The sequence below is a fragment of the Zootoca vivipara genome, chromosome 16, assembly GCF_965207765.1.
Source record: "Zootoca vivipara chromosome 16, rZooViv2.hap1.1, whole genome shotgun sequence".
Classification (NCBI taxonomy): Eukaryota; Metazoa; Chordata; class Lepidosauria; order Squamata; family Lacertidae; genus Zootoca; species Zootoca vivipara.
The window spans coordinates 34,347,403-34,615,590 of NC_142599.1; the positions used below are offsets into that span (position 1 = coordinate 34,347,403).

The 268,188-nt window shown below is 48.5% G+C and overlaps 12 protein-coding genes and 3 long non-coding RNA genes across 47 annotated transcripts; 6 read left to right on the plus strand and 9 right to left on the minus strand.

The window, feature by feature from the left end:
* Positions 1–2,614: 2,614 nt before the first annotated feature.
* Positions 2,615–7,194, minus strand: LOC148683159 (uncharacterized). Its single transcript, XR_015947492.1, has 2 exons — positions 7,078–7,194; positions 2,615–2,803 (listed from the first exon to the last, which is right to left on the minus strand). It is a non-coding gene; the product is annotated as an uncharacterized LOC148683159 (long non-coding RNA).
* TPM3 (tropomyosin 3) lies at positions 5,145–70,410 on the plus strand. Of its 23 annotated transcripts, none has more exons than XM_088659705.1 (10): positions 5,145–5,550; positions 12,946–13,071; positions 43,980–44,113; positions 44,424–44,541; positions 45,993–46,063; positions 51,517–51,592; positions 53,780–53,842; positions 54,211–54,280; positions 59,779–59,857; positions 61,926–62,466. In XM_088659705.1, the coding sequence occupies exons 1-10, from the start codon at positions 5,437–5,439 to the stop codon at positions 61,927–61,929; spliced, it is 855 nt and encodes a 284-aa protein (XP_088515831.1). In that variant the 5' UTR covers positions 5,145–5,436; the 3' UTR covers positions 61,930–62,466. The 23 variants fall into 23 exon arrangements, 21 of the variants coding, with proteins under 21 accessions (XP_088515831.1, XP_088515832.1, XP_034953624.1 ...); XR_015947490.1 differs by lacking the exons at positions 59,779–59,857; positions 61,926–62,466 and adding exons at positions 65,967–67,214; positions 68,857–70,410 and having other exon boundaries at positions 5,285–5,550; XM_088659706.1 differs by lacking the exon at positions 61,926–62,466 and adding an exon at positions 68,857–70,410 and having other exon boundaries at positions 5,285–5,550.
* A 4,567-nt stretch (positions 70,411–74,977) lies between these two features.
* On the plus strand, positions 74,978–114,637 carry NUP210L (nucleoporin 210 like). 2 transcript variants are annotated; one of them, XM_088659851.1, is made up of 40 exons: positions 74,978–75,302; positions 76,201–76,337; positions 76,619–76,750; positions 77,639–77,732; positions 78,179–78,329; positions 78,972–79,104; positions 80,538–80,693; positions 81,167–81,235; positions 82,017–82,123; positions 83,009–83,149; positions 83,802–83,978; positions 85,351–85,506; positions 85,653–85,851; positions 86,371–86,516; positions 86,979–87,200; positions 87,549–87,722; positions 88,646–88,838; positions 90,834–90,922; positions 92,820–92,924; positions 93,161–93,262; positions 93,980–94,108; positions 94,868–94,995; positions 96,328–96,460; positions 97,256–97,318; positions 98,732–98,911; positions 100,713–100,793; positions 101,707–101,838; positions 102,186–102,344; positions 102,490–102,581; positions 103,305–103,479; positions 104,321–104,496; positions 106,124–106,344; positions 109,371–109,507; positions 109,830–109,956; positions 110,779–110,928; positions 111,641–111,891; positions 113,066–113,270; positions 113,385–113,489; positions 114,003–114,077; positions 114,440–114,637. In XM_088659851.1, the coding sequence occupies exons 1-40, from the start codon at positions 74,980–74,982 to the stop codon at positions 114,526–114,528; spliced, it is 5,814 nt and encodes a 1,937-aa protein (XP_088515977.1). In that variant the 5' UTR covers positions 74,978–74,979; the 3' UTR covers positions 114,529–114,637. The 2 variants fall into 2 exon arrangements, with proteins under 2 accessions (XP_088515977.1, XP_060125978.2); XM_060269995.2 differs by having other exon boundaries at positions 83,841–83,978.
* A 41-nt stretch (positions 114,638–114,678) lies between these two features.
* On the minus strand, positions 114,679–118,471 carry RPS27 (ribosomal protein S27). Its single transcript, XM_035098263.3, has 4 exons — positions 118,436–118,471; positions 116,797–116,905; positions 115,526–115,636; positions 114,679–114,953 (listed from the first exon to the last, which is right to left on the minus strand). The coding sequence occupies exons 1-4, from the start codon at positions 118,439–118,441 to the stop codon at positions 114,925–114,927; spliced, it is 255 nt and encodes an 84-aa protein (XP_034954154.1). The 5' UTR covers positions 118,442–118,471; the 3' UTR covers positions 114,679–114,924.
* Positions 118,472–118,663: 192 nt separating this feature from the next.
* RAB13 (RAB13, member RAS oncogene family) lies at positions 118,664–132,941 on the plus strand. The gene is made up of 10 exons (XM_035099068.3): positions 118,664–118,827; positions 120,962–121,163; positions 125,378–125,583; positions 127,761–127,821; positions 128,436–128,496; positions 128,853–128,930; positions 129,290–129,379; positions 130,449–130,514; positions 131,212–131,262; positions 131,841–132,941. The coding sequence occupies exons 2-10, from the start codon at positions 121,159–121,161 to the stop codon at positions 131,910–131,912; spliced, it is 690 nt and encodes a 229-aa protein (XP_034954959.2). The 5' UTR covers positions 118,664–118,827; positions 120,962–121,158; the 3' UTR covers positions 131,913–132,941.
* Positions 123,878–125,158, minus strand: LOC148683160 (uncharacterized). The gene is made up of 2 exons (XR_015947530.1): positions 124,944–125,158; positions 123,878–124,135 (listed from the first exon to the last, which is right to left on the minus strand). It is a non-coding gene; the product is annotated as an uncharacterized LOC148683160 (long non-coding RNA).
* A 420-nt stretch (positions 132,942–133,361) lies between the features above and the next one.
* On the minus strand, positions 133,362–141,041 carry LOC118076111 (uncharacterized). Of its 5 annotated transcripts, none has more exons than XM_088659847.1 (2): positions 140,958–141,041; positions 133,362–138,552 (listed from the first exon to the last, which is right to left on the minus strand). In XM_088659847.1, the coding sequence occupies exon 2, from the start codon at positions 138,427–138,429 to the stop codon at positions 136,459–136,461; it is 1,971 nt and encodes a 656-aa protein (XP_088515973.1). In that variant the 5' UTR covers positions 138,430–138,552; positions 140,958–141,041; the 3' UTR covers positions 133,362–136,458. The 5 variants fall into 5 exon arrangements, with proteins under 5 accessions (XP_088515973.1, XP_034954556.1, XP_034954554.1 ...); XM_035098665.3 differs by lacking the exon at positions 140,958–141,041 and adding an exon at positions 139,958–140,043; XM_035098663.3 differs by lacking the exon at positions 140,958–141,041 and adding an exon at positions 139,916–140,042.
* A 21-nt stretch (positions 141,042–141,062) lies between these two features.
* On the plus strand, positions 141,063–147,084 carry JTB (jumping translocation breakpoint). Its single transcript, XM_035098668.3, has 5 exons — positions 141,063–141,220; positions 143,209–143,249; positions 144,086–144,171; positions 145,162–145,241; positions 146,240–147,084. Exons 1-5 carry the CDS (start codon positions 141,093–141,095, stop codon positions 146,394–146,396), a joined length of 492 nt encoding a protein of 163 aa, XP_034954559.1. The 5' UTR covers positions 141,063–141,092; the 3' UTR covers positions 146,397–147,084.
* Positions 147,085–148,480: 1,396 nt separating this feature from the next.
* On the minus strand, positions 148,481–155,731 carry LOC118076113 (cocaine- and amphetamine-regulated transcript protein). The gene is made up of 3 exons (XM_035098669.3): positions 154,978–155,731; positions 149,769–149,852; positions 148,481–148,770 (listed from the first exon to the last, which is right to left on the minus strand). The coding sequence occupies exons 1-3, from the start codon at positions 155,113–155,115 to the stop codon at positions 148,663–148,665; spliced, it is 330 nt and encodes a 109-aa protein (XP_034954560.1). The 5' UTR covers positions 155,116–155,731; the 3' UTR covers positions 148,481–148,662.
* A 7,813-nt stretch (positions 155,732–163,544) lies between these two features.
* On the minus strand, positions 163,545–178,580 carry CREB3L4 (cAMP responsive element binding protein 3 like 4). Its single transcript, XM_035099385.3, has 10 exons — positions 178,443–178,580; positions 176,948–177,127; positions 174,892–175,147; positions 173,252–173,364; positions 171,357–171,464; positions 169,696–169,802; positions 167,739–167,807; positions 167,126–167,210; positions 165,592–165,688; positions 163,545–164,809 (listed from the first exon to the last, which is right to left on the minus strand). The coding sequence occupies exons 1-10, from the start codon at positions 178,575–178,577 to the stop codon at positions 164,535–164,537; spliced, it is 1,425 nt and encodes a 474-aa protein (XP_034955276.2). The 5' UTR covers positions 178,578–178,580; the 3' UTR covers positions 163,545–164,534.
* A 2,162-nt stretch (positions 178,581–180,742) lies between these two features.
* SLC39A1 (solute carrier family 39 member 1) lies at positions 180,743–194,354 on the plus strand. Of its 2 annotated transcripts, none has more exons than XM_035099050.3 (4): positions 180,743–180,974; positions 188,895–189,259; positions 191,335–191,465; positions 192,152–194,354. In XM_035099050.3, the coding sequence occupies exons 2-4, from the start codon at positions 189,061–189,063 to the stop codon at positions 192,839–192,841; spliced, it is 1,020 nt and encodes a 339-aa protein (XP_034954941.1). In that variant the 5' UTR covers positions 180,743–180,974; positions 188,895–189,060; the 3' UTR covers positions 192,842–194,354. The 2 variants fall into 2 exon arrangements, with proteins under 2 accessions (XP_034954941.1, XP_034954942.1); XM_035099051.2 differs by having other exon boundaries at positions 180,942–181,085.
* Positions 183,674–200,017, minus strand: LOC148683161 (uncharacterized). The gene is made up of 3 exons (XR_015947531.1): positions 199,961–200,017; positions 184,128–184,190; positions 183,674–183,810 (listed from the first exon to the last, which is right to left on the minus strand). It is a non-coding gene; the product is annotated as an uncharacterized LOC148683161 (long non-coding RNA).
* A 321-nt stretch (positions 200,018–200,338) lies between these two features.
* CRTC2 (CREB regulated transcription coactivator 2) lies at positions 200,339–234,729 on the plus strand. 2 transcript variants are annotated; one of them, XM_035098512.3, is made up of 14 exons: positions 200,339–200,667; positions 212,789–212,890; positions 215,469–215,585; positions 215,810–215,871; positions 218,274–218,342; positions 221,783–221,889; positions 222,233–222,262; positions 223,361–223,443; positions 223,896–223,945; positions 224,649–224,893; positions 227,268–227,731; positions 230,960–231,253; positions 232,236–232,482; positions 233,542–234,729. In XM_035098512.3, the coding sequence occupies exons 1-14, from the start codon at positions 200,425–200,427 to the stop codon at positions 233,748–233,750; spliced, it is 2,322 nt and encodes a 773-aa protein (XP_034954403.3). In that variant the 5' UTR covers positions 200,339–200,424; the 3' UTR covers positions 233,751–234,729. The 2 variants fall into 2 exon arrangements, with proteins under 2 accessions (XP_034954403.3, XP_034954405.3); XM_035098514.3 differs by having other exon boundaries at positions 200,340–200,667; positions 221,786–221,889.
* Positions 234,730–238,604: 3,875 nt separating this feature from the next.
* Positions 238,605–244,184, minus strand: LOC118076446 (protein S100-A6). Its single transcript, XM_035099206.3, has 3 exons — positions 244,148–244,184; positions 239,915–240,062; positions 238,605–238,828 (listed from the first exon to the last, which is right to left on the minus strand). Exons 2-3 carry the CDS (start codon positions 240,050–240,052, stop codon positions 238,694–238,696), a joined length of 273 nt encoding a protein of 90 aa, XP_034955097.1. The 5' UTR covers positions 240,053–240,062; positions 244,148–244,184; the 3' UTR covers positions 238,605–238,693.
* Positions 244,185–250,840: 6,656 nt separating this feature from the next.
* Positions 250,841–264,159, minus strand: LOC118076050 (protein S100-A5). 4 transcript variants are annotated; one of them, XM_035098559.3, is made up of 3 exons: positions 263,579–264,159; positions 252,301–252,451; positions 250,841–251,076 (listed from the first exon to the last, which is right to left on the minus strand). In XM_035098559.3, exons 2-3 carry the CDS (start codon positions 252,442–252,444, stop codon positions 250,933–250,935), a joined length of 288 nt encoding a protein of 95 aa, XP_034954450.1. In that variant the 5' UTR covers positions 252,445–252,451; positions 263,579–264,159; the 3' UTR covers positions 250,841–250,932. The 4 variants fall into 4 exon arrangements, with proteins under 4 accessions (XP_034954450.1, XP_088515981.1, XP_034954449.1 ...); XM_088659855.1 differs by lacking the exon at positions 263,579–264,159 and adding an exon at positions 253,215–253,490; XM_035098558.3 differs by lacking the exon at positions 263,579–264,159 and adding an exon at positions 253,003–253,175.
* Between the last annotated feature and the right edge of the window lie 4,029 nt (positions 264,160–268,188).

The following is a 268,188-nucleotide window of genomic DNA, read 5'->3' on the forward strand; positions in this document are numbered from 1 at the left end:
TATGGGAGCTGGAGTGCAAGGGCGTCTCTTGACGTACATAAATTTCTTTGTCTTGTAGAGCTGGAAAGGGACCACCAGGGTCATCTAGTCCAACCCCCTGCAACTCGAACCCATGATCCTGAGGGAAATTACCACACAGTGTAACTCTGATGCATGTTTTCTTTTCTGTCTCCTTCCGCAGACTCCTCCGCACCCCTGTGACGTCGTTCAGGGGCCCATCGTCTCAGCCGGGGACCCACCCGCCTCCCCTGCTTCTGTCTGATATGTTTGATATTAGGTTGTTCTACTGGGAAACCAACTAAATATCAAACATATTCTTACAGCGCCAGGGTTGTTTCGACACCCACCGGGGCCGCAGTTTGGACCGACACACGGGCGATCCTGATGTCTTCCCCTTCGGCTTCTAGGTTGCTTTCCCTTTCCTTGGGCTTAACTGATTATCCCCGATTAACCGACTGGCGGTGGCTGGTATCCATTGGGTTGGATAGGACAGAAGTCAGGGAGCTCAACAGCAGGTGGCGCCAGAGCCAATAGCAGGCTGAGCCCAGTAATTGAAGTTTTGCTTCCATCCTCTTCTGGGGGTCAATTGAGGGAAAATATATATACAGTGGTGCCTCGCTAGACGGATTTAATTCGTTCCACGGGTCTTTTATTATAACGAAAAATTCGTCTAGTGAATCCCATAGGAATGCATTGAATTTTTTTGATATTTTTTTTCCCCATAGGAACGCATTAATTTAATTTCAATGCATTCCTATGGGAAACCGCGATTCGCTAGACGAATTTTTCATAAAACGAATTCGTCTAGACTCGAGAGGCAACCTCCACTCGAAAAATCCTTTCGTTAAGCGGAAATTTCATTAAGCAGGGCATTCGTTAAGCGAGGCACCACTGTATTTGAAAAAATGAAGTACACGTAATGGAGTCAGCCAGAGGAGGGCATGGCCGGCAGATTGGAACTCTGAATAGATGTACTCTGCACAGCAATGTTTGATTGCAAGTTCTACTGTGGAAAATGGGGTAGGGAAGGAATAGAGTAGCCTGCAGGTGGGCAGGGCTGCCGGGCTGGCACCCTGAACATGAGCACTCCACTCGGCAGTATTTGATTGTAAGTTCCTCTTACAAGGGGTGTCGGAGGACAGCTCTGTTCAAAGGGCTGCTCATCCAAATGTGGTTTAAAAAGACAGCGCCGTATGAAAGAGGAGCAGGAGAGAGCCTTGAAGTTGCCTTGAGGTCACCTGCTCATCATCTTCCCACTAGGGCGAGGTTGATTGTATTCCTATTGAAATGATTGCAATTCTTTCCAAAAGTTGCACCTATCAGATATATATCAGCATATGTGAACTTTGCGAAAATCTCTTTTTTCTGTTTGTTTTGATGGTGTCTAAGAGGGTATCAGAAAACAGATATTGTCCCTGCTTTAATAAATTGATTGCCTACACTGCAAGGAGGGAGGGACTGGGAGGAACGAGGCTTCTCAAAGGGAGCAATGGGTAGAGTACAGTACTTCCTAGGAGTTCGGGTGGCCAGAGCCCACAGGAGGAGTGGAACAGGAAGAAGAAATGAATTCGGAGACACTGAGGACTAGCAACTTAAATATGATTTGGCCCTGGTGAATAGCAGCACGTTTGGCCATCCTAATGATGCCTGCCCCCCGCTCTCTGAGGTTTAGGTTGAAGGCTGAAGAGGGCATCCATTACCCGTGGCAGCCGGGGCATTGTCTAAGCAAGCGGGGACATTTTGGGGACACAAGAAACGCTGGCATCTCACCACCTGTTGGTGCCGAGATTGAATAACGGAATGCGAGCGGCAGCCTTGAATAAAAAGTGACAGAGCCACTCGGCTCACCCCCACCCCCCACCCCCCGCCAACGCCCCCAGCCTCGCTTGCTGGGCACAGAGGGCGGTGAACGGTGAGGAATTGTTCTGGGGCTATTTAAAGAAATAGGATAGCATATCAGCAGGACAAAAGACCGGGAACAAGATCTGGTGGGTGGCGGCTTGGGCACTGGGGACATGGCGGCTGACCTTACCAGCCCGGGCCTGCAGCCTCAGGGTGAGGGGACAGAGGCAGCAGAACGGGGCTTGAGAGAAGGGGGAATGGTCCTGAGCTGGGTAGGGTGGACTGTACGGGTGCAGGAATTGGGGCCCCTCCAGAAGATGTCATTATTATGGAGCATTTGTTTTGATTTGCTCACACCATGCTTACACAGAGGTTACATCAGAACACGAGAAGAGCCTGGCTGGATCAGAGCAGTGGCTCATCTCCTTCAGCATCCTGGTCTCAGATGGAAAACCTGCAAGCAGGATCCAACCCCCTCCTGTGGCTTCAGAAGCATCGCTAGTAGCCATCGCTAGTAGCCTTTTCTTCCATGAATCTGTCCAGTCCTCTTTTTATAGCCTCCCAAGTTGGTGGCCATCTCTTCCTCCAGTGGGTGTGAGTTCCACAGTTTAACAAAGGAGGGCTTTCTTTTATCTGTCCTGAATCTTCCAGCATTCAGCTTCTTGAGTTCTAGCGTCGAGAGAGAGAGAGAGAGAGAGAGAGAGAGAGAGAGAGAGAGAGAGAGAGAGAAGTTCTTGCTATCCACTTTCTCTATACTCTAGGAGGAAAGGGAGTACAAAAATGTCTTTATTAGAATGAATTTGTACCGAATAATAATTGTTCTCAGTTTCTGCTTGCAAGCTTCCTGGGGACATCTGTGAGAACAGGATGCTGGACTAGATGGGCAAATTGCCTAATCCAGCAGGCTTTTACTATGTTCTTAATTCCAGATGTGTGCGAATATGGATGGTCTCCTCTCCCACTGTTGAAAAAAATGGACAGTACATCGACTTAGGATTCAAGCAGAGGGCTCTGGAAGGTGTGTGTGAGAGGGACCAGGCACATCAAATCCTGCATTTCTAGGGACTCAGAAACTGCCCCTGAGGTTTATGACATCCTAACTAGGCACCCCCAAATTCCAAAAAGTCAAGTTTCTGGTCCTCAGGATTTCCTGGCGTTGCTTTTTCAGGCACCTTTCCCAGGTGTGAGTCATTGATCCAGCTGCAGCGTTTGGGCTGTAGCCTATGAAGAATAAACTTAATGAACAGGACAAACATTGTTCTGTTATTTATTTGATTTCTTTATTGCATTCCTAGCCTGCCTTTTTCTCCAAGACGGCATACATGGTTCTTCCCTCCTCAGTTAATCCACGCAACAACCCTACAAGTAAGGTGATGTTGAGAGGCAGCGACTGGGGATAGCTCATATTTAAAAAAAAAACCCCGCTGTGAAAATGCTTTAAAAAAAGTTTAAAAATATATATGGAATTTGCCATTAGCTTACCAGCGCCATCTAGTGCCACATTTGTAAAATGCACTTATGCACTTAAAACGTTATATTTACAACAGTATAGCTGAGTCCCAATTCTCAGGGTCCTGAGTTCGAGCCCCACGTTGGCCAAAAGATTGGTTCGAGTAGATGACCCACGTGGACCCTTCCAACTCTATGATTCTGTGATTCTGTGGCTGGCTCAAGGTGACATCCAAAGACAGCTTCGTGGCCCCAATTCTGGGGGTGGAGGGATTTGAACCTTGCTCTCTCCCAGGCCCTAGTCCAACACTCTAACCGCTACACCACACCACACCCCCTTAGAACTGAGTTGGCGAAAACCCACCAACAGTATGCTCAGTGCTTCTTATTTTTCACCAGGGATGGGGACTGATCCTGGTAACTTAGAGATAGGTTTCTGAATACCAGTTGCTGGAAATCAAAGGGGGAAAGGGCGTTTGTCAGGGGTCAGCAAACATTTTCAGCAGGGGGCTGGTCCACTGTCCCTCAGACCTTGTGGGGGGCTGGATTATACAGTGGTACCTCGGGTTAAGAACTTAATTCGTTCCAGAGGTCCGCTCTTAACCTGAAACTGTTCTTAACCTGAGATACCACTTTAGCTAATAGGGCCTCCCGCTGCCGCTGCGCCGCTGCCACGCAATTTCTGATTTCATTCTGAAGCAAAGTTCTTAACCCGAGGTACTATTTCTGGGTTAGCAGAGTCTGTAACCTGAAGCGTCTGTAACCTGAAGCGTCTGTAACCCAAGGTACCACTGTATTTTGAAAAAAGAAAGAAAGAAGAACAAATTCCTTTGCCCCACAAATAACCCAGAGATGCATTTTAAATAAAAGCACACATTCTACCCATGTAAAAACACGCTGATTCCCGGACCGTCTGCAGGCTGGATTTAGAAGGTGACTGGGCTGGATCCAGCCCCCGGGGCCCTAGTTTGCATAACCCTGGCGTTTGTGCTCCACCCCCCATCGTTCTGCCCAGACACTGAGGTCCAGTACCGAGGGCCTTCTGGCGGTTCCCTCGTTGCGAGAAGCCAAGTTGCAGGGAACCAGGCAGAGGGCCTTCTCGGTGGTGGCACCCGCCCTGTGGAACGCCCTCCCACCAGATGTCAAAGAGAAAAACCGCTACCAGATTTTTAGAAGACATCTGAAGGCAGCCCTGTTTAGGGAGGCTTTTAATGGTTAATAGATTGTTATATTTTATTTTTCTGTTGGAAGCTGCCCAGAGTGGCTGGGGAAACCCAGCCAGTTGGGCGGGGTATAAATAAATAATAATAATAATTATTATTATTATTATGCTTGGGTCCTGCCTGCAGGTTTCCTGTTGGGCATCTGGTTGGCCACTTCGATAACAGGATACTGGACCAGGTGGGGCCATTGGCCTGATCCAGGAAAACTCTTCTGATGTTCCGATGCCTCCAGTACCTTGAGGTGGTCTCTTCCGGGGGGGTGGGGGGGTGGTCTCCCTTGCGCTTTAAACCTTCCACCCTTGTTTTCTGACCTCACTGCCTTGCTAGGGACAAGTGAAAGAGGACCCAGGCATCCTCTGTCCTTGTCTATTGCACTCACCCTGTGGGGCCGCCTTTGCTTGCTCCTGTGTGAAAAACTAAGGGAAGGGGGTGGGTGAGTGACCGGAGGGGTGGGTGTCCTCTTCGCTGGAACAAAGCAGCATTCAACCCCCTCCCCTCTTTTGCCACTTTTAGGGGTTTCTATTAGTGGTGCTCAGCTGTTCCCCTAGGGAGGCCAAATATGGCCACAGCTCATCACGAAGCAAAAAATAAAAAAGGATGCCTCTCCCAGGTCTTCTCCCCAGCACCACCACCGCAAGGCAATGCCAGGGCAATGGAGGGGTTATTTTGGACCAGGCCCTAGAAAGCCACAGGTCCCCCTGCCCCACCTCCCAGCCAGCTGGCAGGGAGGACAACTATAAAGGGCCGAGGGGCAGGGAGGAGAGGGAGCAGGCTCTCGAAGGCAGCGCCGAGGTCCGCTCAGGGTGCTCCCCGAGTCTGCTACGTGCCAGCCAGGTCCGCTCGGCGTGCTCCCCATTCCTACTCGCACGGGCAGCTCTTCCCTTCGGTTCGGCTTCTCCACCTCCCTCCACCGACTGCCGCCATGGAAGCCATCAAGAAGAAGATGCAGATGCTCAAGCTGGATAAGGAGAACGCCTTGGACCGGGCAGAGCAGGCTGAGGCGGAGCAGAAGCAGGCGGAAGAGAGGAGCAAGCAGGTGGGCAGCCACTGGGCTCGGCTTTGTGTGCTGGGTGGGGGGGAGCTGGTGAGAGGTTTGTGGTAGAGTCCTGGATTCGAATTCTGACTTAGCTCATCACGGATACCCTCGAGTCAAGCAATCTGGTTTCTGTTTCCCCCCAGTCACTCTAGAGCAGGCATGGCCAAACTCGGCCCTCCAGATGTTTTGGGACTACAATTCCCATCATCCCTGACCATCGGTCCTGTTAGCTAGGGATGATGGGAGTTGTAGTCCCAAAACATCTGGCGGGCCGAGTTTGCCTATGAGTGCTCTAGATGATCCTTGTGGCCCCTTCCAACGTCTATGATTCGATGGTGTCTGGCGCTGATGGGAACTGGAGTCCAGAAACATCTGGAGTGATACGGACTTCCCATCCCCGCTTTATATCTCTGTAGGTTCATTTCACATGTGGTCCTTGATTGCTTGGAACAGGGTTGGCCGGCAAGTAGGGGTCCTGTGGCCCTCCAGATGTTGCTGAACTACGAATCCCATCGTCCCTGACTGTTGGCCACCACAGCTGATAGAAGCTGGCATCCAACAACGCCAGTTTTTGCTTCAGTTTCAAAATTAATTAATAAACGAACAAACAAAAAATTAACAAAATAAACATTGGGCTGTTCGCTCTCTACCCTCAAAGCAGCAATTTCTTATTTGGTTTTCATAAATATTGGATCGATGGAATGTGGGACGTAAAAATTTGGGGTTTCTGCTGAAAAGACAACCCACACAGATAAATGAATGGTCTTAAGTGAGGTCGTGGCCATTTATATCAATGGGTCTACTCTGAGTACGGCTGTCATTGGCTACATACAGGCTACAGTTTCTGCCTGAGATTGGACCACAAGGTCCTACTGACAACTAAGCCTCCTTTTAAATTGCAGAGTTCCATCCTGGATCATGTGGACTAAGTGCTGCAGAGGAGCCCCTGAGCATGTGCAGAGTGCTTGTCCATCTAATGTTTGCCTGGGGTTCATCCTAATGTTTGCCTGAGGTCCCCTTCCCTTAATTCCAGGTTGGCTCTGATGGTGGTTACCCACCGGCAAGAGAAATGCACTCTGCATATGTTCAGAGGGCCTTTCCCCTTGAGTTAGCACAACTCAGAGCTCACCTCCCTGTGTGTGTCAGATGGATCAGCCACCGTGTGCCCCCGACTTGATCAGCAGCACTGGGAACTGCACTCTGCGTGCGCTCAGAGATCTGGCCGACCGTTCACTGAAAAGACCCCCAGAGCCAAATTCCTGAACTGAAAATAGTTGCAAGGAGTCCTCATCGCTCAGCAGTACGGAAAGAGGCCTCTGCGTATGCTCAGAGGGCCCTTTGACTAAGAGTCCGTATTATTTATTTCTTGCATTTATATCCCACCTGTTTCTCCAAGGAGCTCGAGGTGGTATACATGGTTCTTGCCTTGCACACTTAATCCCTACAACAACCCTGCGCGGTAGGCTAGGCTGAGAGGCAGTGAGTTGCAGTGGTTAACCCCAGCACGGACTAAACCTTCGCACTCACCTTTCCCCACCTGCGTTGGTGGGTTTTTGATGAGTGGAGAGGGATAGAGAAAGAAGGTGCGGATGATGGAGGGCAGAAAGAATCTCAGACCGGCTTGGCTCCTTTCTCCAGAGAGTTCCAGTTTCACATTCCTTACGGTTGACAAAGTCTTGGCAAACAAAGGAAGGAAGGGCTGGGCGGGTGCTGCTGCTGCCCCCGTGATCAGGATGGCTTCAGGGTGACCAAACAGCTGACAATAGGGGAGAGAAAGGGGGCATGTGAGGATGGGCATATTATATTCTGCGATTCCAGACGGGCATGAGATTACTCAGGGTGCCCCCATCTCACACACCAGGGAGCTTGGGCAGAACAGAAGAGCATCCTGGGGTGTGTGTGTGTCAAACCAAAGTATCCTGCACCCCCCAAACACATTGGCCAATCAGATGCCTCCAGGAAGCCCACAAGCGGGATATGAGGGCAACAGCCCCTCCAGGTGGCTTGCTCTCGGAATCTAGGAGGCACAGGTAGACTGCCACTGTAAGTGGAGGTTCTGGGTTGCATCCTAGACTTCTCCAGCTCAGAGTAGAACCGTTGAAGTTAATGGTTCTCTCCTCCCTCTCTGCAACTGCCCCCCCTCTCTCTCTGCGAAACCATCTCTCTCTCACAGTTGGGATAGCTCAGTCAGTAGAGCACGGGGCTATTGGCTTCGAGCTTTGTGGGTTCGAGCCCCGCATTGGGCAAAAGATTCCTGCATTGCAGGGGGGTTGGAATAGATGACCCTTGGGGCAGAGGCGTAGCAAGCCCAGGTGGTACCCGGTGCGAAAATTTTTTGTCAAACCCCCCCCCCACGCGGCTCTGGCTCTGGTGAAAAGTTAAAAACATGAATTGCAAAAAAAACTAGAGCTTACAGAACAAACCTGACTTCAGATATGAAATCAGCATTGAAAGAACATATAAGAACAGTTGAAAAATCTCATGCAACAGAAGAGAAAAAAGTTCCCCAATGGGGGGGGCACCGAGTGTCACCCCCCCTCCAGGGTGGCACTCGGGGCGACGCACCCCCATCGCCCCCCAGCGCTACGCCACTGCCTTGGGGTGCCTTTCAACTCTGCCATCCTATGATTCTTCTATGCTTTCTCGCTGTCCCACCCCTTTTCCTTCCATGTTTTCACCTCCTTGCCATCCGCTTGCAATAAGAACCCTGGTCGCCACATCCAGAGGGCCCAAAGCTTCCCCATCTCCAATTCTGGCATCACAAGATAGACTGCCTCTGGACATGGAGGTTCTCTCTTAGCCACACGGGTGAATCGCCACCAGTTACACATCCACAAATCTGCCTACTTTTAAAAAACCGGCCTGTAAATATTCAGGTCACGCACAAACCATACGTTTAAATGCATTCTTATAATACTTGGCCAGCTGCGGCTCCCCCCCCCCCAAAATAATAATCCTGGGAACTGTAGTTTGTTAAGGGAGCTGAGAGGGGTTAGGAGACCCTTAACAAACTACGGTTCCCAGGATTCTTTGGAGGAAGCCATTGACCTTTAAAGCAGAATAAGAGCTCTTTCAATGTGTGCTGCGTATACGACTAGGTTTTTCAAACCGGTTTGCAATGCAATCTGTTATCGGGCAGTCCCATCCGGAGCAAATGCCTGTTAAAATAAGGACTTGTGTTCCTACACGCCCAGGTTAGACTGAAGACAAAATGGGGGAAAGAAAAGGGTTTTGTCGGGGGGGGGGAGGAATGTCTAGGATATTGGAGATTGCGTGTTGTTTTGACCTTGCCTGGAGGCAGGGCAGAAGAGATCAAGTAATGTTTCATGTCTGTTCAGGCTGGGAGAGCAAAGGGAATTTAGAGATGGGGATATCTCTCTGTCTGTGCTTTGAGAAGCCTCTCATGGTTTCCTTGTAAGGCAATGAGGAACTATGGCGGGGAGGGGAGGGGGGTAGAGAGAGAGAGGAACACCCCAACCAGTCGCATAAACTGGAAATTATTCTATAAAATCCCTTCCACTCTGTTTGGCCGCAGAACCCTCTCAAAGGAACACAGCGCTGGACATTTAAAGAGACAGTGTGGTGTAGTGGTTAGAACAGGCACCCTTAAACTGCGGCCCTCCAGATGTTTTGGCCTACAAGTCCCATAGTAAAGGGGCCCCTGACCATCAGGTCCAGTCGTGTCCGACTCTGGGGTTGTGGCGCTCATCTCGCTCTATAGGCTGAGGGAGCCGGCGTTTGTCCGCAGACAGCTTCCGGGTCATGTGGCCAGCATGACAAAGCTGCTTCTGGCGAACCAGAGCAGCGCACGGAAACGCCGTTTACCTTCCCGCCGGAGTGGTACCTATTTATCTACTTGCACTTTGATGTGCTTTCGAACTGCTAGGTGGGCAGGAGCTGGGACCAAGCAACGGGAGCTCACCCCGATGCAGGGATTCGAACCGCCGACCTTCTGATCAGCAAGCCCTAGACTCTGTGGTTTATCCCACAGCGCCACCTGGGTCAACTCCCATGATCCCTAGCTAAGTGGACCAGTGGTCAGGGATGATGGGAATTGTAGTCCAAAACATCTGGAGGGCCGAAGTTTGGGGATGCCTGGGTTAGAGGGTCGGACTGGGACCTGGGAGAGACCAGGGTTCGAACACCCCGCTTGGCCATGGAGCACGCTGGGTGTGATCTCGGGCCTAGTCGCTCGCTTTCAGCCTGACCCACTTTGCAGGGTTGTCGTTGTGGTAGTTGGCTGAGAAGGAGGAGCGACAAGTGTGCCACCTCGAGCTCCTTGTAGGGAAAGGTGGGGTAGAAATGAGGTGAATCAACAGGTAAGTAAATAACTGGGAAGCAAAGCAGTACTGCACTACAGTAAGCACACAACAAACACACATTTAACTTGCACGCGTTCAGTTTTACGTGCTTGGAAAACAAACCGGTTTTTAATTTTGATTTTTAAAGGGGGTGGAAAGCGGGCAGGCCCCCCGGGGGGGGGGAAGACTTTGGCAATCTCACCCCCAATAAACTCAATTGGTTCTGACTATACACGATTTTGGCTTTAGGCACGATTCCCAGGACGTAACCCCCGTGTGAGTTGCAGGCTTGCTGTGCCTTAAACAGTCAAAGAACTGTAGTTAACAAAAGGGCGCTGAGAGTTGTTAGGGGATGCCCTATTCCCTTCCCAGATCTACAATTCCCAGAGTTCCTTGGGAAGAAGGCTTGGTTGTTAAATTACTCTGGGAATTGTAGCTCTGGGATGGGATGGGAATGAGTCTCCTAATAACACTCAGCGCCCTTAACAGACATGGCTCCCCCCCGCCGCAAAGGATCCTGGGAACTGTCATTGACAGAGGGAACTCTGGGAATTGTAGATCTGGGAAGGGAATAGGGCATCCCCTAACAACTCTCAGCGCCAGTTTCACATTCCTTACGGTTGACAAAGTCTTGGCAAACAAAGGAAGGAAGGGCTGGGCGGGTGCTGCTGCTGCCCCCGTGATCAGGATGGCTTCAGGGTGACCAAACAGCTGACAATAGGGGAGAGAAAGGGGGCATGTGAGGATGGGCATATTATATTCTGCGATTCCAGACGGGCATGAGATTACTCAGGGTGCCCCCATCTCACACACCAGGGAGCTTGGGCAGAACAGAAGAGCATCCTGGGGTGTGTGTGTGTCAAACCAAAGTATCCTGCACCCCCCAAACACATTGGCCAATCAGATGCCTCCAGGAAGCCCACAAGCGGGATATGAGGGCAACAGCCCCTCCAGGTGGCTTGCTCTCGGAATCTAGGAGGCACAGGTAGACTGCCACTGTAAGTGGAGGTTCTGGGTTGCATCCTAGACTTCTCCAGCTCAGAGTAGAACCGTTGAAGTTAATGGTTCTCTCCTCCCTCTCTGCAACTGCCCCCCCTCTCTCTCTGCGAAACCATCTCTCTCTCACAGTTGGGATAGCTCAGTCAGTAGAGCACGGGGCTATTGGCTTCGAGCTTTGTGGGTTCGAGCCCCGCATTGGGCAAAAGATTCCTGCATTGCAGGGGGGTTGGAATAGATGACCCTTGGGGCAGAGGCGTAGCAAGCCCAGGTGGTACCCGGTGCGAAAATTTTTTGTCAAACCCCCCCCCCCCACGCGGCTCTGGCTCTGGTGAAAAGTTAAAAACATGAATTGCAAAAAAAACTAGAGCTTACAGAACAAACCTGACTTCAGATATGAAGTCAGCATTGAAAGAACATATAAGAACAGTTGAAAAATCTCATGCAACAGAAGAGAAAAAAGTTCCCCAATGGGGGGGGCACCGAGTGTCACCCCCCCTCCAGGGTGGCACTCGGGGCGACGCACCCCCATCGCCCCCCAGCGCTACGCCACTGCCTTGGGGTGCCTTTCAACTCTGCCATCCTATGATTCTTCTATGCTTTCTCGCTGTCCCACCCCTTTTCCTTCCATGTTTTCACCTCCTTGCCATCCGCTTGCAATGAGAACCCTGGTCGCCACATCCAGAGGGCCCAAAGCTTCCCCATCTCCAATTCTGGCATCACAAGATAGACTGCCTCTGGACATGGAGGTTCTCTCTTAGCCACACGGGTGAATCGCCACCAGTTACACATCCACAAATCTGCCTACTTTTAAAAAACCGGCCTGTAAATATTCAGGTCACGCACAAACCATACGTTTAAATGCATTCTTATAATACTTGGCCAGCTGCGGCTCCCCCCCCCCAAAATAATAATCCTGGGAACTGTAGTTTGTTAAGGGAGCTGAGAGGGGTTAGGAGACCCTTAACAAACTACGGTTCCCAGGATTCTTTGGAGGAAGCCATTGACCTTTAAAGCAGAATAAGAGCTCTTTCAATGTGTGCTGCGTATACGACTAGGTTTTTCAAACCGGTTTGCAATGCAATCTGTTATCGGGCAGTCCCATCCGGAGCAAATGCCTGTTAAAATAAGGACTTGTGTTCCTACACGCCCAGGTTAGACTGAAGACAAAATGGGGGAAAGAAAAGGGTTTTGTCGGGGGGGGGGAATTGTAGCTCTCTGATGGGCCTTCTCCTATCAACTCTCAGTACCCTTCACAGGGCTCCCCAGGATGCTTTGGGGGGGAAGCCATGACACTGAGTCACTGACTGGTCTATCTAGCCCAGTACTGCATGCACTGACAGGCAGCCTCAAGGGCTTCAGGCAAGAAGCCTTCTCAATAAGTGTCTGGAGATGCCGATTGAACCCAGGACCCTCACATTGGGAATATGTACACATTGCCATTTTAAAACTCAGCTAGGTCATCCCTCACCCTCCCCGGCCAATTTGGATCGAAGCTGATTTGGCAGGGAAAGCATCCAAATACAGCTTTTTCTAGGAAACGGCAGGTGTGGGGTAGGTGTGGATTCTGTGGCTGCAAGAGTAAATGGGAGCAATCATCATCATCATCATCTATGTTGTGTATATTTATTATTTATATCCCGCCCCCATCTGGCTGGGTTTTCCCAGCCACTCTGGGCGGCTCCCAACAGAATATTAATAACACAATAAAACACATCCTACACCCACTTTCTCTGAATCTAGCTTAGATGTCTTCTTAAGGTTGCCAGCTGATCAGAAAAGAATTGGCCTGACCGGCTGCTGTGCCTCCAGAGGCGGCCTGATCTGCAGAAATCATAGAATCATAGAGCTCTAGGGCTGGAAGGGACCCCCAAAGGGACATCATGCCCAGCCCCTCGCAATGCCAGAATCACAGCTAAATCAGTTAGTGAAGCTTCTCCTGTTGTGGCCGACACAGAAATGTGGATAAACTTAATTCTGGGGAGAAACGAGAAACCAAACGGGGCAGGTTTGCCCTTCTTCCTCAGTGTTCAAGGTTCTAGGCCTCAAGGAGGACTGCGGACGCATGGTAAACACTACCTCCCCTTTCATTTTGCAGCTGGAGGATGAATTAGCCGCCATGCAGAAGAAGCTGAAGGGGACGGAGGACGAGCTGGACAAATATTCAGAGGCTCTCAAAGATGCGCAGGAGAAGCTGGAGTTGGCGGAGAAGAAGGCGGCTGACGTATGTATGGGTCTGGGGTAGAGGGACGCCCCTCTCTGAATTTGTTTTCCCTAAGCAGGACTGCATTTTCACCCAGCACTTTTGCGGGGCCAAACCACGTGGCTGGAATGGCTGTGGGTCCTGCTGTGCAAAGGGCAGTCCCCTGTTTCAACAGAACTGAGCCACTGGGGCGAATGGGGCACTGCCCTTGGCCTGCCCCTCTCCACCTGCCTGCCTTCTTACTTGCACGGGTGACAAGGAGGTGGTCCTGCCTGGCAGCTTCCTCCTCTTTCTTAGTCTCAGGATTGCTCCTTTCAGAGCTCCATCAGGAGGAGGAGGATGGGGACAAAGCTAGAATTACAGTAGTGGGCTCTGCCTGTCATTGGCTCTGGCGCCACCTACTGTCAGGTTCCCCGACTTCTACCCTACCAGCTCCAATGGGCACCAACTTTCCCTGCTCTCTTTGAAGGTTTTGAAGAGCTGCCTGGCCCCAAATTGGAATGAATGCTAAAGGACCTTAAGGAAGGAGGGCAGGGGAGACCCTTCTTGTGTCCATTATGTTAGGGGGGAATTGCTTTGTGAAAAATGTGTGCATTATAGGAAATTGCTCACAAAAATGTGAACGCTAAGAGAAATGCGCATTAAAATGCTGGTTTTTCTTTTTTTCAAAAATGGAAATGTGAAGAAACAAACGTAAGATATGCAAAATGAGAAATGGAGAGGAACCAAAATAGATAGGTTTGCCCATCTCCATCCTGGGGACAAATCGACCCAGAAGCCACACAGTGCCAGGGTACAAAATGAGCTGGCAAGGAGATTGACCCCCCCCCCCGGCCTCTTGACAGGAAAGGCATAAAGTGTGGGGAGCGGAGAGTGAGGAAAAAGGAAACACTCGGGTTCTGAAAATAACCTTATCTTTTACAGCAAACGTTGTGGTTAGGCTCACCAAACCGCTGCTGACTTTTGCACAACGCCAGGAGCTACCCGGAGAACCAACTGTCCCTGGCTGGGTCTTTCCCCAGCAATGTCTATGCTTAAAAACTCAAACACAGCTCCACAGTTGCCCACAGTGCTTAATTTACCCTCTAACACCGTGAATGCTATTAGTATCATCAACAGCTGCTCACCTGCGGCGACCAACGAGAGAATTCAGGTGAACAAGCAGGCAGGTGTTTGCCAACAGGAAGAGAGTCTCCTTCACTTTCTTTTAGAGCAGGGCGTGGGGAATCTCATCTGCGGCCCTTCAGGCTACTCCATCTGGCCCTTGGGAAACTCCCCAGGCCATAGCACCCTCACGAGTCCAGCTCTGCAGCCTCCGAGAGTGTTTTGCCCTGGGTGGAGTGTGTCCTTGAACTCTGCTAATGCTCCTGATTGCCTGGTTGGACAGAGGCATGCAGGTGTATAAGAACCTCTGAGTTTTGCATGGTTGAAACATATGGAGTCTGTTGTACAAAGTCATATCCATCGATCTTTGAGGAGTCCACCAACGTCTGGAGGGCACCAGGTTGGGGATACTGCTCTCCCATTTTCTCATCATCTCTGTCCTAAACTAACGGGAAGGGATGTAGCTCAGCAGTAGAGCATTTGCCTTGCATGCAAAAGGTCTCAGGATCAATCCATGTCATCTCCAGGGACTATTGATTTGAAGATTCTGACAGCAAGTGCCAGTTTGTAGACCAGGGGTGGGGAACCACAAGCCTGGGGGGGGGGGCAAATGCGGCCCTCCAGGCCTCTCTTTCTGGCTCTTCACTGTCCCTGTTTCACCCGCCTCCCCTGAGTGTTTTTGCCTGGCTGCGACATGTCCTTGAACTCTGATCCTGCTTTTCCACACAGAGGGCAGAGAGGGGTGTGTGAATATGTGTACAAACCAGCCTACTTTTGCCTATAGCCCCGCCCCCTGTCGGCATGTGGCCCTTGGAAAGTTCCCCATAAGGCCTTTGGGCCCTTGGGAACCAAGCATGCCTGCTGCTGACAATATTGAGCTAGATGAACTGATGGCCCAAGTTGGCATCAGGCAGTTCCTGCAAATGGGAAGATGAACAGAGAACGTTGCTTGCCGAGGTCATCGAGAAATTCTCCTTAAAAGTGGATTATCTCGTGCGCGGGTTGCAACTGGAAACTCTGAGTCACTTGTGCCTTAGGACAGATTTTTGCCTCAAATCTGCCCCAAGACTGACAGGCGGGAGTTTGGGATAAGTGGAAACCCAACTGGCACTCTCCCGCTAATGGCCGGGGAAGAGCTGGGAAAGTTATGCGGTTCCCCGCCACCCTGCCCCACACTCCCTATTCCTTGCATTGTTGGTGGCAGTTTCTAGGAAAACAATGGCGTTGAGTTTCTCCCTGAGCGAACGTTGGCCCCATCCGTCAAGCAGCTAAGGGCTGTCAGCGCCTAGAGCAGCTGCCACTTGGCATTCGGAGGGGATTATCTGTACAGATTTATCGCCTATGGGGGGGGGAATTGACAGACATTTGAGCTTTTGCCACCTCCTGCCACCTATCACTTCCTTTTCTGGATCCTGCTCGGTGGAACAGAGTAAGAACTGGGGCTTTTCCCCCCAGCTGGAGCTCAGGCCCAGTACCTCTCAGGTGGGTGCCATTGTCATTCTAAGAGAACAAGAGAGAAGTTCATGGTGAGCTCTGGCACCTCTTTTCCTAGAAAAATAGCACTGGGAAGAACTGGGAAGAAGAGGAGCCCTGCTAGAGCATGACACTGGTCAGCATCCTGTGGCCAGATTCCTTCAGGAAGCCCCCAGGACTACTAATATATGCTGCTCATCTGACTGGGTTTCCCCAGCCACTCTTGGCGGCTTCCAACAAAATATTAAAACACACAAAGAAATCTAACATTAAAAAAACATCCCTAAACAGGGCTGCCTTCAGATGACTTCCGAAAGTCAGATAGTTGTTTATTTCCTTGACATCTGATGGAAGGACATTCCACAGGGCAGGTGCCACTACCAAGAAGGCCCTCTGCCTGGTTCCCTGTAACTTGGCTTCTCGCAGGGAGGGAACCACCAGAAGGCCCTCGGAGCTGGACCTCAGTGTCTGGGCAGGACGATGGGGGTGGAGACGCTCCTTCAGGTATATTGGGCTAAGGCCATTCAGGGCTTTAAAGGTCAGCACCAACACCTTGAATCGGGCTCAGAAAGATACTGGGAGCCCATGTAGATCCTTTAGGATCGGCGTTATAAGGCCCCGGTGGCCGCTCCCAGTCACCAGTCTGACAGCCGCATTCTGGATTAGTTTTAGTTTCCGAGTCACCTTCAAAGGTATAAACATACAAAGTGAAGGATTGGACCCTGCCCTGACACCCCAGAAAGCCACCCCCAGTCAGTGGAGACAGTACTAAGCTAGATGAACCAGTGGTTTGACTAGGGTGACTTTTTGTTCTCTATCAGAAGTTAGGGAGTTAAAGAATGGAGGGATGGCCCTTTCTCCAAATTAAATTTGGACACATCTGAACATAAGAAGAGCTTGGCTGGCAAAACAGGCCAATGGCCCATCTAGTCTTGCATCCTGTTCTCACAGTGGCCAACCAGATGCCCCAATGAGAAGCTCACAAGCAGGATCTGAGCACAAGAGCAACTCCCCCTTCCCGGAGTTCCCCGCAACTGGTATTTTGCCTCTGACTTTGGAGGCAGAACATAACCATCTGGCTTTGTAGCCACTGATAGCCTCACTATTCTCCATGAATTTGTCTAATCCTCGTTGAAAGCCATACAAGTTGATGGCCGCCAGTGGATGGGGGCATGAGAAAGTGTATGCCACAGCACTGGGCAAATTTTAGGGGGCAAATTTTGTGCCTTGGGGCTGTGTCTCTTCATGGGTGACCTTCTATTGGCCCAAGGTCACCCAGAGAGTTTCATGACTGAGCAGGGATTTAAACCCTGGTCTCTCCCAGAGCCTAGTCCAACACAAACCGCTACTGCCCACTGGCTCATCACTGACGACACAACAGCAGTGCATCTGTAGTGGATTTATTCTGGATCACAGACCCTCCAAGTGGATGTATTATCCAGGAACAGTCCTGGGTTTACTGTCCCAGTTTTTTATTTGATCCCAGAATGTCCCGCCTTTCCTTAGGATGTCCCAATTTTCATTGGTGAAATGTTGGAGCGTATGGAGTTATGCAACCCCCGAGCCTTTAGAAAACATCTGAAGGCTGTATAGGGATTTTTTATGTTTAAAACATTTTTATATATGTTGGAAGCTGCCCAGAGTGGCTGGGGCAACCCAGTCGAATGGGCAGAGTATAAATAAAAAAAGTATTATCATTATCATTGTGGAATAAAGGACCCCTGACCATTAGGTCCAGTCGTGACCGACTCTGAGGTTGCGGCGCTCATCTCGCGTTATTGGCCGAGGGAGCCGGCATACAGATTCCGGGTCATGTGGCCAGCATGACTAAGCCGCTTCTGGCGAACCAGAGCAGCAAACGGAAATGCCCGTTGTATGTAGCGGTACCTATTTATCTACTTGCACTTTGACATGCTTTTGAACTGCTAGGTTGGCAGGAGCTGGGACCGAGCAACAGGAGCTCACCCTGTCACGGGGATTTGAACCGCCGACCTTCTGATCGGCAAGCCCTAGGCTCTGTGGTTTAACCCACAGCACCACCCGCGTCCCTAGCGCCACCTGTCCTATTGTGAAATAGGACGGCCCTATTTTCATTGGAGAAATGTTGGAGGGTATGGGATCATCTCCACATCGTTCTGCTTTATTAGTTGTTCTGAGATGCTTCCATGTTCTTTTGCTGTAGCCAGAATATTTGTGGTACAGTATAAAAATTTACAGGAGTTCAGCAGGATGCTATGGAACAAGCGCCCATTGGAAACAAAGCAGTGTGTCCGCACCAAAACTCTTGCAGGGGACAAATAGTTTTGACAGCGGGGTCACACATGACTGCTCTGATAGCATCATGAGCACAAATACTCATGAATGCACAATGAACAGGACATGGAGGGGTCTCAGATCATCGATTCCCCCCTCCGCCTTGATTCGGCTAGTTCCTGCCCACATCTGTCCAGCAGAGGGGGCTAGAGAACACATCCCTTTATCCACAGTTATTGAGGAAAAGTTCCTTCAATCCCATTAAGCAGTACAGGAATTTAAGTATGGAGTGCTTGGGATGGTGGGGTTTTGTTCTCTGAGATCTGCTGCGCAGTACTGGCTAGCTGTCAACACATGGGAGGAAGGCCCAAGAAGAAACATTAGCTGCGAGTTTCTTGAGCGGCCTAACCACTTAGACGCCCTGCAGGGGGGCTCCAGGAGGGTGAGAGTAACCTCAGAAGCCGGGCCTTGGTGCCAAGGAATGCTCAGCACTCCTTGGGTGCTAATTGCAAAGTCAGGATCGGTATGCTGACCCCACTGGAAGGAGGAAGGAGTGACGGGTGGCAAAAAGGCTTTGCGGGAGGGATTCAAGAGTCTTCCTCCAACCGACTCCAGATGGCTGCTCATCCCCCAGGCTGATTTACAGCTGAAGGGCTAAACTGAGACGCTGGTGGGGGGGAGAGACAGATACCTCAAGGAAGGAATGTTATGTGCCCTCCCTTAAACCCCTGAAGGCTTTGTTAGCTATGGGCCAACCTTTTTAGAGAATGAAATAAAATCAAAATTCTGCATCACTAATGCATGCTGAGCAACAATAGTTGAATTCTGCACCCTGGGTATGTTATGCAAATGTGATTTGCACAATTTAATCTATTTTGCATTACTTAATTCTGATTTTTTTTCAAAGCTACTATTGCATAATTACCTCCCTTTTTTCTGGTATAGTGGAGAAGTTGCAAGGAGCTATATGAAGCACTGCCCTCTGACATCTGGGAATCTTCAGGTTCAAACCCACCATTTTCCCAAGCAGATCTTCACAGAAAAATAAGGACTAGTAATTAAAAAAAAAAAGTTCCAAGGAAGGTGAATCTTGCCTCCTTCATTGTCAGAGGCAGTGTGCCTCTGGATACCAGGTGTGGGAACAGAAGGAGGGTATTATTTGTAGTTTCTGAGTCACCTTCAAAGGTAGCCCCATGTAGAGCACATTGCAGTAGTCCAAGCGGGACATAACCAGAGCATGTACCACTCTGGTGAGACAGTGCGCAGACAAGCAGGGTCTCAGCCGGTGTACCAGATGGAGAGGGTAGACAGCTGCCCTGGACTCAGAAATGACCTGTACCTCCAAAATTACTCCCAGGCTGCACATTTGGTCATTTAGGGGTAGTGTTAACCCATCCAGGACCAAGGAATCCCTCCCCCACTTGTCTCTCCCCTGTCCGCTAGAAACAGTGTTTCTGTCTTGTTGGGCTTCAACCTCAATCCGTTAGATGGTCCCAGTGACTAGACTGGTCCTGAATGGGGTGACCTTGTGTGCTCCTATTTAAATCAGCCTTTTTCTTGGAACTATAAGGACTAGAATCTTGCTTTATTTATGGAGGAAAAGACCATAGTTCGGTGCCATGTCGAAACCCCCAGGTTCAATCTCTAGCATCTCCAGGTATGCCTGGGGAAGACTCCTGTCTGAATCCCCAGAAAACTGCTGCCAGGCATTACAATGAGTGTAACATAGCTTCCTACGTTGCTTCAATGGCTGCTAGCTCTGATGACCATGTCCTTCCTCTGCACTCAGAGGCAGAAATGTTTCTGACTCTCAGTTGCTAGAAACCACAGGCGGGGACAGGGCTCCTGTGCTTGGGTCTTGCTTGAGGGTTACCCAGTTAGACTATCTGGATGGCCACTGTGAGAACTGGATGATGGACTACGTGGAACATTGGCGCAATCCAGTAGGTTCTTCTTATGGCTCCAAGGGTTCCAAGGTTCCAAGGGTGGAGGCCTAGACAGACGTTTGGTCTGATTCAATAGAACTTTGTACCTTATCAGGTTCTTATTCACAATTCCATTCCCATCCTCAAGACACTGAATCGGAATTTTGAAATGGGAGTGTCACCCAGCTGTTGTTTGCGCTATTTCATGTTTCTTTTCAGTCTTGTGCATGGAGACAGCAGTGGGATCAAGCCTGTGCTGTTCCTGTTTGCTGCAACAAAAACTCTCCTTATTAGTTCTCAGTCAGGAAAGGCCTGCAGAGTTTGATAAGGGCTCTTCTACACAACTATTTCTGACTAGCAGGCCAGACAGCATGCTCTAAAACCGGCTGCATCGCCTTGTTCCAAGAGAAACGACATACAAATTATAGCTGGATGTTCCCGCAGTGCCTTGACGCACCAGGCAAATGCCACTTGGTCAAATATGTGTAACCCACAGCCATAACTGGCAGCAAAGTCAGCTGGAAACTAGAGTCTCAGATCTTCCATTGATCAGGGAAAGGGGGAGCAGGCTTGTCAGAGGGCGATGTATGTGTGTGTATGCGTGCGTGAGTGAGTGAGAAGAAAGACCTCACTGGAATGGAATGTTTCCCAGCCTTGCTTCATCTCCCAGTAAAAAGCCCAGATGCTGTTTTGCAAAGGTTGAGTTTGGATCTCTCGTGCCCATATATGTACCTAGTTGTCCTTGCAGTCTTCAGGCCTAGGCTCCTAACTCCCCCACCCCACTCCCCCTTTATGGTATAGCAAATATGCCAACATGCAGGAGTGGATGGGAAAGGTCAAAGGAATTAGTAAGGCCAAAAGGCCTTTTTAAAAGACTATGTGTGTGATGGTTAGCACATCATGCTTTGGGAGAATGGTTGGGCTGAAGCCTGTTAGGGATGGGGAAGAAATTCAATTCAGTTCACGTTTAAACACTGTAACTCGTGGGTGTCCAACGAAGCTAAATGCTGGGAGATTTGGGACAGATAAAAGGAAGGGGCTTCTTCACACGGCACTGGGATTTCCTTTTGCACGAGGCAGTGATGGTCACCAACTTGGTTGGCTTTAAAAGAGGATTGGACAAATTGATGCAGGTGGCTACTAGCCACAATGGCTCTGCCCTGCCTCCATGGTCGCTGCAAACTGCTGCAGGGGAGAATGCTTTTGCGCTTGTGGGCTTCCCACACCAACTGTTCAGCCAATCTGAGAGCAAGATGCAGGACTCGATGAGCCCTTGGCTGGATCCAGCAGGCCCTTCTTATGTTATTAGGCTTTCCAGGCTGGTGCAGCTCGTGGATGTTAATCATAGGAATGCTTTGAGCTCTACGACACGGCTGGGGGATCCTGCAGGGCCGCTCAGGTGGGCTTCCAACTTGCTCCGGCCCCTATTTTCCTTGGAAGCAAAACCCCACAAATTTCAGCAGCGAGCCTCTCTAAGGGCAGCATCTGGGTTGGCCAGTGTGAGGACAGGATGGACCGCTGGCCTGATCCGTCAGCTAGACACTCGCTTCCCTGGCAGGCGAGCCTCATTGCTTTTCAACAGGCCTGCAAAGGGGGCTGGGAAGGTTCTCTTGCCTCTCATCCTCCCTTGCTTTCCCTTTGTGGTGGGGCTGGGGGTGGGTGCGGCGGAGCGAATGGAGAAGGATGCTGAGGTTTCTCTCTCTCTTTTTTTGCCGGCTCTGGCTTGGCGGCCTGCTCCCGTTGCCATGGCAACCCTGCAGCTGGAGCGAGAGCCGGGCAGGGAGAAGAAGGCGGCGGCGGGGGCCCCGCCTTCATCCGGGGCCCTCCGCGGCCGCGTGACGTCACCGAGAAGGCGGGGGGCACCGCCTCCCGGGTATTTCAGGGCGGGGCGCGGGGGCTGTCGGGAGCGGCGGCGCGGACGGAGTGGAGAGCAGGGGCGGGCCGGGGAAGGAGAAGCAGGCAGTCTGTGGCCATGGCCGGGGCGACCACCATCGAGGCGGTGAAGCGCAAGATCCAGGTGCTGCAGCAGCACGCCGACGAGGCCGACGAGCGAGCCGAGAGGCTGCAGAGGGAGGCGGAGGCCGAGCGCCGCGCCCGGGAGCAGGTAGGACGAGGGGGCGCTCCGTGGGGGCGGGCGGGCCGGTTGCAGGGAGGGCGAGCTCCCTCCGCCGCGGGGGCGCAGCAGCTGCTACCCAGAACCCTCTGCGCTTGGCCACTCTCCCAGAATCCTCTGCGCTTGGCCAAAGTGGCTCTAGTTCTGCTCAGAGAGGATCCTACTGAAATTTGACCAATGTCCTTCTCCATCAATGGTTCTGCTTCGAGTAAGGCATCGGGGATGGGCTCCAGGTTTCCCACGGTGGTGCCACTGGAGACCCTGTAAGGGTTGGGCTTGAGTACCAGTTGCCTGCCGGGCCTCGTCCTCTGGGGGTAGGCTGCTCCTACACATGGGTGCTCTGTTTGGGGAACATCGGAAGCTGCCTCCTACTGAGCCATTGGTCCATCTAGCTCAGTGTTGTCTACACTGAAGGGCGGCAGATTTCAGGCAGGGAGTCTTTCGCGACCTTACCTGGAGGTAGGTGCCTGTTGGGGATTGAACCTGGGACCTTCTGCACGCAAGGCGGATGCTCTGCCGCTGAGCCACGGCTCTGCTTGTAAGAAGATCTGTTCTGGATTGGGCCATTGGTCTATTTAACTCTGCATCCTTCCCGCCCACCCATCTTGCCTCTGCAGCTCCTCATCAGATGCTTTGCAGGAAGCTCCCAAGCCCTCTCCTACATGTGAACCCCAAAAAGCCTTATGAACAAGCCTACCACGTCTGATCCTGGAGCTGGCAAATAGTCCATATGGCTAGTGGCTATTGCTAGCCTTATTCTCCGTGCACTCATCTATTTTTGTTTTAAAGTTGGTGGCCGTCGCTGCATCTTGTGGCAGCAAATTTCCTACTGAGCGAAGGAACTCCTTCATTTGGCTGTCCTGAATCTCCAGCTTCATTGACTGATACTCCCTCCCCAGATTCTAGGATTAGTTTTCTTCCCTATCCATTTTCTCCACACCATGTATGTAATCTTATGCACCTCTGCCATGCACCCCCTCCTTACTTGCTCCTTACTTTAAAAGCCCCAGGTGTTTTAGTCTTTCCTCACATAGGGAAGTAGCTCAGTGGTCTTGCCAGGAAACTAAAATGGAGCCAACACACGTATGAAAGCCTGAGAAGAGCTTTTGTTGGGCCACTCCAGAGAGATCTCATAATCTAGCTGTGGCCCTTGCAGGATGCCCCTGGGGAGCCCTTAAGTGAGGGGTTGATGAAGGCAAGAGTTCCTTTCCTGTTTTTTTTTAATCCCCTAGCGACTGGTGTTTTTAAACATTTCTTGGTGGTATTCTGCCTTGAAACGTGGGAGGTTCCTATTTAACCATTGCGGCTGTGAGCTGTGCAGCATAAGAGTCCCACTGGATTGGGTAGAAAGTCTAGCATCCAAACAGTGGTAACAGTGGTCTGGTTCCCTGTCTTCTTCCCCCTGCTCTTCCCTCTTGGTCTCTAATTAGCTGCTTCTAGAAGCCCCTTGGGACCCAGGTGGCGCTGTGGGCTAAACCACTGAGCCTAGGGCTTGCTGATCAGATGGTCGGCGGTTCGAATCCCTGTGACGGGGTGAGCTCCCGTTGCTTGGTCCCAGCTCCTGCCAACCTAGCAGTTCGAAAGCACGTCAAAATGCAAGTAGATAAATAGGAACCGCTACAGCGGGAAGGTAAACGGTGTTTCCATGTGCTGCTCTGGTTTGACAGAAGCGGCTTTGTCATGCTGGCCACATGACCTGGAAGCTGTACGCCGGCTCCCTCGGCCAACAATGCGAGATGAGCGCGCAACCCGAGATTCGGTCGCGACTGGACCTAATGGTCAGGGGTCCCTTTACCTTTACCTAGAAGCCCCTTACCAAGGAGGAAGGTGATGCATGTTTACTGCTCCCTGAACACTAGGCAGCCTGTGACTATCAGAACATACAGCCTGCTGGGTCCGGCCAGGGGCCCATCTGCCCCAGTATCATGTCTTCTCAGTGGTCAACCATATGCCTGTGGGATGCCCGCAAACAGCCCCTGAGCACAAGAGCCACTCTCTCCTCCTGTGGTTTCCAGCAAGTTGTTTTCAGAACCATTATTGCCTTCCAAGTGTGCAGGCAGAGCCATAGCTGTTGCGTTTAGTAGCCATCAACAGCCCTGTCCTCCGCAAATGTGCCTAATCCTCTTTTAAAGCAGTCTAGGTTGGTGGCCATCACTGCCTCCTGTGGGTTCCATAGTTTTAACTATGCATTGCCCTGGTGGTTACATTCTTGGTCATCATGCTTCTCAAGAACATAAGGACTGTTCTGTCTGATCAGAGCACAGTCCAACTGGAAAGGTCACAAATGAATGGTGAAGGTGATGGCAACCGCCACCCCCCACATTGCTCATTTTCAGCCTTTTGGTGTTCGGAAATAAACTGCTTTTGAGCTTGCAGGTTCTGTATGGAGCTGTCCTGCCTCTTTCTTCCAGAAGAACCCTACTGGGTTAGGCCGAGGCTCCATCCTGCCCAGCATCTCGTTTCCTGCGATGGTCGCTGGATAGATCCCTCCAGGCAATCCAGAGAAGGCCACTGCCTTTTTGTTTTGTTCTGTTCCTGGTGCCTGATATTCAGGGGTAGACTGTCTCTGCACCTGGAGGTTCCGTTTTGCTGTAGGGCAACTCTTCCCTGTTTTCCTCCCTGTCTCTCTGATGTATACTGTGAAGGTATACTAGGAAGCCCCAAAGCAGGGCGTGGCAACAACAGCCCCATCTCATTCTCCCAAGCAGGGACGACAAGCACTCTTTCATTAAGGCGTATCCTCCACGAAGGTGGCTAATAATTCCCCCACCTTCTCCTTAAAAAGCTTGCGATATTACATCTTGTGAATCCCGTGCCTTTTAATTATATCGTGCGTGAAGATCAGAGGCTGCAAAATGCCTCGGTTTGCAGGGGAGGGGGTGGCTGCTCTTGGCCAGATGGACAAAGCAGCTCCAGGAGAGAATTGTGGGTGACTCAAGGCCAATGTTGCTGAGCGTAAGGGTGGGCCCACAACTTGGCAGCAGAGCTCCTGCTTTGCTCTTCCTCCATGGTACCTGAATGCCAGTTTCTGGAAGCATCTAGGTGGCCTCTGGGAGAACAGGATGCTGGACTAAATGGAGCTTTGGCCCTGATCCAGCAGGTGCACATGAGGTTGGAATCCTGGCATTTCCAGTTGAAAAGCACTAGGTAGCAGAGGCTGGGGAAGACTTTGAGTGCGGGGAACCCCAGAGTGCTGTTGCAAGGCACCCGGCTCTATATAAGGCAGAGACTTTGAAATGAGAGCATATAAAGTCACCCATCTTTTCTTATTCTGGGAGCCTTGAATAGGCAGCAGATTATGGATGAGGAACCTCTGGTTTCTCCTCCTGATGTTCCAGTGCCACGCCCCTGTCCATCCACTCTGATCTGTTGACCCTGGCTGCTTTGCCCTGCTGAAAATGTGTCCTTAAATGGTGATAGTTCTTATTGGCTTGGTTGGAGAGAGAGATATAGGTGTGTGTCTAGAAATCTCTGAATTTTCTGTGCAAAGCTACCCTTTTTGACCTGTTGCCCATGCCACTACTGGTGTGTGGTCCCTGGAAGATTGCCCATGTGGGAATGTGGCCCTAGGGCTCAGAAATGCACCCCCCCTCCGCAAATAGGAACCAGAAGAGACCGCAGGTCCCATCCTTAGAGGGGCATATGTTTGGTGGGGAATAGTGTGTGGTGCAAAGCAGTGAGGAATTCTGGATAGATGCTGGGGTGTGCCTATGTTTCTTCCATAGTGTGTGTTTGTGTGTGTGTGTGTGTGTGTGTGTGTGAGAGAGAGAGAGAGATCTTTCTCTTTGAGTGCCTAAATGCATTGCTCAAGGTAGCTATCAATAAGAAAGATCAATAATAGAATACAAGAAAGTACACCCCCCCCCCAAAAAAACCCAATTATAATCAGAGGGCTGTAGACCTATTGAAAAGAATGAGCTCCAGGTAGTCATGTTCATTCATATGAATGGGTCTACTCTGAGTAGGGTTGGCATGGATTATAATCCATGGACACATGGGGCAGATAAAAGGCCTCCCATCTTTTTCTTCTTCTTTAAACACCTCTTCCTGTTTATGCAGACATTTGATTTTAAGTCGGGGTTTTTTTTTATCAAGCAACCCACACTACCCATAAATGGATATGAAAATACAGAATGGAAAGAGACAAGCCGTTGCTTAGAGGCTTACACAGCAATGCCGAGCGATAGTCTTTGTTAAGTTCTGTATCAATATTTGCTTTCCTTCCCCATTCCTGAGTTTGCCTGCAGGGCAGAACATCAGTAGCCAGTTTGGGGGCGGGGAGGTGGGGCTGCAGGGGGAAATATTAGGGCTGGCCTAGGGCAGGGCTTCCTGATGGCATGATGTGGGAGGGTGGGCTGCAATCCTTCAGGGCTGCTCCCCTTTTGTGGTTCAGCTTTGTGAGTATTGGATGAAGGACCTCTGAGAGTTAGGCCAAGGGGTCTCTCCGCCATAGATCTCCTTTGAAAGGCGTTTTCCGGAAAGCCTCCTCCAAAAAGGGATCTTCTGGAAGCAGTGGGGTGACGCTTCTGCTTCCTGCTCAGGAAATGAGGCAGTTTAGGCTGGTGGGGGGAGAGGCAGGCTTCGCCCACGGTCCGCCCTGCTGGAGGGAATTGTGATCGCTGGTAAGAGCTGGGCAGTGCTCTGGATCTTGCAGAGATAGTTTATCCAGATCCCCCCCCCAATATATTGATCCAGTCACAGACCTCCCCCGTAGTTCAGCCCTTCACCCGGCCTGGCACCCCTCCAGACATTGTGGACTCCAACTCCCAGCACTCCCAGCAGCGGCCATTATGGGCAGTGATGGCCAGAGCCGTGGCTGATTCTTTTCTCCAGTTTGCTTGGATGCAAACCTTGCTAGGTTCAGTGGGTGAAGCCTGCTGCCCCTCTAGATGTTTTGGACTTTGCCCTGGCCAGCATGGCTGTCTTGGCTGGGGTTGATGGGACTTGTGGTCCAAAACATGTCATGGGGGCGTCAGGTTGGTGAAAGCTGCCATAATAGGTGGCTGAAGAGTCTGGTTGCTTTTCTGGAGTGGGGCACTTTTACAACACAATATCAAGGCTGACCAGCTTTGTGTCCCTTGAATACAAAGGCAAGGGGTCATCTTCCCCTGGCAATCTCTGCTTTGCTTTGATGATGAGTGGAGGCTGCAATGGACGAGTAATCTCTAGGGGGTCCCTTCACACTGCATTAGTGGTAGATTTACACCGAACCTCCCCAGACATCATTCTGCTGTATTGGTAGTCCTGCAATGTTTCCCCAATGTTGCTATGTTCTTGTCTTCTGGAGGGGTGCAAGAAAAGTGGGAATTCCCCCCCTCCCCCAAAAAGTAATGGAATTATAGAGTTGGAAGGGGTGTCTAGTCCACCACGCCACAATCCCTGGAGCAGTTAGAATTTACGATCATCCAATTCCCTGCAATGCAGGAATCTTTAGCCCAGGCTTCCTCAAACTCGGCCCTCCCGATGTTTTTGGCCTACAACTCCCATGATCCCTAGCTAGCAGGACCAGTGGTCAGGGATGATGGGAATTGTAGTCTCAAAACATCTGGAGGGCCGAGTTTGAGGAAGCCTGCTTTAGCCCAGTGTGGGGCTCAAACCCATGAGCTATATACCAACAGAGCTACCCCAGTCTCAGCTGTGGCATGAAAAGTTAAGGTTTCAGCAGGAAGCCATGGGACGTGTCCCGATCGGAAATGAAGCAGTGTGTCTGCCCCTCAATTTTTGCACATGCAAAACGGTACTGAAAGGCCCCAAGGTATTTCATTTGGCGCAGAGGGGTGCAAACCTGTCTCCAACCGTAACGTGACCTCTCGAGGAGTGAAAGAAGGCTCTGTGGGAGCTTCTGGTGAGCTTTCCTTCCCTCTCCCCCTTTTCCTTGAGAATGTAGACCACCCAAAGACGCAGATCTGGGTTGTCGGGCTGAGCCAGATATAAATCATTGGGTGATCTATGTAGTTTTGCACCACAGGCCTGGGAGCCTTGGTTTTGCTCTGGTCCACAGCTGGCTTCTTTTTTGGCTGATAGGGCTGCAAACGGCTGTGCTAGCTGGTACCAAGGCCTTGCCTTGTCTCTTTGTTAGGGCTGCTGTTCGGGAAACCAGATACTGCTCACAGCTGGTTTCTAACACCAGATTATCTTCAAGGGTGCTTAGGTATTGGATCTAAAGTGCATTTGTCTTGCAGCACAAGACTCTCCTTAATTGCCTGCCCATCCCCTTTATCACAGGCAATATTTTTTCTTCATGCTCGCCACTTCCCGTTGAATTTATGCATGCTTGCTGCTTGCTTGCATGCCCACTTCCCTTTTTTTTTATAAGCTCAGATAAGTGCAAATGTATTTTGCAGAACCCAGTTTCTGCCTGCCTGGGAGCAGTAAGGAAACAGACAGGGAACTGAATCTTTATCCCTCTACGGTACTGTAAAAATCGCCTTCTGAGGCATTGTTGGTCTGGCTTCAAAACACTGAGGGCAAGGAGCCTTGAGTTTAAAAAGTAGAAATCTTGGTAGCTGGGGAAGCGATGGAATTCAGTCAGTGTATGCTTAGTGTGAAGAAATCTCTCAAGCTGACACTTGTGACAAGAGGATGACCTCCGTTTTGAAAATGCCGAAAGTCTGGCAAGGTCGCACATTTGTTGGCATGGGAGATAAGGCGATCTGATAAGTGCTGCCATTGAAATGAATAGACCCAGGTTAGTCACGTCCATCAGTTTCAATGAATCTGCTTGGAGTGTAGTGCTGGATATGCAACCATGTTTATAATAAAATCAACTCTAGTAGCTGTAGCTACAGAAGGATATGCAGATGTTTATAAACAGCTGGAGCTTAGTAACTCAGGACACCAAGAGTTTAGGATCTCTGAAAGGAATTGACAGGAAGTGGCTCCTTTATAGCATGTTAGGGTTGTATCCCTAAATTGGGTGACACAAGTGCTTTTCAAATTAGAATTGATAAAATAATCAATTTCCGATTTGTAAATCTCCAGGTGATATTAGCATCTCAGCCCCTTTTCATAGATAACTGTGTAGTGTATATTGACGTGCAAATAAAAATCAGGTTGTGTTTTTTTTTAAAAGGCTATCAATAGCTACTAGTCACGATGAATGTTTGCTGCTTCCAGGATTAAAGGCAGCATGACTCCAAATACCAGTTGCTGGGAAACGAAGGCAGGAGGGGGGTTATTGCCTTTATATCCTGCTTTTTGGACTTCCTGAATAAATCAGGCTGCTCTGGGGGAGCCAGGATGCTGGACTAGATGGGCTTCCTGCCTCATTCCGAAGGGCCCCTTCCTATGTACTTCACATTCTTATGCCCCTTGGAACAGAAAGAAGGTAGCATAAGGTTCTCAGGCTTGGTCCATTTTTTTAGGTAATAGAATATGGTTCCACCGGCACCGTACATTTAATTTATTTTTTAAAATCTATATACCACTTGATTGTAAGAAAAACAAACCCTTAAAGCATTAACATTTAACGCAGGATGATACCACTTTGAGCAACCTTCCCCAAAGAATGCTGGGAGTTTTGTAATTTAAGGGTGCTGAGAGTTGCTAGGAAAGGTTCCTTATTCCCCTCCCAGAGCTGCAATTCCCAGAGTGGTTTAACTCCAAACCCTCTTCCCAGGGAACTATGGGAAACGTTAGTTTTGTGACATGAGCAGGGGGGATCCCTGCATACTTAAACTACGGTTCCCAGGATTTTTTGGGGGAAGCCACAGCCGTGTTAAAGCAGCATTGTGCCACTTTGACAGGGCAGATGGAGCCTATGTCAGCAAACTCAGTAAATATCTCAAGTCTTGCGTTGGCACCTTGGACAAAATCCTGGGAATTTGGACGAGTAGCCACTTTTGAAATAAAAACTGGGTTGTTAGCCGGAGACTCCCGTTGACTTTCAGAAGCCCTTCGCTTCTCCCGTCGGCTTTCTGAGCCTCGCGTGAAAACTCCAAGTGCCCATAGGGACTAGAAACCTTTAAAAAAGTTTAAATATAGGCTGAGCTCATTTGGCATATTCTGCCTCTCTGTATATTTTTAGTGTTTCTGGGTGTGGGCTAGGTGCCAGCTGGAAACCAAATACCTGGCAAATGGATGCTGGTGCTTGGCTTTTCATTTGGGGCTACCTTAAAAACTGCTATGGTAGGGTGGTTGTTGTTTTGGAATTGCAAGTCACCATTCCAGTTTGGAACAGGACTCTCAAGTTTCAAGCTCCTGCTTCAGTTGCTGTAACTGCAGCTTGTGTCGGCTGAGGCTTATAGGACTTGGAGTCCATAACATCTTAATTTTGGGGTGGGGGGTGGCACCTGGCTGGCCAAGGCTGAGCTTCAGCTCTAAAATCTCCATGTCACCACCTACTTGTGTCCATGCGATGCTTCGTTAATCGACTCTTGATCTTTGGCTTGCTGGCTAATTCATTGCAAGGATTGCTGAGCTAACTGGTCTGGATTAACATCCGAGGCTTTAATACCCTTAAGAAAAAATCCTCCCTATAAGTTTTTTTTTTACCTCCAAGTTCTTAACTCCCTGAAGCTGGCACAGAGACCTTTCTGTTCTCAAGTTGACTTCCCTCTTAGTGTGAAAATCCCCCCCCCCAAGGTAGCTTTTAAACCACTTTGCACCCTCCAAAAAAACAACTAGGTAGTAAATGCATATAATCCATCTCTTTTTCTCTTTCCCCCACCTCCCACTGGCTTGCTGGTCTGGGATGAGTCGCCTTGCTGGGAAAGTAACTTGTCAGCAGGTCTGTAGCCAAGAGTGAAGATTTATAGCATCTGAACAAGGGAGACAGCTAGTCTGGGGAAGCAGGCAACTATCTGGCCATTGGGACACCCCCCCCCCCCAGCCTTCCTTTCAAGCTCGCTGAGAGCAGCCCAGTTGCACAACAGCCTGGTCACTGGGAGATGCCTAACTTTGGCGAAACGGCCTCAGGGGAGAGCCAAGGTTTGGCAGAAGAGCACATAAATCTCCCGCAGGGTACTGATACGGCCTCGTTTATGAGTCTCTCCTTGTTTGTGGCTGCCAGTTCGGTTTGCAGGCCCAATTCAAGGTGCCCAGTGTTAGTGTTTGGGGCCCCCAATATCTGAAAGACTGCCTTTTTACCTACAGACCCTCCTGCATGTTAAGCTCTGCAACGGGAACCCTCTTGGTGTTTCCGTGAACCTCAGAAGTTTGGGGGTGGTGGTACAGTAGAGGGCCTTCTAAGTTGTGGAATTCCCTCTTCACCGTGGAACCAACTTTTGGCGAATGCTGAAGACGTACTTCTTTATCCTCATGTCTGAGATGTGTTTTCAGGGGCCTTCCTGTGACTGTACTATGCTTTTAGTTCAGTTTTTTAACTTTTAAAAAATGTGTTTTTTTTAAATTGTTGTAATATGCCCTGGGACACCCTGGTGAAGGGCAGGTAATAAATTTGATGATGATAGCACTCCAGAGCTGCAGAGTGAGTGGGGCTTCCCTGACAGAACATGGCAAGAACCCTGATGAATCAAAGCCACAGGTCCTTCTAGTCTCACATCCTCTGTTCCCAGGCCGTCAGTGTTCGAAATTAGTCAGGCGCATTTTGCAGTATTGGTAACTTGCGACCAAGTGAAGATTCCTGGGCACCAGGATGGCGCAGGACATCTCCCCCATCTGGAGGTGCATGCCTGGGGATCACTGGATCTTGACTGTTTTCACACACTAGCTGCACATCCTGCAGAATTCTATCAATTATATTTTATCTGCACAATCAGAATCAATTTCAGGAACCAAAATGCTTTTTTATGTGTAGCCTGAGCCTCAGCAGTAAACAACCTTATAGCTGATTGTTGCCGCTGGTCTTCACTTACCCCACCCCTCTGCCCTGCTCACGGTTGTGAAGAATATCCCTACGCCATGAACGGTCTGCATCACCATTAAGAAAAAGAGGTCAGAATAGGCCTATATATGTGGACTTTCCCTGGATCAAGGGGCTTTTCTTCTTCAAATTCTCTAAGCTCTTAACCTAGATTATGGTTGTCATCTGAACTAGCCAGATGTTTAACTGAGAATCATTCCCAGTCAGCCCATCATTTGAAAAACAAGACTTTAGAGCCGTCTTACCCCAAAAATGGCAACTACTAGACACTCCGTTTTGGCGACTCTAACCCTGGTTTAAGGAGCCATCCGGCACCTAGCTTTTATATCTGAGTTTCTAACATTGCAAGCCTTCCATTCATGCTTTTAGAAAGGCCACAAACAGACCCAGTAGCTTCCTAGCATTCAGTGGTACACTTCCTTCTTCTGTGGAGGTTTTGTTTTGCTGTTGTGGCAGGCAAGCTTTCAAGCATTCATGCACTGGCCTGATTCCCTCTTTGGAGAGGCAGCATGTCTCTCCATATCTTGCGACAGCAAACCAGTAACTTAGGTCTGCAAATGTGCTTATAGCCAGATGTATTTCCTTTGGATTTTTATGCTGAGCAGAAATCGCTTGGAAACAGAAACTCAGATATATAAGATAATCTCCAAATGGCATCTTAAACTTAGGTTACAGGCACCACAACGGAATGTCCAGGGACCATTTTATTTTTAAATGGAATTTAATATTATTTTTCATTTCTATACTGCTTTGTATTTTACTTCCCTGAGTGAGTAGTACGGGGTTCCCTAATCCTCCAGAGTGTCGATAAAGATCTCAAAGAAACGCTTGCCAAATAACGCTGTGCACACCCCTTTTAATTGATTGCCAACAAAGAGGAATCCTTTGAGATGGGCAAGTGAGCAGAGGGTAACCCGGCTTCGTGGTGGATCCCAGATGGAAGCTGCTGGATATTTTTTTTTGGGGGGGGGAACCGTGGAGTAGAGGGGGGCAGCATATCGATGTGGGTGGGAAACTCTCAAGAGTTTTCTTTGACCCACCCAGATCACCCACGTTGTCATTCCTCGGAGTTTCTGGCCTTCAGATGCAGCTGGGCGTGAGAGAAGCATCTGGTCTTGCGGCACTTGAAAGCTTTGCTGAATCTGATCACAGGCAATCCTCTTCTCAAGCAATCGGGTCCTGGGTTCTGCCTTCTGTGCTGAGGCTCGTGGGCATTCCACTGACCTGTGGCTGCATGCAGGCTTGTTGCGATAATAATCTGAAGAGCCCCAAGGCAGAATTGTCCTGTGTCTCCGTTCTGGCCGCTTGAAGCAAGTGCAGCGTGTTGCACAGATGTTGTGTGCCGGAAACTCAATAGCTGGGGCTGTGAGTGTTTGCCCAAATGCTGAACTTTTTTTTAAACAATCTAAATTCCATAACTTAGGCTGCATACAGTCCATACACTTGTCTTCTCCCATAGAATCCTGGGAACTGTAGTCCTTGGAGGATTCTGGGAATTGCAGCTCTGTGAGGAGTAAACTATACTTCCCAAGATTCTTCAGAGGCACCCCGTGCCCTAAACATTTGATGTGTATGCAGCCCTGATTAAATCTAAGCTGCCTTTCCTGAATGATCAAGTTTTTGCAAGGCCTCTCCCATAACCTGTTAGATGCTTTTATTCAACCTCCCGCCTGAATTGAGCACTTGCTACTTGAATATTTTCCCCGCAGAATATATCTGTGGTGCTGAGGGCTGGAAGCTCAATTACTGAAAACAGCCGCCGCCAACTTGAGTTCTAACACTGATGAAAAGGCAGCCGCATATGTCTAGGAGGGGATTGAGGAACCTCAACATTATGAGTTGAAGGTTCCCTCGGAGTGAGAAGCACGGGCTACCCTAATCCCCCAGAGTTGATGAAGATCTCAAAGAAACATTTCCCAAATAAAGTTGTGCACTGCGATCCTTGGTGACTGGAGGGCATGCCACTTTTAACTGACTGCCAACAAAGAGGCAATCAGCGAGTATTTCTTTGTACTTCGGGATCTTGTCCTGGTCGCTTGCCTTTTGGGGATGGGGATAGTGGGGAAGGGGAGTCTTTATCTTGGCTTGATAACCACACTGCTGTTCAGCATCCACAGGCAGGCCGAGTGCGCTTTCTGCCATGTGCGGTGAGCGAAACTGAGTGCAATGCAGAAATGTGGTGGAAGAGGCCTGAGCGGTGGAGGGTGAGAAAGTCAACGCAGATCCCAGGGAGGAGGGTGGCATCGAAAGAGAGCCCCCGAGTGACACAGCCCTGTCTCTGTGACTGGCACCCTGGTACAGAAGCGCTCGGGCAGACTGTGGGGCCCTGTTCCAACATCTGTGCGACTTTAAGTTCCTCCATGACCTCAGCTCAAAGCTATGTGCACCAAAATGGAGTCTCATCGTCTAGGATTGAGATGTGATTTGCATGCTCTCTCTCCGTCTCTCTGCTCTCCCCGCCCCCCTCTCTCTCTGGTCTGTGACGCTCATGGGTTTTGTGGACACAGCTCCGGCCATGTTAGTCTCCCAAAAACTCCTCCAGGCTACTCCATCTAAGGAAACTCTGAAGATGAAAACCTTTGGGTGAAGCCTGGGGAGAGGAGCAATCCTACTATACACAGATATGCCGAGTAAACATATAGCAAATTTTCTGTGTGGATTGTGGGGCAGAAATTTCTTTCATTGACTTTGCTGTTGGAGTTGCATTTTGGGGGGCAGGGCGGGGGAAGAGAAGTTTTAACTTTGGTACCAAGAGTCCAGGTGTGTATAAATAGAACGCCATCTGCCGTTCCAAAATAGGGAGTGATCTGATTGATGGCAAATTAACGCTCCGAAACAAAGCAGGCGTTCTAATCCAAGCTTGGCAAGAGCTGTTTGGATGGTCGCCTGTGGCGCTCCTGCAAAATCTCTAGGTGACTACCTAAGGGAGTCCCCCTCCAATCCCTGAAATTGGGGGCGCTTCTCTTTCAAGTCTGCAGATGCTTAGTACTTGTGTGTGTTTCTTCGCATTCATCCCCCAAACTATTAAGGAATGCAGGCAATGGGGAACCTCAGGCCTGGAGGCCAAATCTTCCCCTCCAGATTAGGGCTGGACAATCGTGGTACACTGATACATCCCGATGTCTGAAATAAGGATGGAGACATTGGTTGGCTTAACGTCGTCGTCCCCCCCCCGAGTTGTGATTCATGCATAGCTCACATCCTGATTGGCGCAGTGTTGCCAGGTCAAAACCTATGTGACCAATATCACGATATGGACTTCAAAGCAGTTTTGGACAGTATATTGATATATTGCCCAGCCCTACGCCAGATCTCTGGCCCGTGAGACTCCCCCTCAGGCCACACCCCTTGTCAGCTCTGCTCTGCATCATCCTTGAGTATTTCTACCTGCCTGGAATGTGTCCCTGAGTGCTGATAATGCCCCCTCCTTTCCTGGATGGAGAATGAGAAAGGGGTGTGCTTAGAAGCCAGCCAGCTGTAGAAAGCTAAAGCCTTGGTTCCACTGCCCACGTTTGCCTCTGGCCTGGTTCACATGGCCCCTGGAAGGTGGCCTAGGACAGAAGGTGGCCCTCGGGCTCAGAAGTGGTTCCCCACCCATCCTAACGCCTCCACTGACGCATGGCACATTACAGCTTAGCTGTATTTCTGGACATCGCCTCTCGCCCTCAGCCGGGTCTGATGGGCCTTTTCCAACATCACTTGGAGAGCACCAGATTGGGGGGAAGGCTGACCTGGAGCGACCCTCAAGCAGCGTTCAGAGAGCTGTCTCCCTCTCGCTGTATGTCTTGCAGTGATAACCCTACTTTTGTGAGTTGCTCGGGGCAGTGTACATGGTCTTCCCCTGCCATTTCATCTTCACAACAGCCCTGTGATGTAGGCCAGGCTCAGAGATCAGCTCCCCCAGTGGGAAGGTAAACGGTGTTTCCGTGCGCTGCTCTGGTTCTCCAGAAGCGGCTTAGTCATGCTGGCCACATGACCCGGAAGCTGTACGCCGGCTCCCTCGGCCAATAAAGCGAGATGAGCACCGCAACCCCAGAGTCGTCTGCGACTGGACCTAACAGTCAGGGGTCCCTTTACCCTTACCTCCCATCCTCAGGCACTGGACAAGACCACCTTGTCGGTTCAGAACCTGGGGGAATGAGGATTGCATGGCAATGCAGTGGGAGGGGTGGTGGAGAAGCGCAAGGCATTGAGTCAAGCATTCCCCTCCCTGGCTCAGCAAACAGAAGGCCACAGGGCATGAGCCTGCTTTCCTTTGTGCTGACAAGGGCTTGTTTGGCAGAAGGAGTTAGCTTTTCCTGATCTCTTGGCGCTGGGCCTCCTTGAGTGCCTTAAGCTCTCCTCCCCCTTTCTTCTTTGGCTCCAGGGCAGCCCTGGCCCTGTTCCCACGCCTGCCTGGCTGCCCAGGACACTTCTCTTCCCATCAGCTTCTTAATCTTTTGTCTGGCTCTTGTCCCCGGGATCGGGGGGGGGGCACTTGAAAAAGGGGGCCTGGCCCTGGCCGGGACTGGCTAGAACAGACGGGTCTGCAGGAAGTGACATTGGCAGTGGTGGAGCTCCGTGGAAAATTCCTAGGTTTCCCATCCAGCTCGCAAGGAGTGGTCCTAAAGGCTGCCAGTACAGCATTGATTGTGGCTGCCGATGCCTGCTGTATTGGGCTTGACGCCAGAGAGATGGTTGCAGGATTTGGGGCTCTTTAGTTTTGTGAAGAAGCGCTGGGAGAGCATGGTAGGGATATGCAAAAGAGAAGCTTTCCTCCCTCCGTCCCAATAAATTTAATAAATAATAATGCAGGCAACTCCCAATTTATATGGGGGTTATGTTCTGAGGCCTCGTGCATTTAGGTGAAATCGCGTATATTGCAAATACCCTCTTAAACCTCTGGAAACCCTTGAAAACCCCTATTAAGAATCCAGCAGCACTTATCAGACACCAAACTCCAGCAGTCTTCCCCTCTCAACCCCCTTCCTCAGACTCCAGCTTTCCACAGGCCTCAATGGTTGGCTCAAGGGCTTCTGGGGCTGCACTTGCAAAGGCTCACGGGATTGCCGGGCGCTGTTGTCGTGCCTTTTCGCCCTTCCTGGTCTCTTTTTGCTATTTTTTAATTTTGTTTCGACTACGTCAGACCAACACAGCTACCTACCTGCCATTTTTAAAGTCACTTAGGGTTTGGCGCTTGGTCGCATTCCAGTGGAACGTGTGTAAATTGGTCTTTGCCTGCTCTAGAACTCAAGGTTATTCAAAGAAGCCGAACGCTGGAAGATTTGGGGACAGACAAAAAGGAAGCATTTCTTTGCACGGCACGCAGTTAAGCTTATGGGATTCCCTCCCGCAAGAGGTAGCGACGGCTGCCAAGTTGGACGGCTTTCGAAAGAGGCTTAGACGAAATTCATGGCTGCTAGCCACGATGGCCGTGTTCTCCTTCCACTGTTGAAGGCAGTAAGCCTCTGAATACCAGTAGCTGGGAATCGCAAGCAGGGAAGTTGCTGCTGTGCTCAGGTCTAGTTTGGGGGAGGCTTCCTACAGACAGCTGGTTGGCCGTGGTGAGAACAGGATGCTGGTAAGGGGGTTGGGCTAGATGACCCTTGGGGACCCCTTCCAACTCTACAATTCTGTGATACTATGACTAGGTAGGACAATGGCCTGATCCAGCAGGGCTCCTCTTATGTTCTTATGGTAGCAGTAGAGGTTAAAGGTAAAGGACCCCTGGACGGTTAAGTCCAGTCAAAGGCGACCATGGGGTTGCGGCGCTCATCTTGCTTTCAGGCTGAGGGAGCTAGCGTTTGTTCACAGACAGCTTTCCGGGTCGTGTGGCCAGCAGCACTAAACTGCTTCTGGTGCAACAGAACACCGTGATAGAAACCAGAGCGCATGGAAATGTCACTTACCTTCCCGCCACAGCGGTACCTATTTATCTACTTGCACTGGCATGTTTTAGAATTGCTAGGTTGGCAGGAGCTGGGACAGAGCAACGGGACCTCACCCCGCCGTGGGGATTCGAACCACCGACATTCTGATTGGAAAGCCCAAGAGGCTCAGTGGTATAGACCACAGCGCCACCCACGTCCCACAGTAGCAGAACGGCACTTGTGACTTTGCGTATAGGCTCAGGTCCAGTGGGGAACCAGCAGTGGTGCAGGGGTTAGGAGCTGGGAGAGACCATGGTTCAAATCCCCGCCTGGCCATGAAACTTTCTGGGTGACCTTGGGCCAATCACTCACTTTCAGCCTGATCTACCTCAACAGGATTGTTACAAGGATAAAATGAGGAGGAATAAAACCACTTCATAGAATTGTAGGGCTGGAAGGGACCCTGTGGGCCGTCTGGTTCAAAAACACCTCCCCCCCCCCATATTCAGGAATCTCAACTATAAAGCATTCATGACATGGTCATCTAACCTTGAGCTTCTTGGAGAAAAGGCGGGATATAAATGTGATACTTGAATAAGTGGCAGCCTGTTTAGTTCTGAGGACCAGTATTTCAGAACGTACCTTGCTTGGCTTTGTGTCCCTATCCCAAATCCCAAAGAACCTGGCAAGTGAGAGAGAGCAAACAGTCTCTTTGTTTGTTTGTTTATGTATTTATTGCAAAGTCAGGCATGTGCGTTCTTGCTGCCAGATGCCTAGAATTCTTCTGTTCTGGAATAAGTTGTCAAAGATGCAAACTTTGATAATTTTGACTGAGATAACAAGAATGCCAGATACCTTTGCTTGCAGATATAGTCTTAATTCGCAGCACACAGCGATATCGCTGGATCTCCCTGGCCATCTTGCCTGTTCCGTCACCGCCCCTTGAATGAGATGTATAAGAACTTGGGAAGCTACCTTGTTTTGAGTCAGACTATTAGCTCAGCATTACTACACTCCAGGACATTCCCAGCCCTACCTCTCCTGGAGATGTCGGGGATCGAACCTGGGGCTTTCTGTGACCTTTCCCCAGAGTAGCCAGGAAAAGGCAGCAGCTGCCCAGATAAGCTCCTGCCATCTTGGTGGCCTTAACCTGGAGATTTCCAAACTTTTCATGTTGGTGACCCACTTTTTAGACATGCATGGTTTCGCGATAGTCATTCAGTTTTACTAGCAAACCGGAGGTTAAACTAGCCCCTTTCCAGCCCCGGGAGGAGTGTGGGGAGCGTTCCCATGACACACATACACACTGCTGCCGAAACACTAGCGTGTCGTGACACAGGGTTTGGAAAGCTCTGCTTTAACCTTTGCCACTGACACACACAAACACACAGAGACACTTACACCCCATTGGAAAGGTGATTCTAAGCCTTGCTTGGATTAATGTCACACCTGCGGCGACAGATTGTCATGTAAGCTGCGGCGGCAGGTTCTTTTTAAAGCTCCATATGGCACAGCCTGATGTGTCCTCCTGCAGCTTGAAAGACGGTAGACGGTTGATGCTTTCTGCTTTTCGCTGAGATAGAGCTGGGAGTAGGAGATAGAGCTGGGAGATAGGAGTAACGGGCAGGGTTCCCTTGGGTTCCCTTGCATTCGTGGAAGGGCTTTTTCTGTCCAGCGGCATCCCTTGAGGTCTTTGCTGGGTGCTTACAAAGCCCCAACACATTCACTACCCCCTTGGCCATGAAGGGGCGTGGACGGTTGCCTCTAAAAAGGACACAGAGCTGAAGCAGGAAGTTGGGAAGAGCGGCATAATTTCCCCACTTCCTATCTCAGGTCTGTGTCGTTTTTCGACTCGAGTTCCTTGAAAAAAGGAACCTTTGCCCAGATCCCTTGGATAAGTGATTGGGAGGGGGGCTTTCTTTCTGTCTCTTGGGGTGTGGGGCGCTGCTAATCCACGTAATGGGGAGGAAAGTGAGTGCTGGACGTCAGCGGCACTTGCACAAGCCTCCACCTATGGTCCTAAATTGGTTGGAGACCCCTATGCTAATGGACGAGGAGGGGGAGGCGGTGCAATCTTTTGCCATTTCCTCTCTGCTTCTCACCCCTGCACGACTCCTTGGGATCTATTCTGGGCAAGGCTCGGACAGAGCCAGCAGCGTGCGTTCCTCGGGGCAGCATTCCCTGTGGGCTCGCAGACGCAGTGGCGAGATGTTAATCTTGTCTTGTCGCAGACACCTCTAAAGAGGGATTAAGCCAGTTCATGACAGAGGCTGATTTGACCTCTCTCCTGAGACTTGAACCTCCATGTCCGGAAGCAGTCTACCCCAGAGTTCCAGGCTGCAGGAACAAATAGCAAAAGAAGGGGAGGAGGGAGATGGCTGATACAGAGCCCATCTAGCTCAGTGCCAGGGACAGCCAGCGCTGCGCTGCACCCGGCTGTTGGACTCCAATTCTGGTCAGCCTTAACAGATAGCCAGCGGTCAGGGATGCTTGGAGTCGTAGTCCACAGCCTTTGGAGGCACAGGCACACATACACACACATTCACACACATTCACACACACACACACACACACACACACACACACACACACACACACTGGCTCCCTCTGGTCTGTGCTGGCCAGCCCTAGCTCCTCCAGGCTTTTTGCCTCTCATTGCCCTTGCTGTGACACTCCCTCTGATGCAGCTGTGTCCAAGGCTCCCCCCACCACCACTCTGGAGGCTGACTTCTGACCAGGGTGGAGTGTTCTGCCTTCCCCTCCGGTCCTCTTAAACCCTGGCAAGCACCGTGCTTTCCAAGCTTTTCCTACCTTATAATTTTGGGTCCTGCTTCCTCCTTTCGTCCCACTGCTGCCGGCCCTGAGTTTTTTGCAGCGGCTGGTCGGGGAGCTGCCAGCCTGTTCTGGTGGGCTGTGGTGGGTGGGTCGCGGGGCAGGCTACACAAAGAAGGAGGGACTGCAACCACCGGGTGGGCAACAGGCTGAACCGGGACAGGAACGTAAGAGCTGATTGGTTCAGGCCAACGGTCCATCGAGTTCAGCATCCTGGACTAAACCTGGACACTCCTTGCTGAGGCAGGAATTGGATTCAAAATACGAAGGAGATCTGGGTGGTGGCTAAACCGTGTTTCCCAGTGTCTTGGGGGCATTCCAGTGTTTTGTGGTTGCTGCCTCTTTCATGGAGAAAGGCTGCGGCTTCATTCTGCTTGGCAGGCAGAAATGGACTCAGAGTTGCCTTGCCTCCCTGCTTGAAAATGACCCCTCAACAGAGATTCCCCCCCCTGTGGAAACCCTCTCTTGAAATGTCTCCAGACGCCCTAAATTGGGTTGACATCTGTGCATCACATTGACTTGGTTTTCCAGAAGCTAAAAACAATTTGATTGAAACATGGCGTTTGGGGGGAGAGGCGGGAACCTGAAGTGCCCTCAATGTGGTTTAAACATTGCATTCATTCAGAGGAAATGATGGGCTTAGGTTTGAAGTAGTACACCCATGTAAATTAACAAGACTTTTAGTTGGCTTCGTCCATTAAATTCAGTAGGTCTGCTCTTCGGTAATAAGGCATGGTAGCTCAATAGCAACTTAAATGTTTGTTTTAGGTTTTTTGTAAAGTGCTTAGCAGGGGTCAGCAAGCATTTTCCACAGGGGGCCAGTCCACTGTCCCTCAGACCTTGTGGGGGGCTGGACTATATATATTTTGGGGGGGGGAATGAACGAATTCCTATGCCCCACAAATAACCCAGAGACGCATTTTAAATAAAAGGACGCATTCTACTTATGTACTGTAAAAACATGCTGATTCCTGGACCGTTCGTGGGCCGGATTTAGAAGGCGATTGGGCTGGATCCGGCCCCTGGGCCTTAGTTTGCCTACCCATGGCTTAGCGCAGGCATAGGCAACCTTGGCTCTCCAGATGTTTTGGAACTACAACTCCCATGATCCCTCACCACTGGCCCTGTTAGCTAGGGATCATGGGAGCTGTAGTTCCAAAACATCTGGAGGGCCGCAGTTTGGGGATGCCTGTTTTGGAACTACAACTCCCATGATCCCTGACCACTGGCCCTGTTAGCTAGGGATCATGGGAGCTGTAGTTCCAAAACATCTGGAGAGCCAAGGTTGCCTATGCCTGGCTTAGAGGTTTGTTTCAAAACAAAATACAGATTTTGTTAAATAAAAACACCCTTCCGTACATGGCCTTTTTTTACAGGGCGCATGGAGAGGTAGAAGTAAACTTAACCAATCCGGGGATGTTCTGTCTATTTACTTATTGCAATTTTATCCCGCCGCCTTCTCTCCAAGGAAGCTCAAGGTAGCATGCACTGTTCTCCTCTCTCATGTAATCCCAGAACAACCCTGTGAGGTAGGTTAGGCTGCAGAGGCATTGACTGGCTTCCAAGTCCACACCCAGTGAGCTTTTGCTGCTGAACTGTGGTCTCCAGGTCGCAGCTTGATGAGTCATAGGTGGGGATATAGGCGTGAATACAAATACGCGCATTTGTATCCTTCCTTTTATTTGTTTTGGCTGAGTAGTACGTGATTGAATTTTGTGAGGTATTATACCAAGGCAGGAAATGTGGGCCATTTTATAACGCTTACTCAGAATTTCGCCGCTTGTGGAAGTCGGTTTTGTAATCCTTGAGGGAAATTATATCTGTGTATCTCTTGCATATTAATACTTCCTTGCGTCGGTCACTAAAGAAAGCTAACTGCAACTTGAAGGGTTAGGTGGTGAACCGAAGGATTAGATGAATTGAGAAAAATGAAATTTGGAACTAATTAACGGAGTCCTTTGTTTTGATTATAGGTTATAGAAAACAATGTACAGGACCCACTAACGTTAGATATTATAGTAGATCCAGTGTCTTGTTAAATAGGAGATTATTAATCCTACTTGTGGAATGTATTGTGTTTTAAAAGAAATGTAATCTGAATCCCGAAATACTATTTTTTGGGGGGGATGTATGTTTATGCTTAAATGTATACCCTAATCAATGTTATTTTTGTAATGCAGTTTGGTATGGAAGATAAAAACATCTTTTTAAAAAAAGTACAAGCAACAACTTAGTTGTTGGGCTGGCTTTGCTGTTCATTTAATAAAAATAGGTAACAATTATATCTTTGCTTTTTAAGGAGCAGCAGAAAATATCCTATTATGGAAAAGTTCTGTTGCAAGTCGCTTCCTGCTGGAAAGCTTGCCTGTCTTGGGATTGTCAGCGGCGCTGAGTCTTTCAGGCAGCAAGAGCAGTGATAAACCTTAAGCAATAGCAAGCTGTTTCCCAGCAAAAATAAGAGCCTCCTGGATTTTTGGGCAAGGATAGTGGGAGTCGTAGTCCAGCAGCATCTGGGTGGCCAGCAGTTCCCCACACCTGTCATTAAAAAAAAACAGTTTGCAAAATGACATATATTCTGGACACATCTTAAAAATCAGAACATTTTAGGAAGATGCAGCAACGGAAATTGCAGTAGTAACAGGCTATACTTTACCAACAGGTCCTCTTTATTTAACTTTCTGGATATGTTAAAGAAGCTATACTAACAGAGGACAGGGAATTAATAACACCACATCGCTTGACTTCTGCCATTATTATTATTGTCGAAATGTGTGTGGGGGGGTGGAGATTAAAACACTATGCATGAGGGAATGGGTAACTAAGACCTGGGTCATAAAATGCAAGTTTTAAGCTTGCACATATTTGGTTAGAACCGGAGAGGGTAGACAGCAAGAAAATGTATTCATGGAGAAATGGGAGTCTTTTTTTTTTATAATGTACCGTACTGGAGCAATACGGTACAGGAACATGTAAGCCCATTTGTGCTACTTGGAAGCGTGTAATAACAATCTGTTGTACTTGGTCTTGGTATGGAAATTTGTCCTGCTGTGTTCACTTCTATGTTCACTTCTGGAGATCCTTTTTTTTAAAAAAATAAAAAACTTATATATTTTTGGTGTGTGTTATTTTGTTAGGTTAAAAATTATATTTTTTTAAAAAAGATTGCAAGTGAAATGGAGGTGGGGAGTTGTTTCTCTGCCTGGAGAGATGCTGCTAGTTGGAAGTAGAGACAGTTCTGACTGTGACAGTGCGAAAAGTAGCTGCCTCCATCCCTACCGTGCCCACTTTTGCACATGGCCCTGCCCGCCACTATTGGAAGATTGCCTTTAAGGAAATACTAAGCCTCAGGCTGAAATTGCTTCTCCCAACCCTTGTCTTAAGCCCTATTGCTAAACACTGCATCTTAAGAAAGCCAGAGGTGGTTTGAATGAGATTCCAGCCGGCACAGCATTCTTAAGGGCTAGAAACTTGTGTTTTCTTAAATGGGGTGGGGAACAAACGAGTCCATTCCAATGTATTCCAATGCCCACATCTGTGTTTTCTCCCTTCCTCTCCAGGCTGAGGCAGAAGTAGCATCCTTGAACCGCCGCATTCAGCTCGTGGAGGAGGAGTTGGACCGGGCCCAGGAGCGCCTCGCGACAGCCTTGCAGAAGTTGGAGGAAGCCGAGAAAGCTGCAGATGAGAGTGAAAGGTAAGTGGGTGCGTTTGCAAGAGTAAGGGGCTCCTTAGAGCTTGTTTGCACTGTATAAACTGTGTGGGTGTTCAGGTGGGTGGGTGTCACAAAACTGAACCCCCACCCCTCAGTGTGTGTTTCCATACATGTAACCGGGGAGCAGGTTAGGCCTTTCTCTGGCATTGCTAGTCTTCTGTGTGCCGGAGGTGTTCTTGTTTTGGAGAGGCCTCAGCCACACGTGTCCTCAAGGCCTTTCTGTGGACTAGGAATGCGGATGAATGTCCCGTCTTGGATGCTGACGACCCCTTCTTCCCCCGTTCTCTCTCAGAGGCATGAAGGTAATTGAGAACAGAGCCCTGAAAGATGAAGAGAAGATGGAGCTGCAGGAGATCCAGCTGAAGGAGGCCAAGCACATCGCTGAGGAGGCCGACAGGAAGTACGAGGAGGTGAGAAGCCACAGCGGATGCGCCTCGACCAAGCAGGATTGAGCTCCTTCCTCATGACACACAGGGAGTTCAGTCCTGCTTTCTGTGGCTGCACCTCTCCCTGCCCCACATTTGATGCCATAGGCAGGCAGGGACCCCCCCCCCCCAATGTGTGCAGACTTTTTCAGAGGTGTTTTAAATATACAGTTCTACCTTGGTTTTCAAACAGCCTAGTTCTCGAACGTTTTGGCTCCCAAATGCCGGAAGTGAGTGTTCCGGTTTGCAAACAAATTTTGGAAGGCGAACGTCCTACGGGGCTTCCGATTGGCTACCGGAGCTTCCTGCAGCCAATCAGAAGCCGAACGTTTTGGAAGTCAAATGGTCTTCCGGAACGGATTCCATTCGACTTCCGAGGCACAACTATACACAGTTCTACTTAAACATGCGGTGCCTCGAAACATAATCCCCACCTAAATTGAGGTGAGGAGTTGCCTGTATGATGTCATGTGTGGGGCAGGAGGTTTTAGAAAAAAAACTGCTTTGTGGTCCAAATGTGGAAGCCTGGTGGCCTGACCAGGCTGGAGGGTTCCCCACCTTCTTTTTATTTATTTCAAATTACTACTATTATTTATTAATTATTGCTTGCTTTTTTAAAAAAGCAAGGTAACTCGAAGCAACTAACACTATATAAACAGACACATCCAGTAAAACCAGCATAAAAGAAAAATATATATATACAGTGGTACTTCTACTTACGAATTTAATGCGTTCCGAATGCACATTCGTAAGTAGAAAAAAATTGTAAGTCGAATCCCATAGGAATACATTGGGAGAAAAAATTCGTAATTCGAAGCAACCCTATCTAAAAATTCGTAAGTAGAAAAAACCCTATCTAAACCGCATCCAAGATGGCGGACGGAGCTCCATTCATAAGTAGAAATATTCGTAAGTAGAGTTATTCGTAAGTAGACGTACCACTGTATATAAGACAATCCTGCTTTTTAAAAGGCACGTTTAAAACATCTCACTCACTCAAGGAGGCCACCGATGATTCAGAACCAAAGGCCTGGCACAAATGAACAATCGCAGGGTGTGGGTCAGTTTATATGGGGAGAGGCGGCCGATGAGGTATTGGTGTCCTGAGACGTATAAATGATTTTAATCTTGTGTTCTTAAATGGTTGGAAACCTGCCCTGGGATTAATGCTATTAGGTTCATTAGCTGTCCTCCATCAGAAGGTCCCAGGGCAGGTTGCAGCAATATGAAATACAGCATTAAAAACAGTTTAAAACAGCTAGAGTGAGTCCACATAGGCCAAAGGCCAGTTTACAGAGGCATATGTTCAGTGTACGATGATAGCCGTGCAGTGAAGGTACCAGGCGCATCTCTTTCGGGAGAGGAAAGCCACAATTCATGGCGAAGGGCAAGGTAGCAAATCCAATTGACAATATATTATTTCCTCCTCCTCCCAGGTTGCCCGGAAGCTGGTCATCATCGAAGGTGATCTGGAGCGTACAGAGGAGAGAGCTGAGCTGGCAGAATCGTGAGTGTTTCTTCCTCCTCTCTCTTGCTCTCTCTCTTTTTCTCTCTTTGCATGAGGCACCCTGCTGCATGGAAGCTTTTAACACGAGCGAGCTCAGCTTAAAACTCCCTGTTAGACAAGGCCCAGAGTGTGGGGCGAAGGTTAGAGGCAGCCTCTGCTGGCTAGAAGGAATTTTGGCTCTCCACTTTTCCGTTCTCCCTCTCTTTTTAGTGGGAACTCTTATCTGGTTTTTTATGGCAGGGGGTATGGTGGCTTTAAAACACACACACACACACACCTTTAGATTCTTTCCTGTGTGTAGAGGTGAGCATCTGTTAGTCCCTCTGAAGGGTGGTATTTAGGTTGAGGGACTTAGACCTTCATTGTGGCCACATTCACACCATACATTGAATGCAGTCCCGTACCACTTTAAGCAGTCCTGGCTTCCCACAAAGAATTCCTGGAGCTGAGAGTTGTTAGGAGACCTCTGTATTCTTTGTGGAGAGCTACAATTCCCAGAGTTTCCTGAGCAGAGGGTTTGATTGTTAAACCACTCTGGAAATTGTAGCTCTGTGGGGGGAATGGGGAGGGGGGGGTTGTCTCCTAACAACTCCCAGCACCCTTAACAGTCATGGCTTTCTTCCGCAGAACCCTGGGAACTATCGTATGTTAAGTGTACCGAGGGTTGTTAGAAGAGTTCCCATCCCAGAGCTACAATTCCCAAAGCGGTTTAGCAGTCAATCCCTCTTCCCAGGGAACTCTGGGAAATAATAGCTCTGGGTGGGCCATGGGGATCTCCTAAGAATTCTCAGCACCCTTATTATTATAATAATAATTTATTATTTGTACCCCGTCCATCTGGCTGGGTTTCCCCAGCCACTCCGGGCGGCTTCCAACAGAGATTAAAAAAATACATTAAAACACCAGTCATTAAGAACTTCCCTAAACAGGGCTGCCTTCAGATGTCTTCTAAACATCAGGTAGTTGTTTATCTCTTTGACATCTGATAGGAGGGCATTCCACAGGGTGGGCACCACCAACGAGAAGGCCCTCTGCCTGGTTCCTCGCAGTAAGGGAACCACCAGAAGGCCCTCGGCACTGGATCTGAGTGTCCAGGTAGAATGATGAGGGTAGAGACGCTCCTTCAGGTATACCTTAGCAAATGACAGCTCCCAGAATCCTTTGGGAGAAGCCCTGAGTGTTCAAAGTGGTATCGTTGCACTTTCAGTGTGTAGCGCGATCATGGCCCGTGTTAGGAAAAAGTGGAACAGAGGTGATTTCATCATATTGGTGTGAGATACACACTGGCGCCCACAGTGAGATTTTAAAAAACAGACAATAATTTAAAAGCACCTTGGTGTCAGTCATGTCAGGCGCCATACCCAAGGTCAGCACAGAAGCACCAAAAATCCTCCTTTGCCCCAGCGGCAAATACAGAACGCCAGACAGATCTCCCGCAGCAGGACCTTCCAGTGTCGGGTCACAATAACGGGCCTTGTTCCTCCCAACCCCCACTGCACATATCTCAGAAACAGGCGAGACTTGTGGTGAGCCCACCCCCTGGTCCACTTGTTTAAGATCATTTGGGGTTTATTCATTGCATTTGAACACGGCTGGGCCACCCGGCTACAGTCTTTCAGATGCCTGTCTGGGGGCTCCTTCTCATCTGCTTCACATCTGGGGTGCTGATGTGATGGATGGGGGGGGGGCTAAGAGGAGGAAACGTGACAGTCTGCAAAGAATGTCAAGCATGCTTCTAGGTCCTGGCAAGGCCACATTTGGGGGGGGGGAACACACATTGTGATACTCACTGCCCCCAGCAAGAGTTTTGCCCCTTGCCAAAAAACGAGCGAATTATCCACAGCTGCCTGATAAGGACAGGCCTGCCGTTTTTGCAAGACGGCTGAAATATGTTCCCTGCAAGCGCTATTAATGCCATATGTTGTTTTCCTTTGTCCCACGTTCCCTTTAAAAATATTAATTTGGGAGTCTGAGATCCTACTTCACAAGTTAGCCTCGGAGAGAATGCTGTTAGGGTAACTGGAAACCATTTACTTCAGAATTTGAGCTCTGCCTGTCTGTGAGGTGAAGTTCCCACCACAGTAGTAGGTTTTACCCTCTAAAATATAATAAACACACTGGGGGCACATCTAATGCCGTAAGACGGTATCTGCGACTAGTTTCCCTTGTTTCTCCTCACGGAAAGCTGTGTGTTTCTGCGTCCCCATTTGCACCGCACATTTAAAGCTCTGTGATACCACTTGAAGCAGCCCTGACTTCCCTCAAAGAATTCTGGGAACTCTAGTTGGTTAAGGGTGCCGAGAGTCGTTGCCCCTCGCAATTCCCAGAATTCCCTGGGAAGAAGAGGGAGTGAATGCTAAACCTCTCTGGGAATTGTAGCTCTGTGAATTGGGGAATTGTGGAGGGGTGCCTCTTAACATCTCTCTGCACCCTTAACAAAACTACAGCTCCCAGAATCCTCTCCCCCAATTCCTGGCACCTTTTGCTGAACCAGAATTCCCAGCATCCTTTTATTGGGCTGAACTGTTACCAGTGGCATTGCTGTAAAAACTTGACGCTCGTTTGCCATATAGACGTGCACTCAGGGCTACACTCACTAAGTGTTGCACGCTTGTGCTTGTTGTGTGTAGATCTCTTGTACAGGGCCTAACTGCACACCAGCCCTCTCCTCCTTTTCCTCACCAGCCCCCCCCCAGCCACCCTCTCACTGTAGTGCTCACATCTTTGTTCCCCTGGGGCCGGCCGCTCTGCCTTTCTCTCCTTCACCGACTACAATTATGCAGAAGATCTTACAAAGCTTCCCCATGTGGTTCCTGGTAGCAGGGAAGGGAGGTTGTGTTCCGGGAGAGTGTCTCATCTTTATGGTTGAGCCCATCACCATCGCCCTTCTCCAGCTGCGGAGCATGAGAAGCAGATGGGCTGGAGACGCATGGCTCGGCAGCGTGCTCAGGGCATGGAAACAGCCTCCCCACGGAGCTAAAATGGGCTTCTGCATCAAGGTGGGGGGCCCTGTGGCCCAGATGTTGTCGGGCTCCTCTGCCTTCCATCATCCCAGGCCATTGGGCTAAGCTGGCTGGGTGCTGATGGGAGTTGTAGTCCAGCAACAACCGGAGGACCACAATTCTCTCCCCCCCCCACCCACAAAAAAACCCTGCTCTACATTGTGAGCTTTTCATTACCTCCTGTGTGGTTCCTGGCTGGAAATAATCCCCTCTCAGTTGGGACTGTATGACTGTATGTATCCCACCTTAAAAAAACCAACACCAACCACCTAAAACTGCAAAATGCAAAACTATCTGAATTTGAAACCACATGCAAACCTGCCCCCCAAACACACACACACACACACACACACACACACACACACACACAGGTAGTGTGTGTTTTTTTCTTGTGCAAAATGTCTGCATTTTGCCAGCTTTGCAGACCCATACAGCCTTGTCTAAAACACAAGGGGAATCTTATTTTAAACCCGCCTGCACTCTCGCAGACTCCCTTGGCTGACGCTCGGAGGGATGTCTGCGGAGGTGGCCAGGCTGCAGCTTTAGAAGCTCTCTTCACCGCCACACTTCTGGGCCTGGTGTACCAGGTCTACTCAGGAAACATTCCCTGCCTGGCATGAGGCTATAGAATTGTTCCATCTCTCCCCCCCCCCTTTGTAAAACCTCTTTCCTTACCCCGCCAAGCATGCATGTTGTGACAGACTTTTTTTTTTTCTCCCCCCACCCTTTTTATGGCTCTGCTTTGTGTATGTGTGTGTCTGTCCATTTCCGTTGCTGCTCCTTTTGCCCCCAACCCAACCCAACACCCCGTCCGAACTTGTGCCTGCCGACGCGGCCCTGCCTTTCTAAACAGCCGTTGCCGGGACCAGGATGAGCAGATCCGGTTGATGGACCAAAACTTGAAGTTCCTTGCTCAGGCTGAAGAAAAGGTACTAACCCGTCCTGCCCCCCCTCCCAGTCTCCGGCTCCATTGAATGCCCGTGCTGCTCCCCATTTCTTTCCCCCTAAACAGAAAAAAAACCAGAAGAAAGCTCCTTCAAGCGCATTTCTCCTCTCGCTACCTCAATACGCTTTGCTTGCTCTCTCTGTATTTTCTCTCTCTGTCTCCAACGAGCTTCATTTTACTTTTCCTGCCGAGCAGGTTGTGGCTGCTGGGGCCCTGCTCCGTGGCACAGCAGCTTCCTTCAGGATGACAGTGAGGCCTAATGGATTCCACGTCAAGGTTTCCACCCTGGACCCAGAGCCTACCAGGCAGCTTTTTGCTGCAGCTTGCGGGCTGTGTAGTCGTGCTTGTGTGTCTGTGCAAAAATCCCCGTTCCTGGTGTTTTATTTACTGAACTTAATAGTCAGTAATAATCTTTTACTGAACTTATTAGTTGCTTTAAAAATAAAAAGTAACTCAAAGTATCTGAGAATGAACACATACATGAAAACCAGCATAAAAAAAACTGTAGAAAAATTCCAAACATACTCATGATTTTTTTTTAAAGGAAGGATTTAAACACCCCACCCACTCAAGAAGGCCACGGATAGTAGAAGTCTTGGTAGAAAATAGGTACCCAAAGCTATTCAGTTGATGGCGCCAGTTGAGCCTCTCAGGGGAGAGCATTCCGCAAAGCAGGGAGCCACCACTGAAAAGTCCCTGATATCGTGTTGCCGCCCTCCGGACCTCCTGGCGGGGGCGAGCGTATGGAAAAGGGCCTCAGGTGGCCCCGGGGGTTGAGTGCCAATTCATTCCATTCAATAATTTGTTATGTTTCTATGCCGCTATTCTCTCACACGAGTCACAAAGCGGCTCACAAGCAATAAATAACAACAATAGAATGTCACAATTATAGAATAATTAACAAATTGTCAGTCAATGGCTTCTGGACACCATGGACGATGGGTGTTGTAGTCCCAATGACTGACCACTTTTTTTTTTAAAGGCTTTATTATAGGTCAGAGACAACACATTAAATTGTGCCCAAAAATGAACTGGAAACCGGCACAGATGTAGCAAACAAAACTCAGAGCAGTTCAGACGTCGCCAGACTTCAAGCCTATAATACAGGCTTCCTCAACCTCGGCCCTCCAGATGTTTTTGGCCTACAACTCCCATGATCCCTAGCTAGCAGGACCAGTGGTCAGGGATGATGGGAATTGTAGTCTCAAAACATCTGGAGGGCCTGCTATAATAAGTACACACACACAGAATTCCTACGTTACCCGATTTACAGAGCCTGCAAGGTGTTGTGTCTGACTGGTGCCTGGGTCCTGAAAACTTTTCGTCTCCCGTGGACGGGGAGCCATTGTTGGCCTTGTTAGGCCCCTCTCCTGAAGTCTCTTCGATTCATGGATTCACTCTTTTCTCTTTCTCTCCTGTCCTTCTTTCTCTCCCTTTCCCATCCATTATTTCTCTCTCTCTCTCCCTCTCTCCTTTTCCCGCCCTCCTCGGCAAACACACTGCAGCAAATGCTCGGAGCTGGAAGAGGAGCTGAAGAATGTCACCAACAATCTCAAGTCCCTTGAGGCTCAGGCTGAGAAGGTAGGGCTGGCTATTCTCCTCCCCACTGTAGCTGGAGGAATAGCCTTTGCCTCCCACCCCCGATAATGCTTCGGGGTTTACTCAGTTGAAACCTGAAAAGTATATAATGGAGACATCAAGAGGCCCTATATAGATTCATAGAACTGAAGGGGGACCCCAAGGGTCATCTCATCAAACCCCCTGCAATCGCAGCTGAAGCACCCATGACAGATGACCACCTGGGGTTGTACATGAGCCATTGGCCTGATCCAGCGGGGGCCCAATCTTGCATTCTTTCGTTAAGAACTAAAACGCTCACAAGCGGCGGCAGGGAGCCTAACCTGAATGAAGCCCTTGGCAATATTCCTGTTGCATGCTCGCTGCTGAAATGAATGGCAAGCGGGCACCCCATTAAAATGTCTCCGGAGGCTGTTCCACAGTCTGGCTCCTCCTCCTCTTCCTCCTGAGAAAGCCTTGCCCTCGTAAGCCATCTGCCTGAGCCCAGGGCAGGATGTGCAGAGCAGCTCCTTTGGGGCCCAGGAGGCAGAGAAGCGCCGGGAGCGGAAGAAGGGTCAGATCAGTGAAAAGTGTTGCTTGCAGAAGGGTCTTGGGTTCGATCCCCAGCTCCTCCAGTTAAAAAGGATCAGGTGACGGTGGTGCAGTGGTGACCCTAGGGAGCTGCTGCCAGTTGAGTAGAGATGATACTGGGTTGGTGGGGCAAGATTTCTGGTTATAAGGCAGCTCCCTGTGTTCTGGAATCGAGGCATGTGGCTCTTTTTTGGGGAGACGGTGTATTATTGAGATATTGCTTTTATTTTTATTTTATATACTGTGATCTTTTTATGTGAACTGTCCTGAGACCTCCAGGTATAGGGAGGGCGGTGTATATAAACTCAATCAATCAAATAAAATAAAAAGTGTTGGGAAGTGGGTGCTGCAAAGCCCCCTTGGATGTCTGCCACCCTTGGGCATTTAGCATATCGCATAGAATCTGATCGGCCCCACTCTGCAACACAAGACTTTCTTAGTTAAACTATGGAACTGTCTCCCACAGGAGGCGGTGATTACCACCCACCTAGACAGCTTTAAAAGAGAATTGGGAGCAAATCCATGGAGGAGAGGTTTATCGATGGCTACTTGACACGTGGCCGTGTTCTGGTCTCCACGGTCGGAGGAAGCAATGCTTCTGAATGCCAGTTGCTAGAAGCCAAGGGGGTGGCAGATAGCACTTTTGTGCTCGGATCCTGCTTGCCAGTTTTCTGCAGGGATCTGGTGTGCCCTTGTGAGAACGGGATGCTGGATTGGATGGGCCATTGACTTGGTTCAGCAGGCTCTTCTTACTTGGCAAGAGAGTGGTTGGGACCACAGCCACATTTCCCCCAGTAAGAGGCCGCAACGTTTGCAAAGAGTGGTTTCTGGGTGGAGCAGGGGAAGCTGTTCTGCGTACAGAGCTTTGCCATTGTAGTTGGAATATAACTCGGAGGCAGGCAGCCCCTAGTGGCCGAGGCTGATGGGAACTGTAGTGTACCAAAGTCCGGAGGGCGCACAGATTTTTCACTTAGCCCCTGGTACAACTTGCTTTTTCCAGCCTCACCTCTTACAAATGGAATGAACAAATCGCTTCCTGTAAAATATACTTGTTAATATTTAACGAAGCAGTTTCATGTGTAAAGACAAACAGGCTTGTTTAAAAAACCTCTGCTTTAAAGAACACAACCCTTTTGGCATTGGTATTATATCTAGGCATGTCTTTGCTAACGATAAATGCAAGATGTGGGTCCCTGGAGGCCCTTGGGAGTGCAAGTAGAATAAAAACCCTGTTTCAGGACTGTTCCCCCTACCCTCCCTCTAAAGAGCTGGAGGCATCTTCCTATCCTTACAACAACCTTGTGGGGTAGGGCAGGCTGAGAGCCAGCGGCAGACCCAAGCTCCCCCAGTAAGCTTAGTGGCCAAGCTGGGATTGAAGTCCTGGTTTCTCTCCCAGAATGAACGCAACACTCTTAACAACCGCACAACGTTGGCTGTCGTTTCCATTCTGCCTTCGCCCTCCCTATAGCAGAGGAAGGTCTGTTTCTTCAAGTTTTCCAGCAGGACTCGGAGTTGCTTGAGAAAGCTGTTGAGAGTTGGGATCCGGCCTTTACAGTGGGGTGCTGGTGGCGAGTAGCTCTGCTATGTCTGGACCCTGAGTTGTGTCTTCTCTCCCTCCAGTACTCTCAAAAAGAGGATAAATATGAAGAGGAGATCAAGATCTTGACCGACAAACTCAAGGAGGTGAGCTGCCAGCATGCCTTATGCGAAGGGTCAAGGTGGGTGGGTGTCATTTCTTAGGCCACTCCATGACAGCATGGGGCAAGATTTTGCTGAACTACAACTCCCAACATCCCTGGCCATTACCTTGCTGGCTGGGGCTGATGGGAACTGTACCCCCAACAACACAATGCTGGCTGCCCTTGTAATAGACTTGACTAGTATCCCCAGAGGAATGGCATATTGGGAAGAGTTCGGACATAATCAGTATGCAGTCCTGCTTGTAATGTAACCCCCCCCCCCCGCCCCGGGATGGACCGACGGAGGTGGGCAATCGAATAGATCAGACCTCCCCTTTCTTGACTGACCGCGACTCTCTCTCCCTTTCCCAGGCTGAGACCCGTGCCGAGTTTGCTGAGCGGTCAGTAGCCAAGCTGGAGAAGACCATTGATGACTTGGAAGGTAGGTGTGGACAGGAAGGTGGTGGAGTTGGATACCAGCTAAGCGGCTGGTAAAAACAGGAGCTGCTTCCTTGATACCGGCACATAGCATGCCGTGATTTTATTTCGCCACCCTGGTGTCTGGTTGTTGCAGATTCTTTACTCCCATCAGCCCCTGCTGGTGCTGGTCAAGGGGATGTTGGGAGTTGTAGGCCAGTGACGTCTTATCAGCAGCAGGGCTAGCAACCCTCTGCCTTTATTTTCCCCTCTTTTACCTTGAGGTCAGGTCTGGTGTTTTGTGCCTGTAGCCATTGTACGCGCAGCTCTCGATTATTCTGGTCCTGTGTCTAGGAGCCCTAGAAATAGAATACGTTTGTGTGTCTGTAAAGTACGTGGCCGGCCTGTCTGTCTGCAATGCAGTGTGGACTTTGAAAACTGCTTGGGGTGAGGCTAGGGGGAGTTGACCCCCTTCTACCTTGCTTTTTTGTTTTGTTTGCCCTCCAGTGGTCTCTGCTTCTTGAAGGCCGGAGGGAGCCTAAGCCCAGCATTCTCCAACCTTGAGTCTCCAATATGATGTCGGACTACAACTCCCATCAGCCCCAGCTGGCATTGTCCCAGTGGTCGGGCGATGGGAGATGTAGTCCAAGCAACCCAAGGCTGGGGGAACAGTGGCTTAAGCCACGATTCACCTGTCTGCTCTCTTTCCCCCTCTGCCCCCCCATTTGTCCATTCTGGCAACTTCATTGTTTTTAAAGCCTTGTTCCCCACCCCAAGGTGGATGCATGAAATTGACCTTAAGTGTCTCTTTCCTGGTGCATTTTGCACCAAACTTAGATTCGTTGACCCCCTTGGCGAGCTTCTAAAATTGCCATCGACTGTGGCTCCAAATCCTTAGGAATGTAAATGAAAGAAAGTCAAGGAACATCAATATATAATCATCGCTTATTCGTCATACATCGCCATTACTAGGAATCATAGAATGTAAAAACAGTAAGAATCTTACTCAATGCTGAGGTTCTTCATTGGCAAAGGGAGTTGCGCTGTGTACATGGCCCCAGGCCCTTTATTGCTGAGGCCCTTAGTCCCTAATTAACTTTTTTTTTTGCACTATACCTTGTAAATCTCTTTTCCACCTCGGCCCCCTTTTGGCCCCTAAGGGCTCTACTCGCCTCCTGCACAGTCCCATCAACCATTTACATGGGTCAATATCTTACCAGTTTGGGAAACCCTGCTCTAGAATGTGTTAAAGCCAGTTAGAAGTTGGGACTAGGGCATGGGAGACCCGGGTTCAGATTGCCACTCTGCAGCAAAGTTCCCTGCAGCGACCTTGGGCTAGCCGCTGCCTCTTTTGGCCCGACCTACCTTGCAGGGTTGTTGTGACGATAAAACGGAGCAGGAGGTGGAGAAGCTTGCTCATCACCTTGAGCTCCTTGGAGGAAAGGTGATATATAAATAGCATAGTGAATTTAAAAAAAAATCACGACTTCCTCCTGAGATTAACCTTGGGAATCCTAATCGCATTCCTGGCGCCCTTTCCTCTCTCCCACCTCTTCTGCCCTTGAGCTTGTTGCTCGGAAAGGGAATGACTGTTTAAAAATTGGTTTTTGTGTGTGAGAGTTGTGCTGATCACACCCTAGGTCCCTTCTCCTTGTTAGCGCCAAAGGCCCATATTTCAGCAAGCAAATACAAACCCTCATAATCATTTTCTGTGCAAGTCGTCCTAATTCTAGGCCGTAGGTCAGTGGTAGAGCATCTGCATTGCATGCAGAAGGTAGGGCTGGGAGAGACTCCTGTCTGAAATCCTGGAGAGCTGCTGCTGCCAGCCCGTGTAGACAGCTGTGAGCAAGATGGACCCAAGGGACTGACAACAGCGTAAGGCAGCGTCCTGCGTTTCTGTGCTCCAGTTCGTGCAAATGCCATAGGAAACCTCCTGATTTTAAAAAGAGGTGATGCTTTGTATTGACCACCACCTTTTTAAAAAATAAAATAAATACAGGGGTCATTTCACAAACCAGATGACCGAACCCTCTGTGCTGAAAGGGCCAAAGCCAGCTGAGATTTAAAGGTTTCCTCCGCAGCAGGTCTGTGTCTCCTTAGGCAAAGCTGCCAGGATGTCAAATAATTATGCATTGTTCACTTCCTATCTTGAAAAGCAGTCCTCACTGAATTGCCTTGATTTTACAATTTGAGGTATTGCGGCTGAGCTGCGGCCTCAGTGACACCTAGGCGGCCCTCCTTGCAGTAGAGCAGGCATAGGCAAACTCCGGCCCTCCAGATGTTTGCGACTACAATTCCCATCATCCCTGACCACTGGTCCTGTTAGCTAGGGATGATGGGAATTGTAGTCCCAAACATCTGGAGGGCCGGGGTTTGCCTTTGCCTGCAGTAGAGGTTAGCAGCTAAAAGCCCCTGAGGCCTTGTCTAGCCTTCCCCTCCCCAGTGGAGGATTTGTCGACTGCCGCCGACCCAGAAGCAATGCACTTTGGACAGCATTTATTGAGGGTGGGGTGAGGGTTGCCTGTCCCTGTCCCCATTCCACTCCTTGGAAGCCCTCACAGAAAACCAGCTGTGTCAGAAATGTCCCCCGGAATTACCTGTAGCTGAACCACATTTAAAAGATCAGGCGAAAGTTAACCCGGCTCTGTGCCGGCGGCTGCTGATAAGGGAAGTGGAAATATGTTTGTTCACCACAGGCCCAGCCCCATCTAAGAGTACCTTTGCAGCTCTGGAGAATCAGAGGGTGTTCACCTGCCCACACTCACTGTTTAATCTGCTAGGAGTGAACAGGTGTGGCCTTGTTTCCAAGAGCCGAAGGCGTTATCCTTTAGACCTTGGGGAGAAACAAAGAGGCCTTCTTTATTTCAATTAAACTCTCAAAAAAAACAACCCAGTGGGTGTTGGTCAGGGGAAAGCATGCAGGTGAAAAACCTCCATGGGTGAAATTTAACCTGCCGGGGGCCCTATTTTGACCTGTGAGGCCACCCCCCCCCCCGCAAGCCTGTCCCTGCCCTGCCCTGCACACCAGATGTCAAATGCATTTGCAGTTGTTCCTGTGGAAACAGGATCCGCCTTTCAAAAGCTGTGGCAAATGCGAGCTTTCCCCAGGTTGATTCTAATCTCTGCTGCAAGCCCCACTTTCGGCAGGGAAAGTGGTGCCAGATTCTTCCTTTGCAGCCCTTGGTTTGCTAGAAAGGAAGGGAGTTGGGGACATGCTTTAGTGCGCTCCCGATTCTAAGACATGACTGAAGGCGATTGGCCGGTTGGGTGACTCCACCTCCCTGCCAAACATGGCCCACAGAGAGAGTAGGCCAGTTCTGGATCTGGCTGGCAGAGGGTGGCTTAGGGTCCACTTTTCCCACCCTTTCTTAACATTTGAAAAATCTTTTAAAAGAAGAAGAAGAAAAGAATAGGTTTTTATGTGTTTTAAACTCCCAAATGTGGAATTTATGGTTCAGATGCAAATAAGTGTATTTACCGTAGTTTTTTTTATTTAACAATGATGTTTGGTGTGCTGTCCTGAAACAAGGTTTTCTGGGTAGCTTGTAAGTATATATAAACAACCCAAGCACAACTTAAAAACAAAATAAAAGATGAGGGTGTTCATTGGAAGGGAACTTAACTAGCCCCTGTCCCTTCTGCAGCCCTCTGTGACTTCCCCCAAGCCTCTATGGAAGATGTGAGGGGTCTCCTGGAGGGTCTCTCTCTCTGTGTGTGTGTGTCCCAGGGTGTTTGTATTCAAGGATGGAAAGTTTGTTTCCTGCTTGGCAGGGGGTTGGACTGGATGGCCCTCGTGGTCTCTTCCAACTCTATGATTCTATAAGTGTTCCTTCTATTAACCTGGGTTATTTAGCAAGCCAAACCTGTATCTCCAGTGGAATTCCAATAGTATCCATTTCTTCTCCCTTTCCATTCTGCAAAAAGTCACTCTTCTGCCCAGATTTGAAATCCGAATTGCAAGACGTGGCTCAGATATCTTGCTTTGCCTTGTCGTTCTTGTCTATCGTCAGGGGCGTATTTTGGTAATATGGTACCCCAAGTGAGGACAGAATTTGGCCCCATATATTATTTTCAAATTTTCCATTTTTTATATATTTTGCACCCTCTCAATTCAGCATCCTGTGCGGTGAAACAGCTCCACCCTAAATAATCCAGTACTGGTATCACAGAGTGTTTTTTCCTCTTACTGGGTTTTTTTTTTAAATGCTTTCACTTCTTTGTTCGTTGAGTTGTTTGTGAGCTCATGGCCCCAAAATAAAAAAACTGAATTGCAGCTGGCACTCTAAACCCAAGTCAAGACACAATTGCAGTAGTTTGTGGCGTGACCCATAGGTCATAAGAGTAAACATTCGGAAAAGGCCAAATAGTGACTCAGGAAACTCTAGCAGTTGACTGGATGTTTCAGTGTCGGTTCTGCCCGGACACTGAGGTCCAGCGCCGAGGGCCTTCTTCTGGCGGTTCCCTCGCTGCGAGAAGCCAAGTTACAGGGAACCAGGCAGAGGGCCTCCTCGGTAGTGGCACCCGCCCTGTGGAACGCCCTCCCACCAGATGTCAAAGAAAAAAACAACTACCAAAATGACAATTTCTTACAGATGCGAAACAGGTATTAGGTGGCACCTGTAACAGTGCTAATTCTGCAGATCAAAGTGGTCGAGTGGACATGCATTGGGGGGGGGGCCAAGGTGTTTTCACAGACCCCAAGCTGTTAAATAGTAACACCTTAAACTTAGCCCAGTAGCAAATTAGCACCCAGTGCGGATCTCTGAGCACAGAAGGTATTATAGGCTGGCAAGGCCTCCTATCAGCAGTCTTGCTGAAAGATTCTGCACTAACTGCAGCTTCTGTATAGTCGTACCTTGCATCTCAAAACACCTTGGCTCCCGAACAAATTGAAACCCGGAAGTGATTGTTCCGGTTTTTGAACGTTCTTTTGGAAGCTGAACGTCCGATGAGGCTTCCACGGCTTCCAATTGCCTGCAGGAGCTTTCCTGCAGCCAATCGAAAGCCGCGCTTTGGTTTCTGAACGTTTTGGAAGTCGAACGAACTTCCGGGACTGGTTTCGTTCGACTTCCAAGGTACGACTGTATAGCACAGGCATCCTCAGACTTTGGCCCTCCAGATGTTTTGGACTACAATTCCCATCTTCCCCCAACCACTGGTCCTGTTAGCTAGGGATCATAGGAGTTGTAGGCCAAAACATCTGGAGGGCCGCAGTTTGGGGATGCCTGGTATAGCACATTGCATCAATCTTGTCTTGTAATAACCAGTCCATGAGCTACTCTGGCTAGGTTTTCCTAGTGCAGGAACGGGTCCGTAGCTGTCAAAGGTTTCTCTGTGATTGGTTCTTCCGTTTGCCTTGGCCGCCATTGGGGATCCATTCTCTGCCATATGTGTATATCTGACCTCACTCTTCCCTCCTTCCCTCTCTAAATCCATCACCGGCTCCCCTTTCTCCTCCTCCTCCTGACGGCCTGGACGACCTGCCTTCCCTCACTTCTCCTCACCCCCCTTTTCTTTAAATAGACGAGCTGTATGCCCAGAAACTGAAGTACAAAGCCATTAGCGAGGAACTGGACCACGCCCTCAATGACATGACCTCCATGTAAATACCGGCGCTTGGGCCTGTTGGCTGCGCGGGGAGGGGGCTTGTGTGTTCGCCTCCGCTTCAGCGTGCCTTGTGTGCTGTGGCAAGCGCGGTACTAATACTGCTCCAGCGGTTGGGCTAGGCTGTTCAGGTGTCGCTGGACTCCCGACTCCCGCCGATGACGACCATTGTGCATGCTGGCTGGGTGTTGCGAGTCCAGCCAACCTTCTGATGTGGCCCTACAGCTTCCCCACTCCCCGCTCCACGCCTCTGTAACTGCATTTATTATTAGGTGGTCCCTGATTGGCTGGGACATGTGTGCAAGACAGGAGGCCAGGGACCTTGGCTCCCCAGGAGTTGCTGGATGACAGCTCCCATCATCCATCGCCAGTGACCATGCTTTCCGAGGCTGATGGGAGCTGGGAGACCAGCCTGCATCTGTAGGGCCACAAGCTCCCCTACGCCTGGCCCTAGAGTTGCATCAGGCGATGCCAAGCTAGACAGTCCAGGGGGCTGACTTTGTATAAGGTAGTGTGCGTGATTTGAAAATTTGGTTAGCTTGGTTAACTTGAGACTCCTTCGGGTAGTGATAAAGCAGGATATCAAATCCAAACTCAACTCCCCTCCCATGGTGAAAGCAATCCCTCCTGTGTGGTATCTGAAGAAGTGTGCATGCACACGAAAGCTCATACCAAAATATAAACTTAGTTGGTCTTTAAGGTGCTACTGAAGGAATTTTTTTATTTTGCTTCGACTCAGACCAACACGGCTACCTACCTGTAACCTCCTGTGTGTGTTTGGCACAGTGTGTCTAGCCAGCATGGCGACTCACAGATAATGTTGGACTCCAGCTCCCACCGTCAGGGTCAATGAGGAGTTAGGAATCCACCAAATCTGGAAGACCACAGGTTCCCCACCTGCTGCTGAGCAGCTCGTTCGAACCATCACTTTTATTTGCAGTTGACAGACCCTTTAAGCGATTAATAGCAATTTTATAACGATGGACAATAGCCTTTAAAAAAGCATGTTGATGTGACTGAAAAACACAGGTTTTAATGCTAGAGGTTTCCATCAATATAAATATATTGATTATAAGTGATCTGAAACAGATATCCATATTTACAAACTCCGCCACTTTCTCTGCAGCTAACATTGGAGCCCTGGAGCAAAGTGGAGCTCAGAAGAGTGGCTAGGGATATTTTAGGTCTTTCCAGCCCCTTGATAGAAACTACAGTGGAAAAGGGCATGTAGGACAGACTCCACAAAGGCAGCATCCCTTCTCATTGGGGTTTTGTTGTACCTGCCTTCCAATAAATTGGACTGGAGAACATTTAAGCCCTGCCAGAGTGAACCACTCGACCCCCTTCCCTCCCCCTTCCTGCCTTTTGGTTGAATCAGGGCGGACCCTGTTTCCTGCCTCCATGAAGGGCAAGGCCTTTCAATTCCTCTTTCCAGGTAACTACAGCAGGCCACTCCGGAAGAAGGGTTCCACACCCTCGTCCCCTTTGGGAGGAAAGGAGGGACAGAGCTTTCTTTAATAAATAAAAAATATTGAGACTTTGGTGAATGAATTAACACATCTCCCCCCAAAAAACCCCCCGCACTCCCCCCCCTTTTTGCATTGGGTTGGGGAGGCGTTGCAAGGAGCATTTGTGTGTGGCTACCTTGGTTCACTGACAGCATGAACCTTTGCCCTTCCCACTTCCATCTCCCTGATACCTCCTCGGGTGTGTGTGTGTGTGTGTTCAGGGGGGTTGTATCAGGTTAGAGGCGTGGCGCGTATTAACCAGAAGTTGCTTTGCAACGGCTGGGCATGTGTTTGCAGGGCGAACCGCTTGCATCTTACTTCCCTTTTTCAAAAAACAAAAGTTTGGTTTGATATAACCGGCTGCTTTTTTGGCCTCTTGTTTGTGCGTGGGCTCGGTTTGCGGATTTGACGGGAAACTCCCCTGTCCTTTCCTTTCCCCTAACCACGGAATGCGTTCCTCAAGTGTGCCGTGCCGAGATCCCTCTCCCTTATTCTCTTTCCATGCACCACGTTGCAACGGCCTTCTTTCCTTCCTTCCTATCTCTCTCTCACCTACAGATAAAATCTGTGATTCCAAAGCTCCACTTAGTGGCTTCTTCCCGCAGCTTCTTCACTTTTTTCCTTCCGGATTTCTTTTTGGTCTTGTTTTCTCTCCCTCCATTTGCTCCTGTCGGCTGATCTTTCCCCCCTGCAACGTCGCCTCATCCTACACTGGCGCTCGGGGGCATCCGTGGGAACAAGCCTCTTCCCTACGCTGGGATGTGCCTGACCTCGCGAGCTGTCGGACTGCTGCCTCTCCCCCTCCCCGACTGGGCCACTCCGCTGCACCCTTGGTCTGGAAAACAAAGCGGCCTTTGTGACGCCCGGACATGCCAGACTCTGCCCGGGCGTGGGGGAGCCAGGGGCGGGGTACGGGATTCTTGGCCACAGAGCTAATAGGAGCCTGGCTGGCTTGCAAGCGGGGTGACACTTCTGGCGTATGTGTGTGTTTGTGTGCTCCTGGAGACCGTGCTGCTGTAGCGACTGTCGCACTGTTGGCTTTTACGAAACAGATTTGTGTAACCGTCGGCGGAATGTAATATAGACATGATGCACTAGATGCTGGGCCGGGTCTGATTTTTCCACCACCTTTCCACACACACACACAAAAAGACTTGTGGCTGTTGCACTGTGAATAGTTACTCTGGGTTCGCTAAACACATTTTGCAAAGTGTGTGACACACACTCACACGAGAACCCCTGCATGAGGCATGGCGTTGTCCACACAGCGACACCCTCGACACCATTTTATATTTGGGGAGGGGGGAGGAAACGATCTTGGGCAGGGATGAAAGGATCGTAAAACTGCATAAGCCCTTTACTCTCTCCCCACTTCATAAGCTGAGCGGTCGGTGTGGGTCCCCGCAAAAGGAAACACTTCACACCGTGCATAACAAAACCGGTAATTCGCTGCTGCAAGAATGTGATGTCGGTGGCGTCTTACTACACGATTCACCTTTTCTTAAATGGACATTGGGGAAGCCTCTCTGGGTCAGTCCAAAGGCCCACATAGTCCAGGGTCCTGTTCTTGCAGTGGCCAGATACTTTTAAAACCATTTAAATAAAAAATCTTCCAGGCAATGCAACCAATATATTACACGTAAGTACAGCTCTGCTGGATCAGGCCAAGGGCCCATGTTGTCCAGCATCCTGTTCTCTCAGTGGCCAAATAGATTCCTCTGGGAAGCCAACAAGTAGCCTTATCCCCCACGAATTTGCCTAATCCCCTTTTAAAGGCATCTGAGATGCTGGTCATCACCCCTTCTTGTGGGAGCGAATTCCAGAATTTTAACTATTGTGCAGAGAAGTCCTTTCATTTTGTCTGTATTAGGTCTGCGTGTTCAGAGGCTGCATACCTCTGACTCCCAGTTGCCAGGGGACATCCAGTGGCCTGGCTTGCAGGCTTCCTGGAGACCCAGAGCAGACAAGCTGCTGTTTCTCTCCCCCCCCCCCATGGGGCTGCTATATAAGATGCCCCTCTGGTCCGATCCAACAAGGCGCAGCTATCTCTGAGTAATGTTGTCACGACATTCTCATCGGGACAGCAGCTGCTAAATGCTGAAACAAACCCATGTTTGTGCTGCAGAAGGTGTGCTTTTGGGGAAGGGATGCAGCTCAGTGCCAGAGCCCCATGCTTTGCATGCTGAAGGTCCCAGGTTCGATCCCCAGTGTCTCTGGAAAGGGCTGGCTGCTCGTCAGAAGCACACTGCTCTTCTGTCTGCACTCGCTCAGCCTCTTCCACAACCCCTGCCCATGTTAAGACATGCCCATGTTTTATTGGATGCCAGGATTGGACAACCGCCACCCTCTCCTTTCTGAACCCCTACCCCCCGCCTCACTGCATCTAGGAGCATCCGAGGGGTTGGGATTCTGGTGCATTTTGAACGAGGCGGGCAGCATCAAGGGATCTGGTCCAAGGGGAAGATGGGAACATCAGGCCTGTCACCCGCATGGGAACAGGAAGTGAGGGGGCTGCTTTGAAACACTCTCGCTCCGTGATTGGAACCAGCTCTACTTTTGCCAGAGCTTCCCAGGCGCCACTTCTCCCGCATAGGGGGATCTAGCCCTTCAATGCTGCTCTTTTTTCCTCCTTCCTCCTGTGAGCGCTTTTTTGGGGGGGGGGAGGTTTCATTTGCGTGGGGCTGTTTAGCATACCCAAAAGCTGCTTGGTCATGATGCCGCTCAGCTTGCCAGATCTCATCTTCAGACCAGCGTGTTATTTATCTCAGGCCGCCCAGCTGTTTCCCCCTCTTCCTGGCCACGGTGCTTGCATATGGAAAGGGAGTGGGCGGTTCCCCAAAGGGCTGGGGTTTCTTGCACAGAAAGCATTGCAGGTTTAATTCCCTGGCACGTCCTTGTTAACTGCCTGAGAACATGGGGGAGCTGCTGCCGGCCAGAGTTCTGGGCTAGATGGGCAGGTGGTGGACCCGCCCAGTGTGAGGCAGTCTCCAAGGAACATAAGATCCCCACTGGATCAGGCCCAGAGACTCATCCAGTCCAGCATCCTGTTCTGATAGGGGCCGACCACGTGCCTGCAAGCAAGATTCAAGCACAAGAACCCTCTTCCCAACCCGCTGTTTGCAGCAGCTGGAATCTAGAAGCATCACTGCCTACAAAAACTACCAGTGACTCTCTAGGGTAGGTGGTCCACGACCTTTTTGGACCAGAGGGCACATTTGGAAATGTAGGAACAACAAAACAACTCATTTCACAGAACGAAAAACTGGCAGTGCTCAGAATGCTGACCCCTCTGAGTAGGCAAAGCACTACACACCCAAAACAAAACTGGTAAACAAAGACCCCCCCATATATATATATTTTAAAAAATAAGTAGTGAGGGGCAGGGGGCCTTGCTGAGCACTAGGGGCGGGTACCATTGCGGGATCTCCAGCTTCTAGGGTTTCGGACAGGAGTCTCTCTGTGCTCTTGCTGCAGGTATTGTGGCTTCAACCCACACAAAAGCCCCTTTCCGTACAGAGCCGGGATCTATATAAGGTTGGAGCTGTGCTCAGCTGCTCTATTTACCTGTTTGGAGGGCATTTTGCCCGCTACGGGTAGAAAAAGCATCCTTCCATGTGGCTTCCCCCTGCTGCTGGCACAGGATAGGTTGCCATGTGCTACTCGTAAGGCAGTGCAAGGGAGGAGCTCGTGGCTGCAGCCGAGAGCCCCATTTTTGCATATCCTTGGGGAGGAGGGCCGTAGCTGAGTGACACAGCGTGCGTGCAGAAGGTCCCGGGTTCAATCCCAGGGTAACAGGGGCAGCGGAGCTGAGAGACGCCTTTGCTGGAGACTCTGGAGAGCTGCCGCCACTCCCTGTAGACAAGGATGTGTGTGCAGCCAGTGGCCGTCATCCCTGACCATTGTCCATGCTGGGAGAGGAAGAACACAGTTGAACTACAAATCCCATCATCCCTGACCATTGGCTATGCTGGCCTGGGGGCTGATGGGAGTCCAGCAACTTCTAGAAGGCCACCAATTCCTGCCTCCTTTCTGTGTACGCAATACTGAGCTAGGTGGAGTTCTGGTCCGGCTCTGAAAGGCAGCGCCGTATCTGCCATGCTGTGGTATGTCTTGCGCTCATTCCCCCCTGGCCTGTGAGTGCTTTGCCAGCAGTCTTCCTCTCTCACCGCCTTTCTGTTCAGCCCGATACCCCCCATTGCTCCGAGATGGGACAACGCTCCGTAGGCATCTCTCTTTAAAACAGAAGCAGAAAACTTGACTAAATTACGATCCCGGGAGCAGATCCCACTCTCATTTCTTAAGCTGTTCTAAAACATGAAGCCTCTTCTTTATTTATTTCTCTTATTCTCTCCCCCCACCCTCAGCCAGCGTTGTTCTGGCAAACCTCTCCCTGACCCCCTTTTTTTATTTTGCTTGAAACCAGCTGGGTTGGCATGGCATTAACTGAGGCGGGGGACGTGCCCCATCTTTTGGTACTCAACTAACCTTCCTTTTTCTTTTTTTTTTGTCCTCTCTCTTCTCTCTCTTTCCCTCTCTCATTTTGTTTTTCCTTCTCCTAATCTCCTCCTCTTCCTCCTCCTTCCTCTTGCCTCTGCACAGAGCGTCTGTACAGCCAGCTTGAGAAAAACCGGCTGCTGGCCAATGAGCTGAAGTTAACCCTGCATGATCTGTGTGACTGAGAAGGGGGTCTCTCCTCTGATCCTGTTTAAAGCCAGCTTTATTTGGCGAGGCGCTGGGGGGGGAGCCTGCCGGACGCAGACTTGAAACCGGAGCGCACACTCTTCCTCCCCCCCCCTTTTCTTTCTAAAGACTGGCTGACTTAGGACACTTATTGCAGTTTAATTGGAGCACTTGATGATGCTTAGCCTTCTTAATGTACTTATTTTTCTAAGCTTTTTGTTTTTCTACAAAAGCAGGGTATTACTCACCGCCTGCTTTCTTGGCGCAGTAGGTTGCTAGCACAGGCCTGGTAGAGTGTTCATCAGCCTCGGGAGTCCCCAAAGCTTGTTTTGGACTACAAAACCCATCATCTACAGCCAGCTTAGCCAACGGCGGAGGATGATGGGCCTTGTAGTCCAGCAACATGTGGGAACCCAAGGTTGACAGTAGTAGCTTCTTCTTGTAGATGCAGGCTGGGGAATCTGCAGCCCTCTTGGACTCCAAGCTTCTTGCTTCCAAGACACCCCAGATTGTTGATTGAAGCTGGTGTGAATTGGGGGTGCTTCACATCACCTGGAGGCCCGCAGGTTCCCCAGCCCTGCTGTAGAAGACTAGCATAGCAGTGGCTGCTTAACGTTCTTGGCGTGGGGCGGCTCTAGATTTCTCTCCCCACCAGGCAAAGCTCCTGTAGCTACTTCCGTTTACACCCCTTTCTATGACGCGGGTCTTCTGTAGCTGGACATTCTTTCTTTTTTCTCTCCCTGCTCCCTTTTAGACCCCTCTTGCATGGATTGGCTGACTTGGTTATTTCCAAAAAGTTATCCTTTTCTTGTACCAATAAAACCACTGGCCCACTTGGTTACGTGCCTGGCGTGTCCTTTCCCTGACTTTGCTGTTTCTTTTGTTGGATAAATGTTGCTGTCTCGCAGGTATTTTTTTTTAAAAAAAGGTGTGTGTGCGCACACACACTTTTCGTTCCACGGAGGAGATTGGGTAGGTATCAACCTCTGGAGCAACGCCTGGACAGAAGGGGGCACCCTGTCGCTATGGGAACAGTGACCAGAATGGCGTAACCACGCCGGAAGCAACTGGACGCTGGTCCACCGATCAGGGGAAACCCTTTGATGCTTGGTCAAATGGGACATCTGCGTCTGCCATCTTGGGGACTCAACCAGCTATCCTCAAAAGGCAATCGCCTACTTCATTTATTCTTTTGGCTCTTTCCAACCCACCATTCTGAAGCTTGGGAATGCATGGGAGCTGCCCACTCTCCTTCCAAAACTGCCAGAGGAGCAGAAGTCTGCCCGACTCATCTCAGAATCACACGCTTCCATGTACGGGTTGCACTGCGGCGATAGGTCTGCCTTCCGCCTGCCGTTCGGTTTTTTGAGATACCGCGCCCGCCATTGCTGCTCTGCTTGCCGGCGTCTCGATCCCACTGCCCCCCCCCAACCCAAAAGGGGCCGTGCCTTCTCTCCAGCCTGCTTTTAAATCCCCCAACCACACGTGGCTTCCTTGCAGACAGGGCGGGATCTAGGGAAGCGTTCACGTTCCTCCTTGAAGTGGGCGCGAGGGAGCTTTTAAAAAGGCACAAGGCTCCACGGTGTCGCCTCTGCATGTCGGCCATGGCTGTGTCTGGGGTTTGTCTGTTTTTCAAAAAGGTCTTTTTAGCTTTGCAGCCAAGGCATGACAAACGAGGCAATTGCTTGAGCTTGGTTGGAATTTTATATGTACGCCTCTCTGTGGGAGTGAATATGGCACGCAAGGCATTTCCCCCTCAGGTAAAAAAAAGCCCACATTGTGATCAGGATTCTAAAGTTGCACAGGTACAGAAAAAGCCACAGGGGGGAGCCCTGGGATCGCCATCCAATTTTGGGAGCATCTTAGCTTTAATAATAATATAAATAAATAAATAAATCCCCAAGCTGCATTTGAAAGTTTGCTGCTGTAAATCTCAGGAGCCGGAGAGAGGGGGCTGGCATGCAGGACGACCCCCTCTGCATGTTCATTTGGGAGATAGCCCCACCACGGTGCTTACACCCTGGGTGAGCGAGGTTCAGTTTACACCTCCAGGATGCCCCCGAATGCTGTTCACTTGGAACTGCGGGTGGTGGAAATGCTGTTGAACCTGGGTCCTGCTTGCGGTCTTCCCAGAAGATGCACCTGGTTGGGCACTGTGAGAAGAGGGTGCTGAGCTAGAAATGCCTTTGGCCTGATCCAGCAGAGCTGTTCTTACAAGTGGAAGTGAAGGGAAGCGGAGGGGGGGTCCTTGAGCCTTCATGCCCAGCCTCTGCGGGCTTCCTGGAAGAATCTGATCGGCTGCTGTGAGAACAAGACGTTGGACTCCTTGCGTTCCTAGCATTTAAGGAGCAAGGCTTCAGCATAGCCTGTTCTCCTTTCTTCTCTGCTGTTGGCTCAGTCCGGATCAAGGGGGGGGGGGTCACAAAGACGAGCAGCTGAGCCAAAGTTTGGGTGGGGTGTGTGTGTCAAACTGGCCACATTTCCCCCCGGCATGGGGCACGCAACAGCTCTGAAAAACCTGCAGGCCCGGCTGGGTGACAACCAAGCATCTCTGCATGTGGATGGCGAAAGCGTAAAATGGAAGCATGAGGGTGGATGGGGTGGGGGGGTGGGGAGAGACCTAGCGTTCCAGCTTGGTTCGGCGGGTGGGGGGGCAGGCAAACAGAATCAAAAGCTTTTGCGCGGCTGCGTTTGCTGTGAAGGGCACTGCGTTGCTGGGGGAGGGGCGCACCTTTCTGGGAGGGCGCGAGCCCGCTCTGGAAACTCCCGCTTGACCCGGCCGTTCATGGTCTCTGCTCTTCCTTTCCAGATAAACTGAAATGCACCAAAGAAGAGCACCTCTGCACGCAACGGATGTTGGACCAGACTCTGCTTGACCTGAACGACATGTAAAAGACCCCGCCCGCCCGCCCACCAGCCTCACCCTGGCTCCCCCACCCACCCCACTGCCTTTTTTTTAGCCAATCCAGCGGGCAGCTTCCTGCTGGGGCCGGCTCCGTCTTAAAAAGAAAGAAAAGTTGACCTGTAACCCTTGAAAGGGTCAAAGGTTAACCTTCCAGCTCTCGTTGCCAACTTAACCAAAAGCCTCTGCCAATCCACCTCCTCTCTTATCTTCTCTCCAGTCCCTCCACCCCACCCCACCCCAATGATTATGGGTCCATCAGACCGGGCAGTTGCCAGCAGCATCACGAAACGAAAACCCGGCATGCAACATGATATTCCCGGGGGGGGGGGGGGCTGTCTGATGTGTACATTCCTTTGCAATCGTGGGGGGAGAGGGTAATTCTTTTGCAGTGGGGAAGTAAAACACCCCTTGCGAGGAACATTGTGTGTAACACCTAGGGCTCACAAGCTTGTGGGTTTTTAGAGGTCTGCGGTTTCACCTCCTTGACCTGCCTTTTTTTTTTTTTTTTTTGCTTGCCAGGTTTTGGGGGGGCGGGGTTTGGTTGGAACGGGACAGCTCTGCAGCCTGTGGAAAGGTTGCAAATGTCCTGCCTGAGCCAGATGAATGAAAAAGCCTCATGGAATTTATTGAGGGGGACAGGAACGTGGCCTCTGTACAAAGAAATCCCTCTTAAATTTTTTTTCATGGGGGTGGGGAGTACCTAGAAATTCTTTGCTTCTGGCAGAGGTATGAGGTGTCCGTGTGTGTGTGTGTGTGTTGCCAAAATGGTGCAGTCTTAACACACTCTCTTGTGCTTTATAGCTATTTCTAGTTTGGGGAACACAACTATATCAAAATATATCACGTTTCATGATCCATTTTACTCTCTAAACACGCACCTAACTCTTTTCCTCGAGCACCTTGGCCTTCTTCCCTCCTTCAAGCTTCTTACACCTGGTTACTTAGAACAGGCTGCTCCCCAGTCTCCTGTCCCCGTCGTAACCAAGAAATCTCTCTTCCCCAGCTAGGCTTAGCTTGCTCTGTGCTTTTTTTGAGTAAAAGCTTTTGTAGCTTCTGTGTATGGTTGTGTGAGTGAGAGGAGAGGGGCTCTTTTTTATCCTAGTGCTCTTCCGGACGCAAGGGGTTGGTTCCCTCCCCTTCTTGACCTGCGGGATTTTACTGTACTGTCTTAAAACAAAACAAAAAACTGGATACCAGCCGCCACAAGGCCCTTTGCTGTTTGGAGACTTGATTTATCAAGGTGTGTGGGGTTTATTTTTGCCTTTGTGTAAAAAAAAAGGAGGGGGTCGCCTTTAAGGAGAGAGGAAAAAGTGTTCATGGTGTGGCGGTCTTTTTTTTTTTTTTTAAGCGGCCAGTGTGGAAAAAATGAGGAACCATATCAAGTATTTTGATACTAAAAAAACTTGTCTTTTATTGTCTGATTTTTTTGGGAAATAATAAACAGAAGCATTCCCTCCACTGTTGCAACTTTCTTCTTGTTTTCACAAGGGGCTTGTTAATTGTGGATAGTGATGTGAGGAGTAATTACCAGGAGGGGGAAGAGTTGGTTTATAGGTACAGTGGTACCCTGATTCTCAAACTTAATCCATTCCGGAAGTCCGTTCCAAAACCAAAGCGTTCCAAATCCACGGCACGCTTTCCCATAGAAAGTAATGCAAAATGAATTAATCCGTTCCAGACTTTTAAAAACAACCCCTAAAACAGAAATTTAACATGCATTTTACTACCTCTGCAGTTGTTAGGGGACGCGGGTGGCGCTGTGGGTTAAACCACAGAGCCTAGGTCTTGCCGATTAGAAGTTCAGCGGTTCAAATCCCCGCGACGGGGTGAGCTCCCGTTGCTCGGTCCCTGCTCCTGCCAACCTAGCAGTTCGAAAGCACATCAAAGTGCAGTACAGTGGTACCTCGATTTATGAACACAATTGGTTCCGGAAGTCTGTTCATAAACTGAAGCGAACTTTCCCATGGAAAGTAATGGAAAGTGGATTAATCTGTTCCAGACGGTCCGTGGAGTACTCAAACTGAAGCGTTCATAAACTGAAGCGAACTTTCCCATTGAAAGTAATGGAAAGTGGATTAATCCTTTCTAGACCGGTCCACGGAGTACTCAACCAGAAGCGTACTTAACCCGAAGTATGGGTGTAATTGGTTCCGGAAGTCTGTTCATAAACTGAAGCGTTCATAAACTGAAGCGAACTTTCCCATTGAAAGTAATGGAAAGTGAATTAATCCGTTCCAGATGGGTCTGTGGCGTTAGTAAACCGAAAATTCATAAACCGAGATGTTCATAAACCAAGGTTCCACTGTAGATAAATTGGTACCACTCCAGCAGGAAGGTAAACTGCATTTCCATGCGCTGCTCTGGTTTGCCAGAAGCGGTTTAGTCATGCTGGCCACATGACCCGGAAGCTGTATGCTGGCTCCATCGGCCAATGAAGGGAGATGAGTGCCGCAACCCCAGAATCGTCCGCGACTGGACCTAATGGTCAGGGGTCCCTTTACCTTACAGTTCTGTTAATGGTTCTCTTGCCTTTGCTGCTTTTATCCATTTCAGCAGTCACACAATCAATCAGTAGCTGAACTGGGTTCCACACAGCCACAAAACCAAGTCACAGTCACGAAAACGAAAAAGCCACAGAAGCACAAACTCGAAAAACAAAACAAAAGCACCAAATATAAGCTCCAAATATCACCTCCGTGTTGCGTGGGTGCTCGGGACTCAACAGGTGACAGAATAGAACCCTCAGAAAGGAAAAGGAAGTCTCCAGTTACAAACAGAACACATTTAGAAAGGAAGCGGAACAGTAGGGACTCAAAACGGAGCTTGTTTGGCTTCCCAAAAAAAGTTTGAAAACCAGAACACCTATATCCAGGTTTGCAGCATTCGGGTTCCAAGTACCGTAGTTCGAGAACTGAGGTACCACTATACTAACTTCCAGGTCCTATAGGCACGGGTGAGGGGAGCCTTCTGAAGACCACGTCCTATTGGTAGTATAAAGTGGGTGGATCAGCGGGTGCAACTCCTCAACACGAATGCGGGGAACCATTGGGGAACCAGATGTCAATGGTACCTCTACTTACTAATTTAATGCGTTCCGAACGCACATTCGTAAGTCGAAATAATTTGTAAGTCGAATCCCATAGGAATGCATTGGGAGAAAAAATTCGTAAGTCGAAGCAACCCTATCTAAAAATTCATAAGTAGAAGAAATCCTATCTAAACCGCATCCAAGATGGCGGACGGAGCTCCGTTCGTAAGTAGAAACATTCGTAGAGTTATTCATAAGTAGAGGTACCACTGTACAGCTCCCATCAGCCCCAGCAAGCATGGCCAGTGATTAGGGATTATGGGAGTTGTAATTCAGCAACATCTGGATGGCCAAAGGTTTCCTACACCTGTGTGTGCAATTTGGGGAGGGTGCTGTGACATAACACAAAACAACCGCCACGTGAGAGCAGAAAAAGATGGAATCATGAAATTAATAAGAGTGTTTTGTGTCCCACTGTTTAGCTAAAAAGGCTCCCTCCATTAAGAGAGACGGTCCCTGTCTGCAGGCTTACAATTAAAAAATAACAACCCGCACACACACACACAAAATGCAAGGGGACAGGGAAGGAAGAGAGGGGGAAATTATACTCTTGCACCAATTCTTAAACAATTTGTTCCTATAGTGGCCAGTTAACCCAGTTCAAGGATAGGAGGTGCCTGATGGAACTGGGCTTTCAATCTCTTGATGGTGTGGGCGAACTGTCCACCTCCAAATATCACCTGTCCTATCAATGGGGAACTTATATCAGGTACCACCACAGATGTTTCCAGGGAGATGCTCTTTGCTTGTTCTCCCCTGTTCAAAGGTGGGTGTCCGATCCTGGCACACGCTGAAATGCAGATATATTTAACATGTTGTGTTCAATGCAGGAGTGGAACAGAGTCAGTGTACATGGGGACTGAAAAGGAAGAGCAAACCTTTCCTTGTCCATTGTGGAATTTTGAGGGGATGTTCACTGAGACATTTTGTGGGTTGCATTGGCAATCCCTGCAGATAAAAATATGCCAGAGAAAAAGGGTATTGCGGTACTAAAGACCTCATGCAAGGGCATTCTTGCAGTGTACTGCTCCAGTCTTGACAGCACTTCTAAAGGGTGTAGTGCAAATACTGTGCCACCTCTTTGCCAAGACACTTAAGAGGGTACATTATTTTTATTTACAAAGTTCTCTCATGCCGCCTCCAAAGAATAGGACCGTATGTGGCATTCTTCTCATACCATACACGAGAGGTTTTCAACCTTCGGTCTATAGCTCCCTTGACCAACTACATTCTTTCTGCAGCACCCCAGTGGGGCTCAGGAGCCCAGTTATGCCTGCAGAGCTGGCAGCCTCCCGCCCTTTTTTGAACACCCTCCCTTGTGGAGTCTATCCCCAGCCTCCTATCCGCTCCCCTCTTCTCAGGAGTTCTCTGGACAGCCGCTGCCACCACCCCTGGTCTCTTAGCTGCCCCCCACAGCCCCAAAAGAGGTGCTTCCTCGCAGTGCCCCAGAGGGGCCTGGGAAGCACACACACACACACACACGGTCAGCCCCAGAGGCAACATTCGCTTGCGGAGCTTGTAGCCAGGGCTGCTGCAACAAACATGTCAAGCTTTTGGGAGGCAGGGACATGAGAGGGCATCAGAGGAGGAAGAGAAGGAAAGGGCCTGAGGCCAGTATTGCCCGCGGCACCCCTGACCATCATTCAAGGCACCCCAGGGTGCCATGGCACACTGGTTGATAATCACTCGCATATAATCCTTTAATCCTCACAGCCACCTTGTGGAGGTTAGGCTAAGGGAGAAAGTGACTGGCAGAAGTCTGCAACCGTCTTATCTCTCCAGTGACCATGTATGGTAAGTTAAGAACGGAGTGACAGTGACAGGCCTAAACCATAGTTGCCAAGTTATCCCTTTTTTTAAGGGAAATTCCATTATGCTGAATAGGCTTCCTCGCGAGAAAAGGGAAAACTTGGCAGCTATGGCCTAAACTCTATTCCACCCATTAATTTTTTTCCCCAGCAGCAGCCCTGTCCTGTGAAAAATAGGCCAGCTGGCCAGCTTCAAGGTCAGCCGTTAGTCCCCGTATGTTGTTGGACTACAGCTCCCATCATCCCTGAGCACTGGTCCTGCTAGCTAAGGATGATAGGAGGAGTTGCAGTCCAAAAACAGCTGGAGACCCAGGCTAGGTTAGTGCAAGCCCTCCTGCCCTCCTTCATCGATTAAACTTGACCATCCAGCTGTTTTGGGACTACAATTCCCATCATCCCTAGCTAGCAGGAACAGTGGTCCGGGATGATGGGAATTGTAGTCCCAAAAACACCTGGAGGGCCAAGTTTGGCCATGCCTGGATTAAGAGATGACGTCTCCGCACGCAATGCAGACCTCATGATGCCTTGCAGCTCTCAGAAACACGTAAATTAGGAACAATGCAAAAATCCTAGCACAGGCTTCGAGTCGAACCCGTAGACCCCTCCTGCCCTCCATCGATTAAACAGGCTTCATCGATTAAACTTGACCATCCAGCTGTTTTGGGACTACAACTCCCATCATCCCTACCTAACAGGAACAGTGGTCCAGGATGCATAGCTGCCAAGTTATCCCTTTTTTTAAGGGATTTTCCCTTATGCTGAATAGGCTTCCTCGCGAGAAAAGGGAAAACTTGGCAGCTATGTCAGGATGATGGGATGGCCAAGCCTGGATTAAGAGATGACGTCTCCGCACGCAATACAGACCTCATGATGCCTTGCCTTAATTAAGACTGCAGCTGTCAGAAACACCTAAATTAGGAATAATGCAAAAATCCTAGCACAGGCTTCGAGTCGAACCCGTAGACTTCCGACCCCGGGCTGCGCGTGCGCGCAGGAAAGCCCTTTCCCTAAACCGCAAAACGAGCCACGAGGTGAGATGGAGCATGCGCAGACCGAGCCCGGTGGAGAGGCGGGAAAGGGCAAAGAGACCAAGCGCGCGTACCCGATGGGGTGGGAAAGGTGAGAGCGCGCATGCGCAAGGACAGAACGTCCGACGTGCTAACAAGGTTCCTAAGCGCCGACGCATGCGCACAGCTAGGGCTCGTGCGAGACAGAAGGGAAACAAGCCCTAGATCCCGCCGCCATTTTGCGCCGCGGCGGCTTGGAGCTTTTCTTCCGACGATGGGGTTGGGCTGGGCCCCTCCAGCAAGGCCGGCCCTTTTCCTGTTTGGCTTGGCGCTTCTGGCGAGGCCGGCCGGCGCCTATAAGCTGAACACACCGAAGGTGCTGCTGCCCTTCAGCCGGGACAAGCGCATCCCCTTCGTGCTGGGCGCTGAGGGCGGTTGCTACTCCTGGTGAGGGGCGGGGCCTTTGCGAGAGGGGCGGGGCTTAGGCGGGAAAAACTAACGCAACAGTGACATCATGGTGGGCGTGGCCAAGGGTGGGAACATGTTCAACATTTTCATTCATGCCAGAAGCACTTGTTGGCTGTTTGCAGTCTAATAGCCTGACCTACTTCGCAGAGTTGTTTTGAAGGTAAAATGCTCCGTGTTTGGGTAGGCAGGGGAGAAGGGAAACCATGCTAAGCCACTTCAAGATTCAGAAAAGTAGGAATGTCCTTGCAGTGTTTTATTTATTTACATCTTCCCCTTTTCTCCACAAGGAGTTCAAGGAGGTTAATCTAAGCCTCGATTATTGATCATTGAAAACACTCCATTTTATCCTCCCAACAACCCTGCAAGGTAGGTTAGGCCGAAAGAGGTATTGACACCTAGTCATCTTCATGGCTGAATGGGGTGATTTGAACCCAGGTCTCTTAGCTCCTAGTCCAACACACTAACTACTGCACCACCAATTGCTCTCCTAAGCATGCACCTCATGCTGTAGAAGTGCCAGTGACATAAAAACATAGAACTGACAAGGAAATGATATAGTGAGACTGATAAATGTGCCTTCCCACAAAAGCACGCAAATCAATGTATCATTTTAAAAAAAATGCTTACAAAAGGCACCATACAAAAAATGAGAGGAGGGAGAGGGAGCTGAGTAAATTTGGGTACCAGTTCTTACATAACTGCTCAAAGGACTGGGTGGAATTGCTGATAATGAAAGGGAGGAGCCAAGTAGCAGGTGGTTCTTGCCACGAAGAACATGGAGGGTTCCTTGCTGCCTCAGTTCCACATTTGCATCTCTCTGCTCTTCCTTGAGAGAGGGGCACAGGAGTGTGCAAGCCTTGTCTCATCTGCTCTGCAGGTACTCCACACGCCATGACACAGTCACCATTGATCCAATGTACGAGAATGGGACGGCTTGCTCTCAGAAAGCTTTGCTGACCACCTGCTCTACACAGGCCACAAAGCTGGCCAGCGTTATTTTAGCAGAGGAGACAGGTAGGTGAGCTAAAGAAGGGGAATCTTGAAACAGATTTGTTTCTTTAAGGAAATGCGGTCTAGGGTGCCACGCAAACCTGGGGAATGAAGAACCCCAAACGCCGAGCATGTGCAGAGTGTGCCTTCCCTTTATCACTGAATGAGCAATTTGGGGGCTCAGAAAAGTTTCCCAGGCAAGCAGGGATTGTCCACATCCACCCTTATTCTTCCCCTGTTATGAAACACAGATACAGGATTACATGTGGTGGGTGGGAGACACCCACTTTTGTTCCTCCTCCCAGTGACAGGTCATCTGCTGCGTTGTGATGTCATTGTGGATCTGATAGACCATGTTGAGATCATCTCCCGAACTCGAGAGATCTATGTGGAAGACTCCCCACTCGAGCTGAGTGTGAGAGCTCTGGATGCTGAAGGTAATCTTACCGGGGGCAGCCTGTGACACTTGGAACACCTACTACGGTATATTTTTTGGAAAGATATCTATGCTCTGCATTTGGAGACCTCTTAAAACATTGTAACCAAATTTTGGACACCATTTCGAATCAAGACGGCAAATTGCACCTTTCAAAACTGCACCGATTTTTTGTTTTGTTTTTAAGAATTCACAAGCAGTGCTGGGTATGAGGCAGCCAGTCACTTATAAACCCAGTTCTGCATAGCACTCTGTCTACATGATTGTTATTAATAACAACAATAATAATTTATTATTTATACCCCACCAATCTGGCTGGGTTTCCCCAGCCACTCTGGGTGGCTTCCGACAAAATATTAAAGTACAATGGTCTGTTAAACATTAATTACTTTTCTCTCTGGGGTTGATACACCCTTTTGGCCTGCTAGCGGGACTCTTCTTTCACCCTTTTGACATGACAAGATAGGTCACAGTGCTCTGTTATTTTTATTTATGGTGTACGCCTAAAGTTATCAAGCAGGTGGCTTATTTTATCCACAACAACTTAATTTGCATTCTTTGTATTTCACCTGGTGCTTCTGTTCATCTTCACCCTCACATAGTTTTGGAACATGTCCCATTAGCATCTCTCTCTCTGTTGCCGGCAAGGATCTCAAGGTGAGATAGCTTTGGAGCAAAAGCCAGATCAGGACCATAGCATGGTCAGAGGGTTCAAGCCCTCACCCCTCATGCTATGGTCCTGATCCTCCCTCCCCACCCCATGTGACTTTAAAAAAACAACCACAACAAAGAAGCACCAGTCACACAAAGCTAAGCCACGTGACAGACATTATCGCATCGCATCTCCTTTGGCCCTGAGCCTGGGCTCATTTTTGGATCCTGCCTGCAGGGAACACATTCAGCAGCTTGGAGGGGTTGGAATTTGAGTGGAGCGTTGCCAAGGATGATGAGTTGGAAAACGTGGAGCTCTCGAGCAAAATTAGGTAAGATCGAACCCCAAATGGCCAAGTGTGGTTAATAAAATCCTAAACGACACAGGAGGCTGCGTGTGTGCTCCACTGGGTAGACTGCTGAAGTTGAGAGATTTCATTCCATTGCATCCTTGCTTTGAACTCATTACTTCCATCTAAGGAAAGTTGCTCACTGTTGTTAAGTCCTCAGATGCATAAATGTAAGCGAGAGTCCCATATAGCTCATGTCCCCTTCCCTATCTCCAGTAAGAGGGGCATCTAACCTGTTGCTAGATTCCAGTGGCCGCCCCCCCCCATCCACTGGCCATGCTGGCTGGGACTGATGGGCTTTGGGGGTCTTAACAGCGGCTGCAGGTTTTTCCACCCACCCCATAAATTTCACCTTGCTTTTTTTTTTTACTCTTAATGCAGTGACAGACCTTTGTTCTCCCAGTAAACGCCCAGTTTGGTTTCTTTAGGATTTTAAAATATTCTGAGGCAGAATATTCTCCGCCCAACTACGTAGTTGAGATGGAAAGAGAGGAGAAACAAGGAGATAGGATTCTGGTGTCAGGGATCAAAACAGGTGCAGCCGTCATAAAGGTCCGAATACAGGAGCCTGTCTACAAGGTGAGTACTCACTGTGCCCTCCCAGAGGGATCTCAGCAGTGCAAGGCAAGGTCAGGGCCTACCAGAGCTATAGAGGTAATATCCACACCATACATTCAGAGTGCTCTTTGCCACTTTAACAGTCACAGCTTCCCCCAAAGAATCTGGGAAACTGTAGTTTGTTAAATCGAGTTATTAGGAGATCATTCACTCAGCTACAGTTCCCAGAGTGGTTTAACCATCTGGGAACTTTGGAAATAGGAGCTCTGTGAGAGGAGCAGAGGTCCTGCTAACCACTGTCAGCATCCTTTGCAAACCAATTCCCAGGGGAATTGCTGGAGGTTGGACTAGATGACCCTTTGGGTCCTTTCCAACTTATTCTATGATTCTAAGAGTGCTTTAAATGTATGGAGTGGAGATGACAGGTGGAAGTTTTAAACAAGCAGAAAGTGGTCCGATGGAGCCATCGTTGCTCCTTCACCCTGTGGAGATTAAACCAAAGCAACTACCTTGAATGCCAACCATATATAATGCAATAGAATCACTCAGTCCTTTTTCAGTTTTGAAAGAGAAGAATCTTAAAGTGACTGCAAAGCATAATATATAATTCTTTATGTGTACATTTCTCTGCATGCCTCTGGTGGTGTTTTCTCAATCTTCCAGAAAGTTGCTGCTGCGCTGGTGCGCCTGCTGGTTTTGGAGAACATATTCTTAATCCCTTCCTATGATGTCTACCTGCTGGTCGGAGCCTACATTAAATACAAAGTTGGCAAAATAGTTCAGGGAAAGATCACAGGTACATTCCTAATCTTCTGGGTGACTCTATGCATAATTTAGTCTCCTGAAAAGGTAAACAACCGTGAAGTGCAAATATTTAAATGTATATGCACATTCTTATCTCTTCCGACGGGCAGCTAGCTTCTTCCCCGTTTCACAGGAATGGTTTCTTGAGGGGGCGGACTCTTTCTAAGGTTCATATGTAAAAGCTTAACAAGGCTACCGAAACTCACAATTCTCAAAGATTGATGAAATGCAACAGTTACTTACAAGAGATAAGAACGCTTGGGAAGAGATAAGAACGCATGATACATCGTAGCACTTTATTATCGGACTTGATTATTGCACTTTATACTGGACTTTTAAGACTTCGAGCATGAGATTTTGTACACATTTTTGAATCTCTTTGTATATGTGAAGGTTGTTGGTGCGTATACATTTAAATATTTGCACTTCACAGTTGTTTACCTTTTCATTGTTTTGCTAACATTACCGTGTTGTCTGTTTGTTGCTGCTAATTTAGTCTCCTGACTACGAAATCCTACACAGTGTTAGGAACTCCCACTGTTCTAGGCGCATTTTGCAACAGGGAATGTCATTAGCGCGAGCAGTTTCTGAGCTCTAAGTGCAGTACTGCGCCTAAGATTTCAGATTAAAACTGCAGAGGGGAAGGAAAGAAGGACCTTTTTCTGCCTCCCCACTTCCAGCTACTCTCTGAAGACTGGAGAAGAGACCCTCTTAATAATATTAGGGGGGTGGGCAGGGGAAGGACTAGACCATGTGAAAAATGAACATAATATTTTAGAAATTCCTTCCTTCCTTCTGAAGAAGTGTGCATGCACACGAAAGCTCATACCAATTGCAAACTTAGTTGGTCTGTAAGGTGCTACTGGAAGGATTTTTTTTAAAATTTTGTTTTGACTACGTCAGACCAACACGGCTACCTACCTGTAACTATAATATTTTAGCTGCAGTTCATTCATTTTCAGCTTTGCATTCTTGTTATAAAAATAGCACGCCTAGACATTCCGTTGTTGCGCCCATAGCCTCGATTTAAGGTGCCATTTAGCTCCTAGCTTTCACATCTCAGTTTCTAACACTGATGCTTACTCAGAAGGTGAGCCCCACAGTGTGCAGTGAAACTCATTCACTAGTAAGGGTGGGTTGGTTGAAGGGTATGTACGAGTGGTGGCAGATCTGCCATCCTGGACTACAGCTCCTATCTCTAACTAATCGTTTTGGCCTTATAATGCCTTGCCCAGCTTCAGTGCTTTTATTGAGTTGGAAAATTGAATCATATTTACTAGGAATAGCACTGAAGCCGAAGGCAATACTTGATCACTGCCCCGACATCCCTGCTGGGTTGGGGTGGGAGAGGGAGGCTGTGTAAAGAACGCAGCAGCTATGGCTGGGAATAACTGACTGAGCATTGCCAACCCTTTATCTCCACAGAGGTGCAATTGCCTCTTGAGCATTATGAGCTGGAGCTACAAGACGCTGTGAAGGCGCCTAACGCTTCTGGCCTCCCTGTGGCCAAACTGGATGCAAAGACAGCTACCATCACCGCCATTCAGCTGGGACAGGTTAACCTGGTCTTAGTCCACAAAAGTATCCTTAAAGAACTTAGACTGGGCTGCAACTAGCTGTTTCTTTTCTTTTAATTTATTTATCATTTTCCAATATTGCAACAATCAAATTATTTAACGAAACAAAAAAATGCACATCAAATTCACTTCCCCCCACCCCCATCTGTTGTTCATTTTATCTTTACTACTGCATATCTAAATTAATTCCTTATTTGTTTATTTCCTCTAAAAAAATCTTTTATTTGCCTTTACTGCTTGTTGTATATAAACCCCGCTAACGTTTTAAGTTGCTTACAATAATTTTTCAAATGTTCAACAAACTTCAGTAGCTTAGGGCCTCATCAAACCTAAATCCGGCTCTGTATATCGCTAAGTGGTTTCAGCGTAGCGCCATATCGGATCCGAACCCGTGTTTAATGTGGAGCGTCCTTTGCCCCTTTCATCCTTCTCCTCTCAATTTACGACAAGGCTGAATTCCTTATCAAAGAGATTAAGACATCCACATGCGAGCCTCCTCTGGACTTCCCAACTGCAGCATATATGTTGTGGAGCCTGGATATTTAGGTAAACGGTCCCTCCCGCATCTCCGTGTAGAGTTTTGACTATATGCACTTGGGCTTTTTCCACGAGGGTGATGTGGGTGACAGTGGCGATATGCATCTGGCCTCACCTCCAAAGCTGGAGATGCAAGAGGTGGGGCACACAGCTTGGGCTATGCATACACCGTTCCTTTAAAACACATGACTTCCCCCAGAGAATCCTGGGAGCTGTGGTTTAACCTTCAAAGAGCTACAATTCCCAGCACCCTGAACAAACCACAATTCCCAGGATGTGCTTTAAAGGTATAGTTGCTGTGCAGCCTGTAACTCCCTTTGCAGGGGAATTAATCTCCTGTACCTTTTCTGGTCAGCATGGAGCTGGATTCTATCACTCTGGGAGGGGAGGGAACTTAGAAGAGGTCCTACCTCAGTGGCGGTGAAGGCTGGTGCCCGCTGCCACTGGTAGGACTCGAGGCAGAGACCTATAATAGGGGGAGACATCATCCCCATCATCCTCTTCCCTGCTGAAAAGGGAAGGGCAAAGCTGAGGCTAAGGTGGAGGAGGAAGCCAACAACCCCTTGGGGCTAGTCGTAAGAAAGACGACTGAGTTGTCTAAGGTTGAGGTTCTCATGAAGAGAAGGCCAACAAGGGCCAACAAGGGGGCCTAGTATGGGCAACGTCCAGTGAACACGATGCCGGGTGCCCCAGCTGCTAAATGTGAAACTTGGCACCATGCAGTTTGTTTCCTTTGCCTCATCTTACAGAAATGCTTTTCGTTTGGCTTCCGTTGTGCAACTGATTGCAGGTTTCACTGTCCAGCCCGGCGACAGGTGGATCCTAGAAGTGAAGCGAGAGTATACCATCACAGTCGAAGTGTACGACAAATCGAGCACCAAGATCTACCCATCCGATGTGAGTAGGTGCCAGCTTGGGGAAGAAGCTCAAAGATCTCTCCCAAATGCCAGCATTAACTTGCAATGAGATCCTGTGCATGTTATGTCTGAAATCACACACACACACACCGAATTCCTTAGTAAATGTTCGTAGGATTGCAGCCTTAAAATGTCATCCAGTATAGACATATTTGGGGTAAGCCCCAGGAAATTCAGTGGGACTTAATTCTGAGGAACACGCATAGGATTGATCTGTCACAAAGAACGGAGGGGTTTTGTAGCACATAGTGAAACTATGGAACCCACTCCCACTGGAGGCAGTGATGTCCACCGAGCTAGATGACTTTAAAAGAGGATTAGAGAAATTCATGGGGGACAAGGCTATCAACTGGTGCTTGACATGATGGCTGTGCTGTGCCTCTGCAGTCAGGGGGATGAATGCTTCTGAATTGCAGTTGCTAGAAACTGCAAGAGGGGAGAGAATGCTTTTGTGGCCATTCCTGCTTGTGGAGTTGGAAGGGACCACGAAGATCATCTAGTCCAACCCCCTGCAAGGCAGGAATCTTTCTGCCCAGCGTGGGACTTGAACCCATGGCATTAAGAGTCTCATGCTCTACCTTTCAGGTTTCCCACTGGGCCACTGTGAGAACAGGATGTTGGATTAGTTGGGCCACTGGCCTGTCTCTGTTGGGTCTACAAAAAACAACAAGAGTCTTTAAAAATTGGATGTAGGCGCTGAAGAACTTGAAAACACCTTTCTAGCCTTGTAGGCTTCCTTGGAGTCAACTCCGAGGACACAATGTTTCTATCAATCTGTGACCTTTTCACTGTGCTTCTGATAAAGTGTTTGATGTCACACTGTCCCTTCTTCTGACAACATTTACCCCCACCCCTTGATTTCCAGAATCTTCGAATAACTCACCAGTTTCCCCAAGAATACTTTCAAGAGTTTATATCTTCAGTGAACGGCTCCTACCACGTAGTTCGGGTTTTGAAGGATGGCGTCACCGTCATTGAAGCTGCGCTGGTGTCTGTTCTCCTCCAGGTGAAAGAAAAGTTCATTCGTCGTAGTAGCATATGGATATTCTCTGGCCCGGATTTATGGGTTTGCAATAATATAATACCGTATATTCCGGCGTATAAGACAATTGGGCATATAAGACAACCCCCAACTTTTCCAGTTAAAATATAGAGTTTGGGATATACTCGCTGTATACCGGTAAGAAATACGACCCGGCATATAAGACGACCCCCGACTTTTGAGAATCATAGAGTTGGAAGAGACCACAAGGGCCATCCAGTCCAACCCCCTGCCAAGCAGGAAACACCATCAAAGCATTCTTGACATATGCCTGTCAAGCCTCTGCTTAAAGACCTCCAAAGAAGGAGACTCCACCACACTCCTTGGTAGCAAATTCCACTGCCGAACAGCTCTTACTGTCAGGAAGTTCTTCCTAATGTTTAGGTGGAATCTTCTTTCTTGAAGTTTGAATCCATTGCTCCGTGTCCGCTTCTCTGGAGCAGCAGAAAACAGAAGATTTTCCTGGGTTAAAAAGTAGTCTTATACACAGGAATATACAGTAATAGTAGGTCTTAACATTGGATGTGGGAGGCTAGGAATTTGAGATATTTTGCTAGCCCTGCAGGCTTCAATATTTATTCCTTGTTATGTATGTGTTTTGTGTTTTTCTTTTAAGACTGAAAATTCAGGTCAATCATTCCTCCCTTTCCTTCAGAGTGGTTCAGAAGATTTATTAAAGCCGCCCATCAGCCACAAGCAGGAAGTGAAGATTTACCTTCCCATTATGCTGACGCCCTCCTTCTTGGCATTCCCACACCACCCACTGGACGTCTTGTACCGGTACAAAGTTCAGGTGAAGTTTCGACCAAGACCTGGGGAGATAAATCCCCTAGAATGCCCTTTATTCATTTATCAGTGCGGTACAAATGTTTGCATCCATCTGCCATAGGAAAGATGGTACCCATTCCCTCCACCATTTTGACCTACTTTTGCCTTTGGAGCTTCCAGCGACAAAACCCTGAAGCAATGGGTTGTGTATGACAACAGAGCTTCCCTTCGCTCTCCTCCTGAGCATCTAACACAACACAGAAGGGTTGTTAAGAGCCAAATGAAACATGATCATTTTGACAACGTCTGGTTCCCTTATATCAGCTGCGTAAACAGAAGTGAAGTCACTGTCAGATTTCCAGCCACTCACGCTTACTTACGGAGAGGCTGTGTCATGGATAGTTTAAAGCCTTGTTGATGCACTTAATGATTTGGTTATCTGACAGTGTCGCTGCTCAGTTTTCCTTCTTATATGTGACTGAGTACACTACAGGATTTTTTAAAGAACATAAGGAGAGCTCTCTATCAAAATTATTTCTTAACCTTTATTTCGCACAAAGGAGAGTGAACATTCCCAGCTCACACCTGGGAGCTTCCCCATCTTCCCCCAGTTCCCCCCCCCCCCGGGAGATCCCACCCAGGGAGTTTTTCCTTTCAATTCTTTTCTTAATGATCCATAGCATGGAATTTGCCCGTTTCAAGGCAGCCGCACACAGGGTCGACTTCTTCATTGAGCTATCCGTTACAACCCCAAGCTCTTGTTCCTGGTCGCTCACTTCCAGTTCATACCCATGAGCGTATATGTGAAATTAACGTATTTTTGCCCCAACATGCATCACTTTACACTTGTTTACTTACACTGAATTGCATTTGCCACTTTACCACCCATTCGCTTAGTTTGGAGAGGTCCTTTTCATCAATGTCCTTTTATTATAAAATATTCTACCAAAATTTTAAAAATTAAACAGGACACATGGAAGGAACCAATGAGAATCTCTACTAATACCAAATGGAATAAAAGTGTTAGTCTCTCTGTCTACAAGAGGAGGCTGGTGAAAAAGACACCCTGACATCCTGCTGAGGAAGACCTACTGTAGAAAACATAGATGACCATCTGACCTCCCTAGCAGAAGGGACCTGAGGTTGGGCCTCCTCACTAGTTCAGGCCACTGCTACATTGAGTTTTCTATTCCTGCAGTCCCCTTCCATTGGCCACGTGCGTCCATGCTTGTATTTTCACCAACAGAGACCACTGTTTCTGATCGAGTGACATATGTTCTCTCCAACACCCAGGTGGATAACATCATCATCTTACTCTCTTCTGGGGGTGCAGGCTTAACTGTGCATTTTGTATTCCCCACCCCCACCCTTGCTTCTGCTCTCCAAACAATTCACAGGTGGAGGGAGGCAGTGGCAACTTCACATGGAACTCTTCCAATCAGACAGTGGCCACCGTCACAGTGAAAGGGGTGGTCACAGCAGGGCTGGTTGAGGGCCAAACCGCCGTGCAGGCCAGAGATGTGCAGAACCCTTTCCACTTTGGGGAAATACAGGCAAGTCTTTCTGCAGCATTGGCGCAAGTTGAATTGCTTGCTGGGTCAAAACCCCAGCCTACAGGCTTAAAACTCAGTCTGAAGAGAGGCCTTGGGGTGTTCTGAATCCCTAGAGAGCTGACTTTTTACCCCCTGCCCCCACTCAGGTGTATGTGCTAAAGCTCTCAAAGATGGAGATCTTGCCATTCCATGCAGACACTGAGATTGGACAGACCTTGGAAGTCCCACTCAGGATGTACCACATTGAGAAAGAGACGGGGGAGACCATTGCTTTCACGGACTGCTCACTCTTACCCCTGGATGTCGGCATGGATAAGCAAGGAGTGTTTTCCCTGGATGAAACGGGTAAGAGGGCAGTTCTCTTCACTTGCTCCCTAACATAAATGTCCTCTCCTGCCCTCCTGTTTTAGGCCTCATCTTCTCTAGGCATTTGAAGCAGTAGTGCACCGCTTTAGACAGCCATGGCTTCCCCCAAAGAATCCTGGGAGCCAGTGCCATCGTGTGGGTGGAGCCACAGGGGCAGTTGCCCTGGGCGCAAAATTCTTAAGGGCGCAAAATTTCAAAAGAAAAAGAAAGTAGTAATAATAAATGAAAAATAGCACACCCTCCCCCTCACACATAGCCCAGTGTTTTCTGTGGGTGGACTAAGGAGCAGATTCAGGGGACGGCTGTTTGCATGGGCTTTAGAAGGACACCCGCTCTCGACCAATGCCCCATTGTGCTCTCCACTGTACTCGACAATCACGGGGCGCTGTGACTGCCATCTGGGCGGGTTGCTGAGCTATTGCCCCTTCATTCCAAGTTCTGGAGATCAACCCCTCTTCCTGTGCTTGTAGAAAGAATAGTTGTGCTCCTGTTTGATAGGTAAGCAGAAAGCTGGCCCACAGTTCTGCTCCACCATCCATCTAGCAGCCAAGTCTCTCGGCCATACACTGGTGACAGCCAGTGCTACCATCTACGAGGAGTATTTTGACACGAGTGCCACCTTTGCTGCTTATGAACCGCTCACGGTGAGGAGGCGCCAACTCTATGGTAGTAGTGGGTGGAGGGTGGTGCTACAGTTTATTTCTGTTCTCTCTCTTTAATTCCTTTTGCACTGAGGGAAGGGCCACAGCTAAGGGGGTGAGCATTTGCTTTGCTTGCAGAGGGTCCTAGATTACGATCCCCAGCAGCAGCATCTCCAGGTCCCCCCTGCCTGACACCCCGCAGAGCCACTGCCAGCCAGTGTGTAGACAGTGCTGAGCTAAATGGTCTAGTTCAGTATAAAACAGAGTCCTTCGTTTTGATGTTCTTTGTCTGCAACGTGATCTCTCATCTTACTAGCTTCCCAGCAACTAGGGATGTGAATGGTGGTTAGAAAGCACAGGCCTCCCTATTGGAAGAACTACAGGTGGGGAACCGGGGTGGGTGGGTGTCCTTGGCTCAATTCTTTGCAGGCCAGGGGAGTGTTTACTCCTTTATATAATGACTAGGCTGTGAACCCTGTGGAGGTGGCTTTGGTGACCTGGCATTCCGTGAAGGAAATGGTGTTCGAGGGAGGGCCCAGCCCATGGGTGTTGGAGCCGTCCCGCTTCTTCTTGGAGCTGAAAGTGGAGCATAAGGACAAAGTCCACGTGAAGGAGGTTCGTTTGCCAGCCAAGAGGAAGCAAAACCAGTACATTTATCGGACCACATGCCTGGAGCTGGGGGAACAGGTAGGAGGAAGGTGTGTGCGTACTCTCCCCCCCCCCCGGCAAGACATTAACATGCCTAAGAAGCGTAGTGGCCGATAAGGAGAGGCACAGCCTCCATAGCGCATCTTACAGAAAACGGCGCTATGATAGCTGCAGCTGTGCTTGGCTTATCCTCCCTTCTAGCTGTATGCACCATCCACAGTGATGCCCCTGTTCCAGATTCAGTAGTTTGGAGATTTCAGCGTTTGGCTTTCTTAGTCTAACGCTTTAAACTGACCAAAGGCTCTGGTTACATCTAAACTTTATGCTTGGCTACATTTGCAAGGCCTGCTGGCTGACAACCACTCTTCCTTTGCTGCTTCCCCAAAGGTGTTTACGTTCCAGGTGGGCAATCATCCGGGCGTGCTAAACCCCAGTCCCGCTGTGGAGATGGTGCAGGTGAGGTTCATTTGTGCCCACCCTGCCAGCATGGCCGTGACACCTGTGTATAAGCTGGCAGCTGGCACTCCGCCTTGCCCTTTGCCTCAGCACCACAAGCAGCTGGTAAGTGTTCCGGGAAATGCTCGAAGCGCCACTGAAGCGCCTCAATGCGCTCTGTTTGTTTGGGAATCTTGGGAAGATGTTGGACTGTTTGTTTTTTAGCCAGAAATTGGGCTCAGAAAGTTTGTATAACTGCAAGGAAAGTCCTTGTAGGGAAAATAGATAGAGATAGATAGATAGGTAGAATTTAAACAGTGCTTTTTCTGGGAGTAGTCAAGGGTACGCAGTACCAGCACCACTTTTCCTAGAAGATAAGCACTGGATTTTAATATATATCTTTTAAATACAGTTGTACCTTGGATCTTGAACACCTTGCGACTCGAATGTTTTGGCTCCTGGATGCCACAAATCCAGAAGTGAGTGTTCCGGTTTGCAAATATTTTTTGGAAGCCGGACGGCTGACACGGCTTCCGCGGCTTCTGATTGAGTGCAGGAAGCTCCTGCAGCCAATTGGGAGCTGTGCCTTGGGTTTTGACTGTTTTCGGAAGTCAAATGGACTTCCGGAACGGTTTCTGTTTGAGAACCAAGGTACGACTGTATATTAATATTTTGTTGGGAGCCGCTCAGAGTGGCTGGGGCGACCCAGTCAGATGGGCGACATATTATTATTATTATTATTATTATTATTATTATTATTATTATTATTATATTTGCTGCCAGCCATTGTTATCAGGGTTTTATCTTTCTTTAGTAGACCAAATCTTTTAAATCAGAATCAGTCTAACTGATTGATTAGTTAAATATGGAAGATAGGTAAACTATCTTCCAAGGTGTCATCATAGTTACCTTTCGAGTTCTGCTGCCCTTGCTTTGCAGAGCTTCTGTGCTTTGGCTCCGTAGATCACAAAAGTGCGGTCCTTTCCCAGGTTCATCTCGCACGCTGTTAAATGCAGGCTGCCTCCGGTGTCTTTTGGGATGCCTTGCAGGTCCCCGTGTCCAGTTTGAGGAACACCGTTTTGGAGCTAGCTCTGTTCGACCAGCACCGGCGGAAGTTTGATAACTTCACCTCCCTAATCCTGGAATGGATATCGGCCAATCAAAGCCTTGCTTACTTCACTCTACCGAGGTCCATGCAGATGGTACCCAAGGACGATGGGACTGGACAGACCAGGCTCCATGGTACGACTCAGCGCTGCGCTTCAGCAGAGATACCAGCGGCTACTAATCAGGATGCCATCTTCTCCCTCCACTCCCAGAGGCAGTAATATGCCTCCGATATAATACCTGTTGCTGGGAATTGCATATGTGGAAGGTGGTGTTGTGCTCGAAGTCCTGCTTTCGGGTTTCTCATTGGGCATCTGGTTGGCCACTGTGAGAACAGGATGCTGGATTAGAGGGGCCATTGATTTGATCCAGCAGGCTCTTCTTATGTTCCCAGGCCCTTGAATGAAGAGACTCTCCAAGCCCCTGTAGCTAATAATAATAATAATAATAATGTATTATTTATACCCCACCCAACTGGCTGGGTTTCCCCAGCCACTCTGGGCGGCTTCCAACAGAAAAATAAAATTGTTGTTGTTTAGTCGTTTAGTCGTGTCCGACTCTTCGTGACCCCATGGACCATAGCACGCCAGGCACTCCTCTCTTGCACTGCCTCCCGCAGTTTGGTCAAACTCATGTTCGTAGCTTCGAGAACACTGTCCAACTGTCCAAAATAAAATACAATGATCTATTAAACATTAAAAGCCTCCCTAAACAGGGCTGCCTTCAGATGTCTTCTAAAAATCTGGTAGTAGTTTTTCTCTTTGACATCTGGTGGGAGGACATTCCACAGGGCGGGCGCCACTACCGAGAAGGCCCTCTACCTGGTTCCCTGTAACTTGGCTTCTCGCAACGAGGGAACCACCAGAAGGCCCTCGGAGCTGGACCTCAGTGTCCAGGCAGAACAATGGGCGCTCCTTCAGGTATACTGGACTGAGGCCATTTAGGGCTTTAAAGGTCAGCACCAACACTTTGAATTGTGCTCGGAAACATACTGGGAGCCAATGTAGGTCTTTCAAGACCGGTGTTATGCGGTCTCAGCGGCCGCTCCCAGTCACCAGTCTAGCTGCCGCAATCTGGATTAGTTGTAGTTTCCGGGTCACCTTCAAGGGTAGCCCCACGTAGAGTGCATTGCAGTAGTCCAAGCAGGAGATAACTAGAGCATGCACCACTCTGGCGAGACAGTCTGCAGGCAGGTAGGGTCTCAGCCTGCCTACTAGCTAGAACTGCCACCACCAGTGCTTTTTTATTCTCTCAGCCCTGCTTCTACTGCACAATTTGGAAACCATGGGAAAGGAGAGTTTCTGTTATTCTCACACCCTGCTTGCGGGTTTCCCACTGGGACATCTGGTTGGCTGCTGTGAGAACAGGATGCAATAGACTAGATGAGCCATTGGCCTGAGCCAGCAGGGCTTTCTTTACATCTTTAAATGGGTTATTAATTATTTTGTTTATTGCACTTACGTCCCACTTTTTTCTTCAAGGAGCTCAAGGTGGCTTTGCATGGTTCTCCCAAGTGCTTTTCTTATAGGAAAAAGGGTGCCGGTACCCAACATGAATTAGTAGTTACTCCCAAAAACAAACAACTCTGTGGGGTAGCTTTGGCTGAGGGGCAGTGTCTGGTCACCCAGTGAGCTTCATGGCCAAGTGGGGATTTGAACCCTGGACTTTCATGTCCTAATCCAGCACTCTAACCACTACAGTACACAGTAGCACTATCTCAGCTGCAGAAGCATCTATCCTGCTGCAGCTTACTGGGATGAAGTGGGGAAGTTGGCATGGTGCAAACACCTAGGCAGGTGTGCTGGATTGGCTCCATGGGTGTGTTTGCACCACGCTAGCCTCCCTGCCGCCTCGCTCCTCTTCCTCACAGTAAGCAACAGCGTCCCACCTGCCAGGATGTTAGTGTTGTGGCTCTGCCCCACCTGGCGAGTCCCCTTTTGCTCATCCCTCTAATTTTTTTTTTTTTTTGAAAAAAAACAACTTGCTGTATCTCACATGCAAGAATGCAGTCTCCCTCATACCTCCCTTCCTATGTAAGAATGGCAATTTTTAAAATACATTTGTTTCAATTTCTGCTTCCTTTTCTCTCCCTCCCTCCCAATGCTGTGTCTGCATCTGTTTTGGTCCCAGGACACCAGCTCCTTGAGGTGCGGCAGATCAAAGGGACGGTGTTGATCTCTGTCAACTTTGTGAAATATTCTGAGAGAGGGAGCCCAAGAGTGAGTAGAGGGGAAGATTGCTCCATGGAGAGGGTGTTGTTGCGCTGAGGTCCTTCCTTGGAGGCTTTTAAGCAGAGTTTGGGTGACCATCTGTCCTGGATGCTTTAGCAGAGATTCCTGCACTGTAGGGGGGTTGAACTAGGTAACCCTCAGGGTCCCTTCCAACTCTACAATTCTGTAAGCATGGTAGATGTATGTAAGAACTGCACTGGCTGCCTGTTTCCTACCAGGCCAAGTTCAGGGTGTTACTGTTACAGTGGAACCTTGGTTTTTTAATGTAATCTGTTCCAGAAGACCGTTTGACTTCCGAAACATTCGAAAACTGAAAGCGGAAGCCGCAATACAACTTCCGAAACATTCGAAAACTGAAAGCGGAAGCCGCAATACAACAGGGAAACTCAAAACGGAAGCTGCCTAGCACGTTCGGCTTCCGAAAATCTTTTGATTTTCAGCGTAATGGGTTTTCAGCGTAATACAATACAGTGGAGGTGTTTGACAACCGAGGCTCCACTGTAGTATACAAAGCCCTTAACAATTTACCTGTGGGTTCACCTTTCCCCATATATGCCCACTTAAAAAGGTAAAAGTAAAGGACTCCTGACAGTTAAGTCCAGTCGCAGACGACTCTGGGGTTGTGGCACTCATCTCGCTTTATTGGCCGAGGGAGCCAACATTTGTCCACAGACAGTTTTTTCAGGTCATGTGGCCAGCATGACTAAGCCGCTTCTGGCGAAACCAGAGCAGCGCACGGAAACTCCATTTACTTTCCCACCAGAGCGGTACCTGTTTATCTGCTTGCACTGGCATGCTTTCGAACTGCTAGGTTCGCACTTAACTGCTCTAATTTGCAAACAGGTGCCATGTATTATTGTTGTTGTTGTTGTTGTTGTTGTTGTTCCCTGCCGTTTTCCCTGATAGGAACTCAAGGCAGCTTATAGAAAAAAATTGCAGATGGCCTGGCCTGGTCTTGAAAACAGCAAAAACCATGGAAGTAGGGGATCAGGGCCCATATAGTGCCAACGCCCCAGTCAAGACCAGAGAAGAAACAATTGCCCTCTCCCACATCTCGCAATATGATTGTCTCATCAGAACCATCCTGCCCCCCCCAAAACCCCAGTTTCCCTGAGAAAGGAGAGAACACCTTACTGCCTAAGCTTCTCAAGTCATTTTGCAATGGAAAAGGGAGAAAACTAAAGATGCAGCTGGGCTCTCTATCATGTCAGCTTTGGTGCCATGAGAAGGGATACCTAACATACCAGATTAACTGCCCCATCTGAGTCCCCTTGGGCTGCAAGTATGTGTAGGGGAAGTAGGCACCAGAACTCATCCAGTATCACATGCAGTTAATTTCCTGCTGCTAGTTTTCATAAATACTTGTGATACCTGCCCCACATTTGTAAGAAATCGATCTTTTAGTGTATCAGCCCCCAAACTTTCGAACTCCCTGCCTCTTGACATCAAGCAGGCACCTTCACTGTGCTCTCTCCCAGTGGCTGCTCAAAACATATTTAGGAGAGACAAAAAGGGACACCGCGAGGCAGTCATCTTAAAGCGGCTTTAGAAGGGGCTTAGATCCACAGAGGATAAGACGTATCCATGGCTCCTAATCAGTATGGCTGTATTACCTCTAGTATCGGAGGCCTCTGAAGACCGGGGGCTACGTCTTGCTCATGGGCTTCCCACCCACATCTGGCTGGGCCATGGGGAGAGCAGCGTGCTTTACTCAACAGGCCCTTGGGTCTGGCCCAGCAGGGCTTTCCCTTGGTTCTTCTTGGGTGTGCACAGATCTGTTTCCTGCAGGAAAAGAAAAAAAGGGCCCAGGTTTCCTTGGCGTTGGCCTGCCTTCTGCGAAAACACCCTGAGGCAGCATTTCTTGTCCTTTACTTTCTGCACACAGGAGGTCTCTAACTCCCCTGCCTCTGCCACTGTGGAACTCATGCTGGTTGAGGACGTGACTGTGGTCCCGGATAACATCACCGTGTACAACCATCCCGACGTCAAGGTAGGGGCCAAGGAGCTAGGTGTGGGTCAGGTGGTGAGGAACCCTGCTCAGACCAGGGCTTCCTCCTGGAAAACTTTCCAGGGGTGGCAGAGGCAAAACAGGGCAACGGTGGCGACTCTGACCTTTGAGTAAAGCAGAGCAGCCCCAGGTAAGCCAGTGCTCTGCGTGGCAACATTGAAAGAGTGGTCTTGGGGTCCTGGTGTGGATATTCCCCCCCCCCTTCTGCTTTTGCCCAGGAAGTGTTTGCACTGGTGGAAGGGTCCGGTTACTTCCTTGTCAACAGCAGCGCACAGGAGATGGTGAACCTCACTTACCTGGAAACAGAGAGCGCCATTCAGGTGAGTGTCAGAGTGTGTTGCTCTGTGAGCCTTTATGAGGAGAGGAAGCTAGGGCTTCAGGATCTCCTCCCACCTATTCTTCCCCTTCTCTTAATTTGATAATACAGTATATAGGTTCATCTTCCATATTATTGCTATTGTTAATTATTTTTATTCTTACTACGTTGTGAACTGCCCTGACATCTATGGATGAAGGGTGGTATACAGATTTAATAAACCAAAAATTGTAAATATTATAAAGGAAAGCCTACCCAGGCATTTGCTTTCATTGTGTATACTTATATTTACATCTTACCCATTGTATCACTTGTTGCTTTTGAACAACAAATACTTTACACTGTTTTGTGTAATCCATTTAGACAGCTTGCTTTTCTTTTCTTTTCTTTTCGGTTTAAAGAGTCTATATGTTTTGTAAAACAAAGTATTAACCCTGCTCTCCAGCCGAAAAATAACTCTCAGGGGGACTTGCAAGCATCAGCGGTAAGATAGCCTCAGGCTTCTGATCTAAGAGACACGACACAAAAGGAAAAGGGACTCGGAAGGAGGAGGCAAAAAGAAAAAAAATCAAGCCCTGGCACAATTTCTTACTTACAGAGTTCCTGTAGTAACCAGATTTATTTCAAAAGCCAAAGGATCAGGGCCCTGCCATCTCATACAGCCTGATAAGTGATGTTGCCGTTACCCTGTGAGTGACTGCTCCTGTCACTTTCCTTGCAGGTGGTTCCTGTCCTTCCTGGCTCTTTGACCTTGGAGGTCTACGACCTGTGCCTGGCCTTCCTGGGACCTGCTACAGCCTACCTTCGCATCTCCAATATGTACGAGTTGGAAGTGGACCTTGTGGATAAGGTATGATGAGTATGCGTAAGCTGGCCGGAAGGGTGTCCGGGGCACGAGCAGCCGCTGGCTGTGTCGCCTAGATTTGCAGAGATTTGTGAGGGGGGGTTTCCCTTTGCACAGGGCCGCTACGAAAGGAACACATAACATCACCTGGCAGTGGGACGGGTAGAAACCTTGTAGTCTTGGGGAGCACGGTCCCTGTGCCACACGCACTGAATGTCACTTTGTCTGACTCCGCATCTTAGTCCTCTTGCTTTTCCGCTGGAGCCCCAACAAAATATGGAGGGGTACCGCGGTATGTGTGAGAAGAACCCTGACTCAGTGGTTGAGCATCGGCTTTGCACGCAGAAGGCCCCTGGTCCCATTCCCAGTGGCATCTCCAGGTAGGGCCAGGTGGCAGCTCTGCCTGAAGCCCCTAGAGAGCTACTGCCAGTCAGATGGACCAATGGTCTGACATGGACTAAGGCAGCTTCCAATGTGCCTGCTGCATGAAGAAGATAAGAAGGGCCCTGCTGGATCAGACCATCTCACAACAACCAACCAGATTCCTCTAGGAAGCCCCCAGGCAGAATCCAAGCGCGAGAGCCCTCCCCTCCGGTTTCTAGCAGCTGGTATTCAGAAGCATCCCTGCCTCCAACCATTGGAGGCAGAGCATCGCCATCATGGCTAGTAACCCTCGACAGCCTTCTCCTCCGTGAATTTATCTAATCCTCTCTTGAAGCCATCCCAAGTTGAGGACACCCTGGAACCCTCTGCCTTCTTCCCCAGATTGAGGTTGGGAAATCCGTGCTGGTCTCCGTGCGCGTCCTGGGACATCACCGGTACCCCTTCCGGAGTAAATACTTTGCCTACATGCGGCTCCAGCTGAAGGCAGCCTCCCCCATTGTCGCATTGACGTAAGTGCCCTGCGTCTCCTATGCTTTGACTTCTGCTTCTTAAGGGGTCATCTTTGGGATTGCAAGGCGTTCTCCTTCCCTGATCTCACACTCCACCCAAACAGTTGAAATCCACAAAACCGACCCATTGGCTTTGGGGAGTGTTTGAAAGTGCATAGTGGTCAAAACTGCAAGAGCTGTAGCTCAGTCTGCCTTTTTCTAAAGTTAAATCCCCAATGGCATCTCCTGGCAGGGCTGGGAACGTCTCCTGCCTGAAACCTTAGAGAGCCCCTGCAAGTCAGTGTAGGCAATAGTAAGTGAGACAAACTGGTTTCTTATGCGGCATATTCCAGTGTTCCTTTTTAATCCAGCTCTTTATTCACAACTGTGAGAAGTGGGATCTTACTTGATTTTTAGGAAGTCAGGCTAGGCATGTCTTCCATCCGAAACTCCTGAGAACTGCTGCTGGCCAGTGTAGAAAATACTGCACTAGATGGAACAGGGGTCTAAGATAGCATCTGTCACAGTGGCCTGGGTGGGCTACTTCAGAGTAACGACTCCACACAGCTCTGCATTTTATCCTTTTATTGGTGCTGTGTATTTACAGTGCTGAAAGCAGTGCTATTTACAGATAGTGGTACATGTTGTCAGTCTTCCACAGTACCTCCGAATGGCGATTCGCGCGTTTCCCCCCAGCAAAGTAATCTAGGCATGCTGAATCTCCGCCCCCTGCGCTTTTTACGCAATTCCGGAGTAGCTGGGATCGGCCTCCTTCCTACCGTCTCCCTGCTTCCCTGTTCCTTTCCCCGGCGGTGCCTGTGCTCCACTAAGGTACTCGAGCTCCTGTTTCCACTTCCTGAATCGCCACTCGAAGTCTCCCCCTCCCTACTGGGGGAGGAGCTTGTATTCAGTATGGGAGGGGGCTCCCGGTATCTCTTATCCCTCACAGCATCCAATGATCCTTTTAAAATCAGGTCGTTATTCAAAACCATGAGGTCTGGAATCTTGCTTTATTCTTTAAGAGAAGGAGCATAGATCAGATGCAGTGCAGAAGGGCTCAGGGTCTCTGGGATGGCTGTTGCACGTTTGACAGGCTCTTCCCATGGCAGCCATACTTCAAATGGCAGAGCTGATCCCAGGCAGGGAAACATTTGCCATCACTTGCACTTGCAGCTCATCTTTTTTCCTTTTTGTGAGCTCCGTCATTTGTCTAGCGTTATGCCCAGGACAGTAGCTGTTCAGCAATGTGAAGATGGGTGCAAGAGACCAGCCTGAAAATCTGCTTGGCCTTTCCTGGTGCGCTCCCTTGCCCAGGTTGGACAAAATGCAACCATACCAAACCTCTCCTTGCAGGCTAATGGAGGAAGTGGGTGACTATTCCGAAGTCTATGTCCTCCGAGCCATGGCTGTGGGGCAAACAAGTTTAGTAGCCATGGCCTGGGACAAAATGGGAATCAAATTCACCTCGGCGCCTCGGAAAGTGGAGGTAAGGAATTGCAGCCAATGGGCTGTCAAAAAACCTAGGCACACAGGAAAAACAGTTTGCAAAAAAATGTCTCCTGTGGTTTTAGAACCAGAGGTGTTAAGAACTTCATGTGCAAGTTCTGTGAAATGTTCCTTTGGCCCTGGCTGCAAATTTGAATGAAAATATAATGGACTCTATAGCACAACCTTCTCCCAGCCTGGTGTGTTATACTTGTTCTGGACTACAACTCCCGGTATCCCTGACCACTGGCTGTGCTGGCTAAGGCTGATGGCAATTAAAGTTCAGCAACGCCAGATTGGGGAAGTCTGATCCAGTGTGTGTGTGTGTGTGTATGTGTGCGCGCGCGTATGTTTCTATTTTTATTAATTTTCCAATTAAAACACGATTATATCACATTCATTATTTCGAATTATACAAATACATATCAATTAAACCGAATATTATGCCAAATCATATAATATTTTCTGGAGTTCCCATGCTTCAAAAATTTGGGGATTCCTCGCACCCGTCTACTGCCGTCTTTTTCTAAAGTCCAAATCTTCTCTCAAAATCCAAAATAATCCCGATCATTCCCCACCAGTCACTAAAATATTTTCTTCTTTCATCCGATTTTTTTCACAGCTGCTGAAATAAGTATCAAACGAGAGTTCACATATATTCTTTCTCCTGTGTGAGTTTTAATCGTCCTGCCCCCCCCCCCCATATATCTTCTGTCTGGAATGTCCTGCGCGCGTATGTTTCTAAATACAGCCTCAATTCCCACGTGGCCAAATTTGACTGCTGTTGTGTTGCCAGGTCTTCCCACCATTCAAGCTCATCCCAGAGAAAATAACCCTCATTCCACACAACATGATGCAGGTAAGTTCAGAGTATCAGTTGGGTGAAACCATCCTATTGGCTATGCCCATCTCCCACCCTTCCTTCCTTCTTTCCATGGCATAGGTTACCCTGAGATGAGTCACTGCGCCTACAGGACCATGTCAGTGAATGCAATCCATGTTTCCACTAGAGGAGAGCAGATCCAGGCCCCATCTGTCTTATACATTTAAAGAAGTATTATACTCCTTAAAACAGCTCCTCAAAGTATTTTGGATACTGTGCTTTGTTAAGAGTGCCGAGAGTTGTTAGGAGACCCCCTGTTCTCCCTCACAGAGCTGCAAACCCCAGAGTTCCCTGAGTAAAGGGATTATTTGGTAAGTCACTCTGGAAATTGTAGCTCTGGGAGGGACAACTTTCAGCACCCTTAACAAATGACAGTTCCCAGGATTTTTTTTTTGAGGAAGCCATGATTGTTTAAAGTACTATGGTACTACTATAAATGTATAGTGTAGAGTGGACTACATTTTCAGACCCGTCTTCTTCCCAGTACCAAAGGTTTTGCCTCTGGGAGCTATCCAAAGTCTTGGAGAGCCTTCTCCTTGCCCCTAATCCTTGCTACTGAGTAATGACCTTGATCCAGTACCACCTCCCTTCCTTGGGAGCTCTCCCAGGTCCTGAAATCTCTCCTATACAGCCCTGCTACCACGAACAGGGATGGGGAGAACAATGACCCTCCGGATGCTGTTGGACTCCAACTCCTAACAGCCCCAGCTATTGGGGGCTGGAGTCCAGCATCATTTATGGAGGGCCACATACTCCCTGTCCCTGCCTTACCTAGAACTTTCACTCCTTCTTTCTGCTTGTAAAGCAGAGTTTTTTTCTGCCCTTTCATCACCGGTTTAGATAACTACACAGGGAGGGCAGGCCTGCTTGTTCTCTCAGTTAATTCAGTTATAAATTCATTAGCAAACTGCCTAGAATTGATTTTGCAAGATTAATCAGTTTCTCTGATTAAAAATTGGCCACTTTTATCACCCCCCTCCTAGCCTCCTGTCATATCTGCAGCAAACAGTAGGGATTCTGGTACACGGCATACATTAAAAGCACATTACCTCCCACAAAGAAAGTTTGGGACAGTAGTTTGTTAAGGGTGCTGGAAATTGTATGACTAGGAGGGCTAAACTACCATTTCCAGGACACTTTGGGGGAAGCCATGTTTCTTAAACATATGGTGTGGGTGTGTGGTCTAATTGTCTTTTACGCCTGGCTTTGATTGGTAGGTTGTGGGATCCTAAGTAAAGTAGACCCCTCAATCTGAGGTTTCCCCACTCCTAATGTAGGCCAGGATCCTCTCTATGATAGACTGAGGGAGGGGGGGCGTTGTTCTCAGGTGGTGGCAGAGTGATGTCAAGATCCAGGATGTTTCTGCCTTGTTCTTGCTCTTTGCTGCAGGTGATGTCAGAGGGCGGCCCACAGCCTCAGTCCCTCATTCACTTCTCCATCAGCAACCAGTCTGTGGCCACAGTTAACGGAGTGGGGCAGGTCCTGGCCAAGGCTGTGGGCACAGCCACAATCCTTGGGACCATTCGGGCTGTCAACGAAGACACGGGAAAAGTCATTGTCTTTTCACAGGTACTTCCTCCTCCTTGTCGACCTCAAATGCTCACTTGCTGCTCTGTAATCTGAAACCTTCGACTGCTTTCACCATTTAAGTTGTTTCCCATCCCCTTGAAACCACGAGGCGCCTAGCACCTCCTCCAGTCTCTATAGGTCCCACCAGGGCCAGATTTAGGTTTGACGAGGCCCTAAGCTACTGAAGGTAATGGGGCCCTTTATATGTCCAGCTGTCCTTTGTCAACAACAAATTGTCACTGTTTTTTATGTTGAATATAGTGGGGCCCTAAGCTATAGCTTGCTTAGCTTATACATAAATCTGGCACTGGGTCCCACCCTGGGTCCTGTTCCTTGACCACACTAGAGCGTGATGCTGAGAATCGTGCTGGTTTGTGCTGGCCTGAATCTGGCTGCCTCGATTGTTGGGAATGAGCAGTCAGTGCCTTAAGGAATTGTGAACATTTCATGACTGTGGGTGGTCTCCTGAGCGAGCTGTTCATTTGCCGAACGGTGTAGGGTCTGAGGTTATTGCTGTGCTGAGGTGAGTGTGTGAGAAACAGCAGCTTGGAGCTTGAATTATTATTATTAGTATTTATTAAGTGTATTAGTTGCTTCGTTTGCCTTAGCAACTCAAGCGACTTACAGTATTTTAAGCAAAAAAACAAACGCATACATAAAATAAAACCAGCATTAAAAAATCCAAAAGGCACTTCTATTTTTTAACAAACTACTACATTAAAACACCCCACCCACACAAAAGGAAAGGGATGGGAAACCTTTTCCTTATTGGTAACCTCCTGGGGACTGTATTTCAGTAGGAGGTGGGGCCAGAAGCAAAAGCAGGCAGATCAACGAACGCAAATTGCATCTTTTTGTACAGAAGGCTAGTTTCTACACATACATACATCCCCTTCTGGCTCCGCCCACCACTGCCACAAGGTCCCCAGAAGGTTGCCAACAGGCTGAAGAAGCAATGCATCTGATTTGGTCAGATTCTCCATAGTGTTTTTTGTTTGTTGCTCCTGGAACTTCACAGATCCCAAGTGTGGGGCACTAGGGTGATGACTTTTTTACAACCTCATTTCCCTGTACTGTATCATAATCTGATGAGCTTTCACTAAAGATTAGATAAAATCTTACTTTCAAAGAGATTTGATAAAAAAAACCTCACGCACAAAACAAATATTTATCAGTTTTTTGACCATTTTTGAAGTCTCTGTAAGCAGATATAAAATTGAACCCAAACTTTAGAGTCGCACATATACAACATTATATAGGATCATCAAACACACAAGGAAGCTTTTTTTAGCTGCAGTAACAGTATAGACGCCGCTAGAGGACGATGTTTTGCTACCTCTCCTGTAGGTTCTTTTCCCAGCATGCCCGGCAGGGTCTGCTGGCTGAGTTTTGAGGTTCCAAAAAGGGGCTTTTACCTTGCACAGGTGTGACATTTGTATACCCTACGTTGCTAAGAACACTCCCCATTGTGGAATGTGGTGCTGTGTCCAAATTTGATACAAAATATATATAGAATTGTTAATACAATTTTATGAAATGGTAAAACAGCATACAAAAAAATTAAAAACAGTTTGTGTGTGACCTTTTTAAATATTTCAATGGAATATACCTCATTTTAGTCGTTAATAGGCAAAAGTTCATCCATTTGTGCTACAGGAAATAATTTTTGAGGGAAAAATGAAAAAGTCATCACCCTAGTGGGGTGCACATGGCTCCCCCAATGGCTGCCAGTCCACAGCTGGGTAATCTTGGGCAAACTGTGCCTTTTCTTCTGGTCTTTCTTCTGCCTCTCCCCAACCAGGACCAAGTAGACCTGGAAGTTGTTCAGCTGCGAGCGATAAGAATCCACGCTCCTGCCACCAGGCTCATTACGGGGACCAAGGTAGGTCTGCCCTATAATCACCAATGGACATCTTCTCTGTGAATATATAAGGTTGTAGCTAACAAAGTTCTACTCAGAGTCACGTTTCTTAATGTCAGTGGCCCTCCCTAGCGTAGGACTAGCATTGCATGCAACTGAGAGACAGGCAGGGCTGACTTCTCCCTCCTGAACTGAGCCCATGTTAAGGATCCCACCCCAATTTGTTTTATTTCACTTCAACAAATTGCATATTGAAAATTGCAGTTGTCTCTAAGCGGTGTACAGGGGACTCAACGCTGTACATTTTTTTTAAAAAAGAGTTTAAACTGTAAAATCAGAATTCAGTTAAAAAGCTTGCTGGAATTAAGTTAAACAAGGGGGAGCGGAAAAGCTGATCTCCTGGAACAAGAGCTCACCGCTTCCAGAGTCATCCTGTTCCACGTCATTCGTCCCTTGTGTGTTAGGACAGTCCTCCTAATGTTTATTTCATTTATTTCAACTATCAGCCACTTAATCGCAACCATCTTTAGCTGTCGTACAGGTAAAACAACAATACAATAACTTTTTTAAAAAAAGAAGTTTCATTAAAATGCCTGCTGGTTGTTAAAAAGAAAAAGATTTTGGTAGGTGCTGAAAGCTCAACAGAGGAGGAGGCCTCTCTGAGCTGCCTCTCAGCTGAGAGGGAATTCCAGAGAATCAGGTTCCACAATACTGTACTGGATGCAAGGCTGCTGGCAGATATGAGCTTGTGCATCTGACCCATGCAGGGACCATAGCAGGGACTCCGCCCAAAGAGCTCTGTGATTGGTCAGGGATATAAGGGACCAGGCATCCCTCAAGGCAGCATACATGTGTTGGTCTCCGTGTTAGAACATGTCTCTTGCCCTGAGAGGACCAAAAGCTGGGAAGTAACGAGGGACGCTTTCCTTTGTAGATGCCTGTTTATGTTGTTGGCCTGACCAGCACTTTGACTCCATTCTCCTTTGGGAATGCCGACCCAGCACTGACGTTCCACTGGGCGATGAGCAAGAGGGATGTCCTGGACCTCCTTCCTAGACACTCGGAGGTATGGAGCTGTCCCTCGGGGCGCACTTCAACTCTCAGCCACTGTGGGTTGCATCCAGCGTTAGTCCTACTGAACCTCAGCCAGTCCCCACTTGATTTCATACCTACAGCTAATACAGGGGGCAGGTGCTCTCCCTGGCAGCTTCCTCCTCCTCCTCCTCCTTAGTCTCATTGTTGCCCTTGTAGAATTCAACAGAGAGAAGAGCAGAGGACAAAACCACTGCCTTTCATTGGCTGCGTGCCACCCGCTTTGGGCTCCTTGCCTTCCACCCCACCATTCTCAATGGGCACTGGATCCGCCCATCCCTTCTTTCCAGGAACCCTGCAGCTCCTTCCCTTCTCTCCCAGGTTTCCCTGCAGCTTATTCCGGAAAGTAACTTTGCCATGGTCCTGCACACGAAGGCAGCTGGGCGGACGAGCATCCAAGTCACGGTGCAGGCTTTGGACCCGGATGCTGGGCAGTTTGAAGGACACCTCTCCGAGCTCTCAGATGAAGTGCAGATACTAGTAAGCACCCCTTTAGGCAGCCTCGTCCTCTTTTACTGCTGCTAGTCCTCTGCTGCGTCTGGCCATGCCAGCCGTTAATGTTAAAAGCAGGGGCACATCCCAGCCCTTCCTTCTGCCTGCAGGATCCTTGCTCTGTCCCTTACAGGTCTTTGATAAACTGCAGCTCTTCTCCCCGGAGTGCTCTGCAGAGCAAATTCTGATGTCCATGAACTCACAGCTCAAGTTACTCACAAACAGGTAGGGCAGGGAAAGGGGGGAAGTGGCAGGTGGGTGGTAGCGATGATGATGGGGAGCAAAGACAAAGACTCCACTATTAACTTGAAGAAGTAGAAGCACTACAGAGATGCTAATTTGCAGCAAATCTTCTGCTTTCAAAATGTCTCCAGTTTGGGGGGTCGGTCAGTCTATACTCCATCATTTTTTGGTTTGCCTTAAGGCAGGGGGTGCGGTATATCTCCCTCCTCCACCTGCAGGCCAGATATAGCCCCAGCATGATGTTATACACCCCTCTCAGTGATCCTGGCAATTTCTCTCTCTCTCTGCTGGATAAATAATCCCACCTTCCAGCTAGGATTGAGTAAGGTGATTTTGATTGGTTGGTTGGTTGCCTTCCACATGTATATCTGAAGGTGGTGTGCAAAATATAATAAGCACAGCCGAAAAACTGGACAGCAGCAGATAGATTTAACAGCAGTACAAAGTAGACACCCCATGGCAGAGACAATCCAGTTGGCAAAGCTGGTCAGAACAAAATGTCTCCCAGTCACTTCTGGAAAGTGCAGATAATGGGATGCCTACCAAAATTGCGTAGTCCACTCTAAATTTGGCAGCCCCTCCATCCTTTGTGGCGGTTGCCTTCTAGCCTGTGCGCCCACCTTGGGGTATAAAACATAACTGGTCCAACCCCCTCCACCTGCCAGCCCAAACAGAAGGCATGGCGACTCTTCTTTTCTCTCTTAGGGACGGGGCGGCCTTTGTGAACGCTCAGATCCTGCAGTGCTTCCCCAACTCCTCTGTCATTGAGGAGAACAGGCATGGCGTCCTCAAGGCAGGAGCTGTCACAGGCACTGCGGTGCTGGAGGTGACAGCCTTGGAACTCTTCGGCGTCAACCAGACTGTCATCACTGGAGTGCGGGTAAGGGAGGCTCTGGGAAGAGGTGGTAGTGGCTGCTGTGGATTCCGCGAATGCTGCAAGGTAGGAGGTCCCTGAATGCTGTGGGCAGGGGCTGGAAGACTGAAAAGGAGAATGCAGTGCTGGATAAGGACGGTTGCTAAGTTGAGGACTGCCAACCACAATGGCTATGTTCTGCCTCCACATTCGGAGCAGGTGAGATTTCTGGGTGCCAGTTGTTGGAAACTGCAGGAAGAAACAGTTGGTCGTGTGTTCGGATTCTGCTTTAAGGTTTCCCCTTGTGAGAACAGGGGGCCGGACTATAGATGGACCATTGGCCTAATCCGACAGGCTCTTCTTATAAAGTTGCTGGGGAGTGAAGCAGATGGCAAGACAAGGTACACGTCTTGCGAAAAGTTCAGAATGTCACACTAAAGCGCTGGAGCATCTGCCAGCTTGCTTAATGAGGACCTCTTCCAGATGTTGGTAGGTAGGGCAACAGATGGAATAGTAAAGAGTGCTGTTTGTCTCCAGTTCAACCCTCAGTGATACGGAGAAGATCTGCTCTCTGTTTCGGATAGGTCTGAAGTGCTTAATACAGCTAAACTCACAGTGAAGGCTGCTCAGCTTAGACAAGGCTGTGTGGCCTCCTTTGAGATCTAAGATTCTGCTTTTTCATTGCATTGGTCAAACTTCTGTTTTTATGAGCAGTTCTTATGTATATTTTTATGCCACGTATATCTGTTCGGCTACAACTGGCATTTGCTTGCCTTACAAGCGTATTTGAGATAAATCAGTTTGAAGTCTCCAGGTGTGGTGATTGAAAAGGAAAAAACCGATGCATCCTTTCCTTCCCCCCTCCCAGGTGGCCCCGGTGTCCTACCTGCGGTTGAGCAGCACTCCCAAGCTCTACACGGCCAGCCGGGAGCCCCTGCATGCCTTTCCCCTGGGCATGTCCCTCACCCTCGCCGTTGAGTTCTACGACAGTGCCGGGGAGAAGTTCCACGCCCAGAGCACCCAGCTTTACCTGGCCTTGAACAGGTGTGGCTCAGGAAGGCACGCTTGGGAAAGGGCTGCGTGCTGCATCGTGACCATGGCTTGCTTGGGAAATTGCCACTCTCCATCTTGTGGAAAGTCATCTGTCCTTTTGGGAACTTGGAACGTTGGCCGCTTCTGTGGTCCAGGGTGTGCTCACGCAACAAAGTACGCAGGCGCAGTCATCACAACGGTCAAGCAGAATGTCGGGATCACATCTTAAGACATATCCACCCTATATGACAAGGGCTTCATCTGCTCGGTACATTTAAAGGAAACAGCCATGGCTTCCCCCAAAGGATCCTGGGAGCTGTAGTTTATTTAGGGTGCTGAGAGTTGTTAGGAGACCCTGCATACACACACACATTCCCCTCCCAGAGTGGTTTAACAGCCGGTCCCTCTTATCAGGGAACTTTGTGAACTGTATCTCTGTGAGGGGAATAGGGGCCTCCTAGCAGCATCAGTGCCCTACAGTTCCCAAAATCCTTTGGGAGAAGCCATGACTGTTTAAAGTGGCACCATAGTGCTTTAAATGTATGGCGTGAATGTGGCCCAATTGAGGCGACTTTTAAGTACAGGATACAACCACTTTTAAGTTGAGCTGTCCTACTGTGCGGTCGTTTAATAAACCGCGTTCTTACTGGATCTCTTGGGCTTGTTATTTCTCTTGGTTCCGTGTTTTATTTCAAACGCATTCCCTCACCCGGGTAACGAACAAGCGGTGTAGAAGTAAATTCTTGCCACAATAATGACCACGCTCACACCATACATTTAAAGCGCAACAACGCAACTTTAAACACCCACGGCTTTCCCCCAAAGAATACTGGGGACTGTAGTTAAGGGTGCTAAGAAGTGTTAGGAGATCCCCCTATTTGCCTCGCAGAGCTCCAGGTTCCCACAGTGGTTTAACAGTCAGTCCCTCTTCCCAGGGAACTGTACTCTGTAGGCAGCCCTATAGAAAGTAAATTTTAGTGTTCCAACTGAGCAACTTGTGGCTAGAGACAATCCAGGAACACCTGCAGCTTGTGAACTAGCTGGAGGTGTGATAAAGTCCTTTGTGCCACTGAGCCCACCTGTTCCTACCGTGTTTCTCATATTATAAGACACGTCTTATATTTATTTTTTCCTCAAAAAAACACACTATGGCTTATTTTCAAGGGATGTCTTATTTTTTTCCTCCTCCTCCTGCCGCGGCCGGCATTGCTGCTGCGCCTATCACTATGTCTTATTTTCGGGGTATGGCTTATATTCCTTGAATGCTTAAAATCCTGCTATGGCTTATTTTATGGGTATGTCTTAAAATATGAGAAACAGGGTACTGGGAATGATAAATCCTTGTCAGAATACTTCAGATCTCCTAGATATGCACCAGTAGGCCCTGATCTACTTTCTGTCCCCACCCTGCTTTAGAACATACTCAATTTTTTTTAAATGTACCAATCTAGCGTACTCATTCAGAGTCCCAGCCCACACAGGCTACACAGTATCCATCAAATTCCTAGCTGATCTCTCGGTGGTCCACAGAGCAGAAGGCACCATTGACTGTTTTGGCCAAGTTTGGACGACCTTACCCTGCAGTATCCCTGCTTGACACACTCCTCACGGGGTCAATTTTTTTGCTTTGTTCCCCCAGAGATGACCTGCTGCTCATCCGACCTAGCAACAAGAATTACACCTACATCGCCCAGGCTGTGAACAGGGGGGTGACCCTGGTGGGCGTTTGGGACGAGAGGCACCCGGGCATGGCGGATTATATCCCTGTCCCGGTGGAGCACGCCATCGAGCCGAACCTTTCCGAGCCGCTTGCCATGGGAGACGTGGTGTGTTTCAGCACGCCTCTTGTCAACCAAGAAGGTCAGTTGCTGCCTCCTGGAAGTTAAGAGAAGTTGAGGGCAGATAAAAAGAAGCCCTTCTTCACACAAGCGCATAGCTGAACTAGGGAAGGTCCTCCCCGCAGGGTGCAGCGATGGCCACCAACGTGGGTTGCTTTAAAAGAGGATTACACACAGGAGGATGAGGATACCTTCTGCCTTGGCGGTCACTAATGCTTTTAACCAGCAGTTACTGGAAACCACAAGAAGGGATCATTGCTCTTGTGCTCAGGTCCTGCTTGCGGGGTTCCTTTTGGATCATCTGATTGGCCACTGTGAGAACCGGATGCTGAACTAGATGGGCCACTGGCCTGATCCAGCTGCCAGGCTCTTCTTGCATTCTTAAGAAAAAGGAATGGAAATTCAGCAGGAATTTGATTAATTTGTTAACCATATAATATGCCTTTTGCCGAAATGGAGACGCTTTAGCTCATTTTTAGTTGCTGTTTAGTTCATAGGTTTTTATAGATCGTTTCATTGATGGTTTGTTAATTATTTTACATGATTCATGCTGTCTTTGTGGTGTTAGGAGATTATTGTTATTTATTGTTTGTAAGCCACGCAGGTGGCGCTGTGGGTTAAACCACAGAGCTTAGGGCTTGCCGATCAGAAGCTCGGCGGTTCGAATCCCTGCGACGGGGTGAGCTCCCGTTGCTCGGTCCCTGCTCCTGCCAACCTAGCAATTCGAAAGCATGTCAAAGTGCAAGTAGATAAATAGTTAAATAGGTACCGCTCCAAGCGGGAAGGTAAACGCCATTTCCGTGCGCTGCTCTGGTTTCACCAGAAGCGGCTTAGTCATGCTGGTCACATGACCCGGAAGCTGTACACTGGCTCCCTTGGCCAGTAAAGCAAGATGACTAATGGTCAGGGGTCCCTTTACCTTTACCCTTTAAGCCACATTGAGATTCATCTGAATGAAAAGCGGCTTAGAAATAACAACCAATCACTCAGTCAAATGGACCAACCTTCTCCCAACTGACAGAGCTCCGCTTAACCGAAAGGTCTGCCCTTTGACCTGGAACTGCTTCTGACCCCATCCCCATGCATGGAGCTTCATTGTAATCACACCCACATAACTCTTCTCTCACTTTAACGGTCCTGGAGAATCTGGGACACTGTAGTTTCTTCAGGGTGCAGGGATTGTAGCTCTGCCTTAACAAACCACAGCTTGTCCACTAGCCTTTCTGAAACAATGCAGGAACCCAAAAAGAAAGCAGCCATCCTTCAGGATCTGGCTTTTCTAAACCTTGCAGTGTGGTTCTCCAGCCAAGTGAGGTGGCCGAAAAATGCAAATGGTAGCGTTAGTGAAAATAACAAAATTTCAGGGAAAGTTGCTTTGCAAAAAAGCACACGAGTACCTTAAGCAAAATTGCATACAAAATGTGTTTATCAGTAGGAGAAATTAGCACTAAAATGCTGGTGGATTTGCATGAGGACTTTCCCCCCAATTGTGGGGAACTGAACTTCAAGATTGGAAAAATAAAGAGGAACTGAAATGGATGGATTAGCCCACCCCTGCCTGGAACCTAGCAGGAGTCCCCTTGGCCATGACTCAAAAGAAGCCTCATCTCATCACCCCCAGTCCTGCCCCCCCAATTGCTGATTCCCACCACCACAGTCCTTTACTGCTTTCCCATCTATGCTTCGCAATGGGGCCAGGGCAGCCAGGCTGGGGGAGGGTTCCTTTTCTTACTGCTGCTCTTAAAAGGCCTTGATACATAATGGAGGCAGCCTCTGGTTCATCGGCTACTGTTTTATGGCCGCTGTGCCTTCAGCAAAGCACCACAAATTAAGCCTCGGTCACGTCTTCAGGACAAAAGAGTAACCCAGAGAGCATCTGCTGGAATGCCAAGCATCCCTTGTCCCCTCCTATAAAAACACACACCCAGCCTGGAGTCTGTCTCTCTCTCTCCCTCTCTCTCTACTCGGTGACCCTCAAAATGGCCCCGTGCGAACTTCGGAAGGGGCTGCTCTCAGTGAAGAAACACAAGCTGCATTCTTTGCGACTTTGTGCGTAAAATGGCTTAAATATAAAGCACCCTTCAGTCCCGTGGGTTTGTCCACAATCTGAAGGAGAAATCTGCCTGCACTCATCTCGGTCAACCCAGCACTTAACGAAACACAGTGTCAGGCAGTCCTTCCAGTGGTGGCTTCAACCACGGAAAGCCATGTGTGAGGGGATCCCACACAAGGAAGCCAAGAGAATAATTGTGATGCCCAAGGATCCTAGCTCCCAGCACAGAGAAGCTTGTCGGTTTGCATCTTTCTTTTAGCACTGTGTTTGGTGGTGGTGAGAAACGTTGCCATCTAAATTGATGCATGGTGGTTTCATCCATCTTTCCCTTACATAATAGAACACATTTCTTACATCCCATGGCTTGGGAAATTAAAGCTATTGCAGCTCCTTTGATGACAGCTGTCTTCGCTTTTATCCACTGTGTAAAATATTAGAGGACTGCTTACTTGCATTTTAGTCTGTAGAGCATGAGACTCTTAATCCCAGGGTCATGCGTTCAAGCCTCAGGTTGAGAGAAAGATTCCTACATTGCAGGGTTTGGACTAGACGCTTGTGGTCCCTTCCAACTCCACAATTCCTCCAGGCCATTAACACCATTTGATTTTGAAACAAAATGAAGACTCGACCATCCCAGAGCAAATTAAATACAGTGCTCAGCGCAGAGCTGCTCCCTAAGAAACAGTGTCTTTAGTTTCTTTTCCTCTGCCCTCCCAGTCCTTTTTTCCTTTGGTGTCATGGCTTTTAGTTTGTATGCCTCAAACACAAAGAAGTGTTTTCCTTAGGAGAGTAAAAGTTATTTAATTTGACCTTTCTCGTGTCCATCTTCCATTGTCTCCGCTCGCTGCTTCATATTTTGCCCTCGTGTTTTTCTTTCTTTCTGGGATGGATGAATAAAAAACAAAGCATTAGCCTGGACCCCTGACCAACATGCCTTATTCTTCCCAATGAATCCTTGAACACAGATGCAACAGCATTTCCCCCCCTTTCTTTAGGAGAACCTGGGACATGGCAAATCACTCCAAGCGACCTCCTTGAGATGGACACATTGAGCGGAGCGGCCTTCGCAAAGCACGCTGGGAAGGCCACCGTCTTCCACGATATCCCAGGGATAGTGAAAACTTACCGAGAGGTAAGAACCAACCAGAAAAACAAGGCAGCACCATCACGCAGGCATCATGGAAGGCATTTCTACCCACGAGGGTAAGCGTGGGAAGAGGGAACGGAGTCATTTCAGGGAGCAAAACGCCTCCTGGGAGCATGGACTTGAAAGCTGAGAAACCATTGACTTGCCACTCGAGTTGACATCATGCACTGTCCCACTGCTGCTTTTTAAAAATCAAAGTTGGGCAGTGTTAGGCCCAAGCCACCCCCATCTTGCTTGGGCAGTGAATTCCTGCTAGCAAACAGCCACTTCCGAAACCCTTCTGCAGTCCCCATTTTGCTCTTTCCAGGTTGTCATCGGGGGGTCCTCCAGACTCAGCCTTCACCTTGGTCCCAAACAGTACCTGACCAACACTCCAAACTCGTCTGAGTTCCGGGTTTTCATCAGCACAAGTGGCACTAAAACAACCCTCCGAGGTAGGATGGAAGGCACAGCCGCTTCGCCCCCACCCACTGTTAATGGGGCACACATTGGGAGGGGCAAATGCCCAGTCTGCGTAGAAAAATAAATCTGTCCACCCTGGCTGGATTAGAGGTGACGTTGCAAGGAGAAGCCGCATGTCCCCTCGGCCACCACTCATTCTTGCTTTTGAAAGTGTCCGTTTCTTTCCTCTTTAAGGGGGTTTGCTGGGTGTCCCGAGGAATGTCCTGCACCTGGGTGCATGTCACAGGATAAGCAGATTCCTCCGACAGCGGAGGGGGAACACAACCATTGCGGCCAGCAGCGGTTGGTAGCGTTAACCTCCAAGGCGCTGTCTCATCCTGTGTTGAAGCTGTCCAGCCGTTTCTCCTTGTGGAAGCAACTCCCATAGTTTTAACTGTGTGCTGTGTGAAAAGGATCTTGCTTTTGTCTCTCCTGATCTTCCAACATTGCTTCATTGGACAGCCCCCGAGTTCTAGTATGATGAGGGAGAAAATCTTTTCTAGCTCATTACAATTTTGTACGCCTCTTCCTCTCTTGGGGATCCCCCTCCGGCTTCAGAACGTAGCAAAGGCATGGCTTGTCCTGCTTTTCCAGTACTGCTTAGACAATAAAAGAAAGAGCAGATCTCCCCTTTCCAATTTTTAGGTTTTTGCTTCCTTCAGTTGGGCTCATCCTCCCCACGTCTGGTTTCATGCCAAATTGTGCATGGTTCTAGCTTCTGTTTCCTGACCACCACCAGCAGCCCGAGGACAATCCGAAGGGCATCATGTCCCTTTATTCCATCATCACACCCTTGTCTCCTTTTATCCCTTCAGGTCCTTGCAGTTCTGTCCAGCTTAATGCCATCGCAGACCTGCTTTCCCCAGAATCTCACCTGACCTGTCAGGTGGAGTTCAGCATGTTGTTCCCGGACATCCCAGCACAGAGGATCTTTCATGCCCAGTCTGCGTTCTACACTGATAAAGGTAACGGAGGAAGAGTCAGAGGCACGGCGTCTCCTCCGACAGTAACCCAGCCAACGTTTAAAACCTTTTCAGCTTTAACAGCCGTGCACACATCTACCCCTGTCCTATAAGCTCTAACAGCAAGGTGAGGAACCTGTGGCCCTAGAGATGCTCCCATCATCCCTAGCAGGCATGGCTAGTGATCAGGGGTTCTGATGATGACAGCTGGAGTCAGTATTATTCCTCCCATAATTTCAGATGTCATGGGAGACCGAGGGTTACTTACCCAGGGCCCTGTAGTGAGAATTTATGCCCCAGATTTGCACCAGGGACTTCCCAATCCTAGCTCACTACCATCACCTCTAACTCTGTTTTGCCCATAGTAATGTATTGTAAGTTAAAAACATTCTCAGGCATGCTATAGCTCAGTGCTCTGCATCTGCTTGGCATGTAGAAGGTCACAGATTCAATTCCTAATGGCATCTCTAGGTAGGGCTGGGAAAGAACCCCTGTCTGAAATAGCCTGACTCAGTATGACAGCTTCGTAATTTCCTACTGAACTACAACTCCCATCACCCCTGGCCACTGAGCCGATCTTGCAGGGGCTGATGGGAATTGTAGTTCAGACCAAGGTTCCCCATGCCTGGTGTAGACAATGCTGAGCAAGGTGGACCAGCATCCTGAGTCAATACGGGGCAGCTCCCTATCTGGTTTCCCTCTTCCCAAACTCAAGGTCTCTACGCCTGCATCATCACAGTGAAAGACCAGCTGGAAGCCGACCTGCTGGCCCTGAGCACCGCTGGGGGCTCGGTGCACGTGACGGCCTCCCTCCTCAGCGACCAGAGCCCAGAGGGGACACAGAGGCTCTCGGTGCCCTTTCTGCCTGCCTTTTACATGAACCAATCCGAAGTGGTCTTCAGCAGCACAGAGCTGAGCAGGGAAATCGTGGTGCTGGGGGCAAGGCGAGTGACTGAAGAAACGGAGGCAAGTCGAAGGCTCAGGACGCAGCAGCCACATTAAAAGCCCTGCTCCAGATGACTGCAGCACTGGCTTCTGAGATCTCTGGGATGTGCAGGAGAGGCTCTCCCATAGACCGCAGCCATCTGCTGGGTGCATAAGGGATGCTTATAGCATTGGTTCACATTACAACCAGCCTTTGAATAAGGGGTCCATTTTGGAATAATAAGGTTCCCCACACCTGGTCTACGTGTATGGTTATGAAGAGCAAGGAGCTGCATGCATCATTTCAATCATCTCAGGCCCTATGAGCCAGCAGCAAACTGCCCAGTTAGCACTGACCCATTACAGGGCCTTCTTACTGGTGGCTCCCCCTTTACAGAATGCCCTCCCTGGTGCGGCATGTCAATCTCCCACACTTTTTAACATTCAGGAGGAATTTAAAAACACTCCTATTTACCTTACTGTTCCCGGCAACCTTGAAATCAATAGTTGGGAGTTTATGTGACCCTTTCAAAACATTTCTAGATGTTCTTAATTTTGTTTAAAGGATATTTTATATTTAATTCTGTTTGCCACCATACGCTCCTTGGGGAGGAAGTGGCAGGATAGAAATTGGGAAGATGGATTCAACTTGTAGCAGTGATATATGGGCTGGTATCCAGCTAAGTTCTACTTGGAGCAAACATATTTAAATGAATGGGCTTAAGTTAGTCACACTGATCAGTTTCTATGGCTCTACTCTGAGTAGGACTGACATTGGATACAAGCCATTGGTTTGGGAGCATGTACACCTTACTTGAAACAACAGGAGGCTGGTAATTTCTGGACTATTAAGGAAACAAACCTGTTGCTCAGTGGTGGCAATTGTGTAGAGCTTGCAATCAAAAACTTAAGTCTCAGGGCACCTTGGAGACAAGCAGATCCATCCCAGCTTTGATTTTTCAGTTGACCAGGAGTATTATAATAACCTCCACCACTGAGGGAGAATGCAAGATACACAGACACCTTGCCAAGTGAGAACAAGGGTTCTTGCGGCTGCTTAAGGCAGATCTAGTCTACAAAAGCTAATCCTGCATAGATCCTGGTCTGTCTCTTAAGGTGCCACAAGCACAGAGCAACAGACCCCTTTGTGCCGTATTGCAGCTCTGTTTTGTTGTTTTCCTAACAACTCAACTTTCCCTCCGTCCTTCCTGCCAAGGCCCAGCCCAGCTCCCCAGTGATCCAAGTGGGACGCCCCTTCCATCTGGTGGACATGCCCGGGCTTGTCGTCTTCCCAGTCAGCGTGGTCAACCTCACATCCCTCCAGCAGATGGCAGCACCCGTCTTCGTCAACCTCTCCTGCACCCTTACAGGCCAGAGGGCCGCTGTGTTAATGCGGGCACTGCCAGACAGGCATTTGTTTGGTAAGGACCATAGCAGTCAAACCATGAATAGAGGCCTGTGCCTTCATGTGTACAGTCACAGAGAATAATACCCTGCACCAGCCCATAGCAGACAAGTCTTGTCTCTCCTCCTAGACCAGTGTGCTGAATCAGGCCTTGTCAAGCAGCTTGTGGGCTCATACCAGGTCCTCCTCTTCACCATCTTCGCTGTTTTAGCATCCACCATGGTCATCTTTCTCAGTAAGTGGATTGACAAAGGCAGGCACAATATACCCTGGAGGAACCAGGGTGAAAGAGTAAGTGGGAAACTAGCAAGCCCAGATGCTGCGCCCTCCAGCCCCAACTCTACCCCCACCCCTTCCAGGAATGGCCTGCCTCACAGCTTGATGGGAAGGATTACATAGATACACACACAGTTGGGAAAACAAAGACGTTAAAGGTGGTTGTGGGCTCTCTTCCTTGGAGGTTTTTAAGCAGAGGCTGGGTAGCCATCAGTCACGGATGCTTTAGTTGAGAGTCCTGCATGCTCAGGGGTTGGACTGGAGTGGAGTGCCTTCCAACACTACGATTCTAGGACTCTGTGATAGTGACCACCTTTATATGCATTTATTCACTTGAACTCCCATGCTTCAAGTGGAATAGCCCACAAACCAGAAGCGGAGTGAGCTAAAGTATGTGAAGGGTGTTGCTACCAGTGGTTCAGAAAAGGGCAAGGGTGGAACTAACCTTGACGTGATGCTTCGACCCCCACAGCCTACAATGCCTTCCTGAGCAGAGTACAGGCAGTCCCTGTAGTGTACGTTCCCACATCAGGCATGGTACAGACAGGTGAGTTGAAAGGAAGCTTCCCCCAATACTTCCTGCATTCATATCAAATGTTTTCAAATGAAATTTGAAAGTATGTTTAGGGTGTGGTGGGGTGACCTTTGGACAAAACATTTCTGGAGCCCTCCCTTGCATTGCCTGGTTTATCAGCCCTTTGATTTCTCATCTCTGGGTTTCTTGGTCCTGCTGCGCAACCACTCAAGAGGGGTCTCTTGCAGCAATTAACATGGCATTTCACAACATGGTATTCACACAGCCACACATAGCAGCTGGGTAGTCTTCCAACTGGCAAACCATTTCTGAGCATATCTATAGGTAGCTTCAAACAGCTCTTTCTCTTCCCACCCACCCCATTTTATTTCCAGGGTACCTCTCCCCTCCACCCAGTGCGCAACATCACTATTCCAGTGTCAGGAACAGGACTCAGGCCTGGCTTTGGAGCGTTCGAAGATGACCATCACTGGACACAGAGGCACATGTAAGCCATGTATTAAAAAGTAAACTGGTGGAAACTTGTAGCAGCTGTCTTCATTAAATAGGAAGGGCAGACATGGTTGAAAGAACTTTGACACACACACACACACACACACACCAGAAAACAATATTCTGTCTTTATATCCAAAATTTATTGAGTCAGATGGGTGAGGCTACAAGGACAGTGCGAAAGCCATCTTTTGCTCTCCTTATTCCAGAGGCAGCAGCAACAGCTGAAATCCTCAAGAGCCACACAGTTGCAGCTCACATTTCACTTGTGTCGGGACTCCCACCGTCCAAGCTCTTGAGATCCTCCGCACCGGAGCCGACGACTGTGCACATAGCCCCACCCATCCTGGACAAACATCGGCTTAATTTAGTGCTGCTTTCGCCTGAAGGAGCATCCTGCAAACAAGGGTGGGGTGGAAGGCCACACAGTGAACAAAAAGAAAGCACAGCAGCTCTATTACACATGACTTCTCAACCTCCTGAGCAAACCATAGGGGAGAGTTAAACTTACATCATTAAAAGCAAAAAACCAGCCACCCTTCATTCCCCATAGACTCAACCCACAATACCCAAAATCTTAATTACTGGAGGCATGTCCCCACACCCAAAGTGGTTGCTGCAGAAAGTGATAGCTCCAGACCTTCCCTTTTGTTATCTGAACCTGTGTTTTGTTACAAAGCCTGACATAATAGTTACCTAACTTGGGAATTTTAAAAGCTATAGAAAACAGGCAGACTGCCTTAGGGCAGGTTAAACCAACCACCCATTTCCAGATTCCACCTGCTCTAAGCAGCTTTAACCATCCACATCTACAGAAGGGGGGGGAAGGTTACATAATAACAGGGAAGGGGTGCCATTAAACACACACTGCTTAAATGCCACAATAGAAAATTACAAAGGAGATAAGGCAGAAGTGATTTGCTCTAAGAGCAGGTCTTTAAAAACAGCCAATTAAGCTCCCTGCTTACCTTCTGTCAACCTTGCCTTTCCCCCAGTGGGCTGGCACAGCACAGTTGAACAGCCGACACACAGAACCACTGTTTGAGCATGACTGAACACAGTGGTGATTTTGTAGCAACCTGAGAGAGGGAAAAGAAAACACATCACCTTGGATCCACTTCAAAGAAATGGAAGAGGGAGCCTCTCCAAAATGTATAATGCCTAGAAAATTGGGAAATTCAACCAGAAAAAGTGCTAAATGGGATAATTGCTAAAATAGCGTTTCGACCTTGGAGACAAACCTACACCACCCCTTCTCCTTTCAAACACCTGTATTGCTTCAAATCCTTTATGTGGGCTAAAATTGCAAGATGCAGTTAAACCTGTGATTTGTTTGTTCTATATCTCAATTTTTCTATTTGTACATAACCAAAACACCTTAGCTTAAGTAAGGTGTTTACCAACTATTTGGGAAGGCCGTAGCTCAGTGGATAGTGCATCTGCTTCATGTGCAACATGTACCAGGTTCAATCCCTGGAATCTTCAGGAAAGTCTGGGAATGTCCCCTGCTTGCAACCCTGGAGAGCTGCTTGCCAGTCAGTGTTGACAACTCAAAGCTAGATGGACCAATAATCTGACTTTATGTAAGGCAGATGTTCCTGAAGATGGAAAGCCCAATCTCAGTGCTACCAGCATGAAGGCCATGACTTTCTTTACTTGCCTGCTGAATCACACATGTGGGTATAGCCTTTCCAAGGCCAGGTATTTTACCATAGGAGCCACAATTTCCCAGGAAACCATAGTGCTCTGGCATTTCTTCTTCTGTAACCCCAAGACAAGAGGCCTCATTTCCTACACAGACACCTTCTGCCAGTTCACATGCCTGAGCAAATGGCAAAGGTTTTCCCCCCTTCCCATATAATCTCCCAGCAATGCAAAGCAGCAAACTACAATGGGGAGTGAGAAAAAATGTAGAACTATGTGACTGACAGCATACGTGATCTAGCCCCTTGCCCAAAACAAATACAGTGGTACCTTCGTTTTCGAACGCCTCCGTAGTCGAATGTTTCGGAACTCGAATGCCAAAAACATGGAAATGTGCCTTGGAAGTCAAACAGGAAACGTGGCTCCAGTTTTGAGTTTTCTGTATTGAGGCTTCTGCTTTCAGTTTTCGAACATTTTGGAACTCGAACGGACTTCCGGAATGGATTACGTTCGAAAACAGAAGTACCACTGTATATGCAAGTTGTAGGACATGAAAACACGACCAGCCTTGTTTGAACACACGATTCCTCCCTACCTGGACATTTCACATCCATGAAGTAAGAGTTGGGACTCTGGACCAGGCGCTTCTTCTTATGTTTCCTCTTCTCCTCCTCAGGGGAGGGATGCAAGAGATCCTTTGCGAGCTGCAGGGAAAGCCCATAAACCAAGGACTTTAGAATGAAGAACAAACCTCTCAATCCCCACAACACATTTAACCCCCAAGCTGCTACCAAAGTTACTTGTGTATATTCATGTTAAGTAGCAATTTGGTTAGGAAAACCTGGGTGAGGAGGTCCATGCCTACCAGATCTTTAAAAAAAAGCACTGCCCCCTTGACCCCCTTCCTCAAAACCCATCTTTTCCATGAAGCACAGTCTTTTATTATTGGTGAATTTATTCATTTTATACCCCACCCTTCCAAAGTAGTTCAGGGATGCACACAAGTGACAAAAACATCTTTAAGAACAATTCCAGTACAGATGCAGACTGGGGAAGATCTCATCTTAAAAGGTCTGCTGAAAGAAGAAAGTCTTCAGGAGGCACTTATAAGTCAATTAAAGGGGGAAGAACTTAAAATACTACATTTTAAGATTCTCTGGTAGTTTTCAAGTGCCATGAACACTTATAGCATACAAACAACAACTATGTTTATTATGTGGGTGAGGAACCAGTGACCCTCCATCTGTTGGAACTCCCATAACCCCAAACCATGAGCAGTGCTTTGCTGGCATGGAAGACAACCACCTCTAGAGGGCCAGTTTAGCAGCACTTGTTGCTCAAGCCCCCAGCTCAAATATTATCAAGTGGCCTCAGACAACCCCTTGCAACTGAGGGCACTGATCAACGTTGCCCCCTGCCTGCCTATTAACCAACCAGGCCTGTTGCAAGATTTCACGGAAGTATAGTCTCCACAAACTTGCTTTGTTTTTGAAGTCTTCAAAGCCATAAATATGTATCTAAATATACATGGATTGAGAGAAAACCTTGCAACGTAGAGAGCTACCGTGGTGTATGGTCAGAGTGTCAGGCTAGGACCTGGGAGAGACCAGAGTTCAGATCCCTTAATCATGAAGCTCACACATTGCCTCTCAGCCTAACCTACCTTGCAGGGATGTTGTGGGGCATTAAAAAATGGGGGGGGAATCATGTAAGCCACCTTGAGCTCCTTGGAGAATAAGACAGGATACAAATGCTACATACATACATACACACACACACACATATACATACGTACATACATTGACTCAAATAGGCTCACTTTTAAACAATAATGCAGCGAGACCAGATAACCCTCAGCTGGGAAAAGTGGTTTCGCTGGGACCCGCCTCCCAGGCTGCTCTGCTCCTCCTTTCCCTTCAAAACCAAGTTGCTATTCATATAAATCTCTTATTAACGGAGAACATTTTAAAAACCGGAGAGGGGAGGAGTCAGAGAAGTAAATATCTCCCCTCCCTCCCCAGGCCGCCATTTTGAGCCTCCCATCCCCGACTAGGGAGGTGTGAGGGAAGGGAGGGCGACGGGGTGCGTGGAGGGCGGTGGAAGCACAAGGCGACGACTACGAGCGATCCCCCCCCTTTCCCCTCCCCATCGGGACCCGAAAGGCCGAGCCGGGGAGGGACGGGGCACCAAGGCCTCGCCGCTCCGCTGGCGCCCAGGCTCAGCAAAGGACTCACAGGCATGTTCGCGTGGAGGCAGCTACGGCCGAAAAGGAGCCAGACCGGAAAGAGAGGGCGCTATATCCGCTCCGGGGTTTCCCCGCACGGGCGGAAGCCGAACGAAAGGGGGCGTGGTCACCTCGACCTTTCACCCAGCCTGCGCGCTCTTCCTTCGACGACGCCACGCTCCGGAGGAGGGGGGCTGCGCCTCTCAGCCGCCATCTTGGATTGGGGCTTGTCGGGAACGGAAGTTCCCCTGGTTGAAAGCGGATTGCGGGAAGGAGGGCCGCCATGATGGGAAGGTCGCGGTGAAACGACAAGAGGGACTGGCGAGGCGGCCCTCTTGAGGAGGGCAGCCGTGTCGCCAGGCCGCCATTTTGACAGGGTTTCATGAAAACAAGATAAATGAGGCAAGTACAGTAATAGAGGAATATAAAGGTCTTTTTCTCTATTCCCGGCATATTATTTTTAATAATAATAATAATAATCACCTGCCATTCACCTTCAGACCTCAGGGTTACAACATGAAAACACACACTGAAAATATTTGAAAAACAACTTTGAATCAGTTTTAAGCAACTTAAAATTTACAGCTTAAAACCATTCACAAATGCATTTAATCATGCATTGCTTTTCCTCCCAAGGTGCTCATGATAGTGTAGACACACCTCATTTTAGCTTCACAGGCAACCATGTGAGGTAGGCTAGGATGGCTCAAATTCACCTAGTGAGCTTCATGGGTGGGTGGGGATTTGAACCCAGGTCTAAACACACCCTGCACCTTCAAATACACCAGAGTGGCTCTCCACATTGACCCTGCATCCTGCCAGCCCCATTGGTGGTGTGGCTAAGGAGTTTATTTGTTATTTGTTTTTCTCTAAAGAGCTCAAGGTGACATATGCATGGTTCTCTCCTCATCTCCTCCCCACAACAACTCTGTGAGGTTGGTTTGGCTAAGGGGCAGTGACTGACCCAAGGTCACCTGGTGAGCATCATGGCTGAAATGGCATTTGAACCCTGGTCTCCCAGATCCTAGTCTGACAGCAGCCCCACCACTGGCTCTTGGACTAGGACAAGGGAACCCAGAGTTCAAATCCCCAGTATACCTGAAGGAGCGTCTCCACCCCCATCATTCTGCCCGGACACTGAGGTCCTGCACTGAGGGCCTTCTGGCAGTTCCCTCGTTGCGAGAAGCCAAGTTGCAGGGAACCAGGCAGAGGGCCTTCTCGGTAGTGGCACCCGCCCTGTGGAAAGCCCTCCCAGCAGATGTCAAAGAGAAACAACTACAGTACCAGACTTTTAGAAGACTTCTGAAGGCAGCCCTGTTTAGGGAAGCTTTTAATGTTTAGTACTGTAGATTATTGTATTTTAATACAATACAGCCGCCCAGAATGGCTGGGGAAACCCAGCTGGATGAGCGGGATAGAAATTATTATTATTATTATTATTATTATTATTATTATTATTATTATTATTAGGCCTTTGTCAGCCTGATCTACCTTACAGGGTTGTTAGTAGTATAAAATGGGAAGAGAACCACAGAGACTGCTCTAAGTTCCTTGAAGTAAGATTTGAGGAGTAGTAGCAGCAGCAGCCGTAGTATTTGTAATAAAACAGTAAATTATGCTGCTTTAGGCTGAAGTTTCACTCTCATGATGCATTCAGACATCACTGTTGGTTTTGCTGAACCCACCTCTATACATGGAGATGTTGAGGTGGCCACAATGGGCATTGATCACCTTAGGCTGCTTCACCAGCTATAGCCTTGTCTAGAAAAAAAGAGGCCTCTCCTCAAATTGCACACATGTTGGTCGTGTCTGGGTTGCACTACTGTAATGCTTTCTACATGGGGCTCCCCTTGGAGACTGCTGCCAAAACCGAACTACATACATCCGTGACTCAGGTTATCTCCTCATTTCTAGGCTCCCATTCAAATGCTGGGCTTGGGTCCCAGCTATTTGAAGGACTACCTGCACACCTAGGAACATGCCTGGGTTCCCATATCCACCTCAAAAGCTGACGAGTACCAGGGACAGAATATTTTTTTTAGTGGTGGAACCATCCTCTCTGGAACTGGCCTCCTCTTTCTTGTGGTTTTCAAACTGTTGCTGAACAGTTTAAAAAACAAACAAAAAACAACCACCACCACCACCACCAAGCATTTCACTGATCTTATTGCCAACTTGTCTAATTTTGATAGGACTCAGTTAGGGGTTTTAAAAAATAATAATATTGCTATGTTTTAAGCCTGGTTCCTGTTTTGTAAACTGCTTTGTGATCCCTAAAAGGCAGGGATCAAAATAACTTGATAAATGAATGAATGGATGGATGGATGAAATCCCGCACTTGGGGAGTGGAGTGGCATCATCCTGGTATGACATCATCCTGGTGTGAACCAGCTCTTTCATAGGCACTCTGGGCTATGCAGGCAGATGATGTCATGGCAAAGGTGATGATGCCAGCGCCCATAACTCTCTCTGGTGTTACATAGCCCATTACAAAATGGGCTCCTGCCTTAAATCTGTTTCCCACCCCACATTGCAGGCCTTAGAACCACCAGTGAGAGATGTGGCCTTCGCCTGCTGCCAAGTGGTTGTTTGGGTGCAAGACTTACTTCTTTATTTCCGCTTTATTCGTTGGCTATATTTCTGCCGTGGCTCGTTAGCCAAGCTGAGAATGAGCAATCCCATGGATACTTACTCAAAATTAAGTCCCGTGAGTACAACTGGATATGCTCCCACATGAAGTGAGTATAGTATTCCAACTTTATTTTTATTTTAAATACAGAGGAAGCTAATAATTGCTACTGCCTATAAGTCTTGCTTTTAAATCAGCCGAGAACTCCAATCCATTGCAGGAGGAGAACATTGCTTATTAACAGTGCAGACCACCTAGCGGTCAAGGATCCCACCTTGTGGGAGAACATTTGATTTGCATGCAAGAAGGCCACAGGTTCAGTTCCTCCCAGCATTTCCAGGTTGGGCTGGGACAGAGACCTCCCCGCAAAGCCTTGGGAAACTGCTGCCAGTCGGTGTAGACAATACTGAGGGTTCTGTTTAGTTATAATAGGTACTTCCACCCCAGGAACATAAGAAGCTGCCATATATTGGGCTGGAATCCTTGGACCATCTTGGCTCAGCATTGCCCGCACTGACTGGCAGCAGCATTCCAGGGGTCTGTGCAGGGGTCCCTCTCCCAGCCCTACCTGAAGATGCCATTGAGGATTGAAGCTGGGACCTCCTTGCAAGGCAGATGCAGCTCTACCCATTGAGCTATGACTCTACCTCTAGCCTAGATCTTTCCTCTTCTTCCCTGCATGTATCCTATCTAACTAGTCGTCGTCATCACCATCAAGAAAGCAGAATCTGCAACAAAATATTGCAGCATGGAAAGCTGCCGTTGTGGCTGCCATCCATCCATGCTGTTTTCCAGGATATTCCATTCCAGTCTGACTGTATCCCATCCCAGATTGCCATTCCCTCACCTGAACAATCAGAATTTTCTGCATCGTTGGCCTATTCAGTCCTCATTGTGCTATAATAGTGGTGCTGGAGGAGACTCTTGAGAGTCCCATGGACTGCAAGAAGATCAAACCTATCCATTCTGAAGGAAATCAGCCCTGAGTGCTCACTGGAAGGACAGATCCTGAAGCTGAGGCTCCAATACTTTGACCACCTCATGAGAAGAGAAGAATCCTTGGAAAAGACCCTGGTGTTGGGAAAGATGGAGGGCACAAGGAGAAGGGGACAACAGAGGATGAGATGGTTGGACAGTGTTCTCGAAGCTACGAACATGAGTTTGACCAAACTGCGGGAGGCAGTGCAAGACAGGAGTGCCTGGCGTGCTCTGGTCCATGGGGTCACGGAGAGTCGGACACGACTAAACGACTAAACAACAACAAAGTGTCTGTTGTTGTTCTTGCCGTTGTTGTTGTTGTTGTTGTTGTTGTTGTTGTCATCTTCTAAACAGCCTTCCTAATGGATTTTCCCCAACCCCAAACACACACACTTTTGCAAACCTTGGAATTCCTCTCTTCATATTTATTTCTTCTTTAGGTATAAACTGCTCCAAAGCCTAAAGCCATCCAAGTTGTGTATGACAATGTAAAATATGATAAAATACAAAAAAGAGACTACAATTTCCAAAAGCAATTGGTCCACAGACTATAAAATCCAGTGGAACCGTTTCTGCAGATGAATTCTGCATCACTGGTGCAGTTTCTCAGAGAATCAAACCACTATCAGTACATTATAGGGTTCTTTTTATTTAGGAAATGTATAATATTTCCTTATAATAATCCCTGAGCAGTAATAAGATTAAATTCTGTATAAAACATGAAATACACAGACCAATTAAAAACAATTATGCATAAAAGCATCACTAAAAAACCATTTAAAAAGTAAACACATTTAGAACAAATAACTGAATGATGTGTCTGAAGTCTGGACAGGGTTGCTGAAACTATAATATTTTCAGCAGGCATCTAGAATGGTATTGTAGATACAGCACAATCAGCATTGTTAATGGCACCCTAAAGAATCATACGGGGGGGGGGAATAGATCCCTGCCCTCAAGGAGTTTACAGTCTTAATAAATTTTTTAACACAAAATCGCATCTAACAGTGTTGGTACTGACCTTTAAAGCCCTAAACAGCCTCGGCCCAGTATAGCTGAAGGAGCATCTCCACCCACATCACTCAGCCCAGACACGGAGGTCCAGCTCCAAGGGCCCTCTGGCGGTTCCCTCACTGCGAGAAGTGAGGTTACAGGGAACCAGGTAGAGGGCCTTCTCGGTAGTGGCGCCCACCAGATGTCAAGGAAATAAACAACCATTTGACTTTTAGAAGACATCTGAAGGCAGCCCTGCTTAGGGAACTTTCACATTATTATTATTACTATTATTATTGCTGTTATTACTATTATTATTATTACTACTACTATTTTGGGAGCTGCCCAGAGTGGCTGGGGAAACCCAGCCAGATGGGTGGGGTATACATACATTCTAATTCTAATTCTTCTTATTATCATTATTATTATTCTCAGTGCTATGCCTTGCAGTACAACAAAATAAAACACCATATTACTAAATCGATCCTACAGACCTTCACCATATGTTTAATCAATTCCTGTTCCTGACATTCCACGTTCTCTCATTCTGTGATCCACGTATGTCTTACAAGCCAGGACCCAAATCTGCATTTGGGGAGCCATTTTTTTAACTTTTTACCATGTATTCTCATGGCGGAAGTGCTTCTATTGCCACCCTCCTTGGATCAGGCTCTCACCCACTGAGGACTCCCAACCTACCAGTTGACGTTCGTCTGGTATTTACTGGACGTAAATACTGGAATACTGCAGTAGGAAGCAGTGCCGGCAGTGTCGTTTTTGGTGATTTCCCTTTAAAAATTGCTCAACGACTTTTGTGTCTGGATTTTCACTTTTTTTGAAATATGGCAACTAAAAGTTTATTTATTCTTTATTATTCTGATTTCTTCTACAACTCCCAGATCAACCTCAGGAGTTTTATACAGTCTAAAAATATCTAAGCCAATTGACTGTTTGCTGGAATCCCCTGCTGTTAACTCTACATGGTGTGATTGAAGTCAGTGGATGGGAGTAACGGATACAGACAGGCCATTGTTTCTCAAATCGAGATGCAGGATCACGCTCTCTTTTCCTGGTGTGCTTAGCAGACCAAAATCCTGCTCCTTTCCTCCCCTAGAAAACAAGAAAAGAAATGGAGGCTTTTCCTGGCGTAATGGAGAAGAGTGTTTCACCTGTTGAACTTCTGCCTGTTTCTCCAGAGACTCTCTGTCCATTACAGATAATAAAAGATGAAAACCTTTAAAAAAAATTTTTTAAATATACAATCTCATATATTAAAAAAGAATACAGTACATAAACAATTAGAAAGAAAAAAAGAAAGAAAGAAAGAAAGAAGAATAGATTGAAAAAAAGAACAACGAAAAATCAGAATTTAAAATTGACTCCCAACCTTTGGTTTTATATATATATATATATATACTGTATATATATATATACTGTATATATATATATATATATATATATATATATATATATATATATAAGGTTAATGTTGTGAACCTCTTTGGGAACTGTAGTTTGTTAAGGGTGCTGGGAACTGTAGTTCTGTGAGAAACAAACTACAGTTCCTAGGATCCCTTGATGTGCAAGCATGTACTTTAAATGTATGGAGCATACGCCACCTTAACGTGTGCGCACGAGGTGTGGAGCTCGCTATGCAGCAACTCAATGAAAGGTACTTTGCACATGCTCAAGGGCACTCTCAGCGCCTCGCGAATGGCTCTTATTTAGTTCCGCATCCCGTTTCTATGCCACTTTTCCTTCAAGTGTTGAAAAAAGGTGGCATGCCTGGCTCTCTCCCACCCCTCAGGCCACTACTTTATCCTTACAACAACCCCGGCAACAAGGTAGGAGAGACTGGCGACTGGCTCAAGGACACACCCGGGAAGCTTCACGGTGGCCTGAGCAGGACATTACAAACCCTGATCTCTCCCGGGTCCCAGCGCTCTAACCACTGCGCCGCACTCCTCCAGGCGTCAGGTCTCCCTTTGGGGGCATGAATGAACGGCAGCGCCAAGTTCATTCATGCTGCCCGGGGCGCGCGGGGGCGGGGGAAGAAGAGCCCATTGAAGAAATCCGCTCCTCCCGGGGCTGAGTCAGCACAGACATTTCAGCCCTGCTGGCTTAACCCCTCCCTGCCCGGGGGGGGAAGCGGCTTTTCTCCCTCGCCTTCCAGCGAGGAGGAATGGGGGAGTGGTCTGAGCCTCCCGCTGGCTGGGAAGGAGGAGGAAGAGGAGGAAAAAAAATAGGCTGCTGGGCGAGAGGAGGAGTTTGGGTTCCACCTCGCAACTTCTCATCCCTCCCCCCCTTTAAACTTTTCTGATTTCTCTTTTCTTTCTCTCCCCCCCCTCCCAGCTCCTTCTATTTCTTTCTTTTCTTTTCTTTTCTTCCCTCCCAGGAAAGAGGAAGAAACCCAAGTTGCAACTCTCTGGGGGCCATGGCCAAATCTTACGATCACCTCTTCAAGCTGCTCCTGATCGGAGACAGCGGAGTGGGGAAGACGTGCCTGATCATCCGCTTTGCAGAAGACAACTTCAGCGGGACCTATATCAGTACCATCGGTGAGAGGGATTGGGGGCGGGGGGGGGTCCAGGGGAATGCGGTGGGCGGTTCTGGGGAGATCTGGGGAAAGGGAGGGGCTTTGCCACCCCCTTGCGCCTCGATCTTCAAGACTTCGCATCCTCCTTATCGATGTCCCACCTTTTAAGAAGACAAGGGCACGATACTCTCCCTCTACATTTAAACCCCACAACAACCCTGAGAGGTAGTCAAAACAAAATTTTAAAAATCCTTCCAGTAGCACCTTAGAGACCAACTACCTGTAAATTTGTCATTGGTATGAGCTTTCATTTGTCATATCAATGACAAACTTAGTTGGTCTCTAAGGTGCTACTGGAAGGATTTTTTAAATTTTGTTTTGATTACGTCAGACCAACACAGCTACTTACCTGTAACCTGAGAGGTAGGTTAGGCGGAGAGGCGGCAATTGGTCCAAGTGAGAATTGGACTGGGTGGGGATTGGAACCCTGGTCTCTCCCAGATCTGAATTTGACACCCTAACCGAACTGTTTTAAAACATTCCAAGAAATAATTGAAACCAACAATAAGCTAAAAACTAGATTTTAAAAAATTGTTCGACATGACTGGATGGGCTTGCCTAAACAAAGAAGTTTTTGGCAGGCATAGCTGCCAAGTTATCCCTTTTTTTAAAGGGATTTTCCCTTATGCTGAATAGGCTTCCTCAGGAGAAAAGGGAAAACTTGGCAGCTATGTTGGCAGGTGCCGTAAAGAGTGTGGCGAAGGTGCCTGCCTGATGTCAATGGACAGGGAGTTCCAAAGGGCATGTGCTTCCATGCTAAAAGATTTTGAGTTCTGACAAATGCGGAACAGGTATTATTGCAGGTACCTGTTCCGCAGACAGAAGCAGTCAGTGAGGCATGCATGGGCCAAGGTGATCTCGCTGGTAAACTAATAAGATAAAGCAGTTAAGGGCCTTATGTACTAATAGTAACAGTTTGAACTAGTCTTGTAGAAGAAACACAGAATAAAGTACATATTAGAAGAACAAGTATACCTGAAGGAGCATCTCCACCCCCATCGTTCTGCCTACACACTGAGGTCCAGCGCCGAGGGCCTTCTGGCGGTTCCCTCACTGCGAGAAGCAAAGTTACAGGGAACCAGGCAGAGGGCCTTCTTGGTAGTGGCACCCGCCCTGTGGAACATCCTTCAAACAGATGTCAAGGAAATAAACAACTACCTGACTTTTAGGAGACATCTGAAGGGAATCTGTTTAGGGAAGCTTTAATGTTTTACCGTGTTGTGATATAATACGCTGGAAGCCACCCAGAGTGGCTGGGGCAACCCAGTCAGATGGGTGGGGGAGTTTACAAAGAAATTATTATTATTATTATTATTATTATTATTATTATTATTATTAACCATCATCATCTGCATAACAGCAGCAGCATAAACTTACAGAGGGAGAAAATGAGCAGCAGGATATCTAAAAGCACAGCCCACCCAAGGGCACAGATACAAAACCTTTCTCTCTGTCCAAACGTCGGGCATAATCTTGGCCACCACAGAAAATGGCAGACCCTCCCAGCCTCACGCGGGAGCGTTCCTTTCCTCTCCCTGTTTCCCACCCTAGGAGATCTTCACCTCCCTGCTTCTCATCCAGGGTTCTTCCACCATCCACCCACCACTTGAAAGCACGTGACTTCCTTCAAATAATCTTGGGAACTGTAGTTTGTGGAGGGTGCTGGGGACCGTAGCTCCTTGAGGTGGGAACTCCAGTTCTTGGGGTGCTTATGCCTATTATGAGATGGGTCTTCCTCGGGGGTGCAGATCTTTGGCAGGATCTATGTGACAGGGCGCTCGTTTGCCGAGGTATGGGCGTCACTTAAAAATAGTTTTAAGATTCCAGTCCTCATGGAACTGAATAAACTGGAACTTGGGAAGTGGCCTTTAGTCTATCGAGTACAGTAGTGTCCACACTGACTGGCAGCAGCTCTGCAGGGTTTCAGGGAGAGGTCTCTCCAGGTAGGGCTGGGCTGTGTCCTCTGTTCCTAAGAGATGGATGGCCACCTGTCATGGATGCTTTAGCTGAGATTCCGGCATTGGAGGGGGTTGGACTAGATGACACTCGGGGTACCTTCCAACTCTATGATTCTGTTAGAGAGTGTGAGCCTATATATGTGTGTGTGAGTAGCTTGACCCCCATCTTCCCCCTATCTAGGGATCGACTTCAAAATCCGGACAGTGGACATTGAAGGGAAGAGGATCAAGCTGCAGGTTTGGTACGTCCTTATGGTGCAACGCAAACCTTTCATGAGTCTCTGCCCCCAAGGCGCTTGCAAATCTACATTTTGACAGCAGAGCATGAGACAGGCAGGAGTCTCCAAGTGAGCAGAGGCAGGGAACTCTGTGCTTTGGGTTTATTTCAGTCGGGAGATAAAGGACTGGGGAGTTTGGGCTTTGGGGGGGAAGTCGAGTTTCAGGCGGAGGCATCTGAAAAAAGGAGGTCTGAAAAAGCACCCTTTGGGTTGAGAAAGGAAGAAGAAAAGGGCTAAAATGAGGACAGGATAGAGCAGGGACGGCCAACTCCCAAGGCACTGCGATCTACCTCATAGAGTTAAATGGAACCTCCTGGTTCAGAGGCACTCTACCTCTGAATATGAGTTGCTCAGGGGAGGAGATGAACAGTAGGGAATATCTGCTCCTGTGCTTCCCAGAGGCACCTGATATGTCACTGTGGCAGACAGTGCTGGACTCGAGGAGCCTTTGGGCTTGATTTAGCAGCAAGGCCCTTCCTTTGTGCGTACGAGGCTTCAGAACGGGATGGGTCCCGATGGGAGGAGGTTTCAGATAACGGTCCCCGTCTCTTGCGATTTTGGACTTCTTTCTCTTGTAGGGACACGGCTGGCCAGGAACGGTTCAAGACCATCACCACAGCGTATTACCGGGGAGCCATGGTATGGAATCCCGACACCCAGCAGCTCCTAGCTTCTTGGCCAGGCCGGAATGCCATTATGCGATTGGTGCCAGAAGTGGGATCTTCGTAGCCTAGGGAGGGCCCCTTAACATACGGTCAAAAGGGCCAATGCAACAAGGCCACCAAGGAAGGATTTTTCCATTGGGGAGAAGCTTACGGCCAGTAAATGTCTCTCTGTGTGTGTTTTAATTGGAATTCTGGGATAAATATACAAACAGCAGGTTTCTGCAACCTGACCTTGATGTCAGATGGGTAGATTTTAATTTGTTTTGTTTGCTGCGTTGCCATTCATTCTGTTAAAATGCAAGCAAGTATTAACACCTGGTTCCTTCCCAGGGGATTATCCTTGTGTACGACATCACAGATGAAAAATCCTTTGAGAATATCCAAAACTGGATGAAGAGCATTAAGGAAGTGAGTGAGCATGAGGAAGAAAGTGGGGGGTGGGATGGAGGGGGTCTGCGGCTGGCAGGCAGGCACCCACCCTGTTTTTTCATCCGCCCTCTCGCCCACCGCCCTTCTTCTGCTATGGATCCAACATCGCCTTGTGGTAGACAAGGCAGGAGGGCGGTGGCATTGTGGGCACGATGGCTCTGTTCTCCCGCCACAGGCATCCCGTTGGCCACTGGGAGAACAGGATTCTGGACTAGATGGGCCACTGGCCTGATCCAGCAAGGTCTTTCTGATGGTATGGGTGGAGGATCATGGTGGGAAAACCTGAAACCTGCCTGGTCGATGTTTAGATCTCTCTGCCCCCCCCCTTTCTTCTGCAGAACGCTTCAGCCGGCGTAGAGCGCCTCCTGCTGGGGAACAAGTGTGACATGGAGAGCAAACGCAAAGTGCCCCGGGACCGAGCAGAGAAGGTATCTGATGCAGCCAGAGCGACATATTTAGGCAGGGCAGAGAGGATGGGGTGTGGCAGGGATGAAATGGCACATGGGGACAGGCACTTGAAGGTTAGAGTGCTGAGCTGAGCGGTTTTCTGGAGCGCCTCACCCCTTCAGTTAAACCTTCCTGCACTTAGACTTAGTGGTGAGGTTGGGGAGCTCTTCACAGAGCGATTTGCTCTATGAAGCACTTAAACAGTTTGCCTGGGCTGCCTGGCATCCTGTGTTGGTGTTGCCACCTCTTGGTGGTGCAGTGTGATGACAGCCTTAAATTTTTATGTATATACAGTGGTACCTTGACATCCGAACGATTCGACTTCTGAAGGTTTTGACTTCCGAAGTCGACAACCCCGGACGTTTTTTCGCCGCGCGCGCCCTGCGCAGAAGCGGTACACACGGTCGGCGCATGCGCAGAAGCACGAAAACGCGCTTCGCGCATGTGCAGAACGGGCGCTTCGACAACCAAAGACTTTGTCTTACGAAGACGGCCGCATAACGGATCGTCTTTGTAAGTCGAGGTACCACTGTAGGTGTATATATCCATGCCCACACCTATATACATAAAAAAGTAAGGTTGTCATCACACTGCTGTGTGTGTGTGTGTGTGTGTGTATCTATTTGTCTATCTATCTAGTTTTTCAAAGATGGAACAATAACCAAAGTAACCATTAAGAGGGTCATATATAAGCATGTATGTAAAGAAGTATCAGAAAGCCCAAGTTATGATGCGATCATACAGGAGGGAATATTAAAAGTCACATTTATTCACCCAAGATAATCTTTCCATCAATTCCTCTGATTCAAGGGTGGGCTTAACTTCCTGCTCTTGCACTTGAGCAGCTGTTTCAGGTTTTGTAACAAACTTTGTGTGACAGGAGGAAGGCTTATGTGTACCCTTTCCTTGCTGTCAGTCAACCAAGCAAGTCTGACGCCTGCCCACCCCTGTTCTATGGGGTTGGGAGAAGACTGAGATGGGTTGTGAGGTGGGTGCAGCAAGGATTGCCAAAGCGTTGGCATTCCAAGTATCCCACTTCTTTCCCAACAGCTATCCAAGGAGCACGGGATCAGGTTTTTTGAGACGAGTGCGAAATCCAGCTTGAACGTAGAGGAGGTGAGTGGCGAGAGCCTCCTATTTATTTCAGCGTTTTGCTGCTACGCTTTCAGGGCTAAGTCACTGCAGCTTCGGCATAAAAGGCCAAGAAGTGTGTGTGGCGTCTATAGAGTCGGTAGCAGGAAATGGGGACCCTGAGGTCCTCTAGGTGTGGTTGGACTCCAGCTCCCATCATTCCTGACCTTTGAGCCATGCTGGCTGGGGATGATGGGAGCTGTAGTCTTAACAACATCTAAAGTCACCCGTTTTCTGCATCCCTGCTTTGTTATCTCCATAAGTGCATTTGGTGTGTGATCCCTGATTGGTTGGGATGTGATTGTACCCAAAACAGTACTTCTGTCCTGTCAGGATTCAACCTCAATCTGTTAGCAGCCATCCATCCTCCAACCGCCTTCAGGCACTCACACCGCCTTCACTGGTTCCGATTTAAAAGAGAGGTAGAGCTGGGTATCATCTGCATACTGAAGGAAGGAGCGGAACCACTGTATAGCAGTGCCCCCAGCTCCCAGCCCCTCTCCAGAAGGATGTTATGGTCAATAGAGGGCTTCCCTCCTCCCAAATAGTGACCAGGCTGTTTAAATGGGAGCAAAGGAAGGCCTACTTCACAGGGGTGTTGTGAAGGCAAACATTTTTTTGCATGTTAAAATAATAAATGAACGCGACAGAGGTCAGATGGAGCTATGTTTTTCCCCTCCAGGCTTTCAGCACGTTGGCCCGGGACATACTTCAGAAATCAAGCAAAAAATCGGTGAGGAGTCTGTGAGAAAGGGGATGGAGTTTTTTTGGGGGGGGGGCTGGGGACCGGGACTTCCCTGAGCAGGGGTGTGATGGTTCAGGGTTTGGACAGCTAGCCTGAGGGGAAGAGGTGGATGAGAAATCTTTAGTCACTGGGTGGCTGGGGCCTATCAGAGCCAGTGGCGGACTTGGGTAATAGATGCCAAAATTTGACACCCCACCTTGTGCGACCTTCCCAAAGCCAGGTAAGAGAGGCACCAGGCTTTGGGAAGGAGGAACGAGGGCCTGGCAGGGTCCTAAAGCCCTCCTACCGTCTTCCCAAAGCTGGTAAAATGCCAACTAGGCTTTGGAAAGGAACAAACAGGACAGTATGACCTTGTCAGAGCCTTGCACCTCCTTCCCAAAAACCATGGAGGGCAGAGCACAGCCATTGTGGCTAGTAGCCGCCGATAGCTTTCTCCTCCTCCTGTGGATTGTCCATCGCCATCCAAGCTGGTGGCTGTCCCCGCCTCCAGTGGCACTGAGTTCCACAGGTCAACAACGTGCTCTGTATAGAAGTACTTCCAACCCTATTGTCCATCTCTCCTCCAGGCTCAGCACGTCAAGGGCCCGTTGGAGCTGAAAGGATCGCAGAAAAGCAGCAGTAAATGTTTGGTGGTGTAGCGGCGACTGTCCCATCCCGTCGCTCCTCTGCCTTGTCGTAGGACGTACCCCTTTCGCTATTTACACTCCAAACGCCTCCGCTTTCTTCCACGAAGCTCAGAAACCCTTACGGGCGGGACCCCAGGAGTGGGGGGCTGACGGCAGGTGGGGCTCGCAGGCCGAGACCTCCCTCTCTCCCCCCTTTTGTGTCCCCAAGTTCCCTGGCCGTAGGGAACATTGACCATTTGGAAGGGCTCTTGCCCAAGAGATGTGGGTCTAGGGTTGCAAGAACTCCGGGGTGACCCAAAATCTCCAGGGTCACCTGGGCCCTTTCCAGGCAGCAGAGAAGGCCTCAGGTGGGTGATAGTGCCTTTTTAAGGTATTTTTTTTAATTCAGAAAACTATGTGTGCAGCTTCCAAGTTTTAGCCTGGCAGGAGCCAGCAGCAGATAATTGCATATTGCTCCCAATTAATCTCCGCCTCCAGGGCTCAGTGGTGGAAGTGCAGAGGAAGAATCCCCAGGACCCGTCCCTAGGTCTCAGGTTTAGACGCTGAAATATTAGGGTCTGGGATGCTCCCGACCTGGCAACCCTATGGGGGAACCACTACCAAGATAGTGGAGGGAATTAAATGTTGGGGGTGGGGGTGGGGTCTTGGCTGCAGTGGAGTCAGAATGCACTGGGGCCACCATGAACCACAGAAGTTGGAGAGGAATCAAAGGGTCATCTAAGTCCAACCCCTGGACTTTTTTGAGTGGGGGCGGGGCACTACAGGATGCTGACACTTTCCCCATAGCCAGCCTAATCCTGGGAACAGGTGTTCGCCCTGTAATGCAACTTCAGCCCAACATCCCGTGAGGAAGAGGGCAGAGGCTTTCCCTCTGCCCCCACAGCCCCCCCCCCCACATTACGTTTGCGCAGGAGCCTGGAAATGTGCCCACAGAAACTCCCCCTCCAAAAAAGGCCCACACAATATTCCACATGTGCCTCTTAGTTATTATTATTAATTCTTTCGGTAACCCTTTGAACAGTATTAAAATGTTTGCCGTAATTTCTGAATGTCTCCTGTACTAAATGTAGCAGGCCTTGTGAGAGTCAGCCTGGCCCCGGGGGTGTGGGGGGGGGGAGTGCCGTGCCTTCCGTCGCATGGCATACAGAACCCGAGAGATTAAAAAGTGGGGGTTCTGGCAGGGGGACGGGACCTCTTGCCATGCCCCTTGAGAGAGGTGCTGGAAGACTTCAAATCTTGCAGCACTTACATTTTGGAACTCCCTGCCTCTTGACATCACTCAGGCGCCTTCACTGTGCTGTTTTGGGCGCCAGCTAAAAACATTTTTGTTTACAGGGAATCCTACCCAGATATGTAGAACACTGGTGCGTGTTTTAATCTGCTTTTAGTTTATTGCCGGTTTTGATTTTTTAAAAGAATGTTTCAAATACTGTACTGTAGTTGTTTTTATCTTTTTTTAAAAAAACACACGATAATCTTTTGAGGGTTATTTTACGATCAAGCAGTGTATAAATTTTTATGAAAGGAGGAATAAAATAAAAATGCATCTTTAGCCATATCCACATTATATTTTTTAAGCAGTTTCAGCGCACATGGAATGCACACGTCTCCAAAAAAACAACAACTGTGGGAATTATAGTTCACTCCCACAGAACTACAATTCCCAGCACCTTTAACAAACAACAGCTCCCGGAATTCTTTGGGGGAAAGCCATGTGTGTTGAATGCGCTGTAAACGTATGGTGTGGGCATGATGCTTGTTCTCTATCCTGTTGCAGTGACCTCGTCTTTTCCTAGGCCTTTCCCACAGGTATCCCATTTTTAATTCTCCACATTTTTTTTTAATTCCATGCATTTCAGGCGTGCAGAATGTGTGCAGCCCTCCAAGTGCTGTTGGACTACAACTCCCACCAACCAGAGTAGACTTGTCATTGATTTCTAATGGGTCTACCCTGAGGACAGATGTTCTTGGGCTCCAATTCCCACCTGCCCCAGCAAACATGGCCAGTGATCAGGGGGTCATAGAGTTGGAAGGGACCCGGAGGGTCGTCTAACCTCACCCCTGCAATGCAGGAATATGCAGCTGTCCCCATACAGGGACTGAACCTGCAACCTTGGTGTTGTCGGCGCAATGCTCTCACCAACTGAGTTTTGGGGGGAATGGTGGGAGTTGTGGTTTAGCAACATCAGGAGGTCCACAGGTTCCTCATATCTATCCTCAGCCAAACAGGGAGGATGCATTAATGCATTTGTGCGTCAAAACCACAGAGCCCAGGGCTTGCCGGTCAGAAGCTTGGCGGTTCGAATCCCTGCGACGGGGTGAGCTCCCGTTGCTCGGTCCCAGCTCCTGCCAACCTAGCAGTTCGAAAGCATGCCAGTGCAAGTAGAGAAATAGGTACCGCTCCGGTGGGAAGGTAAACAGCGTTTCCGTGCGCTGCTCTGGTTCGCCAGAAGCGGCTTAGTCATGCTGGTCACATGACCCGGAAGCTGTACGCTGGGTCCCTTGGCCAGTAAAGCGAGATGAGTGCCGCAACCCGAGTCGTCTGTGACTGGACCTAATGGTCAGGGGTCCCTTTACCTTTAAGACAGGGCTGGGGAGCCTGTGGCTTTCCAGATGTGGTTGGAATCCGGCTCCCGTCATAGCTGCCAAGTTTTCCGTTTTCTCGCGAGGAAGCCTATTCAGCATAATGGAAAATCCCTTTAAAAAAGGGATAACTTGGCAGCTATGGCTCCCGTCTTCCCTTTTCTGCAGTGGCTCCCCGTGTGTGAAATGCTGTCCCTGGAAAGGCTTGCCTGGCGCCGTCATTACATGTCTTTAGAAACCCGGCGAAAACAAGGAAGGAGGGAATGGAGTACTTTGGGACGGTCACTGGTGGCTGGCTGGCACCCTGAAAGGAGCACGCCACATACTGCAACATTTCTTGCACGCCCCACATATATTCCACAAAAGGAATCTGTCAGATCATTCTTTAGTATTACTGAGTCAGACCACTGGTTTGCCTAGCTCAGTACTGTCTACTACACTGACGCAGCAGCTCTCCAGGATTTCAGGAAGGGGATCTTCCCAGCCCTACCCAGAGATGCCGTTGGGGATCAAACCTGGGACTTTCTGCATGTGAAGCAGATGCCCTGCCCCTCAGCTCCAGCCCTGCCCTCAAATATAATAGTGTGATTCTAGTCCACGTGGTTCTGAGTGAATAAAGGGCTGATTTAAAGAGGGACATAGTAATTGCCCCATACTGAATTGGACCATTGGCCCATCTTGCTCAGTATCGTCTACACTGACCAGCAGAGTCTCTTCGATGCTTCAGACGGGGTGTGGGCCGAACAATCAATCAATCTTTATTACAGTCAAAGACCAGACAGCAAAGTTGACAACAGCAAGACGTCCTTTCCCAGCCTTACCTGATGCTTTACAGTCGTACCTCGGGTTACGACCACCTCGGTTTGCGAACAGTTCGGGTTACGAACTGCGCAAACCCGGAAGTGTTTTTGCCGCGCGCGCGCGCAGAAGCACCACACGCACGATCGCGCGATCTGCGCATGCGCAAAGCGCGGAAATCGCGAGAATCGCGCTTTGCGCATGCGCAAAATGGCGGCGCCCATCGCGTTCGGTTTACAAACTATTCGGGTTACGAACTGCGATCCGGAACGGATCGCGTTCGTAACCCGAGGTATTACTGTACAGGAGACCTTGTCCTGCAGATATTAATATCCAGGCAGCTTCTGCACGAGACAACTTAGAGCATTTTGCCAAGCAGAGAATGCTTGTACAGTATATTCAATCCCAAACTTGCCTTTCCAAATGCCCAATCGCTATTGTTCCGTTTAAGGCAGCTACTTTGCCTGCTGCGTTTTGAAAAGTCTTGGCCCAAGCTAGTCATCGGTGCAGCGTTTAAAAACTAGCCATAGTCAACAAGGATCCACCAACAGCATACAGATCAATGTGGCTTACTTGACCCAACAATCCATCCTCCCCCCCAACTCCAAATACAGTCATACCTCAGTTTAAGTTCGCCTCTGTTTGAGTATTTTCAGTTTAAGTACTCCGCGGACCCGTCTGGAACAGATTAATCCACTTTCCATTACTTTCGATGGGAAAGTTTGCTTCAGGTTAAGTTCGCTTCAGGTTAAGTACAGACTTCCGGAACCAATTGTGTTTGTAAACCAAGGTACCACTGTATGCAAACAAATCTCACTGCAGTAACCAAAGGCAATAAACCACGCCCTGCGCCCCCCAACCTTCTCTCACTCCCTTATTTCAAATAAACAAACTAGCCATAGTCAATCAGAGCTGGGACGGCCATCTTGGGGAAGAGTCTCCTGCTAATGTATACAGAAACGACAAGATACAGAGGGATGCCATATTCTGAAGAGCGAAAAAAAATACACATTTCCCGATTTCTGTTTTTAACTACAGATCACTATGACGACGCTCATTTTAAAATAATAGCAATACAAACAATCGAACTGGTTATAACCAAATACGTAACCAATTGTAAAAGTAAATGTGCTCAAATTACAATACAATACAATACAATAAAAATAGAACAAGTGTTTCAATACATCGGTACCCTGTATGAAACTCCTGTACTGGTACAAAAAGAAACACTTTCAGAGGCACTTTGTTCTTCTGTCCGACGCTGCCTGGCCCAAGCATATTTCTCTGTAGATCTTATCTTGTTCAACAGCTGCGTATTGCTTAAGAGATAGGCGTGAAATTCCTTGCAAGTAACGTGCTTGTAATTATATTGCAGTAGCACCATACTTCGCAGCGAGTCCAAGGATAAGTTGCCTCTCTCTTTGCTCAGAGAGAAAATGCACCCTGCGTTTGCATAATGTGAGGCAAGGGCAAAGAAACCCTGTGCCATCTTCAAAAGTTCCGAGTGGCACATAATGTTTTTGGAAGTCTCAAAGTACTTGGTCCACTTCTGATGTGCCTGGAGCTTAATGAACTCGTCGTCGCCTTTAAATTGATCCACAAACTTCTCGAGGTTGCAGAATTGATCGAAGCACTTCCCCTCATCTATGGACACCTCCCTGTCCAGGAGAAACTTTATGGAAGGTCCTACCTTGTCCCACTCTAGTGACTCACTAAGGGACATCCACATGAAGCATGAAAACTCCTTCATGGGCTCCATCCGTTTCTCCAGATACTCTATGCAGCTGTCATAGAAGCGGTTGACCTCTGCGCAGAATTTGTCGCACTCCGCGCCGAGACCCTCCTCGCGCTTTTCTTTCAGAAGGCTCTTGACCTTGAGGGACATGAAGCTGTGGCTCCTGCGTTCAGCGAGCATGTTCTGGACACAAAGCAGAACTTGGAGAATCTCCACCACCGAATTGTTTTCCCTTTCGAGTTCTAAAACATACGAGTGAAACATACTCATGAGAGACTGCAAGTGCAATAAATAAGCCTCGCTGAGCTCATGCTCAAAAAACTCTTGCAACACTGTCGGCGGTTTATTCTGGGAGAGGAAAAATGCCTTGACGGCTGGAAACGCGTGAATGAGTCTGGTGATGCCCGGAAAGGACGACAACCACCGTGTCTTGCTGCGAGACAGCAACTTGTTGTATTCAGTGTCCACAAATTCACAGTACTCCTTTAACTGCTCCGTTCGGACTCTATAGATATGAAAGTACTGGTATATCTTGAAAATGACGCTCTCAACGTCGACGTCCAACGTGTCCGCTGCTTGATGGACACAGTTATTCAAAATGTGCGCTGGACATCCCACACCGATTGAAGTTTTGTTATCCAGCTCACTCTTCAACTTTGCAAACACATTTCTTCCTTCTGAATCCTGCTGTATCCCTCCAAACACTGTGTTGCAGTTGTCACCTGTGAATGCTATGCATTTCTTTAACAGTCCTTTACTGTCAAGGGTTTCCTTCACGTACGAAAAGATTGTATCTGCAGTCTCATTGGGTTGGCTTTGCATTTCAATTATTTTGGACTGCAAACCACCACTTTTCCAGTCAAAATACTGAATAACTATTGCAACCACCTTGACCGGACCATGGTTACTCGCATCTGTAGAAACGCCGCAATAACCTATTTCATTTTCTTCAAGGCTTTTCAGAACATTTTCCAAACAATCGGGCGCCAATACAGAATTTACAATTGCCTCTGTCTTGGTTTTTGCACTTGAAAACTTCCTTGCAATATCGGAATCCGGGAACATCGTCTTCAGGAGGCCTGATGTGCACGTCATCACGTTATAACTGTGGTGGTGTTTGACGGTGTGAAAAGCGAAAGTTCCTTCTGCTGCGGTTACTTCATCTTCCCATTTGCTACAGGATTTTACGAAAACGTTTGCTAATTTTGCTGAAGAAGCTTCTCCTCGACTTGCTATTTTGTGTTTCTCAGAGTCCATGTGCGATTGCAGGTCACGCCCTCCTTTATGTGCCACAGAGACAAACGTACCCGGTCTACATACCAGGCATTCACCTTCAAAGTCATCTCTACCTCTTCTGAAACAGGTATACTTCCTCTGTAGCTGGACAGAAAATCTACATTTTCTTTTCGGCATTTTGGCACGTAGAAGCACAGCACGTAGAAAAAACCGTTAAGAAAGGTGGCAAAAGACTAAACGGAACTTGGAACTGGAAGTTAACACCATACAGCACTGCCTCCTATAGCAGAGCAAAGAGCCCTACAAAAGAATACAAGACAGAAAATTACTTACTGAACAATTCATGTATTCTTCAGGAAAAAGACTAGAACCCTCTATTGGGTACCTTCATAAAGAATTCAGATGTCTATAAAAACCTATAAAACAGCAATAGAAAGGCACATACAATCAAACAAAAGAGAGATCCAGAGGGTTCACACATGTAAAACAGGGTCCAATCTTATGGGTCTGGGAAAGCCTGGCCAAAAAGAAAAGCTTTCACAAGACATGCGAACCAAATGATGGCTGTGAACCAAATGAATGGTGACAACAGCATAAAAAACACGCCCTGTCACAACAATGATAAAGGGCTCCATTCAGCTAAAGGGCATGCACCACAGCTTTCCTGTGGAACACCCTCCCACCAGATGTCAAAGAGGAAAACAACTACCAGACTTTTAGAAGACATCTGAAGGCAGCCCTGTTCAGGGAGGCTTTTAATGTTTAATAGATTACTGTACACAACTTCAGGTGCAATGTTATGGACGTAACTTGCCTTGCTACACACTTATCTTGGTCAACAATGAGGCAACGCATCATCAGAATATAAGGCCGTCTGCCACTGGGTGGCAAAACATAGGCATGCATCCCCCAACTCCTCCCCAACTACTGATGAACCCCCTTAAAAGTTATAGCTGTCCTCTGTGCAATGCCACACATAGGGGCAAGCCCCATTCTACTGCCAACCCCTCTCTTGCTATCAATGCATGCCCACCCACCCCCCAAGAGCAAGCTTTTGAACACCACCCGTCTTGGCCATGCTGTTCTTAGCACCCTAGCCATCACCCTCCCAGTTCCCAAGTGGAGAGGTGCTGGCGGAGGGGAGGGCAAAGAAACCCACCTCCCTCTCTACAGTTGCCACCTGTCCTGTGTAATACAGGATTGTCCCGTATTTCAATGTAAAACGCTGTGTCCTGTATGGATAATTTTGTCCTGCATTTCAGCTTTCCTCTCTCTGCCAAGTTAGGGATCCCCTCCAAATGCACGTGTCAGCACCATCACGTCAGCACCAGGTTTTTTTTGGGGGGGGGAAGAGATCTTTCCCCCCCCCACTGCACCTCCCTGTCCTGTATTTTTCCAGAACAGTGGCAACCCTACCCTCCTCCTTCTCGGGACCCCACCACCGCCCTCCACCTCTTCATCGCCCCCGCCACGCATGATTTTAGCCAGGATTTGGGGGGGGGGGAGAGAACCTCAGTCTGCTATGTATTTTTATTGATCTTTATTGATTTGGGGGGAGGGGCAGCTGCCTCCTCCCAGTCCCGGCTCCCCAGCAAACCCGGGGCTCCAGTCCGCCCTTCTTCACAACCAGCCCCCCCCCCAGGCCCTACGCAGACCCACCGACCTGCCCACCTCCGCCACCCGCCATTAGAGGCGCCATTGTCACCCCTCTGCTGCCGCCTCCGCCGCCACGTGCAACATCCCCGCGCGCTCGCAGCGCCGCCTCTCGGATACGTCATTTCAGCGCGACTCCAGACGCGCAGCGTCCGCCTCGACGTCGGAAGAGGGGAAGGGAACGCGGCGAGAAATAAATCGCGGACGGAGTGAGAAAAGTCCCCGGCGGAAGAATGGCCATTGCTGCAACAGCAGCACAGCTTGCAGAACGTGATGGGCCCAATGGAAACAACGCCTAACCATGGTTTGTTTCCCTTACCTCTATATGCAATCCCCTTTAGCGGTGTCTAAAAGGGTGGATTTACAACCCCCAGCTTCTAGGCTTCACAAGTACTGGATGTGAAATAAAATATTTCTGGGCCCAAAATAGGGGTCTCAGCCTCGAATGGAGGACTGGACCCACGCAAAGAGCACGTTTGAGAGGCTCTAAGCCGGTCGGGAAAGACAGAGACCACAGCAGGACTTACAGAAAGCAAGGCGGCTACGGAAGCCTGATCTCTATTCTTTGAAGTATAAAGACTGTTGGTAACAGGGTTCCCCCTCACGCAACAAAATGACGAAGAGAGAACCCCGAACCTGAAGCGTCTGTAACCTGAAGCGCCTGCGGTACCCCGAGGTACCACTGTATTGTCCAATCTTTACTCGCTTTCTGGTTTGAGTTTCCTCTTATTCTCCCATTAATTTTCGCAAGTTCTAAATATTCTATCCTCTTCCCTTGCCAGTCAATTTTTGTGGAGATTGAGTCACCTTTCCAGTTTTTTTGCTATTAAAATTCTAGCTGCTGTGGTTGCGTAAACTGCTAAAGTTTTTAAGCTCGCTAGGCGCAAGGCTAGAGGACCTGATTTTTTGAAACCACCGCAGCAAAAGAAAGTGTCTCGTCCTCGTCACACTAATCATTTCACTTCCCAACCGTTTCTTGCAAACTCCCAATAGCCACTCTTTGCCCCGCACATGGCGGCTCCTCCCAGCTGCGTCAGAGGACCAGAAATCACCTTGGATGCATCATAGAGACTGTGGGCTGAAACCCCCTTTGAGGCAGAACTGAACTCCTCCACTCCACCGAGTCGGCCCGCGCGTGCGCAGTGCGTGCGCAAGGGAAAAAAAACCCCAACAACCTTCTTCCCGGAATGCCCCACGTGAGCGTTATGAGTGAGGTGGAAATAGATGCGAGGAAGCCCCGCCTCATAACAATGATGGGGCCAAGATGGCGCCTGGCGATAGCTGCGCTTGTGGGCTTCGTCGTTCCTGTCCCTGGGTAAGTTATGAGGGGCTCACGGTGGGTGGAGGACCTCGGGCATTTTGGGAAAGGGGAAAGTGGGGGCTTCCAAGTGAATGATGGTCGCCTGAGCGCCGCAAGGGTGAGTCCACACTGTGCCTTTAAAGCGCTTTTATACCCCTTGGAACAGTCATGGCTTCCTCGCAAAGAAGTCTGGGAGATGTGGTTTGTTTGTTAAGGGTGCTGAGAGTCGTTAGGTTACTCGCCTATCCCCCACCCCCACCCCAAGCTGCAATTCTCGGAGTGGTTTAACAAGCACTCTCTCTTCTTTGGGAGCTCTGGAAAATGCATAGCTGTCAAGTTTTCCCTTTTCTCGTGTGGAAGCCTATTCAGCATAAGGGAATTTCTCTTTAAAAAAGGGAGAACCTGACAGCTATGAAAATGTAATTCTGGGAGAGGAATTTGATAAACAAATAATAATAGGTTAATCTCGGGAAATTAGAATATCGTCAAAAAGTGCATTGATTTACAAATGCTTTCTTTTGGAGATTCCACAGTAATAAAGCAAATAGTTACAATAATACAAAAACAAAAATAAACATCGCTATTGCATTTCATTAATTACATTCCATTTATAATTGACCCGCCTAATGACAAATAATTACAATTACAACAAATAAAGGCTTTACATATCTTGCTTTGCATGTCATGCATCTATCTCATATATTGGTTTCACCTTTTAAGTTGCATTACTGAAATAAATGCACTTTTCGGCGATATTCTAATTTTCCGAGTTTCACCTGTAGAGTTGGAAGGGTCCCTGAGGGTCATCTAGTCCAATCCCTGGCAATGCAGGAATCTTTTGCCCAATGTGGGACTCGAACCCATGACCTTAAGATTAAGAGTCCTATGCTCTGCTGCAAGTCATGTCTAAGAAACAAAACATGAGAGGAAAATGACTCCCATCTGCTCCTGACAAGAGAGATTTTATCTTAGGTACATCACTGAAGGCAGCAACCAATGCTGAAGATTTGTCTAAATATATTTGCCTGGGACCATGTTCACATCCTACATTGAAAACATTGGAATATCACTTTAAAAAGTCATGCCTCCCCCCCTCACTTCCCCCCTCTAAGCTATAAAGCAGGCATCCCCAAACTGTTGGCCCTCCAGATTTTTGGCCTACAACTCCCATGATCCCTCACTAACAGGACCAGTGGTCGGGGAAGATGGGAATTGTAGTCCAAAACATCTGGAGGGCCGAAGTTTGGGGATGCCTGCTATAAAGTCTCAAGCCTTGTGCTTCTGTGGAAGCTGTTTGATTCTTCTTCACCAAGATTTGTTCTTCTTTGTGTCTTGCAACGTGATCTTTAATTAATTTTTCCACCAATTTAACTGGAGCCTAAAAGGTAAAGGTAAAGGGACCCCTGACCATTAGGTCCAGTCGTGACCGACTCTGGGGTTGCGCGCTCATCTCGCATTATTGGCCGAAGGAGCCGGTGTATAGCTTCCAGGTCATGTGGCCAGCATGACAAAGCTGCTTCTGGCAAACCAGAGCAGCACATGGAAACGCCGTTTACCTTCCCGCTGTAGCGGTTCCTATTTATCTACTTGCATTTTGACGTGCTTTCGAACTGCTAGGTTGGCAGGAGCTGGGACCGAGCAACGGGAGCTCACCCCGTCACAGGAATTCGAACCGCCGACCTTCTGATCAGCAAGCCCTAGGCTCAGTGATTTAACCACAGCGCCACCTGGGTCCCAACTGGAGCCTACACTTAAGTTAATCAGATGATGGGGACAAACTTGTGGGAGAGCTGTGGCTTTTATGCCCTACCTGTGGACTTCCTGGGAGGAACAGATTGGTCACTGTGAGAAATGGCACTAGATGGGCTTTTGGTTTTATTCACCAGGACTACCCACAATTGTCTTTAAGGTGACAAATTAGCCTGTTGCCCCCATTGTCTCTCATTTTAATCATTTTAATCTCTCTGCAATGTTCTCTCTCTCTTTTTCTGTCCTGTTTCCAGGTTGGCTGAAGTGGCTTTGGAAAGTGATGGGAAAAACCCAGGTGAGAGAGGACAATTGTATCTGTTTTGGCTATGTGAGTTTGTGTTGTATAGTTTGATTTCTAGCTTTTTTTTGTCTGGAAGAACCGAGATGGAGTGGAGGGCAGAGAGGTACTGTATGAGAAAATGGTGCTGCAAAAGATTTGAATGCATGTCATTTCCCTGGCTGCGTGGCCCTTAATTTTCTCAAAACACCCTTGAGTATGATGCTCAACAGAATGTAAGGAGAGAGCCCTATGGCTGGATCAGGCCAGTGATCCATCTAGTCCATCATCCTGTTCTCACAGTAGCTAACCAGATGTCTGGGAAGCCTGACCAGTAGTTCTCTGCCTACATTAAAAATCCTTAGCATCTAGTACTCCAAAGTATTGCTGCCTCTGATAGTGAATACAGAACGTTGCCATTGTGGCTGGTAGCCGTTGATAGCCTTATCCGTCGTGAATGTGTGTACCTCTTTTGAGACCATCTAAATTGATGGCTATCTGCTTCGTGCGGGAACGAGTTCCGCAGGTTGCCAGTAACTCTGCACTGTGGATCGGCCCTGAATCTTCCAATGTTCAGCTTTATTGGATGTCTACGAGTTCTAATGTTATGATAGGGGGAGAAAACTAAGAGCAGTTCTGCCGGGTCAGGCCAATGGCATATCTAGCCAGTAAAACCACTGATAACATTTTCCTTCATGGATTTGTCTAATCCCCTTTTAAAGCCATCCAGGTTAGTTCCCGTTGCTGCCTCTTGCGGGGGGTGAGTTCCGTAGCTTAACTCTGCGCTGCATAAAGAGCTGTGTGTGTTTGTTTTGTTGAAGCTGACTCCTGATCTCCTCTTTGGCTTCCTGCAGCCAGTTTGCCTGGGGTCACGCCGTGTTGGCAAAGCGAGGATTTCGTGGTGACCCAGCAGTGCGCTCCCTGCCAGAGTTTTCAGGCGGTAAGTGAACCTCCCGACAGGAACAAAACGTTGGGCAAGGGTAAAAATGAAACGCCTTAACCGCTGCTAAAATATGTGCAAGAGAGACTGATGTTCCCACTTTCAAACATATCTTATCCACCGTGGTGTTTAATGCCACAAAATAAGATAACGGACTCAGAAGCTTTAGTACAATAATAACACAGAAGGTAGAATTATGTCCTATGCTGAGTCAAGGCCAGTACTGAGCTCAGTATGGTTTACACTGACAGGCCACGGTTCTCCAGGGTATCAGATGGAGAATCTTTGCTAGCCCTACAGGCAGATCTCAGGGGCTGAGCCTGGGACCTTACGCATACAAACCAGATGCTCTTATCATTGATCTACAGTGGTACCTCTACTTACGAATAACTCTATTTACGAATGTTTCTACTTACGAATGGAGCTCCGTCCGCCATCTTCGATGCGGTTTAGATACGACTTTTTCTACTTACGAATTTTTAGATAGGGTTGCTTCGACTTACGATTTTTTTCTCCCAATGCATTCCTATGGGATTCGCCTTACAATTTTTTCCGACTTACGAATGTGCGTTCGGAACGCATTAAATTCGTAAGTAGAGGTACCACTGTATATTCCTTCCTTTAAAAATATAGATGCTAGTCCTCAAGGTTCTGAATAAAAGGCTAACTTAAATAGGAAGCTACCTTAACACTGATTCAGACCAGTGTCCATCAAGCTCATTATTGTCTTCAAACTGACTGGCAGGAGCAATCCAGGGATTCAGGGCTCTCTTTCAGTCCCAGAGATGCCATTGGGGGTTGAACCCGGGTCCTTTGTGTGATGCAAAGCCAATGTTCTACTATAGCAGAATGGGGAAGGGGTGGGTTCCCCATGTCCGTTTCAGAAGTGAGCATCTCCTGGGTTGATGATTGCAACAGCTTTTCCGAAGGACTGAATCGCAAGCGCTTGGCAGCAGTGTTATTTAATGAAACGTGTGCTCTCGGTTGTAGAAAACGATGCCAGAATGCAGCGTGACGGGCTTCGTTGAGCAGATCAACTGCAGCGCTTCCAAGAAGGGCGAATACAAGAGGTGAGCTCACTGTGAGGATAAGAGCAGTGGGCCTTGCCACCCCAGGGTGCTGCTTCTGACAGTGGCCAGCGGCAGATCCTGCTGGAGCAAGGGGTGCTGACTAATGTCACAGATCAGTTACACAGGATGGCGGTGAAGGCGAGCCTCTGGCAGTGAGAGACGGCCCTCCAAACCTCTCTTATGCTGCCCTTAAGGCTCTCTGCAGGCCACACACCTCACCAGCCCTGATTCATAGCCTCCTTGGCTGTGCCTGGCTGGGATGTGTCCCTGAAGTCTCTGGTCATGACTCTTGCCTGAAATCCCACTGCCCTGCAACCCCATACCGTAACTGATCTGTCATGGATGCTTTAGCTGAGATTCCCGCATTGCAGGGGGTTGGACTCAATGGCCCTCGGGGACCCCTTCCAAATCTACGATTCTATAATTTGCTGCTAACCATTTCTTACTGAAGCAGGAAAGGGCCCTGTAAGCCTCTGGGTTAAAGAGGGGGAATCATGGCAGTCTGAAAGCTGAGAAGCAAGAATGTTTTTCTTCTTCTCTTCCTTTTTGAATACAGTACCCCTGCCCTGTAACAGCCAACCATCTCTCCCGTTTGTCAGGAATACTCCCTTCCATTCCTACCCTCCCGCTGGTTTTCTGTTCCTCCTGACAGACAGCATTCCATGGCCACTGAACAGGCTTGTTTTGCAGGGGGAACTAATCCCTGAAGATCCCACCCAATATCTGTTCTTCTGCAAACGTTCAGAGTTTCTATGAGCTTTCTTTCATCTCGTTTCTCAGTCCCCCTGCCCCTCTTCAGTTTGCCACTAGAGGGAGCAACCAACCCGTTTTAGCTCGCCTCCCTGTTGCGTTCTGTGCTTTGGCAGGCAGGTGAAGGGCCTAACCAAGACCCCTTTCCAGCCATCCCTGTTTCCCTTACACACCGCTCCCTTCTGCATGCTCCCTCCTTGGTGTGTCCATCAGCAGAGGGTTGCGCTCACCTTGCCTTCTCCTTGCAGCTGCCGTTCCATGGAGATGGAAGCTCGCATCTTCTGGAAGTTCGAGGGCGCCATGCTTGGCGTGGCGGCCGTCTTCGCCCTGCTGGTGGTGTGTCGGCAGCGCATGCTCGACCGCAGAGCCTTGGAGAAAGTGCGCAAGCAGATAGAATCCATCTAGTCGCGCCGGGGTCTCTCGCCGCACTTTTCGGAACAGAACCTAGCGACAGCGGTTGCGGGGCAGCGGCGGGAGTGAATCTTCCATTGGACTGTTTGGAGGAGGGAACGAGCACCCTGTGCTCATTGGAAAGCATTTCCCCCCCCCTTCACTTCTGGCCACTAGGGAATGCTGCTTCCCACACCTGGGACCTAAAGGCACTTGGACTGAAACTGTTGCATTGAAATGCTGGCAACTTGCATCGTTTTTTGAACATCCTGGGCACTTGTACGAAGAACCGTCTTGCACCCCACATTGTCTGTGGTGCATCCTGACTTGGTTTCCTGCATGGTCTCGATCTGTTGCAAACTCTTCTGCCTCTCTAGCCTGTGTTGGATTCAAAGGAGCAAGCCCAGCATCTCCCTGGTCATACCACTGTTTTATTAAAGACCAGAAAACCCCGGTGAGCATCTCTAAATCTTGTAAGGAAAGTGACTGATCTCTGCCCTTATTCATGCAACGCCCTTTCTTTTTGGGGGTGCGGAAAATGTAGCTCTATTTTGGCTTTTTTAAAAAGCCGCCCTGCGTATAGTCTGGGTGTGTGTGTGCGCGCTGTCAGAACTTTACTGTGGCTTATTTTAAACAGCCGTCCCTACTGGATTCCTCTGTAAGAAACCTCAATGTGATTAAAAGCACGATGAAGCTTTCCAAACGCACATGCTCTGCTTTGTATCCGGTGCTGGCAAATAGATTTTTCTTTCTTTCGTGCTGGCAGATTTGTGTGGCCCAGCAGAAGCCAAATGGGACAGAGCTGGATCTGTTAAGCTTGGTGGAACTGAAGCCAGAGCAGGCAGAATGATGCATTTGGGGAAAAAAACTGGGGAGCAGAGATGGTAAGGGGAGGAATGGGGCAGCTTGGTGAAACCTCTATGCCTTGAATGGCTACAACTTTTGCATTTTGTCAGCTTGGCCTGCATACACACCACAAATTTAATGCACAGGGCTCCCCCAAAGCATCCTGGGAGATGTAGTTTACCCACCACAGTTACCCTTAAAAAACTACAGTTCCCAGGATTCTTTTTTGGGGGTGGGGGTGGGTCATTGAAAGTGTTGTGTGCACAGAGCCCTGGGCTTGAGAGGGCAGGGAATTTAGGCATTCCATTGTCTTGGAGTGGGGCAGTTTGTGAGTGGGCAAGACTGACAAAAAGCCCAGTGCCTCAAGCCCACCTCTTTCTGATTTTTGTGTGTGGAACACCCATGAAATCAAAAGCAATGTGTGAAAATTTGCAGGCTGCACACTCGTTTTTGAGTGCAGAAGCTCTCGGGCTCAACGTCTGGCATCGCTAGGTAGGGCTGAGAGAGACCTGGAGGGTCTTTACTGAGCTAGATGGAGCAATCTTCTGACTCGAAATAAGGTGGCTTTCTATGTTCTTCTGTGTTAAGAGATGTGCTGGGATTTCCCGGCACAAGAGCCCCAAATATTTGAAACCCAAAGAAGGGTGGGAGTAGCTAGAAGCAAACTCCCAAGGGTTGTTTGCATTGTTAGGTTACTGATCCCCACTGGATGAAACCAAAGGCCTCTGTGTCACGCATAGCATCCTATTGCTTCCACTGACCAGCCAGAAGGTACCAAATACCCAATACACAGGGCAGGAATTCAGTAGCCCTCTTCTGGGAAAGCGCATGGGCACTGAGGGGATGTGAGCCTACATGATTAGGGTGGCTGGGCGGTTTGCAAGCAGCTGCAAGCCTGGCCAGGGCATCTCAACACCAACCTGACAGTCTAGCATTTCATAAAATCATGAAATGATTGTGAAGCACCTCTTGTTTTTTGCTGCTGCTAGTGATGTGCCGTGCATTCCTTGTGCTAATGTTCATCGTGTTAATTGTAGCTGGAGAAATGTACCTCTGCCGTCTAGGATCTCAGCGCCAGGCAGGCTCCCTTGCTATTGGGATACATCTGAATCTTTTGGGTTTTAAATATATGCTTTCCCTTTTCCAGGCCTTCCAGCCATTCAGGCTGTGTCACCCACCTGCTTTAACCCGAATTATTGCCCCCCTCCCTTTAGCACCCACCCATAGATTTCCAGGAAAAAAACCCCACTTTGCACATGCTCAGAAGCTCCCTTTTATTTCTTCCCCAACCCGGCTCCAGGGTTCCGTTGAAGCTTGCCCACTTCCCCGGATCATAACCTGCTCCCTCATGGAGCTGGTGCGTTGCAATGAGGCAGGAAGCAGGAAGTTGCTGACACAGGTGGGGAGGGGAAATGTGGCGCGCAATCCCATAATTTCACAAGCACTTGAGGAGGAAAGCATTGCAGGCTGATCCGCGGGGGCAGTTGCAGAGCTTGCCAATCCGGGCGCCTTTCCTGACGGCACACAGGTCACCGAAGGAACACTGTGAGAAAGGGGGGGGGGGAGGATGGTTGAAAAAGTCAATCCCTCTTCCCAGGGGACTCTGGGAATTGTAGTTCTGGGGTGGAAGAGCAGGGCACCTCTGGGAGGTCCACAGACTCTCCATGACCTGCAGTTCCTCTCTTGACCCCCTCCTCCTTTCCCCCTTGGCTCTGGCTGCATGGTCTTCCTGATCCTGACCCCCTTCTTCCTCCCCTGATGGCAGCTGCCTCACGGGGGGTGGGGCACAGAACACCACTTCTCCCAAATCATCCTCCCTCTCTGTCTCCTCTGGCTGCACATTCCTGCCCTCCTCAGGCTCCTGCCCATCCTGGACATCAGGAGTCTTGTGGGGGGAGGGGAGAGCCATAACTCTTTAAACCAGGCTTCCTCAACCTCGGCCCTCCAGATGTTTTTGGCCTGCAACTCCCATGATCCCTAGCTAGCAGGACCAGTGGTCAGGGATGTTGGGAATTGTAGCCTCAAAACATCTGGAGGGCCGAGGTTGAGGAAGCCCGCTTTACACTTTGCCCACTGCTTTAATTCGTGCTGCCTTTGTCAAGGAAGGAGGAGAAGAGAAGAGCCAGGATTACTTGCCCCAAGGTGGCTCTAGTTCCGTCAGCCATTTGCTCTGGCGCCACCTGCTGTTGGGCTCCCAGCTACGTGCCCTATCAAGCCCAATGGGCCCACCGGCCTGCCCTGGGTCTTTGTACAAGGGATGCACCAATGTAAGCGTGAGGGGGGGGGGACTAGTTTTGCTATTAATCCCTCTTCTCAGGGAACTCTGGGAATTGTATTTCTGTGAGGGGGATAAGGTTTTTTCCCCTCACAACCCTCAGGGCTCTTAACAAACCACAGTTCCCAGAATCCTTTGGGGGAAGCCATGCCTGTGTGAAGTGGGATGATACTGGTCCAACATTCACACAGCACCAACCCCCCCCCCCGGCCCTCGTGGCACTGTCCCCTGCATCCATCGGCAACTATCTAGGCAGCGCCCGGTACCTTGGGAACTTGGTTGAATTTCTTCTCCCAAGTGGAGACCTTCTTATGTTGTAGCTTCTCCAGCACCTCCTGAAGTTCATCCAGCTAGAGAGGAAAGGAAGAGGTTGAGGAATTATTAAGGTGTGAGAAGAGCACCTGGCGTGTCTGGCGTGATTCCTGCTTCCATAAGAGGCCAAATTATGACCGACTGTATTCTTGGCTCTCACTATTGCAGGGGTGGGGTGGGCGACCTGTGGCCCTCCAGGTGTTATTGGACTACATCCCCCATCATCCCTGAGCATTGGCCATGCTGGCTAGGGCTGATGGGAAGTGGAGTCCAGCGACATCTAGAGTTGCCAGAGGCTCCCCAACTTCTGCTGTTAGTAATGAGCACACATTATGGTCAAGAACTTGTCGGTTCCAATTGCTGTATGACCAACAATGTCTGGAGGACACAAGTTTTCCTAAGGACTAGAAACTTGATGGTTTTGAAAAGAAAGAAATGCACTTAACTTTGTTCGGTGGAGGGTTGGATCTTTCATAGATCCATTTCTATGCATTTTTTAAAAAAGAATTTCGTCCTCAAGTAGATGCCTTCTGCACATTGTTGAGACTCTAACTCCCATCAGCCCCAACCAGCACAGCCAGGGATCAGGGATGATGGGAGTTGTAGTCCAGCAACATTTGGAGGGTCAAAGGCTCCCTAAGCCTGGCCTAATGGACTGCCTTCATCCCACCTAGTAAGAACTTGCATCTTCCCCCAACATTTTTTCTCCTAATCATAAGATATTTAGGTGATTAATGAGCTCGGTTTCCATAAGAGTGGGGGGGGGGGAGAGAGAAGCATTCCAAAGGCAAGGAAACACATACACTTTGTTCTGGAGAGACACAGGGCATGTTTTTTCACAGAGTGTAGAATTAGCAGTGCAGTTAGGTAATGTTTTCCCCTCACAGTAATGTTTGGACTTAATGGTCTTGTGGGGGGGGGGGCTCTTTAGATAGTAATGTGCATTACATTACCTCCTCCAAAATGTGCTCAGCCAGGCCTGGTGCATCAGGGGACCCCTGGCTGCCCACTCCACTGAGTGGGGCCCTGGACTTCTGCCCTGTATGGCGCCAGTGTGGGGGAAGTACCCTCCACCTATGGGGGAAATTGTCTTTTGCAATGGATGTCTGCCCTGTCAGCATCGCTGAGCATAATAACTGTATTCCACTCACTGTCACAACATCTGCTGTGATGGCCACTCACGTAAATGGAAAAATAAAATGAATAATCCATGAATTTGCCTGTCGACCGATGCTGCCCATGAACGCTAGCTCTATGGAACCTGCTTCTGAATACCACTTCCAGGGAGGCAAGAGCTGGAGAAGGGCTGTTTCTTTATTGCCCTGCTTGCAGACTTCTTGAAGGCTTCTGATTGGCTGCTGTGGTCACTGAAATGCTGGGCTAGCTAGAATGTTGGTCTGATGAGGAAGGGCTTCTTGGAGGCTTCTGATTGGCTGCTGTGGCAGCAGAATGCTGGGCTAGTCAGAATGTTGGTCTGATGTGGAAGGGCTTCTCGAAGGCTTCTGATTGGCTGCTGTGGTCACTGGAAAGCTGGACTAGCTAGAATGTTGGTCTGGTGCGGAAGGGTGTTTTGGAGGCTTCTAATTGGTTGCTGTGGTCAGTGGAATGCTGCACTAAATGGAATGTTGGTCTGATGCGGAAGGGCTTCTCGGAGGCTTCTGATTGGCTGCTGTGGCAGCGGAATGCTGGGCTAGATGGAATGTTGCTCTAATGTGGAAGGGCTTCTCGGAGGCTTCTGATTGGCTGCTGTGGTCAGTGGAATGCTGGTCTAGCTGGAATATTGGTCTGATAGGGAAGGGCTTCTCGAAGGCTTCTGATTGGCTGCTGTGACAGCAGAATGCTGGGCTAGATGGAATGTTGGTCTGATAGGCAAGGGCTTCTCGAAGGCTTCTGATTGGCTGCTGTGGTCACTGGAATACAGTACTGGACTAGCTAGAATGTTGGTCTGATGTGGAAGGGTGTTTTGGAGGCTTCTGATTGGTTAATGTGGTCAGTGGAATGCTGGCCTAGCTAGAATGTTGATCTAGCTTCTTGGAGGCTTCTGATTGGCTGCTGCAGGCAGCAGAATGCTGGAATGGATGGAATGTTGGTCAGATGGGGAATGTCCAGAGGTGGATTACCCCAGAGATAAAGTCCTATGAGAAAAGGTCTGTGGCGTTTGATGCACATAGCCTAGAGAAGGGACAACTGGAGAAAAGGGCGTGGCTCATTGGTAGAGCATCCATATTGTATGCAGAAGCTCCCAGGATGGACCAATGATCTTCTTTGGTATAAAGGAGCATCCTCTGTTCTCATTACAGTCCAGCACCATCTTCAGATATTTGTTTTTTAGTTCAGAGCAAACTTGTTCTGTTTCCCCAGAACATAGGACCTGAACCAATATGTTCAAATCGCATGGAAAATAATTTTAAAATAGCCTGCTCCTCAATTTCAGTATTTTACTTCTCACCTGCCCCAATTTTTATGCTCCCCCTCCCTGGAAAAATTATTGCAGATGTCCAGGGGGGTCAGACTAGATAACCCTTGAACCTTCTCCAAACTCTGATCCTCTCTCTCTCTAACATTTTAACAGGGTTCTCTCCCCCCACCCTCAGTCAATAGCAAATGTTTACATTGATGAATCTAACAGATTAAGTGTGTCAGGTCTGGATATTAGCAGAGCATTCTGTTCCTCAGCAAGGGTGGGGTGGGGTGAAAAGCATCTTCTGGTCTTGTTTGGCTCATATCCAAGAAATGATGCAATTGGTTCCATGTGATGGGTCCTGGTGGTACAAACGGGTTTGAATGGTGTTTTCCTTCCTGCCAGCAGAGTGTCATCGTCCCCCCCCCCCCTAGCTCTGCCTCCTGTGGCTGCCTGGCAAACTTGGTGTAAGATAGATACATCTTCAAAGCAGTTTCTGATCCAGCATGTTTCGTCTCCTGGCGGAATAAGCACCCAAAATTGCATGCTAAAATATGTCTCTGGATCCCTAGTTGCCAGCTCTGTTTTCCTCTCAAACCTACAAGGGCAGGCCAGCCTGGTTCTTGCTTGCATATAAGATAGCGGAGAAGGGGAGGTGGCGACCTAGTCGTGTTTGCTCTTATCAGTCAGACTCTAATCTGGTTCTAAAGAGCTACACTCTTCCCTGTGCAAGCGTGCTCGATCTGCTCTCATTCTCCCAGCCCCTCGGATGATCTTGCTGGCTTCCTTGTCCTCGTGCTTTCCTAAAGTCTTGGACCAATTCCTGATTGACGGCTGAATTGCATTTATATCCCCACCTTTCCCTCCAAGGAGCCCGAGGCGGTGTACATTTCCCTCCTCATTTAATCCCGACACAACAACCCTGGAAGGTAGGTGAGCCTGGGAAGCAGCAACTGACCCAGGGTTGCCCAGAGAGCTTCATGGCTGAGAGGGCATTTGAATCCAGCTCTACTCTAACCACTACACCACACTGTCTTATTTTGGCTGCGGCAGCAGCTCTGAAGTTGGAGCAAATGAAGAACATAGCCCTCTTCTCCCTTGCACATCCCAGTAGACTGGTATTCGCTGACCCACGGCTAGAGTGCAAGAAGAATCCTGGTGGATCTGAGCTAAGGTCCATCGAGCCCAGTATCCTGTCTCCTACAGTGATCAGCTGGAAAGGATGGGGAACTTTTGGCTCTCCAGATGGGGCTAGACTCCAGTCGTCCCCATGCCCATTCCAGATGGGTGCTCATCTCATGGGAGTTTGAGCCCATCAATGTCTGGAGGACCACAGTTTACACACTCTTAGCCTATGGGATATTGTTATTATTATTTATTAAATTGGTAAAACGTCCTATGCCTGCAGGACTCAGGGAGGTTCTCAACAACAACAACAACAACAACAACAACACAATATGAAAACACAAAATACATAATCGAAACAAGAACAACTCAATAATCCCACCCCAACACATTTTGAAAAGGCATTGGATGTCAATCAGCCAAAGGCCTGGTTAAAGAGTAACATTTTCACCTGGCACTTAATGAAGGCGCCAGCTGAGCCTCCCTGGGGAGAGCATTCCACGTGCGGGGAGCCACAGTAGAAAAGGTCCATTTTTGGGTTGCAGAGGTAGACTGCCTCCGAGATTGGAGGCTCCATTCTTAACAATCATAGCTATCGGCCTAAGAAGTGCTTTGCTGGAGCGGACCAAAGGTACACAGACTCCATCCTGGAGGGCTTGAAGCTGAGTGGTAGAAGTTCCCACTTCAATCCCTGGCATTTTCTGGTAAGGTTGGGATTGTTGCCTGCCTAAAACCCTGGAGAGCTGCTGCCGGTCAGTGTAGACAATACTGAGCTAGATGCACCGATGCCTGGACTCAGTATAATACCGGTACATGTTCTTTTTACATTCAGCCCTTTATCCAGAACAATGGAGACGGAAATCTCACTTGATTCTTTAGGAGAAGGACTGTGGAGCAGTTGCTTTGCATGCAGAAGGTTCCAGGTTCAAATCTCCGGCACCTCTAGGGAGAGCTTGGGATGCCCCATGCCTCGAACCTTGGAGAGCTGCTGCCAGTCAGTGTAGGCAATACTAACCTAGTTGGACCACTGGTCTGACTCTGTATAAGGCAGTTTCCTACATTCTATGAGAAAGGTCCTTCTTCTTATTGTTATTATTATTATTTGCATTTTTATCCCACCTTCTCCCTAATATAGGGATGTGCAACCCATCCCACTGCTTCTGCTCTATATCACAAAATCCATTGAGCGGACATCTGTTTTGCCCTGGCGGTGGATATCCTTGGGTGCCACCCTTTGGGCGTTGGTGTCATGGGATAGTCACCTCCAAATATCTCGAAGGGCTGCTGCATGGGTGGAAGACAGAGCAAGCTTGTTTCCTGGAACATTCAGGGGGGGACTTTCTGACGGGAAGAGCCGTTCGACAGGGGAACGAGCTAACTGAGAACTCTACTTGGAGGTTTTCAAATTCTTTTAAGCTGCGCTTCCCGCATGGCAGAGGGGGTTCGACTTAGATGACCCTCCCCACGCTACAATTATGCCGGGGAGGGTTGCCCGTGGGGCTCTCAAATCCCTCTGCGCATCCTGCCCACCGGGTGCAATTGATCCGCTGCCCCCCTGCACCGTGGCGGGCAGCCCACGGACGGGGACCACCCCGCGTGGCGCTTTTGCGGCGCAGACCAACGCCTCTTTTACTCACCAGCTCCTTCTCGTGCGCCTGGTAGGCGTGCTTGAAAGGGAACTCCTGGGGTGCCCGGCTAGCTGTGGCGAGGCTTCTGTGTGCCGCCAAAATCAGGCAGAGCAGGAAGGCCACCGAGCCCAATTGGGAGCGGTCCATTGTGGACAGGGATCCAAAAGAGCAAGCGGAAAGCTCAGGGCTGGAGGAGAGAGAGAGAGAGAGAGAGAGACAGACAGACAGACAGACAGACAGACAGACAGACAGACAGAGAGAAGAGTGAGCTCAAAGCCACAGGAGCTGTCCTCAGTGCTGAAGCCTGATGCCTTCCTTCCTCTGGCTTAGCAGGAGAAAGCGCCAGCCTGTCAGTTTCCCTCTGGCTGGCGAGGCAGGCAGAGATGGGGGTGGGTGTCTTGGGAAGAGAGGGGAGTGAGGTGCCCCCCCCCACCAGCCTGTGTCCCCACAGGATGGGGGGAGGCATGTGGAAGTGGTGGGTGGGTGTGGGGAAGAGAGCTAGGCACACAGCTGGGTGCAAAATTGCTGTTGGCAGCCCCCATGGGTGGGTGGGTGCGTGGGGTGCTTAAGCGGCAGGGAGGGGGCCTCTGGCTGACTATTTATCAGAGGTTTTACTCTGCAAATTGCAATTTTGGCAAGCGGCGGGAGGCATTAGATCGAGCAGAGAGCCTCATCCATCATCTTGGCCGGGGGCCCAGCGCTTTGCTGGGAGCAGAATGGGCTGGGAATTAGCTCGTTCCCCCGCCCAATAACCGTTGATTCTGATGTGCCTCCCTGAGCATCTCTGAGCCTAATGATCTGCTATTATTCTGTCCTGTTATTATTAGAATTAATCATTGCTGGAGAGCGTCACTGTGTCCAAAAGCGCTTCGAAATCATGGGCTTGTTTATCTGTCTTCATTCTCCCTCCCTCCCTATGCCGAACATCTAGAACACTTGCATGGCATACAAAAGGGCCTGGGTTCAATCCTTAGCTAGAGCTAGGAGAGGCCCCTTGTCTGAAGCCTTGGAGAGCTGCTGCCAGTCAGCGTAGGTAATTCTGAGCTAGATGGATCAATGGTCTACTTCAGTATGAAGCAACTACCTATGTCCCTCTGTAAATCAGCCCTTTATTCAGAACCATGAGGACTAGAACTTAGAGTCATAGAATTGTAGAGTTGGAAGGGAGCCAGAGGGTCATTTAGTCCTACCCTCAGCTAAAGCATCCATGACAGATGGCCATCCAACCATCTGTCATCCTTTGAGAGCCCACCACCTCCCGAGGGAGTCCATTCCACTGTCAAAGTTGTCAGAAAGTTTTTTCTCCTGTTTAGTTGGAATCTCCTTTGTTGTACCTGGAGGCCATTGGTTCAAGTCCTACCCTCCAGAGCAGGAGAAAACAAGCTTGCTCCATCTTCCATGGGACAGCCCTTGAGATATTTGAAGACGGCTCTCATATCTCCTCTCAGTCTCCTCTTTTCCAGGCTAAACATGCCCAGCTCCTTCAACAGTTCCTCATAAGGCTTGGTTTCCAGATTTTTGGCCAATCTTGGTTACCCTCCTCTGCACACCTTCCAGCTTATCTATATCCTTCTTTAATTCTTAAGGAAAGGGCCGTGGGTCAGTGCCAGAGCCACTGTTTTTTATATGTAGAAGGTTTCAGGTTCAATCCCAAATGGCATTTCCAGGTAGGGGTGAGAATGTATGCTGCCCCAAGCAGCTCACTGGTTGGTTTCTGTCTCTGAAGCAGCAATTAAAAGGCAAGAAAAGAGAAGATCTGTTTGTCATCCATTCACCTACCTGTCCTGCTCCCCCCCCCCCTCCTGCTCTGCCTTAAGTTTCCCTCTGGCTAAACTCCCTTGCCTTGTACGTTAATCTCTATCCATTTATCTTTTTGACAATTTGATCTTTGCTTTCTTCAGAAAACATTTAAAGATGTTCCAAGGCTTCACTCTCTCTCTCTCTCTCTCTCTCTCTCTCTCTCTCTCTCTCTCTCTCTCTCTCTCTCTCTCTCTCTTTCGAAGCAAAGTAAGCAGTGTTACTGGGAGGGAGGTGGAAATCAGGGATCAAGCTCCTGCCTTTTGCCAGTTAAGGTTGCCATGTTAAATGAGCCAGTTTGACCCTCTGTCAAGTTAATTGCCATATTAAATGAACCAGTCTGTTGTTCTGCCAGTTAAGCTTGTCAATTTACCCATCAGTGACTTAACTACAGGAGTTTGGGGCACAGAGAAAAACAGGCCGCCCTTTCCGATGGATCCTGTACTATTGAAATTCTGTCCTGCGAGAGAGATGGGCATCTCAGCCCCTTCCTCACCCACTTTTCAGCAGGCCTTGAAAATCCCTCCTAGTTCAAGGAGGGCTGGGGTAACTTTCCGCAGCATGAAGGCCACATTTTCCTCATGGAAAACATTCGGGGGGGGCTGCATGTTTGTGGTGGGATGGGCCAGGGTCAAAAAGTGGGGTGTCCTTAGGATGTCCCTATTTTCATTGGAGAAATGTTGGAGGGTATGGAGTTATCCGACCCCCGAGCCGTCTGAAGGCAATCCTGTATAGGGAAGCTTTTAAAAAAAGCTTAATGTTTTATTATATTTTTATATATGTTGGAAGCCACCCAGAGTGGCTCAGGCAACCTAGTAAGATGTGTGGGGTATAAAGAGTAAAATTATCATTATGGAATGGGACGTCCCAGTTTTCATCGGAGAAATGTTGGAGGGTATACAAGTGCCGTTGTCACAGTTCAAGGATAAAGTCCAGGCAGCAAAAAAAACACCTGAGGAGTATGTGAAGCAGGTTTGATCTAGGAGAGTCCCCAAGGCCTGATTAAAAGGATTTTTTTTGGGGGGGGGACACATTTGCCCCACCACAGCGCCTGAGGCTCTTCAACCCCGAGTTAAAAGTTGCTGTTGTGGCTCTGCTATTGATTTTGCTGTTGCTTTCTCTGTTTTAAATTGTTTGGAATTGTTTCTACTGGACTTGCTGTGCCAGGCTCTAGAGTGTTGTTAAGTTCATTATCCTTTTAATGAATTGAATTCATCTTCACTTTGTGTCTTAAAAGCTGGCTTGGGAGGGCCTCGTCTCTGAGAGAACCACAAGCACTCTGGCAGGAAGCAAGTACCATATGTTCAACCATCAGATCTGTTTCAATGCTCTGAAATCTTGCTCTCTGGACACATCAAGCCACTTGTTCAAGGCACAAGAAGGTTGATCAGCAACTCTCCTGGTGGTTTTGTTTTGTTTTGTGAGATGGGAAAAGGAAAAAAAACGGTTGTTAGCTTTGTCCTTTCACAGCAGGACCAGTGTCTTTTAAAGGCTGCCTGGCAGGCGGAAATGCAAGTGGGGACACTTCATTAATCAGTGTGACTCTGTGCTGTGGAGGTGGAAAGCCTGACCTGTTGAATTTCTGCCTCGCTTGCTTGCAGGTGTGTGAAAGGAGGAGCAAAAGATGGCAAAATGACTGCTAGCTTTGGGCCAGGAAGCAAGGATGCAGATCGTCAGAATAACTGAGATGGTTTAGTGCCACTATCAATTTGGCAGTTGATATGGCAAAAAAATGGCACATGGCTGTCTTTTCCCTACGTAATGATCCAAAATCCTGAAAGCGCAGGTCCAAGCAAGGATGTTTTATAGGACATATTAGAGGGGCAGGCAGGAGAATTTATGATGTTCTGGAATTTAGCTGTGATTCCTGCTTTGCAGGAGGTTGGACTAACACTAAATGAACTTTGGAATCCCTTCCAACTCTACAATTCTATGAGTCTATGTAAATGTCCCAAAGAAAAGGCCTGGACTGAGCAAATCCTGCCGGCTTTATAGGATTTAGTATTTCTGAAAGCCATTGGTTTATGCTATTGTCTGTTTTTTTAAAATCCACAGAAGTTTTCCCCACCCTGTTTATATGAAATCCAGTAGGTCATTGTTTTAAAGTATTTTTTGTTGGTGTAGGTAGGGAGATTAATTTAACAACAACAACCCCCCCAACTACCATCACCTCTAAGTAAATCTTGCCTCATTTCTACGAGTCGTTCTGTTGTCCCCCACCCCCCATTCCTCACACACTGTTCCCTGACCTATTTACTCTGCCTCCCTCTGCCAAGGGCAGGCTTCTGACATGTGGGTGGTTACATAAGGGATGGACAAAACCATAATCATGGATTCCTCCAGAGGATTAGGATTAATCACATCCTGCCAGAAGCAGGAAATTCATCCAGATTACAGGACCTTCAGCTCTGCTGCTGCAGGCTGGGTAGCTCTCTAGAGCACCCCCTGCAGCTAGGAATGAAAAGAGAGGGCCTCCTTGGTGGTGGCTCCGCAGATATGGAATTCCCTCCCCCAGGAGTGCAGATGGCTCCTTCCACGCAGGCTTCTGAATGGGCACTGAAGACACACTTGTTCCAGATGCCCTTTGAGGAAAGATGCAGTGGACATTCAAACTCATGGGGTCCTCCCCACGGACTACAAATCCCATCATCCCTGACGATTGGGTCATACTGGCGAGGGCTGATATTCCAGCAACATCTGGAGGGCTGCAACTTCCCCATCTCTCTATAGGATTTTAACTGGCCAAAAGGATTTGTTTGTTTGTTTGTTTTAATAACTGTTTTTTAATTGCTTTGATGATGAAATGGTTTGATTTGGTTCTTGGTTATAATCGAATTTATATTTCCACCCACCACGTGTTGGTCTGCAATTTCTCTAACTCGGTTGTTGTTATGTTGCCTTTGGCATTTTTAATATTGTACGGAAATTTCCTTATAAACCAAGGATGGGGGAACCTGCAGCCCTCCAGATGTTGTGGACTCTCCCTCCTTGGAGGTTTCTAAGCAGAGGTTGGATGGCCATCTGTCATGGATGCTTCAGTTGACATTCCTGCCTTTCAGGGGGTTGGACTGGGCAACTCTGTCCTTGGGCCAACTCTGGCAACACGGTTACCAGATCTCAGCATGTCATCCATAGGGGCAAAGGTTCATTCCCCCCCCCTTGGCATACAATGAGATTGATGCCCTCCCCTGCCATGAACCACCTTCTGCCTCCTCAACAGAGCAAAGAGGATGGTCTGTACGCAACAGGAGAAATGGACAAGTGGATCTGACCTCAGAAATGTCAACATTCCAATGCCGGTTTTGGAACATTTCAACCTCTCAGGACCTCTGTCACTGACCTCGTTGTCCCTGTTCTTAAAAAAAATTGACCTTTTAGTGCAAATTTCTCCTAATATACACATTCGTTCTGCATGCAATCTTGCCAAATGCACAGAAATTTCCACTAGGCAGTTTTCTGCAATATAACGTGTTTCTGTATCCTGTTTTCAGTATTATATGCATTCTTAGGCACGCTTTACTCCAGTATATGCTTCTTTGTATACCTGACTCGGCTGGAGGATGGCACTACAAAATTCAGATTTTGAAGGACGGCTGTGTTTCTGTTTGCACACTGTTTCGGAAAGCGTGAATGAGTCAAGATTCGCGAGCCAGATCAGATTTCTGCCCCCTACCCTGGATCTTCCTGAACAGGTTGTCAGGAGATCCACCCCCTGAATGAGATCACCCATCGCCACTTCCACCCTCATTAAAATGTTCCGCCACAAATGTGGGGCTCATGGATCAATGTCCTCGTAGTGGAGAGATTTGATCGATTCCTCCTCCACCCTGATCTTGAAAATGAGTCAAGTCCTTTGCAGCCGCAACTAATGAGGACTCCTACGCCTCTCTCGGCCAAGAGTTTGGGAGCAAGCGATGCAAGACGTCAGGCGCAAGCAGCTTTTTATTATTGCCTGCCATGCTTGACATTTGTCTTCGTGAGATAATAAGGACCCGTCAGATCTATACGACAATTACACGATATGGCAGCACAATGGTGATGTCGTTGTGGGGGCGAGGAGGGGGAGATGCGTCAAGAAACTTCTGCAATAAACCAGGGGGCGGGGGCAGGTGAGTACACATTGTAAAATGGAAACACAGCCCGAAAGAATCAATCAAGCTTTGTTATCGATTTTATTTGCATGAAGACAACGTTGCGGCGTCTCTGCAGAGTTGCCAACTGACCAGGAAGTAAACCTGACTGGTTTGCTCCTGTGTCTTTAATAGAGGCTGGGCCGAAGCTGATCACAGGCATGGAGCTCACATGGGTTTTTTTTTTTTTAACACGGTGGGAGCAGAGGAGCAGCGGCTGGCTTATAAGATGGCAACCCTGCTTGTCAGAGCACACACACACACACGAGTACGAGAGAGTTCCTCGCAAGGAGAAACCAGTGCTGAGCCAGATTGGTGTGTGTGTCTGAAAATGGATAAGAAGCTTTTTCAGCTGGGGGGGGGGGGACATTCCCTCCTGGACAACTTTCCTAAGAGCCACATGCCTCGGTGATCCATTTGAATACAGCTAGTTTCTACAGACAACTCACACCTATCTCCGAGATTCAGGATGGGTAATAGAAAGTCCTTCTTCACACAGCCCCATAGTTAAGCTATGGAACTCCCTGCCACAGGAGGCAGGGATAACCACCAATTTAGATGGCTGTGGAGGAGGATTGGACAAATTTGTGGAAAAGGTTATCAAGGACCACTAGCCACGATGGCTCTGATCTGCCTCCACGGTTGGGGGCAGTAATGCTTCTGAATGCCAGTTGTTGGAAACCTCAGGAGGGGAGAGGGATCTTGGGTTCGAATCCTGATTGTAGGCTTCCCTTTGGGGCACCTGGGTGGCCGCTGAGAGAACAGGAAGCTGGCCTCATCTATCAGGAATTTCTTTTGGTTCTTATCTCCCCAGCCGGGCAAAAACATTCAAGGAGGATACGAAGGAAGATGGGTGGAGAAGGAGGGTAGTTTTGGGAAGAGGTGGGAGTGGATGGGGACTGTGGGCCAGAAATATTGGCTCTGGAGGGAGCTGTGCATGTTTAGCCTGGAAAAGATGAGACTGAAAGGAGATAGTATAGCTATCTTCAAATCTCAAGGACTGCCCCATGGAAGAGGAAATAAGGTTGTTTTCTCTTGCTCCGGAGTGTAGGACTCGAACCAGTGGCTTCAAGTTGCAAGAAAGGAGATTCCAGCTGTCAGGAATGAGCCAGCTCCCAGCGAAGGTTTGCAGCCAACGGCAGAAAGCAGCCAGGAACAGAGAGGCCTTGATGTTAGTCAGGCAGGGGAGAGCCAGCAGCTGCAGACTTCGGCTCTTTCTGACCTTGACAGGCAGGCTGATAAAGCAGTAGCTGAGAGCAGGCTAGAACACAGCCAAAGTTTGCCGGAAGCACAATCTGGTGCAAATAAACTCAGAGGCAGCCTCTCAAAGCCAGAAGAAGTTGGAGCTGCTCCAATAAGTCTGAGAAGTCGGCGAATGGGAGGGTTGTTAGACAGGAAGCAAAACAAGAGAAGTAAGGGTCGTAAGTTCAATATCTGCTAGAGAAGCCAGAGGGAGTCTTCAGAAGGGTCATCTTGAGTGATGATGCCGGAGGCTTTGTTAGAGCCGTCCAGAGCTATCTGTTTGTTTTTGCAAGAAATCCTCCTTTTTAATTAGCTATGCTTACTGCGTTATCAAGCTGGGAACCTGGACTCCTGATACCGGCTAAACATCAGGAAGAGCTTTCTGACAGTAAGAGCAGTTTGACAGTGGAAGGGTCTCCCTCGGGAGGCTGTGGACTCTCCTTCCTTGGAGGTTTTTAAGCAGAGGTTGGATGGCCACCTATCATGGACGCTTTAGCCGAGATTCCTGCAGTGCAGGGGGTTGGACTAGATGACCCTTGGGGTCCCTCCCAACTCGACGATTCTATGATTTGTCCTCTGGGGCCAAGGCCTGAGCATCAGAAATTGGCGAGGGCTCCCCGAGTGGTTCAGTAATATACGTTTGGCTCACTGGAAAGGGATGAGCTCATTTCAAGAGTGGGAGATGATTCTGTAAACCAGACATTCTGCACTCCTGTTCACCTGCCGCCGCCTAAAAAACAGAGATTGTCTCTTATTTGTCTTGCCACATCCTTTTGAGTGCCTTCCACAATATTCTCCTGGGATATGACTTCATCTTTGACTCAGGCTTCGTCTGCCATCCTCTTTCATCCACCCTGTTCTCTCCCCCCCCCCTCTCCAAAAAACAACCACCACCACCTTAGTGCTGAGTTGTCTGGGTAGACTTAAGAACATGGGTAGGCAAACTAAGACCCGGGGGCCGGATCCAGCCCAATTACCGTCTAAATCCAACCCGTGGACGGTCCGGGAATCAGCGTGTTTTTACATGAGTAGAATGTGCGCTTTTATTTAAAATGCATCTCTGGGTTATTTGTGGGGCATAGGAATTCGTTCACCCCCCCCCCAAAAAAAATAGTCTAGCCACCCACAAGGTCAGAGGGACAGTGAAAAAGTTTGCTGCCCCCTGCTTAAGAACATAACATAAGAACATCAGAAGAGGCCTACTAGATCTTGCCAACTAGTCCAGCATCCTGTTCTCACAGTGGCCAACCAGATGCCTCTAGCATAGCTGTCAAGTTTTCCCTTTTCTCGCGAGGAAGCCTATTCAGCATAAGGGAATTTCCCTTAAAAAGGGGGAGAACTTGACAGATATGGCCTATAGGAAACCATCAAGCAGCAATGAAGCTGAAATATACTCAGAGTCAAAAGTGAATTTCATGCTCTTTATTCAGCCCGTAGTCATCAAGGAGAAGAAGAGAAGAATGCCCTTTTCCCAAAACCATCTGCTTATATACATTATTTACACAATGGGCTTTGAGTGATTGGCTACTTCAGGGCTACACCTGTGGGCCAATCAGTTTGTGGATTGACTTCTGCCAGCAGCCTGATTGGCTGCTCCTGCAGGCCAATCAGGTTGCGGATTCACTTCCACCTGGAGTTGGATTGGGTGGCTCCTGCGGACCAATCAGACTGCTGATTCTGGATCCTATTGTTCTATGATTCAGCTCAGTACATAACAGAAGCCCTCTGGTTTGCCTGGATTGGGGGTGATTTGCATGCATCATTGCTGCACTGCACCGATTCTTGATTCTTGCCTCCGGTTGCACGTATCATTGGCATGCAGCCCCCAAAGGATTACTCACAGGGCACTGTGTCTCCCTTTGGCCGAAAACAGCGCCCTATCCCCAGTTTAAAGGCACAAGAACATGGGAGAACCAACAGCAGAACGCAGCGCCCTCTTCTTCCAGCCCTGTCCTTCCTAAAACGCCACGCTCCAAATCTCCAATGTTTTAAGAAAGAGAGAGAGGATAGACACCCTGCGGGGCTCACAGATGCTCCTAAACTCCACGCGGCAACTTCTCTGATCCTGTGCTTGTTGCATTTAACTTGGCAAGAAGAGGGGAGTGGGAATCCACTCTGCGCATGCTCTGTGGCTCTCCTGGATTGCTTCCCCGTACATCCCGGGGGCTCAGCCAAAACTGGCATGAAAAGTCCCTAATTCTAGCCCTCCCTAGAACAGCCAGGGAGCTTCCTCAAAATCTGTTCCCCTGCTAGAGATCTTAGGCTGCTTGTGCCATCCTGGAGGGGATCCCGTCTGGATCATGAAACGGGATAGTGTGTCCCAGAAAACAGCGCCAAGATGGATTCTTGGATGCCCTGCTGTGACTTCTGCCTGGTGGAGCCAATCCCCAGTCTTTGCTACATCTCGTCTGCGTGCATTTGCTTTGTAGGGTCTTTCTCTGGCTTGGGCTTCCTGGCATTAGCTTCCTTGACCTCGCTCGGTGACCCTGGATCAGACGTGTTGGCAATCATGGTCTCCCTGATGGTGTCAGGGTTACCGGCGGCTGCTGGGTCCCAGTCGCTGGCGCCGGGGTCCTCTTCCATTTGAACCCGGGGCGATTCTGGGCTGCGGGTGGTGGGAGACTCGTCCGGATCAGAAAAGCTGCCCTTGGTCAAGATGTGTCGGGAAATCACTAAAGGAGATGAAAAAAAAGTGTGTTAGGAGTCTAAACCACTGAGCCTCTTGGGCTTGCCAATTGGGCTTGTCGGTGGTTTGAATCCCCGCAACGGAGTGAGCTTCTGTTGCTCTGTCCCAGCTCCTGCCAACCTAGCAATCCTAAAACAGTAGATAAATAGGTACCACTGTGGTGGGAAGGTAAAAGGTGTTTCCGTGCACTCTGGCTTCTGTCACGGTGTCCCGTTGCACCAGAAGCAGTTTAGTCATGCCGGCCACATGACCTGGAAAGCTGTCTGCGGGCAAACTCTGGCTCCCTTGGCCTGAAAGTGAGATGAGCGCCGCAACCCCATAGTCGCCTTTGACTGGACTTAACTGCCCAGGGGTCCTTTACCTTTTTACCCTATCTTATCAGAGACACCATAGAATCATAGATTGCCTAGGTAGAAGAAGTGATTGACATTTTCCAACACTACACCATTGAGTTGGATTACTCCCGCCCGGGAACCAATGTCCCCACTGTGGAGGGACGTGCGGGTCCAGAATTGGCCTCCACAGTCACTTACGAACTCATTGTTAAAACCGTGTTTATGGAAGACAATCTAACTCGGCTACGAGTGATCGCCAAAGAAGAAGAAGAATCATAGAATTGTGGAGTTGGAAGGGACCCCGATGATCATCTCTGTCCTCTCTTCACACACACACACACACACACACACACACACACACACACACACACATATACACGTTCTTCCTCTCTCTGACACCCCCATCCCACTTTGCCCCCTTCCCAATGGTTACCTCCAGACGGCTTGTAGTCAGCCCGGCTAACCTGGGTCCCCCCAAGGAAGGAGCTGCAGTTGGGCAGGATGAGAAGCCCAAGGGAGAAGATGAGGATCTGGAAGCAGAAGGAGAGAAGGTCAATTTAAGCGCTGAAGAAGCCACATGGGTGTAAAAGCAGGGATACATAGCCTTTGGCCTTCTAGGTGGCTGTTATTGGACTACAGCTCCCATCATGCCTCACCACTGCCCATGCTGGGAGCTGTTGCTGCTGGGAGATGGAGTGCATCTGGAGGGTAAACTGAGCGATCGTCACCATCAAATTCATTCATAACGATTACTTGCTTCCCTCGCCAAAGTGACCCGAAGCAACTCCAGGACACAACATAAACATTAAAACCAATTTACAATAAAGACCCGTCTATAAGTGTAACTGTAACTATAACTGTCCCATCACCTCCTGGCAAATAGAAGGGGAAGAAATGGAGGCAGTGAGAGATTTTACTTTCTTGGGTTCCATGATCACTGCAGATAGGGAAAGCAGTCACGAAATTAAAAGACGCCTGCTTCTTGGGAGAAAAGCAATGACAAATCTAGGCAGCATCTTAAAAAGCAGAGACATCACCTTGCCGACAAAGGTCCGTATAGTTAAAGCTATGGTTTTCCCAGTAGTGATGTATGGAAGTGAGAGCTGGACCATAAAGAAGGCTGATCGTCGAAGAATTGATGCTTTTGAATTATGGTGCTGGAGGAGACTCTTGAGAGTCCCATGGACTGCAAGAAGATCAAACCTATCTATTCTTAAGGAAATCAGCCCTGAGTGCTCACTGGAAGGACAGATCCTGAAGCTGAGGCTCCACCACTCTGGCCACCTCATGAGAAGAGAAGACTCCCTGGAAAAGACCCTGATGTTGGGAAAGATTGAGGGCACAAGGAGAAGGGGATGACAGAGGACAAGATGGTTGGACAGTGTTCTCGAGGCTACCAACATGAGTTTGACCAAACTGTGGGAGGCAGTGGAAGACAGGAGTGCCTGTCATGCTCTGGTCCATGGGGGTAACGAAGAGTCGGACACGAATAAACAACTAAACAACAACAGCATACGTGTAAATACAAGACAGGCCTTGGGGATCCTGTCTCGACAAAGCCACATTCAAACCGAACCACGCCTTTATAAAGCCACCTTGAGCAGTCATGGCTTCCCCCAAAGGATTCTGGGAGCTGTCATTTCGTTAAGGGGGCTAAGAGCGGTTAAGGAGACACCCCACCTCCATTCCCCTCCCAGAGCAACAATTCTTAGAGTTCCCTGGGGAGAAGAGGGGTTGGTTCCCCCCCTTTTTAAACCACTCCAGGGAGGGGGAACACTGAAAAGGGCCTCCCACCCCTGTATTCTCTCTCTCCCCCAGAATTTTTGACACCCCCTCCAAGATTCATCACTCCAAATCTGCACATCCACTGCAGTTCTCTTTTGAAAAATGATTTTGCCGCTGTTGAGTTTTATCGCCACTCATGACCACCCCCACTTTGCTCTCTCTCTCGCCCCCCCCCCATTTACCACGAGGCAAGTGCTGGTCTGGGCTGCCTTTGTGGACGTCTGTTTAATGAGTCCTTGTAGCTTCTGAAGCTGACCCAGCAGGGACCTGTAAGAAGAAATGTGTTTGAGTTCCCCATGTCCAGATCTGGAGCCGGAATGTTTGCCACATGCTGTGTGTGAAATCATTGCAGAATAGACAGGTCTATTGTCTATTGCTGCTGGCTAAATGGAACCTTCCCATCCAGAGGCAGTCAACCCTTTTTTTCCCCCAGCAGCGTTTTTGCTACTCTTGAACTCTGACAATGCCTCTTACTACTTACTTGCCTGGAGGAAAGAGCTGTGTGTGACTAACCTTTACATTTCTCCACCTACTTTTGCCTCTGGCGCCCCAAAAACTGGCATGTGGCCCCTGGAAGGTTGTGCATAAGGAAATGTGGCCCTTGGCTTGTGAGAAGGGTTCACAAACTCAGATATAAAATGCCAATGATGCTTTGCGCCTTTTATAAACAGAAATGCATTTACTGGTCTTCTGCCAATTGACTTTCGAGTGCAACTTTCCCAATGGACACTATCCTCTTGCCCGCTGGTGGCAAAAGGAAGGACCTTGCTTTCAGCAGGGCAGTGACAGACTTACATGTTGTGGGTCTCTAGTTCCTGTACTTTCTTCCGCAGTTCCTGGTTCTGCACGGAACAAGCTGCCACCCTACCGAAGAAGGAACAAGGGGGAAAGCGGTTACATTTCCTCATCTATACATTTGTATTTTATCATATTTTTGTAAAACACACACAACCAAACAGCTCTCACGCACTGGGAAACTGTGCCACGGATTGCAAAGAGAGGTGAGTTGGTGATGTCACGGATGCTAGCCAATAGGCACCTTTCATGGTGGAGAAGATTCTCCCAACGTCGTTGAACCTCACCTCCCACAAGTCTCAGCAAAACATAGCCAATGGCCAGGGATAATGGGAGCTGGAGTCCAGCAACCTCCGGAGAACCACAAGTCCCATTATCCCTGACCTAGACACATGTCCCAGCCTATCAGGGATCATGTTAAATGCATTTGCAGAGATGTAAAGATGGGATGGAGAGGATGAAGGATTTGATGCCCTTCCATGTCACCCAAAATTAGCTGCCTAAGGCCATGGCCTCACTCTGCCTCAAGGTAGTGCCGGCTGTCTTTATAGGCACATGTTGTGCTAGTACCAGCATATGGGTTTTTGTTAACCCGGCTGGAGAACCACATTGCAGACTTTAGAGAAATTTATTTTTATTAAAGATTTCTTGGTTTACAAAAGTATGTGCAATGTCTCTCTTTTCAAGTTACATTTTCTACAGATCAGTTCATTTGCTGAGACATTAGTGTTACGTTAGGAAGAAAAGGGGGGGAAGAGGTGGAGGGGGGAAATGGTGAGTGGGGTGGGGTTGGGTGGCAATGCTTCTATTCTACTTAGTGTATGTGTGGGGTTTTGTGTCAGCGTCACTTGTGTGGGTTCTCTTTACTACAGTGGTACCTCCGATTACAAACACCTTGGATTACAAACACTTCGGGTTACAGACTCTGCTAACCCAGAAGTAGTAGTAGTAGTAGTAGTAATAATAATAATAATAATAATAATAATAATAATTGTTATTTATTTATTCCCCGCCCTCCCCGGTGAGAACAGGGCTCAGGGCGGCTGACATCAATAAAATTACAATAAAACGTAAAAGAAAGAAAAACAATTGATTAAAATGCAGATTAAAATACAATTTAGATTTTTTTTCTTTTAAATGCAACCTCATTTTAAAATGGCCCAAATCAAAACCATAAGGGAGGAAAAACATAGGGGTCAGACTGGGTCCAGCCCAAAGGCCAGGCGGAACAGCTCTGTCTTGCAGGCCCTGCGGAAAGATGTCAAATCCTGCAGGGTCCTGGTCTCCTGTGAGAGAGCATTCCACCAAGTCGGGGCCAATACTGAAAAGGCCCTGGGCCCTCGTTGAGACCAATCTAGCCACCTTATGGCTCGAGATCTCCAAAATGTTGTTATTTGTGGACCTTAAGGTCCTCCGCGGGGCATACCAGGAGAGGCGGTCTGATAGGTACGAGGGTCCCAAGCCGCATAGGGCTTTTTAAAGGTCAAAACCAGCACCTTAAATCTGATCCTGTACTCTACCGGGAGCCAGTGCAGCTGGTAAAGCACTGGATGAATGCGATCCCACGGCAGGGACCCCGTAAGGAGCCTCGCCGCGGCATTCTGCACCCGCTGGAGTTTCTGGGTCAGCTTCAGGGGCAGCCCTGCGTAAAGCGAGTTTAAACCGGTTTAAAAACTTTACTTCAGGATGAGAACAGAAAAGCTAAAGTGGTACCTCAGGCTAAGAGCGATTTCAGGTTAAGAACGGACCTCCGGAACGAATTAAGTTCGTAACCAGAGGTACCACTGTATTCACTTGTATTCCTTTGGTGGTGAGAGAGGTTGGGGGTGGCTGTCTTTGATTGGCTGTGGTGAACTTTGTTTTCGTGTGCGAATTTCCTGAGTGGCTGGGAGTACAGGAAGGGGAATCTGGGATGCAAAATGGACATGGATCCCCAAGCCACAGACCCTGCTCTCACCGGCTCTCCAGCCCATCAATATATTCTTTCTTGCGTCGTCGGCTGTCCTGCGCCGACTGCTTGTTCCGGATTTTCCTCCGCACTTTTTTCAGGATCCGTTCCTCCGCCTGTTGAAGAAGGTGAGGGGCAAGAGAACCTTTTAGGTGCTCACAGAGCTTTGGCGCGAGCTTGAAGGTCACAGAATATAGTTCAGAAATCCCCAAACTATTTGCTGAGGAAAATATGCTTTTGAATTATATACCCAATACGTGGAACCTAACAAAGGGACAATATGAATGGACTCTCCGCACCCATACTGCAGCCAAAAGGACAGGTATTGATGAACTGGGAAAATAAATCTGCAGCTCCCTTCAACGATTGGATAGAATAGGCATCCCCAAACTGCGGCCCTCCAGATGTTTTGGCCTACAGCTCCCATGATCCCTAGCCAACAGGACCAGTGGTCAGGCATGATGGGAATTGTAGTCCAAAACATCTGGAGGGCCGAAGTTTGGGGATGCCTGGGATAGAAGGTATGTACATACTCACAGCACATGAACATATTTCATATACACATAGACAAATGTAATGATGTTTGGAATCCATTTCTATAAACATTGTATTAGGGTTGGATCTACACACAGGAAAACCCCCATTATAAATAAGTCAGAAACTAAATTGTTATAACAAAAGAAAAAAACACTATGGAAAACCGCAAATGTTTTTTACTCTCCAGCGCCACCTGGTGTTGCATTTTTATAATGCATTCCAAACGCTGGGTTTTTTTTTTTTTTACTAATGTAGCTGAGTCCTAGGTTAAATGTAAGGTAACTACAATAACAATCTAGTAATATCAATAAGTTCTGTTTTTGTTTTGTATAGGTGTTATCTCTCTCTTTTTCCTTTTCCTTCCCCCTCCCCTTTTCATGTCTTATTTTACACTTACAATTGTATACACATTACTTTTGATCTTTCAGTAATCTATCTATATGTCCCTGAACTACACCTGAAAGTCATTGCTGGGCAAACATGAGTTAAGTGGGGTGACTGGGTGAGCCAGTGTGTCATGGCGGTTAGAATGTCAGACTTGGACCGGGGAGAGACCAGGGTTCAAATCCCCACTCGGCCATGAACCTGGCTGGGTGTGACCTTGGGCCCAGCTACCGCCCATTGGCCTAACATACCTCTCAGGTTTGTTGTGGAAATTTAATGAGGAGGGGGGAGAACCAGGTACACACCGCCACCGAGCTCCTTGGAGGAAAATGACGGGATATAAATGCAACAAATAAATAAAATTTGGGGTAGAACTTTGCACGATTCTTAGTGCACCTTTGAGCTCAGATTTTGTGGTTTTCACATTTTAGACACTTGTCAGGGAGGAGGATGGGGACAAGACTCCCATTGCTTGGCTCCGCCTCTCATTGATTCTAGCCCTGCCTCCCGGGAGTCTCCATGCCTTCCACTCCCCAGTCCCAATGGGTGACAGTGCCTGGTGGCTAAAGAAATCTTAATGTAGCATTAAAAAGAGATAAAAGCCACATGCACTTATTATTATTTTTTAAAAAAATAAAAAATAACCCAATGAAAGCTACCACACTGGATGAAATCCGTGCACATCACGACTGGTTTCCATTCCTTCTGGGATGGGGGAAATGTCTCTGCTGGCTTCTCCAGCCACGTACCTTGGTGAGGGGGAGGTCAGAGCACAACAAGACCCCTTCCTCGCTCAGGAGCCGCTTCTCCTCCTCTGTCAAGTAGAGGCCCTGGAGCCGCAGTGACTCGAAAGGATCCTGCCCCGCCGCAGAGGAAGAGAGTGTTAGCTGCCTTGTGGCCACCACTTTGCAAATCACCCTCTCTTGGGGAGATACTTCTTTGGGGACCTGCTTCGTTTCACAAATGGGGCCCTATTGCCTCATCAGCCAGGATTCTCGTCTGCTGTCTGGATTGGCCGGAAAAGAGGGCCCCTAAGCATGTGCAGAGTGTGCCATGATGGCATTTTGGGTGTCAATGTGGAAACAGCACAGGACTCATCAACAGGCCTTGCGTGATTTAGGAGTTATGAATAGGGGTCAGGCTCCATTCTGCTATCCCTGCTAAACTGGTGGTGGTGGTTAGAGGGAGGTAGCGGGCTATGTGCTAGCGCCCCCCTGTGGCAAAAGGAAGGAGCCAACTAGCCGAATATGGAAGCTGAATAAGAGCTGTCATGTAACAGTCCCCGAGCCCTATAAAAACTTCTAGTATGCTCATGGCTCTCAACAATGCTTGTGCTGTCATACATCCACTCTTGTCCCTTGATATGACATCATCTGTGTGCGACAGCTGGCATTTTGCAGAGTCTAGTAGAGTCTAGCAGTGAGTCAGAGGCTGCAGAGTTGCCAGCTAAGGAGCCATGGCAGATATCTGACTCCAAACCTGATGTTGGAGACCTGAGCCCCATTAAGCCCATGGCTGCCAGATCAAGGCCCTCTGGACCAGATCCCATGGGCCCCAGGACCCGTGTGGTCACATCCAGGACCCTTGCAGGTGATTCCCCCTAGGCCTGAGGAACCGTCTGCCTCCCAATCAACCTCATAGGTCTGGGTGAGAGCCCAGAAGATGTGCCAGTCTGGAGGAATATGGTACCTCTCACAAAGGGAGAAAGGTACTCAAAAGGCCTCAGGCCACCTCTTTCCTTTGTGAGAGCCAAGTGGCTCACTCAGAGCTGTCTGCGGTGCTGAAAGCCATGTGGGTACAGCCTAGGAGAGGTGGATGGGAGGAAGTGGCTCAAAAGGCCTCTGTCTACTTCTAGCCTTTGTGGGAGCCAAGTATGTCTCTTGGAGCTGTCTGTGGTGCTGAAACACCTAACCTGCATTTTTTTTCCACATGCGCCTCTGGAAGGCCAGGCCAGACCAGAGCTCCATCCACACTATACATGCAAAGCTGTACAGTTGAAACTCGGAAAATTAGAATATCGTCAAAAAGTGCATTTATTTCAGTAAAGCAATTTAAAAGGTGAAACCAATATATGAGATAGATGCATGATATGCAAAGCAAGATATGTCAAGCCTTTATTTGTTGTAATTGTAATTATTTGTCTTTAGGTGGGTGAATTATAAATGGAATGTAATTAATGAAATGTAATAGCGATGTTTATTTTTGTATTATTGCAACTATTTGTTTTATTACTGTGGAATTTCCAAAAGAAAGCATTTGTAAAAAAATAAAATAAAAAAATAATAAGTTGCATTACTGAAATAAATGCACTTTTTGACGATATTCTAATTTTCCGAGTTTCACCTGTATCATCCCACTTTAAACAATCACGGTTTCCCCCAAAGAATATTGGGAAGTGTAGTTTGTTAAGGGTGATGAGAGTTGTTAGGAGACTCCTATTCCCTCCAGTGTGGTTTAACAATCAGGGAATTGTAGATGTGAGGAGCCTCTTAACAACTCACAGCACCCTTAACAAACTACACTTCCCAATGTTCTTTGGGGGAAAAGCACGACTGTTTAAAGTGGGATGAAACAGCTTTGCACGCATAGTGCAAATTGGGCCCTGGACAGGACACCCCAGAAGATCAGTTCCGCTATTACTTACCTGGGGCATAGGAATGTCTTCCACGTTGGATCTGGTAACATTCTCCAAGAGCTCGAGTGACACTTCGCTCATAACACAGGCCTCAGGGAGTGTTGCTGGAGGTGTCCAGTTTTCTGGTGGGGAGGAACGAAAGAGGCCCGGGGCCAGTCAGAAAGGGGACAAGTTTGGCAGACGGACCTAGTCTAAATACCTCTAACGCTTTGCCCCAAACAGGGCTGCCTTTAGGTATTTTCTAAATGTCAGGTAGTTGTTTATCACCTCTGATGGGAGGGTGTTCCACAGGGCGGGTGCCACTACTGAGAAGGCCCTCTGCCTGGTTCCCTGTAGCTTTGCTTCTCGCAATGAGGGAACCACCAGAAGGCCCTCAGCACTGGACCTCAGTGTCCGGGCAGAACGATGGGGGTGGAGACGCTCCTTCAGGTATACTGGACTGAGGCCGTTTAGGGCTTTAAAGGTCAGCACCAACACTTTGAATTGTGCTCGGAAACGTACTGGGAGCCAATGCAGGTCTTTCAAGACCGGTGTTATGTGGTCTTGTCAGCTGTTCCCAGTCACCAGTCTAGCTGCTGCATTCTGGATTAATTGTAGTTTCCGGGTCGCCTGCAAAGGTAGCCCCACATAGAGCGCATTGCAGTAGTCCAAGCGGGAGATAACCAGAGCATGCACCACTCTGGTGAGACAGTTCGCGGGCAGGTAGGGTCTCAGCCTGCGTACCAGATGGAGCTGATAGACAGCTGCCCTGGACACAGAATTGACCTGCACCTCCATGGACAGCTGTGAGTCCAAAATGACTCCCAGGCTGCGCACCTGGTCTTTCAGGGGCACAGTTACCCTATTCAGGACCAGGGAGTCCTTCACACCTGCCCGCCTCCTTGTCCCCCACAAACAGTACTTCTGTCTTGTCAGGATTCACTCTCATAATACTCATTCCGTCTTTATAAGAAATCAATCTTTCAGTGTGGCAGCACCAGCACTTTGCCTGGTGCCTTCTTTGCTGTACTCTTTTCAGTGCCTGCTAAAAACATTGTTCAGGCCAGCCTTTCTGGACATGCAGAACACTGACATGTGTTTTCACCTGGTTTTTTAGCTTATTGTTGATTTTAATTATGTTAAATTGTTTTAAATCGGTTTTCTTGAGTACTAATTTCATTGTTTAATTATTTTGCGAACCCCTTTGAGGTTTCCCTTTCACAGTCGAGCGGTATATCATTTTTTAATGAAATAAATAAATCGGGACCTGAGCCCATCAAAAACTCTCCCCAGTTGTAATTCCTGGCAACTGGCAGAGGTGGAACATAGCCACCGAAGAGCAGAGGTGGAACACAGCCACCGTGGCTAGCAGCCATTGATATAGCTTCATCCTCCTTGAATTTCTTGAATACAGCAGTGTGGTGTAGCGGTTAGAGCGTCAGACTAGGACCCGGGAGACCAGGGTTCGAATCACGACCTGTCCATGAAGCTCACCGGCTGTGATCTTGGGCCAGTTGCCACTTCTCAGCCTAACCTACCCCGCAGGGTTGCTATGGGCATTAAATGAGGAAGAGGAGGAGAGCCAATGAACGCCATCTTTAGCTCCTTGGGGAAAGGGCGGGGAAAGAATGTAACGCAATGCAGTAAATGATAGAATCCTGCACACTTACCTAAGGGGTTGGAGAAGACAGGATCAGGCCCGGTCGCCTCCTCCACCATACCCATGTCACAAATAACCTCATAGATGACGGTGGCCGATAAGTCCGGGGGGCCGAGCTCACTCTGCACAGGGGGGTCCGCGTGGGGATCGTCTGAGATCCCGCTGTCACTCTCTGGCGAGGCGACAGGGCTCCTCGATTCGTAGATGTCGTTTGGGTTAATCAGGAATTGCAAAAGATCTTCTGTGTCGCTGCTACTCGGACGACCCTGCAGCACGAAAGGGGTTGGGTTGCTAGTACCTGCTTTGGAGTGCTTGTGTGTATCTGTCTCCCTTGGGGGTGTCAGGAGGGATGTTTGAACGAGAAATTTCAACCAGGGGTGGGGAGCTCTATCCTCCCCATTCCCCCCCCCCACACACCTGAGAAAGCTCAGTCAGTAGAACTGCCCCACATTGGGCATAGGATTCCTGCATTGCAGGGGTTGGCAACCCTTGCTGTCCCTTCCAATTCTATGATTCCCATCGGCCAACTCCTGACAGATGATTGAGGCCACCCAGCTGTCTGTCGCCTGGCCTGTCCATCACAGCTCTGAAGTTGGAACATAAGCAGAGCCTGTTGGATCAGGGCAAAGGGGCCCATCGAGTCCAGCACCACTGTTCTCACAGTGGCCAACCCAATGGTAAACCACAAGCAGGATTCGAACCCAAGATCCCTCTCCCCTCCTGCGGCTTCCAGCAACTGGTATTCAGAAGCACTGCGGCCTCCAACTGTGGTTGGTAGCCATCAGTAGCCCTATCTCCCATGAAGGTTAGAATTTTTCTAGGTTTTAGTTAAATTTTTTATTTATACTTTTCAAGTTGATACATTTCACTAATTTTACCATCATTTTGACATTTCAAAACTTGACTTCCTTCCCCCTCTTTCTGTGGTCCCTTAAATTTATTACATCTTCTGCATATCCAAATTAACTTAAATTTGCTCATTTATTCATCTTCTTTAAATATGCACTCTTATGAAACTGCAGGTTTATTACAATAGCCCTGACAATGTTTTTATCTGTTTACAATTTATCTGTAACTATTCAATAAACCATCTCTCTCTCTCTATATATATAGTTAAATATATATAGTTATATACATATATTATATATATAGCTATATATATATTAATATACCGTATATAGTAATATATAGGTGTGTGTATATATATATATATATATATATATATATATATATATATATATATATGTATGTATGTATATGTTGTTGTTTAGTCGTTTAGTGACCCCATGGACATAGTATATAGTTATACTATGTAATATATAATTATACATATATATATATATATATATATATATATATATATACTATGTATATATAATATGTATAGTTATATACATATAGTATATATATATATAGAGAGAGAGAGTGTTATATATAGTTATATATCTAGTTATATATGTGGTTATATTGATTTCTTATTCTTCCGTTAAGTTTCACCATTTCTGCATATTCTGTAAGCTGGTATCTGTTCTTCCTCTGCTGGGACTTCTGCTTCTTTCCATTTTTAGAAAAATGGCCATGAAGGTTAGAATTATAGGGGATGCGGGTGGCGCTGTGGTCTAAACCACAGAGCCTAGGGCTTGCCGATCAGAAGGTCGACGGTTCGAATCCCCGCGATGGGGTGAGCTCCCGTTGCTCAGTCCCTGCTCCTGCCAACCTAGCAGTTCGAAAGCACATCAAAGTGCGAGTAGATAAATAGGTGCTGCTCTGGCGGGAAGGTAAATGGCGTTTCCGTGCGCTGCTCTGGTTCGCCAGAAGCGGCTTTGGCCACATGACCCGGAAACGCTGGCTCCCACAGCCAGTAAAGTGAGATGAGCACAACAACCCCAGAGTCGTCCGCGGCTGGACTTAAGGGGTCTTTTGCCTTTACCTTTTTAGAGCTGGCAGTGACCCCCTGGGGGCCCCCAAGGGCCATCTAGTCCAGCCCCTGCAATACAGGGGTTCCCTGTCCCCTTTACAAACAGACAAATAAAACATTTTTATCCATGTAGTTTGCCCTGACTCACCAGCATTCCACCGGCTGCCCAGGCCTCGTAAACTTTTTCTGAAACTCGCCCATAGGCGTGGTCTTGAAGTGAGAAGCTGGGTTTGGACATTGCTGCAGAGAAGGCGCCGCTGGGCACCAACCCTTCCTGCCCTTCGAAGAGGAGGACATCTGGGAGAGTAGGGTTGTTGGATTCCATGGCCTGAGATGAGCAGACAGCATGTTAGTGGCTGAGAAATCTGCAAAGTCCCTGGTTCAAATCCTGACCTTGTTTGGTAGCCTTAGGCAAGCTACCCTCTCTAGGTAGCAGTGCATCATCAGTACAGCGCAGCGCATCATCAGAGATCTACAACCTCTCCTAGACAATGTTCTCTTTCTCAAGCTCTGGGAGGAAGACCTTTCATTGCCTACAGACAGCCACTCAATCTTAAACAACTCCTCACCCGCAATAAAATCACCACCAGACTTAACATGGACACTGGTACCAGAGCCTGCAATAAACCCAGATGCCAACTTTGCTGCCACATACACCCGGACAACACCATCACTGGCCCCAACAACATCCAACATACCATCTCAGGACTATTTAATTGCTCATCTTCTAACATTGTGTATGCCATCAAATGCCAACAGTGCCCTTCAGCTCTCTATATTGGACAAACAGGCCAAACCCTACGCCAAAGGATAAATGGACATAAATCTGACATCAGGAATCACAAGACAGAGAAACCAGTAGGAGAACACTTCAATCTCCCAGGACATTCTATACAACATCTCAAAGTAGCTGTCTTATTACAGAAAAATTTCAGAAACAGACTGGAAAGAGAAGTTGCTGAATTGCAACTCATTACCAAGCTTAAAACCATGGAGAGACCTGGTCTGAATAAAGACATCGGATTCTTATCTCATTATACATGATAAAGCTTTCTTTAGCCATTTCACCCCTTGCTTTTTCCTGCAAGACCAATTGCAGTCGTTAACAGTCATCAACAGGTTTACCACTCCTATCAGCCAATCACCCATTTCCACCACCCTTCTGAGTAATACCCCTCCCCACCCTCTGTCTATATATAAGGGTCTGGTGACTTCTGTTTCAGTGTATCTGAAGAAGTGTGCATGCACACGAAAGCTCATACCTATGACAAACTTAGTTGGTCTCTAAGGTGCTACTGGAAGGAAAGGTGCTACTGGAAGGAATTTCTTATTTTATTTTTTGTTTTGACTATGTCAGGCCAACACGGCTACCTACCTGTAACTACCCTCTCTAGGGTTTCAGTCAGAAAGCAGGGGGGCACTGAGGTTGGTGGGACAGTCTCTGCCCTGACAGACCAGCTTGCACAGCCATGAGCTTTAAGCCTACAAAAAGTTCGCTTAACCACTGGTTTGTTCGCCTTGAAAAGCATGACTGTCCGGTGGAATTTTCTGCAGTGGATTAGCCTGTGCTGAAATTTAAGCTGCGTTATCAATTGATCTCCTGCTCGGGAGTCCTCGCCTCTTCCCCCCCCCCAACCTCTTACCTTGCTCCTGCCTGCTTCAAATATCTCTCTGTGTGCCCCGCTGCCTGTAACCGACCTGCAGACTTGCAGCCAGCCTGCCTCAAGCAAGGTAGTATTTCTTCCGCCTTCTTCTTCTTCCGTACAGGATCCTGGCATCCTGGAACTGCCTTGCCAAGGCCCACCCCCAGGCCTTAAACCAATTAAAAGGGGTCAGGTACACAAATTCACCTGTTCAGGAAGAGCTCAATTGGAGGAGGAGAACTCTTCACCGTGTGGCCCGGAGTGTGTGCCTTTTAAAAGAAAAGAAAACAAGGCGAAATCCTGATCACATTTATTCAGGTTGTGCTCATTGAAAGCACTCCTCGTAATAACACTGGGAACTGTAGTATGCTAAGGTTGCTGGAAATTGCAGTTCTGTGAGGGATTAACTACAGAAGCCGTGTGTTTGAAATGTAATTAAAATGACAAATCCCCTTGAATTTGGTAGTGTTTGCTTCTGAGTAAATAAGGTTGCCAGAAATCTGGGACTGCAGCCCATTCATTTCTATTCAGGGCAGACCTCTTGAAATCAATGGTCCTAAGTTAGGCTTGCCAGGAGCCACATAATATCCCTTCCTGCGCTGCTAAGAAATCAATATTTTAGTGTGGCAGCACCTGCACTTTGAAACTCCCTGCATTTTATTATTTATTCATTTACCACCCTTTATCCGTAGCTCTCAGGATCACAACATAAAACCGCAATATTAAAAAAAAACAGGAAATACATAACAAAAATAAGAACAAAACTGAACAAATAATCCCAGCTCCCAAAGCACATTGAAAAGGGCATAAGATGTCAATCAGCCAAAGGCCTGGCTGAAGAGAAACATTTTTGCCTGGCACCTAGAGGTGTATTATGAAGGTGCCAGGCAAACTTTCCTGGGGGGGAGCATTCGGCAAACGTGGAGCCACTGCAGAAAAGGCCCCGATATCATGTTGTCAACCTATGGCGCTCTCGTGGAGGAGGCACATAAGAAGGGCCTCAGAGGATGATCTCAGGATACCAGCTTGGGCAGATGGCTGTCGAGAGCGTTTCAGGCGGTCTACTCTTGAGTGTGGTTTCACAATCAACCCCTTTCCCCGGGGGGGGGGGCGCTCTGGGAACTGTAGCTCTGAGAGGGGAAGAGGGGGCTTCCTAACAACTCTCATCTTAACAAACTACATTTCCCAAGATTCTCTGGAGAAAGCCATGGCTGTTTAAAGTGGTATGATGCTGGTTTAAATTTATAGTGCAGATGGGGCCTTGGTTGGAAAGGCACCACTCCTACTTTATGCCAGTTTTTGCCAACCTTTTGCTCTCCAGGTGTTTAGAACTACAACTCCCATCAGCCCAATCACATCTGCCCAATTATTTTATCTTAATCTTAAAGTGCAAGGCGCCGTAAAGTGGAAATGTAAAATTGTTGTTGTTAAGTCGTTTAGTCGTGTCTGACTCTTTGTGACCCCATGGAGCAGAGCACGCCAGGCACTCCTGTCTGGCACCGTCCCGCAATTTGAGCAAACTCATGTTAGTGGAAATATAAAATATATACAATACCTCAATATTGTCTACACTGACTGGCACCCTTCCCTTAAAAATTAAAAATTAAAAATTAAAAATTAAAAATTAAGATTCTAGTCCTTATGGAACTTAGCAAATAGGAAACTGCCTTAGTATGACAATTGTGTATATATAGCTGAGTATTGCCATTATTGCCACGTGTGTATCTAATGCTAGTCCTGCTCTGAGTAGACCCATTCAGCCTAAGTCAGTCGTGTACATTAGCTTCAATGGGTCTACTCTGAGGAGGAGCACTGGATCAAACTAGATATCATAGCTGCCAAGTTCTCCCTTTTTTAAAGGGAAATTCCCTTATGCTGAATAGGCTTCCTCGCGAGAAAAGGGAATACTTGGCAGCTATGCTAGATATAGATTTAGATATGGATATATACTGTAGATTACTTTATGTGAATGTATAGCAAAACAAAACAAAAACCAGACTTTTAGAAGACACCTGAAGGCAGCCCTGTTTAGGGAAGCTTTTAATGTTTAATAGATTATTTTATTTTAATATTCTGTTGGAAGCCGCCAACCCAGCCAGATGGGTGGGGTATAAATAATAATAATAATTGTTGTTGTTGTTGTTGTTGTTGTTGTCCGGGAAAGGGAAAACTTGAAAGCCAACGCTTGCCTCCTTCTCATTGGCTCAAATCATATGGCTCTGCCCGCCTTCCTCAAGTTCCCGTTGGTTGAGAAGAGCGCTACACAGGACCTCTTCTCCCCCCCCCGCCCACTTTCGAACGCCCAGACACCGGAGAAGCGTCACCGGGGCTCCCATTGGCCGACCGGGCTCCTTTTCCTCTTCCGCGCCCCGCCCTTTCGAATGTTCCTGTGACACGGCCGCCTGGGCCGACGTTCCCATTGGCCGAGCGGTGGTGGTGGTGGACTTCTCTTGTTTTCATCGCCCCGCCTTTTGGAACGTCCCGACTCCCACGGAGCTTGTGTTGAGTTGGGAGGCGACGGGGCCGGAGGAGGTGAGTTGAGCGTCGCGGAGCAAGGCCGAGAGGGCTGGAGCGGGACTTCGGGGGCTGCCCGGGCAGAGTTTTCCGCTTCCAGAGGCTGGCGAGATACGGGTCTATAGACAGGTCTCTGCCCCTTAGCCTCCTATTTTTGGGGGGTGGTTGATGATGGTAGTTGTGTAAGATTTCTGCATCGCCCCATCTTGCACCGGCCCATTTAGCTCTGTATTGTCTGCTCTGACTGGCAGCGGGCTCTCCAGGGTTTCAGGGAAGGAGCCTTTCCCCCGCTCTACCTGGGTTGGAATTGGGACTTGATGCCAAGCGTACAGAACTATCCCCCTCCCTTAAAAATAATTGTAAGATTCCAGTCCTCATGGTACAAAATAGGAGTATAAGAAGCAGTCTTAATATGGCCATTGGTCTATCTAGCTCAGTATTGTCCAACACGGACTGGCAGCAGTTCTCCAGGGTTTTAGGAAGGGAGCCTTTCCTAGCTGTAACAGAATTGAGCTGGGGATTTAACCTGAGACCTACTGTGTACAAAGTAGCTGCTCTACCGTTGAGCTACAGGCCTTTCTCTTTCAAACATGTACTTTGAAGTAAAGCCTGTTGAATTCAATGGGGCTTACTCCCAGGTATGTGTGTATACACACCAAATTTTAGTCTAAAATTCAATTAATCCTTATAAAGCCTGTACTGTATTCAGTGTTAGCCCTGCTTTGAGTTAGACTCCTTGATATTACTAGACATGACATATGTTTGGTCCATTAATGGCTGTACTCCTTGTGAACTGTCGTTAAGGGTACTGGGTACTGGGAATCACAGCTCCGTAAGGGGTAAACTACAGTTCCCAGGATCATTTTATTCTGGATTGGTTTTATTTGATGTTTTAATGTGTTGTGAATGGCTTTGAGATTTTTTTCCTTTAAAATATAAAGTGGCATAGAAATGAAACGAATAATACCGTAACAATAACAATATTTCGAAAAAATGCACCTAGACATTCTGCTGTGGCAACCATAATCTGGGTTTAAGGTGCCATTTGGCGATTAATATATCTCAGCCACGAAGCATACTGAGATCTTCAGCCTTTCTTGCATCTAGCTCTATCTGACTTTGGGATATACCTGCCGAAATAAGAAGAGATTATAGTGATACCTCGTGTTACGTAGTTAATCCGTTCCAGAGGTTCATTCATAACCGGAAACTGCTTGAAACTGCTTTCGCTAATGGCGCCTCCCGCTGCTGCCACGCCGCCGGAGCGCAATTTCCGCTCGCATCATGGGGCAAAGTTCGCAACAAGGGGCATCTACTTCCGGGTTAGTGGAGCACGTAACCCGAAACATTCGTAACATACGTACGTAACACGAGGTACCACTGTACTAATTTCAATCCGTTAAATTCAGGATTTAGGTCGCACTCATACTGCACATTCAAAGCACTTTGATGCTGCTTTAAGCAGCCATGGCTTCCCCCAAGGAATCCTGGGAGCTGTAGTTTGCTAAAGGTGATGCGAGTTTTTAGGACACCCTCCTTTCCCCTTCATAGAGCTACAGTTTTCAGAGTACTCTGGGAAGAGGGATTGATCAGGAAACCTCTCTGGGAATTGCAAGTACAGTATGGGAAGGAATAGAGATCTCTTAGCAACTCTTAGCACCCTTAAACTACAGCTCCCAGGATTTTTTAGGGGAAACCCTGACCTAAGGGGGCTGAGAGTTGGTAGGAGGACCCCCCCCCCCGGAGCTACAATTCCCAATTTATTTCTCTATTGCATTTATGTCCCACTTTCCTCCCCTCCCCCCAAGGAGTACATGGTTCTCCTCCTCTACTACCCACAACAGCCCTGTGAGGTAGGTTTGGTTGAGAGGCAGTGACGGTCCTAGTGTGCTGCTCTAACCACTGCACCACAATGACTTTTGCTGAAGAAGGATTGATTGTTAAACCACTCTGGGAATTAGTGCTGTGCACCTCTGCCCCACACCTGGCAGAATCTGGCCAAGCATCATGCATGCTGGCTTGTTGGAAAGGATCTGCCCCAGTTTGGATCACGTTTCCATTTATTTGGACTACAGTCCATAAATGCTAAATGCAGTGGCAGGGTTATCTACCGGTATGTGGGGCTCTACGTGGGGCTACCTTTGAAGGTGACCCGGAAACTACAACTAATCCAGAATGCGGCAGCTAGACTGGTGACTGGGAGCGGCCGCCAAGACCATGTAACACCGGTCTTGAAACGACCTCCATTGGCTCCCAGTGTGTTTCTGAGCACAATTCAAAGTGTTGGTGCTGACCTTTAAAGCCCTCAGAGGCCCTGTATACCTGAAGGAGCGTCTCCACCCCCATCGTCCTGCCCGGACACTGAGGTCCAGCTCCGAGGCCCTTCTGGCGGCTCCCTCACTGCGAGAAACCAAGTTACAGGGAACCAGGCAGAGGGCCTTCTCAGTAGTGGCACCCGTCCTGTGGAACGCCTTCCCAGCAGATGTCAATGAGAAAAACAACTACCAGACTTTTAGGAGACATCCGAAGGCAGCCCTGTTTAGGGAAGCTTTTAATGTTTAATAGATTATTGTATTTTAATGTTCTGTTGGAAGCCGCCCAGAGTGGCTGGGGAAACCCAGCCAGATGGGCAGGGTATAAATAATAATAATAATAATAATAATAATAATAATAATAATAATAATAGTAGTAGTAGTTGTTGTTACTTGCTCAGCCAACACGCATGGTCAGGGATGGTGGGAAGTTGTGGTCCAAAACACCTGAATTGTTGGTAAGGTTGGCTTAGACTCGAGGCAGAATTACAGTAACTTTCCCCCTTCCTCTTTTGATGACTGTGGTCTGTGCAGCCAGACAGCTGATAAGAGATGAGGAAAAAGTGAATCTGGCAATTTCAGTATTTGTTTTTCCAATCTTAAATTCACAGCTCTACATTTCCATTTCAGTTTGGGATATTATTTTTTAGGTCCTTATATTAACTCACCAACATTTTAGTTTGAATTATTATTATTTTTGTATAAAATCTTTGCCTGACAATGCACACTTTGCAAGTCATTTCCCTTGATATAATGCTTGTTTGGAATATTGTATTTTTACTAGTAAATGCACTTATTATTATTTACTTAACAGGGTTTGTTTGTTTATTTATGCTATGTTGACAATTTATACACATACCGCTTTATCGCAATTCCCTCTGAAGGGGTACATCAAGTTCAGCAAAGACAATAATGAGCAAGCCTGTTTAAAAACGAACCGTAAAAATCAGAAATGGTTTAAAATCTCTCCTGGAATAAAAAGTTAAGCACCAGAAGTATAACATTTCAATGTGGTGGTTAGTTTGCTGGGCCTAACCTGGGAAAAACCTGGGTTCGAATCCCCACTCGGATCAGGTAGAGATATAAGGAACCAGGGAGGTCCTTGAGGAACCCTGAACCCAAGTTGTTAAGGGCCTTGCAAATTAATGCAATTAATTTATATACTTCTTCATCGTAAACAAAAACTCCTCTAAGTGTTTTCTAGAAAGCAACACATTTTCTTTGGTTTAATGCATTATTTTTCTTATGCAATATTAACAGTGGTGTGTGTGATGCATTGCTGATAGTGAGTGGTGTATAATTATACTCCAAGTAGACCCTCTGGTGCTTATGATTATTAATTGCATTTATATCCTACTTTTTCTTCCAAGGAGCTCAAAGTGGCATGCCTGGCTCCCCCTCTCCTCCTTCAATATGCACAACAACCTTGTGAGGCAGTGACTAGCCTCTCCAAGATTACCCTGTGAGCTTCATGGCCAAGTGGGGATTCGAACCCTGGTCTCCCAGGTCATAATCCCGCACTCTAACCACTACACCACTCTGGCTATCACTGAGCCAGATTCAGCTAACTGGCCTCTCTGGAATTTGATTTACTACCTGCCCTTCACCCTAAGGTCCCAGGGCGGGTCTCCATAATTTAATACTGTATTATTACCGTATTGGCCAGAATATAAGCAGCACCTTTAAAATTAAAGGAAAAAAAAGGGATAATACCCAAATATAAGCCGCTCCCTTAAAATTCCGCAGGCACTCACACCCGTTCCATTTTACCTTATGTCTGTTTCAGCAGCAATATTGTAAAAGCCAATTTTTGTAAGGTCGCAAATTTAAGCCACACTTAAACTTTTCATGGTCGGAATTTAGGGGAAAAAAAGTGAGGCTTATATTCAGGCCAATATGGTATTGTTGCTGCTGCTGCTATTTCATTTCTATGCTGCTTTATATCTTAAAGGAAAACTCTCAAAGTGGTTTTACAACACATTGAAACATCAAACGAAACAATCCAGAATAGAACATTACTGAAGAACGTCCTATATATACCGTACACCCACAAAGCAGCATAATTAACAGGAAAATAAAATGTTGTAAAGATTTCAAAATATTACAAAGGGGTTCAGTTCCAGAATGCACATTTAATACAGCAGAGAATAGAATTTGAGATATTTGAGAAACTTTAAAAGCACTGTATGCAAATATATCTTAGAAGCATTACATACGAACAAGCATATTCTATTGTATGTATGATGTACGATTCACACCCCGGCCAGCACCTCTTTACAGTGGTACCTCGACATCCGAATGACTCGACTTCCGAAGGTTTCGACTTCCGAAGTCGGCAAACCCAGAAGTCTTGTTGTTGCGCGTGTTCCGCACAAGCGCAAAATCGCGCATGCGCAGAACAGGCGCTTTGACAACCGAAGACTTCGACTTATGAAGAGTGCCGCCGAACGGATCGTCTTCATAAGTCGAGGTACCACTGTAATCTTCTACCCTCGGGCAGGAGAAAAAGAAGTATAATCAGTCATACCAACAGGCTGAAAAGCAGTTTCTATCCGTGGGCTATTAGGCTGCTAAACGGAAAATAATATACTGTAGTGCAACTGACTTTTGGGGTTGGTGTGTTGTGTGACAAGCACACAGAGTGCAATGAGATTGAATGTTTGTGGGGGGGGGGTCGGTTAATTTCATTGCACACAGGTTGCACATTGACAATAAAGGTATTTATTATTAGTTTAGTGTGTGCCTTTTTGTACACTTGTCTAGGCTGGATGGAGCACTGCATTGTAAAAAAATCCAGAGAAGGGTTAGTTTGGGAGGCTGGCTGCTTTCTTTATTGACACGGGACTGTTGCATCTGACCTCTGGAAAAGTTCCCTGTTCTCCCCAGTTTGTAGGCAGGAGACTCTCTTTCCGAGACACCGTTTCCCGGGGGAACTGGGTTCCCTGGGGGGGCTCTGCTGTCCTCTTGAACCGGCCAGAGTCCTGGCGCTGTGCAACTTTTGCAGCAGTAGCAGCAGTCAACGCATCTCGGAGTCCGAAAGCTGCTCCCCCCCCCCCCGTTTGGGCAGGAGAAACATTACCGGAATATGTCGGCCTCATGACTCACTTACAGCAACAGAGGCCAGGAAGTTCCCAGAATACGGTTTAGGATCTGCTGATCCATAATCTGCCCTTTCTAGTGCCAGCAAGGGAGACGCTGGAAAAAGATCTCTCTCCCTCCTCCCCCTGTTGTTTGGGTTTTTAGTTTTTAGTACCCCCCCCCCATTGTGGACAGCAGAAGGGGAAAAGGGGAATCCATTTTCTTTCCTGGAATGCCTGTTGATGGTGGGAGATGGCTAATTTTAAAAGCATGGTTTGTTTTTTTACAGAGAGCAACTCTAGAGCTGGGGGGGGTCATCAGTTCAGCTTGACATCTTTTCTTTTTTCCAATTGAATTCCAGTAACAACTAATGAGTTACAGAAAAGAAAACGAAATAAAAATTGTTTTAAGCAGTCACAGCTGCTAATAAGGAAGTGTAGGATACAGCTCAGAGATTTGTAGAGTCGACCAGGGTTCAAATCCCCCAAAGTCGGCCACGTGGCTTGCTTGGGCCAGTCTCTGCCTCTCAGCCCAACCTACCTCACAGGGCTGTTGGGATTAAATGAGGAGCTGGGAGAACCATGTCGGCTACCTTGAGCTCCTCGGAGAAAAAAGGTGGGGAGATAATTGCAATAAGGAAATAAATTTCAACAGGGCTTCTCTGGGCAGGACTTTGTTGAACGTATCTCCATTGTCTTGCGCTGGTTAAGAATCTCAACACAATTCCTCTTGGAGGGCTGTTTTGGTGTAGTGTAGGGGTGTAAGGGACCCAGGTGGCGCTGTGGTTAAACCACTGAGCCTAGGGCTTGCTGATCAGAAGGTTGGCGGTTCGAATCCCTGTGACGGGGTGAGCTCCCGTTGCTTGGTCCCAGCTCCTGCCAACCTAGCAGTTCGAAAGCACGTCAAAATGCAAGTAGATAAATAGGTAAGTATATTTATAAATAGGAAGGTAAACGGCGTTTCCATGTGCTGCTCTGGTTTGCCAGAAGCGGCTTTGTCATGCTGGCCACATGACCTGGAAGCTGTACACCGGCTCTCTCGGCCAATAATGCGAGATGAGCGCGCAACCCCAGAGTCGGTCATGACTGGACCTAATGGTCAGGGGTCCCTTTACCTTTTACCTTTAGGGGTGACTTATTATTTACAGTATTAAGAATTGGATTTGGCAACCGCCCTTCACCCTTAGGTTCCAGGGTGGTTCAGCACGGTTTAAGATACAAACATTGACAACAATTGCAAGGATAGGGTGTACCTTAACAATAGACACCTCAAGTGTCAAGAGGCCATGAAAAAGAGATGCATGTCTTGTGCCCCATGAGTTTTTCATGACCACCCCCTCCCAAAATGGTGTGCACACACACACACGAAACTCGGAAAATTAGAATATCGTCGAAAAGTGCATTTATTTCAGTAATGCAACTTGTTATTTTTTAATTTTCTTTTAATTTTTACAAATGCTTTCTTTTGGAAATTCCATAGTAATAAAACAAATAGTTACAGTAATACAAAAATAAACATCGCTATTACATTTCATATTTACAATTACAACAAATAAAGGCTTGACATATCTTGCTTTGCATGTCATGCATCTATCTCATGTATTGGTTTCACCTTTTAAGTTGCGTAACTGAAATAAATGCACCTTTCGACAATATTCTACCGTAATTTTCTGACTGCCCTGCAACAATGCCATGAGGTCAAATAGTTTTTGTGCCCCTCTAAAATCCTTTCCACTTTTTTCCTTCTTTAAAAAAAATGTCCTGTTGCCTGAACCCCTGGAGAGCTGCTGCCTGTCAGTGGAGACATTACTGAGCTAGATAGAACCATGGCCTGACTTGGTGCAAGGCCGCTTTCCTCAGTGCCTGTGATGCTCCTGGAGTGGGGAGGAAATAAAACTTTGGTTGTCACACCACACAGCTCCTATTTTTAGGACCCACCTTGTTTCTGTGTCGTCAGTTGTTTTAAACCAGTGGTGGGATTACCTAGTGGGGGGGTGCTAAGAGGCAAGGGGGACGCAGAGGGGCAGCTGAAGACTTTGCAAAGCTGGTATCACTGGATCATCAGTTTGGTTGAATTGATTAACAAAATAGTTGTAACTGGCTTTTGAGTACAGTAATTGTGCAAGTAATTGTTCCTGTTTCAAGTTTTATTGTGCTCTTATCTTCCTTAGTGGGTTGTGGAAACCGCTATTCTGAATAATGCTTTTTGTGCAGGGCAGGGAGCGCTGGGGGTGAGTTTATGGAACCAAGGGGGGCAGTGACCCCAAAAAGTTTGAGTGCCCCTGTTTTGAACTGTTTTCACATTGTGTTTTAACTGTTGTGACCCACCCTGGCCCCTTAGGGTGAAGGGTGGATTATTATTATTTATTATTATTATTATTATTATTATTATTATTATTATTATTATTACAACAGCAATGGCTTTCAAAATGAGTGTTTCTGTTCCCTGCTGGTGCCCCTTGAAACTGCTTCCCCCCCTGCCAATGCGTTCAATCCCAGCTCAGTTTGGTTCCTAGCGCCACTTCACTGTCTTTTCTTCCTCCTTGCAGGACGACACCTCCTGAACCCAAATCCCTCGGGGGTGTCCAAAAACCGGCGGGGAATGAAGATGATGGTAGCAGCTTGAGGGATCCCTCCGCTGACTTGCACGGTGGTTAAGCACAAGGGCTTTGTGGGCACAGCCTGGAGTTGGCTCGGAAGCCCTGCACCGGAGCGATGGCCGCCGAGTTGAGGCCCGAGACGCAGCTGGAAGAGATGGTGTGGGAGCCTTACGCCCATGTGGTGGCTCTCCGCTCCGCCACGGGTTTGGAGGTGAAGCTGGGCTCTTTGGCTCTGCTGCTGGTGGTCACCCTCTTGTGTGGGTTCCTTCCTCTGTGGGTCTTCCGGCGGCCGGGAGCCACAACCAGCTCCTCAGGTAACAGGATGGTGAATTAGCCTTTGCGGACTCCTGTTTCAGTAGCGTGTGGGATGTAGGAATGACCCCCCCCCCATGGCTAGTTAAGGCATGGAGAGGTCTTCTTGTAATCCGAGGGCCGCATTTCTTTCTGGGCGACCTTGCAGGGGCCACCTATCAATGGTGGGTGGAGCCAGAGGCAACAGTGTGGGGAGCAGTGAATGCAAATCTTACCTTTGTACAGTAGGCGATTTTCTACACTTTGGGGGCACTGCTGTGCTAACCTTCCTCTTACCCCAGCCAGCCAAACAACATCTGCCTGCCTTTAATAGTAATAATAATAATAATAAAAATATTATTTATATTCCGTCCATCTGGCCGGGCCCCCCAGACACTTGGGCGGCTCCCAACAGAATTAAAAGCACAATAAAACATCAGACATTAAAAACTTCCCTAAACAGGGTTGCCTTCAGATGTCTTCTAAAAATCAGATAGTTGTTTGTTTCCTTGACATCTGATGGGAGGGCGTTCCACAGGGCGGGCGCCACCGCCGAGAAGGCCCTCTGCCTGGTTCCCTGTAACCTCGTTTCTCGCTGGGAGGGAACTGCCAGAAGGCCCTCGGAGCTGGACCTCAGTACTTAAAACCTGTCCACTGCCTCTCAGCTTCTTCCTCAGGCCATACATTGAAAGCGCCATGAAGCCGCTTTAAACAGTCATGGCTTCCCCCAAAGAATTCTGGGAGTTGCAATTTGTTACGGGAGCTGAGCGTTCTAAGGAGCCCGCTGTTCCCCTCCCGGAGCTAAAGTTCCCAGAGTAGTTTAGCAGCCATAGTGGGGTAGGAGAGCTGAAAATAATGCCAATATATTTCACACCTGGGAACCAATGCGTCCCTTTGTTTTCAGATAGTACACAAGTCTAAAAAGCCTGGGGCACAAATCTCCACGGCCCTTTAGCTGGGGATGGAACCGAGAGACTCTTGCAAGCGCTCCATCACTGACCTATGGCCCTCTCCTTGGAAATAAAGTTCCTGGTCCTCATGGGTTCTGAGCAAATGGCTGGTTTTAAATATCAACAGAAGAAGCTGTCTTATATTACGCTAGAGCAGGCATAGGCAAACTCGGCCCTCCTGATGTTTTTGGGACTACAATTCCCATCATCCCTGACCACTGGTCTTGTTAGCTAGGGATGATGGGAGTTGTAGTCCCCAAACATCTGGAGGGCCGAGTTTGCCTATGCCTGCGCTAGAGCATGGCTCCATTTAGCTCAGTATTGTGGGTTTTAGCCAGGGAGTCTTTCTCAACCATATCTGGAGTTCCCGGGGATTGAACCTTGGGCTCTGCCGCTCGGCTACAGCTCTTTCCCCCAGCTGTTTTGCAATTCTTAGGCTTGGGGACTGGCACTTCCGCTTTATACATCCTAATTATTCCTTCTGTGTTTTAATTTGTTGGATGCTGCCCAGGGTGCCTGGGGCAACTTTTTTTATTTTCACAATAAATAATAATAATAATTAGTACTGCTAAGGCCACACCTTTAGCCCTTTAAATCTCTTTAAACAGTCATGGCTCCCTCTGAAGAACCCTGGGAAGTGTAGTTTGTTAAGGGTGCCGAGTGTTCTTAGGAGACTTCCTTATTCCCCTTACGGACCAACACTTCCCACAGCGTTTTCACAATCGATCCCTCTTCCCGGGGAACTTGGAACTGTAGTTCTGGGTGGGGAATTAGGGGTGTCCCCTATCGGCTCTCCCTTAACAAACTACGCTTCCCAAGATTCTTTGGGGAAGCCATCATAGATTTGTAGAGTTGGAAGGGACCGCAAGGGCAATCTAGACAAGCCCCCTGCAATTTAGGAATCTTTTTGTCCCAACATGGGGCTTGAATCCATGACCCTGAGATTAAGAGTCTCCTGATACTGTTTTAAAAAGCATAGCCTTGTCAGATAGCTGTTGCCTGCGGCTTTCCGTAGCCCGATATGAAGCAAGGCTAGGCTTGGCGATTTCAGACCAGCACTAAAATATTATTCTTCCCACTCGCCCCCAACCCCGGTATCTTTTCCTCTCTCCTATATCCTGCTCTGATGCTTCTTGCTCTCTCAACAGATTCCCGAAGGAAGGTTTTAAGCCTGGTGAGCTGTTTCGCTGGAGGTGTCTTCCTGGCTACGTGTCTCCTGGACTTGATCCCTGATTACCTGGCCGGTATTAATGAGGCCTTCAACAACTTGAGAGTCACGGTGAGCGAAGGCCCAGATTTTGCCACCAGTTATTTGTCTATTATGAAAAGGATTTATATTGCGTTTACTCATCAAAAACGCTGAGTCTTTTACTGTTTGTTAGGGCTGGGTGATACCTGGTTTTCAACTTCATATCACCGGCTAAACATCGCGATATATTGATTTATGGTGCTGTTTTTCTATTATTATTATTATTTATATCCCGCCCATCTGGCTGGGTTTCCCCCACCACTCTGGGCGGCTTCCAACAAATAGCAAAATACATTAAAATATCACAGATTAAAAACAGTTACATAAACAGTTTTGATCTCCCTTTGGTATCTCTTCCCCCACTATATCCAACATAAAGGCTTCCGTTTTTTTAAAACAAAGGTGTTTTTATACATTTTCTTTAACTCATTATATATCATTTCCCAGTAAGCTTTTACCTCTCTGCAAGTCCACCACATATGATAGAAACTCCCTTCTTTTTCTTTACATTTCCAACACTCCTTATTTCTTGCTCTATACATTTTTGCAAGCTTAGTTGGTGTTAGATACCATCTATACATAATTTTCATCACATTTTCTTCTAGGGCACTGTAAGTTATCGCTGTACTTTGAATGTTTGGCATGCAAGTAAGTGTCCCCCATAGCAAACCTATGCCTCCAACTCCGTGCTCACACCTATCCCTTCCTTTCCACAGCTCCATTTCCCCCTGCAAGAGTTCATCTTGGCCATGGGCTTCTTCCTAGTCCTGGTCCTGGAGCAGATCGTCCTGGCCTACAAAGACCCGGCGGGATCCCTGGAAGAGAACCAGGCCCTCCTTGGCTCGGCCGCGAACCCCTCTGCCTCCATCCAGGACCACAGCTGGCCTGACGGGCCGCTGTTGCACCAGCACGGCCGGGACCGCCCCCACGTCCACGTAGACTTCAACGCCCACTCGGCCATCCGCTCGGTCGTCCTCCTCCTGGCCCTCTCGCTGCACTCCGTCTTCGAGGGGCTGGCTGTGGGGCTGCAGGAGGAGGGGGCCCAGGCGCTGGAGATCTGCCTGGCCCTGCTGATCCACAAGGGCGTCATCGCCTTCAGCCTCAGCCTCAAGCTCCTGCAGGGGCGGCTACGCCCCCGCGTGGTGGCGGCCTGCCTTGTCCTCTTCGCCATCATGTCCCCCCTGGGCATCGGGCTGGGCGTGGTGCTGACGGAGACCCCCGTGGCAGCCCTCCACCAGCTGTCACGCTGCGTCCTCGAGGGCCTGGCCACCGGCACCTTTGTGTACATCACCTTCCTGGAGATCCTGCCCCACGAGCTCAACTCCTCTGAGCAGCGCATCCTCAAAGTCATTGTCCTCCTGGCAGGTTTTGCACTCGTCACCAGCATCCTGTTCATCAAGATCTGAGGAGGAGGAGGAGGAGCATGGGTATGGTTGGGTGGGTGAAGAGATGCCCTCGATCTGTGTCCTAAGTTCACTCACGGATCCCTTCGGACCCAAACCGCGCAGGGCTTTGACTTTCAGAAACTCGAGGGAGGAGGTTGAACCCAAGGCAGGCAAGCAATAATTTTAACAGACATCCCCAACGCTCTCCATTCAGAGGCAAAAATAGCAGAAAACAGAGACAGTCCGGTGACATGGAGAGGGCGACAACACACACACGCTATTCCTGTTATGTTATCCCCTCCAGAATTCATCCTACTCTGTGGATTTCCCCCTGCTGTGGGGTTCCTATACGTTAGAACCCAGGTCCAAAACTTGAGATAGACAGGCTTATCTCCTTTTTAAAGATTCTACCCCCTTCCTCTGAAAATAGGAACGCTGTTTTAGACCTGCCCTCTGACTGCTCCCACAATCTCAGGCTGTGCTCTAGTCCTGCTTGCCTGGGGCAACTGCAGTTGGGCGCAAGGTCAGAGTGGTCTGGTGGGGTGTTAAGTGCTCACACCCTCTTGTGAGTACATAGCTATGAAAATATAACCATGGCCAAATTTGGCGTGGGGGTGGCGGCTTGATAATCCTTCCCTGGGTTTTAAGAATTTAAGCAGGTCTCTGAAACGGGCAGTCTGGCTTTATCTGTCGTCCTCTGCATGCTGGAGCAAGGGGGGAGAGTTCGAATGCTGTGCCCTGGGGGAATAACAACACAACTGTTGTGCGATTGGAATATCGTTGCACCGGCTGGTCGCATGGTCTTTCGAGCAACTGAGTGGTCACCACCCCTCCTTATGCGTTTCCTTGCACAACAACACCCTTTCTGGTGTGGTTGATACCGCAAAGTTAATGTACCCAGGACTCTTGCTGTATGCAACCCTTTGCCATGTTTCACAAATCAGTGTGTGTATCTTTTAAAAACAAAAACAAATCTGGTTTTCTGGTGCCAAAATACCTCTCTGCCACCTCCACAGCTTGTTAACCGTCTTGCCTTAAAATGTTGGTGCCTTGACTGTTTCAAAAGGGCTCACCAACCGTAGTGTGTGTGTGTGTGTGTGTTTTGTACCGTGTGGTTGGTTGGGTTGAGTGAGTCAAACACTTTTTACATTTTGGTTGCCTCCTTTCCTTGACCAGCCAAGCACTTTGCAGGGGAACATTTCGGGGCCACCTTTGGTGTTGTTTTTTTTTGGGGGGGGCGACTCTTGCAATTCCTGTCTTAAGTGCCAAAGGTTTTTTTTTCTCACCTGCCCGGGGTGGGGTGGGGCAATTCTGTGGATTTTGCTCAAGTGAAAGTTGTGCAAAACGAGTGTTGTGGATCAACTGACGCAGACACAGCTTTTATTGGGGAAATGATTCTCTTCCATTGAAGCATGTGAGGCTGAGAGAGACAAATGTAAAATAGCTGTGTTCGTGAATCTGCTGTAAGCTTGCTTGATGCAGAGAGAATCATCTAGGAGGTATCTTTCATTAAACTGACATGTTTTAGAATCAACCTGCTGGCGTCTATATTTTTGAGTTGCGCAGAAGCATTTTGCCAGGCCAAAGTGCAGAACGTTGGTTGTGTGTCTGTGAATCTTGTTCTGTTAATCAGGGATGAGGAATCTTTGATCCATGCAAGTTTTTGCACTGCAACTTACGTCAGTTCTAGTCGGGGATGACGGGTGTTGTATCCAGCAAGACCTTGCGAACTGCAGGTTCCCTGTTCCTGTATTAACAGGAGGTTAAACTCATGGGCCTGATGTAAACAGAACATAGACCTATGTTTGGTGCATGAGAAATTGGGCAAAAGACTCTTGCATTGCATTGGGTTGGCATACCTGGGTGGGGTGGGGTGGTGGTGGTCTATGATTATGTTAGCCAGCAACTGTAAATTTCCATAGGGGTCCGCCCCTGTTGAATTTCAGAACCGGGTCGTTTCTGGGCTAGTGTAAGGGCCCCAAGCTCTGGAATTACCACAAGTGTGGAGCTGCAGCCACAGGCCTTTGCAGGGTCCAGTTGAGATGACTACAGACAAAAAACAACTGAGACGTTGAACTCGGAACAAATTTCCCCAGGCATAAAATAGGTTATGTTTTCATTTTAAAAGTGGAACTTCAGTGATCAGACCACCTCCCTTGATTGCATTAAGGCGTTTGCGAATGCTCGGTACCGATTGCTTGTTGACTTGAGCAGCTTTTGTTTTTAAACCGTTTCCTGTCTCTCGGAGGCTGGCGGGCACTTGAGACGCCCACGACCCAAGCCGTTTTTGCTGGCTGGAAAATACTCGGGGGCGGCGGGTGGAAACGAAAGCAGCTTCGACATCCAGAGCGGTTTTTAAACGGAGGTTCCGCATACAGTTTCTTAACTTGGCGTATAGCAGTCGCCGTCCCGTTTCCCCCCCCAAAATATCCACCGCTCTGGACCCTCCTTCCCATGTGCACAGCACTGCAAGGGATTTTGGAAGGGTGAGAATGAGAAACGGATGTCTCGTATATGCCTTGAAAATGCCCTCCCTTCCCTGTGGCTATTTTTTGGCGAAGATGACAGGCCGGCTCCATCAGGTCTCCTCTCCCTTCAGTCAGTAGAGCATCAAATCTCGGAATCATAGAGTTGGAAGGTACCCCCAAGGGTCATCTAGTCCAACCCCCTGGGATGCAGGAATATCAACTAAAGCATCCAGGACAGATGGCCATCCAACCTCTGCTTAGAAACCTCCAAGGAGTCCACAACCTCTCATGGGCAGTGACAGAAACTGAGAAACGAAAGCTAGGAGCTAAATGGCACCTTAAACCTGGAATATCTAGGCACTTTTTTATAACAAGAATACAAAGCTGAAAATGAATGAACTGTAGCTAAAGCATGTTCATTTTTCATATGGTCTAGTCCAGGGGTGCCCAAACTTTTTCCAAAGACGGCCAGATTTGATGAAGTGAACATGCGTGAGATATACTGCCACGGGGGCCGGATTAGGCCCTCGAAATGGACTTTGGACATGCCTGGTCTAGTCCTTCCCCTGCCCACCCCCTAATATTCTTAAGAGGGTCTCTTCTCCAGTCTTCAGAGAGTAGCTAGAAGTGGGGAGGCAGAAAAAAGTCCTCCCCTTCCACCATGCAGTTTTAATCTGAAATCTCAGGCGCAGTACTGTGTCCAGAGCTCAGAAACGGCTTATGCTGATGACATTCCCTGTCGCAAAATGCGCCTAGAACAATGGGAGTTTCGAACACTGTTCACGGGAGTCTATTCCACTGTCAAACAGCTCTTAGTGTCAGCCCTTCCTGTTTAGTCAGAATCTCCTTTCTTGTAACTTGAACGTTGGCTGAAGTCCAGTCCTCCAGAGCAGAAGCTTGCTCCATGGGATTTTTAATCTCAGCATCATGGGTTTGAGTCCCACATTGGGCGAAAAATTTCTACATTGCAGGGGGTTGGACTAGATGACCCTTGGGGGTCCCTTTCCAACTTTACAATTCCATGATTCAGGAGAGCTGAGGAGAGTTCGTCCCATCAGCTTTCCCAAAAGAGCAGCTGCACCAGGCACCTCCTAGCCTTCAACAGTAGAAGCTGGCCTTCATGAGAACAACTGTTTAAGAATTGGTGCCCAAGTTTGATAATTCTTGTTTTGTTTAAAAATGTTAAGCCTGCAGGGCAGGACTGTTTTGTTATAACTGGTTGAACACAAGCCACTCGGGGAGCCTTTCTGGCTGAAGAACGGAATACAAATACTCAGAATAAATAAGATGGGTTGACCAATCTCCCGGGGAAGGAATCCCCATTTTAAGTTTCCAAGGATGCTGTGGTTCTGCCAAGATGCCGTTTCCAAAGCCGCATTTACGCTATCCAACAAGGCTGGCTCTTTGGTTGGGTTTGACCTGTGAAGAATGGGATGGGTTGGGTGGCTTGCAGCAATTATTTTGCCTTCTCCGTTTTGCCATTGGCCAAGCACCACCAGTTGGCTGCTTTGACGTTCTTTCTTTGCGGCAGTTTTTGGGATTTTTCTACGCAGAGGGTCTTGATGAAAGGATGTGGGCGGCGGGCAAGCGGAATCCTTCCTTCGCACGGAGCCCTTGGAATAAATGCTCCCTTGCATTCCTTTCTCGCCAGATGAAAACACGGATGGGTCTGACCGTGCCAAATTGCTTAATGAGATGGGAATGGAGCGGCCCAAAGAAAAGGCTTTTTACTCCACCCACAGTGTGTCTGTTTCTCCCATGCTGCCTTCATTAAAACACAGCTTTCTTCTGTGAAATTTCTGTTGAGTCCATGGACTTGGTAGTGAGAAAGCAGAACGGCCTGTAAAGGAGTGAGCGGGTTGGTGGTGCTAAAATCTCTTCTAGGGAAGAAACTGAAGGCTTGTATCCAATGGTAATCCTACTTGGAGCAAGTCAAATTAATGGGCTTGACCATGTGTGTTAGATCGTAGAATCTGAAGGGACCCCATGGGTCATCTAGTCCAACCCTCTGCGATGTAGGAATCTCAGCTAAATCATCCATGACAGATGGCAATCCAACCTCTGCTTTTAAAAAGTTTAAAGCAGTGTCATGTCACTTTAAAGTCAGGGCTCCCCCCCCCAAAAAAAATTGGGCACCGTACTGTATTTTGCTATAAGTGTTAGGAGAACCTATTCCCGTGTTACAATTCTGTGGGTTTCCTGGGAAGTGTTGAACCACTCTGGGAAATGCAGCCCTAAAAACACTCAGCACCCGCAGCAAACTACAATTCCCAGGATTCTTTGGTGGAAGCCATGACAGTGGTATAGTACAGATGGTGCCTTGGTCATGTCTACTAATTTCAGTGGGACTACTCTGGGTAGGACTCACATTAGATAAAATGCTATAGGTCCACTTAGCTGGATCCAACCCTTGTTACGCAGGGGTGAATGTGGAATTCATTTTGGGTGTAGAACTGGGCATCTCTGAACACCGCGCCATCCGCTTGTGTTGTGGCTTTCTGTTTCGTTAAAAACACACACACAAAGAGGTGAAGTTCCCAGTCCTTAAGATTTTGGGAAATATGTTTAGGCTCCAGCCCGAAGGAAATTGAACAGGGCCCCTGAGGTGGCGCTTCAGAACTCAGCTGAGCTCCTTGTTCCTGATCACCTTCCCAAAGAATGGTAGAACAAAGTATTACTATTTTTTTGCTATGATGAAAATCTATCTCATTTTGGGAGTGGGGGCATAGCCATTGAGTGAGATGGCTATGCCCCCACTGTGGCCACTGTCTTCAGGGTGCTCACTTTCCTCTTCACAACAATCCTGCATGGTAGACTTAAGCTTGGAGACGGTGACCAGCCCCCAAACTTCCCTGGGAGTTTTCCAAATTGCCAAGGAAGGGTTTTGGCAGCATGTCCTGGCTGCTGCTCCTCTGCACGGGCCGTCCTGTCCTCCTCCTGCACTTTCCTAGGTCGTCTGCCGCACAATCAGATACGTGCCTTGTTTGGCTTGCAATGTTCCAGTTCGTGTACTCTCTGGCGCGTCCTGGCCTTGGGGCAGATGCTGTTCCTGCCGTCCCTGGCTTTTCGGCTGCTCTCGCCTCTGCAAGCAGGATCTGTGCTGATCCCCTTTGCCTTTGCAATCTGCTCGTTTTCCAGCTTCCCTTTGAGCGAAATCCCCTCTGATTTTTAATCCTTTAATGCTGTTTGCAAGCACGTTTCTGCGAGGTTCCTCCTCCCCCTCCTTTATATAAAGTTCTGCTGGGTGGGGAACCCCAGGCCCAGTGAGCCAAGGGTGGCCCTCCGAGCCTTTCTATCTGGCCCTTGGAATATTTCCCAGGCCACACCCCCTCTTCCCAAGCCATGCCCCTCACTGGCCCTGCTTCCTATCTCAAAGTGTGTTTGCCTGTCCTTGAAATCTGATCTTACCTCTTGTACAGAAAAGTACAAGTTTTTTGTGCCAAAATGCATCACTTTACACTTGTTGAAGGCATCTCTGATGAAGGAACAGAAAGCAATAGTGCCTAAGGGTGATGTGGTTTGCAACGTAGGTGGAATTTTGACATTTCCATTTCTCTCTGCCTTATATTTATACGTATCTACTGTATATGTATCCACAAGTGATACAGAATAACAGCCACAATGCCATTGTGATGTGAGACTACAACTTCCATCAGCGCCCACCAAGATCTTCAGGGGTAAGCGTTGTAGTTTGGCAACACCTGGAGCTCACCTTGTTGGCAATGCCAGCTTTAAAGTAATATTTGTGAGCCACCCCAAAAACTCAAAAAAAGGCTAACTCCAAAACCCGCACTTGGCGATACAGTGGTACCTCAGGTTACAAACGCTTCAGGTTACAGGCTAACCCAGAAATAGTACCTCGGGTTAAGAAGTTTGCTTCAGGGTGAGAACAGAAATCGCACAGTGGAGGAGCGGCAGCAGCAGGAGGCCCCATTAGCTAAAGTGGTGCTTCAGGTTAAGAACAGTTTCAGGTTAAGAACGGACCTCCAGAACAAATTAAGGTACCACTGTAGTTCTGAAGCTGGATGTTGTACTTTTCTGGTTTTTTAAATAAAAAATTAAAAAAGCTTGTGACACTGGTTGGTCCTAATATAGGTATTGCCCACCTGTGGATTTAGGTAAGTCAAGTGTCTAGAACTGCAGCCAGTGTTAGAAACTCGGATATATAAGCTAGGCACCAAATCGCACCTTAGCTCTAGGTTACAGTTGACACAACGGAATGTTTATTTGCTATGGGGATGGACTAGATGACCCTGGGGTCCCTTACAATGCGACAATGCTTGACTATAGCTTACTCTTACATTTCATTTGTCCCAACATGCAAGAAAAAGCAGCACACACAATGGAAATTGAATTAACTATGGACAAAGGCAGAGGTTTTTACACTGTGGTCGCCAACCCGGCGCCCAAAAATCTTCATGTAATTGCAACTGGATCCGTGCCAGTAGCGAAACCCGCCTGCGGAATTTCGAACACCGATTGCAGCCTGTGTCTATAAGTCTCTACTTGTTGTTTGGGACTTGTTTCGTTAGATGGGTATACAGAAGTGAAAAAAGAAAACCAATTATTTAAGAAAAACGCACTTTGCACATGCTCAGCGGCACGCCCGCGTCATTTCTTTGAAATTGACCTCACAAATGTAATCTGTGATAATAATTTATACAGCACTTACATGCCCAAAGGAGCTTCTAAATCGGCCCAAAGGAGCTTCTAAAATCAATATCATTACGTTTCTAACCCCGCACCAAATTAAAGTATGCGCCAATCTCCTCAGGAGGGGCGGGGGCACCCAAAGCCGAGTCCGCGCGGCGCATGGCGGGAGAGGTAGTTCCCGCTGCCCCTGTTTGGGCCGGCGCCTTATGGCCGAAAGGACTCCACTTCCCGTCGTCCCTTGCGGCGGAGCGTTCTCACCCCTTCCATCGCCCGCGAGGGGCGCGCCGGGAACCGTAGTCTCGCCGCCTTTCCTCGGCCGCGCGCGCCCCATGTCGGTGAGGCAAGTAAACAAACTCGCTCTCCCGTCGTGCCCCGCGGCCGAGCGCAGAGAGGGAGGGAAGGCCGCGGCCCCGCCGCTCCTCTCACGGGCCAGGGAGGGTTGTGAGGAGGAGGAGGCGGAGGAGGCGGCGGCGGAGGACCAAGATGGCGGCATCGGGCTCCGGGGCCGCGGCGGCGGCGGCTGCGGGAGCCGGACCGGGCTCCTCCTCCTCGTCGTCGGGCGGCGCTGCGGCCGCGGGGGGCGTCGTGGGTGCGTCGGCCGCGGCAGCCGCCGCCGCGGCGTCCAACCCCCGCAAGTTCAGCGAGAAGATCGCGCTGCAGAAGCAGCGGCAGGCCGAGGAGACGGCGGCCTTCGAGGAGGTGATGATGGAGCTGGGCACCACACGGGTAAGGAGGACGAGGAGGGAGAACGGAACGGGGGGCGGGGAATGTGAGGGCAAAAGGCCGCCTCCCTGCCCGCCTGCCCCTCGGCCGGTCCGTCCCTGAGGGGGCGCTGCGGAGGAATGGGGGAACCGACTTCCGGTGAGGGGCAGATATACGGGGGAAGCGACATCCGGTCTTGGGGAGGGGGAGAGAACGGGGTGGGAAGGGAGCCAATGACGGGGCACCGACTTGGGAAGGGGAGGGCGTGGATTGGTTGAGGTCCTGGGGTGCAGCATCAGTTAAGGATGGGTGTGAAGATGGGGCGAGGGGGGAACCGGGGTGGTGGGGAGCCAATGGCAGAGTTGGAGAGCGTGGATTGGACTAGGCGGGTGTGAGGTCATGGGGGGCACCCTCAGTTGAAGATGGGTGTGTGAGATAGGAGGGTGGTGGTAATGACATTGGGTCTCTTGGTTGAAGAGTTGGGGTGGAAGTGTGTAAATGGGTGAAAGGGAGAGGTGGGGGGGCTTTTTTGGGGGTCATGGGGGTCATAAAGGGAGGGGGTGCTGAGAGGAGGTCATGGAAGCGCCTTGGGGGAGATGGTGGTGGCTGTAAGGATGTGAATTGGAGAACAGAGTGTGTTGGGTGCTGTCTTATTTATCTACCAGTATTTTCTAATAGATAAATAAGGATCTCAGGGAGGCCTGCGTGGGTCTCTTCCTCCACAATAACCCTGTGAGTTACCGGTAGGTTAGGCGGAGAGGCAGTGACTGGCCCAAAATTACACAGTGAGCTTCATGGCCAAGTGGGGATTCACACCCTGGTCTCCCAAGTCTTAGTCTAACCCCTGCACCAGACTCCTTGCCTCAGTTCACACACTCCACCAACTGCATGCAACCTACCCACCCCCTGGAAGGTTACCCACTATATTTCTTATAGTGTATTCTCTTGCATTACAATTTGAATTCTGTGGAATCTCCAGTTCATTGCCCGATCGATGGAGTTCTGTGGAATTCAAATTGCAATATGATAAAATTTGTAAGAAATACTATTAAGGAATCATCCAGCATCCAGCATAGCACATTACAATTGCCACAACACGCAAGAAAGCCATTAAGTGGTCTGCTGAGACCCTGAGCCATTTTTAAGTGGTCTGCTGGGATGAAATGTTTGGAAACTGCTGGCTTAGGATGTAAATGAGGGTGGAACTGTCTGTAGGAGAGCAATGGCTTGAGAGTGGGTTGTGAATGAATCAGGTCATGGAGGGACCTTATCTAGGGGTATGGCCTACTGTATTTGAGGTGGGTGTCATTAGTGGGCTAACACAGTGTAGGGGAATTGTGGAAGAGTAGTATTCTCAGGGCTGAGGGTTCCCATTTTCCCCAAGATCAATGTTAGAACTGATGAGACCAATTGTGGAGGCACGCTGTTTAGGGAAGGGGGGGGGGGTTATTGAAACACTCACATAAGGAAAAGCAAGGGTGAGGGAGGAGGAGAGAATAGGTAGAGTTTGGCCTGATTGGGTAATGGCATGGAGCACTCCATAGAGGAAGAATCTGGGGAGGGATGTACTGTAATAGGGTAGGTGGGCTAGATGGGGAAACCGCTGTGTTTAACAGTACAGAATGCTTAACTGCTGAAATCGGCTACAGATTTTGATGAGCATCAGTGCAAATCTTCCTCACAGACTGGTACATAGGAAGCTGCCATCTACTGAATCAGACCATTGATAAATCTTGCTTAGTATTGACTACCCTGCCTGGTAGCAGCTGCCCAGGATTTCAAACAGAGTTCTCTTCCAGTCCTACTTGGAGATGCCAGAGATTGAACCTGCAAAGCAGATGTCCCTTCCCTTGGATAGGGCAAACTGGTCTATCCAACATGGACAGAGAGGGCACTTGGGATATAAAGTGTGCACAGGTGTATTAACCATAAATTGCCATTCACGGAGGGATGAGGTCGTCAGATCTAAGCAGCATAGTGAGAACAAGCTTCAGGCCTCGCTGGCAGAAAGGGGACTTGATGCCAGTATCTCTGTGTTACTCATAAATCTCTCAATATTTTAACAACTGAATATCCTAGGCTGAACATGTCAAAATTGGCTCTTATACGTTGAGTGCAGACTCTCTGGTCTTCTGGAAACTGCCTCATCAGCCCCACCCAGTATGGCCGACAGGCAGTACTGATGGGAGTTGTAGTCCAGCAATATCAGGGCGGCAGGTTCTTCCATCCCCTCTCTAACAGAAATCCTCTTGCTTGAGATTCCTCCTACCATTGTTTTGGGGTTTCCAGGGAGGAATGAGGCTGTCCTGACAGACTTGCTGAGGTCGTTGGTTCATTCATATCTCTTCCTGCGTGATTCTCTCCCTGATCATGATTAGGGCTGTGAAATGTGGTGAACACCTGGAGATACATAACCAGCTAGGAAACATTATTTCGACAATTGGCTTTAAAAAAAAAGAGTTTTGCCTTGAATGATGCTTGGGGAATATGCTGATAAAGTTGTCATCTTCTCTCTGGCTTCTGTAGTGCTCGAGGCAAAATGTTGGGCAGGTCCCCCCCTCTTCTTTTCGTTCCGCAGATCTGGAACAATCTCCCACGGGAAAGAGGGGGAAAGTCTGCTCCCCGGAGATGGTTAAAATTAGATTGGGCAAAGGATGAGAAAACGCAAAAACAGCGGCCTGGCCTTGACGGGGGTGGAGGGGCACATTGGATGCCGCTGTCTTGGCGAGTTGAGTTGGTATCACTTGCCAAGGTTGGGTCAGGCTGGAGCCCTGGTGGATTTCTGTGCCAGGAGTCTACCTTGCATGTGTATTACGCACCCTAGGATCTGTACAGATTTGGGAACTTGAGAGTGGCACTCAGGAAGTGCTTCTCTGTTTCCAGCGAAGGCTTGTCATGTTAGATCAAGCCCGTGTCACCAAGGCCACACCTGCAGCATACATTTAAAACACTACGATACCACTTTAAACAGCCATGGCTTCCCACAAAGGATCCTGGGAGCTGTAGTTTATCAAGAATTCTGAGCTACAATTTCCAAAGTGGGTCAACAATCAGTCCCTGTTCCCAGGGAATTGTGGGAATTGTAGCTCTGGGAGGGAAATGGGGAGTGTCTCCTAATGACTCTTGGCACCTTTAGCAAACTACAATTCCCAGGAGTCTTCATCCTGTCGACTTTGGGTGACTTCCCAGTGTTGGGCCACTAGGTTGGAGGATCCACTGAGAATGTCACTGGACAGGTCAGGAGGAGAAATGAGCCTGAGCTGTCCAGACAGCTGAGAATTAATTTACATGGATTGTTTTCCCCGTTATGTGGGAGCTTGTTATAATTTACATAGGGTTGTATCCAACATTACATCTGCTTAGAGTAAGGCCACTGAAATTAAGACGTGAATAGACATGACTAACTTCACTCCATTGATTTCAGTTGGTTTTCCCTGAGTGGAAATTAATTGGATTCAGCCCACTCTTTTTCATAATGACATCCCACATATATGCGAAGTTTGTTTGACTTCTGCTGAACCACATTTGTGTGAATCGAAATGGTGTGATTGACAAGCTGAAACGTGTGCAGAGGAGGGTGACCAAGATGATCAAGGGTCTGGAAACCAAGCCTTATGAGGAACGGTTGAGGGAATTGGGTTTGTTTAGCCTGGTAAAGATGAGACTGAGGGGAGATATGATAGCCATCTTCAAATATCTCAAGGGCTGCCACATGGAAGATGGAGAAAGCTTATTTTCTTCCACTCCAGAGGGTAGGACCCAAACCGATGGCTTCAAGTTACAACAAAGGAGATTCCAGCTAAACACCAGGAAGCACTTTCTGACAGTTGAATGGACTCCCTCGGGAGGTGGTGGGCTCTCCTTCCTTGGAGATTTTTAAGCAGAGGTTGGATGGCCGTCTGATGGATGCTTTAGTCGAGACATTGCAGGAAGATGGACTCGATTACCCTTGGGGTCCCTTCCAACTCTACGATTCTCTGAAAGTGTGCATGTGTCATGGGGAAGGGAGGGTGAATCGGTAAACTTTGACATGGAAGAGATGTCCTTTCCCCCTAAGGAACAGCAGACGTATGTTGGCTTCTGCCAAGGTCTTTGAGATATCAACAGCTGCTCCTCTGCTCATCCAATCCCCTTTCATCATCTCGGACCTTTTTGCATGCCTAGCAATCCACAAATAGGGAAAAAAAGATGAAGGCTTCCATACTTAAAATGCCCCGAAGCAAAGTTGTTGAGAATGCATAAGAACATAAGAAGAGTCTGCTGGTCCATCATCCAGCATTCTCTCAGAGGCCAACCAGATGTCCTGATGGGAAGCCCAGAAGCAGGATTTGAGGACAAGAGCCCCCTCCCCTCCTGTGGTTTCCAGCAACTGGTATTCAGAAGCATTGCTACCTCCAACTGTGGAGGCAGAGCACAGTTATCCTGGCTAGCAGCCATCAATAGCCCTGCTATCCATAAATTTGTCTAATCCATAGTTCCAGCCTTCCTGAACTAGACTTGCAAATATATCTGCAGAAGTTAGTAGCCTGGAACAGCGCTGACTGGTCCACCTAGTCGCTGGTGCCAAATCAGTTGCCTGAAGAAACCCAACTATCTCCCAAGGTTATGAAAGTTCTCCATTGGCTGTGTATTCATCCAAGGTGACCAAGCAAGGTACGGTTTAGAAGCCTGCCTTGATCGTGGGTCCCTTTTGCACTTGAACAAACGAAACCCTCAGTGCCCAGAAACTTGTAGCTGGCAATATTTACTCAGCCCTTTGCTCTCTTTTAGGGGCGCAGGTGGTGCTGTGGGTTAAACCACAGATCCTAGGGCTTGCCGATCAGAAGGTTGGCGGTTCGAATCCCCACGAAGGGGTGAGCTCCCGTTGCTCGGTCCTAGCTCCTGCCCACCTAGCAGTTTGAAAGCACGTCAAAGTAGATAAATAGGTGCCGCTCCGGAAGGAAGGTTAACCGTGTTTCCGTGCGCTGCTCTGGTTTGCCAGAAGCGGCTTAGTCATGCTGGCCACATGACCTGGAAGCGGTACGCCGGCTCCCTCGGCCAATAAAGCAAGATGAGCGCCGCAACCCCAGAGTCGGTCACGACTGGACCTAATGGTCAGGGGCCCCTTTACCTTTTCCTTTGCTCTCTTTTGCCTAGAACTTGGCGTATTCCCTTAAGAAGGATGTGGATAGCTGGGAATCTTTAGACCTCTTTCCAGTTTTGCTCCTTGGCACCCCTTTAGATATCTCTGTGCAGTCATGAGGTCTAGTGACTTTATTTTTACAAAGAACACGAATTCTCCCTTCCGTGGAATCCAACTCCTGTGTCTGCCACCACACGTCCCGATTGGAAAAGATGGGTGACGTCACCTCAGTGCTTTGGGGCGTTGTTGATGCGCTCCCCTGTTTGCGCAAGAAACGGCTGGTTAATTTTCACCCGCGGCAGGCCGGCAGGTTGGTTAGGCTGCGAATTCTATACCTCGAGGGGACGGGCTCAGGTGTTTCCCCTCAAACCAGTCCTTCCAGAAAGGCTTGTGATACGCAGGATCCCCTAGGTAGATAAAACGAAGCAGAGATCCATCCTCAGGGCTCCAAAAGCAAACCCACCCTGCGGCAAAACGGGCCAGATGCCAGTTAACTAGTTCAGATTTGCCTCCCTCTTGTTGGGTGAGAGGTGGATTTGCGAGTCAGTTCAATGTTGCACCGTGACGTGCAGAGAACTTCGACCACATAAGCGCAGGCTCTTAGGCACTAACCTGGACCTGCTTCGTGGGATATATAGTGTGATCCAAAGAGCTGCTTTGTATTGACCCAGACCATTGCTCCATCTAGCTATCTAGAGATGCACCTAACATTGCTAGACTAAAACTCCCACTGTCAGCATCCTTGACCATTGGCTGCACTGGCAGGGAATGAGGGCAGTTGGCTGCTCCAACAATGACCCCTGGAAGATCTCGGGTTCTCCTTCCAACACTGACTGGCAGCGACTGACCGCGGTTTCAGGCCGGAGTCATTTCTACCTGGAGATGCTGGGGCAATGTTAGAAATTCAAGATATATAAGCTAGGGGCCAAGTGGCTCCTTAAACCAAGGTTGCAGCCCCCAAAACGGAATCCTCCAGCCAGGCAAAGAAGAGGTGTTACTGCAGGGCAAATCCGCTGGCGGAGGGTCTGTGTGGCAGAGGGGCGTGGCGTGTGGGGAGGGGGTGTGGCAAGGGGAGGAGACCCCTTTAGGGAAAGTCTTGAGGGCTGGAGAGAGAAGCCTGGAAGGCCGCATCCTGTGCCTGGGACTGAGGTTCCCTGCCCTTTGCATAGACAATACAGTGGTACCTTGGTTCCCGAACGGCTTGGTTCCCGAACAAATCGGCTCCCGGACGCCACAAACCTGGAAGTGAGTGTTCCGGTTTGAGAATATTTTTTCGGAAGCCAAACTCTGACACGGCTTCCGCGGCGTCCAAATGAGTGCAGGAAGTTCCTGCAGCCAATCGGAAGCCGCAACTTGGTGGTTTTCAAACCATTTCGGGTGCCAAACGGACTCCCGGAATGGATTCAGTTTGAGAACCAAGGTGCCGCTGTACTGATATACACTGACCAAAGACCTGACCTGGCTTTGGACAGCTTCCTATGTTTATATGTTCCATTTCCCTTTGTGGACAGTGTAGCCCCCCCCCCCCTTTTAGCTGAGCCTGCAAATTTGAAGCAAGGCTTCCTGGTTGGAGGGTGCAATTCTGACTGGCACGAGCCTCCCCAGCACCTCTCCTCTGGTGGGTACCTTTATACACTCTGATAAAAACTCCAGGAGAGTAAACGGGAGATTATTTCCATTCTTGCAGAAGTGGAAGGCGATCCTAAATGTTACCTGCATATCATCAATAGCGACGAAGTGGCCCTAGTTACTGGTATTGCGTTTTAAAGGGCTGCCTTTTAGCTTTAAAGCGGAGATGGGGAAATCCATGATCTTCCAGCTTCCATCACCCCCAGCCAGCAGGACCAGTGGTTGGTGCTGATAGGAGCTGTAGTCCAACCAGACCTGGAAAGCCACAAAGTCCCACTCTTGCTTTAAAGCCCAATATGGCCTGGATCCAGGATAACTTGAGGTGTGCCAGCTCCCCGTATATGCTTCCTTGACTACAATGGGCCAATTATGAGTCTCTGTTTCAGGTTCTGGCAGCGGGAGAAGCAAGTGCTGGTTAAGGCTGTCAGGAATCATAGCTCAAAGCATCAGGTCACCCTGATCGTATATGGGATAGCTCAGTTGGTAGAGCATGAGACTCTTAATCCCAGGGCGATGGGTTCGAGCCCCACATCAGGCAAAAGATTCCTGCATTGCAGGGGGTTGGGCCAGTCCTTTCCAACTGTACAGTTCAATGATTCTGTCTGTGCCCATGCTGACTGGAGGCTGTTGGGAGCTGCAGTCCCCACAACGTATGGAGGAGGTCCCCAACTTCTGATGGTATTGGGAAGCTGGCCCACCTGTTGGGAATGTTGCAACAGCAGATTCCTTGCATTGGTGGCGGGTTAGAATGGATGACCTTCAGCCAGGACTCCTTCCAACTTGATGATTCAACAATAAATGTAAAGCTGGGTCGGAACAAGGGTTCATCTACAGGTGAAACTCGGAAAATTAGAATATCGTCAAAAAGTGCATTTATTTCAGTAATGCAACTTATTATTTTTAATTTTTAAAAATGCTTTCTTTTGGAAATTCCACAGTAATAAAGCAAATAGTTCCAATCATACAAAAATAAACACCGCTATTAGGGCACAAGGAGAAGGGGACGACAGAGGATGAGATGGTTGGACAGTGTTCTCGAAGCTACGAACATGAGTTTGACCAAACTGCGGGAGGCAGTGGAAGACAGGAGTGCCTGGCGTGCTCTGGTCCAGGGGGTCACGAAGAGTCGGACACGACTAAATGACTAAACAACAACAAAACATCGCTATTACATTTCATTAGTTACATTCCATTTATAATTGACCCGCCTAACGACAAATGATGACAATTACAACAAATAAAGGCTTGACATATCTTGCTTTGCATGTCATGCATCTATCTCATATATTGGTTCCGCCTTTTAAGTTGCATTACTGAAATAAATGCACTTTTTGACGATATTCTACTTTTCTGAGTTTCACCTGTAGCTTGTATGAAAGTACTGGCGAGCCCCTGTGCAGTGTCTCTGTGCCATCTGCTCACTCAGAGGTATACTGCTCCTGGGCATTCGGGCTCCATTTAGCTACTAGCTGCCCCCTCCTTTCCTCCCTTATATTGTCCAGCCCATTTTCTTTTAATGAGAGGGAGGTTTGGAGAGTGGCAACAGGGGGTGGGGTGCGGGGTGGGAGTCTGTTCAGTTTTGGCACACACTTCCCAGTGAGATGCACTGTGGCACCATCCTTAACACTTATTTCAGCCCCAGGCAGAAATACCGTATATTCCAGCATATAAGATGACTGGGCGTATAAGACGACCCCCAACTTATCCAGTTAAAATATAGAGTTTGGGATATACTCACCGTATAAGAAATACGACCCGGCGTATAAGACGACCCCCCGACTTTTGAGAAGATTGTCCTGGGTTAAAAAGTAATCTTATACGCAGGAATATACTGTACCTCTTTTCTTCCAGGTATTTTGATTTGTGATCATTTTGCTGGCTGTCGACGGCATGTGTTTGCTGCTGACTTTTTATTATTGTGTCTGCCGTGTAGTTTACTTCATGGCTTCTCTCGCAAATCCCCCAATCTTCCAGTGTAGCTTTATGCCAGGCGTGGGGGAATACCCTGGCCCTCCGGATGTGACTGCACTACAACTCCCAGCATCCCTGTTGTAGTCCAGCAACATCTGGAGAGCCACCCCTCTTAGCTTCTTAAAAACATGGAAGCCTCCTGAAGAACTCTGCATGGCGAGTAATAATGAATAAGAGCACCAGTTAAATCACCTTTCTTCCAATGGATTCCGTTCCTTTCTTTGTTACTGCCTGAGATCTATACCATGGCTTGCCCTACGAGTGGTAAAAGATCTGTGTGTCCTTCTGATGTTCCTTTTCCTCCCCCCACAACCCCAAAATCAAACTTTGTGCTTACTCTAAATTATGCAGATTGAGGGCCGCCTTTGCATAGGACCTGTCAACTTTCTGTAGACTGTCCTGCAAGCACTCTGGGCTGTCTGGGTGATGGAATGTGATGGTGAAAGTTGGGAAATGTGGAGGGGACGGTTAGATGGTCAGCATGATAAGTTTGGAGAGGGAGGAGAAGAGGCAGGAATGAGACACTCCATGCTCTCAGAAGGCTCCCTCTGCTTTCTTATAAAGTCTGTGTCCTCCATGTATTGGCTGAGTGGGAAGCAGGACCAGAGGCAAAAGTGGACAGCCATGTTGATGATAATAGTCTAGTTTCTTGCACACCCCTCCATGCCTTCATGCCAGTGAGAGGCATGGTCCGAGTTCTAGGACACAGCCCAGCCAGGCCAAACTCAAGGCAGGTGCGAAACAGGGCTGGTGATGAGGGGTGTGGCCTGAGGACCAGAGAGAGAGGTGTGGAAGGCCACATAAGAAGAGCCTGCTGGATCAGATCGATGGCCCATCTAGCCCAGCATCCTGTTCTTACCAGTGTTAGAAACTCAGATATACAGGTGAAACTCGGAAAATTAGAATATCGCCGAAAAGTGCATTTAATTCAGTAATGCAACTTATTATTTATTATTTTTATTTTTACAAATGCTTTCTTTTGGAAATTCCACAGTAATAAAACAAATACAGTATATTCCTGCGTATAAGACTATTTTTTAACCCAGGAAAATCTTCTCAAAAGTCGGGGGTCGTCTTATACGCCGCGTTATATTTCTTATACGGCGAGTATATCCCATACTCTCTATTTTAACTGGAAAAGTTGGGGGTCGTCTTATACGCCCAGTCGTCTTAATACGCCAGAATATATGGGTAGTTGCAATCATACAAAAATAAACATCGCTATTACATTTCATTAATTACATTCAATTTATAATTGACCTACCTAACGGCAATTAATTACAATTGCAACAAATAAAGGCTTGACATATCTTGCTTTGCATGTCATGCATCTATCTCATATATTGGTTTCACCTTTTAAGTTGCATTACTGAAATAAATTCACTTTTTGATGATACTCTAATTTTCCGAGTTTCACCTGTATAAGCTATTTGCCAAATGGCACCTTAAACCAGGGTTACAGTCAATGCAACAGAATGTCCAGTCACAATTCCCCCCCCCCAGATTTTTTAACAATTCAATTGCACATTCCAGCAATTACTGTAATTTCCGCCCCCCCCCAAAAAAACCGCGTGAACAAATACACAATCCACACCGGTGACACATTTTTAATGCCATATTTTTAATCGCAGTTGCCAGCTGGAAACTACAATGGCACCTTGCAAGACGAATGCCTCGCGCAACGAAAACCTGCAAGATGAAAGCGTTTTGCGATCTTTTTGTTGACTCTCAAGACGAATTTTCCTATGGCCGTGCTTCGCAAGATGCATTTTTTTGCTTTTTTTTTTTTTGCTTTGATTTGTTTAAATTGGAAAACCGCAAGAGTTAATTTTCGCAATACAAAACGAATCCCGGAACAAATTAATTTCATCTTGCGAGGCACCACTGTTTACAAATGTAAACAGGGCAATGTTTCTTCGAATTCAACCAAGGAATGAATCTGTGGTAGCCAAAATCACAATACATACTTATCTTACACTCTTGCACAGCACCGGGTGGCAATTTAACTCTTGAGTCATCAGCCACCTGACTTGCATGCCAGCAATTTTACTCTTGCGCTGCAGCGCGCAGCCAGGTGGTGGAGATGTCGGTTGCAGTACCTGTAGCAAGACATTTCAAATTGGTTGCAAGTAGACCATTCCCAGTCACAAAACGCGCCTGGCGACCGGGGAATTTCGAACACTGGTTCTTACACTAGCCAGACACCATATCCTGGGGGGGGGGGGAAGAGGTCACAAGCAGGACCCGGGCACAAGAGCGACTCTCCCCTCTTGGGGTTTCCAGCAAGTGGTTTCAACACACCCACCACCATGGAACTTACTTGACTCGTGCTCGGCTATCCTAAGGGAAATTGGAGAGATTTCTCCCCACTCATATTACTAGAATTTGCAGAGCGGAGGTTGGGGGAACAAGACTGCAGTTGCAAGATTAGAGGGCTTTAAAGAAGAGATGGAAACAAATGCAGGCTTAAACTATTGCCCTGGCTGCCCACATTTTACTGCGCCACGCTGAAGGGGCTCTCATTGCAGGGCCACTGCGAGAACAGGATGTTGGACTCGATGGGCCCTTGGTCTCTTCCAGTAGATTTCTTCCTAGATTCTTGTGTGTGTGTGTGTGTGTTATCGAGGGGTGGAGGCAGCTTAGACGAGGCCCCCAAGGCCCGGTTCTAGTGCAGGGAGGGGTTTAATTCTCCAGGGAAGTTGCGGCACCTGCTGGCTTTATGGACTTCATTTTTATCGCCCGTTTGAAATCAATTTATTTATTTTTATTTAGCTTATAAAATTTTAGGCATGCTGTTTAATTGTTAAAAAAAGAAAACCCTAAAAGTGGTTTACAAAAAGAATAAAACTGTAAGTAAAGACAGTAGTTAAACACTCCATAAAGACAGTAGTTAAACACAGCTGTTTAAAACATTTTTTAAAAATTAAGACCAGCGATAAGGAAAAGCAAAAAGCAGATTGAAACACGTGAATGTTTTACATAGAGATTGGAAGGATTTGCACAATCATGCAAATCCAGGATTGTGATGCGATACTACAGATCCTCCAATGAGGCCTGTGTGATGACAGCCTTGCGTTTTTATGCACATAGGAAGATAGAGATTGGAAGGTTCTATCTTCCTATGTGCATAAAAACGCAAGGCTGTCATCGCACAGGCCTCATTGGAGGATCTGTAGTATCTGTAGTATCGCATCATAATCCTGGATTTGCATGAAGCCAGAGTTCATCTCTCCCATTGGAGGATGCATAGTGCCTCCTCATGGGGGGGGGGGAATGGCAGGGGGTTGGCGAGTGCATGTGTATCTATGATATCTGTCTATCTATCTATTGATTAAGTGGTATATAAACCTTGCTGAATAGGAATAAATAAATGTTCTGTCACTGAAATGGCTTTTCTTTTTCTTGCTTGAACCACCGATTTAGCTCCAGGCCCAGAAGCTGCGTTTGGCACATAGTCGAGGCCCGTACTATGGCGGCTCTTTACCCAACGTCAACCAGATTGGGAGCGGCACCTCTGAGTTTCAGGTAACTGGGGACCCAGGACTTGCAAAGGTCCTGGGCTGCTCCTTTCTCTGGCAGAAGCTTATTTCCTGAACTTGGTTCTGTTTCCACAATGTGATAAATGAGGGCTGAATTGGGTCTGTCTGCCCTCCCCCACCCCACCCCTGAAAGCTCTCCTGTGCTCTTGAATAGCCAGGGGGCCAGTTGGAAACCTAACAGGGGATGTTTTCCCCATCTCTGAGCTGGATCTGTTGAATTAGTGGCTCAGACAGTTGCACTACACAACCCCGCTGTGAAGTGGATCTGATTTTTCTGTGGTGTCCCCAGCAGAAGTGGGGTGGTGGTGGTAAAGAAGGCTTTTTTTTGGGGGGGGGTTGATTAACCCTGAGTCTGTGTGTGAACGTGATTCCCCCCGCCCTCCAGGCTATAGGGAACAGTCTCTTGCTTTGGATCAGGACTGAGGTGGGTGGGGGTTGGGAAATATTTGAGATTCCGAGGCGCTAGCATTTAGTTTTTGACATGCCAGCCCTCTAAGAGCAGGCTGATAAACATTGTAAATCGGAAAGAGGGTTGGCTTGTGCCTAGTTGTGTGGGCATGTGGGGTTTTCCCCTGATGAGTCCCTCTCGAAAGGTTGGGCCACCCACCGTTGCGTGTGTGTGGGATGGTATTGTTCTCGCTTAACTTTCCCCTCTGTCTAGTCTAGGAGCACACTCTACACTCCAGAAAACAGGGGTGTTAAATGGGAGGTGCTATTAGAATGGGCAGGGGTGTGTGGCTGAGCATATGCCAATAATAATAATAATAATAATAATAATAATAATAATAATAATAATAATAATTTGATTTATACCCCGCCCTCCCTGGCCAGCTAACATCAAAATATATAACACGTTTAAAACAAAGTCAAACAAAACAATTAAAATACAGCTTCAAATCAGATTAAGATCAAAATAAAATCAGATGGCAACCCACGAATTATAACTATGGGGGTTGGGGAGATTAAGTGATCTTACATCTTACAATGCTGATCAGAACGTCTAAGAACCTGAATGTAGGGACTTGCTTTTATATTAAGACAGACCAACTAACTCAGTATTGTCTCCAGCTACTGGCATCAGTCCTTCAGAGTTTCAGGGATAGAGCCTCTCCCGAGTCTCAACCCTGCCTGGAGAACTCAGGGATTGAACCCTGCATGCAAGGCAAAGGTGCTCTGTGTCCACGGCCTGTTGCCATATACCCCCAGCCGTTTATGTCTATCCTTTTTCTCTTTTCTCAATGGCACTAAGAGCGGAGCCTGAATCCGGGCACCATTTTTAGAATACGTTTTTAATTGATTTTTAGCATACAGGAAAACAAAACATAATTACAACAAATAGAATGTGGATTGAAGTCATTTTTCCGGGCAAGCATATGCTGAATATTTTCGTTTAGGGATCTACTCATATAAAGGTGAAACTTGGAAAATTAGAATATCGTCGAAAAGTGCATTTATTTCAGTAACGCAACTTAAAAGGTGAAACCAATATATGAGATAGATGCATGACATGCAAAGCAAGATATGTCAAGCCTTTATTCCTTGTAATTTTAAATTATTTGTTGTTAGGCGGGTCAATTATAAATGGAATGGAATTAATGAAATGTAATAGCGATGTTTATTTTTGTATTATTGTAACTATTTGTTTTATTACTGTGGAACTTCCAAAAGAAAGCATTTGTAACAGTTAAAATAAAATAATAATAATAAGTTGCATTACTGAAATAAGTGCACTTTTCGACGGTATTCTAATTTTCCGAGTTTCACCTGTAAGTGCATCAGACAAACATCTGAATCATAACCCCCCCTTCCCATTTCCCCTCCCTTTTCAGGATATAAGGGGTAAGAAAATTGAGAACGTTATAAAGGATGCTTGAACATGGATAGGATTCAAATCATCCAAATCTGCTTAAATGCTTGAGATGGAGACCACCCACGTTTCTGTATACCATTAACAAACGTCACAAAATTATACCATGCTGATATATAGATAGATAAAAGATATAGATGAACTTTTGGCCTCTTCATTTGAACGCCCGCTTTTGAAGTAATGCAATGCAGGAGTGCCAACTTGAATTAAATATTGGGGGACAGGTAAGTCCCGCATAATCAATCACATGATGCAGCGCATGCACACCTATTTGAACTGCAACCCCGTCAACTTTTTGGGGGGGTTGGCAGCCCCCTCAAATATTTTATGGGGGGGGGGCAAAGGCCCCTTGGCCCCTAGGAATTGGCTCCTATGATGCAGTGTCCCATACCTGTGTTTCCCCATTTCTCCTCTGGAGATCCTGATTCTGAAACCCCTCGGATGCCTTTAAAAGAGGATTGGACAAATTTACGGAGGGGAGATAGAGAGCTGTCAATGGCTGCTAGCCATGGTGGCTGTAATGCTTCTGAATCCCAACTGCTGGAAGCCACAGGAGGGGCAGAGTTGCTTCCATGCTCAGGTCTTGTTCCCCACAGGTATCTGGTCGGCCACCGTGCGGACAGGTCGCTGCTGGACTAGGTGGGATCCAGCAGCCAGGCCCCTCTTATGTTCTCCTCCCCTCCTTGTTTCCTTCCAGGGTCCCCTCCATTCGCCGCTGGACTCTGCCCGCGGCACACGGCACCACGGTTTGGTGGAACGGGTGCAGCGGGATCCCCGGAGGATGATGTCTCCGCTCCGCCGCTACATGCGCCAGATATCCTTTTGGCCTCCCACGTCTTCTGCGCCACAGGTGTCCCCGCCCATTACTTTCCCTGCTTTGATTCATCTCAGCACTGGGGGTTAAAGAGCATTAACGGAAATCGAACCCAAAAATAATAAATCGCTGCTCCACTCCATCTGTGGAGTCTTGTGCTAATAGCAGCAAACTCCCTCCCCTCCAAATCTCAGAGCTGACATCTTCCTTAACCTCCTGCTCACATCGACAGCTCCCCCTACAGCCCCGCTTACATTTCTCCGCCGGCCGAACCCAGCTGGAGGAGGTAAAGCTCGCGCCGTCTCTTGAGTGAGGTTTGAAGTGGCTTTTCCCCCTGCCCACTTCGGGAATCTCCATTTTCTTCTCGGCCAGATGCTGTCAGACTTCAGCCCACATCGGCCCCAGTCAGCATGGTCGGTGGGCAAGGATGATGGGAACTGTAGTTTACAACCCCCAGAGGGGTTGCAGTCCATAACTCCTGGCCTTAAGCTCCCTTAAGAGATCACAGCATCTTCTTGCATGGAAGAGGAGAGGCGCAGCTAATATTGGGGGTTGGGGGGTAGAGGGAAGTAGCCAAAGTGATGTCCTCCGGGAGTTGTCAGACTCTTGGCTCCCATCATCCCCTGCAGCCAACATGGCAAATGAGCTCCTGCCTAGCGGATGCCCCAAACAATCAGGGATCACACATTAAATGCAGGGATGGGGAGCCAGATGTTGTTGGACTCCAGGGCCCATGATCTTCAGCCAGCTTGGCCAATGATCAGGAATGCTGGGAGTTGTAGTCCAGCAACCTCTGGAAGGCCACTGTTGGCAGGGAGACTTGGGGTCAATTCTCAAAGCTCATTGGGTGCCCCTGCACAAGTTACTCTCCTGCTCAGCTTGACCTACTAGAGATGGCAGGTGTGAGGGTACCATTCTGTACGATCTCCCCTGCTCAAAAGGGTGGTGTCCAATGTTAGGCCTACTTGCAGTAGATTTGCTGAAATTAATGGTCATGTGTAACTTAGGCCCATTAATTTCAGTGGGCTACTCTGAGCAGAATATGGCCGTATTCACCCCAAATATTCAAAGTGCTTTGATACTGTTTCAAGCAGTCACGGCTTCCCATAAAGAGTTCTGGGAGCTGTAGTTTGCTCAGGGTGCTGAGAATTGTTAGGAGACCTCATTCCCCTCCCAGAGTTACCCAGGGAAGAGAGAATGGTTGTTTAACTACCATGGGGATTGTAGCTCTGGGAGGGGAACAGGGGTCTCCTAACAGCACCCTGAACAAACTACAGCTCCCAGAATTCTTTGGTGACTGTTTAAAGCGGTGCCATAGTGCTTTAAATGTCTGGTGTGAATGTGGCCTTTGTTGGACAGGATCCCAAGCCATCACAAGTCCAGCTAACTATAGCAGGCTTGTTTCCAACCTGCAGAAATGTACTGTATTTACATTTTAAAAGGGGGGGGGGACATTCCCCAGAAACTTTCCCTCCTTGTGGTCTGAAGTGGTGCAGACCGTTATTTTCTCGCCTCCGAATTTCTCTGCCTCATTCTCGCTGCCTCGGTGGAATGGGGCCCTTTTTTTGCCTAAGACAGGAAGGGACTTTCAAAATCTCTTTCCTCCTCTGATGTTGTCCCTGTAGCAGGAGGCTGTGTCAAATGTCATACAGCTCTCTGAGAAAGCCTTACTTGAGAGAGAGCACCTCCTCCACAGTCTCTCTGAGCATGTGCTGGCAATGTGGATGGGAGGCAGGCTACCTCCAAGTGAAACTGTAAGACTGCTGGTCATGTGTCCTCCCCTCCTTACGTAGGGAGGTTTGGTAGTCAATTTCACGTATTAAAAACACATGCATACCTCTCCCAGTTTTCCTGGGGTGGGAAGGGACAGTTTCCCCTGCCGTTCTGTTGAGTAAGCAGGAAGTACAGGTGTAACTCGGAAAATTAGAATATTGTCGAAAAGTGCATTTATTTCAGTATTGCAACTCAAAAGGCGAAACCAATATATGAGATAGATGCATGACATGCAAAGCAAGATATGTCAAGCCTTTATTTGTTGTAATTGTAATTATTTGTCGTTAGGCGGGTCAATTATAAATGGAGTGGAATTAATGAAATGTAATAGTGATGTTTATTTTTGTATGATTGTAACTATTTGTTTTATTACTGTGGAACTTCCAAAAGAAAGCATTTGTAAAAATTAAAAGAAAAAAAATAACAAGTTGCATTACTGAAATAAATGCACTTTTCGACGATATTCTAATTTTCCGAGTTTCACCTGTATGTTTGGGTATTAATGATGCCAAGGGACTCCCATTTTGGATGACCAGAGAGGATTCCCTGGCTTGTTTTTCTATTCAAGAGCATTATGGGTAATTAGAGCAAAGGAGAGGGGTGTTTGGGGTAGCCTTCCGCAGAAAGCACTGTGATCCTACTTCAAACAGTCATGGCTCCCCTCAAGGAATTGTGGGAACTGTAATCAGTAATTGTTAGGAGACGCCTCCTTGCCCCCATTCCCCTCCCAGAGTGACAATTCCCAGAATTCCCTCTGAAGAGAGATTGATCGCTGAACCGCTCTGGGAATTGTAGCTCTGGGGGGGGGGAATAGGGGGCCCTAAGAATCCCCACATTCCTCTATTTACTTCCCCCTGCCAAGTTTCTAGTCCCCTAGAAGTAATCCAGCTGCTTTTTCCCCACCCCATTGTGAAGGACAATGCCCTGGGGGAACTTTCCGATGGAGAAAGGACACTTATTCAGGCTGCCGGCAGCACTCAACAGGTGAGCCACTTTTTGGATTCCGTATTTCCTTCCCCCTTTTAATCCGCGGCGGGTTCTTGCTAACTGGGCTCTACGTGTGTGGTCTTGAGTACAGAAGGAAAGGAGGCGTCATGTCTTGTTGGGGGGGGGGGCTTAGGGAACAAATTTGTTATGGTATCGTCTGCTGCCGTAGCCATCGAAGAAGGCTAGTCTTAAGGCAGGGAAGAAATGTCCAAGCTTCAACAACTCTCACCGTTCACTTTTTATTCATAAATATGCATTCAAGGGATGCCTTGGCCACTGTATTCTGTGCTTTGGCAACATTGAGATTGTATTGTTTCAATGTGCTTTACATGGGGCTGCCCTCGAAGGCAGCTCGGAAACTTCAGCCCGTCGAAAATGCAGAGACCGGCTGTTTTAAAGCAGCTGTACCTGTGGCCAGTTTGTTTCCGGGCCCAATTCAAGATGCGCACGTTATCGTTTGAAGTCGTAAATGACAAGTCCCAAATTCTTGTAAGGCCACCTCCTTCTCTACAGACCCTCTCAGGTTTTGAGTTTGGCAGGGTGTGTGTGTTTGTGTGTGTGCTGTTGTTCGCACTCCTCTGCCCTCAGTAGCTCAGGTTGGTGGTGGTCCAGGAGAAGGGCTTACTCTGTGGTGGCCCCTAAGCTGTGGAACTCGCTGCTGGCAGAAGTTATTATTGAGCTTCCAAAGGTTGCAGAAGACCCACCTCTTTCCCCCAGCTTTTGACCCTTGAGGTGTATATTACTGGGACTCGTTTTTGTGATTGTAAATGGCTTTTAGCTGTTTTCAATGTTGTGTTTTAATGGTGTAGGGCAAGCCTTACTCTTTGCAAAGCTTTAAAGTAGTTTCATATCTGTCTTACAAAAACATAAGCTATCCATTTATTACCCTGACTTTTAATTTCATCTTCTGCATCATTTTGCCCCCCCCCAATTTTTCCAGGAGGTTTTTTTTTAGTCCAAGATTTCCAGTTTTTATTTTGAAACAACCCCTTTTTTTCAGCGCAAGGATTTTCCTGCCTCCGCACATCCCTTACCTCACAGGGATAGCTTTTATTTTACCTCGCCTCCCCTCCCCCCATGTTCCCTATTTGCGTGAGAGATCCTGGCCCAGAAGAACCATCTTTTGCTGCTGCCCCCCCCCCCCAAATATATAAAAAGTCCGGTTTTTGCTTCAGTAGACAAGGGAATGGCTTCTGGCTGGTTGCACGCAGCTCTGCTGGGCTCGGCCAACAATGCCCCCGTTGTTTTTCCCCGGGGAGCGACACGGATTCTTCCCCCGTGACGTCACTCCCTCCCTCGCCCTTCTCCCAGCCCCGGGTCCCAAAAGCACAGTTAAAAAACTCTGGGAAGCTCGTGGAAGCGGGGAGCCTGGCAAGGCAGCGGCTGTTTTCCCCTTGCCCACTCCTCCTCCCCCTGCCAGCCGACGGACAAGCTGTGCCTTGTCTGGGTCTCTGAGTGCTTTCTTAATTGGCAATGGCTCTTCCTTCTCTCCCATCCCCACCGCCCTGGGTCTCCCACCGCATCTTTGCCTCTGATCTGGGTGCTTATGAGGAGCACGGAAGACGCAAAGCCCTCGAAAAGGCGGTGCATAGGATAGGACATGGAAGAGAACTGGTCCCGCCGCAGGCAGATCCAGCCCCTCCTGCTAAACATGGGGTGCCCTCCCCACCCCACGGAGACCCCAGTATGGATCACAGTGTTGCCCAGGAGCTTCAGGGAAAAGAATTATGTGTGCGCAGCCCCAGCTTTTGATTTGATTTAATAGTTATCTTCCGCTTTTCCAACAACAAAATGTTGAGCCCAAAGCGGCTCACAGCCAGCACGGTTGCATTATAAAGCAACGAAAATGGCAAACACAGTAGCATATAAATAAAGCAAACAGCAGAAAATTCAGCAAAACAACTAATACCATTCAGTAAAGTCAAAGTAATTCATAATTTCAGAAATATCGTACCTGCACATTTACTTACTTACTTATTTAAATGTACATGCCACTCTTCTTCCAAATGTCACAGGGCGCTTTGCAACATAAAACCACAAAATGCATAGCCTAATAATAATAATAATAATAATAATAATAATAATAATAATAACCCTTCTCACTACTATACATTTAAAAAACCCTATGTCACCACTTTGACAAGTCATGGCTTCCCTCGCAAGGAATCCTGGGAAATCAGTTTGTTGTGTGCGCTGAGAGACTCCCCCTGGAGAGACTGCCCCTGGTGGTGTGTGGTTGTGGGTCAAAGGAACAGCTACAGCAGGCATCCCCAAACTTCGGCCCTCCAGATGTTTTGGACTACAATTCCCATCTTCCCCGACCACTGGTCCTGTTAGCTAGGGATCATGGGAGTTGTAGGCCAAAACATCTGGAGGATGCCTGAGCTACAGTATGAGTTTATCAAGCTTGCCTGTGCCCCACCTGCCCCCTTGTTTCCACAGCAACCTCCTGCATTCTTGTGTTAGGGTTAGAAGCAATTGAGTTGCATCAGCAGAAGCTGGCTGAGGGACTTACACATAGAGTCATACCCAAGGCTTAAACAAATGCTTGGTTTAATGGAGAAAGTAAAAATAACAAAAATTAAATTAGGCTTACACAAAACACCCACACAACCAAACCACCCACCAAGAGCACACTGGGAAATCGCCCAGCACAGAGGCTGCATCATCAGCTTCACAGCAACACCTGTCGAGCTGCTCCACAGCTGCAGAACTCCAATCACTAGATCTTTCCTGACTCTTAAAGGTACAGTGAAACAATAATGACACTTTTACACAATCATTCAACATCTTGTTGCAGCTTTGGCAATTCTATAGATTTCACGCATTTGCCCTTTTTTCTATTATGTGTCACTTTTTTTTTTTGAGCTTTAAAATCTTGACCTATAAATTCCAGATTTCCAGTTTGTTGTACATTTGACTTCCCTCCGTGCTGTTCTTAATACTATCCCATTTACTGTACACCGGTCCTGAAATACCTACATTGGTCCCCAGTACGTTTCTGAGCACAATTCAAAGTGTTGGTGCTGACCTTTAAAGCCCTTAAAGGGCCTCAGCCCAGTATACCTGAAGGAGCGTCTCCACCCCCATCTTTCTGCCCGGACACTGAGGTCCAGCTCCGAGGGCCTTCTGGCGGTTCCCTCACTGCGAGAAGTGAGGTTACAGGGAACCAGGTGGAGGGCCTTCTCGGTAGTGGCACCCACCCTGTGGAACACCCTCCCATCAGATGTCAAGGAAATAAACAACTGTATGGACTTTTAGAAGGCATCTGAAGGCAGCCCTGTTTAGGGAAGTTTTTAATGTTTGGTATTCTGTTGTGAGCCGCCCAGAGTGGCTGGGGAAACCCAGCCAGATTGGGCAGGGTATTATTAATAATAATAATAATAATAATAATAATCAATAATAATAATGTTTGTCTCCCCTCTGCCCTTGCAAAGCAGAACAAATTCTGATTCCGCCCTGCACACGAGCGTGATGAACCCCAATCCGCAGGACACGTACCTGGGGCCCTCCCAGGGCGCCCCTCCTCCAAATCGCAAGAGCGGTGAGTGGCCCTTTTCCTCTGTGGGGGGAGGTGGCCTCTTCCCTCCCATCAAGGAGTGGATGGGTCAGAGGAAAGGATGGGAATGACTTTGGACGTCCTCCAATTTTGTGCCATCCAATCTCCTTGATTTTTATTTTATTTTTTTAATGTGCTGATTAGCAGACTAGCCAGGGAGACTTGGCTCTGTTCCCACTATACATTTAAAGCACTATGCTGCCCCACTGAACAGTCATGGCTTCCCCCAAAGGATTCTGGGAGCTGTTAGTTTGTTAAGGGGGCTGAAAGTCTGTTTTAACTTGTCACTGATCTTATTCTGCGCCCCCTTTCTCCCTCCCGCACCCAGGTTACTTGGATAACGACATGGATAGCAAAGGTAACCACTGTCTCCTTGCTTGTCTCCCCCCACTTCCCTTGCCTGGTGAATTTTTTAGGCCCCGTATGCTATTCCGAGAAAGGGGAGTCTCTTGCCAAAAAGGCTGGCCTATACGTTTGGGGTGCTGGGTTGCCTGTTCTCATGGTGATTAGGAAAAGGGTTTGTCTACCCCCACCCCCCACAAGCAAGGGCACTGAATATTCCCAGGCTGACTGGCGTGCCAGCAACAGCGTAGCAGTTAAGACTATGACCTGGAAGAGACCATAGTTCAAATCCTACAAAGCTTGCTGGGCTACCTCAGGCCAATTGCTATCTCTCCACCTCAGCTACCTCACAGGGTTTTTGTGGGGATCAAGTGAGGACAGGTGGGGTCAGAACCACGAACACCTACCTGAGCTCCCTGAAGAAAAAGGCGGGATATAAATGCAAGAAATTATGAAATAAAATCACACACGGCTGCAACAGAGTGGCAGCCATGGTGGAAATGTTTAAGCCGACTTGGGTGCCTTTGCCAAAAAAAGAGCATCGGCGCTTCCTTAGAATCAACACGGTGCCCCCCCTTTTTCAACTGACACCGCCGTGACCTTTTCCTGGCATTGAAACTACATCTCCCATCATGCCCTGGTAGTCTTTGTGCTCAATCAGGGCATGCTGGGAGACATGGTGTTGACCCAGCTGGGGAAGCGGCCGTTCCTTGCAGCCTTGCCTCTCAACGCCCCAGGGGTGTGGCTTTCCCAGGCTCCACCCCCCTCAGAGCGGCAGAAGGGGAGGAGCCGCAACTGGCCTGACCACCTGTCTTGTCTCCACCTGACCCCAAGGGATAGCTCAACTTAATCTCATGGGTTTGGGCCCTATGTTGGGTGAAAGATTCCGGCATTTGTGGGGGATTGGACTGGATCAGGGTTTCCCAAAACTGGGTCCCAAACTGTTTTTGGACTACAATTCCCATCACCCCTAGCTAGCAGGACCAGTGGTCAGGGATGATGGGAGTTGTAGTCCCGAAACAGCTGGCGACCCAAGTTTGGGAAACCCTGGGCCTAGGTGATCCTCGTGGTGATCCTTCCAATTCTATGATTCTGTGATATTCCTCTCTTCCAGTGTTTCCTTTCCATGTGCCTTCCATTGAGGAGAGTCTCCTGGACGACGGCAAGCAGTTGCTGAAGCCCTGGGACACCAAAAAAGTAGGTGAATTGTGCGTAGTTTGAGATTCAGACAGAGGCTGCAGCCCCCAGACACTTATTTTATATGATTTGGCATTCCTTGATCACATAGGCAATGGAACCCCATGTTGCCAGTGGGCCAGAAGTTCCCCAAATCTGTACAGTGGTGCCTCGACTTACGAATTCAATCCGTTCCGAAGGCACCTTCGTAAGTCGAAAAATTCGTAAGTCGAAAAACGCCATTGGAAACGTGATTTCCCATAGGAATGCATTGGAAACGGAAAAATTCGCAAGTCGAAAAATCCCTATCTAAAACCGCCACGGTTTTTCCCCGGATGTCGAGACATTCGTAAGTGTGCGGCCATTACCCCCATTTGTAAGTCGAAAAATTCGGTTGTCGAGTCGTTCGTAAGTCGAGGTACCACTGTATGTTGATTTTCAGTTGACTCCACCTTCCTCTTTCCCTCTCTCAGCTCTCCTCATCGTCTGCCCGTCCAAGGTCCTGCGAGGTGCCTGGGATCCAGTAAGTATCAGCACAGATTTCTATCCCGGCTCGGTCCCCAAGTTCCAGCCTCAACCAGGAATCGGGCATTTAGGGTCACCAGTCCCATGCTAGGGAACGGCCTTCCAGCAGAGAGATGACGAGCAACCCTCGCTTTTGACTCTCAGGCATCTCTTTCGAAGACCTTTTTATTCTTATAACAAAGTTTGTTTCTGGCCATTGCACACCGCCCTAATATTTTATAATTTTGCGTTGTGGGAAATACATTAATATATAAATGTAGATCCATCTGTGTCTAACTTACCCTTTTAAATGATAGGGTTGAGGATTTGCAGCAGGCTGGATATTTAGGCCTATAACAATAATGACGATGAACATGTAATTCTGTTCTTTCAGCAGAACAAATTGGTGGCACAGGATGTGGCAGGGAAAACTGTTTTTTAAAGGAATATTACCTCCCCATGTTAAAAAAAGCAAAGCACAACTCCCTACAGCTAGAAAGGATGCACGTGCGGGGTGGGGAGAGGTTTTGTGCACATTTTCTAACTGCAGGGATTTTTAATTTTTTTTTTAAATTGAGAATTGCATTAAAAATGTGATATCGAAGTGATATTGATAAAAACCTGCATATTGAAGTGATGCATTACGCTCTCTCTGTGTAAACCCATCTGAAGTCTTGAGTCCTCACTAGAATGACATCTCTCCCTCTGCCTGTCTCTTTCAGCATCTTCCCGTCCCCAGACCAGCCTGCCAACCTGCCTCTGATCCCCACCGCCCTGAACACGGGGGGCTCCCTCCCGGACCTCACCAACCTCCACTTCCCCTCCCCGCTGCCCACGCCGCTGGACCCGGAGGAGTCTGCCTACCCTAGCCTGAGTGGCGGCAGCAGCACCGGCAACCTGGCCAACACCATGACACACCTGGGCATCAGCGGCAGCATGGGGCTTGGCCCCGGCTACGACTCCCCAGGTGACACCTTGACCGTGCACAGAGGAGCCCAGCCAGGGAACTCAGGAGAAGCGCTGTGGCGGTGGGGGGGAGCCTTGGTGTGTGTGTGTGTGTGTGTGTGTGTGTGTGTGTGTGTGTGTGTGTGTAGCCAAACAGTGGGCAGAACCTGAAAGGACAGAAAATGTGGCGGAGCTGAAAGGACAGAAAATGTCTGGTCTGTAGGCCGGATGTGGGGGGATGTTTTCACCAAAGCACACCCCTGTGTCCCAAAACAATTGGGAGCTTAAGAGTGAGTCTCTGTTTCGTCCTTTGCTGGAGCATGGCCCACTGCCCCACCCATTCCGCTGATGGGCAAGAGGGAGAGATGGCTTTCCTCCAGGGCCGCTGGGGCTGCAGTGTTTAGTCGATCGACTGATCGGTAGATCGACTGCCCTGCCAACCTGATGCCCTCCAGATTTTGCTGGGCCACACCTCCCTTCATCCTCGACCTTTGGCCCGTGCTGGCTGGGGCTGATGGGGAGTGGAGTCCCACAACATTTGGGGGGCCCGCCACCAGATTCATCCATTTCAGTAGGTCTGCTCTGGGTTGTATTAGGCAAGCCCTGCTCAGAACAAGCCCATTGGGAGGAATTCAGCATAGCGCCAAGGAGATTGTTCCACCAGGCAAGCAGAGATTGCTTGTGCTAGCAGAGCAGTCTTCCCTCTCCTCCTCCCATGTGGGTTCTACACACACAAGCCTATTGTGGTGGGGGCAACAGGGAAGAGAGTGGGGAAGTCCTGTTGCACTAGCCTAAGTCCTTGGGCGGGCTTCTACCAGGGGGATCTGTTAGTTAAACCTGGCCTGTTGAAATGAATGAACCCAAGTTGGGCATGTTCACTAACGGGTTTCCTTTAGCGTCATTAGCCCAGTACCATTTGCTCTGGCAGCAACTTTCCAGGGTTTCCAGTCTTCCCCATTTGCCTGGCACCTGAATCTATGACATGGTTCTGAACCTGAGAACTTTAGCATAAGCTGGGGGTTTCCTCTCCCCTCCCATTCGGGTGGTGGCCATGTATCAACTCCCAGCCCCCTTGCCCAACTTTGGGAGTCGAGGGTCTTCCTTCCACTCCCTTCTGAGGCCCATGTGGTTGGGAGTGTGTGTCCATGCCATTTTTCTGTTCTCACCTCCATCCGTGTGCTCCCATTGCCCCCACCCCCACCCCGGTCCACGATTGCCCCACACAGGGCAGGGGGATTCATGTTCTCCATGGGTAATTGTGTGTGTGTTGAGTGTGGCGAGGGAGACGTGGGTCACACCTAACGCTGAGCTAAACCGTGGCTTGCTACGGTTTGGTGGATGTCCGGGTTCCCAGAGCAAAGATGCTCAGAGTGAAGAACACAACTGCTTTGCTGCTCCCTTGGTCCTCCTCCTCTAAAGGAAGCCATGGTTTGGCTTGGCATGTTGCCCAATCCTGGGCTCATGGTTTTTCTTTCTTCTGGGTTCGGACCTAATGGGAATCTAAATCATGGTTTAGTCCTGGATCTTACCTGAGCAGCAAGACTGGGTGGGAGCGCAATTGTCATTCCGGGAACCTACTTGTCTGCAGTGCACCATGGTTTGGTTTAGCACATTGTGCCAACCAGGGCTCATGGTTTATCTTGCTTCCGGGTTCAGATCTAACACCAAGCTAAACGGTGGTTTAGTCCTGGGTCGTACGGCAGCAACATGACCGTGTGGGGTGATCAGGAATCCCGTAGCGGCAACCATCACTCTGGGAACACACAGGTTTGCAGTACACCATGGTTTGTTTTAGCCAGGAGTCAGCAAACTTTTCCAGCAGGGGGCCAGTCCGCTGTCCCCATAGCTGCCAAGTTATCCCTTTTTTAAGGGATTTTCCCTTATGCTGAATAGGCTTCCTCGCGAGAAAAGGGAAAACTTGGCAGCTATGTGTCCCTCAGACCTTGTGGGGGGCCGGATTATATTTTGAAAATAAAAATAAAAATGAACGAATTCCTATGCCCCACAAATAACCCAGAGATGCATTTTAAATAAAAGGACACATTCTACTCATGTAAAAACATGCTGATTTCCGGACCATCCGCGGGCTGGATTGAGAAGGCGATTGGGCCGGATCCGGCCCCCGGGCCTTAGTTTGCCTACCCATGGTCTTAGCACATCCCCCAAACCCGAGCTTGTGGTTTATCTTGCCTCAGGGTTCAAACTCCATGCCAAGCTAAACCAGGGCCATGCGGTAGCAGGCAGACCAAGTGGGAGCACCTTGGCTGCAACCGTCCTTCCGGGAACCTGCTCAGCGTCGGGTGTGAACCGGGCCTGTGTGTGTCTCTCTCCATTTCCTCTCTCCCCCCCCCCCACATTTATTTATTTCGTTCTGTTCTTTCTTTTTGTCCCAACAGGGCTGTGCTCATCTATGCAGAGTTCCCTCAGTAACCCGTGCATCCAGTCCTCGCTTAGCAACCCCTCGCTGCAGGGCTCCCTCAGCAACCCCTCGCTCCGCTCTTCCCCCAGCAGCTCCTCCATCCCCTCCTCCATGAGCAACCAGTCCCTGCCCTCCTCCCTCAGCAACCCCTCGCTCTCGTCCTCCCTCAGCAACCCCTCCCTCCCCTCCTCGCTCGGCAGCCAATCGGGGCAGCCCGGCTCCGGGAACCCCGCCCTGCAGCAGCAGCAGCAGCCCAGCTATGGCGGCTCCCCTCCCTCCGCTTCCTCTGCCCCCGCCTCCTCCTACGCCCCCTTGAACGCCTCGCCCCGCCGCCGGGTCCCACTCAGCCCCTTGACCCTCCCAATGGGCGGAGACTCGAGAAGGCCGCACCCAAAACAGTTTTCGCCAACTATGTCACCCACATTGTCCTCCATCACGCAGGTACGCACGGGGCGCTCTCGGGCGCTCACTTTCGGCCTCTGCCTTTTTGAAGAATGACTTTTAATTTGTTTCTTTTCCATTGTCGTGTTCCCCCCCCCCCCCGCTCCATCTCATCTCAGCTTCCAGGGAAAAAGCACCCACCCCCTTTTCCTTCTCAGGTGGTAATTTTCTGAAAAAATGTTTCCCAAGGCCTCATTTATTCTAGGCTGCTTCCAGAACCTTTTCCCGGTTCCTCTGTTCCTCCCCTCTGAAAGATTCCCAGGGGTGTCTAAGCAGGGTTGGCAGCTCACGCAACTTCAGTGCCATTCAGATAAAAGTCGCAGGTGGATCCGTAAATCCACACGTATGTGTTTGTTCCCATCTGCTGGAGACTGTTCAGGCCCTGTGCATGTGTGATTCTCTCCCAGTCTCTGACTTCAATGACCTCATCTCTTGTCCGTAAGGAGCAGGGCAAAGCCCCCGTCTCCCACCAGCTCCTTTCTCCTGGAGAGTTGTGGCCATCTCTCTGGGTTTTGGAGGCAGCCTTTCCTCTTTGGTGCTGGTGCCCTTTCCCTTTGAGATGGTGCCAGCTGTTCACTTGAGCCAACGAAGGAAGAGATTGGTTTAAAAAGGCGGCCAAGGAGAATGCAGTGCTTTTGGGCAAGCAGCAAGCGGCCAGTCTCCTCCCTGAGAAATGTACGCAGGCCTCGGGAATGTAAAAGATGAAAAAAAAAACACGAGGTGACATTATTAGGACTCCCGTCATTCCCCACTCCCGTCCCCCAGCGCATATGCCTTGGGAACTCCTCGCATAGCCAGTTTGTAACAAAATCAGACATTTCTCTGATTGGTGGGCTAAATGAACATCTCTTCCATCTCCTCACTTCACCCACCTGGGTCTCTCGGCCTGGCCGGAGACTATTTGAGGGCTCCTTGTAGGAGACGTAAGTGCAACCCTGCAGGATCAGACCCAAACACGCGTCTATTCCAGCATCCTGTTCTCAGAGTGGCCAATCAGGGAGCCCAGAGGCAGGGCAGGAAGGCACTTGCTGTTACTCGTAAGAACAGCTCTGCAGGATCAGACCCCAGAGCCCATCAAGCCCAGCATCCTGTTCTCAGAGTGGCCAACCAGGAGCCAGACTTCCAGCGGGGGGGGGGGCGGCGGCTTGGCACAGTGCCATCCATGCCCCCCTCGCACCAAGCACAGGGCCCAGCCCGACCCTGACTTTAGAGCTATGAAATTAACAGAGATGGGCCCAGTGGGTAGTGGTGAGGGTCCGTCCCACAGCCCTTAAGGCCCTTGACCATTGCCAAGCCTGCCCAAATGGCAATGCCAAGCCTGGCCAACAGGGAAGTTGCAAACAGGACCTGGGTACCACCTTGAGTTCCTTGGTGGGGAGAATGGCAGGATGTAGAACAGGGGTCAGCAAACCTTTTCAGCAGGGGGCCAGTCCACTGTCCCTCAGACCTTGTGGGGGGCCGGACTATACAGTAGTCCCTCGACTTACGAACTTAATCCGTTCCGAATGCACATTCGTAGGTCGAAAAGTTCAGAAGTCGAAACGCGGCTTCCCAGAGGAAAAAAAGTATTTGGAAAAATTCGTAAGTCGAAAAAAACGCATTTAAAGCCACCAACGCTTTCCGTTCGGATGTAGAAAAATTCGTAAGCGTGCGGCCATTTGTCTCGTTCATAAGTCGAAACCTATGGATGTTGAGTAATTCGTAAGTCGAAGGGCCACTGTATTTTGGGGGAAAAAATGAAAGAATTCCTATGCCCCACAAATAACCCAGAGATGCATGTTAAATAAATAGACACATTCTACTCATGTAATAACATGCTGATTCCCTGACCGTCCGCGGGCCGGATTTAGAAGGCGCTTTAGTTTGGGGACCCCTCTGTAGAAAATGGACTGTAAAAAGCAGCAGTACTTTTTACCTCTATATGCCCACTAGGTGGAGCTCTCGATCTCTCCCTTTCCTTCCCTTTCCTTTAATCTGGTCTTTCCACTAGACTCCTGAGTGGGCTGTACCATTTCAGGCTTGCGGGTAAGAGCGAACCATTCCTCTGGGTAACACAAAATTCTCTGCGTTAAAATAAAATAGATATGCTCCCTCAGCCTGCGTATTCATGCAGGAATAGTTTTGTTTAGCTATAAGCCATAGCAAAACAGGAAGGGGGGGGGGGAGGCAGGAACCGTTCAAGAGTTGAACCATGAATTTAGTTATTCCCCAGGCAACAGCGCAAATAAGGAGATGTGTGCAGTAACATGGTTTTCATGATTAAACAGCAAAAAAGCATACAAACTCAGTAGGTGTGACTAAACCTCCAACAGATTTCCCCCCACAGGGATCTTTTATAAAGCAGACAGAGAGTTGTATATAATTGCCAACCTCCCCCTGTGGCAGTTTTGCAAAATACAAGAAGACATTGTGACTTCTTATTAACCAGGAAGACATTGAATCTTAGCTCCGCGAAGCATTTCCTACATGGAGCTGTGTAGTTACTTTAAACAAAAAAACACTTCGTGTGTGTGGCAAATATCTATTTTTATTAATACATGTCCAGAGATTTCCAGAAACTCAGGCCCAATGCAAACCAGTAAACACACCGAAATAAAAGAAATGCTTTTAAAATCTTAAAAGGGAAGAAAAGGAAAAAGAAGAAGAAGAAAGGGAAAAGAGAGGGAGAGGGAAAAGGCAAAAAGGGGGAGAAAAGAAAATGAAAGAAAGGATAAAAAGAGCTGTGTAGTGATTTTTGAAGCAGATTCATGGAGGAGCTTTGTTGTCTGCATAGCTGCTGGTTCTGATGGCTTTGCAGGAATTAGCAGCCAGGGGAGAACTACTGTTGCGCTCAGCTCCTGTTTGCGGACTTCCCCTTGAGGCATCCATTGGGTTGCTGTGCAAGCAGGATGCTGGACTAGTCGACCTCCTTTGGCTTGACCCAGAACAGCTTGTCTTTAGAATTGCAGGGAGTGACTCTCTTTTTGAGGGAACATTAAAAGGTTCCGTTCCCAGCCTGCAGTCTGAATTGGTACAGTCTGCTGTCTTTTTTTTTAGGGGGGGGGAGTTGACCTCTGAACTCTCCCACCACTGAACCCTCTGCACCCTGCTGCCTCAAGAGTCGGCCAGAGCTTGAGCTTGGCTGCGGGGAGGCGGCGGGCAGCAGCGTAGGGAAGCCCCTTCCCTCCTTCCCCTTGCGGCTGCAGACTCTCTCTTAACAGGACTGGAACGCCTCTCTTCCCTCTCCAGGGGGTTCCGTTGGACACCAGCAAGCTGCCGGCCGACCAGAGGCTGCCCCCATACCCCTACAGCCAGCCGGGGATGCTCCTCCCGCAGAACCAGAAGTCCCTCCACCAGCCGCAAGGGCCGGCCTCTCAGCAGGGGCGCCAGCCTGCCCAGCACCAGCACCAGCACCAACACCAGCAACAACAACAACAGCACCAGCACCTGCAGTCCCAGTGCCCCTACCCAATGCATTACCAGTCCAATTCTATGCTGCAGAACCAGTTCAGCCAACAGCTGGGTGACTTCGGCCTGGGCAACGTGAGTACTTGGTGTCGCCTCCCTTTTGCGCCTGGGAGTTATAGACTTCTTCCTTCACCAGGGCGGGTTGCAGCAATAAAACACAATACAGTCATACCTCAGGATACGTCCGCTTCATGTTGCATCTTTTCAGGTTTGGCACGCCCGTGACCTGCACGCATGTTGGGAGATTCATTCCCCGTGTGCAGTCATAGGTTTATTGTGTATCATATGACTGTATGTGTTTTCATTCCACAGAGTGGAAGTGACATAGACAGGATGCTTGTCTTACTGTGTTCCTAAGTGGAACTGTTGTTCCTTTGCTCTCTCTCTCTCTCTCTACTGGATGATACTAGAGAGAGAGGGAGCCATGTTCCGTGCTCCGTGTCCGTTTATGTGTAAATAAACTAGCTTAGCCAGAATGCTGAGTTGCTGTGGTCTGTTAACGCAACTGTGCAAGTATCAGCAAATGCTAAGAGTGTGTTGATGTACTCCCACATCAATCACTGGAAGTCCGGGGGCTGAGGAAGGCTCGGATGCTCCCGAACAACCGCCCAGGAAACAGGGAACATGCCAGTTGGGCATGTGTCTCTGCCAGGGGTCTCTTTGCACATGCGCAGAAGCACCGCATTGCATCACACGCGTGCGCAGGTGCGATGCTTCATGTTGCGGCCTTTTCATGTTGTGAACGGGCCGCCAGAACGGATCCCGTTCACCACATGAGGTACCACTGTATTAAAAGCAGCTCAAAGCAACTCTCAAACAGAAATAAGGTGGCTCCTAAAATTGCACACCTCAAGCGCTGGCAACTCCTTGATTCCAGCCAATTCATAAGGCAGCTTCTTCCTATCTTCCCATACTAAGCAGGTGAAGCGAGGGGTGGTTTTCTGGGCTTGCCTGCCTCAGGTATGTGTGTCTGCACAGCCCGTCCTCCCCCCCCCCCCCCATCCTGCAATGTAGCACCAAAACCGGCCCAGGCCCACTCCAGCCTTCCTTTCCGCAGTTCGATCAATACGGCTACGTGGACAACATGAGCGGAGGCTTCGCGTTCAACAGCAACACCTTCTCGGACGACCTGGGTGCCTTAAATTACTCGCAAGGCGACAACATGGGCTTGTCAGGCAGTGGGACCACGAACACCACCAGCAGCAGTAGCAGCAGCAGTAGCACGCACGACCCCCACCTGCTCAACCGCCAGAACCTGAGCAACTCGAACCGCCACGGCCCCATACCCAACATCATCCTCACAGGTAACGGGAGAGAGAGGGGAGGAGGGAGCACCTCGGGGTGGGGTGGGGTGGGGAAAATGTATGGACAGGTAGCTTAATATTTCCGGGCAGTAAAAGTAACAGTGAAGAGACATTTTTCCAGATCCGCCGTCTGAAACAACTGCCTCACTTCATTTCTTGGGCCGGCTCTGGTAACTGCGAAGGCAGAGCATAGCCATTGTGGTCATTTTAATTGACTTTAATTGATTTATTAAATTTCTGCGCCACCCTTCATCTGAAGGTCTTGTGGTGGTTCACAAGATAAAAATGCAGGATAAAACCACAAAACAGAATAGCACCACACACACACCAGCCACATTTAAAAGACACTAGAATCAGCCCAAGGCCTGGTGGAAGAGAAACGTTTTCGCCTGGCGAAATAGAATGAAGTGTAACACAAATTATAGTAGCCTTTGATAGCTGAATTTGTCTAATGATTTTATTACTTGTACCCTGCCCATCTCAGTTGCCCCAGCCACTCTGGGCAGCTTCCAACACATATGAAAATATAAAACATTGAAGATTAAAAACTTCCCTAAACAGGGCTGCCTTCAGATGTCTTCTAAAAGTTGTTTAGTTATTTACCTCCTTGACATCTAATGGGAGGGCATTCCACCGGGCGGGTGCCACTACCGTGAAGGCTCTCTGCCTGCTTCCCTGTAACTACACTTCTTGCAGGGAGGGAACCGCCAGAAGACCCTCGGAGCTGGACCTCATTGTCCGGGCTGAACGATGGGGGTGGAGATGCTCCTTCAGGTTTACTGGGCCGAGGCCGTTTAGGGCTTTAAAAGTCAGCACCAACGCTTGTGCTCGGAAACATACTAGGAATCAGTGTAGATCCTTCAGGACCGGTGTTACACTGTCCTGGCGGCCGCTCTGAGTCATGAATCCAGCTGCCGCATTCTGGATTAGTTGTAGTTTCCGAGTCACCTTCAAAGGTGGCCCACGTAGAATTCCATAATTTAACTATGCACCGTGTGAAGAAGAAACTTCTCCGTGTCTGATCATCTCTTTTTGCTCTCCAATCCTTCCTTCCTCTAGGAGACTCCCCACCTGGGATCTCCAGGGAGATTGCCACCGTCCTGGCGGGCATGCCGGGCTTTGAAATGGACTCCTCCTCCCTGGGTCTGGATGAGGACCTGAGGATCGAGCCGCTCACTTTGGACGGACTCAACATGCTGAGCGACCCCTACGCCCTGCTGACCGACCCGGCCGTCGAGGATTCTTTCCGCACCGACCGACTCCAGTGAAGGAAGGGAGAGGGGCGCAGCGCCGAGAAGCGCCTCCCCTGCGAGGCGGACCCTCTTGAGCCACGGAAAAACAAAAGGACAACTTTTTTGCTTTCCTAAAAAACCAGAGTCACTGGGCAAGAGGGGCTGGGGAAAGCGGAGATGGTGTTTGCCCACCCTGCCTTTCCACCCCCAACTGCAGTCTCACCGTCCCCCCATCCAAGCTTAAACGCCTCCTAGGGTGCTCTGGGACCGGACTTTGCAACGAGCACTTGCAATCCCAGGTTATAGGGGACCGGGGCAGGGGTTGTCCCCCCCCCCCGGGGGGGCAGGGAAGAAGCTTCTGCACTGTTTAGAGGTGGGGGGCAGACCAGGAGTGTTTTCAGCATCCTCCCCAAAGCGGGAGAGAACGTATGTGATCTAGGTGTTAGTGTTCCAGTTCCCTTGAATCGGGGTGTTGGGGGGCGCTCGCATTCATGTGAATCCAAAGCAAGTGTCTGCCCTCCCTCAAAATTAATTCCAGCCATTTCGTTTCCCCAAGTTTATTCCTGTGTATATTTCGTACCTGCACCCGATAGCTATAGAGACTTTCGTAGCGTGCAGAGCATTGGGGGGGGGGTTACGTTCTCGGTTTCTCTCTCTCTTTTTGGTCTAATCATGTTTTTTAAAGAAATTATTTTAAAGAAAAAGCAATTATGTACATAACTGCCCTTCTCTCCTGCCCCCCCCCAGCCCTCCTCCTGAGCTGCCATGTACATGTTGGGGAGAGGAAGAAGGGGGGCGGGTTCTCTTGTAAAGCACTTGTAACTTTGCATCCTTATCTGTCATGAGGTCTGGCTTCTGTGCTTGAGTTCGGGGCGGAGGGGGGGGAGCTCCCCGGAGAAAGTGGGTGGGGTTCAGCCCATTCCTCACCTTCCCTTCCCCTCCGCCCCCACTGTGGAAGAGATAAACCAGAGTGATTTTATTATTATTTTTTAAAATATATGTTAATTATAACAACGTTCCGTCACTGATTTTGTGTGGTTTTCCGGGCGGCGGTTCATCCTGCCAGATCGGGGTGGGGACTGTCCGCTTTTTCCAGAGCAGCTGCCCAAACACTTCTGCAAAGCCTGCAAGGAACTTTGGGAGCCCATCGGCCCCTGGTTTTCAGAAGCCACTTGCTACGTGGTCTCGGTGAAAGAATAAAACCGGTGCAAAGTTCTCCGGACCGGTTTCATGGGATTTGGGGTGGAATTCCTGGGCACACGTATTGACTAAGGGAAGTACTGCCGGATCAGGCCACTGGCCCATCTAGTCCTGCATCCCTATTCTCTCAGGGGCCTCAATGGGGCGCCAGAGCGCGAAAGCAGCCTCCCCTCCTGCGATTTCCAGCCGTTGGTATTCGGAAGCAAAGCGTCTCTGACCCAGGGGCAGCCCAGGCGGCTTGAAGCAAAACAGAATATGTCAGCTCTTGGCCGCCACCGCTTCCGCAGCCAGAGACGAGGGGGCAGCAGTGGGCTCCTCGGATGCCAGATCTATTGCCTGGGGCAACTGCCACACCTTGCCTCATGGGTGGGCTGGCCCTGCTCTGACCGTGGAGGTAGCTAGTAGCCATTCCTAGCCATATATCCTCCAAGAATTTGCCCAGTCTTCAAAAAACATCTAAGTTCATGCCCATTATTGGCATTTGTGGAGTGAATTCCATAGTTAAACAGCAGCACGGAGCTTTCAGGGGTGATATGATAGCCATGTTCAAATATATGAAAGGATGTCATATGGAGGAGGGAGAAAGGTTGTTTTCTGCTGCTCCAGAGAAGCGGACACGGAGCAATGGATTCAAACTTCAAGAAAGAAGATTCCATCTAAACATTAGGAAGAACTTCCTGACAGTAAGAGCTGTTCGGCAGTGGAATTGGCTACCAAGGAGTGTGGTGGAGTCTCCTTCTTTGGAGGTCTTTAAGCAGAGGCTTGACAGGCATATGTCAAGAATGCTTTGATGGTGTTTCCTGCTTGGCGGGGGGTTGGACTGGATGGCCCTTGTGGTCTCTTCCAACTCTATGATTCTATTATTCTCTGCCCTTGATTTTAGTATGCAGCTGTTCAGTTGGCCAACTAGATACCCCAATGCGAACCCAAACACAATGGCAACTCTTTCCACTTGCGACTCTGAGCAACAGGTATTCTGAGGCAGATCACGGTCTCCGATTCTGGAGGCAGAACATCCTGACCTAGTGGTCACCGATCACCTTATTCCTTCCCGTATTTTGCATTGGCCAAGAGCCTTATGTGCACTTGGTTTAGCTATATGAAGCAAGATCGTTTACCTGGAAACAAAGCGACCATAACTTTCCAGAAGCAAGACTAGGTAGTAACAAGCTTTAAGCTAAGGTGTGGCTGCTTGGCCTCCTTGCTACCCTGTTCCCTTTTGTTTCTGAGCATTGCTTGGCTCAATATTTGATATGGAGTGTTCCCTGAAAGGCCTGTAAAAGATTTGCATGCCCTCCAACATTCCTCGGATGAAAATGTCCCTATGAACATGTGAGGACTCCAAAGATATGCTGAATTGCACCAGCACTCAGAAATCCTGAGCTGATGATCAGGCAAGTGGCCTGTGTTGTAACCTCATGCCTTTGCACTCAAGGACTAACTTCCCATTCAATAGATAAATCGCAGAAAGCGCCACATCTGAGATTTTTGTAAGACTACAACACTTGCGATGTGACGCCTGCTGGGAGAATTATGCAGTCAGAGTGCCACCTTGTGGTGGCACAAAATTAGCACACCTGCAAAATCCCCCTCCACCCCATTGTGTTGACAACCTTACCTGGCAGGTGAAAGTCCGAGGGCACTTTTAACTAGGTGAGTAAGGGGTCAGTCCCATGAGTGGTACTCCTTGAGAAGGGCTCTGACATAGATGGTCCACCTAGTCCATTTCCCCCCACAAAGCCCAACCAGATTCCCCTGGAAAGCTCAGAACAGTGGCGGACCAACGTTTATGGGTCCCCGAAGGTCAAACTGTTACGGGGGCCCCTTCACAACCAGCAACGGGGTCTGGGTAATCGCTGCTTTCTTCTTTACCACATCTGTACCACTGACTCTCAAACTTGGGGATTCTTGAAATACATGCTGCAAAAGATAAATCGCGTGACTCAAATTGTGTGTACTAAACCGCAAAATTCTAAGCAACGTGGACTAAATTTGCTTCTGGGGCCTCTCGGGGATGAGGCACTCTGAAGCTTAAACCTCATTGCTTTCATAGTAGATCCGCTCCTGGCTCAGAAGCAGAAACGGGAGGCAGTAGCGCTCCCTGCTGTCGCCCTCCGGCAATTGCCACTGCGTTCAGAGAGAGACTCTGCTTAGCTGCGGAAGGCAGGGTGCTGTGTCACAAGCGGCTGTTGAAAAGGATCTATACCTAGGAAGCGAACCAGGTCAGTGGCAGAGAGCACCTGCTGCCCATACCAGAGGTCATAGGTTAAATCTCTGGCATCTTGGGGTAGGAATGGGAATGCCCCTGTCTGAAACTCTGTAGAGCCGTAGCCGGACAATGTGGACAAGACTGAACCAGATCGGCCCAGCAGTCTGGGCTGGCTCCATATACTGTGTCGTCCCCCACCCAAAAGCGCTTTCAGAATCCCACCTAGCAAATTTATTCCTGATGATGTTCGTTAAAGGGGCTTCTGGTCATTGGTTGGTGTGTGTGTGTGTGTGTGTGTGTGTGTGTGTGTGTGTGTGTGTGTGTGTGTGACTAGGGGCTACGAACCCCTGCTCACTCTGCTTGCCAATCCGACTTTACAACTCACTCTCACTTCCTACTCCCAAATCCCACCCCCTTTTGCTTGCTTCTTTAGCCCCTTCATCTATTTTTAACATACACACAGCTTTTGTGGAACAACGGTTTGGTTTCTGTTCAGCACTCTTGGGTGAATCTTCTCCAAAACATGCTGCTGCAGTGGTGTTGACCACGGCCCAAGCTTCCCTATTTTCCAGGGACAGTCCTGGCTTTACAGAAGCCGTCCCGGTTTCTGATTTGATCCTGGAATGCCCCATTTTCCCTTAGGACGTCCCTATTTTCATCGGAGAAATGTTGGAGGGCATGGAGTTCTCGAACCCCATAGCCATCTAAAGGCAGCCCTGTATAGGGAAGGTTTTCTTTTAATGTTTTGTACATGTTGGAATCCGCCCAGAGTGGTTGGGGCAACCCAGTCAGAAGGGCAGGGTATGAATAGTTAATAATAATAATGGAATAGAAGGTGCCTATTTTCATCCAAAAAATGTTGGTGTGTGTGACTAGAGTGCCAATGCTGAAGGTCTCAGCCACATCTTCAGGTAGGTATGGGAATTGTTGCTGGCCTGAAACTCTGGACAGCTCCTGCCAGCTTGTGAATATAGGACACACACAGTTTGTAAAAATGGCAGCCATTTTTACTTATGCCACTCCTCTCTCCAACAGCCATTTTGTGACTGACGCCCATAGCACTTCCCTCAAAAATCCAGATATGCCTGCTGTTCTAAAAACACTGGTGACGCTGCTTTTAGGCCACATTCGCACTATACATTTAAACAGTCATGGCTTCCCCCAAAGGATTCTGGGAGCTGTTAGGGGTGCCGAGACCCGTTATTCCCCTCAGAGAGTGTGTGTTGTTTAGCAATCAATACCTCTTCCTCACGAAATTCTGGGAAATTCAGCTCTGTGAGGGCAAAGCATATAGTCAAAACACTCTGTGCAATGATGGGTGGGAATGTGTGTTCCCCCCGAAACCAGTCCATTTTTAAATTTCCTTTCCCCCCCTTTCCTTTTTTGCCAAGCACGTAAACCTGAATGCGTAGAACTTGAGAGTAACCTGTTCACACACCAAGGGATCTCTTTGGTAAAAGTCACGGGATGCGGAGCCAAACTTTACAAAACTTAAATTTTTATTGGACGTGAAACCACCGACAGAGGTATAATCCCGAACCACGACACCTCGCCCCACCGGGCTGTACATTTACGAATTCAAAGCTTCGTTGTAAATCATTGCCAGGGCAGCCAGGAAAGTGACATATTCCTGGAAGTTCACCAGTTGGTCCCCATTGCGGTCCAAATCTTTCATCAATCCCTGTATCTCTGCGTCCTGCAGTTTCTGGAATAGACAACAAAATCATGAATTTGAATGCTCAGTGGAACAAGGCCTTTGCTTTCCATTTCAACATTTGAGGCACTTTTCTGGAAAACTGTTGTGGGCGGAGGTGAGGTTTAGTATTAATAATAGCATTATTTTTATCGCAGGTGGGGGAAAGCGGTGGGGGGATGCCGTTGGTGGCGCCTTGCTCCTCCTTCAATGCTCTCTGAGCCTCGCTCTGTACATGCACAGAAGGCATTATTTATATCCTTTTGGGATTAAGATCTCGCCCTGGCACCTAACTGTCTCCTTTCCTGAGGCCATCGCGTGACAGATTCGTCTACGTGGCTTCCTGATCATTCGATGGAATTTTAACTGAAAAGCTCCTCTCTTGAAGATTTAGCCCAAAGCGGAAGACTGCTGGGTCTTGAAGGGACTGCTTTACCCACCACCCACCCACTTCCCACCCATTCGTATCCCCCCACTCTCTCTCCCCATCCCCCCAGATGCTTCTCCACTTGTGGGGAAAGGTCTAGGGTGGGTGGGTGCCCCCCCCCCCGGGAGAAAAGCATCTGGGGCAAGCCGTTTTGTGTCATACAGGTGAAAGTCAGAAAATTAGAATATCGTCGAAAAGTGCATTTATTTCAGTAACGCAACTTAAAAGGTGAAACCAATATATGAGATAGATGCATGACATGCAAAGCAAGATATGTCAAGCCTTTATTTGTTGTCATTGTCATTATTTGTCGTTAGGCGGGTCAATTATAAATGGAATGGAATGAATGAAATGTAATAGCGATGCTTATTTTTGTATTGTTGTAACTATTTGTTTTATTACTGTGGAATTTCCAAAAGAAAGCATTTGTAGTAAAATAATAATAATAATAAGTTGCATTACTGAAATAAATGCACTTTTCGACGATATTCTAATTTTCCGAGTTTCACCTATAGGTCATACTGCTTAATCTACCCCACCCAGAGCTTTTTCTTTGGTGGAGGGAAGAGAGAGCGAGAGACAGGATGTGTCCCGGTGTACTTGCAGCTTCCTTTGTCCTCAAAGAGGAACTCTGAGCATATTTGGTCCTTCCCCCCATCCTCAGTTCTCACCGGTCCAATGGTGAGCTCCTTCTGTATCAGCTCCTTCAATTCCTTCTTGGATAGGGTGTTCTTATCGCCATCCTTGCCGGCATATCTGTGGAAGGTCACAACCAGCATGCCAATGGCTTGGTCAAGAGGTGCTGCCATGGTGAGAGATCTGAAAAAGAGGCAAGACAGAACGGGGGAGAGTTCAAGAGGCTGTATGGATTGAATCCCATAAGCATCACTGCGTCTGCATGAGCGGCAGAGAACAAGTCTAAAGAGCTGCAGACGCGGGTTCGAGTTGCGCTTGTTAATGTAAAACAGGGCCGGGGAACTTTTCTTCAGCCTGAGGGCCGGGCAGCCTTCTGGGGGCCACAGGCAAAAGCGGCTGACGTGACGAATGTGGATTTTGCCCTTGTACACCAGGCAACTTTCTCTGTACGCTACCCTCCATCCAGGCTAGGAAGAAGCCTGTGTCGCTCTTCTAAGCCAGGCAGAATCAAGGAACGCGGAAATCGGGGCTGGGAAGAAAATATTTAAAGACAACCGATTCCCACTTAAGGAGATGAAGGTATGGGCGGTGGGGGGGGGGCGGAGGTCAGTCTGGTAGCACCACATTCACTGCAAAAATAAGGCAATTGCTCTCCCCAAGGCAATTGCTGCTGGTGGTGGGGACTTGTTCTACAAGCTTGCAATGTGGTTCGGTTTAAACTGGGAAGGGTATTCATGTAGGGTGCCTATTGGCTAGCATCTGTGATGTCACCTGGTTGCCTCTCCTCACAATCTGTGGGAGTTTCCCCAATGCTTTTAGAATGCTTTTAAAAAGTATTAATATAATACATCGCTTTATAATACTTTTTTTTTTTTTAAAAAAAGGCTAGCCCATCTGAAAAAAGAGGTGAAGGATGGACTTGTAGCTCAGTGATAAGAGCGTCTGCTTTTTATGCATAAGGTCCCGGTTTCAATCTCCAGCTAGGACTGGGGGAGACCTTTGTCTGAAATTCTTGAGAGCCACTGCCAATGGTTTGACTCAGTAGAACAGCTTCCTATGCTCCGGGGGGGGGGGGCAGAGGCCGGGCAGGCTTACGACTGAGCTATGATTTGTCTTGCAACTAGGCCCGCCCACCCACTGTGATATCTTCTCTTGGCATGGCCTGGTGCCAGGAGAGAGATTTCTCCTCCTGGCCTTGTGGCACTCTGTCATCTTAGCTGATCACAGGGTGTGGTCTCTTAATCCTGGGAAGGAACATGCCCGTAGGGGTAAGGACCAGAAGTCCCAGCAAGAGGTATTATTTTAGGCTCAACACTTCTCGCGTGCTACAAGCTGAGCGATGAAAGGAGGGGAACACTCCCTCGTCCCCAACCCACATCACTGAGCTGCCTGTGGGCCTTCCCCTAAAAATAAAGTAAGATTCCAGTCCTCATGGTTCCGGATTAAGTTCTGACTTAACTGGGAACAGAGGAAGCTGCGTATATTGAGTCAGAGCAGTGATCCATCTAGCGCACTACTGTCTACACTGACCGGCAGCAGCTCTTCAGAGTTTCAGGCAGACTTCTCTCCAAGTCGGGGATTGAACCTACAAGGAGCTGTGCCGCAAAAACTACGGTGGGCAGAAACAGCCACCACAGTTTCAAGACCTAGTACTGCAAAGTTCTCATTTTTGCACCATCTTAAGAACCAACAACCCACCCTGAATCCGTTGTGGTTTATATGAGAACAGCAGTGGTTTCTAGATGGGGTTTTTTTAGGTGGTGGTTATCTTACTTGGCCTCTTCAGTGAGGGTGAGGGAGCATACTGTGTGGGAAAAGATCACAACTTTATCTACAGGTGCGGTAGCAAACAGCGCATGAAATCCTTTTTGCTCCCTTTGTTTGGGGCACCCCCAGCGCCATCATCTGGGAGGGCCCCTGTCCCAACGCAGTAGCAAATGAAAGCCACGCAAGGCCCCGATGACATGTGGATAACATGTGCTCAACAGCCAGATTTGTGGAGAGAGGGAGGGCAAGGCCCCGCCCCGCCCCGCCCCACCCCGCCCCGCAGGTGTGCTGCCTCACCCTTGAACAAATTGCATAGGGACCAGTTGCCTGGGGAAATGAGGGCATCGGGGGAGCAACCTGGCGCCCTACAGAACTACAGCTCCCATCAGCCCCGCCTGGCACAAGAAGTGGCCAAGGATGATGGGAGTTGTGGTCCAAACACTAACCTGCGGGCTCTTTAGGATGCTGTTGGACTATAGCTCTCTTCACCTTTGGCCATTGGCTGATGGGAGCTGTAGTTGTTCCATCCCTGGAAGGTCACATATTGTCCCATCCCTGTTCTAGAGGATGGCACATAATCGCGCCCATCTAAAACACTCTTAATCCATGGCTTCCCCCCCAGGCACCCTGGGAACTGCAGGTAATTTATCATCATCATTATTAATTTGTACCCCAGCCATCGGAATGGGTTCCCCCAGCCACTCTGGGCAGCTTCCAACATATATAAAAACATAATAAAATATTAAACATTTTTAAAAAACCACTTCCCAATACAGGATTGCCTTCATAATAAAAGATTGAAGATTGAAAAGCTCTCCTATACAGGGCTGTTTTCATGGGACTTTCAGCTCCCTGAAAGAACTACAGTTTACGGGATGCAAGTTTGAGGGAAGTTAAAAGCGGCATGAGAGAGAAGAGCGCCTTAAACGTAGGATGCAAACGCTTTACAAACATAGCTGCCAAGTTATCCCTTTTTAAAAGGGATTTTCCCTTATGCTGAATAGGCTTCCTCGCGAGAAAAGGGAAAACTTGGCAGCTATGTTTACAAATAAAGTAGCAACGAAATTACTGGGGCTCTGTGCATTATCACGCCTCCCCACCAGAGGCCAGGAGGGCGTGTGGCCCAGGGTTGCTGCTGCACAAAAGTTTGCAAGCGGTACAAGCTAAGCAAGCAATTGGGGTGGGGTGGGGTGCGTGTGGTGCCCCACCCTTGGCCAATTCCCCATTTCCATCGCCCAACACCCCCCTCCCTCCCCAAACATCCTTCCGCTTTCCTGCGCTCTTGCAGTACACAGCTTCATGCGTCAGGTTCCAAGCTGTTCCCGTTTGGACTCTGGGCGCCTCCTAGTTCTCGGTTGCAAAATTCCTCGGGTGGGGAGCGCAACGCCCACCCGCTCCCTCCCTGCAGCCGTGGAAAAAACCCATCTTGCCCAATATGGGAGTAAAGCAGAGGGAATGAAAGTTTCCATTTACAGGGAGCGGCTCGTTAAGCGCAAAGAGCGACGCGCTCGCTGCCGTAGTTCGGCGGCGAGAGAACAAGCGCTCTGCGTATGCCCAGAGGCACCGCCTTTATTGCAATTTAAGTCTCAAACCGGCGGGTGGGGAGAGGAGAGAGAGGAGAGACAGAGAGAGGCGTTGAATTCTAGAGCTGTTCTAACTCCGGATTACCCTGTTTGCATTTTGGCTTCTGTTTAAGTCGCTTTCAAGCTCTCTCTCTCTTTGCAGAAAGTGACTACTAAATGAAGAGTAGTACTGCATTGATAAGGTTTTTAAGAAAGAGGTTTAAAACGAAAGGGCATCCAATATTTGAATGGAGAAGGAGGAACATTATTATTATTAATTATTATTATTATTATTATTATTATTATTATTATTAAATAAACGATTGCACCCTTAACTTGGGAGGGTGACTCACTGAGCTCAAAGGGACGAAATACCGTTAATAAATAGCAACAATATCAATATATAATCAATTGCACGTTTAACTTGGGAGGATGCCCTACAGAACAAAATGGGAACTTGACTTCTGCGTGGGCTCCGGTAAGAATTACGCTGCCATCCTATGCGGTCTTACTTCCGAGGAGACCCTATGGGCTCGCGCTGCTAAGTTGCTGTCCTTTACTTACCAAGGAGTATGCAAACCTCGCTGAACTCAAGGGGGCTTACTTCTGAGTAGACCTATCGGATCTCTGTTAAGAACGAGGGGGGGGGGGCTAGGCAAAAGGATCTTTCGGATAGGGCAGAAAGGATATTAAAAGGTTCGACTTTTTCCAACCTATTCCTAGGGTTTTTTTGGGGGGGGAGGGGAGGAAATCACATCTCTGAAATGGTCTCTGGACTCTCCCTAAGGAAGAAAAGACCAGGAGGACCAGGAATGGGGAGGGAGGGCACATCTGGAGCAAAGCAGCCACACATCTGGCCCAAGGAGCGGGGAAGTCTTCTGCAAAAGCTCAGGAGATGATGGAAATGAAATGGAGGAGCCAGCAGCATTCAAGACTTACCAGAAGCAAGATGGTCCAGTGCTGAGTGGCAGGAAGAGATGGGGAAAGTGGTAGCCCACAGCTGCGGGCAGCCTGGACTTAATAGGCAGAGGCGGAGCCTAGGCTGTCCCAGGAGGCAGCTGATTGGATGTACAGAGGAACAACGCCCCCCTATCCCAAAACTTTCTGCGTATTTCAAACTCCACCTTTATTTGCTGTATTAACTCTTTCCCACGTTCCAGAACCCACCAACACTTCCCAGATGTAGAGAGGGGGGGGAGGGAAGAGAGACCTTTTCCCAAATTCCACCCAGAGGGCTAGAAACTTGGCATTTATTTCCTTACGCAGTCTTTATCTCTTTGCTCTGTGCCTCGGTTTCCCTTCCAGGTGAGCTTCCTTCTTTCCCTTCCACCCTTCTTTCTGCCTTCTTTTTCCTCTGTGCCTCAGTTTCCCCTCCAGGTGTTCGTTCGGTCCTTCGTTTTGCTCTTGCTCTTGTGCCTCAGTTTCGCCTCCGTGTTCGTCCGTTCGTCCTTCAAATCAAACTGAGATTTGACGGGCCCTTAAACACACAGCTGGATCCCCCGATGATTTTGAAAGAACATGTGTGTATACATACATACATACATACATACATACATACATCTATATATTAGGGCCTGCTGTCTCTGCCCAGCCTACCCCTTTCCACTTTCCCCACACCTGATGAACCACCCTCCCTTGATATCTAACTCACCCCCTCACCTATTCCCCCACCCCGCCCCACCCCTCTATTGGCAGCCATGTAAATAACTGAGCGTGACGGCATTTCACATCTTTATGCATATAGGAATATTTATATGTGCCTGTTTTCCCCCTAACTTTCTGCATGGAAATTACCTTTTCAAAGAATGGCAACAGGCAAAGACTTACAGCAAGACTCACTGCTCCGCCACACCCATCCTTATATTTACGGGATACCCTCTGCCTCCTTCCTACAAAACCAGTTGTGCCAGTTCCTTTAAGAGTGATAAATGAGTGTTTGGCCTTGCCAAGGAGATCTGCTTGGACGTCTCTCGTTTTTTTTCACACAAGGGGCCACATTCCCTTCCGAGTGACCTGCCAGTGGTTGGCAGGGCTGGAAACAGAACTAATGAATATATGCGTGCAACTTTCCTATTGTTGGGAACTGTAGTTTGCCAAGGGTCTCCAAACAGCTCTCAGCACTCTGAGCAAACTACAGCGCTACCCTGTTACCTACTCCCTGTTCCCCGCCCTTGTTGACACACAGACCACTCGCTCTCCCTAGCTAGCAAAGTCCCTTCGGATTCTCCGATACTTTCTCTCTGGGCTTTCACATATAGGACAGGGTTTGTGTGTGTGTGTGTGTGTGTGTGTGTGTGTGTGTGTGTGTGTTTGGAATAAAAGGATACTGGTTTGCATGTGAGTCGATTTGCTAACGTGTACGTACTGGTGCCAATTTTAAAATGATAACTATAATTTAAACAGGAATCCGGGACGTGTCAGCCTCGTGGAGGAGACGGCGACTGGGTGATGTCACCTGCCGCACGGGTGTTCGGTTACTTGCAGACGGGCAATCGCTTCTCCCTTTTGGAGTTCCTTATCCTTAAGGTTCCTTATCCTTAGGGATGCCGGGTGGTGCTGTGGGTTAAACCACAGAGCCCAGGGCTTGCCGATCAGAAGGTCGGCGGTTTGAATCCCCGCAACGGGGTGAGCTCCCATTGCTCGGTCCCAGCTCCTGCCAACCTAGCAGTTTGAAAGCACGTCAAAGTGCGGGTTCCGGTTTCCGCCTGCAGGAATGGCGGACCTGTTTTCCATCTCTCTGACCTTCGTAAGGAATTTGGCGGTTGCTAGGGGAGTAAATGGCAACCCCCTACCCTCTCCGGGGGTTACGGAGAGGGGCCGCTGGCCCGCGATGCCCCCAGACCCACTCCGACTGTTTTTGGAGTGGGGGGAGCTTGGGCTGAGCACTTACGACGGCCAGGACTCCCGGACGCTAATCTGCATGGCGGGGATTTCCATGGTTAAAGAAGATAATTAGGCTTAAATCTATGGACATACTTCAGAAGGAGGGGAAGAAGCGCTGTTTACTGCTGAGAATTTTATGCTGCTGAGCGAGAGGAGTCAAAGAATGTACGGCATCTGGAAGAAGGATTGATGGGGACGGAGCGATAAGGGAAGCAAGTTTTTATTTTTTCTTCATATTGTTGCCTCGTATCTTCCCGGACGCGATGTCCTGGCTTGTTTGGAGTGAAAGAGAAGCAAAAGACTGTGTGAGTTGAACTTTATAGCTTTGTTACTGAGCATATTTCTTAAAGATGTGAAGTTGCCGATGAGAAAAGCCCCCCCCTAGTCAGACGGAAGGAGTTCTGGACGCGTTCGGAGGATTTATGAGCTGTGACGCACTTTAAATTGGAGCAGCGACCTGAAGCTAAGTTCAGCTATAGGGCAAGGAGATCCATTAATTTACCAAGAGTTCATGGTTGGATGTTTGGGTCTCCTGCCTGAAAAAGCTGTAAATTCTATAAAGATAAATAAATCGTAAATCTTCATGGCTATGAGAGAAAATGAAAGTGATTTGAGCCTTTTAAGATGGCGCTGCTACTCCGTCGCAACAGGGAGCTCCACTAAGAAGATTTATGGGGAGGCTGGACTGATTAACTCACACAGGAGAAAGAACATCTGTGAAACTTCGTTTGACATTTATCTCAGCAGCTGGAACAATCGGATGAAAGTGGAAAACATCTAGGTGACTGTAAGGGGAAGATTTGGAATATTATGAGCTTGGAGGACGATTTGAACTTTAGAAATAAGACGGCAGTGGACAGTTGCGAGGAATTCCCAATTTCTTGAAGCATGGGAACCCAAAAATAAATTATTTAGATGATTTGGCATAACATTCGGTTTGATTGATATATATATGTGTATAATTTGAAATATTGAATGTGATATAATTGGTTTTAATTGGAAAATTAATAAAAATATTTTTTTTTAAAAAAATGAAAGCACGTCAAAGTGCAAGTAGATAAATAGGGACCGCTCTGGCAGGAAGGTAAACGGCATTTCCGTGTGCTGCTCTGCTTCGCCAGAAGCAGCTTTGTCATGCTGGCCACATGACCCAGAAGCTGTCTGTGGACAAACGCTGGCTCCCTCGGCCAGTAAAGCGAGATGAGCGCCACAACTCCAGAGTCGTTCATGAATGGACCTAATGGCCAGGGGTACCTTTACCTTTACCTTTACCTTTACCCTTAAGGTAGATCAGATACGGCTGTTTAAATGGAGCAGGAGTGGACCAAAGTGGCCCTCCAGCTTCTCTGCCTGGCTCTCGGAATTTTCCCTAGCCACACCCCCTTTCTCCAGGCCACGCCCCTCACTGCCCTTGCTCGACACGCTCCTTGAGTGTTTTTGCCTTGCTGGAACGTGTCCTTGCTCTCTGGTAATGTCCCTATACTTCCCCAGTTGGGGGAATAAGTTTGTGTGTGTGTTTGTGTATGTAAACTAGCTTACTGTACAAAGATAAATTTGATTATTTTTGGACTATTTAAATAAATATTATAATATGATGAATTCGCAATCAGGATTCGAACAATGAGCAACAGAAAGAATTATAGCTATGATATAAAAAAAGGAAGATACCACAAAGGGGTAGAATTTTAAAAACATCATGGAAAATGGAATGGGAAGTCGACCAAACAAAATAAAAAATATTATATATTGATTTTTTTTGTGAAAATTGTAGAAATTTAATAAAATGTATTGGTTTTTTTTAAAAAAGTTGGCACTTGTTGCTCCACACTGGTGTGTGGTCCCTGAAGCATTGCCAAGAAGGGAAGGCGGGCCTCAAGCTGATAAAGTCCCCCCCCTCCTTGCAGTACAGGACACAGCATGTGACCAGCCTATCCACCAATCAAAACTGAGATGCTCCTGTGATGGTGGGGATTGACTGGTAGGGCAGAAGGCAGGGAGCCTGACAGTAGGTGGCGCCAGAGCCGATGACAGGCAGAGCCCACTAATCCTACTTTTGTCCCCATCCTCCTCCTCCCTGTTGAGGTGGAACCCTGAGACTAAGGAGGAGGAAGCAGTTGTAAGAAGGAAGGAAGGCAGCTGCAGACTCGGGCAGGTCGAGGCTGGTGGGGCAAGTACCCCCTTTCCCCCTAATGGGCCAGCCCCCTCACTGCAAATTGTGCAATGCCTTCATTACCAGATCAAGGGTTCCGGGCTAAATTATGCCCTGCAAAATTGCTGCTGCTTTATTTGTTTATTTTGGCCCTCTGTGTTCCAGTTTTCATTTTCTCCACAGGAGCCTCCTGCCTCACCCTGCATTGCCAATTAAAAAGTAATGGGTGGTGTTTTCCCCCCTTTCCCTCCTGTAAAATGCATGCATTGCAGCCCAGGCAAGGACCACACACCACGGCCAGAGCAGCCTTGCAAAATGGCTTGGAAAGACATGGTACCGTTTGGAACGCATTCACTTCCTCCCAAAACCGCCCAGAGGATTGTGAGCACATTTGAACGCATCTGAAACAGATGCAACCCACAAGGAAAGGTTGCAGTGTGTTCCCGCTGAGGGTTGTAGCTAACAAGCCGCAACCTCTTTCAGGAAACTCCATTCCGTTCTCCCTCCCTGCTGCCCTGGTTTTTCAGTTCTCTTCCATCCCAGGCGAGCCAACATAGGAATCTCCCTGACACCAAGTCAGATCATTGGTACACCTGCACACAGACAGTGGTTTCTCCAGGAATTCAGACGGGGAGTCTCTCCCAACCCTTCCTGGAGATGCCACTGGGGATCGATCCTGTGACCTTCTGCTCCTGCACTGGGCCACACCCCTTCCCCATAACATCCTGCAGCCACGGAGCACGTTCTGCCCTCGTTGGACAGGGTTCCCTTCCACGTAAGGCTTTCTTTTTCCAGCCTAAATATGTGTTTTGGGGTAGTTCTGCAAACTTTGATATGGCCGGCCCTAACCTTAGGTAGCACAAGGGGCTGCCTCAGGCAGTGGGATTGATGGGTACTTCCGCAGGCTGGAAGCTGCTGGTTGCTGCCTTCTGCAGTCCATTGGTTTGTTTATATATATATATATATATATATATATGTTTAAATCAACCAGCCATTTGCATATTCGTCGGTGAATTCACCCCACCCCAGATACTGGATCTCTTTCCTTTCACCCGGAACAGAGCCCAGCTCCTGAGCTGAGCAAACACCGGGCCTTGAGTCCACATCAACCTGCTTTAGAAATGAATAGGCAACATGAGCATGCATGAATGAGATCAGTCCTCCGAGGGCTTCTCTGTTCTCTGTTTGCTCCAGGTGCAACAGGAAACCTTTGGTTACAAAAGGACACGTTCTCTAGCCAGGACTGGAGAGAGCCTGAGCCCCTCCAGGCATTGTGGGAACCTGACTCTCCTCCAGCACTAGCTAAGGATGGGCGAATCTTGCCCATTTCAGTTAAGCTTAGTTTCTCAATTCCCCAGGAGATTCTTCCATTCTTCACATTACCACATCGGCTCGTGGTTTTGCCTTAAAATGGGGATGTATGCCACCTTGAGCATCTCGGAGGTAAGGTGGAATATACATATAAAAATAAATAAATTGGCTTTGTTTGTGCTGCTTAGAAGCCTATTTTGGTCTTTGCGCGATAAATAAATAAACATGATTATTCATAGATTGGCCCCTCTCGCTTCAGAAAATCCTAGGTTCACTTACTTTGGAGTAAGCCCTGTGGAACCCATTGGGACTTACCGCTGTTTTAAACACAGATCTGACTTTTGTCTCAAAGGAAAGGGCACTGAGATTGTAGCTCAGCTGGGTTTCTAGTGGGCATTGCCGCCTAGTGGTGGAAGGAAGCACTGCACTTCCTGCCTGCCTCTGCGGAACTTCCTGCCTGCCTCATCTACAGAGTCATGTTTCCTTATATAGAAAAGACTTTGAAGCATCTTGCGAGGGGTTGATAATGCGCCACACCACCGTCATCTAAACAGGGACTGTTCTCGCAGTGATGGTTTATCATTTAGAGAGACATTCCATTACCACGGGGCCGCTTGTCAACTCTTTCATTTTCGAGTTGGCGATTTGTGCGTGTGCTTGCTAAGGTCACAGCAGCTGCCTAATATCAAATCTGAGCGTTGGCCCATTGTCAACACAGCTCAGCAGTGGCTTTCAAGGGCTTTAAACAGGAGTCTCTCCTTACCTGGAGATCCTGGGGACTGAACCTGGGGGAACCTTCTGCATCTAAAACCCAGGTGGGGAATCTGCAGCCCTCCAGATGTTGCTGGATCCCTGCTAGCATGGCTAATGGTCAAGGTTGATGGTCAACATCTGGAGGGCACCAGCTTCCTCCATCTCTGGTGAAGACACCTATCCCAACCAATCAGGGACCACATATTAAATGCCACTTAAAGAGTTATAAAGGTGGCATCATCAATGGTCAGGGGTGATGGGAGTTGGAGTCCAACTACATCTGGAGGGCCACAAGTTAATACAGGCACCCCCAAACTGCGGCCCTCCAGATGTTTTGGCCTACAACTCCCATGATCCCTAGCTTACAGGACCAGTGGTCAGGGAAGATGGGAATTGTAGTCCAAAACATCTGGAGGGCCGAAGTTTGGGGGTGCCTGAGTTATAGCCTCCGGACTGATCCTGCCTGCCTTCTCCAAAGGATCCATGTTCCATGTGGTTACAAACAATCAACCCTCAGGACTAAAAGGCTGGACCAGTTTCTGGAGGTTGAGGCCTTTATTTAAAGTTGCCGCATGGGCTCTGGGTGATGCAGGGCACCAAGTGCTGGAGATTTACCCCACCCGCTCCTTTATTTTGAATCCTGCTGGAAGAAATCATTGTAGGTCATGCAGAGGGCCGACAGGAAGCCCGTGTACTCCTTGAAGTCAATCTCATCATCCTTGTTCTTGTCCAGGGTCCCCATCAGCTTGTCAATTCCGCCTTCCTTCATCTTCTGCAAGGGAAAAGGGGGCAAAGGAAAGAGAGAGAGAAGGGAGAGATTGGGGTTCATGTCTGATTATGAGGGGCACTGGAAACCCCCCCCCACAAATTTAACTCTCTTTCAAAACTTAAGGGTTGCATCCAACTGAGGCCGTATTCACGTGATACATTTAAAGCTCTCAAATACTTTAAATAGTCACGACTTTCCCCAAAGAATTATGGGAGCTGTAGTTTGTTAAGGGTGCTGAGAGTTGTTATGAGATGATGGCTATTTCCCGCTACAGAGCTACAGTTCCCAGAGATCCTGGGAAGCAGGATTGGTTGTTAAACCACTCTGGAAGTTGTAGCTCTGTGAGGGGAATTGGGGCTTCCGAACAACTCTTGGCACCTTTAACAAACCACAGCTCCCAGAATTATTTGGGGGAAGCTATGACTGTTTAAAGAGGTATCATTGTGCTTTAAATATATGGTGCGAATGGGACCTAAGCTGTACTCAGAGTTAGATCCATTGCCATTCACTGACATATATTACCGGTACATCAGGCTCATTCATTTTCACGAGTTTACTCTGATCAAGACTGAGCTGGGATATGGCCCTAAAAGAAGGGAGAGAGGGAGGGAGGAGGCAGCAAAGGGAAAGTCAGTCACCTGGAAGGAAACTGAGGCATAAAGTGAAAGTAAGGGAAAGATGGGGAAAGGAAGGAAAGACTTATCCAAACTCCCCACTCCCCACTGTTTGTCCCATGAGCAAACCCCACATTTTGACTTGCTGCACCCAGGCCCGGCTCTAGGAGTAGTTTCGGTGGCGCGGGGCGCGGGGCCGGCAGGAGGGCGCTGCGCGGCGAAGCCGCATGGAAGCCGTGCTGTGCGCTGCGCCCGCCCACCAGGGCGGGGGCGCCGGAGCGATCTCTGCGCCACGGCGCCAGGGTGCCCGACCGGCTTGAGATGGCCCTGCACCTTCCTGTCCCCTCCAAGGATGTGTATCAGGGTCTGTCCCCTTGCCACTGACTGTCCGTGGCTCTCCAGGGTTTCAGGCTGGGAGTCTTTCCCAGTTCTACCAGGAGATGTCAGGACTCGAACCCGGGACATTTTGCATGCAAGGCAGACGCTCTGCCACTCAGCCGTGGTCCTGATGGAAGATGCCCATCTTAAAGGTGGAAAGCTGGTTTTCCAACCTCGTGTTGTGTTTTGGGGCCACCATTCCCCCCCACCTCACCCGATCCCCCTGGCCACTGACCTCTCCGAGTGCCAACTCCTTCTTCACCAGCTCCTTCAGCTCTCCCTTGCTCAGGGTGAACTTATCCCCTTCTTTCCCTGAATATTTGTGGAAGGTGTACACGAGTGTCGCCAGGGCTTTCTCCAGGGGCGTCTCCATGTCCATTCAGGATCTGAAAAGGAAAAAGCAGGGAAGTCAGGGTTTGTTCATTTCTTCAATAGATTTATATCCTGCCCTTCCTACTGAAGGAGCACAAGAGCAGACCCTCCAAGTGTCCCTATTTTCCAGGGATGGTCCTGGATTTACAGACGCTGTCCAGGTTTCTGATTTGAGCCCGCTTTCCCTTAAAGGTAAAGGGACCCCTGACCATTAGGTCCAGTCGTGACCGATTCTGGGGTTGCGCGCTCATCTCGCATTATTGGCCGAGGGAGCCAGCGTATAGCTTCCAGGTCATGTGGCCAGCATGACAAAGCCGCTTCTGGCAAACCAGAGCAGCACATGGAAACGCCGTTTACCTTCCCGCTGTAGCGGTTCCTATTTATCTACTTGCATTTTGACGTGCTTTCGAACTGCTAGGTTGGCAGGAGCTGGGACCAAGCAACGGGAGCTCACCCCGTCACAGGGATTCGAACCGCCGACCTTCTGATCAGCAAGCCCTAGGCTCAGTGGTTTAACCACAGCGCCACCTGGGTCCGCTTTCCCTTAGGACGCCCCTATTCTCACCAGAGAAATGTTGGAAGCTATGAAAGGCCTATCTAGGCCAACCCAGGAACAGGAGAAGAGCCCTTGGATTCTTGATTTCAACCTGTGGGGCAGCTCAGGCCATAAAGCCTTTGATTATACAGCGTTCGCCCTGGGTGCGAGCATGGGAAGCTCATCCTGCAAAGCAGAAGACAGTGCATATACGTAACAAGAGATCTTGCAAGCAAGCGCACATTAGAAGCAGCAGCAAATAACTCTGCAATTAAGGAGGGCGGAAACAAGCTGATAAGGGCTCCATTAGCACCGGCAGAGATTTCCCTGGGAACGGCTGGCCAGCCCTGGGCGAACACACCCGCCCCCAGCGTGTTTTTGGCGCTTCCCACTCCCAGCACTTTAGATCTGCAGCTCGTAGCATTCGAGTTGGCAGGCGAGGCAGCCCTAATCGTCTGATGTACTCCGTCGTACTGTACATGCCAGGGGTGGGGAACCTGTGTCCCACGGGTGACGTGTGGCCCGCCAGCCCTCTCTATCTGGCCCACAAGACTCTCCCGAGGCCACGTCCCTCATTGGCCCTGTTTTGCACCTTGAATATTTTTGCCTGCTCAGAATGTGCCCTTAATCTCTGCCCATGCCTTTTGCTTGTCTGGATGGAGAACAGAGAGGAGGGATGTGTGAGCATTTGTTTGTGTGTGTGTGTGGAAGCTAGCCTACTGTACAGTGGCAATTTTTACATTTTGTCATGGTCGCAGAGGAATGGTGGGAGGCAGTGATGGGAGGACCCCCGAGGGAAGGAAGCTCGGAGCCTGGAAATGGGTGATGGGACAACAGTGCGCGGTCAGAGGGCGAAGAGGGAGAAGACAGGGAGGAGGAGGTGTTGGAAGCGGAAGAGGTAACAGGATTTAGTGAGCAGGGAGAATCTGTGGCAGAGAGATGTCCAGAAGCAGAGGCAGAAGCAGAAGCTGGAGAGTAGGAAGGCCAAGAGGCAGAGACGAGTCAGGCTGGTGAAGTCAGGCTGGCCTCCCTCTCATGCTGCAACAAACTCTGGTCTCCCTCTTCTCTGGTCTCCCAGAACCAGAAAAGGCATGAAAAGGGCGGAGAAGAAGTTAGCTTTGTGCAGGCACAGTCTCAGATTGCTTGGGGGAAACCGGAGAAAGGAGGAGCATAGCTGTCAAGTCTCCTGTTTTTCGCAGGAAACCCCCGGATTTAAATCCGTTTCCCGCTGGTCTCCTGAATTGAAAAATATCCCATAAATCCCCCGGATTAGCAGCTCCTGCCAGCGGTGGCAGCGGCCATGTCCTGGCTCCCGGCTGGAAATCACCTCTGCGCATGCCTGAGCATGCGCAGAAGCGATTTCTGGTGCCCAGACATGCGGACACGGGCAGCCAGGCACCGGAAGTCGCTTCTGCGCATGTCTGGACATGCGGAGAAGCGACTTCTGGTGCCGCACCACCGCTGATCCCTTATTTTCCTATCTGGAAGTTGATGCCTATGAGGAGGAGGCTTAGGCAGCTGTGGGAAGGAGGGGGCCTTTAGTCTCTGCAACTGCCTAATAGGGGCAAAACCTACTGAAATAGAATTGCTGTGCTTACTAGGCCCGGTTTCCTCAAATAAAGAGTTACCTTCACTTACACTGTGTGATTTATTGCTAGTTTGCCCTTGTCACATTTGTTTCCCCGCCCACCACTGGCCCACGGCCCCTGAAATGTTTCCCAGAAGGGAATGTGGCTCTTGGGCCATATCCTTGAACTCTGATAACACCACTGGCTTCCCTAAATGGAGAATACGGAGAGGGATTTGTGATTTGTAGAGAAACTAGCTTACTGCCCAAAGTGAAAATTTACACCCATCACTCCGCCCACTTTTGACACCCAACGCGGCCTCACCCACCACTGGCATGTGGCCCCTGGGAGGTTTCCCAAAAGGGAAGGTGGCCCTTAGGCTGAAATAGGATCCCCAACCCTTTTTAATAGTGAATTTGCTCTCTGAACCTGGATCCTTACGCAGCCTGAATGGCATCCCTCGGTAATGAGGGGGCAATATCAGCAAGCTTGGAGGGAGCGAGAAAGGAACCCAGGAGGGCCAGATAAGGGGTGCGCATGCTCAATAGCTGCAGAATGGGTGTGGCTGGCCTGGCTGGCAGCCTGAACAGAAGCACTTTCCCCTGAAGCATTTATTGTAGTGGATATATATGCATTCACCTCTCCCTCTATGGATTAGACTCTCCCCTCTCCGGCAGTTTCCTCCATTCATTAACCTTTAAAACAAATTAACTAATAGCTTCTGGAACTCTCGGCGGATCCAAAGGGCAGAGCGTTTCCTTCACTAATCACCTCAAATCTGTGGACGGTGCCGCTTTTGGGAGCCACCCACATGCATGAGGGAGAGAGCACCGGACCCCGAGGGAACCCCAATGTTTATGGAAATTACAAATAAATGAATGAACATGTTTGAACATGTTTGGGGAAAGTAAAATTGACGGGGAAAGGATGCCGAAACATCTGAGTGAGTGCTGATCATACTCAATTGGCACAGGATGTCAGGGGCCAAACTGGAAAAAAAACACACGGATTAACCACCCCCTGTTGTACATGCAGGAATTGATAAATCTTCAGTCCCTTAGGTAGAGGATGATGTAGGAAGACCCTGCTGGAGAACTACAGATATTCGGAGAGAGCCAGGGGGAAGCCAATAGCCCACACTGGAATAGAAGATGCTCCTGCTTTGTCCTCCTCCATCTCCGTGAAAATTTCAACTGTAAGCTTCTTGGGGCAGAGACCTCTCCTTCTATCCTTCGTGAATAAACTCTGCCCACAGCAACAGCCACCAGCTCAGATGGCTTTTGAAGAGGATCCCACAAATTCATAGAGAGGGCTATTGATGGCGACTAGTCATGGGGGCTGTCAAATTCGGTGGGAATTGCAGGACCTGAGAGTTGCTGTCGCGCTCAGCTTCTGCTTTCGGGCTTCTGATACCTGGGACAGCTCAGTCGGTAGAGCGTGAGACTCTTAATCCCAGAGTAATGGGTTCGAGCCCCACATTGGGCAAAAGATTCCTGCATTGCAGGGGGTTAGACTAGATGACGCTCGGGGTCCCTTCCAACTCTACAGGCCTGTGATTGGAGCATTTGGCTGGCCAATGTGAGAACAGGATGCTGGGCTCGATGGGCTGTTCTTATGTTATTGAGATATAAGAACATCAGAGCAAAAGAAGAGCTTGCTGGATTAGTCCCATGGCCCCCTTTAGTCCAGGATCATGATAATGATGATGCTGATAATAATTTTTTTATTTGCATACCATGCAAAAGACTTTGTTCCTGCATCTGAGAATGGACGCCAGGCCAAGACAAGCCCATCCCTATAGAAGGAAGATGCCACCATGAAATGGATGCCAATATATTCAAGGTGGATGCCGTTAAAATATATGCAGAAGGGCCAAAGGGAACTGGGATGGTGGAAGATATTAGAAGACCAGGGACTCTATAAATTAAAAGATATGTTTGATGAAGAAGGGAGTTTAATTTAAAAAAAAGATCTTTTAGAAAAAATAGGAAAACAATATGGGCTGAAAGTAGAAGGACTTTATGCTTTAATAAAAATAGGAAGAGCAGAGGAGACAATGAGGACAGAAATGAAAATAGATATGGTGTTGAACAAAAGACAAATAATGGAGAAAGGGATAGCAGGGATGATATATAAACTGATGATAAGAAACAAAGACAGATTAACAAGGATAATCCAGATCAAATGGGAGCAGGAAGGTATGATTCATGCAAACACGGTACAAGAAATGATGAATAATATAAACAATATCAAAATAGAAAAGTATAAGGAACTAAGTAGAAATTTTTTACTAAAATGGTATAGAACCCCAGCACAAATGGCGTATATAGTGAAAGGATTTAGCCCCAGATGCTGGCATTGCGGTCGCGAAAAAGGATTCTATTCACGCATGTGGTGGGAATGCAATATGGTTAAGGAATATTGTCAGAGGATCATAAGGGTAATGTCTGGATTATTCCAAATAAACACAGAAATTAATAGGGACTTGTTATTTTCGGGAATATTGGGGAATTATAAAGTAAAAAGTAATAATCAAGAGTTGTATAAGATCATGATTTTAGCTGGACTGGCAGTTATTGCTTTAGGATGGAAAGAAAAAGCTAAATGGAATATGGAAAAATGGAACAATTATGTTTTTGAATATGTACAATCAGAAATATTTGCACAGATAGCAACAGAGGATAGATGGGAAAATAAATGTCAAAAAATCACAAACAAGTGGGCATTTTATAGGAATTGGGTAGAAAGGGGAGAAGCCAACCCGAATATACAAGAACGAATGAACAGACTGTGTACATGGTTAAAGATATGAAGAAGGAAGTCCCGATCAGGGGGGAGGGTGGGAAGGGAGGAGGGAGGAGTGGGGAAAAAAAGGCAAATTGTAAAGATACGTGGAATGAATTTATGCTTTTGTTATGTAAACCTAGTAAAGTAAATAAAAATGTGTAAAAAAAGAAGGAAGATGCCACTGCCAAAGAAGATGAAGGAAATCGGCAAAACAAACTAATGAACTATGCTGGACACACCAGACAAATCCCCCCCCCTTCCTTAAAAAGAAAAAAAAGGGGGAAATGTTCAGGCATAATTAGCAAGCTTTGTGTATTGGTTTCTACAGTAGTTGAACTTTAAAGATCACTTGTAATCACATGTATAAGGTTCCAAAACTGGATAGTTAAGAGTATGAGATTCTGTGGACATGCATAAATAAGTATTAAAAAATGGCACTAGAGCTTTTGGATCCAACAAAGGATAAAATGGATCTGTGCCTTGGGTTGGTACACCTAGACCACAGGTATATATTCAAAGACTGCAACCGTACACTCACAAACCTATAGTGGCCTCCGGGCGGTTGCCTTCTGAGCAGGCCTGTGTAGGGTTGCACAGTTGTAATGAATTAACAACTGTTTCTCAGAGGGAGCAGAAAAGACTGTTTATGTATGCGACGACAGCTGCACGAATGTTGCTAGCCCAGAGATTGAAAGAAGGCAAAGCCCCTACCAGAGAGGAATTGCAGATTAAGTTAATGGACTGCGCAGAAACGGCAAAAATGACCGGGAAAATCAGAGATCAGGAAGACCAAAATTCCAATAAGGAATGGGGAAAATTGATAAATCACCTGGGAGACCACTATAAACAGTTGAAATCATTAGCGGGGTTGTAATAACACTTGTAATGTAACGAGAACTATGGATTTAAGGGAGATTTTTTTAAAAAATCTGGAGTATTTTAAAAGATGCAGGAGAAAAGGATTAATAATGGAATCTGCGGAGGGGAAGAGGGAAGTGGAAAGATTCGTTGCAATCTTGTGTTTATGTAAAAGAAAAGTTATGGTAAGAGTGTGAAGTTTAACATGTAAAATCAAATAAATACATATGGGGAAAAACAACTGTTTTTCAGAGAGCTGAGTGAGGTGCAGGGCCAGATTTAGGTTTGATGAAGCCCTAAGCTACTGAAGGTAATGGGGCCCTTTATATGTCCAGCTGTCCTTTGTCAACAACAAATTGCCGCTGTTTTTGTGTGCTGAATATATGCTATATGGTAATTTACGGACCTAATAGGTATCTAAAGCCGTTTGCACGTGTTGCCATGCAACCAGCCCATGCAGAATGTAGGCACCCTGTATATAGAAATGAGCAAACCAGTGATATTTTAGGGAGCAGGCTGGCAGGCGGGGCCCATGACTTACATCATAGGAGCCTACACAACACAAAACACTGTTGCTGTATGTCGGTTTTATTTTATTTGTTTTTTAATCTTATATTTTGGAAATGTACATGCAGGTTTTTTCCCCCCTTTAAATTTGTTTGGGGCCCCCAAGAGAGTGGGGCCCTAAGCTATAGCTTGTTTAGCTTATACGTAAATCCGCCACTGGATAGAGGTGCCCTTGAGAGCTACGCTTTGCCTCCACAACTGGAGGCAGTAAGTTTCTGACTACCTCCTGGAAACCAAAGGAGAGGAGAGCGCTCTTGTGCTCAGGTCGGGCTTGTAAGCTTCCCATCAAGGTATATTTGGAAGGCCAGAGAGAGAACAGGATGCTCAACTAGATGGGCCACTGGCCTGATCCAGCAGACTCTTCTTATGTTCTTAATAAGCAGATGCTTGTGAAATATTTGCTGGGGTGCTTTGTCCCTAAACTACACCCCACCTGCCGGTTTGGTGGGCCACAGATTCTACAGCTTTAAGCACCGGCACATGATGCTCGGCGCATCATCTGGCAAAGTTTTCCACCTGTTCCCATGGCCTCCCTGGCATCGATCTCCGTTGCCAAGGCTTCGCTTCATCAGCCGAGAGGAACAACGAATCGCATAAACTCTAAAACAAACACAGTGTTGAAACGGCTGCTTTGTGGTTAACCAGGCATGGAAGCCACCAGAGGGCCGAACCCATCTGTGAATTCGGCAGGCAGCTTGAATTCAAATCCAGTTAGCTGTGACCAAGGTGGGGCTGAGATCCTGTTCGAGGTGATGCAACCATTTGCATGAGCTCATGCTAGCAAATAGATCCGAGAGAATGGTGTGTTAAAGGTTAAGGTTGCCAGCATCCAGACTCGGTGTGCGTGCATGCGGTGCTCCTGTGCCTTTTAAGGCAGGGGTTGCCAACCTTTCGGGCCCTATTTGGATTTATTATTATTATTTTATTCAAAGAATAACAAATAGAAATACCCGTTATCTCCCACAAACCTGGAAAGTAAGCTGGAGTCCATGTAGATATTTTGATTAGTGACGGTGCACATTTGGGTTCTGGAAAGAGTGATGTGAGCGGTACCAATTCTGGTCACTACACCCCCCCCCCTCCCAACATTTCTCCGATGAAAATAGGAACGTCCTATTCCGTTGTTGTTGTTGTAGTAGTAGTAGTAGTTGTTGTTGTTGTTTACACCCTGCCTATCTGTCCGGGTTGCGCCAACCACTGTGGGCAGCTTCCAACATATATAAAAACACAGTAAGACATCAAACTTTAAAAAAAAACAACCCAAAACTTCCCCGTACTTCCGATGTCGTCTAAAGGTTGTATAGTTACTTATCTCCTTGGCTCGCATAACTCCATACCCTCCTACATTTCTCCGATGAAAATAGGGACGTCCTAAGGAAAAGTGGGACATTCTGGGTGGGATGGAATCAGAAACCGGGACGGCTTCCGTAAATCCGGGACTGTGGACCCTGGGAAATAGGGACACTTAGAGGGTCTAACATACCGTGAGACAGAAAGAAAGTGTCCACAAAGTGCACCCTTCACAGTTCCCAAAAGTAGGGCGCAGATGAATTAATCTGAGTCCCCTAAGAAGCCTGAATATCTCAAAGAGGAAGTCGGAAAGAGCTTTGCCCTCTCAGCTTCCTCCTTTAGAGTTCTAGAGACTTTGTGAGGGAAGAAAAAAAAGGAACCTCCCTCGCTGCCAAGGGAGGGGCTGAAAGGTATTGTGGGCACTGGAAGGGACACCTCATGGGTGCCTCTTTTGGAGACCCTTGTTTTAAGAGTTACTGGGATTTTCACGTAGTACGGCATCTCTCATTGCCAAGCTGACAGGCCCGCGGGTGAATCAGCTGTATTCGAAGCTTTAAAAGATGCAGGAGAAGGTATATGCCTACTATATGGAAGTTAACGACTGGACAACAAAAATGGATTTTATGCGCTCTAATGGTAGCCAAGAGGTTGATATTGAAGAACTAGAAGAGTAAAGGCAATATATCCTTTAATCAGTGGATCGATCATATGATAACACTTGCAATCTAGGAACAGACTGCTTACAGAAGTAGACTCTGCTTGGATAAATACAGCAATATTTGAAACAAATGTATACAAAATGCAGTAGGCTATTAATATTTCTATGAGTATTGGGATGATAATATCAATTTTTTGTATATATTCACATAACACTTCCCCTCCCCTTTACACAGTTCTGTGTTTTGTTCTTTTTGTATCACTTTACTGCTTTATATTTGAATTTACATTTCAATAAAATATCAATTAATAAATGATACAGGAGAACAGTGCCGCGGAGCATGGACAGAGTACACTCCCTGATTGCAAAGATTGCTGCCAACTTCTCCCCTGACCACACCTTTTAGCAACAGTGCAGAAATGTCACCTGCGGACACTTCTCGCCCTCCATTATTTTATCTCTGTGTCAGGCAAAAGCTTTTGCCTGTTCACGTGTTCATTTTGCTCTTCAGAGGCACAGGAGGCAGAAAGAAAAGTTAGCAACGGTGGCCTCTGGAATCTAGGACGTTACGCCAAGCAGCCCCAGACCGAGTTAGTGAGCTCTTTCCGAAAGGTCAAGAAACAGGAGCCCAGTTTCCTCCTGGATCCTGTCTCCTAAAACCCGAATACGAATGAAGGATCTGGATTGATTTAGCTGGACTCTATGACTCACAAAGAGATGTTGTAATGTGGAAAAGGCGTTGGCTGGCCTAGAGATTGGAGGCTAGGGGATTGCCAGCTTCTGATAGCCATGGGCAAAATTCAGAGCTTGACATTTTAACATGCAGGGGTGCGTGGGTGTGAGACCTCTGAGCTGCACATCTGGAATCTGTGTGGATATCTTGAGAGGAAAAGCCTCCTCTTCCAGGAAGGGCTTGCTCCCAGCCAGAAATAAGGGGAGACTCCCTGGCAGAGCACCTGCTTTGAGTGCAGAAGGCTCCCGGTTTGATCCCTGCCATCTCCAGTTAGGGCTGGGAAAAGAGGGCCGGTTGGCTGGAGGCAGTGGCGGATTTACGTATAAACTAAACAAGCTATAGCTTAGGGCAGGCATCCCCAGACTTCGGCCCTCCAGATGTTTTGGACTACAATCCCCATCATCCCTGATGATCCCTGTTAGCTAGGGATCATGGGAGTTGTAGGCAAAAAAATCTGGAGGGCCACAGTTTGGGGATGCCTGGCTTAGGGCCCCACTCTCTTGGGGGCCGCAAAAATTGTAAAGGGGAAAAAACACCTGGATGTACATTTCCAAAATATAAGATAAAAAAAACACAAATAAAATAAAACCTACATACAGCAACTGTGTTTTGTGTTGTGTAGGCTCCTATGATGTAAGTCATGGGCCCCGCCTGCTAGCCTGCTCCCTGAAATATCACTGGCTTGCTCATTTCTATATCAATCACGTCAATAAAATACATATTTTGTTATGTGCAAATGGCTTTAGATACCTGTTAGGTTCATAAATTACCATATAGCATATATTCAACGCAAAAAACAGTGACAATTTGTTGTTGACAAAGGATAGCTGGATATATAAAGGGCCCCATTACCTCCAGTAGCTTAAAGGTAAAGGTAAAGGTAAAGGGACCCCTGACCATTAGGTCCAGTCGTGACCAACTCTGGGGTTGCGGTGCTCATCACGCTTTATTGGCCGAGGGAGCCGGCGTACAGCTTCCAGGTCATGTGGCCAGCATGACTAAGCTGCTTCTGGCGAACCAGAGCAGCGCACGGAAACGCCGTTTACCTTCCCACTAGAGCGGTACCTATTTATCTACTTGCACTTTGACGTGCTTTCGAACTGTTGGTTGGCAGGAGCTGGGACCGAGCAATGGGAGCTGACCCCGTCGTGGGGATTCGAACCGTCAACCTTCTGATCGGCAAGCCCTAGGCTCTGTGGTTTAACCCACAGTGCCACCCGCGTCCCAGTAGCTTAGGGCCTCATCAAACCTAAATTCGGCCCTGGCTGGAGGCGATTCTCATTCACTGCAGGCAACCGGCTGGCTGGCTGTTGAGCATCTGCTTTGCATGCAGACGATTCCAGGTTCATAGAAACATAGAATTGTAGGGTTGGAAGGGACCCCAAAGGCCATCTGGTCCAAGCTGTGTCTCCCCGCTTGTCACTTCCCCCCCAGGATGATGGGGAACCATTAGTGAGCACTCTTTGGGTTCGGTCAGCCAACCAGCTCAAATCCACCTAACAGTTACCTTGTCCAGCCCGCATTTGACCAGCTTCTCTACAAGAATATCATGGGGGGCTTTGTCAAAAGCCTTACTGAAATCAAGATACGATATGTCCGCAGCATTCCCCTGATCCACCAAGCTTGTAACTCTTTCAAAAATGAGATCCACCTGGCATGACATGTTTTTGAGAAAACCATGCTGCACCCAGCGCAACCGAACCGGCCGTGATCCCCTAATTTTGCCTCGGCATGAGATGGGCCCAGTATAGTGACTGGCTCCAGTCAAGTCTTGGTTGCGAGTTACTGCCATATTGCCTTTCTGGATCAAACCAAGGATTTGCCCAGTTCAGCATCCTGTTTCTAACAGAGGCATTCTAAAGTGAGGCCTGAAGGCGGCAGCCCTTCCTCCCTGCTGTTCATCCCCCAGAAGCAGGCGTTCTGTGGTAGACTGCCCCTGCACAAGGAGGCTCCGTTTGAGCTTGCATAACTAAAAGAGCTGCTGGGGAAGGCTGAGGTGGCGGTGGAAACAATCTAGAAAGCATCACAGAGGGAAAAAGCAAGCCCATCGTGGCCAGTCGATAAGTACGGACGGATGTGAAAGTGAGGATGCATAGCCGTTTCAGATAAAGCGATGAAAAATAAAAGGAGCTAAAAGCAACTCACCGGATGAGAATGTGGATGGCAAGCTTGAGCGGTGAGGCAGGGGACTAGGTGTGGTTTAGCATCTCCCTCTTATGCAGTTTCATGGGGGGTCCCCAGAGATTGAGGCCGGTAGAAGCAGGAACCTGATCTCGTTGCCAGGATCTGTCCTGAGGGACTGCTGGCATCCAGCCATCTTCTCCTCGGATTGTGAACAACTCTTTTTCTTTTCTCTTCCTCCCTTTCCTGCTTTTAAATTAACTTATTTACTGAGGCTCGTTCATAGATATCCAAAAATACATACCCATCACCAAGTATATATTTTTTAGAATATACTACGATAAGACAGCTACTTGGGCTAAAAAAGGAACAAATTCAGAAAGGAGAAAAGGCAAGAAATGGAGAGACCAGGAAAAAAGAGAAAGGGAGAGAAAAGGGGAAAGAAAGGAATAACTACAAAAATATAGAAAAGAGTAAAAGGACTTCCGGCTCTCTGTCCTGCAGCTACATATAATATTCAGTCTTTAAAATCCAACCATTCCATCTTCAATAAACCAGTATTTTTTCCCCAATCTTCAATATTACAAGTTCATTTTGTCTTTCCACAAGAAATTTCCAATCCTTAACAAATGTTAGTAAAGATTATTCTCCTTTGCCGTCTCAGCCAGATCCAATAATTTTTCAGCTATAATAATAATAATAATAATAATTTATTATTTATACCCTGCCCATCTGGCTGGGTTTCCCCAGCCACTCTGGGCGGCTTCCAACAAAATATTAAAATACAATGGTCTGTTAAACATTAAAAGCTTCCTTAAACAGGGCTGCCTTCAGATGTCTTCTATAAGTCTGGCAGATGTTTTTCTCTTTGACATCTGGTGGGAGGGCGTTCCACAGGGCAGGTGCCACTACTGAGAAGGCCCTCTGCCTGGTTCCCTGCAACTTAGCTTCTCGCAGTGAGGGAACCGCCAGAAGGCCCTCGGCGCTGGACCTCAGTGTCTGGGTTGAACGATGGGGGTGAAGACGCTCCTTCAGGTATACTGGACCAAGAAGCTACTCTTCTTTGGTGGGTTGGGCGGTTAACAACTCTTGCTTGAGCCTAGATTAGGATTCTCTTGGCTTTATCAATGGTCTGCCTGAAGGTGGCCAGCTTTTAATTTTAGGAGGGCTCCTGCACCTTTAATGCAGGGACAGGGAACCCGAAGCACCCCCCCCTATTGTGTGTTGTTCTTGTATTGTTTCAGGGCTTCCTTGGAATGAAAGCGGGAGAGAGAGGCAGGTGGCAGAAAGAGGAAAAAGCGGGTGGCTTCACCCAGTGTTGCGGACTAAAAAGAGAGAACTTCTGTTGTGTCTTAAACACAAGCAGATTTTTGCGCGTGGGGTGTGCTACTTTGTCATCCGTGAGGGTTGAGCCACAATAAATTCTGTTTGATGTCGAGGTGCCACAAACGGAGAACTACATGCTGTAATCTGAGGGCCACATTCCTTTCTGGCCAACATTTGGAGAGCCATAGTTTTATCCCCCCCCCCAAAAAAACAACAACAACCTCACAGCTAACTTACAGCTGGCTCTCAGCTTCTCTCTGCTCCACCGATTTCAAAGCAGAGAGGCTGTTTATTCTTTTGGCGAAAGGCATAATTTGAAAGGCGTAATTATCTTACAATGTTATTACCAACAGTTGAAAGAAAAATACACATTGGCAGCTGCAGCTGCGTGTTTGTGGGAAGAAGCTGGTTTTACGCTGCCTTGCCAACCCCCAGGCACATGTTCACACTAGGGACTAGAAACTTCCTCCCACCTGAGCCTTCAGAGACTACACTTCCCAATAATCCCGGGGAGGAATTGTGAAGCACGACAAGTCTTGCATCCTGCATTATTATTATTATTATTATTATTATTATTATTATTATTATTACTTACATTCATGTACCACCTTTTCATCCAAGGAGCTCAAGATTCCCCCCCCCCGCCATTTTATCCTCACATAAACCCTGTGAGGTAGGTTAGGCAGTGACTGGCCCAAGGTCACCCAGTGAGGTTCATGGCTGAGTGGGGATTTGAACCCCCGTCTCCCAGGTCGTAGCATGTGTGGATTTGAACTCACAGGCTCTGGATCCCCAGCCACTGGCTCCCCCCACCCCACGAGTAACAGGCCCAATGGTCTCCCCGGCTGGGACAGTTGCCCCTGGCAACATCAGTCTCCCTCCCTTCTGTTCAGCCAGGTGTGGCAAACAGGATGCAGGGGACAGGTGGGGAATCTGTTGCTAAGCAACAAGAGACCAGGGACCTCTCAGTGGGATGATGGGACTAAGAGAGATGCTGGAGTTCTGGCTGTGTGTTTGTATGTGTGTGTGTGTCTTTTTTTCTTCTGAAGTTCAGCGTGCCTGCCTTCGTCCTTAAAATCAGCAGAGAATGGAACTGTTTTTCAGCTGTTTTCTTGGAAATAAACCTCTTTGTGTACAAAATACAGAGATAGAGATCAAGAGAGAGAGAAGTGAGGAGAGGTAAGGGAGAAAAACCAGCCCTTCAGCCCTTCAGCCCTTCAGGGTGGGGCAGGGTTGGGTTTGGAAAGGGACCCTGCAAAGGCAACAAGTTCGAATCCTTTACTGGGGATTGAACAAGATCTACACCCAGTATAGGCCTGACCAGGCACTTCGTTCTGCAGAACAGAGCTGAGCATTAAGTTCACACTTGCAAGGAATCTGTCCTTCAGGACCTAATCTCTGGAACTCCCTGTCCCTTGATATTAGGCAGGCGCCTTCGCTGTTTCTGGAGCCTGTCTAAAGACTGCGTTGCTTTCAGCAGGCCTAACCAGACGTGTAATTTGGACCGGTAATTATATTTTCTAATGTATGTTTTTCATAGCTGCTGATTTTGCTTATCTTTGGATCAATTTTGGGTTAGCTTCCTCTTACTGTTAGCTAAGTTCAGTAGCCTGTTGCAGCAGCCAAGCCCTTCTGATATCCTTACGGAGCCTCCATATCCAGGCGCAGTCTAACTTGTTCCCTAGTTCTTATGGGCATTTTGGCCACTGTGAGAACAGGATGCTGGGCTGTGATGGGCCATTGGCCTGTTCAAGAACTGGGCTCTTCTGATGTTCTTAATTGTCTCCGCCAATCCTTCTGGCATGCTGACATTCTCCCCAAGCCACGCCAGCCACCCCTCCAGGCCCCGGACGCCAGTCAGCCCACCACAAAGACACTTCTCCTGTTTGACAAGAGAGCACCCTGAGCCGGCTGGGAATAAGCGCTGGGTGGCTCGGCAGAGTCCCGTCTGGGCTTGCAGGCCTGAGGGGAGCAGCAATGGGGCAGGCGGGGAGCAGGGGTGGGTCGAGAATGCCCGCACTCAGCAGAAACGTTTGCATCCCGTTGAAAATGCAGCCTTGGCAGTTTCATTCAAAGGCAAAACTCTCCGGTGCTCAGCGTGAGCTAGACGAGGCCGGGCCTCAATTGGTAGCCGGAAAATCAGGCCACACGACTGGAAGTTTCTACTCATTCACAACTTTTACAGCGAGAGAGGGTGGCTGCCATGAGCAGGGTTGGTGTGTGTGGCCCTCTAGGCCGCTCTGTCTGGCCCTTGCAACTTTCCTCAGGCCACGCCCCTTAAACACAGGCCACACCCCCTCAACAGCCCTGCTTCTCACATGGCCAACATATTATCTGCATTAGCTTAATAACTGCTTTTGTCTCTTTATGGCAGCTGTAAGTTCCAAAAATGATTTCCTGAAGCTGACTACACCAGGGGGTGAGGAACCTCAAGCCAGCAGGTCAAATGCGGCCCCCGAGGCGCTTAGCCCGGCCCTCAGAAACCTCCCCAGGGTCACGCCCCTGTTTTGCACACTCCCCAAGTGTTTTTGCCTGACTGGATTGTGCCCTTGAACGATGACCATGCCTTTTGCTCGATTATTGGATGGAAGATGGAGCATGTAGTTCTAGATCTGGGAGGGGACCCTCCCCTACTAAACCCTAGAAATTAATAAATGGTGGGGTTTTTGGTTATTTGGGATGTGAAGGGAGAAACGCCAGCTGCAGAGGAATTCCCGGGCTAGCCTCTGCAAAAAAAAAAAAAAAGACCTGCCCAAGCCAGGGCCATTAAGAAACAATGCAGGGCCACTGAGAGCCATTGGCAATGCAAGATAACTTTCCCCCTGGTCCTGAGGTGTGAACAGAGCCTGGAGGGGTTGGAAGGTTGCCAGGGTGAGGTGACAGAAACAGAGGTGTTTTGGGAAGAAGAAAGACTGGGTTCCATCTTTGGCAGGCTGGCTGGAGGCTTCTTGCAGTTCTGTGGGGGACAAGCCCCTCATGAAATGACCATGCTGTAAGATCCGGACTCCCTCCATGCAGACGGAAGGGGTAAATAGGTGAATAAACCATATTTCTTAAAGCTACGCCGGTCTCCGCCGTGTCTCAATTCCACAAAGGAACACAGACCCTGGAAGACAGCCTGGAGCCCCCTGGGATCTTGCTATCACTCAGCAAAGCGTGGGAAGCTATGCCAGATTTACCTATAAGCTAAACAAGCTATAGCTTGGGGCCCCAAAACAAATTAAAGGAGAAAAAACCCCTCAAATATTTTATTGGGGGGAGCAAAGGGACCTCAACCCTAGAAGTTAGGTCCTATGTCTGGAGAAGAG

Coding starts and splice junctions, on each gene's coding strand:
- JTB (XM_035098668.3), top strand. CDS start 141,093: ATGCCCCACGTGAGCGTTATGAGTGAGGTGGAAATAGATGCGAGGAAG. Junction 143,250..144,085: donor AAGTGATGGGAAAAACCCAG/GTGAGAGAGGAC, acceptor GGCTTCCTGCAG/CCAGTTTGCCTGGGGTCACG. Junction 144,172..145,161: donor CCTGCCAGAGTTTTCAGGCG/GTAAGTGAACCT, acceptor TCTCGGTTGTAG/AAAACGATGCCAGAATGCAG.
- LOC118076113 (XM_035098669.3), bottom strand. CDS start 155,115: ATGGACCGCTCCCAATTGGGCTCGGTGGCCTTCCTGCTCTGCCTGATT. Junction 149,853..154,977: donor AGGCGCACGAGAAGGAGCTG/GTGAGTAAAAGA, acceptor TTTCCTCTCTAG/CTGGATGAACTTCAGGAGGT. Junction 148,771..149,768: donor AATTCAACCAAGTTCCCAAG/GTACCGGGCGCT, acceptor CCTTTCTCACAG/TGTTCCTTCGGTGACCTGTG.
- LOC118076111 (XM_088659847.1), bottom strand. CDS start 138,429: ATGCCGAAAAGAAAATGTAGATTTTCTGTCCAGCTACAGAGGAAGTAT.
- CREB3L4 (XM_035099385.3), bottom strand. CDS start 178,577: ATGCCAGGATCCTGTACGGAAGAAGAAGAAGGCGGAAGAAATACTACC. Junction 173,365..174,891: donor TGTCTTCTCCAACCCCTTAG/GTAAGTGTGCAG, acceptor CCTCCCCACCAG/AAAACTGGACACCTCCAGCA. Junction 169,803..171,356: donor CTGACCTCCCCCTCACCAAG/GTACGTGGCTGG, acceptor CTTCTTCAACAG/GCGGAGGAACGGATCCTGAA.
- LOC118076050 (XM_035098559.3), bottom strand. CDS start 252,444: ATGGACATGGAGACGCCCCTGGAGAAAGCCCTGGCGACACTCGTGTAC. Junction 251,077..252,300: donor AGGAGTTGGCACTCGGAGAG/GTCAGTGGCCAG, acceptor TTTCCCTTGCAG/AAGATGAAGGAAGGCGGAAT.
- CRTC2 (XM_035098512.3), top strand. CDS start 200,425: ATGGCGGCATCGGGCTCCGGGGCCGCGGCGGCGGCGGCTGCGGGAGCC. Junction 215,586..215,809: donor TCCGCCGCTACATGCGCCAG/ATATCCTTTTGG, acceptor CCTCCTGCTCAC/ATCGACAGCTCCCCCTACAG. Junction 224,894..227,267: donor CCCCGGCTACGACTCCCCAG/GTGACACCTTGA, acceptor TTGTCCCAACAG/GGCTGTGCTCATCTATGCAG.
- RAB13 (XM_035099068.3), top strand. Junction 125,584..127,760: donor GACCTATATCAGTACCATCG/GTGAGAGGGATT, acceptor CCCCCTATCTAG/GGATCGACTTCAAAATCCGG. Junction 128,931..129,289: donor GGATGAAGAGCATTAAGGAA/GTGAGTGAGCAT, acceptor TTTCTTCTGCAG/AACGCTTCAGCCGGCGTAGA.
- TPM3 (XM_035097733.3), top strand. CDS start 5,437: ATGGAAGCCATCAAGAAGAAGATGCAGATGCTCAAGCTGGATAAGGAG. Junction 13,072..43,979: donor CGGAGAAGAAGGCGGCTGAC/GTATGTATGGGT, acceptor CTTCCTCTCCAG/GCTGAGGCAGAAGTAGCATC. Junction 46,064..51,516: donor AGAGCTGAGCTGGCAGAATC/GTGAGTGTTTCT, acceptor AACACACTGCAG/CAAATGCTCGGAGCTGGAAG.
- NUP210L (XM_088659851.1), top strand. CDS start 74,980: ATGCGCAAGGACAGAACGTCCGACGTGCTAACAAGGTTCCTAAGCGCC. Junction 93,263..93,979: donor AAACAGAGAGCGCCATTCAG/GTGAGTGTCAGA, acceptor CTTTCCTTGCAG/GTGGTTCCTGTCCTTCCTGG. Junction 102,345..102,489: donor CAGATGAAGTGCAGATACTA/GTAAGCACCCCT, acceptor TGTCCCTTACAG/GTCTTTGATAAACTGCAGCT.
- SLC39A1 (XM_035099050.3), top strand. CDS start 189,061: ATGGCCGCCGAGTTGAGGCCCGAGACGCAGCTGGAAGAGATGGTGTGG. Junction 189,260..191,334: donor AGCCACAACCAGCTCCTCAG/GTAACAGGATGG, acceptor CTCTCTCAACAG/ATTCCCGAAGGAAGGTTTTA. Junction 191,466..192,151: donor TCAACAACTTGAGAGTCACG/GTGAGCGAAGGC, acceptor TCCTTTCCACAG/CTCCATTTCCCCCTGCAAGA.
- RPS27 (XM_035098263.3), bottom strand. Junction 115,637..116,796: donor CATGGATGTGAAATGTCCAG/GTAGGGAGGAAT, acceptor TCCCTCTCTCAG/GTTGCTACAAAATCACCACT. Junction 114,954..115,525: donor AAAGGCAAGGTTGACAGAAG/GTAAGCAGGGAG, acceptor CCTTGTTTGCAG/GATGCTCCTTCAGGCGAAAG.
- LOC118076446 (XM_035099206.3), bottom strand. CDS start 240,052: ATGGCAGCACCTCTTGACCAAGCCATTGGCATGCTGGTTGTGACCTTC. Junction 238,829..239,914: donor AGGAGCTCACCATTGGACCG/GTGAGAACTGAG, acceptor TGTCTATTCCAG/AAACTGCAGGACGCAGAGAT.